The sequence below is a fragment of the Platalea leucorodia genome (genome assembly GCF_965183815.1).
Source record: "Platalea leucorodia genome assembly, chromosome: W".
Classification (NCBI taxonomy): Eukaryota; Metazoa; Chordata; class Aves; order Pelecaniformes; family Threskiornithidae; genus Platalea; species Platalea leucorodia.
Genome location: NC_138859.1, coordinates 40,056,354 through 40,295,108, shown reverse-complemented (window position 1 = coordinate 40,295,108; position 238,755 = coordinate 40,056,354). Strand labels below are relative to the sequence as shown.

Here is a 238,755-nt window from a genome sequence, read left to right as displayed (position 1 = left end):
GAGATACAGAAGTTTTCTTAAAAACCAAGAAAATCTATTTTCACTCTTAAGTATCCTTTATTTCATAGGTAATAGTGTGTGGGGGACTTGGACTTTCAGAAGAAACATCTCTTGGTAGTGTTTATTAAGCTTAATTTTCAAGTAATTGTTAAAAACAAACTAAAAAATCCTTTTTAAATCTCAGTTACTGCATTTTAGTTGTTTCCCAAAATTTTGATCAGATGGATAGAATTTGCATTTCCAAAGTATAGCACAAGTGTACTTTGTATATTAAAACGAAGTAGAAACTTAATGACTAAGTTAGCTGAATAATCAGTGTGGAAGTAGAAATGCTAAGGCCTGAGTGGGCCTTTTGACTGAACTCTCACCCTGTCTCCTGAAACAATAATCACTGTGTAGCCTTCACGATAAATTAGTCCCTGCACTAAAGAAAGCAGACTCCAGACTGGCCTTGAGCAGTTCTGTGGCCTTGCATATGCAACAGGATGTGAGTTATACATATCTGTTATCTGTATTATGCATAGCATCTCTAAGTGTATCCACTTTCCAGGGGCGGAGTTCACATCAACAGTCTGTTTCTCTGCTGCTCTGTGTTCTCTCCTATAGCTATAGTAAATAAACTGCTTCTGTTCTGACCTGACCAAAAATTTGTATTCCAGTTATTCCATGACAGAATCTGATGCCGTGACTCGGATTCACTCATCCTTCTTCACCTGGAAGGATCGCAGACTGCTCCCTGCCAAAACCCCTTGGCACCACTCAGAAAGGTACAGGACCTTTTGAAATCCCTATTGGGGCTTTGGCCGAGGGTCATCTGTAGGCTCCTGTGGCATGCTGAGACTGATGAATCCGAACTTTTGATAAAGGCCAGTTCAGAACTAAATTGCCAGCTAAAAGAGGGAAGAATGAGCTCAATTTGATAAAATTCTTAGGAGAGGCAGGTCAGGAAAGGTCTGGGTTGGAATAATGGTATGAGTTAACTTGTGTGAATGGTGATTCTTGAGAGCTAGGCATTGAGTTCTGCCACCACTTTGGGGCAGACTCTTGGGGCATCCATCAGCCACCCAGGCTGCCCCTTGTGATGGGGCGATTAGCCCTAGCATTTAAAGACTTGGATGATATGGTGTGAGCTTTCCATGTGACTGACCTCATTAACCCTTCCCTGTCTCTGCTTCCAGTATGAGCCTCCTTTGGTTCCATTGTTGATGACTCTGACCTCAACCAGTACGGTGGGCTCCGGCTAGACATTGTAACCAGGAGGACCCCTTGTGTGTCTTGTCTCTTTCCCTATAGTCTCTGATTCTGGATAGTCGCCTTGGGGGTGAAAAAGTGTGGTTGATGGCTTTGAGGGGATTAAGTCAAAGCTCTGTCCCTCACTGAGGATCCAGGAGACATAGGCTCCCGCTGACTTTCCTTTGTTTCCCCTGAATGAGCGAAAATGGGAACCCAATAACCAAAGGAAAACCCACTACCCCTAAAGGGAACTCCAGCATATTATATGTATATACAGTACTCTCCTAAAGCCCTCAGGTACTTAGAAAAATGGAATTTGTGGACAAAAAAATGATGCCTCAAAACAATTCCCTCTAGAATAAAACTTAACTTAGATAAAATAGTGCACTTAAGGAGCGCCTTAGGACCTAAGCACCAGAGGACCTAAGGTACCCCAATTTGTGGGTGTATTTTTTGATTGGTATGAAGAGGCCTCCAAAAGAAAAACAGAATCTCAAACCAGAAGTTTGAGAGACTCTCAGGAAAAAAATTGTACAGTTGGAAAAAAATTGTACAGTTAGTTAGAAAAAAACCACCCAGTGGCCACCAAACCAGAATGTGGCTTACCTTTTGTCTGAAAAGGTGAAATCTTACAAATGTACATTGAAGTGGAGTATGACTTGAATGTGGAGTGCCTGTGGGACGAGTGTGTGAGTGAGCGTGTGTTTGGTGCATCAAGCTGTACCAGCTGGCAAATAAAGGACCCATGTAACAGGTAAGAGGGCCTGGGATCCTGGCGGGGGTACCAGGCGGACAGAGGGGCTGTGCTGGTACACGAGGGATCCATGAATGTGTGTGTGCTTGTGAATCTGTTGTCCCAAAAAGCAGGGTTCTTTTACCCGGTGTGCAAAAAGCCGAATAACACACAGAGTTGAGATATTTGTTTATTTCATGTCTGCGCAGAGATGGGTGCTAGGTGGTAACTCCACAAAGCTAGCACACCTCGGTTAACATACAGTGACATTTTATACATTCCGAGTAGCTGTTATCAGTATTTTCACAATTCCACTTATTCATCCTTGCTTCTATTGGTTCTCACAAGCCTTGTCTCCACTTGAAGGTACAGTGTGTTTTAAATTTACAGCGCATGCTCAGTGGGTAGGGGTCTTTGCTTGGGCCGGGGCCTTCATTGCTGGAGGTGTGGTTTTTACTATATTAATTAGGATAGTTCTCTCATGGTTCAAGTGATTCTCACTTCGGCTTTATCAGCGGCCTTGTTTTCTCATGCTTATCTTGGTATTTCCTTGCTACACTGTTTTGTGGTGTCCTCTTGTTTCTTCTCTCAGGCCAGGTCTTGTTAACTGTTTACAGAGGTTGATTAACGTCCTCTGCCTTAACATCCTTTGTCTTATTTCTCGCATATCTCCAACAAATCTAGAGAGTGTCTTGTGTGTGCTTTTGCTAGTGAACTTCTGTCTCTACCAGCCGAAGGGAAAGAACTTGGCTGTCTATGTTTTATGTAGGTCCTGTATATGAGTGCTGTTGAAGGCAGCACCTTGTCTGTGGCAGTCTGTGTTACCTGCCGCGTCAGTGTCCTTTGTCTGTGTGTGTCTCTGGGATACATGCTCAGCTTTGCTACTGATTGAACCTGCGAACGGGAAAGCGGGCAGAGACCCCCGGGGCACCGGGCTGGGCTCTAGCGGCCGGGTGGGAGGAGTCCTGGGAGGGAGGAGTCCTGGGAGGGAGAAGTCCTGGGCCCGGGCTGCTTGGAAGAGGTGGCCACGCTCCTAACATCCCTTAACAGTTTCCTAGCCAGCAAGACCTGTTCGAGTTGTGAGTACTCCCGAGATTAGGTGTATAATCCTTATATGATGGGGGACTGATCCTTTGCTAATGTGCCTACAGTGATAAATTTGTAACCAAACCTAGAGCATTATGTGGGCATGCAAACAGGATCTTTGCTAGTAAATTCTTGGGTTAATTGGAACAATTGGATTGGAAAAAGATGTTAGCAGAACATTGGAAGGACAATAAGAGGTGTAAATGGCTCAAACTGCAGGCCTAGTGACCCGAATTTGTAGTTTGGGGGATGAAAAGAGAGGCTTACCAGAGTATGTACAAGACCTCCTGTAAGTAACAGATCACTTCCACCTCTCAAATCGATAATGATATTGGCTATAAAGCCGGAGGAAACTTGAGAGAATCAGGCTAAGGCTGAGCTCTCTACAATTTGAACTTTCGAATTTGTGAAGAATCAGGTAGAAAAGGGAAATGCACAGTGGCAAAGGAATAGTCTTAGCTTACAGAGATTTAAACCTGATAGAACCGAGTAGTAGAACTGAGTTATTACAGAGGAAATCCGTGAATTATGGGGGAACAAACATCACAACTCTGCAAACAATGCACTTAATGGAAATGTAAAGCTCTCGTGGCTCCTGTCATTAGATAAACGCATACTTACTGCTTGTAAACAAGAGGTGGCTGGACAGGACAACCCAGGGTCAGCCAATATAATTGTCTGTGGCACAAGAGGTCCTTGTGTCCAAGGACGCTCGGATAAATCCCTGATCCAAGGAGATGATACTTTTTACTTTTTCCACCCCTAAGGAGCTGGAACCCCTCTAGGGATCCTTAAAACATTCTGCCCTTAAGAATGACAACACTTAGGGCACTGGTCAGGTTACAGTTTCAGTGTCGTCCTGCACGATTTCCCCCCCGCCCCCACAGAACTTAAGTGCTAAAGGCAGCAGCACTCAGTGGTAGTTTAACTACTCAACCATCACTGATTGATCTTAGATATTTAAGGATGAAGAAGGTAGGGTCAATCAACTGAAACTGAGACAACCCTCTACCTTGGTACAGCTGCTGGGGAGGTGGGGTTGCTCAGGCTCCTGTGATGTGCCCAGGGATTTCACCCTAGGGGATGTTCACGAGACAATAGTAAAGGAGAGGGAGGGAGACTCTCCTATTGCTTGAAAAAACTACTTTTCCACCCCGGTTTCAGGTTGTAGTTCGCTTGATCACGTCACACTAATTGTACTACAACTACCCAGGAGGCAGGAAGTGATACAAAAATTCACGGATGCTTCTCTTCACAGTCCGAATCTCCCCAAGGGAGAAACGGAGTATTCAGAGAGTCCCTGAAATGAAACTCAATAGCAACGAAGTTACTATTAAGCAGGTATTCTTTATTGCAGCGCTGGGCAGCACTGGGGATTCTCCACCATGAGTGCTCCACCGATCTGGTAGACTTTCAGAGATTATATACTATAAAATCCTACATATTCACAGGATTTCCGCGAAATCATTTACATAAACATGAGATTTCCTGGAACTTATTAACATATGCAAATGTCCGATCCGCATGCGCAGTCGTCTCCCGCGGTGGTCTTCAGGTGGTCTTTGGGGGTCTTCAGATGAAGGCTCGTAGTCTTCTTCACTGTGTTCGCTGATTGACCTTTGCTTCTGCGCAAACTCAGTCCTAGGATCACGTAAACTGTGTCCTTCAGGGCTGTTGTCGTCATTCTTTTGTGACCTCCTATCTTCCATGTATTTGTTCTCCCAAGGCCCAGTTGTCTGAGATGGGATTATCCTGGAGCCCCCTTATCTTACAACCATTCTAACTACTCCCTAAATCACAAAGGCCTTTCTTTTGTTTAGTTAAGTGACTAAGATATTTAAAATGTCCTCCTTTCCCCTAGGCTTTAATTCTTTCAGGAGGCATTTTGATGCAGTGGCTTTGTCTATCTTGGCTTTAACCCTTTCATTAGTGCCCTGCAGTGAACCTGGCCAGAGTAATTTACTCATCTCCCTGCAAATTGCAGGCAAAATGGCTTCAGGAGTACAGCAAGAAGAATAACAGATATACCTGTCCTTGCTCGTGTGGCCCATACCTGCAAAGGGGGAATGATTGCAGCTATACGACAAGATTGGCTTGCTCCAAATTTTTCTTGTGTGTGCATTTTTCAGTTATTTGTCTATTCTCAACTTTATTTTGGAATGGGATGAGAGGAATGGAATGCTTTAGTGAAGTCACAAGCTAATAACTGCATCAATAAACTGTTGGTATATCTAAAGATACAGCTAATACTGGAAAAAGAAAGTCTAAGCACTTTAATATGTGATTTCCCTTTTTTAATAGTCCACATAAATTTAGGGTTTGTGTAATTTATACATGTCTTTATTTAATCAAATAATTATATAGCTTGAATTACAAGGAAGGGGCTTCCATTTTGTCAGAAATTAATTAAGGTGTAAAGGATTGAAGCTTGTTAGTAAAGTACTGTTCTAATTTATGAATCTTCATATTGTTAGGACATCTTTTCAACAAAATAATATGACAGCAGGAGAAGAAAAGTGTAGCTGCATACCCTAAACAGTGGGGACCATTTGTAAATTTAAAAATCGATTTTATTCAAATGCCTAAATTTTGTAATTTTGAATATGTCCTTGTCATTTTAGATAGGTTTTCAGAATATAAATAACATCACATAACATAACATATATGCAAGCCAGATTAAATAATCCACAGTAACAGATTTGTGATAGTGCTCACTTAATTTGGCTATGTGAAAGGCAAGACGCTAACTGCAATACGACTTGCTTACAAGAAGGAACACTACCTGGGACCATGAGCTTTTACCTCAGGGTCGATGTGACCCGAAGACCCAACCTAAGCCAGCTCTTACCGACTGAGAACACCCCATGCAGACAATAAAACAATAGAAGAAAAACCTCTGCGTCTTATACCACCGCTGTAGCCACTTTTCAAGCCATAGCCTCTGCAGCAAATAAGACCGATTGCTGGATCTGTACTGAAGGGTTAACCTCAACCGAAAGCCACCTATCATGGATTATGGTACCTCTTGAAAGTCACTGGTGTCACGATAATCAATCCACCCTTTGGTGAACAAGACCAGAAAATACTCCTCCCTTTAGAACAGATGGGTTTAACACCCAATTAGCCGGGAACCCACTGGTTTGTGTACTCAGCAACCCAAACCCAGGAAAACCAATATCAGTAGGAAATGGACACTGGGACTGCCAATATAACTTTCTGTTAAATCGAGACTTAAAAGGTAATTTCATTAATTGGACATATCTTGACACCAGTGGCTCTATATCAAATTGGCCTTTTGTCAGATTTGTGCCTAACCATGACCGAATTACTGAACGAACCACTGCTTTAGAAAACTGTATTCAAGAACCACCAAAGCCGCCTTTCTTGTCTATCTACCAAAATAGTTCCTCCAAGTGTAGATTTGTGCCAGGATGGAACATTAGAGATTGAGGAAAAAAAGAAATTCTATGGACCTTTGCAGACAGTTTTGTTTGGCATAGTGATCACAAAAATCAAACTAGTGATAACTGTAACCTAACAGTTACCCAAAATCTTTGGACAGCCAAATGCCCCCCTAACTTAAACCCTTATCATTTACCCATCCCTTCATGGGCCAACCCTCTCTCTAACATGTTTTTTGTTCATTGGTATACCATAGAAAAAAGAAGAAAATATCCACCTCTATTCCCATTAGCCTGGACAATACTGGGTATGCAGCAACACCGCACTAAAATTTTTGCTGGCAAACTGGGAAGGAAAGTGCACCTTTGAAGCACTATTGCCCTCAGCCCAAGTTAAATGAAGCATAGCAACAGCAACAGCGGCACATAATTATTGGTACATAAGAAACAGGCGAGCCATTGAAAATCCTTTAATAGAAAGAGGTATGTCCTGGTTTCGGCTGGGCTAGAGTTAATTTTCTTCCTAGTAGCTGGTATAGTGCTGTGGTTTGGATTTAGCATGAGAATAATGTTGATAACACACTGATGTTTTAGTTGTTGCTAAGGAGTGCTTACACTAGTCAAGGACTTTTCAGCTTCCCATGCTCTGCCCAGTGCACAAGAAGCTGGGAGGGGGCACAGCCAGGACAGCTGACCCAGACTGGCCAAAGGGCTATGCCATACCGTATGACGTCATGCTCAGTATATAAGCTGGGGAGAGTTGGCTGGGGGGCAGCAATCGCTGCTCAGGGACGGGCTGAGCATTGGTTGGTGGGTGGTGAGCAATTGTAGAGTGTATCACTTGCTTTGTATATTATTATATTATATTATTATATTATTATATTATTATATTATTATATTATTATATTATTATATTATTATATTATTGTAGTAGTAGTATTACTACTACTATTCTATTTCATTTTACTTCAATTATTAAACTGTTCTTATCTCAGCCCACGAGTTTTCTGACTTTCACCCTTCCAATTCTCTCCCCCATCCCACCGGGGGGTGGGGGGGTGAGCAAGCAGCTGTGTGGTGCTTAATTGCTGGCTGGGGTTAAACCACGACAGGTACTAAATTCCACCAATTTGTTCGAGCTTTTATACCATGGTTAGGAGTTAGTGAATTAGAAAAAGACATAGTTAATGTCTCTGCTGAATTCAAGATGTCCCTCAACACTACAGCTGATGCCCTTACTTCCCTGCAGACAGAATTAAAATCTATTTCACAAATAGTTAATCAGAACCGATTGGTCTTAGATTACATTTTAGCAGCACAAGGTGGAGTTATGTGCCCTAATTAATACTAGCTGCTGTTTTTATGTCAGTCAGAATCAACGAATAAAGACAGATATTGAACAAATTAAAACCCATTTGTGAGTCCTACATGAAGTAAGACAAGAACAAACTTTTGATGCTTTAAATTGGCTAATGTCATGGTTTCCTAATATTGCTCAATATAAAGACTTATAATGATCTTAATAATAATATTATTTGCTTTTGTTGTCTTTTATGTGAGTATTAAATGTTGTCTTTCTCTTTGCAATACTGTAACCCCCAAGTATTATATTAAGTAAATAGGTCCTGATGGACATAAGAAGAGGAGGGACTGTGAAAGACAAGATGCTAACTGCAATACCCTCTGCCAGAGAATCTGATGTCCACAGGTAGGGTGAGGCCCTAAAACAGTCAGCTAAGGAACCCACTACAGGGTTGGGGCTGGTCATCACAGGGAATCTTGCAGATTGCATTCTTTGACATTCTGCTACTCCAAAGAAGAAATCCAAATTCCCCATGACTTTTGGTTTGCTAAATTTACAGGACAAATGGGAAACCCTGGCTCATGGAACCTTGCTACTTTAAGATTGGCAGGAAGAAAACCCCACAATTCCCCAACGTGGGATCCTTCTTTGCGATGATATTATACCTCCATACCCCAAGGGCAAAAATGTCATGATTAATTATGGGATTGTAAATGATTCAGTGGGGGATACCTCTATATCAGTTCAGGGACCAACCCATCAGTGGACCAACAATCAGCATGTCATGTGCATGCCTATGTCAACCCTTTTGTAGCATGACCTTTATACTTTCTCAACCTGTTGACATTGTGTGCCTTCGGACTACGGCTCCGATTGCTCTCTCTTTTAAGTTTAATATTATTCCCTTGACTCTGAGTCCCTCTCCTACTTCCCTTCCCAAACTCACCACAACCAACTCTCCCATTATCCTTCCCAACTCACCCTCGCCTTCATTCCCGCCATTACAAAAGTAGGTCTCTATGTGGTTCGGAAAAAATCATATGTAACAACTACTTTTGGATCCTAACTGGCCCTTAAAATGTATAGAATTAACACTGTTAACCAACATATCCAGACTGAACCAACAGCATGCCCCCTTCTCATCTATCACTTATGAGGGATGACTAGCCTGGCTCCATAGCTGTATCCTACCTTAGCCGAACTTAGGCCCCTGCAGAGACCTTACGGGCTATTTGGAGGACAGGCATGGGGGTGCTCAACAGTATTGATGCAGGCATCCTGGCCAATAAGCTAGACGCAATGATTACCTCATTGCGAAATCTTCACATTCCTTTACAGTTGTCATTATTTAAGTTGGGAATGGGACAGTGGTTGACTGCAAACACTTTCCCTTTATGGGAACAACTAAATTCTGCACCTGGGACGGAGTAACGCCAGGCACAAGTATAAATTGGGAGAGGAGTGGCTGGAGAGCAGCCCCGCAGAAAGGGATCTGGGGGTGCTGGCTAACAACAGGCTCAATATGAGTCAGCAGTGTGCCCTGGCAGCCAAGAGGGAAAAACGCATCCTGGGGTGCATCAAACATAGCATAACTAGCCGGTCAAAAGAGGTGATTATCCCACTGTATTTAGCGTTGGTGCGGCCTCACCTTGAGTACTGTGTGCAGTTCTGGGTCCCTCAATTTAAGAAGGATCTTAAGGTCCTTGAATGCGTCCAGAGGAGGGCAACAAAGCTGGTGAAAGGGCTGGAAGGCATGTCCTGTGAGGAGCGACTAAGGACACTGGGATTGTCTAGTTTGGGGAAAAGGAGGCTGAGGGGTGACCTCATTGCTCTCTACAGCTTCCTGAGGAAGGAAAGCGGAGAGGGAGGTGCTGATCTCTCCTCCCTGGTATCCAGTGATAGGACGCGTGGGAATGGTTCAAAGCTGCGCCGGGGAGGTTTAGACTGGACATTAGGAAGCATTTCTTTACCGAGAGGGTGGTCAAACACTGGAACGGGCTTCCTAGAGAAGTGGTCCATGTCCCATGCCTGTCAGTGTTTAAGAGGCATTTGGACAATGCCCTTAATAACATGCTTTAACTTTTCGTCATCCCTGAAGTGGTCAGGCAGTTGGACTAGATGATCATTGTAGGTCCCTTCCAACTGAACTATTCTATTCTATTCTGTTCTGTTCTGTTCTAAATCACAGTGACCATATGTTGTTACTAAACACCTTAGGGGTAACCCAAGGGAATGGTTCCTTGGCTTTGAGCTGCCTTCAGGCCCAACTATGGGTCCAAGCTGCAGTAGCTGGAATCTTAAGAGAAGGCGACAGGGGAATTCTACTTGTTGAAATTTGTAAAGTTGCCTGGGATAATGCCACCAACACTGAACGACACCTACAAGCTTGGTGACACTGGGTAAACATTACTTATCACGCAAATGGAGACCTAGCTGTTGCCTATGTATTGACTATATGAGATGCTACTATTGAATGAATCTATTCCATCGTATATCTGGGTTTATACCAAGCTGGATCTGTGATCTATCCCATGGATAAACCTGTCAGAAAACTTTCTATTAGCTGAACAGCTTACTAATATAATCTGTAACTTAGAATATCTTTGAGAAAGGTAAACTGTACGTGGATCAAGGGGTGTAATGTAATGATCGAGGAGTTAGTGATCCACATAACAGTTTACCTGAGTAGGCCCAAGCCTGTGCTGTGCTGCGCTATGCTGCACGTACAGCTTGGCTTTCAGGCCTGTGTTGTGCTGCACAGATTCCTTGGTTGCAGGATAAGCTTAGCCAGCTCATTGCAACAGAGGAGCCTGCAGGCAGCTCCTACTTGGTGCCAGTGATTATGCCACTTGTGTGGCCTTGCTTTTATCAAAAGATGCAGCAAGAAGTTCTTATGCAAACATCCTTTCTGTTTGACAGTAGAAATAATGAATAGAATTGTTTTCTTGTAAGAAAATCATATAATATCTTGAATGAAGAAAAAGGAGGAACTTCTCCATCCAGGGTCCGTCCAATGCTGCACAAAAGCAGGGTTCCCAGCATCTGAAGGGACATAAGATTTACTTGCTATCTATATTCCTCTTTTTATTTTATCTTATTAAAACAGCTATTTTATTATGCCATTTGTTGTCAGGCCTTTCTTACTGAGATCCAGACAGAACCCTGCACGCTCTCTCTCTCTCCCCCCCGCCTTAGTGCAGAACATTCCCTTCCCCCAGCTACAGTACAGCTTGACTTTTAGGGCCTGTTCTCTGAGATGGAGTGTATGTCTGAGTCCCTCCAGGCTGGCAGAATGGAAAAATCACATTTTCTTCCCTACTGTGTTTATGTGGAGAAGAAATATCCATACCTGTCTAGCTTTCTGTCACCTGACACTATGGGAACAGACAGGTTGGGGATCCTGGGCAGAACGATGATGGCACTAAGTTGTAGTTACAATTAAAGCTTTAAGTTTTCAACAGAATTTTATGATCAGAGTAGCACAGGATTTTTATAAGCAGAATCAGTGTAGCACAATTTTATAAGTAGTGTAGCACAGAATTTTATAGCACAGCTTAGCTTATGGTTCCTAATCACCCAGACCCTCTGCAGATCAGGTCAAATCTTAATACTTGGCTTGCCGTATCAATATAACAATCAAAATCTAGACTCGAGACACAAAAAAGAATATTAATCACTCAGTCCTCGGAGGAAGCAGATGATGGTGGAGGTGTCCCTGGCCACAGAGGAATCACAGGTTTTGCCATCCAGCAGCAGTTCTTAGGACTTGTAACGCTAGATAGCGATAAGGGGACCCATTTTAGTGGACAAGTAATGCAGAAATATTGTGCAGCCCTACAAAAAGAACAAAAGTTCTATTATGCTTATCATCACCAATCCAGTGGGGCTGTAAAAAGGAAAAAATTCTGATTTGAAAACCAAATTGTCAAAGATTTGTGCCGAGACTAGCCTAAAATCATAGAATCATAGAATTGTTTAGGTTGGAAGAGACCCTTAAGATCATTAAGTCCAACTGTTAAACCAACACTGCCAAGTCCACCACTAAACCATGTCCCTAAGCTCCATGTCTACACATCTTTTAAATACCTCCAGGGATGGGGACTCAACCACTTCCCTGGGCAGCCTGTTCCAATGCCTGACTACCCTTTCGGTGAAGAAGTTTTTTCCTAATATCCAACCTAAATCTCCCCTGGCGCAACTTGAGGCTGTTTCCTCTTGTCCTATCACTTGTTACTTGGCAGAAGAGACCGACACCCACCTCACTACAACCTCCTTTCAGGTAGTTGTAGAGAGCAATAAGGTCTCCCCTCAGCCTCCTCTTCTCCACACTAAACAACCCCAGCTCCCTCAGCCGCTCCTCATAAGACGTGCTCTAGACCCTTCACCAGCTTCGTTGCCCTTCTCTGGACACGCTCCAGCACCTCAAGGTTCAAGCACCTCACCTTCTTGTAGTGAGGGGCCAAAAAATGAACACAGTATTCAAGGTGCAGCCTCACCAGTGCCAAGTACAAGGGGACAATCACTTCCCTACTCCTGCTGGCCACGCTATTGCTGATGCAAGCCAGGATGCTATTGGCCCTCTTTGGCTACCTGAGCACACTGCTGGCTCATGTTCAGGCAGCTGTCGACCAACACCCCAGGTCCTTTTCTGCCAGGCAGCTCTCCAGCCACTCTTCCCCAAGCCTGTAGCGTTGCATGGGGTTGTTGTGACCCAAGTGCAGGACCCAGCACTTAGCCTTGTTGAACCTCATACAATTGGCCTCAGTCCATCGATCCAGCCTGTCCAGATCCCTCTGTAGGGCCTTCCTACCCTCCAGCAGATCAACACTTCCACCCAACTTGGTGTCATCTGCAAACTTCCTGAGGGTGCACTCGATCCTCTCATCCAGATCATTGATAAAGATATTAAACAGAACTGGCCCCAATACTGAGCACTGGGGAACACCACTTGTGACCAGCCGCCAACTGGATTTAACTCCATTCACCATACCTCTTTGGGCCCGGCCATCCAACCATTTTTTTACCCAGCGAAGTGTACGCCCATCCAAGCCGTGAGCAGTCAGCTTCTCCAGGAGAATGCTGTGGGAGACAGTGTCAAAGGCCTTACTAAAGTCCAGGTAGACAACATCCACAGCCTTTCCCTCATCCACTAAGTCGGTCACTTTTTCATAGAAGGAGATCAGGTTAGTCAAGCAGAATCTTCCTTTCATAAACCCATGCTGAATGGGCCTCATCTCCTGGTTGTCCTGTACACGCTGCGTGATGGCGCTCAAGATGATCTGCTCCATGACCTTCCCCAGCACCGAGGTCAGGCTGACAGGCCTGTAGTTCCCTGGATCCTCCTTCCAGCCCTTCTTGTAGATGGGCATCACATTTACTAACCTCCAGTCAACTGGGACCTCCCTTTTTAGCCAGGACTGCTGATAGATGATGGAAAGTGGCTTGGTGAGCACTTCCGCCAGCTCCCTCAGTATCCTTGGGTGGATCCCATCCGGCCCCATAGACTTGTGTGTGTGTCTAAGTGGTGCAGCAGGATGCTAACCATTTCCCCTTGGATTATGGGGGCTTCATTCTGCTCCCCATCCCTGTCTTCCAGCTCAGGGGAGTGGGTACCCCGAGAACAACTGGTCTATTAAAGACTGAGGCAAATGCAGCATTAAGTACCTCAGCCTTTTCCTCATCCTTTGTCACTATGTTTTCCCCCACATTCAATAAAGGATGGAGATTTTCCTTAGCCCTCCTTTTGTTGCTAATGTATATGTAGAAACATTTTTTATTGTCTTTTACAGCAGTAGACAGATTAAGTTGGTCTAGTTGGGCTTTGGTCCTTCTAATTTTCTCTCTACGTAACCTCACGACATCCTTGTAGTCCTCCTGAGTAGCCTGCCCCTTCTTCCAAAGGTCGAAAACTCTCCTTTCATTCCCGAGTTCCAGCCAAAGCTCTCTGTTCAGCCAGGCCGGTCTTCTCCCCTGCCTGCTCATCTTTTGGCACATGGGGATGGCCTGCTCCTGCGCCTTTTAAGATTTCCTTCTTGAAGAATGTCCAGCCTTCCTGGACTCCTTTGCCCTTTAGGACTGCCTCCTAAGGGATTTTTGTCAACCAGGCTCCTAAACAGGCCAAAATCTGCCCTCCAGAGGTCCAAGGCAGCAGTTCTGCTGACCCCCCCTCCTTACTTCTCCAAGAATTAAAAACTCTATTAATTCATGATCACTACGCCCAAGATGGTCTCCAACCATCACATCACCCACCAGGCCTTCTCTGTCTGAAAACAACAGGTCTAGTGGGGCACCTTCCCTAGCTGGCTCCCTCACCAGCTGTGCCAGGAAGTTACCTCCCACATACTCCAGGAACCTCCTAGACTGTTTCCTCTCTGCTGTATTGTATTTCCAGCAGACATCTGGTAAGTTGAAGTCCCCCTTGAGAACAAGGGCTAGCGATCATGAGACTTCTCCCAGCTGCTTATAGAATACTTCGTCTGCCTCTTCATCCTGGTTGGGTGGTCTATAACAGACTCCCACCATGATATCTGCCTTGTTGGCCTTTCCCCTGATTCTTACCCATAAACACTCAACCCTTTCATCACCATCGTTAAGTTCTAGGCAATCAAAACACCCCTTAACATACAGGGCTACCCCACCGCCTCTCCTTCCTTGCCTATCCCTTCTGAAGAGGGTGCCGTCCATTGCAGCACTCCAGTTGTGTGAGTCATCCCACCATGTTTCCGTGATGGCAACTATGTCATAGCTTTCCTGCTGCACAATGGCTTCCAGCTCCTCCTGTTTGTTGCCCATGCTGCGTGCATTGGTGTAGATGCACTTCAGTTGGGCTATTGATCCCGCCACATTTTTTGGGGGAGAAGCCCTATTTATTTCCTATGTGACTATGCTCAGGTGCTTCTGTGGTTTCTAACACATCGACAGCCTTGTGTCTTTGCTGCCGCATGGCTCTCCATCCCCTACCTCCACTGAGATGGCAGACCAAAGGACCTTGCTAGCACACCATCCCTCAAACATTGGCATACCGTCCCCAGGCTTATCTCTAGTGAGCCTGGTTTTACCCCTTTCCCCCTTCCAATCTAGTTTAAGGCTCTTTCAATGCGCCCTGCTAACTCCTGTGCTAGGATCCTTTTCCCCCTTTGAGACAGGTGTACCCCATAATGGCCGGATGCGTTACCCCTCACATTAATATATATCAGGAGTACTGTAAATAATAATAGAAAGCATGGGCTGTCACCTCATGAAATCTTAATGGGTAGACCCATGTGACTGCCTCATACGGCACCTTTAACTCTGGCATAGACAGATTTACATCTAACATGATACCCTCCTAAAATATTGTCTCGCACTAATGAAATGCAATACAATACAGCTATTTGATGGATGCAGGCTATATCACCACTGTTGGTAATGAATCCAACTTCTGATACTGCGTTCATGGTCCCCAGCAGGCAGAAGGCAGCTATAACTGGAAAGCTTTTTCCCTCAACGCTATATAGTTGCAAGAGAATACTACTGGCATTCAAGGCTGATTTAACATACCTGCCTATCAGGCACAAGCTATCTTTGTTCACCAACAAACCACAGTTGGACTGCGTATCTATAAAATACCAGGTCCAAATTCGAATTGTAGGTCTCGATTTATAGGGAATCAAGCTAGCTGTAGTGCAACTATATATTACAAGTGTACTATAGGACAATATTTTTTCCTTTATCGAAACCACACAGGTCAACATAATGGCACTCGTGCCATTTTTCCCACTCATGGGAAAAATTGCACCCAATCTGATGATACTCAATGTCTGAATTATTGGGAACTAGACATTGAAAATAAAAAGGTAAAAATAGACATCCGAGGACAAGGAACTCCCTTTTCCCAAGGGAGGAGCAGCCCACACTGTCTTTCCCAACCACTTCCCTACATGCACTACGGGGACCTTATCTCCTCCCACAGTATGTAGGGGCTTTGTTTGGGCAGGACCAGGGTAGTTAGCAGATCCTTTGATGTTAACCAGACAAGTGGCTTCTGCTAAATTTATACCCCAGTGCTTCCATGCCCCCAATGCCCAATGCTCTCAGCTCATCAGTTCATTATATCGTTCAATCTTTCCAGAGGCTTGTGGGTGCTAGGGAATGTGATACACCCAGTCAGTGCCATGTTTCTTGGCCTAGGAGTCTATGAGGTTGTTTTGGAAAAGAGTCCCAGTCAATATGGATTTATTGAGACTAATAATGTCAAATCAAGCTAATTTCCTTCCATGATAGGTTAAAAGCCTTGTAGATGGTCAAAAGACAGTAGATGCAATAAGTCTTACTTTAGGAAGGCTGGTGACTGTCTCTGATGACCTTTTTGCAAGTATGTTACAGAAATAGTCTAGGAGGGAGCTACTCGTGAGACTAAAGTCTCACTTGCTCTCCAAGGCTTCCAAGTACGTGACTCATGCCCAAGAGGCCCCACTGCACAATAAGTTACCAGAAAATAAGAAACAGTATGCTCTGTTTACTGATGAGTCCTGTCATATTGTGGGAAACCATCAGAAGTGGGAAGCTGCTATATGGAGTCCCACACAACTAATTAAAAAGTGTCCTGGTCCACTCAGCGCCCATTTAATGTCAGCCCCATGTGGGCCCAGCTATTACAAAAAGTAGTTTCTGCTATGCCCGTTCTGTTTTCTTCCCATCTCCCTGAAGATGCAGCTATAGTTACCACCAAACCCCCTTGTGTCCAGGTACTTAAAAATCCTCCTAAGCCTGTGTGAAAGGGCCGTGACCCAAAGCACCTTGAAGTGTGGAAAGCCTGTTTGGCCCTGGGCATTCCCCAACAGGCAATCCACAGAGTCCCAACATCAGTGTTATTGGCTCTTGCCAACAACCTCCACTGTGCCACACATCCTCCCACTGGAGGTGAGGGCCCAAGTGCCCCTCCTGCCATTCCATGAGCTGGAAACCCAGAAACTGGACACCCCCCCCAGCTTTGCGTTACCCAGATTTATCAGACGTACTATTAACATCATAGGGGGGGCCAGTCAGAATCCACCAATCCCTCTGAGGTGGCATGGAGGGTGTGGCTTATAGGGACTTCCGATCCAGAGGTAGATGTCACCATCAATGGTAAACTGCATTTGCATTGCCTCATTGATACGGGAGCTCAAATTTCTGTCATCAGTAGATCACACTAGAGGGGAGCACTTCCCTCATGCTCTGTAGTAGTCCATAGGTTAACTGGACCCCCCTCAGCCCTTCCCGTAGTCACAGTCAAGTGTGACATCCCTAATGGACGCAAGGCCTGAGTATCTGCAGTTTTGGGAGATTCTAACGTCCAAGGTATGTGTATTGGGTCTGGCTGGGTTGGAGTTAACTTTCCTCATAGCAGCCCCAAGTGCAGCCTCATAGCAGTCACACTTGACATGACAGGTTTTGCCATCCAGCAGCAGTTCCGGTCCAAGTCCCACTTAGGACCTGTAACTGCTTGATTTTATAGACAGTGCTCTGTGTGCTGTTATGCTTCCTTGTTCTGTGATGGGGTCATCACCATCACCTGGTTGGCCGGGTGCCTGGGACCTTCAAGGCCAGTAAGGAGGGAAGAAGTTGGCCTGGCACCCAGGAACCTTGAGGCCAATAGGGAGGGGGAGAAGAAGTCTTCCTGGTGCACAGGACCTTCGAGGCCTGATAATGAGGGGAAAGGGGACTAATACGTGACCTGCTTGGTCACAGAGAATGGATGTTTGCTTTATAAAATGGCGTTAGTTATGGTAACCATATTACCAGGGGTCAGGAGCAGGGGGTACTGGTCACACTCACATTTTAAGAGGAGAAGACAACTGTTGATGGTGTTTAAAAGAAAATGTGTCTCCATCAGGAGCAAGTTCAAGGCTGTGAAAACTGAATAGGGGAGTTGTCAGTTAAGTGTTGGTCTTGAGGTAGCATCCCTATCCTCAGTTCATATTCTCGACTAGCTCAAACTCTGCGTACTGACTTTTATTAACCGCTCTAATTTGTGGGCTTGAATTCTGCAGTAGGGGTCAGGTGCCTAGAAACAAGGTGTGTGGAGGTGTATGTAACTGTTACATCTACATCCTTCTGAGAATACTGGCTGTAATTACTTATGTGCACCTGGCTGAATACTGGAGTTCTGTCCTTAAAAATAAATTGTCTGCATTACTGAATACTATGTGACAACCTGAGAACTTGTCACTCTCCACATTGTCTGACATCTGCATTGCAATTTCCCAAGATGGTACAGTAAGATCTCTTAAAGATCTCTTACCTTATTTGTTCTGCAGTAATGATCACAAATGGGAAAATGGATTCCTACCACAACTATGGGTGGCTTTCTTAACCAGAGGATATCTAATTAGGTTTCTGTGAGACAGAAAACCTAGTTTTATTCAGACCAGCTTGATCACCGATACATTTTTAATATTAAGAAAATTAGTTTGAGAAAGAACTTCTAGGACATACTTTGTAATAGTTACAGCAGAGACTTCATAATTAAAGCTAGAAGATCTTTCCCATTTTAAACCTGATTTTGACCTTCCAAAAAGATAAAGAATCCAAAATGCTTGTCAGGAGTGAAGAACCATACTTTCTGTGTATTTCCTGTTTCTGCATCAGACTATTCTAATGTAGTCCCTCTATAGAGAATATATTTTGAATGTGTGACTGTGTAGACAGAATGAAAAAAGTGGTAGATCTTTTGAGAAACGGTCTGGTTCACCTAGTTTTTTTAAGCAGTCTACAGTGTTATATGTATTTTAAAATGTCAATTTGCTAATACAAGAGCTACTAATCTGATATATTGAGCTTCAGAGATGGTTTTTACTCAGCTGAAGTGCAGGAAGTTTGATTCCATAGAAATGTTTTCTGTGAATGGGTTAAGATTTTATGGGCTATGTGAAAAGTGTTAATCCTTTTCTCCTTAAACTTACTTTTTGTAATTAAAACTGTCTAGTCTTTTCCTCAAAAACACAGTTAATTTTTAGTTGAGTAGCATGGAAATATAGGGGATAAAGGAGAGAAGCGAGAATTATACTTCAGGGAAGGAACGTTTCCATAAAACTTTCCAGCATGTACAGTTCTTCCTACTAGATCTCTCAAATGCAATTAAAACCTACAGGAGTCAATACTGACCTCAGAAGGGTTTGGATGAGATCCTTTGTCCTGAGTTTGTAGGTGATCTAGCAGGGAAGACAGACAGCTTTGTTCCATTTCCTCAGTCGTCTTTCTTACACAGAGGCTAGCGAGAAATCATCTATATCCTTCTGAGACTTCCCTCTCTTCTCTCTTCCCTTCTCCACATATAAATGGAAATATCTCATTTTTCCCCATATTTGCCTGGCTTCCCCACCATTGTACTCATTAGTTACACATGAAAGGGATATCACTTCAAATAGTCATTCAGTTGCTGAACTTATCAAACCAGAGCCAGCTTGAAGCACAGATTGCTTTAATAACTACCTACTTTGACAACAGTTGAAGAGCAGCATAATTCTTCCCTGTCTTCCATCATCTGAACTGGAGGTGCTGTCAGTCACCATAAAAGTAAGTGCCCTATAACCTCTGTAGTAAGGAAGGGGGTGAAAAAGACTCTGTTATATGCAGGACAATACGTCAAAAGGGGTAAGGGTGAAGGGAGAGGAGTGGAGTGGAGAAGAGGTGCTGCAGATCAACCTAGCTAGGAAGGGAGAAGTGAGATGCTCTTCCCTCAGTCACAGTCCCATTCCTCTGTCCCAAACTTATTCCCTGAGTGAGCCATCTCATAAATTGAAAAACCAACCACACAAATACAATTAAGTGCGTATCAAGTAGAATGTGGTACTGCAGGTGATGTAAAACTGGACATTAGCTTTCATCTCTTCCCCTGCTTCCATTTATTCTGCAAGTATATGAATTTTGCAAACTTCTCGGAGATATGATTTCTACAAATGGGGGGCCACAACATAAATCGACATTAGTACGTGACATGAATGTTGATGGTGACAACAACAAGCAGATGGACTCTTGTGACATGGAATTTCAATGTTCTGTAGAATTTGTAGAGTCTTTCAGAGAATCAGAACTGTAGAAACAAATTAAAAAGCCTCCAATAAACACAAACAATGAAGCAACCTTACACTTCATACGTTTTGAATTGGGAGGGCTATTGACTATAGGTGTAAGAACCTTATATACAGTGCATTTAAGATTTGAAAGCAACTATACACACCATACATCTGCCATCTGATAAAAGGAAAGTCCACCTTTCACGTTTTACAGTTTAATAAGGGATCATGCTATTAAGCAAGCTAGAATGACTTTTCCAACTACAGCAATGCCAGTGTAAATCCATGGTAACTACGTTTTGATGGTAAAATGAAAACACTGATGATAAAGTATCAATGGAAAAAATATTTATTTTCCAAATATGGGCAAATAAAATTTAATTATTTAGAATCAATTGCTACATGAATCAGAAATTACATATATTTTATGGAGATGAAAAGTGCTGCTAACATCTTCAACTTGCACACTGCCAACTTTACAAGGTATGATCTTATATTTAGATGTAACACTGTCTCACTGGCCTTAATGGGTCAAAATTCTTCAAATATTGGATGCTGCAAAGTTAAAAGTAAGGTCACACACTTGATCCCCCCCCCCCGCCAATCCCTCTCTGCTTTTGCATAGGCTGAAATGGAAATATTGCATGTATTATGATATCAGTAATTGTACTGAGTTAAAGTTCTCTTACAAAATTGCACCAAATTGTGAGAATAATACGAATAAAAAGGTAGTTAGATTAAGAATGATGTAATAGTCACCTACTGAGCCCCTTCAATGGCTGTGCAAAATAGTATTAAAGCTGATGCAATTAGCTAGGTAAGACATTCCTCGTAGGTGGCAGGATCCACTGACAATGAGAAAAAAAAAATCAGGGACAAGAAAGGAAGTCATTAAGTTTGTGTGATCTCCAAGTTCTGTAAAGACATCCAGAAAGGATGGATAAGTGAATTAAGGGAAGAAATGGTTGTTCTGTGGTCCCATCCAATATTTTCAACATGCTTAATAGCAATAAAAATTTTGTTAGGAAAAAAAAGCCCGAAAAAACTCCATCCCTTGAGGAGGGACCCTTTACTGGAGGAAAGGCATGCAGCAATTATAGAATCATAGAATCGTTAAGGTTGGAAAAGACCCTTAAGATCATCGAGTCCAACCGTTAACCTAGCACTGCCAAGTCCACCACTAAACCATGTCCCTATTCTCTTTTGTTATTTCTTAAGCTCCCCAATTCTCTCTTGTTATTTCTTAAGCTCCACCCCCATGAAGTAAGGCAATCCCCATTTTGAAAATCTTGGTCAGAATTTGAGAGCTGTCAATCCAGTGTCCTTATCTTTTGCTTATCCTAAATGTCCCTTATAATGCATGGTGGTTTTGATCTAGAGCAAATCTGCATTTTCATTGGTGATGCACTGAAGGAGCAGAGGAATGTGCAGATTAGTGGAAGAGTAAGAAATCAAAAGTAGAAATTGTAAAGCATGCCTTCTTCTAATATGTAATTGTGCTATCTGTGTGTAATAATTATTTGGTATTTCTTCTCCTTCCTCCACTATTGTGGAATGGTATCATAAAGTCTTAGTGGGGTAGGTTGACCCTGGTCAGAAGCTAAGCACCCACACAGCCACTTGCTCGCTTCCCTCACCCCCACAGCAGGATGGGGGAGAGAATAGAAAGAGCAAAAGCAAGAAAACTTGCGGGTTGAGATAAAGACAGTTGAATAAGTGAAGGAAAAAGAAAGAAAAAAACAAAACAAGCCATGCAAAACCAATCACTCACCACCTCCCACAAGCAGACCAATGCCCAGACAGTCTCTGACCAACAGCCACCTCAGAAGACAAAAACCCCCACCCTCTTCAGTCTCTGCTGCATGTTGGTGGATGTTATGACAGCAATAACATCCTAACCTTTCAGAAAACTTTCTATTAGCTGAACATCTTACTAATATGATCTGTAACAGTTCCTCTCTGCCACTCCTTCCTCCTCACACTTTTCCCCTGCTCCAGTGTGGGTCCTCTCCACGGGCTGCAGTCCTTCAGTATAAGCCTGCTCCAGCATGGGTCCTCCACAGGCCACAGTTCCTGCCAGAAGAACTTGCTCCTGTGTGGGCCCCTCTCCACTGGCCACAGTTCCTATCACGAGAGCCTGCTCCAGCATGGCCTGTCCACAGGCTGCAGTTTCCTTCAGGGAATATCCACCTGCTCTGGCGTGGGGTCCTCCACAGGCTGCAGGGAATACATGTTCCACCATGGTCTCTTCCACGGACTGCAGGGGAATCTCTGCTCCAGTGCCTGGAGCACCTCCTCCCTCTCCTTCTCTGACCTTGGTGTTCGCAGGACTGTTTCTCACATTTTTTCCCCATCACTCCTCACATTGCCATGCAGCATTTTGCCCTTTTCTTAAATATATCACAGAGGCACCACCAGCTTTGCTGATTGGCTCAGCTTTGGCCAGCGATTGGTCCGTTGCCAAGCCAGATGGAACCATCTGTGTCTGGCACAGGGCAGCCCCTGGCCGCCTTCTCACAGAGGCCACCCCTGCATCACCACCCCCCATACACCTTGTCACATAAACCCAATACAGTGTGCTACAGTAAAATGAAGTCTGGATGAGGCTGATCAGTAATTTTAGGTCACTGCGAGGGCCAACAGCTCCCTGGGGGTCACAGAGGGGGAATCCCTAGGCCAGCAGGGCATGGGCCTCACCAACCAGGGCTTGTCCTACTGCCCCTACAGCAGGGCAGGCCAGATGGAGAGCACCTTCTTAAAAAGAAGTTCAAGAATTAGGGTGATCAAGAAGTTGAGCTTCAGGGTCCTGCTATGCCATATACTTTCTGTGCAAGTAGCAGTCACAAATACGCTCTGTGCCCCACAGCACATCTGACAGAGAGCACCAGCTCTTTCACAGCAAAGTCAAGACACATAAGATGTCCCTTTCTCTCATCCACATCATCCCTCACAGCCTACTCCAGAGTTGGTTTATCTCAGAAATATATACACAACAGAAAGAGGGTATCCTTTTAATAATTTAAGGAGCAAGTGGTAACAAAATTGTCTTCCTACCACAGCTTCTGGGTTCGTACTGTTTTTGTGCCTAGGAGCAGATATCAAGCTCAAGTTTTGCAATATTGAGACTTAGCCAGTATGGGCTTCACAGAGGCACTGAAGTTGACAGCAGTTCTCACACTTGCCACCTGCAGAAGGAGGGACAACAGAATCCCCACATGATATATGAACCCCAGGCTGGTTCATTTTTCATCTCTAATGTAAGCAATGGCAGAGAGAGAGAGAGTTTGATTAGGGCATGCTAGAATAACAATAAAGTGGGAGAGGAGATCCCAGCAGAGTCAGCTGCATGTCAGGCTCCCAATTCATGCTGCCCAGCCCTGCCACTGCATGATGAAGATCCCTCAGAGTCAGATCCCAGTCTTACAGGGAAATCATATGGGATGGGGAAGGGGTGATGTGGGGAGTGAGGAGAGAAAGCAAGCAGGGACAGAGGGAAACAGCCCTTTTCCTTTATAATAGAGCAGGTTCAGTTCACAACTGACACTTGGCTCTTTGTTACAGCAAATTATACAGAGGCAGCCTTTTCACCAATTATTAATGATCTGCTAAAGCAGCCACTCTAAAGTCATGTTATTTCCAAACTGTACAACTAGGAAATATCTTAATGAAATGTGCTGTGGTCCAGATCCACAACTGGTATAAAGCAGACTGAACATTCACACCGGTCCCCTCCTACAAAATCCTTAGCTCCTTACCCCAAGCTATAGTAGTCCCTACTTTCAGCACTGAACCCCTGTGGTGGGTTGACCCTGGCCAGCAGCCAAACACCCACCCTGCCTCTTGCTCACTCCCCTCTCCTGTGGGATGGGGAGAAAATAGAAAGAAGGCAAGACGGCTTGTGGATCAAGATAATGACAGTTGAATAAGGAAAGCAAAAGCTGTTCACACAACCAAATAAAAAAGAGGAATTCATTCACTACTTCCCATCGGCAGGCAGATGTCCAGCCACTTCCTGGAGAGCAGGCCCTCAGCACGCTTAACAGTTGCTTGGGAAGACAAATGCCATAATCACGAATGTCTCCCCATCCTCCTCTTTCCCCTGAGCTTTTACTGCTGAGTGCGACATCATATTGGTCAGTTGGGGTCCGCTGTCTTGGCTATGGCCCCTACCAACCTCTTGCCCACCCCCAGCCTACTTGCTGGGGGGGTGGGGAAGAGAGTGAAAGCCTCGACAGTGTGCAAGCACTGTTCAGCAATAGCCAACACAGTGGTGTGTTATCAACACTGCTTTAGCCACAAATGCAAAACACAGCACCATACGGGCTGCTATGAAGAAAGTTAACTCCATCCCAGCCAGACCTAGTACAACCCTCCAGTTCAATTCCTGATGAAACAGCTGGAAAAGATTAATTTTAATCCTAAACTGAAAGAGCTATGGTACACATCATGTATACACATTGAGGTTTCTTTGGCCAAAAGAAATGTGTAACCCACCAGTTAGCATGTTAGAGGGTTCCCTTCTGTGTCTTATCCAGAGAAGATGCTAGTTATAAGAGCTACCAATTACAAAATGTTATTTCAAACCTTATCAGCAGTTTATGCAAGCAGCCTAGTAAGTCCCTAATGTCCTATATGTCAGCCACATTACATGTAAAAGGAAACAAAACAGAAAAAAAGAAAAAAATAATCAAAGACTTTTTGGATAGGTACTGTGTATATTTGACACTTCAAATAACTCATATGTCTATGCAAAGTGTAATGACAGGTTAAACAAACATATAGCTTTTCTAAACCAAATTATCACTAAATGTCAGTTCTATATTTGAATAACAGAGGTGATCAACTTGCATCCAAATTGAACTTTTGAGTCTATGAAAGTTTCAGTTGAAGATTTTAGTTTGGATTAATTACAAAAATGGAGGATTCAAGCTACTTCATATCTAGACACGTTGGTTGCTTTTGTATTTAATAGCTTTCCCAGTTAGAAAATAGGTGCAGGGAGGGGGCGGGTTGCTTTCTTCAATACTATAGGAATAATTTTCTGGAGAAGCCCCTCAATAGGAATAGTGATGACAAGAAGTTTAACTGATTTCAAGAGGCAGCTACTACCTACATTTTATGAAACTGGGGCCATCTACAGCAGAGGGCTGGCTTCTGTTATCTATAAAGTCATTTTTCCTAGGTTAAAAATATTTCACCCTCTAAAAAGGTAAATATAAAAACCTACAGAAACCACCTATTTCAGTGGGATTTGGATGAGCCACCAGAAGATATCTGACTGAATGCCACTATGTCACTTACTTTTTCTCTCATCTAACTCCCTCCGTATTTTCAAGATCACCTTCCTTGATGTTTGAATCATTTATCCACTGTACCATGAACATGTCTTTAATTAGAAAGAAAAGCCCACAATTTCTTTTATTCTTATTAAATGAAGTATAGGCGCTATTCTTCAACACAGATAATGAATTATCCCATTTTGGATACACAACAGCTTTATCTGAGCTTTTCACTTGCTTTCTTCTACTATACTATGACAGACACCATAGTATTTCTGTTACAGAAAGTTTTTTTGTTTGTAAACTTCCATATCTCCACCTTGCTTTGTTCTATTCACTCAGGAGCAATGGAAGAGTAACTGAAGGTTTTCAGCCTCTCTTTCCCACAAGGGAAAGTCTGGCCTCACCCTTGATCTCTGGATGACATCAGTTTAGGAGATTTTAGACTGACTATTGATGAGCAACTTGCCATGGGTGCCACCCAGAACATGAGAGTCCATTCTCAAGTGGGAAAGCAGGAAGAAAATCTGAAATTATTCCCTTTTTTTATTTCTAGCCGAATGACCAGAAATGAGCACAGAAGGAAACAAGCCAAGTGAAATCCTGGACTTCCTGAAGGAAGTGAGGATTTTGGCAGGTTGTCCTGGTTTCAGCTGGGATAGAGTTAATTTTCTTCTTAGTAGCTGGTAGAGTGCTGTGTTTTGGATTTAGGATGAGAATAATGTTGATAAGACACTGATGTTTTGGTTCTTGCTGAGTAGAGTTTACACCAGTCAAGGACTTTTTAGCTTCTTGTGCTCTGCCAGGTGCATAAGAAGCTGGGAGGGAGCATAGCTAGGACAGCTGACCCAGACTGGCCAAAGGGCTATTCCATACCATATGACATCATGCTCAGTATATAAGCTGGGGGAAGAAGAAGGAAGGGGGGGACATTGGGTGTGATGGCGTTTGTCTTCCCAAGTAACCGTTACGCGTGATGGAGCCCTGCTTTCCTGGAGATGGCTGAACACCTGCCTGCCGCTGGGAAGTAGTGAATGAATTCCTTGCTTTGCTTTGCTTGTGCGTGTGGCTTTTGCTTTACCTATTAAACTGTCTTTATCTCAACCCATGAGTTTTCTCACTTTTACTCTTCCGATTCTCTCCCCCATCCCACCGGGGGGGAGTGAGCGAGCGGCTGTGTGGTGCTTAGTTGCTGGCTGGGGTTAAACCACGACAGTCCTTTTTGGCGCCCAACGTGGGGCTCGAAGGGTTCGAGATAATAGATTTAATTGGAATGTGCTAGATTGAATTTATAGTTGTTAGTGCTGTTTAGGTATTAATCAGCACGCTTCTGTACTTGCCATGGGGCTTGCTTGCCTTACTGTATATTAGAGTATAGTGCTCGTTAGTGGCTGCTTTTTGCTTTTGCTACTTGCTGTACTGCTGATCATCTTACTCTGCTGTGCCTGGGAACATTTTGATAACAACAACGGCCATGCCCTGGGCTGGCAGATGGCCAGGGCATCGCTGCTGTTTCTGTGCTGCTGTACTGGACAGGCTGAAACTCCAGTGTGAACTCGAGTCAAAGGGACTGTGACCTGTGGATGAGTCCATGCGGGAGCAGGACACCCCGAAGCGCCTGTGGACGTGGATAAGCCCATACCAGAGCAGGTATGTCTCGAAGAGTCTGTGGCCATGGTTATGTCTGTGCCACAGCAGGTATACTTCTTGAAGGGATTGTGGCCCAAGGATAAGTCCACGCTGGAGAGGGTACGCCTCGAAGCATCTGTGGCTGTGGATAAGTCCGTGCTGCAGCAGGTACACCTTGAAGCATCAGTGGCTGTGCATGAGGTCATGCTGGAGCACCTCAAAGCGTGTGGCCATGGGTAAGGCCATGGTGGAGCAAGTTTACTTCTGAAGAGACTGTGGCTGCGGGTAAGGCCATGGTGGAGCAAGTTTACTTCTGAAGAGACTGTGGCTGCGGGCAAGGCCACGCTGGAGCAGGTATATCTCTGAAAGCATTGTGGCCCATGGAGAAGGTCATGTGGGAACAGGTGCACCTCTAAGTGACTGTGGCTGTGGATAAATCCATGCCACAGCAGGTATACCCCTGGAGAGACTGTGGCTCATAGACAAGGCTCCGCTTGGAGCAGGTAAACCGCTAAGGGACTACAGTCTGTGGATAAGTCCAAGCCGAAGCAGGGGCAAGGGGAGGAGTCCATTGCAGTGTTAAACCCAATGGTCTGGTCCAAAGGGGCCAGGGGTGGAGATTGTAATGGAAATACCTTTAAATTGTTGTAACCCAGGATTTGAGTTGCATGTTATGAGAATTACTATAGCAGGAACCCCTTGTTGCTAGCCAGGCTAGGAGCAAGGGGAGGAGTTCATTGCAATGTTAATCCTGGCCCAAAGTGGCCAGGGGTGGAGATTGTAATGGAAATACCTTTAAATTGTTGTAACCCATGATCTGAGTTGCATGTTATAGGAATTACCATAAACACTGTGAAAAGGATTTCATACACCATCATTTGGAAATTCATATTTGAACACCCAGCCAAGCTACTGCTGCAAGGTCTTAACCATCTTTGCTCTTACCAAAAATCAAATTGCACCTTTTTTTAAAATAATTCAAAATGCTAAATACTACCCCCTTTTTAATGTTGTTTCATTGTTGCTATTTTTGCTCACAAACAATATTTTTTTTTAATCTATTTTGGAAATGTATTTTTCTTACTGTGACTCTGCTTTCACTGAATGGCATCTTTCTGTGTATATACTCAGCGTATATATATACTTGCTTGGACAAGACTGTTTCCTTTAGTGCTTTCTAAAAACTCCTAGACCTTGTGCAGAATGTGCTTTGAGTCCAAAACACTGTTATAGAATGGAATTTCCTTGCTTTTTTTACCATTTCTTTCGTTTCCTTTTTCTAACTGTCTTTCTATATCTTTGGACATTTTTATGAGCACAGAATTCTCAGTGACTTTAATAGGAGTCTGGCATGAATAGGGGTAATAGGATAAGAGCCAAAACAGCTTCCTAATACCTTTTATTGTAGCCTGTAGGTATTGTATCTTCATTGGATGTTGTTATGTGAGCTTTTAAAATGATTAGCCATTAGCTGTCACTTTAGATATTTTTTAGTGTTTCTTTTCCTCTCAGAAATCTATTTTTTCCTGTCTGTTGAGATTCCTGTCCTGCTACTGGTATAGGTTTGCTTAAGTATTTATCTTATTCTTGCAATTAGTGGGTTTAGGAAAAAAAAAAATCTGTTTTCCAATAATAATAATTCCAATGATAATCATTGTCAAATGAGATCTGCAGTAATTGTCTCTCTCTCACTTTATACAACCACATACACACACACACATGTATATATGTAAAAACAGCTTCTTTGGCAAAGCAGCAGCAGGACCTATGGCAATCAGTAAGAGTAGTTCCACCCAGTGTCTAATGAAAAGGTAGAGAAAAAACACAACCCAAACTAAAACAGATGTTTGTCTTAATGTCTTAGAAGTTCTGAGCTGTCCATTCTAATTTATTTGTGATATGAAGGAATATAACAATTCACATCAATAATTTATTTCTGAAATTTAATACACTCATTTTTAAAAGTAAACTTTAAAAATATTTAAAAAGGAAAGATGTTAAATTAAATTGCATCTTTCTATTCTGGTTCATTTATCACTGTCAGAGAGAGGTGATACAAAAATTCACGGATGCTTCTCCTCACAGTCTGAATCCCCCCAAGGGGGAAACGGAGTATTCAGAGAGTCCCTGAAATGAAAATCATTAGCAACGAAGTTACTATTAAGCAGGTATTCTTTATTGCAGCACTGGGCAGCACTGGTTAGGTACCTTAGAGGTAACTCCCGCATGAGGGAGGGGGTTCTGTGTCTGGGTGATCGGTGGGTGGATCTTGTATTTGGAGTATTTTGGGCGCTCCTTCCTCTATTTTCCGTGTGTGGCAATAGTGATCCAACTGCGCATACCACTTCCTTACTGTTTCTCGCTGTGCCGCCCCAATGGGAGGTGGGGTTCCAGACAACACTGGCTTCAAAACCTTAAAGGGCCCTCATAAGATGATTGGTTGCTGCCGTATGATCCTTTCGGCTTCCTGCAAAGCTAGACTAACCACAAAAAGGCCCTTCTCCCAAACTGAGTAACGGTTTTCTGCATCTTTAAAACTGCGTGAGTAGAATCCTATGGGACGAGTTGGACCTTCAGGCCCACGTTGCCACATATGTATAGATAGCCCGTGAATTGCAAAACCCCATTCAATGTGGAGTGGATCTGTTGGGTGTATTGGCCCTAAAGCCTGATACGTGCCTGCTTCAAAAATCAACAACTTTAAGGCTTCTTCATGGACAGGGGTCCAGTCCCAGATGACTCTTTTGCGTGTTAGATCATATAAGGGATGGGCTATGATAGAAAAATCCGGAATGTGTTTTCTCCAAAATACCAGCAGTCCTAGGGCATGTTGCAGTTCTTTTTTTATTACCAGGCATTTTTACTTGTTCAAGAGCAGTTAGAGTTTTGGGGGGAATGCATGCCATTCCTCCCCTCCACCAAATGCCTAGGAATTTTACCTCGGAAGAGGGAAGCTGTACCTTTTCTGCTGGGATTTGGAGCCCTAAATTCTCTCGGTGATTGATTATCTCCGTCTGGGTCTGTCCTACTGCAGCAGCATCAGGGCCGCCTATCAACACACCATCGATGTATTGATATACCTTGACGCCCTCTCCAGGAGTGACTTGAGCAAGCTCTTGTGCTAGTGCATAGTGCGCAATGGTCGGTGAATGACGGTATCCCTGGGGAAGACGTGTGAAAGTGAATTGCACACCCTCCCATGTGAAGGCAAAGCGGTCTCTGTCAGCTTCCTGTAAGGGAACCATAAAAAAACATATCCTTCACGTCAATGGTTGCTAAAATCTGATGTGCTTGCTCCTGTATGGTCGCGAGCAATTCGGCTATGTTAGGCACTGCAGCCGTCAAGGGGCCTGTGTTGGCATTTAGGCGCCGATAGTCAATTGTTAGTCGCCATTTTCCATTTGGTTTGCGGACTGGCCATACCAGGGAGTTGTAAGGTGAGTGAGTTGGGATAATTATCCCTTGCTCTCGCAACTCCGTTATCACAGGGGTTATACCCTCCCGAGCCCCTAAGGGAAGAGGGTACGGTTTGACATTAACAATTTTGGAAGGAGGGAGCACGGGTGCCGATTGTAGAAGTCTTACAGAAACCATGGGGAGTCCGAATTTCCACTCCCTTCCTTTTGAGTCTGTCCATGCTCTCCCCTTCAATAAATCAAGTCCTAAAATGTTCATAGGCAAAGTACCCAATATCATCGTGGTCTCAACAGGAGATGTGTCTCCCGGTAACCAGCATCTGACTCGAGCCGTTGGCTGTGGCTTAGAGTTTCTAAAAGCATCTGTGACCCAAATTTGTTTTTTATCAGCAACTATGCCATTGCGATTAGCGACATCCGCCTGAAGTGCTGACATCTGAGCACCCGTGTCAACTAAGAAAGTAACTGGGGTTTTAAAGAGACCAAGGGGAAAAGTAATTAACAAGTCCCCTTTATTATTTTCTGTGAGCCTTCTCAAATGGACCCACTGGCCGTCCCCCGGCTCACTTACTGGGGATGGCACATCCAGTTTTCCGTCCCAAGATCAATCAAATCCTTTTCGGGGGCGTTAGGTACCTTAGAGGTAACTCCCGCAATGTCATTAGATCGGGGCTCCGCCCTCATACTCTCGCAAGTGTGCTGGTCAATTTGGAGGGGTACTTTCTGTTTGTTTTTCCACGCTCGAACGACCTTCTCTAAGGTTATAGTGGGCATACCATCCATTAACTCCCGGGGAATCCCCTTCTCGATTCCCTCTGCCCACAATAGGTTTCTCCTCACCCCTGAGGCCTGAGGAGGGGGCCGATTTTCTCGCTGTTCCACTCTCCTTACAGCAGTTCTTGATTTTATAGCCCCCCTAGTGAGACCTATTCTCCCACCATAATTTATCAGTTCCTGGGCTACTTCCCCCCAAGTCATGGCCCCTCTCTCTTGTTGGTTTCGTCTCCCCCCTCCCCTCGGAGCCAGGATATCCCTTAGACGGTCCTGCAGCTGTACCGCGTACAGCTTCAGTGAGTCCGGAAGACCCCGGATCAGGGGAGTCATTCTATCAGGGTGTGCATTTAACAACATCGGGGAAGGCTGTTGAGGGACTAAACGCCTGTCATGCATCAACTGGAGGCAAGCAGCCTTTTGTAAACTTTTGGTTAAGTGATTTATATCAGGGGTCTCAATATATGCCGGGTCTCCTCGTTCCAGGGGGTCTAAACCTCCTGCCCAGTATGCGGCTCGTTGAGTTAACGACCATGGCTCTCTTTGATCATCAGTGGTTAAAAATATACCGGGCCCCCAGTATACCTGCGCCTCATCTTCTGACAGTAAAACTTGGTCTCCGCCAGACAATGACACCCTCCATACATACTCAGTCTCAGATTCTTGAGCCCGTCTAGTATATTTTTCCTGGATTTTTGTTAGTTCGGTTGCCGAATACGGCACCATCCGTGTGGTGACTTGCGGAGCTCCTCCACCTTGGCCTTCGGTGGTCTCCGTTTTGATTAATGGTCTCGGAATTGCCTGCTCTTTTTCGGCTTCAGGATAAAAAATTTCTTGACTAATTTTCAATTCCTTGAGCGGGTATAGAGGTTTTGAATTGGATGCCGACTTTTCGGCTAACTTTGCCAAACTTGAAAATCCCGGCTCACTATCCGGAATTGAGTCACAATCTGTTTGATTGTAAACCCCCCACTCATTCTCTTCTAATTCAGACCATAAGATTTTTTCTCGGTCCAATGCATCCGCTAGAGCCGTGCAAGCCCTCTGAGTGGCATTACGCTCCACAGTTAGCTGTTTCTGTGAGCTCTCCAGCTGTTTTTGTAAACTCTTGCTTTTCTCACGTTCCGCTGTTAATTGGTCCTGTAAAGACCTAATTGTTTCTCCTTCCGCCTGCCTCGCCAAATGCCTTTCCTTTTGTGCCGCTGTCAGCGCAGCTCCTAATACAGCACACACCAGACCCTTTCCTTTACCCGCTCGCCACTTCTGCTCCTTCGCAAGGGTGACTATACGATTTACCACTGTCTCAGGGTCGTGCCAATTATCATGAGCCGAAGCTATTCCAGGTGGCGTAGGGCACGCTTTGTACTCCTTCAACTTCTCAAAGATTGGGGAGCAGTCAAGCATCGACATTTCCCGGGCAGTCATGACTTACCACTGCTCGAACCTCTCCCGGCCTATGGCTGAGAGGTCACTTCCCGATTCTCCCTGTCCGTGTTCACCGGATGGAGAATCGGTATCCCCTTAGGACTTTCCAACACCGAGGGGATCCTGTCCGTGATGCCAATTTAAAAAATGTCACGTCCCACCTGGGGAGGAGGGGGGAGGAGTGACAAAGATTCGCAAATCCTCTCAGTGTGGATTAAGGTGGGCCAACACTCAAGGTCCGTACACAAACACCAGCTTTAATAGAAAGCTTCTATAGAGACAAATATCGAGTACAAATATTCAATACCCGCCAACCCTCTCACAGTTATATTCACCCCAGCTATGCGGTTTTACAGAAAATCAAGGTAGGCTATGCAGTACTTAACTTCAATTTAACAACTTTAACAACTTAATCACCTTAGGAAAAGTGAGAGAGAGAGAGGGAGGGAGAGAGGGGGTGGGGGGGAGAGAGAGAGGGAGGGAGGGAGGAGGAGGAGAGAGAGAGGGGGCAGGAGAGAGGGAGAGGGGGAGAGAGAGAGAGAGAGAAGAGAGGAGAAGAGAAGAGAATCACCAGTCCTGGATCCAGCATTGGTCCTGCCAAGAAGGGTTGGCTACTGAAAGGACTGAAGAGAACACCACCTGAACACCTGATCCTTCAACCAACTGCCCCAAGGCTCTGAAATCCCTTTTGATTGACTTGGGACTTCTTTTTGTTATCTCTTTGCTGCCGACATTAAGAACTAATAGTGGGTAATAGTCTGAGGACCTTACCAGACTAGGAGGTTTTCTAGTGACATCTAGTCTCATGATACAAAAATTCATGGATGCTTCTCCTCACAGTCTGAATCCCCCCCAAGGGAGAAACGGAGTATTGAGAGAGTCCCTGAAATGAAACTCAATAGCAACGAAGTTACTATTAAGCAGGTATTCTTTATTGCAGCGCTGGGCAGCACTGGGGATTCTCCACCATGAGTGCTCCACCGATCTGGTAGACTTTCAGAGATTATATACTATAAAATCCTACATATTCACAGGATTTCCGCGAAATCATTTACATAAACATGAGATTTCCTGGAACTTATTAACATATGCAAATGTCCGATCCGCATGCGCAGTCGTCTCCCGCGGTGGTCTTCAGGTGGTCTTTGGGGGTCTTCAGATGAAGGCTCGTAGTCTTCTTCCCTGTGTTCGCTGATTGACCTTTGCTTCTGCGCAAACTCGGTCCTAAGATCACGTAAACGGTGTCCTTCAGGGCTGTTGTCGTCATTCTTTTGTGACCTCCTATCTTCCATGTATTTGTTCTCCCAAGGCCCAGTTGTCTGAGATGGGATTATCCTGGAGCCCCCTTATCTTACAACCATTCTAACTACTCCCTAAATCACAAAGGCCTTTCTTTTGTTTAGGTAAGTGACTAAGATATTTAAATATCCTCCTTGCCCCTAGGCTTTCAGGAGGCATTTTGATGCAGTGGCTTTGTCTATCTTGGCTTTAACCCTTTCATTCCCCCCTTTTCTTTAAACTTTGTAAATTTCTTTTCAAAGGTCTTAAGTTTCCATATTTTATCACCTTAGGCAAGGCCCAAACTCTCATAGCCAATTTCTTCAGCTTATACCACAAAAGGCAATTGACAACTGTTAGTATAATAACAAACACCAATAATATCAGGAGTGGGTGGACTAGAACATTCAAAGTTTTCTCTGCAGAGGGTGAGTATCCCAAAAAGATATCCCACCAATGATGGGCAGTATCATCTTTAATTTGACTAGACAGTCCAATAAGTTTGTCCTTAGTTATCATTGGTTCAAGATTTTGTTTAATTTTTCCAGAGATGTTTGCACGACTTATATTTAAGCCAAAACATTGCCACTTGTTCTTCTGTATATGCGAACACATAAAGGGAGTGATTAGGTGATATTCTGCAACTACCGATCAATTAGTCACTAAACACACATGTCTGGCATTAATTTCTACAAACATGTCAAACACATCAGGAGACAGGATCATCCATTTGCAACTGTTAACAGAATGTTCTAATAAGCATGGTTAGACTGTTGTCCACATAAGATACCGTCAGAGGTGGTTTCACAAAGATCTAAATCATATGTTTGTCTCAGGCAGTGGCAAAGATTTTTCAGGAATTATAATTAATACCTCACCTTGTTCCACAGCTCGTCTTGCCTCGTAATCAGCCAATTTATTTCCCACTTCCCTGTCAGTGTTACCTCTCTGATGCCCTTTGCAGTGCATAATCGCCACTGCTGACGGAAGTTGTACGGCATCTAAAAGTCACAAAATTATATCAGCATGTTTTATACCTTTTCCTTGAGTGGTCAAGAGTCCTCGTTCCTTCCAAATTGCTCCATGGGCGTGGACTACACCAAAGGCATATTTTGACTCGCAGCCCTTCAGCCAGCTCCAACGCTCTCACTAGGGCAATTATTTCAGCTAGTTGTGCAGATGTACCCTTAGGGAGTGACTTTGCTTCCACCAGTCGGTCTGTGGTGGTTCCAGCATATCCTGCCATTCGAACTCCATTCTTTATGAAACTGCTCCCATCAGTATACCACCTTCGGTCGGCTTCCTCCAGCGGCTCCTTCTTCAAGTCTGGTCTGCTTGCATATACAGTTTCAATAGTTTCTATACAATCATGCACAACAGTCTCCATTTCCTGATTATCGCTTATGATTTCTATATCATCTAAAACGGAGGTTACAGTGTGGGAAGTGTGCACAATCATCTTTTGTCCCAAAGTAAATTTTCGAGCTTCTTGGATAATCAAAACAACGGCGGCCACTGCCCGAAGGCATCCCGGCCATCCTTTGCTTACTTCATCCAATTGTTTAGAGAAGTATGCTACAGCTTGTTTATAAGGACCCAGCTTCTGGGCCAGAATTCCCAGAGCCACTCCTTGCCTTTCATACGAGAACAGCCAAAAAGGTTTCGTTACATCTGGTAGGCCCAAAGCTGGAGCCTTCATTAGCTCCAGTTTCACTTCCTTGAATGCCCTCTTAGCTTCATCAGTCCATATTAATTGTGTCTGGCTATTTTCAACAGTTCATATAGAGGGTTAACCAAAAGTCCATAATTATAGATCCATAATCGGCACCAACCTGTCATTCCCCAAAAGGTTCAAAGCTCTTTTACCGTGGTTGGTTCTGGAGTTCTGCAGATAGCTTCCTTTTGGTCATTCCTGAGATGTCTTTGTCCCTTAGAAATCATGAATCCCAGGTATATTACTTCCTTCTTCAAGATTTGGGCTTTCTGTAATGAGACTCGGTAACCACTTAATCCCAGAAAATTCAACAAGCTCACAGTCCATTCCTTACACTCTTCATCCTTTTCTGTGGCTATTAAGATATCATCCACATATTGCAAAAGAATCCCATTTCCTGGGGGCCTCTCCCAGGTCTCTAATTCCTTAGCTAATTGATTTCCAAAAATGGTAGGGCTGTTTTTAAATCCTTGGGGTAACACTGTCCAGGTCAGTTGGGTTTTTCGTCCTGTATCGGGGTTTTCCCATTCAAAGGCAAATAAATTGCAGTTTTCTGGAGCCAAGGTAAGGCAAAAGAATGCATCCTTTAAATCTAACACAGTAAACCATTCATAGGTTTCCTTTAAACCAGTCAGCAGAGTATATGGGTTTGCCACTACCGGATACAAATCTTCAACTATTTATTACCCACAAATCTTGCACCAATTGATAAGTTTTGCCATCAGGCTTTTTGACGGGCAAAATGGGAGTGTTATATTCTGAAGAGCATTCAATTAAGTCCAAATTTTATAAACTCTTCTAAAATACTTTTTACCCCTCGCCTATCTTCCAATTTCAAGGGGTACTGCTTTATCTTAAGAGGTCGTGCCCCTTCTTTGAGTTTAACAACAACCAATTCAGCATTTTTAGCCTTTCCAGGTATTCCTGAGGCCCACGCTCCTGGGTATACCTGGTCTTTTATTTCTTGTATAATTTCTTCTTCTCTAATTTGGGGTTCAGTAAGAACCAAGCTTAAAATTCCAATGTGATTTTTGTCTGGTATTTTAAATTCAATTTCCCCATTTCTAAATTTTATTTCGGGATTTAGTTGTTCTAATAGGTCCCTTCCCTTCCCAGTAATGGTCTAGGAGCCTCAGGCAGGTAGAGAAATTTGTGAATCCCCACACTCTTCCCAATTCTAAATTTTAATGGTTTCAAGAAAAAAGCTTTTTCAACCTGCCCAGTTGCTCCCACAACATTAACATTTTGTTTACTTAGAGCTAACAAGGTTTGATTCAATACAGAGAATGTGGCTAACGCAGCCACTATCTCCTTTCCCAGTTTCCTTCTGTCCTCCCCCTCCCCATTCCGATATACTCTCCATGCTTCCTCCAGCAACTTTTCTAAATTCCTTATATCTGGTTCCCCAAGTTTCTGAAGTTTCTTTCTGGTATCATTAGCGGATTGTCCCAGAAACAGAGATACCAACCGCTGTGTGGCAGCTTCTGACTCCAGTTCCATAGTAGTAAATCTTCTCACAGCAGCCCGTAAGCTATCTAAAAACTTCGTGGGCGTTTCAGTCTGCCCCTGCTTGATAGCATACAGAGCAGACCAGTTAACTGCCTTTGGGATCGCATGTTCTATTCCAAATTTGATCCAGGTTCGGTATCGTTGCAACAAACGGTACTGAGCTGGATCATTAGGGTCCCAACCCGGGTCCCTGGAGGGCACAGGATCTTCGGCTGTGCTGTGTAACACTCGTCCCTCAATCTATGTTTCTACAAGAGCTCGGGCTGCCTTTAATACAAGCTGCTTCTCAGTTTCAGTCATAGCGTCTAGCATAAGATCCACATCTTTCCAGTCCGGGTCCAAATTCTCAGTAATCCACTCAAACCTTTTCGCAATCCCACTTGGGTCCTCCCTGTACCCCTTAATCGCATCCTTCCACTTATCCACATCATCCATCTGGAAAGGCACTTTTCTTCCGCCTTTCTGGGTTTCTCTCTCACCTTCAAACACCTCTAGTAGTCCAATACTACATGCTGAACAACATCGCTTCAACTTCCCTAACTCTTTCCGATTTTCCCTTTCCAAAGCCAACACCATGGGATCTTGGGGAGCAAAATTAAAACCACAATCTTTCTGGGACTCAGGGTGATTTCGGAGGGTGAAAAACATATCCGCATACATAGCTTCGTCCCATTTTCCTCCCTCCTTAAAAATAACAGGAGTTGCAGCAAGGCATTATACTTCAGAGTCCTATTCAAAGGCCACTTCTCTTCATCATCTAATTTATACAATGGCCATCACTGATTACAATACTTAATTAGAGTTTTCTTATTCACATTTCCTCCAGGAGGACCCCTTGTGTCCTTCCAATGATATAAAATGCAACCTAATGGAGATTTCTTTTACTTTGTTGTGACCCTCCCATTTTATTGGTCCCAGTTCTCTCCTGTATTCCCTCAGTATCTTAACTGTTAGTTCCATGGTACACACTTTACCACTTAGAGGGTTACAGAATTACTGTTTTACATCCGTACAACCTTTTTCTTTCGCTTCGTCCGTCTCCGGCCGTTTCCCTCGCGGGACAACGAAACCGCGGATCAGGACTCCGCACTCGCTTCGTACTAAGAGTACGTCTCATTCACACACGCACAGGACAGTATAGACACTTTTGACAACAAAAAGCTCACATACCAATACAATGAACAAAAATCCTAAAAGCAAACACAGAGCAACTACTTGTCCTTATAACATGCCAAACACAATCCCAAAATCAAATCACCGAGTTCCAAAGCCAAGATCCAATGTACCCAAATGCAGGCGTTCCAAATGAGCACCGAAGTGCTCCCAGATGGGCACCGAAGTGCCCCCAGTGTATACCTTTAAGGCGCTAGCAGCCCGGTATACTCCACCAAGCGTGAACCACTCACGGCTTACAGGGGTTTCCGACAGATGACTAGTCCCAAATCAAATTTAAGAAAGAATACCTTTTTCCGAAGACGGTCCTTGTCTGCTCCCGCAGCGATCCGATTGAGGCAAGGAATCCCTCCGGAAATTTTCCGGGGGTACCCTAGGGAGTCCCGTTCTCAACGGGTCCTGCAGCCGAGCAGAGAGGGTCCCATCTGGGGTGCCAAAACTGATACAAAAATTCACGGATGCTTCTCCTCACAGTCTGAATCCCCCCCAAGGGAGAAACGGAGTATTGAGAGAGTCCCTGAAATGGAACTCAATAGCAACGAAGTTACTATTAAGCAGGTATTCTTTATTGCAGCGCTGGGCAGCACTGGGGATTCTCCACCATGAGTGCTCCACCGATCTGGTAGACTTTCAGAGATTATATACTATAAAATCCTACATATTCACAGGATTTCCGCGAAATCATTTACATAAACATGAGATTTCCTGGAACTTATTAACATATGCAAATGTCCGATCCGCATGCGCAGTCGTCTCCCGCGGTGGTCTTCAGGTGGTCTTTGGGGGTCTTCAGATGAAGGCTCGTAGTCTTCTTCCCTGTGTTCGCTGATTGACCTTTGCTTCTGTGCAAACTCAGTCCTAGGATCACGTAAACGGTGTCCTTCAGGGCTGTTGTCGTCATTCTTTTGTGACCTCCTATCTTCCATGTATTTGTTCTCCCAAGGCCCAGTTGTCTGAGATGGGATTATCCTGGAGCCCCCTTATCTTACAACCATTCTAACTACTCCCTAAATCACAAAGGCCTTTCTTTTGTTTAGGTAAGTGACTAAGATATTTAAATACCCTCCTTGCCCCTAGGCTTTCAGGAGGCATTTTGATGCAGTGGCTTTGTCTATCTTGGCTTTAACCCTTTCAAGGTGATGACCTAAAACCCTATGAAACTTCCAGTGACTAGTTTCTTCCTTTTTTAGTTCAGAAAAGGAGTGGCCAAAAGAAATTCTCCCCTTTATTATAGGTCTGAAAAATATCGGAAATTACTATATGTAACCAAATGCCAAAGGATGGCGGTTAGCTCTCGCTGCCACCCCGGGCCCTGTGGGCCCTGTCCCGAGTTTCAGGAGAGGAGAGATCTCCTGTGACCTCTCTGATGATGGCCTGTGGGCACGGCCTGAGGCCGCAGCCCGGCCCAGCTCCTCTCTGTGCTGGGCGTCGGCCGCGCTAGGCCCCGAGAGCCGCCTCCTCCCCGGGGCTGCGGCGAGGGCCTCGGAGCAAGGGCGCTGCTGTTTTGCACGTCTCCAGGAAGCGGCGTGGCGTCGCTGGACAGCTCCGGAGCGCAGCGCAGTGCCCATGTTCTGGAGACGGCGCAGATGTGTGCGACGGAGTCGGGGCCGGGAAGCCCCGCCGCGGCGGCCCTTTCCTCGTAGAGGGCGATCCCGGAAGTGAGCTCAGCGAGCGCTCTCCCCGTCCACCTCAGGACCCCCCGGGTTTCTGTTGCGTGGGGCACCCCGGCGGCGGGGCGGGGGGCGAGGGCATCCCTTACCTGCGGGAGTGGTAGGAGACGGGATCCCCGCGCGGGAGGGGGCAGGGCGGATGGGGGGAATCTTTCCGCCGCTTCATTCCGCAGCCGGTCTCCCCCGACGAGACCTTGTTTTGGTCCGCCCGACCAATCGGACGCAGAGGCTGGATTCTACGGAAGCCGGGATGCGTCCTTCGTGGAGGCAGCAGGACTTCCCCCTGCCGACCATAACGCATTGCGCAGGGCGCACCACCACCACCTGGTCCTCCTGCGGCTTTAACGCCCCTGACATGGAAACACCATTGCAGTTCCAGCCGGGCTTCTGCTCCGAGCAGCAGCAGCAGCACGGCCAGGACAAGCAGAGTCTTCTCCAGCAGCCACAGCAGCAGCAGCAGAGACCATGCCTCCAGTGCAACAACTGCACCTACTATGGGGCCGCTGCGGCAGCAGCGGGGGATAACCTGCCCTCGCTGCTCCGCACTTCTTTGCCCCTCTCGGTTGCCTTCAGGACTCACTCCTCGCCGCTCTCCATTTCCGCCTCCTCCCGGCAGGGCAGCCAGTTGAACGTCAGCGAGCTCACCTCCTCCAGCCATGCCGGCTCGTCCAGGCAGCCCCACCAGTACCCCCAGTACCATCAGTGCCATAGCCTGCAGCAGCAGCAGGCAGCCAGTCCCAGCAGCAGTGTCAGCAGCGGCAGCACCCACCATCACCACTACCAGCAGCGTCGGGAGAGCAATCCCTTCGCCGAAATAGCCATGAGCAGCTGCAGGTACAACGGCGGCATCATGCGGCCGCTCAGCAACCTGAGCTCATCCCACAGGAACCTGCACGAGCTTGTCTCCGAGTCTCAGCCGCTCCAGCCGCCGCTCGCCAGCCCCATAGCCGCTGCCCCGGAGATCGTGGTCTCCAAGCCCGAGCACAACAACTCCAACAGCCTGGCACTCTACGGCTCCGGCGGCACGAACGACGGCGGGGGCAAGTCCAGCAAGAAGAAGAACCAGAACATCGGCTACAAGCTGGGGCACCGCCGGGCGCTCTTCGAGAAGCGCAAGCGCCTCAGCGACTACGCGCTCATCTTCGGCATGTTCGGCATCGTAGTCATGGTGATCGAGACAGAGCTGTCCTGGGGCGCCTACACGAAGGTACCTGCCACGCCGTCGAACCGCCTTCCTCTCGCTCTCGGCGCCGTCTGCGCAGCCCGACACACGCCCCCCCGTCCCCGTCCCGTGCCCCTGCCGCGGGCTCCGTGTCCTCCCCGGCCCGCGGGCGAGGCCGGCTCGCGGGAAGGCGGCTCCACAGCCAGCTGCACTCTCCTGTCAGCCGTTCAAATCCGTGCGGTCTAGCCGCCCGGCGCCGCCGTCCTCGCGGAAAGGCGGCCGCCTCCCGACCCCGACGTCACTTCGTTTCTCTCAGAGCCCAGCGCGGCGGGACTGTTCGACCCTCGCCCGGCCCTGCCGTGAGGCGTCCCTCGCCCTGAGAAGTGCCCTGACCCCCCGGCACCGCCTTGTGGGGCCCACTGGTCCTCCGCCCTGAGACGAGATGCTCCCCCCGCGGTTCCGCAACCGTGAGGCGAGGTGTCCCCCTCCCCCGGCCCCGCCATGAGGCACCCCCCGGCCCCGACACTGTAAGGCGAGGCGACCCTCCCTCCCCTCCCAGTCCGGGCTCCACTGCTCGCAGTGGGGCTGGGGAGCCCGGCGGGGCGGGAACGGTCCCATGCGTGTGGGTCTCTGACGGACAGTGGTGTCTTTGTGTTGCAGGAGTCTCTGTATTCCCTCGCTCTAAAATGCCTTATTAGCCTCTCCACGATTATCCTGCTTGGGCTCATTATTGTATACCATGCAAGGGAAATTCAGGTAATGTTTCACTTTATGAATTGCTGAATGTTTGCATATCTGTGGTTGCAGAGTCAGTTTTTCTAAAGGCTTTATTGTGGTAAGCACTTTGCACTTCCCGCTGATTCAGAAAACAAAAATAATCACTTAGTGCCTTCTGAAGTTCAGTTTCATCCCTGGAGAGAAATAAGATAGGCTACATGGATGCATTCGTGCCTGTTAGGGACTGTTACCTGCGATTATGCTAGTAGGATCACTTAGTTCTGAGGTTATAGCACACTTTCTCTATGACATACCTGCTGTCTTCTGTAGCAGATGTAGGGCAACAGTCTTTTATTTCCCAGTGACTAAATGTCATGCTGTGCATTTTCTCTGGATAGCAGGGCTAATTATTAGGAAAGAGGCATCAGTAACTTCTAAGCATGTAATCTTCACTGTGCTGTTTCAGATACTAGCATACACTAGAAGAATATTTAAAAAGAGGGGGAAACCTTATGTTGGATTTGTTTTATTTAATGCCATAGAAATTACAGCCACTAGGAAATGTGACAGAGGAAAGCTGTCAAGACAGGTAGGGATGAAGGTAGGGGGAATTTAATGATCAAAGCTATAGAGTAAGTCTAAAAATGCTGTCACATGTCCTGTCCCAGATACTTAGTTCTAATTTTAGTTGTCTTTTTTTTTTTGATCAAGAAATTACAATTTGACATTTCAGTTAAATTGAAACATACGAGAGAGAGTTTTCAAAGTTTTGAAGTGAAAAATACCTTATTTGTAGATACATTGGTGTTTTTGCTGTCTAATTAGAGATACCTTGGGCTACAGGCAGAAATTATGGTTTTCAAGGGCAAAGATGTCTTTTTCAGCAGTACCAATTAACAAAAAGGAGAAATTAAGAATTGTATAGTACCCTTCTTCTATGCTGTAGTTCTAATATGAAAGGGCACCATAGTCTCCTACTTAGACTACTGTTAGAGAAGTATTGCGTTACTGAAGACTCTTTGCCAAATGGGATCCTGTCCTGCAGTCCTTACATATGAAAAACACTATTTCTGGCTCAGAACCCAGTTTCTTTGCATTAATATGAAAGATGGGCAGCTGTTTAACATTATTGTGCTCAATAAACAAGTGTCTGGTGACAGAGTACCACTATAAACTACTGGAATACTGATGAAGAGGTTTCTTTCTTTGTGTAAAAATAAATAAATGTAGCTGCTGCAATGTGGGAGCCTTGTTCTCCAGTGTACCTTGCTATAAGTGGTGCTTGAGGCACTAAGAACAAAGCTGAAAAAAACAAGCTCTGTAAGTATTTGAATTATTCTATGTATTTTCAAGAAACTTTAAATAGAAAACAATACACAAGATAACCAAATAGTCATATGTTTCTGTATGCATAAGCTTACAGTAGGTAGTTACGCCAACATTTGCAATTTTTTTCCAGCGAATTAGATACACATTTTCATTCTTTCAGAGATTTGTTATGGATCAGAAAAATCAATCTTTTAAAAATCTTCAGTTGTATTTCTGATTTTTTTTTTAATTGATCATTTTAAAGAACTCCTTCATGTATGAGACTACATGGAAGAAGTTGTGCAATCATGTGACTTAATCGAGGTTAATGTAGTTTTCAACACTGCCTGACAGTATAGAATACAAGCATACCTGTTTGTAAAACAGTAATACTCTATGTTTTTGTCTGAGAGACACTGTAGGCTGCAGTACTCATGTCAGAGCCTGGAGTAAGCTGCAGCTCCAAGGGACTCTGTCATTCATCTTGAAAATGAAAGGGAAGTTTTGTTTTCAAGGACACTATTGGAAGGAAAGGCCATTGTACCACCCTTAGCTGTTAGATATCTGATAGACTTTTAATTTAGGCATAGTATGTTTATATACGCACACTTGACTTTTTAAAAAATAAGATGAAAAACACACAGAAATATTTACATCCATCTATGGTGCTAAATTTATGTTACACCTTAACTCTGAAAACAAGAAGTATCTTTAAAATACTTTAGCTTAGAAATGTACAGAACCTACTCCAAGTGAAAGAAAATACTGCGTAAGCCTGATAATGTAACAATTTTAAAATAATCTTTAAAACTGACTGTTTTCTGAAGGGATACTTGCCTTTAATTCAGGCAAATATCCTGCTATGTACAGTGGAATATTTCTTGAATCAGGTCTGTAGAATCATGCCCATAGATGGTTGGTTGTGTCCTGGAGCACCAGCTGTTTGCTGATCTTGTTCAAATTTGATCATTCCTTTCTTATTCTTCTCTGAAAGATACTTAGACTTTATCAGTAAGCATAGTGTAAATTTGCAGGAATTCATCAAGACAATGAATTTTGTTGTACAGAACAGAATGGCAATGTATTTTGCTTGCAGTGTGGTATGTTTCATAGTCTGATAGAAGCAAACCTACCTGAAAGAAAAGTAGATTTTCCTGCAAAACATGAACTAAAATATGTTGGGAAATAAGATGAAAGTTTAGCAATTAGTAGTGCTTGCAGATTTAATATTTAGAAGCACCTGGTGACATAAAATGTCTGCTAACCAAAATCAGCTGCTGCTTTTTTTTTCAGTAGTCTGTGCCCTTGATTTCTTGGTAGGAAGTCTGAACAGCCATGCTGCAAGCAACTCTATGGTAGTGCCTAACAGTATAGCAGGTGACTGTCCATTTAAATGACCTTGCCGATGTGTTCTGTTTTGAAAACAGTCAGCTCATCAGTTAAACCAAACTGTGAGTTTGCTTGTCCCAGACCTGCTGAACATCCTATTTTAAGGGAGTTGGAAGGGAAATTTAAGAAGACTTATATGGATTCTTCACAAGAATATTATTTGGATCTGAGATAAATGGGCTTTTTTTTCCTTTTTTGTTTTCTTCTTTTTTCTTTTTTAGTTCATAAGTAGTAGAGGAACAGGAGCACCTTCAGTATATAAGGGGCGGGGGGGGGGGAGCGTGTGTCCTCCGCCTCCTTTTCAGCACCGCAGACAGCTCTGCACGTTGCACATTATCCGTGGCGCCCTTGGCTGGGCTGGGCCTGGCTCAGAGCAACCTGTGCTGCGGGGAGGGAGGCTGCCAGCCTCCCCAGCTTCCCTCCCGCAGCACAGCCAGGTGAGTTCTCCTGCTGCCTGATGGCACATGCATAATTTTGGACATATTTTTAGCCTTGCATTGTAAACCTATTAGCAAAACAGATTAATTTTTATATTCTATGAAACAGCTCTGCATTTGACAGACCAAAGTCTCCAGAATGGCATAGCTGCAGTATTTAGACAAAAATAACTGTTTGGCTGCTGTGCAGTTTTGTGAAATATTGGAAATGTTAAAATGCTTTCTTCAAATAGGTTTTCAGTGATTGCCGTGTATTAGTTATTCTGTATTATTAGCTATTAGTGTTATTATTAGTATAATAATAAGTACTATTAGTGTTATTATTAGTTATTAGTGTTGTTATGTATTATTATTATTATTAGTTAGTGTATTAGTTATCCTGTTATTCAGGAGCTATTATATTTATTAAATGTGACTTAATGTTAAGACTATAATAACAGTCAAATTAAACCAGGTAGTTTTAAATGATAATTCTTAGCCTACATTATCATTTCCAGAAAACAGGATAAAAACACAAACAATGCTTCTTTCACCTCCCTCCCTCTCCCGGGAAAAAAGCCAGATGAACAACAGTAATGATGTTGGAGCCAAGTATGCTGACAACCCCAAATCTGTGTATTCTCCTTTTGGTTCGTTGTTGTCATGCTTGTAATGTTGTTAAAAACATCACACTTGGGAGATTATGAAATATTCATTACTCGCTCTCTAAGCTTGTGTGGTTGTTGATTCAGTTTGGAAGACCAGTAGGAAAAATGTAACTCATTGTTATCCCAGCCTAGAACAGGTATTTCTCTGACTACTGTTCCATTTGAGAAATACACTTTCAAAGAGGTGGAGGAGGGAAGAGCTAAGAAGATAGTATCATCCAATTATCATAATAATTTACAATGTATAAATTGCCCACTTCATGCATAAACAGTTTGTTACTTCATGATATTTTACATAATTAAAATAGCAGCATACAACATGATTAAAATTGTTGTTTCTAGACAACTTATTGTTCCATTCCACATTTCCCTAATGCAATTTGCTGTTAGATTAATAATCAGGTGGAAGTTAAGAAACTTTTTGATAACAGTTCACATGGTAAAGCTGCATTTTTTTTCTACTTCTACTGAGAAAGTAGACCTCTCTGTCTCTCTCTTGTACTGCTGGAGATGATAGAAATGCTTTTTAAATGTACAGTTCCTGAAGTTTTACTGGCACTTCCTTATATTACTTAAAACAAAGGATTAAAACCAAAATTCTCTAAGGTTGCTAATAAGATGTCTTTAATCCCCTTTCTTGGGTATTCTGTTCCAGCCTGGTATTTCTTGAAAGATGACTGTCACAGGGTAGGAGGACTATGTCCACTGGGATACTTTTGCTTTGGTGCTGGACTACTTAGAGTATCCCTTCTGTAAATAAACCTTGCCCTTCTATTGCCTTTCTTGAATAATGGTAACCTGTGTTCTTCTGGACTGAATCTGAACCTCTTCTCCCTCTTCCCTTGATACAGATGCTCTCACTCATACAGAAAAATGAAAATTGTTGATATTTGGCAGAAATGAATAGAAATCTTCATTTTTTTGTATATGAATTGAGGTTTCTAAACACTTATAAATTGGACTGTCAGTTCACGCTCAAGTAGAACTCCTGTGGAAAGTCATGCAAACTTCGAAGTTAAGGTTAAGCCATTGTTGTCACAGCAGAGTTCATTTTTAGAATTCAGTCCATCACTTTCCAGGTCTCCAGGGAGAAAGCACCCTCAGTCCCTAGATTGTTCTGAAGTGGTGGGAAAATCATGTGATACTGATGGATTTGGAATGAAACATTTTCAGTCTTCATTATGGAAAATTATCACACATGTGAGCCCAAATATCTTGCTGAAGACTCAAGACTCTTCTGTCCTTTTCCCTGTCTCCTGAAAACTTGAAGAAATGGAACAGGCAGTACTAGAAAGCATAAGTGGATGTTAATAAATACATTTCTTGACTTATTTATTGTGCAAATAAATTCCATAATGCATGATTCTAATAAACACTGCTTATGGGGCTTTAATTATCTTATTGGAAAGTTCTTCAGAAAAAATCCTGCATTCCCTAAGAAATATAAAGTTAAACTCCCTTACAGTTTCCCATCACAAGCACTAATGGGTATTCTGCAGGCAAATTTGTTTATAACTATGTAATCCTTTTGCCTTCACTGTGGTGGTACATGTTTATCTCACTGTCTTTCTTCTTCTGTTGACTCCATGCCAAAAGAAACAAAAGTCTAGCTTGCCTTTGCTTAAGTATGCTGAATCATCAGCTAAGACTGCTGCTGCAAAAACAAATGAAGATTAAGAGCACAGAAAGCAAGTCTGTTGAATAACAGGTGAAAATCAACAGAATCATAGAATCATAGAATGTCCTGAGTTGGAAGGGACCCACAAGGATCATCGAGTTCAACTCCTGTCCCTGCATAGGACAACCCCAAAATTCACATCATATGTCTGAGGGCATTGCCCAAATGCTTCTTGAATGTTGTCAGGCTTGGCGCCGTGACTACCTCCCGCGGGAGCCTGTTCCAGTGCTCCACCACCCTCTGGGTGAAGAACCTTTTCCTTATCTCCAACCTATACCTCCCCTGGCATATCTTCCTGCCATTCCCTCGGGTTCTATCATTGGTCGCCAGGGAGAAGAGATCAGCACCTGCCTCTCCTCCTTCCCTTGTGAGGAAGCTGTAGACCGCGATGAGGTCTCCCCTCAGTCTCCTCTTCTCCAGGCTGAACAGACCAAGTGACTTCAGCCGCTCCTCGTACGGCTTCCCCTCTAAACCCTTCACCATCTTCGTGGCTCTCCTCTGGACACTCTCTAGTAGCGTTGTATCCTTTTTGTACTGTGGCGCCCAAAACTACAAACAGTACTCAAGATGAGGCCGCACCAGTGCAGAGTAGAGCGGGACAATCGCCTCCCTCGACCGGCTAGCAATACAGTGCTTGATGCACCCCAGGACACAGTTCGCCCTCCTGGCTGCCAGGGCACACTGTTGGCTCATGTTCAACTTGCCGTCGACCAGAACCCCCAGATCCCTCTCCATGGGGCTGCTATCCAGCCTCTCGTTCCCCAGTCTGTGTGTACATCCAGGGCTGCCATGTCCCAGGTGCAAATTCCGGCACTTGCCCTTGTTGAACTTCATATGGTTGGTGATTGCCCAGCTCTCTAATTTGTCCAGATCTCTCTGCAGGGCCTCTCTGCCCTTGGGAGTGTCAACGGCTCCTCCCAATTTTGTGTCATTGGCAAACTTTGATAGTAATCCTTCAAGTCCTGCATCCAAGTCATTTATGAAGATATGGAAGAGCACTGGCCCCAAGATGGATCCCTGCAGAACCCTGCTAGTGACTGGTCGCCAGCCCGATGTAACCCCATTTACTATAACCCTTTGAGCCCGACTCGTCAGCCAATTGCTCACCCATTGTGTTATGTGTTTATCCAGCTGTATGCTGGACATTTTGTCCAGGAGGATACTGGGAGAGACAGTATCAAAGGCTTTACTGAAGTCCAAAAAGATTACATCGACTGGCTTCCCTTGGTCAACTAGGTGGGTAACCTTGTCATAAAAGGAAATCAAGTTTGTTAAGCAGGACTTTCCCCTCTTGAACCCGTGCTGGCTGGGGCCAATGACTGCGTTGTCTTTCAGGTGTTTTCCAATAACTCCCAGAATAATCTTCTCCATAATTTTGCCAGGCACAGAGGTGAGACTGGCAGGCCTGTAGTTACCGGGGTCATCCCTGTTGCCCTTCTTGAAGATTGGGACAACGTTTGCCAGCTTCCAGTCAGCTGGGAACTCCCCAGATTCCCAAGAGCATTGAAAAACCATTGAGAGAGGTCTCGCTACGACATCAGCCAGCTCTTTAAGTACCCTGGGATGAATCCCATTGGGCCCCATTGACTTATAGGGATCCAGCTGGAACAGCAAATCCCGCACAAGTTCAGGGTTTGTTGGGAGTTTGTCATTCTCACAGTCATGGTTCTCTAGCCCAGAGCTCTGGGGGTCCCAGAAATAAACTTTGAGTGATAATTTTATTCTGATCTAAAACCTGTTGAAAATTACTGAAATTTTTCTGTTTATTTTAATAGGCCTTGGATCAGGAGACAACAAATCTCATCATGTGCCAGTTTTGGTCCAGGATACAGTATAGGCTTGAAATTTACCTTGTACCGGTGAAGCTTAATACACATTCCATACAACAGAAAAGCATGCTGATTATAAGAAATCTAGAGACATCGTATCTGTTAAATTATCACTTTAGGAGCATTTATTTGATATTTAGTTTTAGTTCCATTCAGTACATTTTTGAATAGATTATATCTGCAGAACTTGTTGACCCAGGAAAAGTTACAGGTGCCCACTGTCTCTGAAAAACAGCACTGTAATGCATAAGACACAGAAGGCAGGACAGAAAATCCTTTAATGTTGGTCAAGCATCTAATGAACAGTGACTGAAAGGATCTGAGTCCTTTTGCATTGAAATTAAATGTAGAAGATGCTTATTTCCAACAGCCTCCCTTAGGATATTGGAGGAGGTTGTATCTAAATGGTCAGGCCACTGAATGGTTGGCCTGACAATACCTACCATTGTCCATTCAAATGCACCCTTGTTCTGAGCATTTTTTAATGAGGCTGTTTGTTAGAAGTTTATCAGGACATCAGGTTTATCTTTCCTTAAAAATACGTTCTTAAGTGTAGAGTCACAGGTGTACTTCTTTGGCAGAATGAATAAATTAGCTCATTTTATCTAGCTTCAGATTCAGTATTTCTTCCTTTAACTTCTGTTTCCCCTATTCCCTTGCAAAAATATTGCCCATTTCTTCAGTGAATATATCCTTTTTAATTGGTTCTAGTTTTCCCAGTAGTAATGAAGCTGATCTTCCCTGAAGAGAGTAAGGCTTCTCTCAGATTGGGAACAGCATCTGATGGCAGCCGTATTGGGAGATGGCAGTTCTTCATGCAGTGATCTGTAGAACAAATTAATTTTTGTGATGAATGAAGAAAAACAAATCCTAAATCAAGAACTGTAAAATGCTATGTTCTTCATACACAGTCTTGGAATTGCTGCTTCAGTGCAAAACTAAATTCATTCCTAACTCTGGAATCTGACTAATGTTTCCATCCCAGTATGGCTAAGATTAGTGCACTAGTTATAGCAGACCACCTACAAGACCAGAAAAAGTTTTTAAAGAGATGTTTTTGTTTTGGAAATATTTTATTAGTATACTGATTTTTTCAATGTGGTCTGTTGTTGTTGTCGTGGTTTAACCCCAGCCAGCAACTAAGCACCACACAGCCGCTCGCTCACTCCCCCCTCCCCAGTGGGATGGGGGAGAGAATTGGAAGGGTGAAAGTCAGAAAACTCGTGGGTTGAGATAAGAACAGTTTAATAATTGAAGTAAAATGAAATAGAATAGTAGTAATAGTAATAATATAATAAAAATAATAGTAATATACAAAGCAAGTGATACAATATACAATTGGCTCACCACCCGCAGACCAATGCCCAGCACATCCCCGAGCAGCGATCACTGTCCCCCGGCCCACTCTCCCCAGTTTATATACTGAGCATGACATCATATGGTATGGAATAGCCCTTTGGCCAGTCTGGGTCAGCTGTCCTGGCTGTGCCCCCTCCCAGCTTCTTGTGCATTGGGCAGAGCATGGGAAGCTGAAAAGTCCTTGACTAGTGTAAGCACTGCTTAGCACCAACTAAAACATCAGTGTGTTATCAACATTATTCTCATCCTAAATCCAAAACACAGCACTATACCAGCTACTAGGAAGAAAAATCAACTCTATCCCAGCTGAAACCAGGACAGCTGAGGAAGCTCAAGTGTGATTGTTCCATCAAGAGTCCAGACTAAAGTAGGAGATTGCCTCATGAAATATCTTTTTAATAATGCTTTTCTTGGGAGTTTCTTCTTTGTAGCGCTGGGGAAGAAATCTGGATATCTAGGAACATCTTTTTTTTTTCCTTGGAGTCCTGGGATTTCACTTCTTGACACTATCATCACCTGCATAGAAGGTTACTGGGAAGAAAGAATGGCAGTTTTAGGAGCATCTCACCCTCTTTGGGACCCTGAAGCACATACATACAGGGAGAACTACATGAAAAGAAATTCCATATGTCCCAGCAATTGCTGAGTGTTGTAATGGTTCCTTGGCACCACAGGCTATCAGGGATTAAGCCATTTCACAGTTGTTTGAGACAAATGGTAGAGCTGAAAGTCTGGCCTGTAGCATTTAAAAATATTGAACAATGCCTCAGAATATCTTTGGAGAGAGAAAGTGAAAAAGAATACTGTCAGTATCTGATTTAGAACAGAAGGAAAATATGGGGAGGCAGAATTTAACCTTATGTTAGTTTATGTGATCGTGTCCTTTCTTTATTATCTCATAGAGTATTTGGGCTAGTGTTTTTATAATGATCTGAGGGACAGAAGTTAAAAAAAAGACATGGACAAACCTGATAAGTGTGTTGAGTAACACATATATGTTTATTGAAATGTTTGTGGCTATGTTCCTCTCTGCGTGTGCCCTGTCATAGTATCTATGATGTATATTATTTAGGTGTATTTTAATGTGCAGTTTTTGATACTGCACATTGGAAAATATGGTACACAAAGACCATAAGTAGTCTGAGCCTCAGTTATACAACTCTTCCTGAGATGGTCAGATTTAATGCTGTCTTTGAGGGAAGTATTTCGAGCCTACTTAGCCACCAGCACACATTAACATGAAATTTTCTTTACATGCACTGACATACACAGTGTGTATAGCAAGATATCAATAGCCATGAAAAACTCATTTTGCATAGAGATACCAAATTTAGATAAATATACTATGCAAAAAATCATTTTTATGATGAAACTAAGTATCAGGTTTTTACAATCATTCTTTTAAATTGGCATTTTTATAATTAGGGGTGGGTGTGTATGTGCATATACATGTATGAATGATAGAATAGTCTAACTAACTTCCCCATTTGAACAAACTAAGAATGTTTCATTCGTGTAGATAGCTATATCCACAAGATCTTGTGGATCGATTTCTAATGACCTACTAGAAAATTTGGTCTTAACTCTGGATGTGGGAAACATTCTGGAAAATATAAGATAACAAGGCTTTCATGTAGTTTTGTGAAAAACATTATTCTTTGCCTTCTGTGCTTTGCATGCAGAAAGTGTTTGATGCCTCATGGCTTTATATAAGACTTAAACTTACTAACTTCTCTGCTCTGTGGCACTATATTCAGGATGTAGAGTCCTCAGGAATTCCTACAGGCTCTCCAAGATCGAGGACAGGCCTTTGGATAATTTATAGACCATTTGATTATATGCCTTCTGATGATGAAAGAAGGTGTTTTTCATCCCCTAGTTAGGGAAAGTCTTAAGATGTCTATCTCCAACCACCATATGATTTTCAATTATTTGTACTTAATACCTTCTTCCTCTCTGAGGACTATAATGCTGGCTTTAGTTGCATAAGTCATATTTTGGGGACTAGAAGCTATAAAAAAATGTTTGGTCAAAAATTTGGTAGAACAGTAGCCACAGAGGCTATATTTTGCTAGTCTGTGTCATAGTTCCATCAGTTCTTTTATAAGGGTAAAGTGACTCCAGTATTTAACCATTTAAAGTTTGGATTTTTAAATTAAACAATTGCCACAATGCCTTTATGAGTACAGTTGAGTCTCCTTCTGCAAGGAATGCCTCAAGGAGTACAGCTGATGCTACTTTATCATTGTTTATCGCTTCCTTTTTATTCCTTACAGCAGAGCAGTGATACCGTTTTCACATTTGTTCTACTGGGATTGTAAAGAAACTGGCCAATTTCCTTGTACTTTGCATTCACCAACATCTTCAGATAGCCTGCTAGGAATTTGTATATACTAATTGATACTATATATACTATATACTAATAATAATTGATATACTAATGATTTACAGAATTAATTTCTCTACTTTTCTTTCAAGTAGCTTCAGGGAGTCTCTGATCTAAGTTGTCATTGTGTGCAATCTGTCTACTCTGAATTTGTTTCTCTTTTTCTAATCTGGTGTTATATGAATTTAACACAAATTGTTATGTAAATACACAAACACCCATTAATATCTATGATGTGCTATCTGGTTTTATATTTATACTCTGTGGTGTTAGAAACATCAAGTTTATTTATAGTTTAAGATTCATGTCTTATTTTTACATACCACATGTTGGAAATGTATTATATAATTTCAGATGAAAATAACTTTTTAAAAATTTTTCTTATAGAGTGCAGGCTTAGTTAAGTTAGATGGTAGTTCTGTATTTGAAGAACCTTTACAGAACACTGATGAAGGACTTTTACTTAAATTAGATTTCAATGTTAGACTAATAATTAATAAGAAATTTGAAAGCTATGAGCAGGCATAACATCTTTGACATTGACTGGAGTTTGGCCTTCTGTGTAGGCTGTAGGACTCAATTTTATAGGAAGAGCGTGTTCTCTTTTTATTGCTAGCATCATTCCCCATTCGAATGGGGATTAGTATCATAAAATGAATGCATGGTTATTATAACAGAATTGACTGAAAGCAACTGAGAGGGTGTGGGTGTGTGTGTGTATATATAAAAATATAAAAAAAATATGCGCCCCCCCCCCCTTTTAAATTGTGCTGTTCAGCTGTTCTTTCTCTCCTCCATTCATTTTCCCTCCTTGCTTTCCAAATAGTAAATGTACACAACCAAGCAAGCAGGAACATGCAAATACCACTGCATTTTCCAAATTAAAAATTAACAATTACATTTAGTAGGTTGCATAATTGCAAGCATATAAAATGTACGTGAAATCCTATACTAATTTCCATCTATTTTCAGTACATCCCAATTGACTTGTTATCCACAGCCTATTTTGTTCCAGAATATTTGATATTCCTGTATTTAATGGACTGAATTTAGAGACATGGATTTTTATGGAAATTTACCTCATAAATATGATTTTGAAATGTTACTTTTTTTTAAAATGGGAATATTTGTACTGTATCTGTGGTCCTCTGTGGCTTCTGGTGGTTTCTACCTTCTGTGTTTTCACCTCCTAAATCTCATTATGTGACAGCTGAAGACATTATCACTTTCAAATATTATTTTTCTTAGAAGCAATTGGCTTAGCCGAAGTCAAGGGAAGTTGATAAGGATTTTCTGTGCCTGCAAACATAACCCATTCCACTTAGCACTACTGAGAAACTTCTTTCTTTGTAGCATATTAGGATTTCTTCTGCTGACAACTGAATATGTTCTTAAGTATATATTTCATAACGATATCCTAAAGTTTTTAAAAAAGTGATTAAATATCATTTTCTTTTATGAAAATTGTAAGATCAAATTTTGATGTGTAACTCAACATTCTTCTATTCTCATCTTTTGAATCGAATAAATACTTAAGGTATCATTTTTCTTGAATTGCCTTTCTGCATATAGTATTCATATTGAAATCCGCGAAGACAGTAGGTAAAAAGGGAGGACAAAAGACCATTGCTTTTCCAGCATATTCTGCAACTTTAAAAGAAATTTTAGAACACTGCTGATTTAACATGTATTTGATATGTATCTGAGAACTGAAATGGTCAGCTGTGTCATTCGTTTATTCTTTTCTTCAGAAAACCACACAACATTTGAGGAATTTGATATTATCTATCTCATATTCAGTTAAACTGGTTACTATTCATCTGTATTCTGGATGCTCTAAATACCTGGACCTCTTTATAGATATTTTACCATTTGTGTGATCTGGCTGACAGCATTTGCAGGCTAATCACAAGAATCAAATGCACTTGAGCCTCATTGTATTTTGAAAGTTTGGCCCTTTATATCAAATATTACATTTGCTAAGTGCAAACCAACTGTCTTTTGGTAATAAATAAACAGATAGATTTGCCTTCCTACCAGTATGAATTTCATTTTTATATCTAGTATACAAAGTCTTCAGAAAGACCACAGGTAAAAGAAAGTGTATGTGCTCGTGTTGCATACATTGAATTCACCGAGTGTGTTTCTTTAGCTTAATTCAACATTATGTTTCTTTGGCTTTAATAGTATTGCAGTGGAGGTAAGAACTATACCTAAGATAAAGAGAAGGAACATGAAGGAGCAAAAAACAGGTCCAAAAATAAAAGAATTGGGGTTGGGTTTTTTGGTTTGTTTGTTTGTTTCTCACTGTGGTTAACTTCTTTCTTTCTTTTAGTGTCACTCCAACTACAATAAAGTTAATTTATTGTTATCACTTTCTTAAACAAAGAACTGGAACAATTTTCTGGAAGACAAACTGAATGTGTTGGGAGTAAGATGTAGAATGTGGTTTTGGATCTCTAAAGGACATATACAGAGAGTTCAGGCTTGCATTTCTGAACTTTGGAAGGATGGAAAGGGGCAAAAAGCAATGCAGATGAGGAATTGCTTGTTTGGCCCTGTATATGGTGTGTAGCATGCTGGAAATACTTTTCTTATGTTCAGAAGGACATTCTTTGTGTATTTCACCTTCTCACCCCTTAAATTACTTCTAAGTTTTTGAATAATCTAATTTTAAAAATCCTGCAAAAGTTTTTTATTTCCAATTACATATTTACTGAACAACCTTGTCTAGATTCAGACTAGAAGTGAAGTAGCGTGAAGGTCTTCTCCTGTTGCTGAGATTGTATGTTCTTTGTCATTATGGATTATTTTACTTTTTTGAAGAGTTACCTTGCATATTCTTACTCTCTACTAGTGACAAATATTGTTCAATTAAGTATTTAGTTAGTAAATCTTCAGGAACAACATTTACTAAACAGTGTGAAGTGTTTTATTACTTTTGTTCCTGGGTGGTAAACTGAAGGCTTTGATTCTGCAAGGACCTACATACATGTGCATTTAATTTTCAGCTACTAATAGACCTCACCTGGCTGCCTAGGCTACTCTGGTGTTTGCAGGCCTCTGCTTTTCATTTTTGTTTTTTTGAAGGTGTGACTACAGTTCATTTAGACATGGGTAACCTAGTTTTAAAACAGCTAGTTCAGGTATTGCTAGTAGTTGAGGTACAGTTGAACTGATTTTTCACTGTGAGTTATCTTTTAGAGTCTTTATGTAGTTTCTTGGATGGTTTTGCAGCCTGTGTTGGTCTATATTGGTACCTGAAGTTTGAAGAAAGCTTGAATAGTTCTACCGAAGCTATAATCTCTCCTGTCTGAAGCATTGATGTGCTCCAAAGAAGTCTTAACGTTGTACTGCAGAAAGTATTTTCAATTTGTAATTTAGATTTCCATCCTGAAAAACCTTTCTTGAATTTTTCTTAATTCTATGAACTTTGAATAAGCAATTACTTTTGAAGGGATGAGGTTTAAATTGGCACAGAGTTTTGTTTTATCAAAAATGACAATTAAACAAAAATATGAAAAAATCTTAGTAAATAATATGTGGAAATTCAGTTTCATATACAGTTTTAAAAATAGTGCACAAAAACATTCTTTTTGGCTTAACCAAAATCACATTCATTTAGTAGTGACTTAGTAATGTCATTTGCTGAAATGGCATATTTATTTTGGGTTTAGTGGTCATTAGCAGCTCTGAAAATGATGGTATTTTAAAATGGAATTATAACAATGTTTGTTAATGGCATACTAAAGTTAACCTTCTATTTTATCATTTCAGTTATTCATGGTGGACAATGGAGCAGATGACTGGAGAATAGCCATGACTTATGAGCGTATTTTCTTTATCTGCTTGGAAATACTTGTATGTGCTATACATCCCATACCTGGGAACTATACATTCACATGGACAGCCCGGCTTGCCTTTTCTTACGCTCCATCTACAACAACAGCTGATGTTGATATTATTTTATCTATACCAATGTTCTTAAGGCTGTATCTTATTGCCAGAGTTATGCTTTTGCATAGCAAGCTTTTCACTGATGCATCATCTAGAAGCATTGGAGCGTTAAATAAGATAAACTTCAATACCCGTTTTGTTATGAAGACTTTAATGACAATATGTCCAGGAACTGTACTGTTGGTTTTTAGTATCTCATTATGGATAATTGCTGCGTGGACTGTCCGAGCTTGTGAAAGGTAAGGTTGTTCTGTTTGGTTGGTTGGTTCTGTCTGTCTGTCTTGTTTTGCTTCTTTGGTTTTGTATTCGAAGGACCTAAATATTTAATGGAATGGAGCTTCCTGGTCTTTGATATGTTGAGTGCTGGTTGGATTTCACTCTGTCACAGATTGTCAGGAATGCTTTGCCTTTTAATTTGAAGGACTTATGTAGAGAAGTTTGTGCCACAACATTTATTGTAGTATTGCAAGTTGATTTCAATGTTTTCATTTAACTTTGCTAAAACACAGTGGGATACCACAAAATGTCTTTTAACAACGGTTACTGCTGTTGATATTCTGTGTTGATAACAGCTTTCATTTATTGTGTTTGTGAGTTAAATTTATTGAGAGTAATGTAGATAAAATAGCTATGGAAAATTCCAATGGAAAATGTATTTTTTTCAATTAGACTTTTATTGTCCTGTTACTTTAAAAAAAAAAGTGAAAAAGTGTTGTTGGGGAGTTGGCAAGATCAAGAAAGGGTGATGTACTGGTTTAGACTGGGACAGAGTTAATTTCCTTCATAGTAGCTCGTATGGTGCCATGTTTTGGATTTGTGACCAAAATAGTGTTGATTGATAGCACACCGATGTTTTAGCTATTGCTGAACAGTGCTTACACAGCGTCAAGACCTTCTCTGTTTCTCACTCTGCCCACCCCCAGAAAGGGGTGCACAAGAGATTGGGAGGGGACACAGCCGGGACAGCTGACCCCAACTGACCAAAGGGATATTCCATACCATATGATGTCATGCTCAGCAATAAAAGCTGGGGGAAAGGAGGAGGAAGGGGGGAAGTTTGGAGATATGGCATTTGTCTTCCCAAGTAACCATTACACATGATGAAGCCCTGCTTTCCTGGAAAAGTAAGATGGGAAGTAGTGAATGAATTCCTTGCTTTGCTTTGCTTGTGCGCGCAGCTTTTGCTTTACCTATTAAACTGTCTTTATCTCAACCCATGCGTTTTCTCACTTTTACCCTTCTGATTCTCTTCCCCCTCCCACTGGGGAGGAATGATTGAGTGGCTGTGTGGAGCTTAGCTGCCTACTGGGGTTAACCCACAATAGAGGCAAAGAGGAACGGGGGGGAGAGATAAAAGCAGAGGGGGAAAGAGATAAATACAGGGTGAGAAAGAGATGGAGAGATAAAACGAGAGAAAGAAAGAAAGAGCAACAGAGAGACAAAGGAGGAGAAAGGAAAAGTTAGAGACAGAGAAAGAAAGAGAAGGGGGAAGAAAGAAAGAGAGAGGGGGGAAGAGAGAGGTAGAGAGAGTGAAAAAGAGGAATGGAAAAGAGCTACTAAAAGAAAGATAAATGGTTAGAGGGACGGAGAAAGAGTTAAAGAGAGAGAAGGAAAGAGAGGAAGAGAGAAAGGGAGGGAGACGTGTGGGGGGAGAGCAGACAGACAGACCAAGAGAGACAGCAAATGCAAGAGTGTGAGAGAGAGAGAAAGCATGAGAAAGCACACAAGAGACAAAGTGAGTTGAAGAGAGAAAAAGTGGGAGAGAGATAAATACTGAGCATGTGCGCGCGAGAGAGCATGGGGCAAAAGCAAGAGACTGAGCGAGAGAGAGAAAGCAAGAGAGGAAAAGAGAGAATGCGATGAAGCAAAAACAAGAAACCGTGTGTGTGAGTCAGCACAGGCAGGGTGCAGGCGTCCATTTGGGCTTGCAGGGTGTAGGGCAGGGTGATTTACAGAGGCACATAATAAACACATATAGAAAAAGGAATAAACATATCCCTAAAATAATGCTTTGAATCAGATGTCCCATTCATCCTGTCAGGGAATTAAATCACTCAGCTAGTCAGGTGCCACCAGTAGATTGTTTCATTTGATGCATTAAGTCCTGGAGATGTTGAATGTCGTCCTCTACGCTGGCTGATTCATCAGTTCAAGCAACACATGCCTTCAAAATTGGAGCAGTGTTTATGGTATCGAAGAAGGAGATAGTCCACCACCAATTGATTTTGTAATGTTCCTTGGCATACAGCCGTTACCTACTCAGAAATAACAATGAGGAACATTAATATCAAAAGCATTTAACATAGTATAATTCTGTAATACAGCTACTGGGGTTGGCACGCCAATGAAACACGTTGTCAAAAAATCTGCAGCTGTTAATCCTCCCTCAGTACAAAAGGCAAATGAGTTAGTTACAGTAGAGGCCAACCAAATCCAAGTATTTACATGTTGATCTTGCGGAAATGTATCCAGGGCATGTGCTTGTAGTACAAGACTACAAAGTACGATGAGCCAACCTGTGATAAGGGAGGAAAACAGGAGTGTCATCTCCTTCCAGTAATACATACGCCGTTGCTCCAGCTTTTTCAGTTAATATCACTCCGGGTTTGATAACCTGATGTGGGGTAATTGCCCACACAGATTGAAGAGCTGTGGCTTGTGCTTTTTCAGATTGAACTTCAATTCGATGTTGGGTTCACAGCACCAATAACATCATTCCAATGCTATCTCCTCTAGATAAGGCACAGGTATTCACTGAAGATACCTGAAATACAAGAACTCGAGAATCTGATATCAACAGAGGATGTAAAAGAAGAGGAGAAGTTGGGGGTACAGAACCATACGGCATTCTCGGGGGTTATTATATGAATCTTCACGTCTAGACTAATAGGTTGCGGTCCCACCATGCAATCCATTGGTGTAAACAATTCAATTTCCTCTGTAGTTAATATTTTGGGAGAGAGACTATCATCTGGAAGAATTTCAGTCCTCACCATGTTTTGTACTGGAGGTGCTGTAATACGATCATAGGGTGTTTGATTATAAATATTCTGGCTGTTTAACAAAAAAACTGCTTTATTAAGATGTGAACTCCAATGTTGTAAAGTTTTAGTACTGGTTAGTTTTTTTAATTGTTCCTTCAACATCCTATTCATTCTTTCAGTCAAGCCATTAGCTTGGGGATGGTAGGCAATGTGGAATATCCAATCTATCCCTAGCCCTTGAGCCCAATATCTTGGACATTATGTCCACTAAAGTGTGTTCCTTGGTCATTTTGAATTTGGTGAGGAGGTCCGTATTGATGAATGAGTTGTTCTAATGCTTCAATTGTGCTATGTTGATTAGCATATTTGGTGGGTTTAGCAAAAACCAGTCCTGACACTGTATCCACAGCAGTGAATACATATCACCAGTCCCTCAATGGGGGCAGGGGGGCCGATGTCAGCCCAGTCATCTGCCACAATCCCGTCAGAAGTATACTTGCTGCGGCACAGACATAACCATGGCCACAGACGCTTTGGGGTGTCCTGCTACTGTGTGGACTCATCCACAGGTCACAATCCCTTCGACTCGAGTTCACACTGGAGTTCTAGCCTGTCCAGTACAGCAGCACAGAAACAGCAGCGATGCCCTGGCCATTGCTGTTATCAAAATGTTCCCAGGCACAGCAGAGTAAGATGATAAGAAGTACAGCAAGCAGCGAAACCAAAAAGCAGCCACTAACGAGCACTAGACTCTAATATACAGTAAGGCAAGCAAGCTCCGTGGCAAGCACAGGAGCCCCTTCAAGCCCCGTGTTGGGCACCAAAAAGGACTGTCGTGGTTTAACCCTAGCCGGCAACTAAGCACCACACAGCTGCTTGCTCACTCCCCTCCTGGTCAGATGGGGGAGAGAATCGGAAGGGTAAAAGTGAGAAAACTCATGGGTTGAGATAAGAACAGTTTAATAGGTAAGCAAAAGCTGTGCACACAAGCAAAGCAAAGCAAGGAATTCATTCACTACTTCCCATCGGCAGACAGGTGTTCAGCCATCCTCAGGAAAGCAGGGCTCCATCATGCGTAATGGTTACTTGGGAAGACAAACACTATCACTCCAAACGTCCCCTCGTTTATTAGCAATACGCGCTACCAACCGTTCTACAGTACCTTGCAGCCCATGGCACCGCTCTGCTTGAGTAGTAATTACTTTTTGCGCGATTGCCTTTGCATCTTGTAAAGTCCCGACTTCCCTTTCCAATTCTTTCATTTTACTCTGTAATGCCACAACTTCACGGTCAAGAGCTCTAAGACCGGTAACTAATAACCATCCCCATCTCCCCACTAACTTGCGAGAAGACTCCGATGCTGCCTTCCATGGCAATCCACGCATAGCCGTTTCAATTGTCTGGGGCGGGTAACCACTGCCCCGTCATCTATTTCAGGCCATGCTTCTGGCGGAGCCAATGTAGCCAGGAAAGTGGCCACGGGGGTCCAGCGCTCAGTACTGGGCCATCCTGGAATACAGGGAGTCACTGTCGTGGCCTACCCAGTCCCTGACTTTTTTGCTGGCCATGGCATGGCTGTTCCTGGATCCTGCCGACTACGCCAAATGTGTGGGTCAGCACAGGCAGGGCACAGGAACAACCACAAAAACACGGATGAAATGCAAAAAGTAAATTTATTTTCGTTACCTCGCCAACTGGGGGATTCCTGAAGCAGCACCTGGGCAGAGGCACACAAGCGGGAATGCAGGCACCGCTGAGCTTGGTCCATGCTGGAGGATCGCCAAACCTGCTGTTTTCGCCTGTTTATCAGGGATTCGCGCAGGTGTAGTTTACCACTGTGCTTTGATCTTTCCCACAGCAGGGTAGGAGTCTCAAGCGTGTTCGATATGGTGCCTCTGAGTCTATCACAGGCCTATGTTATCTAAACACAGATGTTCTACTTGTCAAACACACAAGGATAAACAACGATTAGTATGATATATGTGTTTTTCTACATCCCAGCTGCAAGTCACTTGAGTGTGTTTACAGTCCTCCTTGCCAATCTTCTGTTATTATCCCACGCTGTGTGAGAGCAAGAGCAAAAGCTAAAGGAAGAGAGAGTGAGAGAAAAAGCGAGAAAGGAAGAGGCAGCGAAATGGGGGGGTGGAGAGAGAGAGAAAGCAAAAGTGGGGATGTGAGTGCGAAACTGAGAGTGAATGAAAAGGCGAGACAGGGGAAAAGCTAGAGAGAGAGAAAGGCTAGTGAAAGACAGAGAAAGTGAGAAACAGACATGTTTTTCCTCTTCCTTTCCCTGTTTGCCCACTTTGGAAACTGTTTAGGGGAGTTATTTGTGACAGCTAGCTGATATAAATTGGCAGTTAAAATGCAAGTTGACTGTTATGGTCAGGTTACTTTTGGAAGTTATTCATTGCATTGCTTCTCAATTTGTTATGGAGAAAAATAGCTTGTCTTATAAACTGAATGTAGATATTATCTTGACATTGCTGCTTTTATTGTTAATATTGCCAGAATTGTGGAATGCAGTTTGTTACAGTAGATGCTCAGTGTCAATGTTGTTCAATTATGTTATGGAAAGACTAATCATGTTCTGAAAATGTTAACAGTGACATAGTATAGTTTCAAAATATTTCCTATACCTGGGACAGAAGGAACATTCTAGGGGTGGGTTGACCTTGGCTGGCCGCCAGGTGTCCACCCAGCCGCTCTCTCACTCCCCCTCCTCAGCAGGACAGGGAGAGAAAATATGATGAAAAAGCTTGTGAGTCAACATAAGGACAGGGAGATCACTCAGCAATTACTGTCATGGGCAAAACAAACTTGACTTGGGGAAGATTAATTTAATTTATTGCCAATTAAAAAAAAAGAGTAGAATAGTGAGAAAGACAGACAAAACTAAAAACATCTTCCCCACACCCTTCTTCCCAGGCTCAACTTCACTCCTTCATTCCTGACTCTTCTACTTCCTCCCCCACCGAGCGGTGCAGGGGGGTTGGGAAATGGGGGATGCAGTCAGTTCATAATACTTTGTCTCTGCCACTCCTTCCTCCTCATGCTGTTCCTCTGCTTCATCGTGGAGTCCCTCCCATGGGAGACAGTCCTTCACAAACTGCTCCATCGTGGGTCCTTCCCACAGGCTGCAGTTCTTCACAAACTGCTCCAGTGTGGGTCCTTTCCACGGGGTGCAGTCCTTCAAGAACGGACTGCTCCAGCGTGGGGTCCCCCACAGGGTCACAGGTCCTGCCAGGAGCCTGCTCCAGCGTGAGCTCTCCATGGGCTGCAGTGTGGATATCTGCTCTGGTGTGGGGTCCTCCATTGGCTGCAGGGGGACAACCTGCTTCACCATGGTCTTCTTCACGGTCTACAGGGGAATCTCTGCTCTGGCACCTGGAGCACCTCCTCCCCCTCCTTCTTCACTGACCTTGGTGTCTGTATAGTTGTTTCTCTCACATATTCTCTCTCCTCTCTCTCACAGCTGCTGTGCAGCATTTTTTACCCTTTCTTAAATATGTTATCAGAGAAACATCAACAGCATTGCTGATGGGCTCAGCTTTGGCCAGCAGTGGGTCCCTCTTGGAGCCAGCTGGAACTGGCTCTGTCCGACGTGGGGGCAGCTTCTGGTGTCTTCTCAGAGAAGCCACCCCTGCAGTTTCCCCCGCCCCGCTACCAAAAAACCTTGCCATGTAAATGCAGGACAAGAAGTAACAAAGTGTTAGAAGGAAAGATGTTTTGCCTTCTAAATTCATTGCAAGTGACAAGGCGCGCTCTCATTTTGGCCCAAAATACAGGAATTCCAATATTCTGACACTAGTGTTTCCGGAAAGGTTCAATTTTATTTCTGCACTGAAATCCAGATACCTTTTTCAACTTTGTTTATACTAGTATAACAGTGATGTTATACCAGTACAGAGCTCGTAGGTTGATCAATCAAAAACATTCCTGAATTAGAAAATAGAACATGAATTTACTTGTAGTTATTTTTCTATAAAACAATGGGTTTATTTCAGTGATATCCAATATTTGTTTTTAAGCCTTGTTCTGTATTAAATAAAATCCACTGGTAAAATTCCTATGGGTTTCCACGAGTGGTCCACTGAATCCAAGTATGTTAATTGAAAACTGAATCTATTGCTGCAACATAAATTGGACAACTATTTCAGATTACTTAAGTTGCGAGCTTTTGGGTCGGGGCTATCTTTGTTCTATGTTGCACGCTGCTTAGCACAGTGGTATCAGAGAATAACACTTCCATATAATATATTGCAGTACTAATAAATGTAATAATTTTTAGTGGTGGTGGGGAAATAATAGCTAAACACTTCTGAAAGCTCCTGATGTTCAGATGAAGATGAATACTTGCATGTGCTGGTATAGCAGTTTAAGACTAACTATTCAGTTTCGATTGATGCTGAGTGTGCTGACAGCTTGTGCTGAGAACACTGCCCAGGCAGGATTAATGCCCGAACTCGGCATTGTTTTCTCCTTGGAAACATGCTGCCTGAAGTGGAGAAGGCTGAGGTGAGAGTCTATAGTCTTAATTCACTCACAGAGGGGAACACATGTGCCAGGTGGTATGACCTTAAAATCCACCATTTAGTAGTGTCAATCAATTTTACTCCTTTTAGATTTGTACTAGCACTATGCACCATGCTATGCTGTGAACATATATCAGGTTAAGTTGGAACAGGCTGGCACTAAGCAGGTGTCTCTGCGCTATGCTCTCATTTATGGGGGGGGGGGGGGTGTGGCCAATGTGGGACACAGTGCATAAGCATATCTTCTGATGCCAAGCTGAGACAGCAAAAGAGACCAGTCCCTGACCACTGGGAAGAAGGATAAAAAAATATTTCTTATGCCCCAGAGTGCCAGCTACCTGACTAGGATGACAGCAGGAACAGGAATAGATGATATTAGTGTCACAGGGCTATAGCCTGGTTTGGAAGCTGATGCAAAACCTGCGGAAACCAATGGGCTTTCATTGACTTCAAGGCCTTTCGCAATGGATGCAAAAATGGTTGTATCCACTGTGTAGTCATGCAAATCATGTCAAGTGGTTGGGATGAGCCTTGGATACAAACTTAAGTGTCAGTTGTAAGGAATTGTGTACATGTCTGAAAATATGCTTTGTGATGCTAGGAAATGATTAAGGGACTGGAGCATCTCTCCTATGAGGAAAGGCTGACAGAGCTGGGACTGTTTAGTCTGGAGAAGAGAAGGCTCAGGGGGGGATCTCATCAACGTATATGAACACCTGAAGGGAGGGTGCAAAGATGACAGAGACAGGCTCTTTTCAGTGGTGCCCAGTGACAGGACAAGAGGCAATGGGCACAAACGGAAACACAGGAGGTTCCGTCTGAACATCAGGAAACACTTTTTTACAGTGAAGGTGCCTGAGCACTGGAACAGGTTGCCCAGGGAGGTTGTGGAGTATCCCTCCTTGGAGATATTCAAAAGCCGCCTGGACATTTTCCTGGGCAGCCTGCTCTAGGTGGCCCTGCTTGAGCAGGGTTCTTGGTCAAGATGACCTGCAGAGATCCCTTCCAACTTCAAGCATTCTGCGATTCTGTGACATTGGGATGCACGGCAGAAAAAGATCTGCAACCACTGTTACTGACACGTATTGGGTTTATGTGGCAAGGTTTGGGGGGGGGCTGCAGGGATGGCTTCTGTGAGAAGATGCCAGAAGCTGCCCCCACGTCGGACAGAGCCAGTTCCAGCCAGCTGCAAGACGGACCTGCCGCTGGCCAAAGCTGAGCCAATCAGTGATGTTGGTAGCACCTCTGTGATGACATATTTAAGAAAGGGTAAAAAACACTGCACAACAGCAGCTGTGAGAGAGGAGTGAGAATATGTGAGAGAAACAACCCTGCAGACACCAAGGTCAGTGAAGGAGGAGGGGGAGGAAGTGCTCCAAGTGCAGAGATTCGCCCACAGCCCGTGATGACGATGTTCTCATTTCTCATTATCCTACTCTGTGATTAATTGGCAATAAATTAAATTAATCTTCCCCAAGTTGAGTCTGTTTTGTCCGTGATGGTAATTGCTGAGTGATCTCTCTGTCCTTATCTTGACCCGCGAGCTTTTCATCATATTTTCTCCCTCGTGTCCTGCTGAGGAGGGGGAGTGATAGAGCGGCTTGGTGGGCACCTGGTGACCAGCCAAGGTCAGCCCACCACAGGTGTGCATGAAGAGCAATTTATAATTGTCTTGGTGTGTTTATCCGAGAGAGAGGGAGATGTCTGACAGTTACTATGAAATAAAACAGCTGTTTGATTTTTTTAATTTGTTTTTTGAAGACTTATTTTTTCCATTAATGCACTAAATATTTACAAGTAACTTTGACTTGCAGAAGATTATAGAAGGTAGTCTGTGAACTGCAGAAGGTGAAAATGCCTGTAAAATACATAGTGTATGCTGTCTTTGAAACAATACAACATATTGTAATACATAAACAAGAAATGACAGAATTATTAAAGATAAAGCATTAGGACAGAAGGTTTGCTGGTGTAAGTGTTCAACAGAAGGATTTGATGTGAAAGAGAGAAGAAAAATATTAGTCCCATTGCAGCTTGATGCTGTTGGAAGGGAGAGGAGGATGTTGGCTGAACACTAGTTTTCCTTGTTTGGGCTTGTTTTCTACTGCTGCCACCTCTCTAGTAGGACTGGCATAGGACATGAGATTTAAAGAGGAGAAGCTGCTCTCTCTTTCCAACTCTGGAGAAGAGCATGGAAGAACATGGAAAGTATCTTGGTTAATAATCAGTCGTGTTAGAAAATTCAATGGCTTATTTTCAGATTTAATATTTGGCTATGGTGCATCTCAGGTGGAAGCTTAAACGTGATTATAAAATATGGCATGCCAACTGCTGGGTTTGCAGTGGGGTTGTGGTAGGAGAATGTGGAGTTTACACTATTGCAGGTGCTGTTTGGCAAGTGCACCATCCATTTGATGTTTCAGGCTTACTTCTGGTAGTTACCAAGGGATGATGTTAATCTGTGTCCCTTTTCTTTCAGTCAGACACATTCTCTGTTGTTACTGAATAACCTAAATTTATCAGTTGTGTAGTCACTTAGTTTAATTGACTTGACCTGAGAATTATCCAAAATGTTTTCCTTTGTGACCTAAGTGTCGACCAGGGGCTAGGCTGCATATTTCTGAGTCTTCAGTAGCATATGTGGGAAATGACATTGCAAATGATTTACATGAAGTAATGATCTTCTAATAAAAAACAAGTTCTCTCTTACCTGTGTTTCAGAAAGAAGTTACCTGCTGTTCTAATTCCTTGAGTTAAAGGTGATCTCTTATGTTATCCTGTATTTTGAAGAATGCATTAGATAATAGCCTGAAAATCTTCCCACAATCCATAATCTTAGAGATGCAACATTATCTGAAATTGAACAGTGAGATTTCAGATCAAATATTTGTGCCCAAATGTCTTTTTCTTTTTACTTTATTTTTAATCATTCATCTTTTCAGAAAATCATCATACACCTTCAGACTAATGAGCTTCTAAAATTGTATCCTTGCCTGTTTAAAATTCGATGTGAAAGTGGAATCTTTTGCAGTTGATTCTTTCCAAGGCATTCAAAACATGTTACATTTAGGTAATTTAACAAAAAAGAGGCTTTTCAGCTCAGTAATACTTGCAGCATTAATTTTCTTCCTTTTCCAAGCATACCAGAATTTGACAAAAGTTTTGCTTGATAATTCTTGATAATACTGCATTTTGAGTGGTATTTGCTCTAATGGTTACATCTCCTTGCAAGCAGATGGCATTGATTGCCTTCCCTGTTCTTTGTGTGTTGGGAGGCAGAAGACCTGCTGATGCAATCAGTGTACCTTCAGTGATTGTATTTCTGAAGGCAAGGCATGTGATTTCTCTTGATTTTTAGAAAATGAGATATTGCATAGACAATCAGTCAAGAAGCAGATGCTGTGGCATGATGTTCTGGTGTCCATTGGAAACCCAACAATCTGCACCAGGAACTGCGCAGTAGAGCAGTTCATTTTCATTTTCTTCAGAAGGAAAATAAAAAATGTAGACTCAAAGAATGTTAGATGGTTTTAATAGGATCAACCCTATACTTTGCTGTCATTCAGGTAATAATAGGCTATAGTTTTATGGATAGTGTAGAACATTGAAGTGAAGGTTTTAGTATAGTGACCAGAGTATGCTAGATGTATACAAATAATTTATAAATTAATAAAAATATAGAAAATTAAAAGTGATAGAGAATCCATCCTATAGATATGTTGTGACCTTGAACAAAGTCACTTAAGCTCTGTTTGTCTGTTCCATGCATGTAAATAATATTTATCTTTATTGTTTGGTGTGGTATCCTTATACTGAATAATAAAATGGTTTGAACTTACCCAACTATCACCTGACACTAAGGGGACAGACAGGTTCTTTTAGGGATCCTTGACAGAATGATGACGGCACTAAGTTGTAGTTACAATTAAAGCTTTATTTTTTAACAGGATTTTATGATTAGCATAGCATAGAATTTATGATCAGAATAGCACAGGATTTCTACAAGCAGAATCAGTGTAGCACAATTTTATAAGTAGCATAGCACAGAATTTTATAGCACAGCTTAGCTTATGGTTTCTAATCACCTGGACCCTCTGCAGATCAGGTCAAATCTTAGTACTTGGCTTGCTGTATCAATATAACAATCATAATCTAGACTTGAAAACACATAAAAGAATATGAGTCACTCTAGTTCTCGGAGGAAGCAGATGACGGTGGAGGTGTCCCTGGCCACCGGGAGGTCACGGATCTCACTGTCCAGCAGCAGTTCTAGTCCAAGTTCCCACTTAGGACCTGTAACTGCTTGATTTTATAGACAGTGCTCTGCATGCTGCTATGCTTCCCTGTTCTGTGACAGGGTCATCACCACCACCTGGTTGGCCATGTATGGGACCTTCAAGGCCAGTAAGGAGGGGAGTAGTCGGCCTGGCACACAGGAATCTTGAGGCCGACAGGGAGGGGAAGAAGAAGAAATCTGATTTGTCTGCTTGGTTCACAGGACCTTCAGGGCCTGATAATGAGGGGAAAGGGGAGTAACATGTGACCCGCTTGGTCACAGAGAATGGATGTTTGCCTTATAAAATGGTGTTAGTTATCTGCTGACCACATCACCGGGGGTCAGGAGCAGGGGGTACTGGTCACACCAACAGAGGGGGTCCAGAGGAGGCTCAAAAGTGCAGGAAATGTGGTTATTCTGTACACTTACATTATGCTTTCTTATTCTTTGGGGAAGATATTCAGGAAATGTGGGCCATCCTTTATAGAAGGCTTTGTAACTGTACTACAGCTCTGTTCCTACTTCTGTTTGATCACAGCTCCTAAACCTAAAGCAGAAATTAACTGGAGCTGGGTGGAGTGGAAAAGTAAGACTTTGGATCCTGATACATTTTTAAGGGATTTCTGATCAATGTGGTTGGAAGTCTTTGTGCTCTTCTCCCTTGAGGGAATCACGACTCAGTTTCTTGAACTCAAAAGTTACAATCTAGAGAAGCCTAAGACTATTTTTCCAGTAATTTGACCTTTACTCACATCTTTTCTTGAGTTCTATACAAGGTAACATTCAAATATAGTTCTACTATCAGAGGAAAGTTCTGTCTTAAATTTGTCTTGTCTATCCATTATTGTAATGAATGTTTTGTAGCTCCAGAAATACTACGTATGTATAAAGTGGTCCCAACTCTACTAGAGGGACACACATCTTCAGTTCTGTGTCTAATCCTCTTCTTCCTCTCCCAAACAAAACTTATTCTGCAGTGTATCTATGACTTGTTTTTTCTTTAATGTTATGGATTTTTGCTAATGGAATAAGGTGTCTTTGACCTATAAGCTGGTGGTCATTGCTCATTTAAAATGAGAGACAAAGAATGAAAAATGGGTTCTTTTTATTATCCTTTGTGGTGCTTTCAAATGATAATCTCGGGGACTTTTATGAAACAGGACAGATGAAACAGTCAAGATACCAGAAGAAGCTGTAGCTCTGCGATCACATTTGTATGCGGAGCTTTATGTGTGTCTTTTGATTCAGTATATGTAAAGTCTTGCAGAAGGCCAGTTCTGTCAAGCAAGTGAAAGGAGGAGAATTAATAGGCCCCTAAGGGCAGCATTATTCTCTCTAAATAATTCTCATAATAATTGTCATTAAAATAAGAATGATCCCTATAGGGTTGATTGATCCTTAAGAGTTATGCTATCCCAAAAGCAAACAGCAAATAAACTTGAAACTGCAAAATTAGCAAAATCAAAAAGCCCCATTTTATCCTCTTTTATTTTTTAATGAGAAAGTAAGGAGAAGAAAGTAGAAGAGTCAGACTCCATATAATCTCATACTTCCAGTGCTACAGAGTTTGATGGTAACATGTCAAGACCTAAAACAGAGCATCTGGCACTTTTAACATAAAATGGTGAAAGTGTCTTAAGTATTTTTTTCCAGGTGTATTTGGCTGGGCAATACTTCTGTCTTCAAATATGATACTGCAGAGGTCCATATAAGCAAACGAGAATGATATTCTTTAATTACCATGACCACAGTTAAGTACTACAGCTGTATTATGTTTCTGATAGCCTGACTGAAATTATGGTATTCTCTCAACTTGTATTCGCCATGAGAGACTTGGGACAGAAGTCTGTTAACATAGTTTATCAGTATACCCATTCACTCCAGTATAAGGCATACAGAGAGAAACAAAAATTTGTCTTATGCACAGATAACCTTTTTTGTTCTCTAGCAAATAAGCATCTCCAGGTTATTCATTATTCATTTAGTTAAGGTTGTTTGTGACAAGTTTAATTTCTGAAATCTGGGAATTTGGAACACTAAAATCTCCAATCTGAATGGGTCAAATGTGATGATTATCATCTGCTGTCTTTCAAGTGTAACTCCAAGGTGTATTGGCAGGCATGTAAGTGCTAAGAGGAAAGCAAACCTGGCCATTTTATCTTTGTTTCTTAGCAAGATATACTAACCAACAGGAGAAATGAATAGTTTGCCTATTTCAGCTGTATACTGAACTAAATTCTTCTCTGGTATAGGTCAGGTACCATATACAGTACTTTGAGAAGATTCTATATGTTAATGTGGCTGTAAAATGACTAATACTACTAGGTTTTGGTTGTTTTTTTTTTAGATTCATACCATCACAGAAACTCACCTTGAAGTATTTTTCTAGCCTTCTCATTAGTGTGATGAAAAGAACAGAATCGAAAAAGGGAGAACACTTTTTTTTAAAAAATATTGACAGCCTCACGCTAATGTTTAATGCATAAAAATGCTTTCTTTGCTTCATTTGCTTTATAGCAATATATAGTTACGTTTTTATACTTCCTTATATTTCATAAAATTAAATGTACCAATTGTCCCCAATACATTAGTAACAGATATTGTTAATGAAATCTGGCATAACTTTTGGATGACTCTCAAGTACATACTTCATGTTTGGAATTGTCTTTCTTTATAAATATTCAGTAAAATATGTTTAGTTTCAAGCAGTGGGACTTATGGAAGCATTAAACTGAATATAACCTTTCATCTTTTCATAGAAGACATTAAAATATATTCAAGGAGCAAGTATAGTTTGCATTGATTTAAGATAAATACATGGCTCTAGCATTGCCCATGATATGGGGCATGATCCTAGTCCAAAATCTGAGGCAGTCAATGAAATTGTTTCCACTGACCACAGGCTTTGGCTCAGACCCAAAGTTAGCTAAAAATAATTCTGCCTAGATTTTGTAAAATGGTTTCTTCCACAGTGCTGTACTATATAGGGTATAGTTTTATTCTCCTGTGTTTCTAGAACGTACATTTTGATGAATCTGTAGATTATTTTGGTTTTTAACTCTAAGGAAAATTATATTGGCTTGGCCTTTGTATTGTCATCTGTTTCCAGTGTGCTTTTCATTAGAAAACATGTTCATGTTGGTAAAATTTGTAAGGGTATGTGCATGAGAGAGCATCTGCTCCCTTAAGGTTATCTGACCAAGGACCTTGTCAAATGGGACGACAAGGAAAAGGGGGAAGCAATACATATAGATGCATAAAGCTGACTGACAAACTTTAACAGAGACAATAACAAGAACCAAACCTGCTCAGTTACACTAATTGATAAGGGCATGTGGAGTGTGAGAATGTTTATTTCAGTAAGATTATCTGATTGAGGTCTTTTTGTCAAATGGGATGGTAAGGAAAAGGGAGAGGCACAGACCTGACAGACAAACATAATGGGGACAAAGAGGAGAAACCAACCTTTTCAGTCACACTAACTGATGGGCTATCAAGAAACTGCAGGCATCGCTTCAAAGAGGGCCAACCTGGACTTTGCAACTGATAAGGATGCAAACCTCTGGGTCCTGGATATTGGGGGCGGGGTGCGGGGGGGGGATGTCAGTGAAACTATGCAAACTGATGAAGGAATATGCAGGGAAAAGGAATCGAGGAGGAACAGCAGAGGGATAGACAGAAAGGGGTATAAAAGGGGCCTGTCACATGTAAACTGTGGTGGGTCAGTATGCTTGTCTGACTGAGCCATGTGCTTGATCACTGCAGTCTGTCCTATCTTATTAAATCCTTTCTTAACTATCTTTCTGTGTAATCTCACTCTCTATCCCGTGTGTGTGAGTGCTGTAAGGATGAGGTGCTAGCTAATGGTGAGACCAGCATGAGTGGATTTGGGGCCAGCAACTGGAGTCAGACCAGAGGTGTAGGCGCCCCCAGGCCTGTGGTGCCAGCTCATGCCAGGGTCTTGGCTTTAGTACTTGGAGGGGCTATAACTCTTAGGAGGAAAGGTAGTCTTAAGTACATAATGATTAGTTCTGTTTCTAATTTCTAAAGCTTCTATTTCTGAACTTTTTCTTCAGCAAATTACATCAGATTCTATAGAATCATAGAATTCTTTGGGATGGAAGGGACCTTTAAAGGTCATCTAGTCCAACCCCCCTGCAATTGGCAGGGACATCTACAACTAGATCAGGTTGCTCAGAGCCCCATCTAGCCTGTCCATGGACCTCTCCAACAGGTCCATGTCCTTCCTGTACTGAAGACTCCAGAGCTGGATGCAGTACTCCAGGTGGGGTCTCACCAGAGCAGAGTAGAGGGGGAGAATCACCTCCCTCAATCTGCTGGCCACGCTTCTTTTGATGCAGCCGAGGATACAGTTGGCTTTCTGGGCTGCAAGCACACATTGCTAGCTCATGTCCAGCTTTTCATCTACCAGTATTCCCAAGTCCTTCTCCTCAGGGCTGCTCTCAATCCCTTCATCCCCCAGCCTGTATTGATACCGGGGATTGCCCCGACCCAGGTACAGGACCTTGCATTTGTCCTTGTTGAACCTCATGAGGTTCACACAGGCCCATTTCTCCAGCTTGTCCAGGTCCCTCTGGATGGCATCCCATCCCTCAGGCATGTCAACTGCACCACTCAGCTTGGTGTCATGTTACAAAAATATTCCGTGGACGATGGGTAACTCTAGGTTTGCTTTATTTTCAGGCAACGATATATCAATGGACCACCTCCGCAGAGAGTGATCGTTCAAACTATTTTACTCCGTGCTTATATACCTTGTCTTTTACCGTTATCTCATATAGATTACATAATATGTGTGTCTGTTCTGAACAGTCAGAAATTCCCAGGGTGTTCAGGGCATTTAGAACGTCTCGATTTGTTCCTGTTTCAAAGTCCCACTTCTCTTTTCTTCTTGTTTTCCTTCTTTCAGGTTGGCTTGTCACAAAGGTCATCTCAGCCAAATTTCTTATTTGTTCCTCGCGGTTCCTTCACTTCGTCTCGATTCCACGTATACCTAAGTTATTTCTAATTCTTATCCCTATGTACTTAAAGGTGAATAATTATCTACATTTCAATCAACCTTCTTACTTATTCTCTAACTTCTATTTAGGTAGGCAGATTTTAGCCTGCCTCTGGGTTGGGGCTGTACAGGGACAAATGAGCAGTCTTGCATGAATTTAATATAGATGATTGATGTTGAACACCTGCAAGCATACAACCCATGTAATTTATATTCTACATTGTTCTTCTTAATAAAATAGCTTAAAGATTAAAACTTATTATGCATTTAACTCATTGTTAACATTCATCTGCAAACTTGTTGAGGGTGCACTCGATCCCGCTATGTCATTGATGAAGCTATTCAACAGCACTGGTCCCAGTACGGACCCCTGAGGGACACCACTTGTCACTGATCTCCATCTGGACATCGAGCCATTGACCACTACCCTCTGGATGCAACCATTCAGCCAGTAAGCTATCCACTGAACCGTCCACCCATCAAATCTATATCCTTCCTATTTAGAGAGAAGGATATTGTGGGGGACTGTGTCAAAGGCCTTACAGAAGTCCAGATAGATGACATCCATAGCTCTTCCCTTCCACTGATGCAGTTACTCCATCATAGAAGGCCACTAGGATGGTCAGGCAGGACTTGCCCTTGGTGAAGGCATGCTGGCTGTCTCAAATCACCTCCCTGTCCTCCATATGCCTTAGCATAGCTTCTAGGAGGATCTGTTCCGTGATCTTCCTAGGCACAGAGGTGAGGCTGACAGGTAATTTAGATGTCATAGAATCATAGAATCGTTAAGGTTGGAAAAGACCCTTAAGATCATCGAGTCCAACCGTTAACCTAGCACTGCCAAGTCCACCACTAAACCATGTCCTCAAGCACCACGTCTACCCGTCTCTTAAATACCTCCAGGGATGGAGACTCAACCACTTCCCTGGGCAGCCTGTTCCAATGCCTGACTACCCTTTCGGTGAAGACGCTTTTCCTAATATCCAACCTAAACTTCCCCTGGTGCAGCTTGAGGCCGTTTCCTCTGGTCCTACCGCTTGTTACTTGGGAGAAGAGACCAACCCCCACCTCGCTACAACCTCCTTTCAGGTAGTTGTAGAGAGCAATAAGGTCTCCCCTCAGCTTCCTCTTCTCCACACTAAACAACCCCAGCTCCCTCAGCCACTCCTCATAAGACTTGTGCTCTAGACCCTTCACCAACTTCGTTGCCCTTCTCTGGACACGCTCCACCACCTCGATGTCCTTCTTGTAGTGAGGGGCCCAAAAGTGAACACAGTACTCGAGGTGCAGCCTCACCAGTGCCAAGTACAAGGGGCACTATCACCTCCCTGGTCCTGCTGGCCACACTATTCCTGATACAAGCCAGGATGCCATTGGCCCTCTTGGCCACCTGAGCACACTGCTGGCTCATGTTCAGGCGGCTGTCAACCAACACCCCCAGGTCCTTTTCCACCAGGCAGCTCTCCAGGCACTCCTCCCAAAGCCTGTAGCGTTGCATGGGGTTGTTGTGACCCAAGTGCAGGACCCAGCACTTAGCCACTTGTGACTGGCTGCCAACTGGATTTGACTCCATTCACCACCACTCTCTGGGCTCGGCCGTCCAGCCAGTTTTTAACCCAGTGCAGAGTGCACTTATCCAAGCCGTGAGCAGCCAGCTTCTCCAGGAGAATGCTGTGGGAGACTGTGTCAAAGGCCTTACTAAAGTCCAAGCAGACAACATCCACAGCCTTCCCCTCATCCACTAAGCGGGTCACCTTGTCATAGAAGGAGACCAGGTTAGTGAAGCAGGACCTCCCTTTCATAAACCCATGCTGGCTGAGCTCGATCCCCCAGTTGTCCCACACATGCTGCGTAATGGCACTCAGGAGGATCTGCTCCATGACCTTTCCTGGCACCGAGGTCAGGCTGACAGGCCTGTAGTTCCCCGGATCTTCCTTCCGGCCCTTCTTGTAGAGGGGTGTCACATTTGCTAGCTTCCAGTCATCTGGGACCTCCCCGGTTGACCAGGACTGCTGATAAATGATGGAAAGTGGCTTGGCAAGCTCTTCTGCCAGCTCCCTCAGTATCCTCGGGTGGATCCCATCTGGCCCCATGGACTTGTGGGCATTCGGGTGGAGGAGCAGGTCGGTGACTGCCACCTCTTCGACAACCGGGGCTTCATCCTGCATCCTATCTCCATCTCCCAGCTCAGGGTCCTTAATATTCTGAGGATGACCAGCCTGACTATTAAAGACTGAGGCAAAGAAGGCATTAAGTACCTCAGCCTTCTCCTCATCCTTCATGGCAATGTTTCCCCCCGCATCCAACAAAGGATGGAGATTCTCCCTGGCCCTCCTTTTGTTGCTGATATATTTGTAAAAACATTTTTTGTTATCCTTCACTGCAGTGGCCAGTTTAAGTTCTAGCTGGGCCTTCGCCTTTCTAATCTTCTCCTTGCATAACCTCACAACATCCTTGTAGTCCTCCTGAGTCACCTGCCCCTTCTTCCAAAGGTGGTAAACTCTCCTTTTTTTCCCCGAGTTCCAGCCAAAGCTCTCTGTTCAGCCAGGCCGGTCTTCTCCCCCACCTGCTCGACTTACAGCACATGGGGACAGCCTGCTCCTGTTCCTTTAAGACTTCCTTCCTGAATAACATCCAGCCTTCCTGGACTCCTTTGCCCTTCAGGACTGCCTCCCAAGGGACTCTGTTAACCAGACTCCTAAACAATCCAAAGTCTGCCTTTCTAAAGTCCAGGGTAGCGGTCTTGCTGACCCCCCTCCTTACTTCTCCAAGAATTGAAAACTCTATCATTTCATGGTCACTGAGCCCAAGACAGCCTCCGACCACCACATCGCCCACCAGGCCTTCTCTGTTCATAAACAGCAGGTCCAGCGGGGCACCTCCCCTGGTTGGCTCGCTTACCAGCTGCGTCAGCAAGTTATCTTCCACACACTCCAGGAACCTCCGAGACTGCTTTCTCTCTGCTGTGTTGTATTTCCAGCAGACATCTGGTAAGTTGAAGTCTCCCACAAGAACAAGGGCTAGGGATTGTGAGACTTCAGCCAACCGCTTGTAGAATACTTTGTCTGTTTCCTCATCCTGGTTGGGTGGTCTATAACAGACTCCCACCAGGATGTCTGCCTTATTAGCCTTCCCTCTGATCTTTACCCATAAGCACTCAACCTTATCATTACCGTCGTTGAGCTCTAGACAATCAAAACACTCTCTAACGTACAAGGCTACCCCACCACCTCTCCTTCCTTGCCCATCCCTTCTGAAGAGCTTGTAGCCATCCATTGCAGCACTCCAGTTGTACGAGTCATCCCACCATGTTTCCGTGATGGCGATCACATCATAGTTTCCTGCCGCGCAATGGCTTCCAGCTCCTCCTGTTTATTGCCCATGATGCGTGCATTGGTGTAAATGCACTTCAGTTGGGCCATAGATCTCTTCTCCAACACAGGCATGCCACCCCTAGGCTCATCCCTAGCAAGCCTGGTTTTATCCCCTTCCCCCTTCGCATCTAGTTTAAAGCTCTCTCAATGAGGCCTGCTAACTCCTGAGCCAGAATCCTTTTCCCCCTTTGAGACAGGTGAACCCCATCTGTCTCCAGCAGGCCTGGTGCCATGTAAACTGCCCCATGATTGAAAAAACCCAAAATTCCACTGCTGGCACCAGCCTCTGAGCCACGTGTTAATGAGATGGGTCTTCCTGTTCCTTTCCGTATGCCTCCCGCCTACTGACGGGATGGAGGAAAACACTATCTGCGCTCCCGATCCTTCAAGTAATCGCCCCAGTTCTCTGAAGTCCCTTTTGATCGTCTTTGTGCCTCTATCAGCTACCTCATCACTGCCAACCTGAACAACCAATAGCGTATAATAATCGGACGATTTTACCAGCCTAGGGAGCTTCATAGTAATGTCTCTTATCCTTGCCCCAGGGAGGCAGCAGACTTCCCTATGGGATGGGTCCGGTCAGCATATCAGGCCCTCTGTTCCACTCAGAAGGGAGTCGCCTATGACAATTACCCTTCTTTTTTTCTTACCAGTGGCCGTTGTAATGCGTGGGGCTGACTGGCTCCCCCTAGTCAACCCCTTGGATGGATCACTGTCCGTATCTTCATCCTCCTGGCCCTCGAGTTCCAGAGCCTCATACCTATTGTGTAAGGGCACCTGGGGGGGCGAGGTCGGCCGGGAAAGGGTTCGCCTGCTGCGCCGAGCAGGGATCTGCATCCATCCTCCTCCGTCTCTTGGGTCCCCTCCTTCTGCCTGGTGGCAAGCGGGTAGGGGAGCCTCTCCTTCTCTTGATGCTTTCATCTGGCGTGCTCGTCTCAGTGATGGTAGGGAGTGGCTCCACCAGTCTATCTCCCTCTTGCACTCCCTGATACTCCTCAGTCTTGCTACTTCTTCTTTCAGCTCTGCCACCATGCTGAGCAGATCCTCCACCTGCTCGCACCTCACGCAGGTGTTGTCTCGGCCGCCCTCCATCACCAGAGCAAGGCTCTGGCACTCCCTGCAGCCAGAGACCTGGGTGGCTGCATGTTTGAGTGGGAGGCCCGTCTGCGTCGCCACATCCCTTCTGGTGATGGCTCTTGCCTGAGTGGAAACCATGGCTAAGTCTCTTCCGGGAGGGCATAGACCACAAGGAGAGCTCGCCAGCTGCCTGCTCGCTCTGCCTGCGCAAACTGCCATGCCACGCCCTTTCTGACGTGCCACGCCCTGTTTGCCCATCCTGTTTGCCACGCTCCTGGTCGCTCGCACTCCCTAGGGGCCCGTTTAAATCTCCCGCGGTTGTCCCAGCAACGCCCAAGCCCCGTCTGCCTCGCTCGCGAGAGCAGCCGGTTTTTCTTTGGCGCGAGGGCCCCACCAGGCTCTTTATCGGGTTCCCCGGCACAGGAAACCCCCTTTTCCACCCCAATCTAGCGCCCAGTCGCAGGACTTACCATTGCTGCCGCCGTGTGCCTCGCTGACCTCCAGGCAGTCAATGTGGTTGCAGAAATTGTTCGATTCATTGTTGTCATTTTCATAGAAACATAGAATAGTTTGTGTTGGAAGGGACCTTCAAAGACCATCAAGTCCAATTCCCCTGCCATGGGCAGGGACATCCTTCACTAGATCGGGTTGCTCAAAGCCCCATCCAGCCTGGCCTTGAACACTTCCAGGGATGGGGCATCCACAACTTCTCTGGGCAACCTGTTCCACTGTCTCACCACCCTCATTGTAAAAAAATTTCTTCTGTATATCCAATCTAAATCTACCTTCTTTCAGTTTAAAACCTTTGCTCCTTGTCCTGTCACTACAGGCCCTGCTAAAAAGTCTGTCCCCATCTTTCTTATAAGCCCCCTTTAAGTATTGAAAGGCTGCAATAAGGTCTCCCTGGAGCCTTCTCTTCTCCAGGCTGAACAACCCCAACTCTCTCAGCCTTTCCTCATAGGAGAGGTGTTCCAGCCCTCTGACCGTTTTCGCAGCCCTCCTCTGGACCTACTCCAACAGGTCCATGTCCTTCTTATACTGGGGACCCCAGAACTGGATGTAGTACTCCAGATGGGGTCTCACCAGAGTGGAGTGGAGGGGGAGAATCACCTCCCTTGACCTGCTGGCCACGCTTCTTTTGATGCAGCCCAGAATACGATTGGCTTTCTGGGCTGCGAGAGCACATTGCTGGCTCATGTCCAGCTTTTCATCTACCAGGACCCCCAAGTCCTTCTCCTCAGGGCTGCTCTCAATCCCTTCATCCCCCAGCCTCTATTGATACTGAGGATTGCCCTGACCCAGGTGCAGGACCTTGCACTTGGCCTTGTTGAACCTCATGAGGTTCACGTGGGCCCACTTCTCCAGCTTGTCCAGGTCCCTCTGGATGGCATCCCGTTCCTCAGGCATGTCAACTGCACCACTCAGCTTGGTGTCATCTGCAAACTTGCTGAGGGTGCACTCGACCCCACTGTCTATGTCGTCGGTGAAGATATTGAACAGCACTGGCCCCAGTACGGACCCCTGAGGGACACCACTCGTCACTGATCTCCATCTGGACGTTGATCCGTTGACCACTACTCTCTGGATGCAACCATCCAGCCAATTCCTCATCCACCGAACAGTCCACCCATCAAATCCATATCCTTCCAATTTAGAGAGAAGGATATTGTGGGGGACCGTGTCAAAGGCCTTACAGAAGTCCAGATAGATGACACCCGCAGCTCTTCCCTTGTCCACTGATGCAGTCACTCCATCATAGAAGGCCACTAGGTTGGTCAGGCAAGACTTGCCCTTGGTGAAGGCATGCTGGCTGTCTCAAATCACCTCCCTGTCCTCCATGTGCCTTAGCATAGCTTCTAGGAGGATCTGTTCCATGATCTTCCCAGGCACAGAGGTGAGGCTGACAGGTTGGTAGTTCCCAGGGTCCTCCTTTCTACCCTTTTTAAAAATGGGTGCAATGTTTCCCTTTTTCCAGTCACCGGAAAGGAGTTCTTCCAGCTGAGCACACTTGCAGCTATGACATCCACCCTCTGCCTTCAGGTGCTAGGAGGACTTCCAGGTTCTGGAGCTCCATGCGACCTAAGGTCCGGACAGCTATTTCAGTCCTTGGGAGGTCTGTTTGGGTGGAGACATGAGCATAGGTAAGCTGTAGTGCTTCTGTTTGGGTTTCAGCCCCACCAGGCTCTTTATCGGGTTCCCCGGCACAGGAAACCCCCTTTTCCACCCCAATCTTGCGCCCAGTCGCAGGACTTACCGTTGCTGCTGCCGCGTGCCTGAAAGCTGTGCCTTTTAGGCAATATCTCTGTCTGCTGTGTTGGAGAGTCATGCTCTCTCCTTTTTTAATTCAGTTTAAAGTTGAAATAGCTTCAAAAAAGTCTGAGATGATTTCACAACCTGTATCCTAACAGCTAGGACAGTAAGATGGAGATGTTGAGCTGAATCAGCTTTGTGCTTGAGAAGAGCCTTAAAACAAGTTTTCTATGCATGGTGAATGATCTGATTGTTGAGCTGCTAGAAGAAAAAAAAAAGGTATCAACAGCTCATTTTCCTGTGTGTTGTGGGAAGCCTGATCAGTTAGTTTTTCTCTATGAATTTTTCCATCCATGTTGTTTGGTTTATGGATACTGAGGCATTTGAAAGGCTATTTTGGTGCTTTGGGCAATGCCATTATTTTTGGCCAAGTGAAGAATTTTTTTGTTATGCAACTTTTGGATGTCTAATTTAAGAAACATAGATTCTTATTTTTAAACATACTTGTCATTACAGAGAACTTTGAGTTCATTGGTTTTTAGTTGAAGCTTTGAGGAGCCAGGTCTTTGGCAAATCAAACTCTGAAGTATGGATATGAAAGCTTAGAATGTGAAGACAACAAAAAAAAAAAAGAAAAAAAAGCTGTAACACATGTGGTTAACTTAATGCAGCAAGTCTATCAGAGCGCTATGAAAAATTGAAATCTGATTTTTCATTTCCAAAAAATGAGGCAGGAAACTGTATGAAATAAAGTATTTTGTGCTACTGTTGTCCATCCCTGGTGCAGAGCTGTACTTTGCACTGAAAAATTTAATAGCGTGGTTTTCAGAAGGGTAAAAAGTAGCATATGATCATGGAGTTAGTGCATCATAATACATGTGCCCAAAGAGGAGGAATTATGGTTGCTCTAGTCCTTACTGTTCCTTCGGCTGGGGCTGCATGGCTAGAAGGCGCGTCCCCTGGGTGGTGGATAGGGGATCCCTCTCTGGAGGGTGCACCGGATAAAATTGAAGAAGGTGCCGCAAACCAACGCAGCCTAAGGGAAGGCCACCCTGACAGAAAAACCACTGGCCCTCCAAGTCATGGGGGTTGGGCAGGAGGCCAACTACCTCCTCCCGGAAAAAAAATAAAAAGTTGCAGAAATGACGAGCATCAACTTGAGATGGAGATGGAGAAAATCAGTAATGAAGTGAGGAGGAGGAGATGGAACTGGATCGGTCATGTCTTGAGGAAAAAACCAACAGAAGACTGCGCTGTGGCCCTTGGGTGACTCCAGAGCACGCAGCCGCAGACCGATCGAAGTGGAAGAACGATGTTCGCGCCTTGTGTGCCTCCTGGCACTGAGAGAATTCAGATTCAGATCAGTCCTTACTGTTAGTTTTGGGGCCTATTGACGCTTTTGCTCAAACAACTGAAAACAATCACTAGAGTCTGAATTTGCCAGACCAGAGTGGTATAGAGCACTGTATTGGGTTTATGTGGCAAGGCTTTAGTAGCGGGGGTGGGGAGCTGCAGGGGTGGCTTCCGTGAGAAGACACCGGAAGCTGCCCCCATGTTGGACAGAGCCAGTTCCAGACAGCTCCAAAACGGACCCACTGCTGGCCAAAGCTGAGCCAATATCAGTGACGTTGGTAGCGCCTCTGTGATGACATATTTAAGAAAGGGTAAAAAAAAGCTGCACAACAGCAGCTGGGAGAGAAGAGTGAGAAAAAATGTGAGAGAAACAGCCCTGTAGGCACCAAGGTCGGTGAAGAAAGAGGGGAGGAGGTGCTCCAGGTGCCGGAGCAGAGATTCCCCTGCAGCCTGTGGTGAAGACCATGGTGACACAGGTTGTCCCCCTGCAGCCTACGGAGGTCCATGGTGGAGCAGATATCCACCCTGCACCCCGTGGAGGACCCCACGCCGGAGCAGGTGGATGTGCCCTGAAGGAAGCTGTTACCTCGTGGAGAGCCTATGCCGGAGAGGGCTCCTGGCAGGAACAGGGGCCTGTGGAAAGGAGCCCATGCAGGAGCAGGTTTTCTGGCAGGACCTGTGGCCTGTGGGGGGCCCATGCAAGAGCAGGTTTTCTGGCAGGACCTGTGGCCTGTGGGGGACCCACGCTGGAGCAGTCTGTTCCTGAAGGACTGTCTGCCATGGGAGGGACCCCACACTGGAGCAGGGGAAGAGCGTGAGGAGGAAGGAGTGACAGAGATGAAGTGTTATGGACTGACCGCAACCCCTATTCCCCATCCTCCCTGCACCGCTCGGTGAGTTAGGAAGGTAGAGGAGTTGTTAGTTAGGAGTAAAGTTGAGCCTGGGAAGAAGGGAGGGGTGGGGGGAAGGTGTTTTTAGTTTTGTCTTTGTTTCTCATTATTCTACTGTATTTTTAATTGGCAATAAATTAAATTAATCTTCCTCAAGTTGAGTCTGTTTTGTCCGTGACGATAATTGGTAAGTAATCTCCCTGTCCTTATCTCGACCCACGAGCTTTTTGTCGTATTTTCTCTCCCATGTCCTGCTGAGGCAGGGGAGTGATAGAGCGGTTTGGTAGGCACCTGGTGGCCAGCCAAGGTCAACCCAGCACAAGCATGTTTAGTTACTCTGTACAGTCTGGACATCTTTATAGGAGTTGGGAAAGGCTAGGCAATTGGGTTTTTAAAATCTAGGGCAACTCTATGGAACATATGACAACTGTTTCTTTTTTTATTGGACACAAAGAATAACACCAAATATAAATGAATTTCAACAGAGCTGGTAAAAGCTGCATCCCTGAGCCTGGTCCATAGCTTCCTTATGGAAGCTAGATCCACTGGAAAAAACCCATTGTCTGAATAGAAAAAAAAATTAGTCCAAATAATTAACATTTGTCAAAGTTTTGCACAAAGGATAATTAATACGTTTTCTTAAATGGGAAAAATCAGTCATGTAACCTTAATGACGCTGTTATTATTAGTCCCAGCTATAGTCTCCAAGAGAGAGAAAGAGATATTCTTACCGGCTTTACTTTGTTTTCTGTTATTTCTCTTGTGTGTTTTTTATTTAAATGAGTCATGTTTAGCAACAATTAACCTGATCCTTTTTCTTTCCTGCTGATTTACTGGGTAAGAGAATGTTCATTTGGTGATTTGAACAACAGCTGTGAAGAATATTTTGAGATTTTTTTTTTCTGGGTTTGAGGGTTCTGGTTTTGTTATTTTTTTCCTCTTTGAGACAGTTCGTATAAAATTCCCAGAAACTACTTTAAGGAAAAAGCAATATAAGGTAAATAAGCTCCACGAAGAACATAATTGTTCTGAAGCTCTCAGGTCTTAATACATGGAACAGAAAACCTTTTGGACTTGAAAAACTGGCTTCTTCCTTCTTACTCATTTGGCCATCTCACTAGGAAAAACACCTTCCCCTGCCATTTTTTGTATACACATTCCCTTTAAGGACAGGTTATATCATTCATTTTTCTCTTTTGTGCCTGCCAAGTTATGAAAACGGATATTTCTCCTCTTGAATCAAGTCCTCAGTGACCTGGTCCCAAAAGCCATTTGCATTGTGCTGGCTGTGCCAGAATCTGTGTGCAGAGTGAGGACCTTGAGGCTTCTACCTGACTGCCTGTGAGGGTTTCCATTAGCACGGGTGTGTGGGTGTGTGTGTGAGTGCGTGCATGTGCATGTGTCGGTGGCATAGGCCTGGCTCTTGCTCTGTTGTGGGGGTGGGATGTGACCAGGGCTCGGGCTCAGGCTCAGATTCAGAAACTCAGAAGTGCATTCTGGCTCCCAAGTCTAGACATAGAGTTGTATCCAGTCATGGGCCTACGCTGGTTGTTCCTGCTTGCTTAGTCCAGCTTCCTCTTTTACCACTTTGAAGGACTCATGCCTTCCAGGCTTTGTCTGCAGTGCTGGATTTTAAAGACGATACTTGGCATGTTGCTGCCCTGCCTCTCAGCATGGATGGGCAGGTATAACTTTGCAACTAACTCCTTCTGCTTTTAAAGACAGAGGTTTATATCATTCATTTTTATCATTATTTCTGCTTTAAATCAGATGTGAGTCACAAACAGATTAACAGATCTGTCATAGCTGCCTATAGGCAAAAATTCATCCTAATCCCTGAAATTTAGTATTTACCTTGTGCTATGAAACCTTAAGATTAATCTTTTACACATTTTTATCTTGCTACTGCAACCTTGGTTGTTCTTGTTATGCATATAACTCAATTCAGTTTTGAATCCTCCTAAAATCTAGGTCTCCTGTGATAGTGTCAGGAAATACTGTATGTTAATAATGGTGCTTCCTTTTATCCATATTTAACTTGCTTCTTTCTTTTTCATTGGATCAGTCATATCAAATGCAATGTGTATGAATTCTGTTTTCCAAATCATACACAGTTTTAATGAAAAAAGTCTTTTCAATAGCTTGGATCAAAGAAAAAAAATAATGAACTGTTTGAAATCTTGAAGTCAGTTTTATTCCTGTATAACTATTTTATTGTTACCCAAGTAGTTTATCCTTAAATAATGCTTTCTTCTCCTTTCCTCTAGGATTGCTAATTATAAGATTAATTGGGTAATTGAACATGCAGTATTATACAACCTATATACTGTAACAGAACTGTGTTCTTGGTGTGTTTCCTTCTTTGTGATTTGAGGCAGAAGAGATGAAGTACAAATTTGGTTTTCTTGACTTGTTTTTGTCTTGTTTTTTTTTAATGAACTAAATGCACTGTGACAAGTTCCTTTGCTGTAGGACAAATATTTCAGGCTACAGAAAATATATTTCACAATTACATCATTTGCAACAACATTTTAATTTTCTTCCATTGTTTACTAAAAATTACTTTTATGAAATTGTCTCTGAGAGATAAGCCAAATCTTAATCCTAGGCAAATGTTTAACCAAGAGGATATTGGTTATTATGGGACTAGATTTTAGTAAAAGAAACTCTCTCTAATCTGCTGGCTAGTACACTTTTCTGAGGAACTGGAACATGGATTTTTCCTTGGCTATTGGGTAAAAGTACTGGCCTAGTCTGTTTAGTTCAGTAGAGACATTAGGACTGGGAATCCCAAGTGAAAGACAATACCTTCAGAATATCTTACAATTAGGAGCTTAACTCTCTCAGAGTTGGTGTCATTGTGGTGGTTGACCCCAGCCAACAGCCAAATGCCCCCTCCCCTCTCCCACAGGATGGGGAGAAAATAGAAGGAAGGCAAGAAGACTCGTGGATCAAGATAATGACAGTTAAATAAGGAAAGCAAAGGCTGCACACACAAGCAAAGCAAAAAGAGGAATTCATTCATTGCTTCCCATTGGCAAGCAGGTCCAGCCAGTTCCTGGAAAGCAGGAAAGCCCCCATCTTAATACACAGATATTAATCTCCCATTCTATGGACCTCCTACCAAATGTCCGTAAGAACAGTTGTGGTGGGTTGACCTTGGTTGGCTGCCAAGTGCCCACCAAGCTGCTCTATCACTTCCCCTCCTCAGCAGGACAGGGGGGAGAAAATAAGATGAAAAAATTCATGGGTTGAGATAAAGGCAGTTTAACAAAGGAAAGCAAAGGTCATGCTTGAAAGCAAAGGTCACGCTTGGAAGCAAAGGAAAACAAAAAGATTTATTCTCTGCTTCCCATCAGCAGGCGATGTCCAGCCACTTCCTGGGAAGTAAGGCCTCAGAACGCATAGCAGTTGCTTCGGAAGACAAATGCCTTAATAACGAATGCCCCCTGCTCTTCCTTCTTTCTGTTAGCTTTCATTGCTGAGCATGATGTCATACAGTATGGAATATCCCTTTGGTCATTTTGGGTCAGCTGTCCTGGCTATGTCCCCTCCCAACCTCTTGCCCACCCCCAGCCTACTGGCCTTTGGGGGTGGGGATTTTGGAGAGACAGCCTTGATGCTGTGGGAGCACTCCTCAGCAGTAGCCAAAACACTGGTGTGTTATCAACACCTTTCCAGCTACCAGTACAAAGCACAGCACTATGAGGGCTCCTATGGGGGAAGTTAACTCCATCCCAGCCAGACCCAGTACAACAGTCAATGACTTGGGCCACATCTGTCAAGATGGGTGCACAGGACAGGAGAAGCAGCATGTTGGACTGTTGGGCACCAAGACTGGCTTGGTTTGGGTCACTCCCGCACTCACCTGGTTCCTTGTGAGGCTCATTCTTTGCTGGTTCAGGTGGTTCCTGATGTAGTACTTCCTATAACATACGACTCAAATAAAGGATTATTTTCCCCTGAGGTTAAATCTCCCTGAGGTACACATGGGGTCTCCCCATCCTTCTGTATTACCCACCAAGTACACACGCGTCCTTGAACGAAAGCAATCCCATGAATGGGCTTGCCTTTTCCCAAGGGAGGAGCAGCCCACACTGTCTTTCCCAACCACTTCCCTACATGCACTACGGGGACCTTATCTCCTCCCACAGTATGTAGGGGCTTTGTTTGGGCAGGACCAGGGTAGTTAGCAGATCCTTTGATGTTAACCAGACAAGTGGCTTCTGCTAAATTTACACCCCAGTGCTTCCATGCCCCCAGTGCCCAATGCTCTCAGCAGAATCTTTAACAGTCCATTATATCGTACAATCTTTCTGGAGGCTTGTGGATGATAAGGGATATGATACATCCAGTCAGTGTTTCTTGGCCCAGGAGTCTGTGAGGTTATTTCAGAAATGAGTTCTGTTGTCTGATTCAATTCTTTCTGGGGTACTGTGTTGTCACAGAACTTGCCTTTCCAGGCCCAGGCTGGTGTTTCAATTGGTGGCATGGTTCGCAGGGTATTTCTAGCCACCCAGTAGTCGCTTCCACCATGGTGAGCATGTGGCACTTGCCTTAGCAAGTTTGTGCCAGTGGTCCAATATAATTGATCTGCCAGGCCTCCCCATATTGATATCCCAGCCATCATCCTCTATTCCAGGGATACTTTACTTGTGTGGCTCGCTTGATTGCGGCACATGTTTAACATTCATGGGTGACCTGTGTGATGGCCTCCATGGTCAGGTCTACCCCTCAATCACGAGCCCATATGTTGCATTTCTCCCTAGATGTCCCAATGTTTTATGGGCCCACTGAGCTACGAGTAGCTCACCCTTACATTCCCAGTCCAGGTCTACCTGAGCCACTTCATTTCTTGCACCCTGGACTACCTGCTCATTGTTTTGATGTTCTTCAGTGGCATAGCTCTTGGGCATGTTAGCATCTACGTGATGTATCTTTACCTTACAGCAGTGTTTTCTACCCATGTAGTGATGTCTTGCCACAATACAGCAGCCCAGATGGGTTTACCTCTGTGCTGCCAGTTGGTCTGTTTCCATTGCTGTAGCCACCCCCCACAGGGCATTAGCCACCATCCATGAGTCAGTATAGAGATAGAGTACTGGCCAAATTTCTTCTTCAGCAATCTCTAGGGCTAGTTCGATGGCTTTCACTTCTGCAAACTGACTCAATTTGCCTTTTCATTTGATGGTTTCTGCTACTCATTGTGTTGGCCTCCTCCTTCCTTTAAACATCCAGTTCAGCACAGGCAATCATGGTGCAAAGAGGAGCTGTGTTGCTGTACTAACTACTTCTGAAGCAGTTTGAACCCCTTCATATGCTGCTAATATCTCTTTTTTTAGTCAGCATGTAGCAGGCCTCAAATCCTATACCCCCAGCTCCAAAACCATAGAGGTCAACCTCAAGTCTCTCTGGGTGCTTTCTACTAGAGGCTCCAAGTGAAGCCATGCTCCCTGGCTGTGGTGTAGAGCACATTTTTCACATCTGGTCCTGTCTGGACTGGCCCAAGGGCTACCGCATGAACTATCTCCTGGTTAATATGTTCAAAAGCTTGTCACTGCTCAGGGCCGCAGTCAAAACAGTTCTTCTTTTAGGTTATTTGACAGAGAGGGCTCACAAGCTGACTGTAACTCAGAATACAGAATCATAGAATCATAAAATCATTTAGGTTGGAAAAGACCTTTAAGATCATCAAGTCCAACCGTTAACCTAGCACTGCCAAGTCCACCACTAAACCATGTCCTCAAGCACCATGTCTACCCGTCTTTTAAATACCTCCAGGGATGGAGACTCAACCACTTCCCTGGACAGCCTGTTCCAATGCTTGACTACCCTTTCGGTGAAGACGTTTTTCCTAATATCCAACCTAAACTTCCCCTGGTGCAACTTGAGGCCATTTCCTCTCGTCCTATCGCTTGTTACTTGGCAGAAGAGACCGACCCCGACCTTGCTACAACCTCCTTTCAGGTAGTTGTAGAGAGCAATAAGGTCTCCCCTCAGCCTCCTCTTCTCCAGACTAAACAACCCCAGCTCCCTCAGACACATCTCATAGGACTTGTTCTCTAGACCCTTCACCAACTTTGTTGCCCTTCTTTGGACATGCTCCAGCATCTCAATGGCCTTCTTGTAGTGAGGGGCCCAAAAATGAACACAGTACTCGAGGTGCAGCCTCACCAGTGCTGAGTACAAGGGGATGATCACTTCCCTACTCCTGCTGGCCACACTATTCCTGATACAAGCCAGGATGCTGTTGGCCTTCTTGGCCACCTGGGCACACTGCTGGCTCATGTTCAGGTGGCTGTCAACCAGCACCCCCAGGTCCTTATCCGCCGGGCAGCTCTCCAGCCACTCTTCCCCAAGCCTGTAGCATTGCCTGGGGTTGTTGTGACCCAAGCGCAGGACCCGGCACTTAGCCTTGTTGAACCTCATACAATTGGCCTCGGCCCATCGATCCAGGCTGTCCAGATCCTTCTGTAGGGCCTTCCTACCCTCCAGCAGATCAACCCTCCTGGCCACCTTGGTGTCATCTGCAAACTTCCTGAGGGTGCACTTGATCCCCTTGTCCAGATTGTTGATAAAGATATTAAACAGAACTGGCCCCAATACTGAGCCCTGGGGAACACCACTTGTGACCAGCCGCCAACTGGATTTAACTCCATTTACCACAACTCTTTGGGCTCGGCCATTTAGCCAGTTTTTTACTCAGTGCAGAGTGCACTTATCCAAGTCATGAGCAGCCAGTTTCTCCAGGAGAATGCTGTGGGAGACAGTGTCAAAGGCCTTACTAAAGTCTAGGTAGACAACATCCACAGCCTTTCCCTCATCCACTAAGCGGGTCACCTTGTCACAGAAGGAGACCAGGTTAGTGAAGCAGGACCTGCCTTTCATAAAACCATGCTGGCTGAGCCTGATTCTGTGTTTATGATATGTGTTCTCCAGAAACCCACAACACCTAGAAAAGCTTGGGGCAGTTGATTCCAGGTGTATTGGACACCCCTCCTCATGAAAGCAAACTGTGGCCTCTACTCTGTTGCCAAAGGAATCAAGAAAAATGCACTGGCATATTAGTTGTAGCATACCACTTGGCAGCCTTCAACTCCAGTTGATATTGGAGTTCTAGCATGTTCGGTACGGCAACACTCAATGGTGGCATGACCTCATTCAGGCCACAATAGACCAGTGTTACCTTCCACCCTCTGTCAGACTTTTGCACTGGCCATATAGGACTATTAAAGGGTGGGTGAGTCTTGCTGATCACTCCTTGCCTCTCCAGTCGATGAATGAGCTCATGGATGGGAGCCAGGGAGTCTCAGCTGGTGTGATATTGCCGCCGGTGCACTGTCATGGTAGCAGTCGGCATCTGCTCTTCTTCAACAGGCAGACAATCCCCCAACAGAAGGATCCTCTGAGAGGCCGAGCAAGGTAGACAGCTGTTTAATCTTCTCTATGTTCACAGTGGCTACAATAAAGGCCCACTGGTACCCTTTTGTGTCCTTGAAGTACCCTCTCCTGAGGTAGCCTATGCCAAGAATACACTGGGCATCTGGGCAAGTCACAGTGGGGTGCTTTTGCCACTTGTCCCCTGTTAAGCTCACCTCAGCCTCTAGACAGACAACTGTTGGGATCCCCCTGTCACTCCAGAAATCTAAATGGGTTCCATGCCCTTATACCCTGATGGCATTAGGATACACTGTGCACTAGTGTCCACCCAGAGCCTTATACTTCTGTGGGTCTGATGTGCCAGGCCATTGAATCCATAGAGTCCAGTAAACCTGGTCATCCCTTTCCTCCACCTGGCTGAAGGCAGGGCCCCTCTATTTCTGGTCAGAGCATTCATTGCCTGTCTCCTGGAACTGCGAACCAGAAGTCCCTTTCTCAGGATCAGAAGTAGGATCAGCCCTTCCACTGTGTCTGGGGAATTGCTCTACAGCAAACGGAGCAGTCATCTTCCTGGATGGACCCTTTTTGTCTGCTGTTTTTCCTCACAGTGGGATTCTAGGTTTGAGGTAGGTGCACCGTCCCACTTCCTCATGTCCTCCTCGTGGTTGCGCAGCTAGAACCACAGGGTGGCACGTGGCATGTGTACATGGTTCCCTTTCCCTTGAGCAAAGAAAGGCTGACTCCATGTGCTATGCTTGATAGCTGAGACGCTGGACTGTAGGGACAAGGAGGAAGACATATTCTCTTTGAATTGCTGGAACTGTTGAGACAGTTTCTCCATAGCTGAGATGTAGGCCCATAGGGTCAGGGAGGAAGAGAGACTGTCTTTGAATTGCTGGAGCTGACAGGCCAGTTTATCCACTGTTGGTGCCTCAATGTCTGTCCAGTCCATTATCGCCAGGGTGCTGGCATACAATGTCAATATGTTCCGGTACAAACTTCCAACACATGGACTGCATGCACTGGACATCATCTAGATCTTTGGAGGCCTGGTTGTTGTCCAGGTTGCTGTAGATCACCTCTACCACCACTAAGTCCCTAAGATACTGGACACCTTCTTCAACAGCGGTCCACTTGCCTTGGTTGTTTACAAGATCTTCCTTGAGGGGATACCTTGCCTTCATGCTCGACAGGAGCTGCTTCCAAAGACTGCGGATTGTTGTTCCTCTTCCAGTCCCTTTGTCAGTTCCCCTAGAAAGGGATCCCAGCTGCTGTACTTCCCTACCCTCTGATTTCTGACTGTTGACTTCAATATCCCAGCACTGGAGCAACGAGGTGATAATTTGCTTGCCTGGCTGGTGGCCATAATCTTTCCGCATATCTTACAGCTCACTCAGGGATAGAAATCAGGTATTTTCTGACTTGTTTTTGATTTCTGTCCCTTCCCTCTCCTGTTATTGCAGCTGCTCTGCTGCAGAACAGGCTGCTGCTTCTGATTCTTCCTCCTGCTCCTTCTCAGGAGGAGCTTCTTCCTCCCTTACTAACTGAGTTGACCTCTGCTTCCATTGTTTTTTCTTGACTACAGGAGTGACTGTTATAGTTGAGGGTTGGGTCTCTGGCTTAGCCACAGTGTCCGTTTGTATGTCCTCAGGTCCAAAGACCCTCTCGTCCCTTTGAGGTTGCTGGACACAGGCTCAGTACATGTAGGCAAGGCCCCAACACAGTGCTAGAAGTTGTGTCTCTTTGGTATAGGCAAGGCATCCTTCCTTCCAGTGGTCTGCCACTTCAACAGGATTCCATGCCTGTTTGGGTGTGAAGTCCCAGACCATCGGAGCTGAAAATCGCTCTAAGCATCTGCCCAAATTCTGCCACGCACCTTGCCACCCATGACTCAACTGCCTCAGAGCACAATCCTGTGTGGCATTTCCAATCAGTTGGTTAACTTTAGGAAAAGCTGAAATCAGATTTATGGCACACACCAATATGAGCATTCTGGTTATGCAGGAATGTTCAAGAAGCTGAAGGGCTATTGCAACAGGACAGGAAACATCTTCTGTGGAGAAGAAAGGGGAGGTGCCATTCTTCATTTTCCCCACCACGTGTCTCCGGGAGGAGGAGAAAGGTGTAATTGCTGATTGTCTCCATGAGATGGTTCCCAGAGTACTGGAACAGCAGCAGTGCAGGCTCCAGGCCAGTGCTTTTATCATAGCTCTCCCAGGCAAAACACAACAAAGTGATAAACAGCACAGCAAACAGCAAAAGCCAAAAGCAGCCATTAACAAGCCCTGGAGTTTGATGTACAGCAAGAGAGGGAGCACTCCAAGGAGCAGGTGAGGGACCAAAGAAACCATCACTGAGAGCAAACAAGTCAACATAATGATCAGCAACAGCATAGTCAAGATAAAACCAGTTTAATAAGTGAGAGGGAAAAAAAAAACCAAACAAGTGATGCAAAGGCAGTCACTCACCACCTTTCACCAGCAGACCAATGCCCAGCCAGTCCCTGAGCAATGACTACTTTGGAAAGGCTCCCCCCCCCCAGTTTTATTGCTGAGCATGACTTTATATGGTATGGAATATCCCTTTGGTTAATTCGGGTGAGCTGTCCCAGCTGTGTTCCTTCCCAGCCGTGTCCCCTCCCAGCCTCTTACCCACCTCTAGCCTATTCACTGCAGGGGCAGAATGGGAAACAGAGAAGGCCTTGATGCTGTGCAAGCACTGTTCAGCAATAGCTAAAGCATCTGTGTGTTAACACTTTTGGTCACAAATCAAAAACACAGCACCATATGAGCTACTATGAAGAAAATTAACTCCATCCCAGCCATACCTAGTATAAGCTGTTGTGATTATCATTATTTGTGTCACTGTCATCCTTAGGAGCTCCAGCTGTGGACTGCTACTGCGTTGTTCTAGATGCTGTAATAACAGAAAAACGTACAAAAGCTTGTATAAAGCATGTGAGAAAGACAACATTGACACCAACAGAGAGAAGAGTACAGGCAAACAGAAAATGGAACAATTTAGTTTGGAATGATCGCTGCAGTCTTTGGCAGTCCAAGAGTTTTTAGGTTTTTGTAACCATTAAGGCATAGGCAAGCCTTTGAAGAACAGAATGAAGGTATTTTGCAGATATTTATAGGGAATATATTGCAAGTGAGAGAACAGGGAATTTCCTGAGAGTGTCTTTGTGCTCACTCAGCTTTTCTGCTCCATCATTCAGAGTGAGGTCCAGAAAGGAAGAAAACTGAAGTAATTATTTCAGTGGTGGAAAGCAGGTTGCCTGTGGATTTATGAGCTAATTACCTAGTGGCACTCTGTGACCTACTGTGAGACAGTGATTTGGGGACTGGTTAAAATAATACCCTTGAGGATCCAACAGCACAGATAACTAACCTGAGGCCTCACAGCAGCTGCAGGGGTTATTTCAACCTTGAGGCTGCGGTAGCAGCCAGGTAGTCTCTGTTGCAGAGCTACTCTGTGTCTGGGAAGCAAAATTCCATCTACATTAATGTTAGGCCTTTTTTCCTCACAGAGTGAGTGGTAACAGCAGGTTTCATACCTAAAACATGTCCTTATGGCTTCCCAGTTGAGTTGATATATATGTAATGTGAAGACTAGATTATTCATTTAAGCTTGTTTTCTTTAAAGGAAAAAATGAACACATTCCATTAGAATGGTAAAACTGAGACAACAAATAGCACATCAGGAAATTACATTTAGTAGTTGACTTTAACACAAAAGGGAGGTTTTCTTATTTTTAAGGTGAAGATCTTGTGATGACAAGGAATACAGTGGCATACAGTTCTATTTATCTTAAACATGCTAAAGGAGAGGGAAGATCTTAGGTTTTTTTAATTCAGCATTCACATGACAGTTCATTATTAGATTATTGATTACAGACTTAAATTTAGGCCAAGGAGAGAGATTTGTTCTGCTCTCTGCTTGTCCACACATCCATTTCTGACTTCTGTATATGCTTCAGACGGGAGCAACTATAGTAGATTGATGTCTTATACAACTGCAGAGGATCAACAGGACTTGTACCTCCTATGAAAAGATTCTCTTAAAAAAAAGAGGTTTCTGCTATTTTTATAGTAATAACACAATATTAAAATATAAAATGGCATGAATATCTGTACTACTTGTGCTATTGTTGTATCTTCTGTTTCTTTACTGTTGATGTCATTGTATTTGAGTTTTATATAATCACTTATAAGTGCTTTTAAAAAGAAATAACTGTAGATTACAAGAAAGCCCTGAAATAACTGTAGATTACAAGAAAGCCCTGATGATAAACCCCTCCTTTATCCTTTGTTGGATGCAGAGGGAAAAATTGCCACGAAGGATGAGGAGAAGGCTGAGGTACTTAATGCCTTCTTTGCCTTAGTCTTTAATAGTCAGGCTGGTCATCCTCAGAATATTAAGGACCCTGAGCTGGGAGATGGAGATAGGAAGCAGAATGAAGCCCCGGTTGTCGAAGAGGTGGCAGTCACCGACCTGCTCCTCCACCTGGATGCCCACAAGTCCATGGGGCCAGATGGGATCCACCCGAGGATACTGAGGGAGCTGGCGGAGGAGCTCACCAAGCCACTTTCCATCATTTACCAGCAGTCCTGGTCAACCGGGGAGGTCCCAGATGACTGGAAGCTAGCAAATGTGACACCCCTCTACAAGAAGGGCCGGAAGGAAGATCCGGGGAACTACAGGCCTGTCAGACTGACCTCGGTGCCAGGAAAGGTCATGGAGCAGATCCTCCTGAGTGCCATTACACAGCATGTGTGGGACAACTGGGGGATCAGGCTCAGCGAGCATGGGTTTATGAAGGGAAGATCCTGCTTCACTAACCTGATCTCCCTCTATGACAAGGTGACCCGCTTAGTGGATGAGGGGAAGGCTGTGAATGTTGTCTGCTTGGACTTTAGTAAGGCCTTTGACACTGTCTCCCACAGCATTCTGCTAGAGAAACTGGCTGCTCATGGCTTGGATAAGTGCGCTCTCTGCTGGGTTAAAAACTGGCTGGACGGCTGAGCCCAGAGAGTGGTGGTGAATGGAGTCAAATCCAGTTGGCAGCCAGTCACAAGTGGCTAAGTGCTGGGTCCTGCACTTGGGTCACAACAACCCCATGCAACGCTACAGGCTTTGGGAGGAGTGCCTGGAGAGCTGCCTGGTGGAAAAGGACCTGGGGGTGTTGGTTGACAGCCGCCTGAACATGAGCCAGCAGTGTGCTCAGGTGGCCAAGAGGGCCAACAGCATCCTGGCTTGTATCAGGAATAGTGTGGCCAGCAGGACCAGGGAGGTGATAGTGCCCCTGTATTCGGCCCTGGTGAGGCCGCACCTCGAGTACTGTGTTCACTTTTGGGCCCCTCACTACAAGAAGGTCATTGAGGTGCTGGAGCGTGTCCAGAGAAGGGCAACGAAGCTGGTGAAGGGTCTAGAGAACAAGTCTTAGGAGGAGCGGCTGAGGGAGCTGGGGTTGTTTAGTCTGGAGAAGAGGAGGCTGAGGGGAGACCTTATTGCTCTCTACAACTACCTGAAAGGAGGTTGTAGCGAGGTGGGGGTCGGTCTCTTCTCCCAAGTAACAAGCGGTAGGACGAGAGGAAATGGCCTCTAGCTGCACCAGGGCAGGTTTAGGTTGGATATTAGGAAAAACTTCTTCACCGAAAGGGTAGTCAGGCATTGGAACAGGCTGCCCAGGGAAGTGGTTGTGTCTCCATCCCTGGAGGTATTTAAGAGATGGGTAGATGTGGTGCTTGAGGACATGGTTCAGTCCATTAGTTTAATCCAAAACACAGCACCATATGAGCTGCTTTGAAGAAAATTAACTCTATCCTAGTGTCCTGGTTTCAGCTGGGATAGAGTTAATTTTCTTCTTGGTAGCCGGTATGGGGCTGTGTTTTGGGTTTAGGATGAGAACAATGTCGATGATACACTGACGTTTTGTTCTTGCTAAGTAGTGCTAAGTGGTGCTCACACTCTTTTCAGCTTCCCATGCTCTGCCGGGTGCACAAGAAGATGGGAGGGGGCACAGCCAGGACAGCTGACCCAGACTGGCCAAGGGGCTATTCCATACCACATCATGTCATGCTCAGTATATGAGCGGGGGGAGTTGGCCGGGGGATGGGCAACGATTGCTGCTTGGGGGACCTGCTGGGCATTGGTCGGTGGGTGGTGAGCAATTGTAGAGTGTATTGCTTGCTTTGTATTACTAGTGTACTATTATTACTTGTTATTATTATTATTGTTATTATTACTATTACTACTGTTCTATTTTTATTTTACTTTAGTTATTAAACTGTTCTTAACCCACGAGTTTTCCCCTTTTGCCCTTCCGATTCTCTTCCCCATCACACCGGTGGGGGAGTGAACGAGCGGCTGTGTGGTGCTTAGTTGCTAGCTGGGGTTAAACCACGACACCTAGCCAGGCCTAGTACATATATACTGACCGTAACCCCCATCCCCTCTGCGATGCTTGGGGGACAAGTAGAAGAGTCAGGCATGAAGGAATGAAGTTGAGCCTGGGAAATGGGGGGTTGAGGGGGAGGTGGCTTTTTTAGTTTTTATTTTTGTTTCTCATTACACAAACCTATTTTGTCCCCCCCATCTTGCTGAGCAGGGAGGTGTGAAGGGCTGGGTGGGCGTTTGGCTGTTAGCCAAGGTCAATCCACCACACACCAGTTAGTGAGATTTCTTTCTGACAGTACAAAAATTTAACAGAACTTTTCATTATAAAGAAATTGTTTTCTTTTTCTTTTCAGGTACCATGATCAACAGGATGTTACGAGCAACTTCCTTGGAGCAATGTGGTTGATTTCAATAACGTTTCTATCCATTGGATATGGTGACATGGTACCTAATACATACTGTGGGAAAGGAGTCTGTTTACTCACTGGAATCATGGTGAGTGTTTCAGAATTTATTCACCGGATATAGGATTAAGTTTGTTGGAATTAATCCCCAAACTCATTGTAGTCAAAACAGAAATATTTATTTGATAACTTTTAAAGTATATAGGCTTACTTGCACCATTCCATGGTCTCTCATTCCATGGTAATGGAATGGAAGGCTTTCATCCTCTGCAGGTAGAACAAAGAGCTGCGTAATAAAATACAGAGAAACAATTCCACCCCATGCCATTCTCAGCTTCAAAATCTCAATAAAGTCTTTCATTAAATGTTAGGATATCACATCTTCTTAACTGTCTTTGGACATGTGTAATTGGACCACTTCTAATAACAAACCTACAGCTCTGATATTTGCTTCTTAATTAAGTTACTTGCAGGTGTAGAATTGCAATGGTGGCTAGGCTCCTAAAGCATTTTGCTTGTGCATAGTTTTCTACATTGTTTCTTATAAGTCTAATAACATATGGTCAAGTCTAATAACATATGGTCCATAGTTTTCCATTGCTTTAAGTGAATTTATGTAGTGCAGTTTTCATTATAAGAGTTTTTGTTACCATTGATTTAATTGTTAGACCATACATATTCAGCACACATTTATTAGCTGTACTTCATATCTAATCTCAATTTTTTTTTGTATTGTAGCATTTGGTCCAAGTTAGGTAGGGAGTAGGACAATAAATTATAATGGAAATTTCTGCATATTTACAGTAAATTAGAAGTAAAAAAGCTCCTGATCCTGCCACTTTTATTTGTATCAAGCTCCTGTGTAAATTTCCCTGTGAGTGAGAAGTTCAGGATGGGCATCATATATAATATATTTGACAGTAAGATCCATTGATCATAAAAGTAATGCAGCTTCAATATCTACCTTCTATTAAAACAGGTATATTGGGATTATGGCTGAAAACAAATGGTGGCAAGAAGTTTCCCTTTTTGAGCAGGTGTTTTAGTAAATCTGTTGTTTATAAAAGTATGTATTTTATGTTCAGAGAGTAAAATAGACCAATGCATTTTTGTAGTGTTGAAGACTTTTTTTCAAATTGCTTCTTTTTTATTTTTTAACATCTGACAGGTTTCAGGTCATTGACCTTTACTGAGAAAGACTTCCAGTAAATTTTGGTAGTGTCAAATGCATATCTCTTTAAATACAGAGTTTGCAATCTGGTGAAAATACAGGTGGAAAGCACAGGAATGACTCAGAAGGCTTTTCTAAAGGCTGTTGACTAAACTCATATCTGCTGTCTTTTGGGGTATTTGCCTTTGTTCTTCATTCTGAGCTGGATTTTGATGCCAGATAGAATAAAAATTTGCCATAAATTCATTAGGAAAAGAAGAGAACATGCAGCATATATTGCCACAGGGATGTGCAGAACAAGTACAGAACCCTGTTATAATGCTTTGCTTCTTCCCAGACACTGTTCAGAAATAAGAAGCAAATGCTTCAAGATGCAGATATTATCCCTCCTCATTATCATCTCTGACTACATCCTTGACAACAGATCTCTTGACAACAGCTAAATTCTAGGTTAACTTGCCTTGAATATTTACTCAAAACAAATTGTTCAGCATTCTTGGCATTTTCAGCATGAAAAAAATTGCTGTAATGGAAATCATAGAGTTTCCAAGCCCTGCAGAAGTGCAATGAAAATGTTAGTATTGATACTAATCATCCATGGGTTTCACACTGCTATTGGGTTTATATTGATGCAAATGACAGCAGCATCTGGACTGGTCTTAAAATTTTAATGGTTGTGGATAGGCTGTATGATTTTATTATGATGAAAACAAGGTAAAAATAAAATAACAGAAACAATCTCCAGATTATTGCAAGTTTTTTATATGCGCTCATGAATGAACCACACAGAAGGTGAAATTCTAAGCTGTATTTGTCATTTTGCTTATGACAGCATCATTTGGAATCAGGTGTAAAATTATTTACAGCAGCTGTTTCCATTGCTTTAGTGAAAAGCTGCAGTACTGGTTAATATATACTGATTACACTCATAGCATTTATTTTTCACAGCTGAAACAAGATCTCTTTGAAAATTAGTTTTGTAAAAGGTACAGATGCTATTCACCTTCATGTCTTTGATTGATTGGTTTTTATGATTAAAAATTCTGCAGCTACATTTGAAGCAGTAAGGCTCCAAACACTCAGTAGTACTTACATAGTCAGGATTGCATGACGAGTTTGGGATAAATACCTCCAGAGACAGAAAGCATTCTTAACAAAAAAGTTAGTGTGTGATGGTAGTTAAAACAGTAATGAAAATCTGACCCCTAATTAAATTTTAAAGGACATCAGCAATATGGCTTTAGCAAGCTGTCATCTTTGAGAAGAAAATTATGAAGCAATGAGAGAAATTTGGATGTTGAAATTACTGCTTTTTTTGGTAAAGGATCTGAAAGATATGAAGTGTGAAACAGTGAACATATTAATGAACATATCCTCCAGCTTAAACTCCAAGACCAAAAAGTTCATAGCTCTTAAATATAATTCTTTAAAAACAGCTACTCTTCTGAAACTTGTACAGTAACTAATTCATGTTTATTGTGGAAAAGATAAGATCCTAAAAGAACAGACTTACCTATTTCTATTTCAAGAGGAATGATTGATAGTCTAATTAAAAGACACAGAATAACTGATGAATGACTATAACAAGTAAAATCAAACCATCTATGTGATTTCAAGAGGAAAAATTTAATTCCCTAGCATCTAAAGTAGCAAGTAGATTACTGTGATCAATACCTAATACCACTGAATTTTTGCTTTTGGATAAGGCCCCTGTTAAAAAGTATAGAAGGGAAAATAAATAAAAATACTTATGAATACATGTTTAAGTTCAGGGAAACATCTGTAAATGACTGGTTACAAGAGTTGTTACACAGACCACTGAAGAGTTAATATTGGCTTTGCAGAACTGGTGGCCCAAGGAGGGCTCCTTTTGTGTCTTGACCCCATAGAACAGAGAGCCCAGGTATGCCCTGGCTCTCCTCCCACTTTTGCCTCAGGAACTGGTTTCTGTGGCATGGAAATTGGGCTGCTCAGGCTAAACCCTGCATTGTGCTTCTGCCAGGGAAGTAGACTTTATGCAGTCTGCTGATGGCACCAAGTTGTGCTGGCTATTAAAACTGAAGCTATTGCTATCTTGAGACACTGGTTCAAGTGACATGTTTTAAATTCTCCTGGAAAATAGGAAAATCTTTACATATTATTCTGATGATATCAAAAGAAAATAAGCAGTTGAGAATCATTAAGAGTAAGCCAGTAGTCTAATTAATGTATTAGAAAAATTAAAATAAGCAAAAAAGAAAACTGTGAACCATTTTTATTCTTGAAAAAATAAGGTAAATATTTAAAGAATGTGTTCTGTCATATTGAACAATTTATTTTTGATCTTGCAAAGCACTTAAATATGTGAATCTTTAATGAAAATATTGAAACAGTGCAGTACAGAGTTGGTGGCATTGGTAAATGCAGAGGCTGTTTATATACTGGCAAGAGAAACTAAACTGGGTACCTCTCTAAATCACCTATCAGTGTTTTTCTGATGAGACTTCACTATGAAGCAGTCTATTCAGACTATGCAGTCTATGCAGACTAGCAGACTATGGACCAGGTAGATGATAAATTGGATAGTAAATGTACCCTCTGCCTTGTCTATACATTAATTAGGCCTGCAGACAGTGATTGATGAATAGAAATATGAGTGCCATCTTCTGTATCAGAACAGGATATAGAATAGATGAGGAGACCCACACCATTTTCACCAGGCCATGCAACTTGTCTGAGTTTTGGCTACCCACTGAATATGCAGTGGTTATCAATGCATACCCGCCAGATCTCAGTTCCTGGTCAGCAGGCTGAGCTCAGCTACAGGTAGAGCACTTTATTTGTGCTGTTATTAACTTCAGTGGCACTGCTTATACATGGATAGTATTTTCACCTGCTTAACTATTTTATAGAGTCAGGGCCTTGGAGTGTTTTGCCAATTTTTCCTTGCTTTATGAGGAGTATATAATGAAGATAACAAAAATGTAAAGAAGGGAAGTAGAAATTGGTAGAAGTAAAAGGAGAGGCAATCATGAGAAGCTATGGGAAGATGGATAATTATTGACTGTGGGATGGGAAGAATTGGAATGAATGAATGAAGTATTAAAAATATATGAAGAATATGGAGGATATTGAATAGCTCCTGGTCTAGTATGAGAATAGGGAGTTTGTCTGTATTAAAAGTCATTACATTTGGAACAAATAAGTAGAAGTAAGATGAAATGGATGAGTTACAGTTAACTGTTTTATCATAGGATGCACAGAGTAGTTGGCTATAGCTTGAATGACGATTACTTCAGATGAAATAGATGTCCTGTAGGATTTTCATGTTGGCCTTGCTGTTGCTGAAATTGCAGCTTAAATGCTTCTCATTGAAATGAATTCCAAAGAGATCATTAAGCCTATCAAAGAAGCAAAAAAATTATGAGGATATTCTTAAAGTTGCATCGTAGAGGTGGACGAGGAGATTAGATGTTTCTTTTGGAAAATTTTTAAGTAACATCTTTTAACTATCGGATCTGAACCCCACCCATGTAGGTGAATAATTCTTATTGGAGCAGTCACAATGCAGTCAGTGTGTACAATCTAGCCTTCAGAATACTAGCTTTTTAATTCTAAATACTGAATTAAAAATTACTCAGATACAATTTTAAAAAATCTCTTACAGCAATTTTTAAAGTCCACATGGAAGTCTGCATTTGGTTTAAAAGAATTGCAGCTCTTTTCCTACACGTGCTAAAAAAAGCCACCAGAATGAGGTGTTTATGCTGTATGACAAGAGGAACTCTTCATATAAGGTTAAATTGTGTTGTTTGCTCATGGGGTTTCATCTCAGACCACCTTGGTCTTATCAACAAATATAAAGAAACATGCTGTCTGCATGAGGAACATGGTACCTAGAATAGCATAATTTTGAAACATCTGATTTCTGTTGGTAGCAAAATCTGATCTGTAACATCTTTGAAATTTAATAGTTACTAGATTTTAAGAAAAACAGGAAAAAGCAGATTCTAACTTCAGAGCTAACATTGGCTGAAGATCTTCTGGGAAGATTCCTAGACAAAAGAAAAAGAAGGTAATCAGATCTGAGCAGTGAAACGTGAAAATTATTTTATAGAACCTTCTATGGATAATGTACATAAAGGTCAAATTATTTTGCATTGTAATGCCTAGAACATTGTGGGAATTTTAGAAAACTTTTCTTTATGCTGTTTAATTCTGTAATTATTTGCAGAAACACAGAATTGTTTATGAAACACAAAAATGTATTTGGGATTATGCTCAAAGTGCTGAAAAGGTATGACATGCACTGCCTTGTGGGTAGATATGTATGACTGAACTGATAGAAGCAACTCAATTTTCTGTGATAACAGAGAATAATAGATTGTATTGCCATTTAAAGGTTTACTTAGAACATTTTGCACATTTATCAAGAGTCTATAATATTTTTAGCATTTGTAGTGTCTGGTGGCAAAAGGTCAAAGCAATGTGGTGAATAGTTTTGTTGATGAGAATCTCAAAAATCTAGAACACAGCTCAGTTTTTACTTCCTGAAAATATAGGAAAATGTGAAAAGCTTTTCATGCAGATTGGTAGCATTTCAGATCCACTTCTCAGATATATGGTAGAATATAATTAATTTGATTCTGAGAATTCAATAATAAACGTCAGTGACCTCACGATTCAGAACAGTTTGTGTTTGATCCTTCTAACACAATACAATCTAACTGGAAAATCTGTCAAGCAGAAACATAAAATGGAGAAGACAGTTAAGGATGCTTGAATTATTAGAGTTGAAACTATTAAAAGTTGGGCTGGTCAGAATTTCTGTAGCTCCTTTATTATTGTTGTTCCAGCACATCAGTTTGCCAAAGTGGAAACTTTTCTCAAGAACACTTACTTCTGTGTTATTTTATGGCTGTGGCTTCTTGGGATGAAATTTCTAATTGAAATAAAGAAAAGAGAACATATAATGATTAAAATGAAGTTGAGTATCTACAGAGAGACTGAGCAATCAGCCCCTGAGGCAGTAGTAGTTAGTGCAGTAATCCGGAATGTGAGAGAACAGCAGAGGCTTTCTTTTACCTCTATTTGAGTAAACAAAGTCTTCTGGAAGATGTAACCATCTTTTAGAATTAGAAAATAAAATAAAATAAAATAAAATACTCCCTCAGAAGCTCTTCATTTCATCCCAATAGAATAGGGAAGATTTTTAAGTGTAAGAGGACAGGAAAAAAACTGTTTCCAATTTAGATCTATTTAGAAATTACAGTTGCATTTAATCAAGTTCAAAGGCAGTCAATTACTGACTGGAATAAACAGCGATTCTCCCAAGATATCTTTTTTCTACATAAATATGACGGGAGCTGACTGATTTATAGAAAAAACTTTTGGTTTGTTTTGAAAAAATGTAACTTGGTTTGGTTCCATCTGCAATAACTTTAAATTTTAATGCAACAATTTTTTTATATACCTTTACATGTATTTTCATGAAACTTTTGTATTTACACTGTCTGGGTTGCATGATTTTCCGTGACAAGAGCATCCTTGGTAGCCATCATCCTGAAATATTAAACTAATGCTTATCATCAGCATTATACGTTGTTCTGCCTGCTGGTTAAGGGAAATCAAATTTCACCTCCTTGCTCAGAAAAAAAGGTTTTGCATGCCAGGTGGAAAGATTTCACTGTGACTGTCATGATCTCTGGGGGGGGTTTCAGTTGTTATGACCATTGAAGGTTTCCCAGAAGCCTAGCTATCAGCATGCATTTAGTTCTTGGGCTTGTCTGAGTTAGCACTACCATCATTTACAGGTTCCCTTGTAGAACAGAGAGTGTCTTTGTTTTATAAACTGTTACTTTCTGTGCTCTCACAGGAGCCTTTCCCAGTACTCATCTTGCATTATTAAAAAAAAAAAAAAAGTTTACTTCACACTTATCTCCCGCACCAGTACCCCTTACTGTGTCTGGGAGTATCTAATCAATTTCATAATTTGTATATGACACTTAATACTCTTCATATGATTTTTTTTTTTTGCAACATTGCTAAAAACCTTACAGACTAATGAGAAGTAAAGGAATCTGTTAATCTGCTGCATTAGAGATTAGAAGCTGTTTAAATTTTGGACCAAATTCTAGCTGTGTTACAGGCAGACAAACTCCACTGAACACAATAGCAGCCAGAAAAATATTGAATATATGAAAGTATAGAATCATCGAATCATAGAATCGTTAAGGTTGGAAAAGACCCTTAAGATCATTGAGTCCAACCGTTAACCTAGCACTGCCAAGTCCACCACTAAACCATGTCCTCAAGCACCACATCTACACGTCTTTTAAATACCTCCAGGGATGGAGACTCAACCACTTCCCTGGGCAGCCTGTTCCAATGCCTGACTACCCTTTCGGTGAAGACGCTTTTCCTAATATCCAACCTAAATCTCCCCTGGAGCAGCTTGAGGCCGTTTCCTCTCGTCCTACCGCTTGTTACTTGGGAGAAGACACTGACCCCCACCTCGCTACAACCTCCTTTCAGGTAGTTGTAGAGAGCAATAAGGTCTCCCCTCAGCCTCCTCTTCTCCACACTAAACAACCCCAGCTCCCTCAGCCGCTCCTCATAGGACTTGTGCTCTAGACCCTTCACCAGCTTCGTTGCCCTTCTCTGGACACACCCCAGCACCTCGATGTCCTTCTTGTAGTGAGGGGCCCAAAAGTGAACACAGTACTCGAGGTGCGGCCTCACCAGTGCCGAGTACAGGGGCACTATCACCTCCCTGGTCCTGCTGGCCACACTATTCCTGATACAAGCCAGGATGCCATTGGCCCTCTTGGCCACCTGAGCACACTGCTGGCTCATGTTCAGGCAGCTGTCAACCAACACCCCCAGGTCCTTTTCTGCCAGGCAGCTCTCCAGGCACTCCTCCCAAAGCCTGTAGCGTTGCATGGGGTCGTTGTGACCCAAGCGCAGGACCCGGCACTTAGCCTTGTTGAATCTCATACAGTTGGCTCTGACCCAACGATCCAGCCTGTCCAGGTCCCTCTGTAGGGCCTTCCTACCCTCCAGCAGATCAACACTTCCACCCAAATTGGTGTCATCTGCAAACTTACTGAGGGTGCACTCAATCAATTTTAGCTCACATTTTTGGCTGAAATGGTATAGTTCTCCTATTATTCATCCTAATCTGTTTCAGTGATGCAATGTTACGTGTCTCTCCCAGTAAACAACAACAAATGCAAAAATGCATTTATATGGCACCATTTCCATAGCCTCTGTCTGTCTCACGGATGTATTCCTCCCTCAACTTTTGCATTGCTTGTTTTGGAGAGGTTTTTTTTACTTCAAGTAAGATCTTTCTTTCTTATTTTTATTCCATTGGGTCTGGCTGGGATGGTGTTAACTTTCCCCATAGGAGCCCTCATGGTGCTGTACTTTGTACTGGTAGCTGGAAAGGTGTTGATAACACACCAGTGTTTTGGCTACTGCTGAGCAGTGCTCCCACAGCATCAAGGCTGTCTCTCCAAAATCCCCACCCCCAAAGGCCAGTAGGCTGGGGGTGGGCAAGAGGTTGGGAGGGGACATAGCTAAGACAGCTGACCCAAAATGACCAAAGGGATATTCCATACCATATGATGTCATGCTCAGCAATAAAAGCTAACAGAAAGGGAGGCGGGGGGGGCATTCGTTATTAAGGCATTTGTCTTCCGAAGCAACTGCTACGCGTTCTGAGGCCCTACTTCCCAGGAAGTGGCTGGACATGGCCTGCTGATGGGAAGCAGAGAATAAATCTTTTTGTTTTCCATTGCTTCCAAGCACGACCTTTGCTTTCCTTTGTTAAACTGCCTTTATCTCAACCCATGAGTTTTTCATCTTATTTTCTCCCCCCTGTCCTGCTGAGGCGGGGGAGTGATAGAGCGGCTTGGTAGGCACCTGGCAGCCAGCCAAGGTTAACCTGTAAGCCCACCTTCTACAGAGCCAAATGAACAGTGTATCTATCTCTTAAAATTCATACAGGCTTTTCATTTTATGCAGAGCAGCAGGAAGAATGTTTTTATGCAGAGCTAAGTTTCCCACCAGAGCCATATGTCTGCAAGCGGAGCTTCTCTCTCCCTCAGTGGATCCCAAGGGAAATGAGAAAGAAATGTGGCAGCTGCCTACTTTCAGCTACAGACAAGTATAGCAGGACATTTTTGTGACAACTACAGCACTAAACACTGCAATTCACTTCCAGTCCAGCTAAACCAAAGTTGCCAGAAGACTTTCAGCTAGCCACTGATACACCATATTGCTTCCTTTCTCACCAATAGCACCCTCCAGGCATATATAGAATCATAGAATCATAGAATCATAGAATCGTTCAGGTTGGAAAAGACCCTTAAGATCATCGAGACCAACCGTTAACCTAGCACTGCCAAGTCCACCACTAAACCATGTCCTCAAGCACCACGTCTACCCGTCTCTTAAATACCTCCAGGGATGGAGACACAACCACTTCCCTGGGCAGCCTGTTCCAATGCCTGACTACCCTTTCGGTGAAGACGCTTTTCCTAATATCCAACCTAAACTTCCCCTGGCACAGCTTGAGGCCGTTTCCTCTCGTCCTATTGCTTGTTACTTGGGAGAAGAGACCGACACCCACCTCGCTACAACCTCCTTTCAGGTAGTTGTAGAGAGCAATAAGGTCTCCCCTCAGCCTCCTCTTCTCCAGACTAAACAACCCCAGCTCCCTCAGCCGCTCCTCATAAGACATGTGCTCTAGACCCTTCACCAGCTTCGTTGCCCTTCTCTGGACACACCCCAGCACCTCGATGTCCTTCTTGTAGTGAGGGGCCCAAAAGTGAACACAGTACTCGAGGTGCGGCCTCACCAGTGCCGAGTACAGGGGCACTATCACCTCCCTGGTCCTGCTGGCCACACTATTCCTGATACAAGCCAGGATGCCATTGGCCCTCTTGGCCACCTGAGCACACTGCTGGCTCATGTTCAGGCAGCTGTCAACCAACACCCCCAGGTCCTTTTCTGCCAGGCAGCTCTCTAGCCACTCCTCCCCAAGTCTGTAGCGTTGCATGGGGTCGTTGTGACCCAAGTGCAGGACCCAGCACTTAGCCTTGTTGAATCTCATACAGTTGGCTCCGACCCAACGATCCAGCCTGTCCAGGTCCCTCTGCAGGGCCTTCCTGCCCTCCAGCAGATCGACACTTCCACCCATCTTGGTGTCATCTGCAAACTTCCTGAGCGTGCACTCAATCCCCTCATCCAGATCATCAATGAAGATGTTGAACAGGACCGGCCCCAACACTGAGCCCTGGGGAACACCACTCGTGACCGGCCGCCAACTGGATTTGACTCCATTCACCACCACTCTCTGGGCTCAGCCGTCCAGCCAGTTTTTAACCCAGCGCAGAGTGCACTTATCCAAGCCGTGAGCAGCCAGCTTCTCCAGGAGAATGCTGTGGGAGACAGTGTCAAAGGCCTTACTAAAGTCCAAGCAGACAACATCCACAGCCTTCCCCTCATCCACTAAGCGGGTCACCTTGTCATAGAAGGAGACCAGGTTAGTGAAGCAGGACCTCCCTTTCATAAACCCATGCTGGCTGAGCTCGATCCCCCAGTTGTCCCACACATGCTGCGTAATGGCACTCAGGAGGATCTGCTCCATGACCTTTCCTGGCACCGAGGTCAGGCTGACAGGCCTGTAGTTCCCCGGATCCTCCTTCCGACCCTTCTTGTAGAGGGGTGTCACATTTGCTAGCTTCCAGTCATCTGGGACCTCCCCGGTTGACCAGGACTGCTGATAAACGATGGAGAGTGGCTTGGCAAGCTCTTCTGCCAGCTCCCTCAGTATCCTCGGGTGGATCCCATCTGGCCCCATGGACTTGTGGGCATCCAGGTGGAGGAGCAGGTCGGTGACTGCCACCTCTTCGACAACCGGGGCTTCATCCTGCATCCTATCTCCATCTCCCAGCTCAGGGTCCTTAATATTCTGAGGATGACCAGCCTGACTATTAAAGACTGAGGCAAAGAAGGCATTAAGTACCTCAGCCTTCTCCTCATCCTTCATGGCAATGTTTCCCTCCGCATCCAACAAAGGATGGAGATTCTCCCTGGCCCTCCTTTTGTTGCTGATATATTTGTAAAAACATTTTTTGTTATCCTTCACTGCAGTGGCCAGTTTAAGTTCTAGCTGGGCCTTCGCCTTTCTAATCTTCTCCCTGCATAACCTCACAACATCCTTGTAGTCCTTCTGAGTCACCTGCCCCTTCTTCCAAAGGTGGTAAACTCTCCTTTTTTTCCCGAGTTCCAGCCAAAGCTCTCTGTTCAGCCAGGCCGGTCTTCTCCCCCACCTGCTCGACTTACAGCACATGGGGACAGCCTGCTCCTGTTCCTTTAAGACTTCCTTCCTGAATAACATCCAGCCTTCCTGGACTCCTTTGCCCTTCAGGACTGCCTCCCAAGGGACTCTGTTAACCAGACTCCTAAACAATCCAAAGTCTGCCTTTCTAAAGTCCAGGGTAGCGGTCTTGCTGACCCCCCTCCTTACTTCTCCAAGAATTGAAAACTCTATCATTTCATGGTCACTGAGCCCAAGACAGCCTCCGACCACCACATCGCCCACCAGGCCTTCTCTGTTCATAAACAGCAGGTCCAGCGGGGCACCTCCCCTGGTTGGCTCGCTTACCAGCTGCGTCAGCAAGTTATCTTCCACACACTCCAGGAACCTCCGAGACTGCTTTCTCTCTGCTGTGTTGTATTTCCAGCAGACATCTGGTAAGTTGAAGTCTCCCACAAGAACAAGGGCTAGGGATTGTGAGACTTCAGCCAACCGCTTGTAGAATACTTTGTCTGTTTCCTCATCCTGGTTGGGTGGTCTATAACAGACTCCCACCAGGATGTCTGCCTTATTAGCCTTCCCTCTGATCTTTACCCATAAGCACTCAACCTTATCATTACCGTCGTTGAGCTCTAGACAATCAAAACACTCTCTAACGTACAAGGCTACCCCACCACCTCTCCTTCCTTGCCCATCCCTTCTGAAGAGCTTGTAGCCATCCATTGCAGCACTCCAGTTGTACGAGTCATCCCACCATGTTTCCGTGATGGCGATCACATCATAGTTTCCTGCCGCGCAATGGCTTCCAGCTCCTCCTGTTTATTGCCCATGATGCGTGCATTGGTGTAAATGCACTTCAGTTGGGCCATAGATCTCTTCTCCAACACAGGCATGCCACCCCTAGGCTCATCCCTAGCAAGCCTGGTTTTATCCCCTTCCCCCTTCGCATCTAGTTTAAAGCTCTCTCAATGAGGCCTGCTAACTCCTGAACCAGAATCCTTTTCCCCCTTTGAGACAGGTGAACCCCATCTGTCTCCAGCAGGCCTGGTGCCATGTAAACTGCCCCATGATTGAAAAAACCCAAAATTCCACTGCTGGCACCAGCCTCTGAGCCACGTGTTAATGAGATGGGTCTTCCTGTTCCTTTCCGTATGCCTCCCGCCTACTGACGGGATGGAGGAAAACACTATCTGCGCTCCCGATCCTTCAAGTAATCGCCCCAGTTCTCTGAAGTCCCTTTTGATTGTCTTTGTGCCTCTATCAGCTACCTCATCACTGCCAACCTGAACAACCAATAGCGGATAATAATCGGACGATTTTACCAGCCTAGGGAGCTTCATAGGTAATGTCTCTTATCCTTGCCCCAGGGAGGCAGCAGACTTTCCCTATGGGATGGGTCCGGTCAGCATATCAGGCCCTCTGTTCCACTCAGAAGGGAGTCGCCTATGACAATTACCCTTCTTTTTTTCTTACCAGTGGCCGTTGTAATGCGTGGGGCTGACTGGCTCCCCCTAGTCAACCCCTTGGATGGATCACTGTCCGTATCTTCATCCTCCTGGCCCTCGAGTTCCAGAGCCTCATACCTATTGTGTAAGGGCACCTGGGGGGGCGAGGTCGGCCGGGAAAGGGTTCGCCTGCTGCGCCGAGCAGGGATCTGCATCCATCCTCCTCCGTCTCTTGGGTCCCCTCCTTCTGCCTGGTGGCAAGCGGGTAGGGGAGCCTCTCCTTCTCTTGATGCTTTCATCTGGCGTGCTCGTCTCAGTGATGGTAGGGAGTGGCTCCACCAGTCTATCTCCCTCTTGCACTCCCTGATACTCCTCAGTCTTGCTACTTCTTCTTTCAGCTCTGCCACCATGCTGAGCAGATCCTCCACCTGCTCGCACCTCACGCAGGTGTTGTCTCGGCCGCCCTCCATCACCAGAGCAAGGCTCTGGCACTCCCTGCAGCCAGAGACCTGGGTGGCTGCATGTTTGAGTGGGAGGCCCGTCTGCGTCGCCACATCCCTTCTGGTGATGGCTCTTGCCTGAGTGGAAACCATGGCTAAGTCTCTTCCGGGAGGGCATAGACCACAAGGAGAGCTCGCCAGCTGCCTGCTCGCTCTGCCTGCGCAAACTGCCACGCCACGCCCTTTCTGACGTGCCACGCCCTGTTTGCCCATCCTGTTTGCCACGCTCCTGGTCGCTCGCACTCCCTAGGGGCCCGTTTAAATCTCCCACGGTTGTCCCAGCAACGCCCAAGCCCCGTCTGCCTCGCTCGCGAGAGCAGCCGGTTTTTCTTTGGCGCGAGGGCCCCACCAGGCTCTTTATCGGGTTCCCCGGCACAGGAAACCCCCTTTTCCACCCCAATCTAGCGCCCAGTCGCAGGACTTACCATTGCTGCCGCCGTGTGCCTCGCTGACCTCCAGGCAGTCAATGTGGTTGCAGAAATTGTTCGATTCATTGTTGTCATTTTCATAGAAACATAGAATAGTTTGTGTTGGAAGGGACCTTCAAAGACCATCAAGTCCAATTCCCCTGCCATGGGCAGGGACATCCTTCACTAGATCGGGTTGCTCAAAGCCCCATCCAGCCTGGCCTTGAACACTTCCAGGGATGGGGCATCCACAACTTCTCTGGGCAACCTGTTCCACTGTCTCACCACCCTCATTGTAAAAAAATTTCTTCTGTATATCCAATCTAAATCTACCTTCTTTCAGTTTAAAACCTTTGCTCCTTGTCCTGTCACTACAGGCCCTGCTAAAAAGTCTGTCCCCATCTTTCTTATAAGCCCCCTTTAAGTATTGAAAGGCTGCAATAAGGTCTCCCTGGAGCCTTCTCTTCTCCAGGCTGAACAACCCCAACTCTCTCAGCCTTTCCTCATAGGAGAGGTGTTCCAGCCCTCTGACCGTTTTCGCAGCCCTCCTCTGGACCTACTCCAACAGGTCCATGTCCTTCTTATACTGGGGACCCCAGAACTGGATGCAGCACTCCAGATGGGGTCTCACCAGAGTGGAGTGGAGGGGGAGAATCACCTCCCTTGACCTGCTGGCCACGCTTCTTTTGATGCAGCCCAGAATACGATTGGCTTTCTGGGCTGCGAGAGCACATTGCTGGCTCATGTCCAGCTTTTCATCTACCAGGACCCCCAAGTCCTTCTCCTCAGGGCTGCTCTCAATCCCTTCATCCCCCAGCCTCTATTGATACTGAGGATTGCCCTGACCCAGGTGCAGGACCTTGCACTTGGCCTTGTTGAACCTCATGAGGTTCACGTGGGCCCACTTCTCCAGCTTGTCCAGGTCCCTCTGGATGGCATCCCGTTCCTCAGGCATGTCAACTGCACCACTCAGCTTGGTGTCATCTGCAAACTTGCTGAGGGTGCACTCGACCCCACTGTCTATGTCGTCGGTGAAGATATTGAACAGCACTGGCCCCAGTACGGACCCCTGAGGGACACCACTCGTCACTGATCTCCATCTGGACGTTGATCCGTTGACCACTACTCTCTGGATGCAACCATCCAGCCAATTCCTCATCCACCGAACAGTCCACCCATCAAATCCATATCCTTCCAATTTAGAGAGAAGGATATTGTGGGGGACTGTGTCAAAGGCCTTACAGAAGTCCAGATAGATGACATCAGTAGCTCTTCCCTTGTCCACTGATGCAGTCACTCCATCATAGAAGGCCACTAGGTTGGTCAGGCAAGACTTGCCCTTGGTGAAGGCATGCTGGCTGTCTCAAATCACCTCCCTGTCCTCCATGTGCCTTAGCATAGCTTCTAGGAGGATCTGTTCCGTGATCTTCCCAGGCACAGAGGTGAGGCTGACAGGTTGGTAGTTCCCAGGGTCCTCCTTTCTACCCTTTTTAAAAATGGGTGCAATGTTTCCCTTTTTCCAGTCACCGGAAAGGAGTTCTTCCAGCTGAGCACACTTGCAGCTATGACATCCACCCTCTGCCTTCAGGTGCTAGGAGGACTTCCAGGTTCTGGAGCTCCATGCGACCTAAGGTCCGGACAGCTATTTCAGTCCTTGGGAGGTCTGTTTGGGTGGAGACATGAGCATAGGTAAGCTGTAGTGCTTCTGTTTGGGTTTCAGCCTCAGCCTTGCAGTTGTGGCAGGTGGACACCATTTTCTTTCAGCAGGTCACAGTCTCCTTATAGTTCTCAGAAAAATAGCCCACTTATAAAATAGTAATTCTTTTGAAAGATGTAATTCTTCCAATTCTAATTCCCTGGAGACCTCGATCTTCTGGGTAGGCTTGCACAGCCACCAGTTAGTTGGGGTGACCGTTGGGGCTGCAGCCTAAGCCTGCTGGTGAGTAGAGCAGGCAGCAGCCCACTAACTGGCAGAGTGTGCAGCCCTTCCCGCGCGAACTGCCGCACAAACTGCTGACGCCACTCCCTGTTTGCAAATCCTGGCCGCTGGCGCTCCCTAGGGGCCGGTTATATGCGGCTTCCCGCGGTTCGAACTGGCCGCGGGGACAGCCGTCACTGCCCAACTCTCGCCCGCCCCTCTCGTGAGACCTGCCGCCTGCCGGACGGTCCCTCCCACACACACAGCCCAAGGGTGCCGGGGGCCCAGAAAACCCCTTAGACACCCCCGGGGGACATCACAAACCTCGAACTCCTCTCAGCACGCGGCAACTACTGCGTTTGGAACTTTACCAAAGAAAGAACCAAGTGGAAATGCAAGAAGCATTTACTTTGAGGAGTACAGGGTTTCTCCAAGTCCAACATTTTTAAACTGATGACCAAATGCTGTTTTCAGTGTGGCTTCTCTGGCAGTGCTAAAGATTCTTTGTCTTAGATTTTAAAAGACAAAAAAACAACCCCCAAACTTAACCCTTTAGTTAAAAAGTTGCAAGCACTTCTCTTTGATTATCACTAAAAGTGGGCCCTTACTGAAATGCTAGTCCCAAATGCTAGACTTCTTTGTTGAAGTCTGAGTCTGAACCTTTGTCGTGGTTTAACCCCAGCCAGCAACTAAGCACCACACAGCCGCTTACTCACTCCCCCCCGGTGGGATGGGGGAGAGAATCGGAAGGGTAAAAGTGAGAAAACTCATGGGTTGAGATAAAGACAGTTTAATAGGTAAAGCAAAAGCCGCGCGCGCAAGCAAAGCAAAATAAGGAATTCATTCACTACTTCCCATCGGCAGGCAGGCATTCAGCCATCCCCAGGAAAGCAGGGCTCCATCACACATAACGGTTACTTGGGAAGACAAACGCCATCACTCCAAATGTCCCCCCCTTCCTTCTTCTTCCCCTAGCTTTTATTGCTGAGCATGACATCATATAGTATGGAATACCCCTTTGGTCAGTTGGGGTCAGCTGTCCCAACTGTGTCCCCTCCCACCTTCTTGTGCACCCCCAGCCTACTCGCTGGTGGGGCGTTGTGAGAAGCAGAAAAGGCCTTGACTCTGTGTAAGCCCTGCTCAGCAGTAATTAAAACATCCCTGTATTACCAACACTGTTTTCAGCACAAATCCAAAACATAGCCTCATGCTAGCTTCTATGAAGAAAATTAACTCTATCCCAGCCAAAACCAGCACAACCTTGCAGTTTTGCAATCACTGTATACTGCATCAGTATGAACCCTCAGTCCAAGCACTTGTGAACTGGGAAGGCATGAGCCGGATCCAAACTTCATAGCCTCATCCTCATCAGATATGATTTCTGTAATTTTAGTCACTCTGGGCAACAATGGCTTTTCCCCTCTAGAACAGCTGCCGTAGCTATGTCTGCTGCAGTCTACCATAATGTAAAATTATCTGGAATAGCTTTAAATTAGTTATCTCAGGACTGGAGCTCCTGGTGATAACAGCAGAAAGCTCAGGGTAGGCTGCATCAGTAAAGAGGACAGAGGACCATGATTAGATTGCTACAGGTGCCTCAGCTTAGTATATAATATGGATATTGTTATATATCTCAGCAGAGCACAGTGGGATCTGAAGGATCAAAAAAGACAAAATCAGATCTAGTATTGTGATGTGTACGGTACAGTTGGTGATACGGAACTACCATCTTCATTTATTGTTATTTGTATTACTGTAGCACTTCAGGACTCTTAACACCCGATTCCATTGATACAGGTACTGTATAAAAACAGAAAAGAAAAATATAGTCTTAGTTCCCAAACAGCTTACAGTTCCCATATAGGAAAGAGAGTGGGGAACAATGAGGCATTATTAGTATGATACTATCATAACAAGTGATCTTGGCACAGCAGAAAACTAAGTATTGTCACTGGTTTTGGTAGGTTTTGTAGTAAATAATATTCTAAAAAAGGGGGAGGGGGGACACGACTTGAAAGAAACCCATATATCAGATTTGTACATGTTTTCATGGAGCTTTTACTAAGTCAAGAGATGATGCAAAGGTGGGTTTTTTTTAATGTTGTAGTAGTGGGGAATGTATGGTGGCATCATGGACTTCTTAGAGCCAAGATCTATTGCCTCCATATTGATGGGATGGAAGAGCCCGAGGTCATAAAATATCAAGACTGAGCCTTCTCTTCTGTAGGCTAAACTGTCCCAGCTCTCTCAGCCTTTCCTCACAGGAGAGATGCTCCAGTCCCTTAATCATCTTAGTGGCCCTGTTTTGCACTGGGAGGTTCTGGTCCGTTATGATCCCAGTAAGAAAGGCACTTTGACTCTGTAAGGTATCATTTAAAATGCTATTTATCTAACACTATAAGGAGAGAATAGCATCCCTTTAGATGCTGGGAACCCTGAGCGGTGTAGCATTGAACAGGACTCCAACCCACATGCAGCATGCCATGCAGACCCTGTCCATAGCCAAGATGGATAACCTTTTGGTCTTTCAAGCCATTATAGGATTTTCTTACAAGGAAACAACTCTATAATTTCTACTGTCAAAGAGAAAGGATGTTCACATAAGAACTTCTTGCTGTGCTTGTAGATAAAGGCAAAGCCACGCAAGTGGCATAATCATCAGTACCAAGTGGGAGCTGCCTGCAGGCTCTTCTGTTACAATGAGCTGGCTGAGTTTATCCTGCGGCCAAGGGATTTGTGCAGCATAACACGGGCCTGAAGGCCACGCTGTATATGCACCATAGCGCAGCATGGCACAGCATAGCACAGGCCTGAGCCCAGAAGTGGCCCAGGTGTGGCCTCACCAGTGCTGAGTAGAGGGGAAGGATCACCCCCCTCAACCTGCTGGCAATACTTTGTCTAATGCAGCCCAGAATATCATTAGCCACCTTTGCCATGAGGACACACTGCTGGCTCATGCTCAGCTTGGTGTCCACCAGAAACCCCAGGGCTTTTTTGTGTAGAACTGCTTTCCAGCTGTGCAGCCCCCGGCATATACTGGTTGTTCCTCCCCAGGTGCAGGACTTGGCACTTCCCCTTGTTGAACTGCATGAGGTTCCTGTCAGACCACTTCTCCAGCCCGTCGAGGTTCTTCTGGATGGCGACATGACCCTCTGGCGTATTAGCCACCATCATCTGTGAACTTGCTGAGGGTACACTCTGCCCCATCATCCAGATCATTAATGAAGGTGTTGAACAGGATCGGACCCAGTATTGACCCCTGGGGTACACTGCTAGTTACTGGCCTCCAACTAGACTTTGTGCCACTGATCACTACCCTCTGGGCCCAGCTGTTCAGCCAGTTGTCTGCACATCCAGCCCAAACTTCAACAGCTTCTCTATGAGGATCTTCTGGAAGACAGTGTCGAAGGCCTTACTGGAGTCGAGGTAGACAATATCCACTGCTCTCCCCTCATCTACCAGGCCAGTCGTTTCATCATAAAAGGTTATCAAGTTGGTCAAGCATGACTGACTTCCCCTTGGTGAATCCTTGCTGACAACTTCTGACGTCCTTCATGTGCCTAGAGATGGTTTCCAGGATTAGCTGCTCCATCACCTTCCCAGGGATGGAGGTGATGCTGACCAGCCTGTAGTTCCCTGGTCCTCCTTCTTGCCCTTCTTGAAGATAGGAGTGACATTTGCTTTCCTCTAGTCCTCGGGCACTTCTCCCAATTGCCGTCATTGTTCAAAGATTATTGACAGTGGCCTTGCAATGACATCGGCCAACTCCCTGAGTACTCAAGGGTGCATCTCATCAGGGCCCGTGGACTTATGTGTGCTTAAGTATTCCCTGACCTGATCCTCTTCCACCAAGGCTAAGTCTTCCTTGCTCCAGACTTTCCCCCTGGTCTCTGGGACCTGGGATTCCTGAAGGCTGGTCTTGCTAGTAAAGACTGAGGCAAAGGCGGCATTCAGTACCTCAGCCTTTTCCATGTCCTGTGTCACCAAGGCCCCTGCCCCATTCAGCAGTGGGCCCACATTTTCCCTAGCCTTCCTTTTGTCACCTGTGTACTTATAGAAGCCATTCTTGTTGTCTTTGACATCCCTTGCCAGATTCAATTCCAGGTAGGCTTTGGCTTTCCTCACTGTATCTCTGCATGCCTGGAAAAAATCTCTGTATTCCTCCCAGGTTACCTGTCCCTGCTTCCACCCTCTGTATACTTCCTTTTTTATGTGTGAGTTCTGCCAGGAGCTCCTTGTTCATCCACGCAGGCCTCCTGGCATTTTTCAATCATAGAATCATAGAATAGCCCAGGTTGGAAGGGACCTCGAAAGATCATCTGGTCCAACAGATCGTGGGAAAGGGAGCCTAGATGAGATTATCTAGCACCCTGTCCAATTGCATTTTGAAAACCTCCAGTGATGGGGACTCTACCACATCCCTGGGGAGGTTGTTCCAGTGATTGATTGTTCTCACTGTAAAAATTTCTTTCTTATATTGAGATGAAACCTCTCCTGGTGCAGCTTGTGCCCGTTGCCCCTTGTCTTCTTCATGTGACTCCTTGTGAAGAGAGACCCTCCATCCTCTTCATAGCCACCTTTAAGTATTGGAATACTGTGATGAGGTCCCCCCTGAGCCTACTCTTCTCCAGCGAGAAAAGACCTAACTCCTTCAGTCAATTTTTGCCTGACTTCCTGCTTGTTGGGATGGACTGCTCTTGAGCTTGGAGGAGGTGATCCTTGAACATTAACCAGCTTTCTTGGGCCCCTCTTCCCTCTGGGGCCTTATCCCATGGGAGTCTACCAAGCCAGTATCTGAAGAGGCCGAAGTCTGCTCTCCTGACATCCAGGGTTGTGATCTGGCTTTTTGCCCTGCTCCCTCCCCTCAGGATCCTGAACTCTACCATCTCATGGTCACTGCAGCCAAGGCTGCCTTTGACCTTCACATCTCCAACGAGCCCTTCCTTGTTTGTGAGTATGAGGTCCAGCAGAGCACCTCTCCTCGGTCGCTCCTTTGTCACCTGGATCAGGAAGTTGTCGTCGATGCTCTTCAGGTATCTCGTGGATTGCTTATGCCCTGCTGTGCTGTTCCTCCAGCAGATATCGGGGTGGTTAGAGTCTCCCATGAAGACCAGGGCCTGAGAATGTGAGGCAGCTCCTAGTTGTCTGTAGAGGGCCTCATTCACTTGTTCTTCCTGATCAGGGGGCCTGATCAGCAGGCAACCACTACAATGCCACCCTTACCTTGTCTTGTCTTTCATCCTTACCCATAATCTCTCAGCTGTCTCCTCATCCATCCCCAGGCAGAGCTCCATGCATTCCAGCTGCTCTCTCACATAAAGGGCAACTCCTCCTCCTTGTCTTCCTGGCCTGTCTTTCCTAAAAATACTGTATCCTTCCATTGCAACGCTCCAGTCATGGGAGCTATCCCACCACATCTCTGTGATCCCAACAAGACCATAACCCTGCACCTGCATGCAGAGCTCTAATTCCTCATGTTTATTCCCTATGCTATGATGTGCATTAGTGTACATGCACTTCAGAGAGGCACCCCAGCATGCTGATTTCCCAGAAATAATCTGTTGGGGCTTTTTTTTTGCCATAATGGTGCCTTGTAGGCACTTCCTTACTTACATGCAAATGTTGGAGGTGACTCCGTTTAAGCCCTATTTTGTTGATTTTGCAGTCCCTTTCAGTCATATCACTCCAGGCATTTTGCTCGTCAACCTTGTCTATCACTCCCTTACAGGGCTGCTGGTAACTCCCTCACCTGTCGTTCCTAGTTTAAAGCTCTCCTTACCGGGTCAGCCATCCTACTGGCAAAGATACCTTTTCCCCACTTGGTGAGGTGGAACCCATATCTCCCAAGCGCACGTTCATCCTCAAGCAGGGTCCCATGGTCATAGAAAACAAAAGCCTGTTGCTTACACAAGTGCCACAACCAATTGTTGACATGCTGTATCAGTGCCCTCCTCCTTACACCCTTTCCCCTCACCAACAGGATTGAGGAGAATACCACCTGGGACTCCATGCCCCTGACTATCACCCCCAAAGCTCAATAGTCACTTTTGATACTCTCCTGGTTGCCCCTGGCACTGTCATTGGTGCCCACACAGAAGAAGAGCAGGGGGTAATAGTCAGAGGGTTGGACAAGCTTCAGAATTCTCTCCACAACATCCTAGATCCAGGCCCCCAACAGGCAACAAACTTCTCTAGACAATAGGTCAGGTCGGCAGATTGGTGTCTGTCTCCTACAGCAGGGAATCGCCCATTACTGTCACTCACCACTTCCTCCCGGTGGTCTTGCATGGTTCAGGGTCAGTTGGTCCAGATGCTTTGCTTGAAAGCACATCCAGTTCCTCCTCAGCTTTGAGGACAGTGAACCTGTTTTGTAGTTGTAAGCCCTTAGGTGGAGCAGGAGCCTTCCTCTTGGTGCTGGAAGTCACTAGCTTCCATTCTTCGCCTTCCCCAGAGGTTGCACTTACCATTCTGCTAGGGACAGACTGCTTGTGTCTCCATCGCACCTGGGGTCTGGGGCTCTTGAAGCTGTTGCGTCTCTGAGAAGATACTGTCTATCTCTCTCTCACCCTCTCTGCTCCTGTAACTTCTTCAGGATGGAGTTCTATTAGTGAGAAAATATTTTTTTAATATATATATATATACACACACACACACACACATATGTACAATGTGGAACTGCGGTGGGTTGACCTTGGGCGGCTGCCAGACCCCCCCACCCAGTCGCTCTCTTACACCCTCCCCCTCAAGCAAGAAAGGGGGAGAAAATAAAATGAAAAAGCTTGTGGGTCGAGATAAAGACAGGGTGATCGCTTGCCAATTACTGTCACAGGCAAAACAGACTCAACTTGAGGAAGATTAATTTAATTTATTTCCAATTAAAAATAGAGTAGGATGGTGAGAAACAAAGACAAAAACTAAAACACCTTCCCCTCACCCCACCTTTTTCCCAGGCTCAACTTCACTCCTTCATTCCTGACTCCTCTACCTCCCCTCTCTGTCCCCCAAGCAGCGCAGGGGTAACGGGGTTAGTGTCAGTTCATAACAATTCCTCTCTGCTGCTCTTTCCTCCTTACACTTTTCCCCTGCTCCAGCATGGGTCCTCTGCACGGGCTGCAGTCCTTCAAGAAAAAATCTGTTCCAGCGTGGATTCTCCATGGGCCGCAGTTCCTTCAGGAAATAACCATTTGCTCCAGTGTGGGGTCCTCCATGGACTGCAGTGTGACTATCTGCTCTGGCGCAGTCTCTTCCATGGGCTGCAAGGGAATATCTGCTCCAGCGCCTGGAGTACCTCCTCCCCCTACTTCTTCTGTGACCCTGGTGTTTGCAGGGTTGTTTCTCACACTTTTTTTCCTCACTCCTCACTGCCCGTCCAGCGTTCTTGCCCTTTCTAAAATATGCTTTCACAGAGGCACCACCAGCTTCGCTGAGTGGCTCAGCTTTGGCCAGCAGTGGGTCTGTTGCCGAGCTGGCTGGAACCATCTGTGTCCAGCACAGGACAGCCCCTTATCTCTTCTCACAGAGGCAACCCCTGCAGCCCACCCCCACTACCAAAACCTTGCCACTTACACCCAATACATGATCCTTCCAGCAGCTGGGCTCAGACACTCAGTCTGCCCAGTAGCTCCCCCTGGAACCTATTGTCCCCATCTGCTGCCACCTGGATATATGAGCCACCGAGGCCACAGCCCTACTCCAGTTGTTGGTACAGACCATCTTGCGCACATATGCACGCACGCACGCACGCACAGACCTGGCTGGGGCTCCCCTGATTCCCTGGTAGTCAACACCCCTCGTGGTCTCACCCTTAGAGGCACCCCCCCCCCCCCCCCCCAGCAGGTTTCATCCGTAGAGACACACAACCCAACACCCCCCCCCCCCCAATCCCTCCAGCATCTGGCTAGAACTCCCCTGGTCCTTCTAAGAGCCAGCTCCTCCCCGTGGTCTTACCTTTAGACACACTCCCCCCCTCCCCCCCCGACTCTCAGGCCACTTCACCTACTCACAGGCTAGTCTGGCTTGATCTTTGCTGATACTCACACACTCACTCACACACCACGGTTGTTCCAGTTACTGGCACCACAGACACATGGACCTCTGGCTCCTGGTCCCACTCCAGTGGGACTTGGTTTCACTCACTCTGGTCTCTCCAGTTGCTGGCAACACACACATACACACACACACACAAAGAGGCCCTCCGAGCCGTGGTCTGACTCCAGTTGCTGGCACTCACACTTCCATACACATGCATGCACACCGAACAGAGTCCCTCACCCAGGAAAAGAATTAGAAAGGAATTTAATAAGATAGGACAAACTGCGTTGATCAGGTGCAGGGCATAGCCAGACGAGCGTACCAGCCAGCTGTCACAGAGGATGCACAAAGTCAAATTAGGCAGGTGATGTAACCAAAAATAATATTTATTCTAATCAAAAGTGTTTGGTACTCCGACGAACATTAGTAAACCACAGGTTCAGGATGACAACGGGAATTTAATACTACACAGCTGACTTTTAAGAATTCTTAAGCTTCAGAATGATGACTCAAAATGCACAATCACTCACCTAATAAGGTGAGGGCTCTCAACCTCGAGGAGTTACCTTGGGTGGTGTCCTGACCCAAGGGGAGAGTCCCCAACTGCAGACCCGCTGCTCCGAGGAGGACAGACTTAATTTGCCCCCCAGCGGGACTCCGTTTATACCCTAGTCGAATCTGACCTGTGGTCATATATGGTCATGTCCATTCCCATTGGCCGAAGGCTCTATTTAACTGTGACTGTGTATGGGACAACAGTCACAATAGGGCAGTAAGGGCGAAAGGCGCGAAAAGTAACAAAGGCCCGGTCTTTCTCAGGGCGGGTGCATCTGCCACGCCAGCAAACTATTTGCACACAACCAGCCCTTTTTATCCCCTTACCCCTCCATTTTCCCATGCTTGTTCCTCCCCAAATCACCTAGATCCCTCCCTTTCCCAGCCTTTGGTTCCTTCCTTAAACATCCCATAATGAGTCCTGTGCAATCCCAAAATACTCTTCCCCTGCGCCCTATAATGTGTCCCATACCCCAAGGCAGCAACACCCCTCAGTCCAAAACATGTTCCAGCATTGACTCATCTTGATGGGTTTCACACCTGGACACTGGGGCTGAGGCTTTCCTCGGACAACTCTGTGAGGGGCCCAGACAGGGGTTCCCTTCCCTTCCTCTGAGTCCTTAATTTGGATTCCTGCCTGCCATTGCAAACAGCCCAGCTGATCGCAACGGACGCGCATATATATTACCCAGCAGGCAGGTGCGCAGCAGCATGGTGACCACCTGGCAAAAAGCCGTGTCCTCTGCTTCTCCTGAGCTTCTAGCACCTGGTAGAACCAATGCAGCCACACAGACAGAGCTCCTGTCAAAGCATGCGACCACACAGGCTTCAGACTGCGGGGTGTGTGCGAGGATATTCCTGGAGATGGAGTGTGATAGCAGGCATGCCTGTGGGAGGTGTGACCAGGTAGATGAACTGCTCTGCCTGGTGGCCCAGCTTCAGGAGGAGGTGGGCAGACTGAGGAGCATCCGAGAGTCTGAGAAGGAGATTGACCAATGGAGCTGTGCTCTGCCATCTCTGGTACAGAGAAGCCAACTCAGCATGGCCACTACGGAGGTAGGTCCAGGATCTGTTCTGTACCAGGAGGAAGGCAGCGTTACAAGGGATAGGGAGGGGTGGAAGCAGGTTACTGCACGGAGCTGTAAGAGGAACCCCTCCTTACCCTCTCAGCTACCTTTACAGAACAGGTATGAGGCCCTGGGTACGGTAGACAAAGCGCATAATGAGATAGAAGAGGAGGAACCTATGCAAGCACTCTCGCCAAGGTCAGATCAACCAACCCCTCGCAACAAGACCTGCATTAAGACCGGCACCGAGAAGAAACAATGGCAAGTTATGGTCATCGGTGACTCCCTTCTGAGCGGAACGGAAGCACCGATTTGCAGACCGGTCCCTCTTTTCAGGGAAGTTTGCTGCCTCCCTGGGGCCCAAATCAGGGATGTCACCAGACGACTGAAGAACTTAGTACAGCCTTCAGACTATTACCCACTCCGGCTCTTTCATGTGGGTACTAATGATTGTCCTGGTTTCAGCTGGGATAGAGTTAGTTTTCTTCTTAGTAGCTGGTAGAGTGCTGTGTTTTGGATTTAGGATGAGAATAATGTTGATAACACACTGATGTTTTGGTTCTTGCTGAGCAGAGTTTACACTAGTCAAGGACTTTTCAGCTTCTCGTGCTCTGCCAGGTGCATAAGAAGCTGGGAGGGAGCATAGCTAGGACAGCTGACCCAGACTGGCCAAAGGGCTATTCCATACCATATGATGTCATGCTCAGTATATAAGCTGGGAGAAGAAGAAGGAAGGGGGGGACGTTCGGCGTGATGGCGTTTGTCTTCCCAAGTAACCGTTACGTGTGATGGAGCCCTGCTTTCCTGGGGATGGCTGAACACCTGCCTGCCGATGGGAAGTAGTGAATGAATTCCTTGCTTTGCTTTGCTTGTGCGCGCAGCTTTTGCTTTACCTATTAAACTGTCTTTATCTCAACCCATGAGTTTTCTCACTTTTACCCTTCCGATTCTCTCCCCCATCCCACCGGGGGGGAGTGAGCGAGCGGCTGTGTGGTGCATAGTTGCTGGCTGGGGTTAAACCACGACAATGATGTTGCAACAAAAAGTCCAAGGTGGATCAAAAGAGATTTCAGGGCCCTGGGAAGAATGCTAAAGGATTCAGGAGCACAGGTAGTGTTTTCCTTGATCCTCCCAGTAATGGGGAGAGACTTTGGAAGAAACAGACGAACCCAAAATACCCATACCTGTGACTTTCCATTTGTGGACACTGAAATTGTAAGGGACCAGCTGTATCAGCTGAATGTTCACAAGTCCATGGGGCTTGATGGGATGGATCCCAGAGTACTGAAGGAGCCAGCGGATGTTATGGCAGGACCCCTCTCGATCATCTACCAAAGGTCTTGGGAGTCTGGGGAGGTCCCTGCTGACTGGAAGCTAGCCAATGTTATTCCAATTTACAAGAAGGGCGTGAGGGAAGACCCAGGGAACTACAGACCTGTTAGTCTAACCTCAGCAGCTGGAAAAATTATGGAGAAGATCACACTGGGTGCTACTGAAAGGCATTTAAAGAACAATGCAATCATCAGGCACAGTCAACACGGGTTCACAAAGGGAAAGTCCTGTTTAACCAGTTTGATATCCTTCTATGATAAGGTCACCTGCCTGGTGGATGAAGGGAAGGCGGTGGATGTAGTTTTTCTGGATTTTAGTGAGGCTTTTGATACTGCCCCTCACAGCATCCTTCTGGACAAGTTGTCCAACTGTGAGATGAGCAGGTACATGGTGCGCTGGGTGAAGAACTGGCTGAAGGGCAGGGCTCAAAGGGTTGTAGTGAATGGGGCTACATCTGGCTGGCGACCGGTCACCAGCGGTGTTCCTCAGGGCTCAATCCTAGGGCCAGTTCTGTTCAATATTTTTATCAACGATCTGGATGCAGGAGCTGAACGCACCATTAGCGAGTTTGCTGATGATACCAAACTGGGAGGTGCTGTTGACTCTCTCGAGGGATGAGAGGCCTTGCAGAGGGATCTAGATAGACTGGAGCATTGGGCAATCATCAGTGGCATGAAATTTAACAAGAACAAATGCCGGATTCTGCACCTGGGACGGAGTAACGCTGGACACAAGTATAAATTGGGAGAGGAGCGGCTGGAGAGCAGCCCTGCAGCAAGGGATCTGGGGGTGCTGGTTGACAGTAGGCTCTGGGGCTGAGGCTCTCCTGGGCATACCTTTTGCTGCAAGAGTGCACTACTCACAAATATTATTTTTGCATCTTCATCAGACATTTGATGCCACTACACAGTCAATGCCAATCTAATATTTGTTGCTCTGCCCTATTGAAATACTAAGAATGTGTCATGTTTGTTTTCAGTCTTCTTGCTTTTACCGAAGACTAATACATGCCATTTCATATCAAGCAGGAAATACTGTGCATTGAGGATGAGGTTCATGTGCTTTAATTTCAGATCACTGCAAATAGAAAACAGTCATTGCTCAGCTCATGGGTGGAGTCCCAGTCTTGTCATTTCATAGAAGCCCATTTCCAACTCTCTAATCTTTTGGGGCTTCTCCTGGTTTAGTAGATATTTTTGTACATGCTTTCTGGAGAGTAAAAAAATCCAGGTAGATCAACTTTTAAACGTGGTGGTTGCTGGAAAACCCTTGATCTTACAGTACTTGAAAGAAAGCAGATGCTGGATGGTTATTCTGTTATTAGCTCCTTGTATTTTTCCATTAAATGGAGTAAATGAGCAATAAATGTAGGCAAACTTTTAACTCTGGCTTGCCTACATTGCTTACACTATTTGTGCTATAATAGTTTGTGTCCAGGTTTTTAACAGCTGTGTCTAAATTTGTCAAAACAGTTTGTGATTGTTTAATGCTTCAATCATGGGAACAGATCATGGAAAACTTTTATGCATAGAAAAAAGAATTTTGTAGTTTTGAGAATCTGTGAAAGCTGAAGTGTCTGTCTTTCAATTTTTACGTCAGCTCATTCAAAATCTGAATAGCTAGAATGAATTAAATTTTTTTTTGGTCCTTTTGTCCCTTCTTTTATGAAAGAGTCTTAAGTCAGAACGTTTAGTTCTGATGTACACAGTTGTGAGCAACATTTATTAACTAGCACAAAGTGCTGCTTTTTATTTCTTCGAAATCTGCCACTTGCGTTTGCATTTTTTATTTTAACCACCCCTTGAATTACAGTTCAGTAGGGCGGAAGTCTTGAGTGCCTTTCAAGTATATGCAGCTCAAGTTTCAGTGGAGTGATGATGGAATGTTATAAATATTCCTTTTATTCTTTTTTTTTGTCTCCAGGTTTGACATATTGGAAGTGTCCTTAAAAGCAGGCTGTTTACCAACACAAAATATACAATTTAAAATAACACTGTAATGGAAGAGTCGGACAGGGGACTGTCAGAGAATCTGGGGACTCCAACTGCGTAATAACGCAAGTACAATTTAGGACGGGTCAGACGGAAGCTTTATTGACTATGATCATAGTGAGAGAACATTCGGACAGCATGTCCCCTCTGCTCCTTTTTCTCTGCCAAGTGATTGCAGAGACCCAACCTATATACTGTTTCAGAAAAAAAAAAAAAAAAAAGAGACGAGGGAAAAACAACCGTTTCAATGTTAACAAAGTCAGGTATCCGTCCCTGGGAGGGATGGACTCCTTAAGTAGCTTGCTAACTGCCATTATTCTAAGGAATCCAATAGTAAATAACATGACAATATGGAGAGATGGCTCTTGGTGGAGAGCCTATAGGAGTGGCACACCCAGTATTAACTTAGCTCAGAAGTGGGCAGTTGGAAACAATCACAGACTGTTAGCTTTTAGTGAAAATGTTCTTTTAGTAAAGAGAGATGATGATAACTTCTTAGCCAGACCTCTCAATCTTAAATATTAATAATTTTACCACCACAGGACTGAGTGCAAATTCCAAATAGAATTAATTGCTGCCTTGATACTTGAAAATATGTGCACTCTTCTCTTTTTCCTTTCTTTTTATTGATCTATAATTCCCCTGAAAGTTGAGCAGGAGCTTGAAGCAGTGATTTACTTCATTATTGTCGTGGTTTAACCCCAGCCGGCAACTAAGCACCACACAGCCGCTCACTCACTCTCCCCCGGTGGGATGGGGGAGAGAATCGGAAGGGTAAAAGTGATACAAAGATCGGTGTTCTCCGAACCCCCTTGCTTTCTAACTTTCCTCACCGAGGTGGGAAGCTAGGTGCGGCTGGGTAAGGAAACCGATGTAATGAAACTCAATAACAACAGAGTGTTATTAAGCAGGCATTTTATTGCAGCGCTGGGCAGCACTGGGGATTCTCCACCATGAGTGCTCCTCCGAGTTGGTAGACTTTCAGAGATTATATGCTATATAAAGTCATACATATTCACAGGATTTCCGAGAATTCATTTACATAAACATGAGATTTCCTGGAACTTATTAACATATGCAAATGTCCGATCCGCATGCGCAGTCGTCTTCCTTGGTGGTCTGTGGGTGGTCGTCGGGGGTCTTCAGATGAAGGCTCGTAGTCGTCTTCACTGTGTTCGCTGACTGATTTTTGCTTCAGTTCTGGGACCATGTCCTTCAAGGCTGTTGTTGTCATCCCCTTGCAACTTTCTTATCTTCCGTGCCTTTGTTCTCCCAAGGCCCAGTTGTCTGAGATGGGATCATCCCGGAGCCCCCTTATCTTACAACTACTCTAACTACTCTCTAAATCACAAAGGCCTTTCTTTTGTTTAGTTAAGCGACTAAGATATTTACAATATCCTCCTTGCCCCTAGGCTTTAATTCTTTCAGGAGGCATTTTGATGCAGTGGCTTTGTCTGTCTTGGCTTTAACCCTTTCATTCCCCCCTTTTCTTTAAACTTTGTAAATTTCTTTACAAAGGTCTTAAGTTTCCATATTTTATCACCTTAGGCAAGGCCCAAACTCTCATAGCCAATTTCTTCAGCTTATACCACAAAAGGCAATTGGCGACTGTTAGTATAATAACAAACACCAACAATATCAAGAGTGGGTGGACTAGAACATTCAAAGTTTTCTCTGCAGAGGGTGAGTATCCCAAAAAGATATCCCACCAATGATGGGCGGTATCATCTTTAATTTGACTAGACAGTCTTGTTATTACTGTTTTAATGATGGACTCAGCTAGTGTCTTATTTTGTTTCTTTAAATGTTCTCTGAGTTCCTGAGACTGGTTCAAGATTTTTGTTTCATGACTTATATTTAAGCTCTCATAATGCCAAAACCTTGCCACTTGTTCTTCTGTATATGTAAAAAATGAATATGTTATATTCTTAAGACATCCTATAAAGGGAGTGATTAGGTGATATTCTTCAACTACCGATCGGTTGTTAGTCGCTAAACACACGTCTGGCATTAATTTCTACAGACATTTCAAACGCATCAGTGACGTGCGGAAACAGACTCCACAACCCGTAAGGCTGTAAAGTAGGTATGTTTATTCAGCGCTGGGCAGCACGGGGGGGGGGGGGGGGGTGTGTCATCCCGCCAAAGTCGTGCGCGCCCACGTGGTAGCTCGTCCTGGATTTATACGACAAAGTGTTACATATACATAAGGTTTCCCAATACGCCTATACATATGCGTGACCTGTGTCCCCCCCCCCCCCGCTTCGTATTAAAATTAGCCCCAAGAGGTCGTTTCCATAAACTCCTCCCAACTGCGCTTGCACAGTGCCTCCTGGTGGTGGTCGCGGGGGTGGTGGGGATGAAGGCTGATGACTCTTCTTTGTCACCGCTAGTAACCCCTTGTTCTTGGGCAGACTCAGTTGCTCCTTGGCTCTTGTCCAAATCGCAGGGTCGGTTTCAGCTGGTTCTTGAGACAAGTTTCTGTTCTTATCAGGGACTGTCCTTTGTTGTGAGGTTACAAGGCTCCTCGCTTTAATCATCTTGCACAATAGTTAGATAAGCGTAGTTACGCTCTAAAGCCCCTTTTCAGTGCCCCCTTTTTGACAAAGTTAGTAAATTCTTTTACTACGCCCTATTCTAATATAATGTTTCCCTATCTAACATCTTCTCCAAATATTTGTTAGATTCAAGTTTTCGTCGAAGTTGGTTCCTCTTCCCTTCGCTGTAGGAATCCCCCGTACTCTGGAAACACCATAAGGCACACCGGACTGCTATACAAAGGACTTTAGTCCCCATTCTGCCTCCGCAGTTTAAGTTTCAAAGGTCCCTGGGCTTCAGAAGTCCAGACTTTTCTTGGTGCTTTCTTTACTCTGGAGTGGTAGATCCAGGGCGTCTGTTCCTTGATCTTGATTGCAGTGAAGGAGGTAAGGAGTACCTGGAAAGGTCCTTCCCACTGTGGCTCCAGGGTTCTTTCTGCAAGAGACCTTATATAGACACAATCTCCAGGTTGGATGTTATGTACGGGTCCATCTAAACCTCTACTTCGAGTCCCAACCACATGTTTCTCAGTTTTGTTGAGTTGTTTGCTTAATGCTACCATGTAAGAGGTTATAATTTCATCCCCAGCCTGTGTGGACATCCCTTTCTGTATTCCATAGGGTCGTCCATATAAGATTTCAAAAGGGCTCAGTCCTTCTTTTGCTCTTGGCCTAGTTCGTATGCGCAAGAGAGCCAAAGGAAGAGACTGAGGCCAGGCCAAGTTAGTCTCCTGTCCCAATTTCACAATCTGCTGTTTGATTAAGTGGCTCATTTTTTCTACTTGGCCACTCGACTGAGGGCGATATGGGGTGTGAAGCTGCCAATCTATACCCAAATGGCGGCTAATTTGTTGTACTACCTTTGAGATAAAATGTGGTCCTCTGTCAGAGGATATGGTTGCTGGAACCCCAAAACGTGGTATTATCTCTTGCATTAATATTCTAGTTACCTCCCGAGCCTTGGCTGTTCTGGTAGGGAATGCTTCTGGCCAACCTGAAAAGGTGTCAGTTTTAGTACCAATAAATATTGATACCCCCCCTTTTCTTGGGAGTTCTGTAAAATCAATCTGCCATTGTTGCCCAGGCCCATTGCCTTTCCCAATTTGGCCCATTTCGGGTCTGGGGGTATTTTTGGGATTAGTCTGGAGGCAAAGATCGCATTGTTGTGTCACCTGCCTCACAGTGGTATATAGATTTCTAGCCACAATTTCTCTAATTAAATGTTTATATAGAGCCTCTGTTCCCCAATGCCTTTTCCTATGTTCTTCTCTTACCAGATGCCATGTTAGACAAGAGGGAATGATTAGTTTCCCTTGTGGGGTGGAAGCCCACCTGTCCTGGTTTCAGCTGGGATAGAGTTAATTTTCTTCTTGGTAGCTGGTATGGGGCTGTGTTTTGGGTTTAGGATGAGAACAATGTCGAGGATACACTGACGTTTTGTTCTTGCTAAGTAGTTGCTAAGTGGCGCTCACAGTGGTAAAGGACTTTTCAGCTGCCCATGCTCTGCCGGGTGCACAAGAAGCTGGGGGGGGGCACAGCCAGGACAGCTGACCCAGACTGGCCAAGAGGCTATTCCATACCATGTGACGTCATGCTCAGTATATATATACTGGGGGAGTTAGCCGGGGGAGGGGGCAACGATCGCTGCTTGGGGGACGGGCTGGCCATCGGTCGGAGGGTGGTGAGCAATTGTAGAGTGTATCGCTTGCTTTGTATTACTATTGTACTATTATTACTTGTTATTATTATTATTGTTATTATTACTACTGTTCTATTTTTATTTTACTTTAGTTATTAAACTGTTCTTATCTCAACCCACGAGTTTTCTCCCTTTTACCCTTCTGATTCTCTCCCCCATTCCACTGGTGGGGAGTGAGCGAGCGGCTGCGTGGTGCTTAGTTGCTGGCTGGGGTTAAACCACGACACCACCCTTCTTTGTTATATGACCCTTCTAGATCTGTGATAAGCTTTTGATCTTCCATGGTATATTCTGGCTTACCTTCTAGAGAAATTCGCCCGTCCGGGACCAAAGCCCCTTCTATTTTTGCCTTCGCTTTATCTACCTGTTTTGCCTCTCTGTCCGCCAGCTCATTTCCTCTTTCCAATTCTGAGCTCACCTTCTGGTGTGCCTTAATGTGCATAATCGCCACTTTTTCAGGGAGTTGGACCGCCTCCAGCAGTTTCAAGATCTCCTCTGCGTGCTTGATATTTTTGCCCTGAGAATTCAATAGTCCTCTCTCCTTCCAGATTGCTCCATGCGCGTGTACGACCCCAAAGGCGTATTTCGAGTCTGTATAGATATTCACAGTTTTGCCTTGGGCCAATTCCAAAGCGTGGATCAGAGCAATTATTTCTGCCTTCTGCGCAGAGGTATTCATGGGTAGAGGTCCTGACTCTATTACTTCTTGACTGGTGGTAATGGCATATCCCGCATGTCTCTTCCCACCTAAGACATAGCTACTTCCATCCGTGAACCAGTTTTCCCCGTTTTCCATAGGACTGTCTCTCAAGTCCGGACGGCTTGCGTATGTTGCTTCGATGGTCTCCAGACAGTCATGGTGCACTGGTTCTCCTGTGTTTCCACTGAGGAAAGAGGCTGGGTTGACAATGTTAGTAACTGTGATCTCCACATCATCTTGTTCTACCAGTATAGCCTGATATCTCAAGAATCTTTGTGGAGAAAGCCAGTGTCCCCCCTTTGCTTCCAATACTGCTGATATTGCACGGGACACCAATACAGTCATTTTCTGGCCCAGGGTGAATTTTCGGGCTTCTTGTATGTTTAGTATTACGGCCGCGACCGCTCGCAAGCATCCAGGCCAACCCTTTGCAGTTGCATCCAATTGTTTGGAAAAATAGGCAACTGCTCATCGATATGGGCCCAGATCTTGTGCTAATATTCCTAGGGCAATCCCCTGCTTCTTGTGGGAGAAAAGAAGAAACGGCTTACTCACATCTGGGAGTCCTAAGGCTGGGGCCGACATTAAGGCCTTTTTTAACAGTTCAAAGGCCTATGTGGTCTCTCTGTTCCATTCAAGGTGTTTCTGTTCAGTGGTTGCTAGTGCGTATAGTGGTTTAACGAGCAGTCCATAATTATAGATCCACAGTCGGCACCACCCAGTCATTCCCAGAAAGGTCCGTAATTCTTTCACTGTTTGCGGTCTCTGAGTTTGGCATATTGCCTCTTTGCGGGCTTGTCCCAAAGTCCTTTGTCCAGCACTGACTTCATAGCCCAGATAAATCACCTGGCGCTGTATTGCTTGGGCCTTCTTCTTAGATACCCGGTACCCTTGGAGCCCCAAGAAATTTAGTAGACTCACCGTCCAGGCCATACAATCGTCCTCTGTTTTAGTGGCAATCAGGATATCATCCACACATTGTAACAGTTTTCCTTCCTCAGACGGGGCTTCCCAAGATTCCAAGTCTTTTGCAAGTTGACTGCCAAAAATAGTAGGGCTGTTCTTAAATCCTTGTGGCAACACCGTCCAAGTGAGCCGAGTCTTACGTCCCCTTTTAGGATTTTCCCATTCGAATGCAAATATTTTCTGGCTGGCTTCATGGAGAGGGAGGCAAAAGAAGGCATCCTTCAGGTCTAGAACAGTAAACCAGGTTAGTTCAGGTGTCAATACAGTCAACAAGGTATATGGATTCGCCACTACCGGATAAAGGTCTTCAGTTATTTATAGCTCGCAGATCCTGAACCACCCGGTATGATCCGTCAGGTTTGCGGATAGGCAATATAGGGGTGTTAAAATCAGATTCGCATTCTTTTAATAATCCTAATTGTAAAAATTTTTCTATCACTGGCCGGATTCCTTCCCTGTCCTCCTTCTTCAGGGGATACTGTTTAATTCTTACCGGTTGTCGGCCCTCTTTAAGTTTAACTTCAACAGGTGAAGCATTCTTCGCCCTTCCAGGTACATCGGTGGCCCATACTCCAGGATATACCTGGTTTAGAATCTCCTTGTTAATTTTTCCTTCTGCGGGAAGACTAGTTAGGGATAGACTCAGTATTTGGATGTACTGTTGGTCTTTTACCTCCAGAGTAATTTCTCCCTTTTCAAATGTAATTTTTGCACCCAATTGTTCCAACAAATCTCTTCCCAAAAGTGCCTTTGGGGAATCGGGCATATACAAAAATTTGCGGATGCCCCATTGTTTTCCTAATTTATATCTCAGAGGCTTACAAAAATATGCCTTTTCACTTTGGCCAGTCGCTCCTTTTACCATGACATAATCATCCCCCAGGGGCATCAAGGCTTGATTCAAAACCGAGTACGTCGCCCCTGTGTCAACCAGAAATTCTACTTCCTGTTGTTGTCCCTTCCCTAGCTTAATTATAACCAGTGGATCCGCTAGGGTGGATTCCCCAGGTCCCCATCAATTTTCCGTTCTTGTCTGTATCTTTTCTCTCTATTACTGAACACTCTCCATGCTTCATCCAGTAACACTTCCAAGTTTCTGCTTTCTGTGGGACGCAACTTCTGGAGTTTGCGCCTAATATCCCCTGTGGACTGGCCCAAAACCAGGGAAACTAGTTGTTGTATCCCTACCTCTGACCCAGGATCCAGCGGTGTGCTGCGGCGCATTACATCCCTCAGTCGATCCAGGAATTCAGATGGGGACTCGGAAGGACCTTGTTTAATTGCATATAATGCTGACCAATTTATGGTTTTGGGGATGGCCCTCTCCATCCCCTTCGAAATCCACTCCTGATACGCCTGCAATCTTTCCATAATGCGCAGTTCTATTCACATCCCACTTTGGATCTTGGAGAGGGAAATACTCCTTTACATCCCCTCCTGTAGTCTTATATCAATTGTTTCTCTGTCTCGGTCATGAATTCTAATAATAATTGTATATCATTCCAATCGGGGTTGTGTTGTTTTATAATAAACTGAAAATGTTTAGTTACGCTTACCGGGTCATCCCTGTAATCCTTTGCAACCCTTTTCCATGCTTCTAAATCGGTAGTGGAAAAAGATACCTTAATTAGCATCGTCCCGCCATCAGGCCCTACCGCCTCTTGAAGAGGTGCTTCTAAAGCTGTTAGGGTAGATTTCTTTCTGGTACGGGAGGATACAGGACTATCCGAGGGAGTGGAGGTCCTGGCCGAGTCCGCATTCTGCTCCTGTGATCGAGGGGGAGGCTTAAGCAAATCAGTTAGATCTTGTTCCAGTGCTTGATGGACTTTATTCATTCTTGTACACCTTTGTCCAATACTACACGCCGAGCAACACCGTCTCAGTTTACCTTTAAGTTCTTTGTTATTTTCCCGCTCAAGGGCGAGTACCATAGGGTCCTGTGGCGACACCATTCCACAGTCCCTTTGCCACTCCGGATGGTTTCGGAGGGTGAAAAACATATCTGCATATGATACTTCATCCCACTTTCCTTCTCTCCTTAAAAACAACGTTAATTGTAGGAGGGTATTATAATCAATTGACCCATTAAGTGGCCACTTAGCCCCATCTTCCAATTTATAGATCGGCCACCATTGATTGCAATATTTAATGAGAGTTTTCTTGCTCTCTGTACCTCTGGTTCCAACAATGTTCTTCCAATGAGCCAATATACAACCCAGGGGACTCTTCTTTAAAATGCCGCCCTGAGTGTTACCCATTTCTCTAACTTTTCTACCTGTCTTTTATATTACTTCTTGTTAACCCTAGTTCTTTGTTTCCGCTTCCACGCAAGTCTTTTCTTGCAGATCTCTATAGTTTTCTCCCAGTCTCCCTCCCACACGTCCCAAATTTCCGGGATTAGATGTTTCTTTCCACACACAAACTTCACTATTTCAGATTTTTGATGGGCTCTTTCCCAATCATAAAACCGTGGGGTTTGGGGAAGGCACTTGAGGCACTCTGCCCTCCGCCTGCTCGATAAACAATACCACCTTTTCCCACAAGATTTACATTTTAGCAGTACCCAAGTCGGATGCCAATTGCCATGCAGTCTAGTGGTAAGTCCACACGCAAAGCAAGGAATTACCCCTGCTTGCCCGCCAATGTGGGGATTTGAGAAAGCGTCTGGAATAGGCTGTTCCCAATCCAGAGCCGCTTTCTGTCCCGCGGGAGTTAAATATGCCCCCTTCAAGTAAAAGCGTTCGTTTCCCCAGTCTTATCCAATTTCCTCCCTCGTTTAAATATTCCCAGGGTTCAAGCCCAAACCACCGAAGGAGTGACTCTCTTCGTTCTGCGTTCTGCCACTTTGATGATTAGCCAGTTCTCCGATACTTAGGAGAATGGCTAAGCACCACGGCAGCCCTTTTTACACACCAAAAGATTTACAAACTTTTGGCTAAGCACCACGGCAGCCCAATTTACACACCAAAAGATTTACAAATTTTATAAACGTTCCAGGCGTCCGTCTCTGGCCGTGCTCCTCGCGGAGTCACGGAACTGCAAATCAGGACTCCCACTCACTTCACAGCGATGCTGTGTCTCAAACACACATACACACAAATTTTCAACATACAATACATACAATACAAACATATAATATATGCAATACCCGGGTAAATGAAACAGATAATTATCACTGCAGTTGATATCCCTTCAGCAGCTGCAAAGATTTAAATAATTCTTGTGAGAGGTCCGCTTACCCTTCTCCTGCTTCTTATACAGTCATTAGCAGGTCCGTCCTGGCTCCCGACACCGGGATGCAGCGGTGACCTCAGATTTGCTCGATCTACCCCCAAGATCGCTAGCGGCCGCTCTATCGGCCAGCAAATCTCTTTGGCCGCTCTATCGGCCAGGGTACCCTCCTCCCCTACGGGGACTATGCTGTGCGCCAGACATCTCTGTGCGGTTTACCAGCAGCCCCGGCCAAGCGTACGACTTACTGGCCCTTCTTGTTAAACATACCGTTTAATCCGCGGCTTCAGGAGGCTGTTGTCTGCTCCCGCGGGGAGCGGCTGGCAGCGGAGGCTCCTCCGAGGAAGGTGCTCGGGGCGCGCCTAGGAGCGTCCGCTCCGCAGTCGGTCCCGCGGTCGAGCAGAGACTCTCCTGGCTGGCTCGCCAAACTGACGTGCGGAAACAGACTCCACAATCCGTAAGGTTGTAAAGTAGGTATGTTTATTCAGCGCTGGGCAGCACGGGGGGGGGGGGGGGGGTGTCATCCCGCCAAAGTCGTGCGCGCCCACGTGGTAGCTCGTCCTGGATTTATACGACAAAGTGTTACATATACATAAGGTTTCCCAATACGCCTATACATATGCGTGACCTGTCCCCCTCGCTTCGTATTAAAATTAGCCCCAAGAGGTCGTTTCCATAAACTCCTCCCAACTGCGCTTGCGCAGTGCTTCCTGGTGGTGGTCGCGGGGGTGGTGGGGATGAAGGCTGATGACTCCTCTTCCTCACCGCTAGTAACCCCTTGTTCTTGCGCAGACTCGCCTCGCTCTACAAGGGGGGGTGGCTGGAAAAGAGAGGTTGAAGAGCAACACATGTTTCTGCCCAATTCTTGCCACATTTATGCAAGTGGAAGGTAACCTGATTAGTTGATCCCGGTTTACGATGGGTCATGGGTTTAAAAATGTTACCGTGGCCACCCAGTCAGTAGCTTTATTAATGATTTCACTTGCATTTCCGCAGATTAGCGTATCCCAATCACCGGGTTCCCAGGTGTAAGTCTCTCTTATTATAGAGGCGTTATTACTTTGCTGGCACTCTGTTAGTTGCCGTGGAGTTCCTACTCCTTTCACTATGCAACATTTGAGGGTAGCTTTTGGTTTTACAGTTATGCTTGTCAAATTTGGACACAATGCAAAGGTCATCCCTTGCCATCCCGTCAACCTATATTTAGCTTGGTCTTTCTTAGAGAGGGGTGCCCATAGAGAACAGTTCACAGTGAACCAGACGTCCACGTAAAGGCACGGATGAAAGGCTGCGCAGGTAAGATTACCTTGTTGCTTTATCTTAGGCTCCTTGTGCCACCACCACGTGAAATTCGAAGTAGTTGGTCCTGTTCTCAAGGGCCAACTGGGAGTGAATGTACTTACCAACCCGAGACAAAAACATAGCAACATTAGTATTGGCTTCGAATCAGTCTTACAGATGTGGGTCCTGTGGGCCGAGATCTCCGTGGTCCACCAGGCGCCTTCTCAATTCTTGAATAGTGGATCCAAGTGGTGTGCCTCTCAAGCTTGACCGCGGTGTAGGTTGCGAGCAGAACTTGAAAAGGGACGCTCCATTTTTCTTCGAGAGGATCACCTGAAATATTTTTAACATAAACCCAATCCCCAGGTTTGAACAAATGCACCGGGGAGTCTAATCCCCATGCTCTGGTAGACATCACTAATTTGTTTACCTCTTGTAATTGTTTCCCTAATGCAATTAAATATTGTTGCAAATTGATTTCTCCCATTTGAGTGAGGTCTTGTCCTTGATACCTAGTTTGGAATGGTCTTCCATACAAAATTTCAAAAGGACTTAGTTTTTCCTTAGTTCTTGGTTTGGCTCGAAGCCTTAATAACACAATAGGGAGGGCTTGATCCCATCTTAAAGTGGTTTCCTGGCAAATTTTACTCAATTGTATCTTAATTAAATGATTCATTTTCTCCACTTGCCCACTCGCTTGTGGGCGGTAAGGTGCATGCAATTTCCAGTCAATTCCTAAAAATTTACTGACTTTGTTGAACTACTTGTGACACGAAGCGTGATCCCCTGTCGGAGGAAATTACTTCTGGCACCCCGAATCTGGGAATAATTTCCTTCAATAAGATTTTCATTACCTCTCGGGCTTTATTTGTTCTACAAGGGAAGGTCTCAGGCCATCCGGAAAAGGTATCAGTTAATACCAATAGATACCGGTACCCCCCTCTTCTGGGGAGTTCTGAAAAATCTATCTGCCAATTTTGACCCGGAACATTCCCTTTACTAACACTTCCAAATTTTACACGATTTTCTACCTTTGGATTATTCTTTAGACATACTTCACATCTTCCAACTATGGTTTTTATAGTTTGATACAATCTTCTGGCTGCTATTTGCTTGATAAGGGAATTATACAAGGCTTCAGTTCCCCAGTGTGTTTTATCATGTTCTGTTCCTACAAGCTTCCATAATATTCTAAAGGGAACTATTATTCTGTTATCTTTTAACACTGCCCATCCTGATGGGCCAACCTCAGCCCCTAAATCAGTAATTAACTTCTGATCCCTTTCATCATATTCGATCGTCTCAGGTAGTGGCAAAGATTTTTCAGGAATTATACTTAATACCTCACCTTGTTCCGCAGCTCGTCTTGCCTCGTGATCAGCCAATTTATTTCCCACTTCCCTGTCAGTGTTACCTTTCTGATGCCCTTTACAGTGCATAATCGCCACTGCTGACGGAAGTTGTACAGCATCTAAAAGTCGCAAAATTATATCAGCATGTTTTATACCGTTCCCTTGAGCAGTTAAGAGTCCTTGTTCTTTCCAAATTGCTCCATGGGCATGGACTACACCAAAGGCATACTTTGAATATGTCCAAATATTCACTCGCAGTCCTTTGGCAAGCTCCAACGCCCTCACTAGAGCAATTATTTTGGCTCGTTGTGCAGATGTGCCCTTAGGGAGTGACTTTGCTTCCACCAGTCGGTCTGTGGTGGTCACAGCGTATCCCGCCATTCGAATTCCATTCTTTACAGAACTGCTCCCATCAGTATACCACATGTGGTCACGTGGTCGGCTTCCTCCAGCGGCTCCTCCTTCAAGTCTGGTCTGCTTGCATACACAGTCTCAATGGTTTCTATGCAATCATGAACGACAGTCTCCATTTCTTGTTTATCGCTCAAAAAGGAAGCAGGGTTTATAAGAGTAGATGTGACAATTTCTATATCATCCTGTTCCATTAGCACTGCTTGGTATTTCAAGAATCTCGATGGCGAGAGCCAGTGTCCCCCTTTTTGTTCTAAAACGGAGGTTACAGTGTGGGAAGTGTGCACAATCATCTTTTGTCCTAGAGTGAATTTTCGGGCTTCTTGAGTAATCAAAACAACGGCGGCCGCTGCTCGAAGACATCCTGGCCATCCTTTGCTTACTTCATCCAATTGTTTCGAGAAGTACGCTACAGCTCATTTATAAGGGCCCAGCTTCTGAGCCAAAATTCCCAAAGCCACTCCTTGCCTTTCATAAGAGAACCACCAGAAGGGCTTTGTTATATCAGGCAGGCCCAAAGCTGGGGCCCTCATTATTTCCAATTTCAGTTCTTTGAACGCTCTCCTAGCTTCACCAGTCCATATTAATTGTGTCTGGCTATTTTTCAGTAGTTCATATAGAGGTTTAACCAAAAGTCCATAATTATAGATCCATAATCGGCACCAACCTGTCATTCCCAAAAAGGTTCGAAGTTTTTTTACCATGGTTGGTTCTGGGGTCCTGCAGATGGCTTCCTTTCGGTCATTCCCGAGCTGTCTTTGTCCCTTAGAAATCATGAATCCCGGGTATATTACTTCTTTTTTCAAGATCTGGGCTTTCTGTAATGAGACTCGGTAACGAGACTCGGTAACCACTTAGTCCGAGAAAATTTAACAAACTCACAGTCCATTCTTTGCATTCTTCCTTCTTTTCTGTGGCTATCAAAATATCATCCACATATTGCAAAAGAATCCCATTTCCCGGAGGCCTCTCCCAGGTCTCTCATTCCTTGGCTAATTGATTTCCAAAAATGGTGGGGCTATTCTTAAATCCTTGGGGTAACACTGTCCAGGTCAGTTGGGTTTTCCATCCTGTATCCGGGTTTTCCCATTCAAAGGCAAATAAACTGCGGCTTTCTGGAGCCAAGGTGAGGCAAAAGAATGCATCCCTTAGGTCTAATACAGTAAACCATTCATAGGTTTCCCTTAAACTGGTCAGTAAAGTATATGGGTTTGCCACTACCGGATACAGACCTTCAACTATCTGATTTATTGCCTGCAAATCCTGCGCTAATCGATAAGTTTTGCCATCAGGCTTTTTGACAGGCAGAATAGGAGTGTTATACTCTGAAGAGCATTCAATTAATAGTCCGAATTTTATAAATTCTTCTATAATGCTCTTCACTCCTTGCCTGTCTTCCCATTTCAGGGGATATTGCTTTACCCTAACAGGCCGTGCTGCCTCTTTGAGTTTAACAACAACCAATTCTGTATTTTTAGCCTTTCCCGGTATTCCTGAGGCCCATACTCCTGGGTATACTTGGTCTTTTATTTCTTGTATAATTTCTTCTTCCCTAATTTGGGGTTCAGTAAGAACCAAACTTAAAATCTCAATGTGGTTTTCTTCTGGTATTTTAAATTCAATTTCTCCATCTTTAATCTTTATTTCAGCATTCAATTGTTCTAATAAATCTCTTCCCAAGAGTGGTCTAGGGGCTTCAGGCAGGTAGAGAAATTTATGAATCCCTACACTTTTCCCAATTTTAAATTTTAATGGTTTCAAAAAGAAAGCTTTCTCGACCTGTCTGGTTGCTCCCACAATATTAACATTTTGTTTACTTACGGGCAATAAAGTCTGATTTAGTACTGAAAACGTGGCACCTGTATGTACTAAAAATTCTACAGGTTTCTCTTCTTTCCCTAGCTGAATTTTTACCAAGGGTTCTGCTAGGGAAGATTCCCCTGGTTCCCGTCAATTAGCTTCAACTCAGTAACCATCACCGACTTGCCCAATCTCGGGCAATCCTTTTTCCAATGCCCCATTTGCTTACAATAAGCACACTGGCCCTTCAGGGGGGGCTGATTTCCTTTAGGTGGGGCACTTACACCGCTTCTCAGGGCTCCTCTCCCTCCCTTAGCGCTGTTTCCGGATGGGTTCCGAGAGGGTACCTGGCCCCCCCGTGGTGCGCAAAGCAGTCACTGTAGCGTTGGCAATTGTTTTGCCCATTATTCTCTCTTTCTGACTATCTCTATTCCGATATACTTGCCATGCAATCTCCAGCAATTTCTCTAAATCTCTTGCATCTGTTCCTTGCACTTTCTGTAACTTTCTCCTGAAATCATCCGCCGATTGTCCCAAAACCAAGAGTATCAACTGACCCTTTCCCTCCTAGGAGGTAGGGTCTAAAGGAGTGTATTTCTGCATTCCTTCTTTTATTCGGTTCAGAAAATCAGTAGGGGATTCTTTTTTATCTTGTTTGATCTCATACAATTTGGACCAATTTACTGATTTTGGGACAGCATTTCTTATTCCATAAGCAATCCATTCCCTATACCGCACTAATAGGTCCCGGGCTCCTGTCTGGTTAGGGTCCCAACCAGGATTGGTAATCGGAACATGGTTATCAACTGCTCCCGGCAAAGTCCCAGCCAGAATCAGAGCCTGTACCTGTGCTCTGGCCGCTCTCACAACCATCTGTTTCTCTGACTCACTAAACACCGTATCCAACATTGCATCCACATCCTCCCAGTCAGGGTCCTGAGTTTTCACAATCAATTCAAATCCTTTAGCTACCTTCTCAGGATCATCCCTATAATGACGTGCGGAAACAGACTCCACAACCCGTAAGGCTGTAAAGTAGGTATGTTTATTCAGCGCTGGGCAGCACGGGGGGGGGGGGTCATCCCGCCAGTGTCGTGCGCGCCCACGTGGTAGCTCGTCCTGGATTTTACATATACATAAGGTTTCCCAATACGCCTATACATATGCATGACCTGTCCCCGCTTCGTATTAAAATTAGCCCCAAGAGGTCGTTTCCATAAACTCCTCCCAACTGCGCTTGCGCAGTGCCTCCTGGTGGTGGTCGCGGGGGTGGTGGGGATGAAGGCTGATGACTCTTCTTTGTCACCGCTAGTAACCCCTTGTTCTTGGGCAGACTCAGTTGCTCCTTGGCTCTTGTCCAAATCGCAGGGTCGGTTTCAGCTGGTTCTTGAGACAAGTTTCTGTTCTTATCAGGGACTGTCCTTTGTTGTGAGGTTACAAGGCTCCTCGCTTTAATCACCTTGCACAATAGTTAGATAAGCGTAGTTACGCTCTAAAAGCCCCTTTTCAATAATTCCCCGCAGTAATTCGCCAACCATCTAAATCTGCTAGAGTGAAAGGTACTTTAATCCTGACGGGTCCTCCCGTCCCCATTGCCTGCCTTAGTGGAGCCTGTATAATAGGTCCCACTTTACTTCGAGTTCTGGCAGTGATGGGGGAAAATCCAATATAATTTTCTTCCCTTTCTCTTGCCTCCGGTCCCTCACTCCCTACGGCACCAGCATCTCCTTCTCTATCACCTTCTCTTTCTGGTGGAGGCAAACAATCCTCTAATCTCTCCTTCTGTGAACCAGCCTTTAAACATCTTTGTCCAATGCTGCAAGCCGAGCAACATCTTTTTAACTTGCCGTTTTGCTTATTTTTTTCTTTTTCTATCGCCAGGACCATAGGGTCCTGGGGTGCTAAATTAATTCCACATTCCTTTTGCCACTCAGGGTGATTCTGCAGAGTGAAAAACATATCTGCATAGACCACTTCATCCCATTTTCCTTCTCGTCCTAAGAATAGCATAAGTTGTAACAAAGTATTATAATTCAGAGTTCTGTTAAAAGGCCATTTTCCTCCATCATCCAACTTATATAATGGCCACCACTGATTGATTGCAATATTTTGTCAAAGTTTTACGATTCACACTTCCTCCAGGTGGTCCCCCAATATCTTTCCAGTGAGCCAAAATGCAGCCCAAAGGGCTCTTTTTCAAAACTTCACCCTGTTGGTTTCCCATTTTGGAATTTATAAAACACGAGGACAGGGACTAAAACTCAAACACTTACACATAACTGACAATTATTATAAACACAACAACATTATAAACACAACAACAACAGCTACTACTCCCCAGATAATAAATGTCGACATAAGTTAATCAGAGATTTTCAAATACGCGTATATCAGACATATACGTATACCACATACGCGTATGTAAACCAAAATCAGGTGCAGATGCACAAACAAACGACCGTACTAACCAGATGATCAATACAAATCATACATGCAAATGTATGCCACCCAGCGGGTTTCTCACGAACCGCGACTTATGAGCAGCTTCAAATGACCGATCCCAAAACAAAATAAAATGCCTTTCTTACCAGTGGTCCTTGTCTGCCCCCGCCTGGATCCGCCGAATCGGGGCGTCCCTCCAGAGAAGTCTCCGGGGCTGGCCAAGGGAGTCTCCGACTCAGGGGTTCCTGCAGCCGGACAGAGAGGGTCCCACCTGGGTCGCCAAAACTGATACAAAGATCGGTGTTCTCCGAACCCCCTTGCTTTCTAACTTTCCTCACCGAGGTGGGAAGCTAGGTGCGGCTGGGTAAGGAAACCGATGTAATGAAACTCAATAACAACAGAGTGTTATTAAGCAGGCATTTTATTGCAGCGCTGGGCAGCACTGGGGATTCTCCACCATGAGTGCTCCTCCGAGTTGGTAGACTTTCAGAGATTATATGCTATATAAAGTCATACATATTCACAGGATTTCCGAGAATTCATTTACATAAACATGAGATTTCCTGGAACTTATTAACATATGCAAATGTCCGATCCGCATGCGCAGTCGTCTTCCTTGGTGGTCTGTGGGTGGTCGTCGGGGGTCTTCAGATGAAGGCTCGTAGTCGTCTTCACTGTGTTCGCTGACTGATTTTTGCTTCAGTTCTGGGACCATGTCCTTCAAGGCTGTTGTTGTCATCCCCTTGCAACTTTCTTATCTTCCGTGCCTTTGTTCTCCCAAGGCCCAGTTGTCTGAGATGGGATCATCCCGGAGCCCCCTTATCTTACAACTACTCTAACTACTCTCTAAATCACAAAGGCCTTTCTTTTGTTTAGTTAAGCGACTAAGATATTTACAATATCCTCCTTGCCCCTAGGCTTTAATTCTTTCAGGAGGCATTTTGATGCAGTGGCTTTGTCTGTCTTGGCTTTAATCCTTTCAAAAGTGAGAAAACTCGTGAGTTGAGAGAAAAACAGTTTAATAATTTAATAATAATATTAGTAATAGTAATAAATCGTAAGGAAAAGGGAAAAAAACGACGAGAGAGAAAAATAAAACCCAAGAAAGACAAGTGATGCAAATGAAAACAGTTGCTCACCACCAATCGACCAATGCCCAGCCAGTCCCCGAGCAACGGCCCCCCCCCCGCCAACCTCCCCCCTAATTTTATTGCCTAGCATGACATGATATGGTATGGAATATCCCTTTGGTCAGTTGTGGCCAGCTGTCCCAGCTGTGTCCCCTCCCAACTTCTTGTGCACCCCTAGCCTACTCGCTGGTGGGGTGGTATGAGAAGCAGGAAAAAAAGTCCTTGACTCTGTGTAAGTACTGCTCAGCAATAACGAAAACATCCCTGTATTATCAACAGTGTTTTAGACACAAATCCAAAACATAGCCCCATACTAGCTACTATGAAGAAAATTAACTCTATCCCAGCCAAAACCAGCACAACTATTCACTTTAAAACAGGATAAAAGGAATGGTATTGGAAATTATAAAATCCAGTAATGCAAAATAAGACATTTTTAGAATTTTATTCTCAAAAGAGACTTTCTTGCAGTTGAAATAATATGGTACTTGTACTTAGGCTTAACTTAACTTAAGTTATTTTGGTAAAAAAAGGGATTCTGCAGTATGTAGTAGTGATATAAGAAAAACCTGGGTGTATGAGCATGAATTAATTGAATTCATGGTATTGATTTTCACGTGAATAGGGATATTAAAAAACATAGTGAGTATGATGCTACCATTTTAAAATAACAGTATTTGGATCCCAAGATTTGGGATAATTCATGCTTTATTAGTATTTTTAAGGATGCTGAGATCAACAGAGGAACCATATAAAAGTGCAGAGCACTGTAACATAAATTATTAATTAGAATATGTACTTGTATTGGGTCTGGCTGGGACGGAGTTAACTTTCCCCATAGCAGCCCTCATAGTGCTGTATTTTTTATTGGCAGCTGGAAAGGTGTTGATAACACACCGATGTTTTTGCTACTGCTGAGCAGTGCTCCCACAGCATCAGGGTTGTCTCTCCAAAACCCCACCTGCAAAGGCCAGTAGGCTGGGGGTGGGCAAGATCTTGGGAGGCAACATGGCCAGGACAGCTGACCCAAACTGACCAAAGAGATATTCCATACCATATGATGTCGTGCTCAGCAATAAAAGCTAAGAGAAAGGAGGAGGGGAGGGGGGCATTCGTTATTAAGGCGTTTGTCTTCTGGAGCAACCGCTACGTGTACTGAGGCCCTACTTCCCAGGAAATGACTGAACATCGCCTGCTGATGGGAAGTAGAGAATAAATCTTTTTGTTTTCCTTTGCTTTCGCGTGCAGCCTTTGCTTTTTTTTGTATTAAACTGCCTTTATCTCGACCCACGAGGCTTTTTCCGTCTTATTTTCTTCCCCCCCCGTCCTGCTGAGGAGAGGAAGTGATAGAGCGGCTTGGTGGGTACCTGGCGTCCAGCCAAGTCAACCCACCACAGTGCTTTAAGTAGGATTTCAATGTGTTATTTCTGTAAGCTGTTAGTCATTTAAAGAACGAGCATAATTTGTTTTCCTTCAAGGTACTGCAAAAAATAAACATGAAGATAGTAATTTACTTTTATCTTTTGCTGATATGCTAAAACAGCCCATTTTAAAATCCTGAGATCTTGTCATATCCCACAAAGCCAAGAGGGGTAGCCTGAATCTAGAATACCTTGCAGTTGCAGTAAAGTGTTCTGGTGATAAGGAAGATAGCAGATAGGTATAATAAACCATAGAGGTGGTTTCCATAGCCTATCAGTGACTATGTTCTACTGCTGCAGGCAATGTCTTTCATATGAGACATAAAGCTACTGTCTTTAACAGATTTTGGTCATTATAACTGCTGTGACGCTTTAAGTAACATGAGAATTCATCCTAAAGGCCTGGAATAATTTAATATCAAACTGAATTGCTTTTATCTGTTGCCCTTCCTCCAGCCTTTTTTTTTGGGGAGGGGTGGGAGGGAGAGGGTTTTTTTCTAATATTTCTCTTCCATGATAGCTTTTGTGCCGCTTTGCAAGTGGTGAGGAAGCCACTCTGTATTATTAATCTCATACTATCTTGGCATTCTTGCTGTAAGCAGGCACAATTCAGAGTCATTGAATCAACATTTGGCCCAGAGTGTTATCCTGACTTACTGGGCCAAAAGACTTCTTTTTTTTCTCTTCCTGTTCTTGCCATATATACCCAATACACTATTGTATGGAATAATTTTCTTTTCCTCTCAGAGAAGCCTCCTGCATATTACTTGTTCCTTCCTGCCCTCCTTCACAAGAAGGAGATGGAAGAAGACTTGTCTGTTTTCTGGGGAGGTTCTTTCTGTTGTATAACATAGGGTAGGGCAGCTCCTGCCTAGTCCTCTTGTCAAAAGGCCGGGTGCATTTCTGAAGTGCTCAGCCTTAAGCTGCATTGGCCGTCTTTCTCCTCTTTTGCTCTTTGTGGGATGTGAGGAAGCAAAGAAACTGTTATTATCCCATTTTTTCCCTCATCTCATTAGAGAGCCAGAGTCTGACTATTTTTTCCACAAACTTCACTCAATGTGGGGATGGAGAACGCAGGGAGAAGGAACAGCAAAGCTAGAAATCTTGGTACGGAGGACAGGAGAGAAATGGGATGGGGAAATGCAGCAAAATTACAAGGGAATTTTTTGAAGGATTCTTGAGGGCTGTTGGACACAGAAACTTTGATAGCTCAGAACTAATTGAAGAGGATTGGGTCTTAGTGAGGGAGCAGATGAATTTATTGAAACAATCTATCAGTGGAGCGAAATTGGAGACTAATTAATTGGAAGCTTTTGCAAAATTCATTGGGTGCATCAGTAAGTAAGTAGAAAGTGCAGATACTTTTTTTTTTTTTTTTTAAGGCGGTATGTGATTAAGGATTTCCAGTGAGTTAATTTATTTTTCTGTTTAGTAGTGGAATTTGTATTTGGGAAGCTAGATTCAGAGATGTTGTTCTCTGTTTTCTGGAGATAGTAAAGCAGGTATAGAGAAGGAATGAGGAGAGAGTAAATTAATGGGAGAAATACATTAAGAATGGAAGAAAGCTGTGTGACTAAAAATCTAGTAAGCTTCAATGTGAAACAAGACTGCTTTACACACTAACAGCTAAATTTGGGTGAACCTAAAAGTTAAACACAGCCTCAGTATATTTAATGTCAGTTTATTTTTATTATTTAATTCAGAGCTCAATTCTAGGGGCAGTTCTGTTCAATATTTTTACCAATGATCTGGATGCAGGAGTTGAATGTACCATTAGCAAGTTCGCTGATGACACTAAACTGGGAGGTGCTGTTGACTCTCTCGAGGGACGAGAGGCCTTGCAGAGGGATCTAGATAGATTGGCGCATTGGCCAATCATCACTGGCATGAAATTTAACAAGAACAAATGCCGGATTCTGCACCTGGGACGGAGTAATGCCAGGCACAAGTATAGTTTGGGAGAGGAGCGGCTGGAGAGCAGCCCTGCAGCAAGGGATCTGGGGGTGCTGACAGACAGCAGGCTCAATATGAGTCAGCAGTGTGCCCTGGCAGCCAAGAGGGAAAAACGCATCCTGGGGTGCATCAAACACAGCATAACCAGCCGTTCACAAGAGGCGATTATCCCACTGTATTTAGCGTTGGTGCGGCCTCACCTTGAGTACTGTGTGCAGTTCTGGGTCCCTCAATTTAAGAAGGATCTTAAGGTCCTTGAATGCGTCCAGAGGAGGGCAACAAAGCTGGTGAAAGGGCTGGAAGGCATGTCCTGTGAGGAGCGGCTGAGGACTCTGGGTTTATCTAGTTTGGGGAAAAGGAGGCTGAGGGGTGACCTCATTGCTCTCTACAGCTTCCTGAGGAAGGAAAGTGGAGAGGGAGGTGCTGATCTCTCCTCCCTGGTATCCAGCGATAGGACGCGTGGGAATGGTTCAAAGCTGCACCAAGGGAGGTTTAGACTGGACATTAGGAAGCATTTCTTTACCGAGAGGGTGGTCAAACACTGGAACAGGCTTCCTAGAGAGGTGGTCGATGCCCCATGCCTGTCAGCGTTTAAGAGGCGTTTGGACAATGACCTTAATAACATGCTTTAACTTTTGGTCAGCCCTGAAGTGGTCAGGCAGTAGAGGAGCGTACACTTGAGTTTTTACTCCTTGCTCTACATTTCAAAAACCATCTGCCCAACTACTCTTATTACAACAGGTTCAAGCACAGTTTAAGGAGAAAACAAGCAAATTGTTTTCTTTTTAAAAGTATGAAGGTGTTTAAAAAACAGAGGAAATAATAGAGAAAAGTGAAGGGCGCATCACTGTGCTTTGGAACCTTTGGTCTCCTTGTGACTTACACAACTAATTCTGTTCACAAATCTTATGATGGTGCATTTCTAAGCATCTACACTTCTAAAAAGGTCTGGTGTTTTGTTGAATTCAATAAGAGCTTGACATTTAAAATGCTACTCAAAATATCAGTGTTACATTTCTGCTCAATAAATTTAGCACCAGCAGGGAGTCTGTCATGCATCTGCAAGTAAAATTAGATCTTGTTCGACTACTCATATCTTCTTTTTGTGAAATGCAAAAGCATTTAAGAACCCTTGTAGAGTTGCACTGCATGTTACAATATCTGTAAGATCTCTCTAAACCTTTTTTACAACCTTCTACTTTCAGACTCAAAACATCATGTATGACATGATTTCTGACTTAAATGAAAGAAGTGAAGATTTTGAGAAGAGAATTGTTACTCTGGAAACTAAACTGGAAACTTTAATTGGTAGCATTCAAGCTCTCCCTGGACTGATTAGCCAGACAATCAGCCAACAACAGAGGGATCTCCTCGAGGCTCAGATACAAAATTATAAACATGTTGCCTACAGTGCTGAGCGATCATGGTCTTTGTCAAGAAGAAGGAGATCCTCCTCCACAGCACCACCAACTTCATCAGAGAGTAGCTAGAAGAGAATAAGTTAAACACACAAAAAAAAGACTTTTTGCCATCATATGGTCAATATTTTAGCTTTTATTGTAAAGCCCTATGGTTCTAATCAGTGTTATCTGGGTTCTGATGTTGGAATCCTGGAAACCTGGACACAGCATTTAAGGCCAAAATGAGTGGAAACTGTTCCCCCCCCAGATGCACAGTGAATGCACTTATTATTGCTATATTAGATTGTTCCTCCTGTAATTTCACTAACTTTTTATTCATGCACTTCAAACAAACTTTATTACTACAGTATATAATAATAATAATAAAAAGGTGAATTTCTGCACATATTTGCTTGGTTACTTGGACTTTAATAGTTAAAAAAAAAGCTCATGATCAAAAGGCTTAATTCTAAAACCTTAAGAAACAAAATTCAAGTATAATTATCCTCTCAGTATGAAAACTCGTTCTCTAAACTTCACACTGGAGGGGGGAAAAAAAAATAAAAAAATCAATGTTCATCTAACACTGTGCTGTGTATGTATAGTCATTTTAAAAGGTCACTGACAGCTTCAATTTCTGAAGTGATTAATTAAAAATATAATTTACCCTAGAAATCAGAAAGACAGTAATGCAGAAAGTCAGAGCAGAGATGTGCTAGGCAAGACAGAAGAACTGTTCTCCCAAACACCCAAAATTCCACAAACCAAATACATTACCTTTCATAATCTGAAAACCAGCATGCACTTTAGGCCTATTTATAATAAAGGCTTTGCCTTTTTGGTATAAAGTATATAACTGATGAACATAAGTTACATCCATAGGCATTGCTTCGTTATAAAAAGCTCAAGAGTTTCTCCAATACCTTTTCTGTCCTTGGGAAAGATAATGACTTCACAGTATTTTTCCGCCCTAGATGAGCAGCATGGTTGCATGCCTTGGGAGTGCTTTCTTAACAGATGGTGGTATTTTGTGACTGGAAATAATTAATAAGCCCTATGCACAGTATTTACAGTTCTGCTTTTGTTTTTGTGAAGTTCATCTCTTTTGAGTTACCAAAGGAAAAGATGGATATAGTGCTACTGTTGTGCTAGCTCAGTCCTCAGCTAGATGAGATTTTTGAAAGGTCATGAGGCCATCTCATTTACACTATTGGCAGGATTAGATGTATTGATTAATAATACTGGGATTTAATAGTTAAGTATCAGAATTTTTTTCTTGAAGATATTTTTTCTATTCTCCCATTTTTCATGTATAATTTCAAATATTTTTCCTGTTACTGAATGTGAAATACCCTTTCTGCAGCTTAAATGCATTGCTTTTTGTCTTGCCAGCATGAACTAGCTCTTTTCTTGCTTACAAAAACATATTTTTTTTATATTTGTAAGGTTTTTTTAAATTTTTCCTCCTCTAGATTGTGTAACTTTTTCAAAGAACTATAGTTCCATATTGAAAATTCTTGCCAATCTGTGACAATTAACTCTGAGTTAAGATCTGACTACAAGTACTGAGCTGGTTTATCCTGCTGTGAAAGAGCAACTGTCATCTTTCACCTCTCAATTCTCTGTTACGCAGTAGGACTCAGGAACCTGAAAGAAATAATTTTTTTCTGTAGCTTTATGCAAGCAGGGGGTGTTAGATGTAATGGGACTATTCACATCAACAGGATTTTATAATAGTCTGCAAAATTCTTTTATATTCCTTTTTTTTTAAAGCAAACAACCAATGATGACACCACTGAACACTCTGGTTCAATTTCTTAATAATTTACTCTAAAGTTCACTACAGATATTTTATCTGTGTAATTCTGATAATTCTTTCTTTCTAATACCTGGTTTTGAAAAGTACTTCTACATGTGAATCCAGTCCAAGAAAAGACGGATATAAACTTATATTGAGGAAAGCACAAAATACCATGAGTTTAATTTTCTTACTCCTGATACAAAATTCCTTTTCATCATTCCTTGTTTGAATCTTGTACCACAAATTCCTTTAATGAATTTTTATTTCCAAAACATAAGCTTCTTCACAGTAGTCAGTATATTAGGTCACCAAAAGGAGAAAGTAGCATTATGGCAGATCACCAAAAGTGCTTCTGTAACTGAATATAGATTTTTCTTTGAATGATTGTTTACAATTAACAAGGTATCTCTCACAAGAAGCACATGGCATATTTACTGTATTACAAATTGAAAAGCCTCATGCATACTTCAGTTTAGTCTCACTGATTGGAAAATTCAGCTTTCTCTTGCTCCTGAACTTCTTCTTTTCACTGCATTCCAGATACTGATTCCTTTTATCAGTTACTTTGGAGTATGTTGCTAATCCCTGCATTTTTAATGACTCTCAGCAAAAGTATCTTGACATAATATCACAAACAGGCCCATTCACCATGCTTAAAACTAAGTACATTAATTTAAATAGTATTTTTAAGTTATATTTAAGTCTTTGCAGGATCAGAATAATGCATTCACAGCATAATATGCTTGCAAAATGCTCTGCAGATCTTTATTCTGCAAATCAGTTTCTATTGTAAGTCTGCAGATCTTCCCAGATAGACCTGGGCAACTCAGCTTTTCTTTACCTCCCACAGCTCCATAAAGTTGGCATTGATGCAGAAGGAGCTTCATTATCTAAAAGTTAAAGATCCATCTTAGGAGCTCTGAACACCTTCTGGAAGCCCACACATGTCCTCATTAGCTATTTAAAACTTTTGGCTACCTAGACTGGGTGCTCTGAATCACTGTCATCATTAGAGGTCAAAGATAGGGGATAGGCATATTGTTTTACTGCTGTTCAGTTTTTAAGACTCTTTCCATGTCAGATCAAACATGGACATTCAAAGGGATGCATTAGATACTAAAACAATATTTAAGCATAAAAGAATAAATGGTTTAAATATAAGTGCCTAATATCTAGAATAAACCCTATTACCCATACCAGTTCTACAAATGCAAATGCCTGAAAGCTCTTTTCTCCTCATTAAGTTATGAAAAATTCTCAAAAAGTTTTATCTTCAGAAAGAATATTTTCTAATTAGTGTTTGTTCTCTCCATTTATCAAAGTTGTTGTTGCTCATATTGTTTCTTCTTTTTTTTAAAAAAGGCAGAATAAAAAAAAAAAAGAAAGCACCTCCTTTGGCACATTTCCCCCCCCTCCCCCAACATTCTATGTATAGATGTTCATTAATTTATTTACTCCATGTACTATATTAGCTCAGGGAATACATTCAATATATGGACTATACTCATTATTATGTATAGCATACCTCTCTTTGGTTGACAGCCACCTGAACATGAGCCAGCAGTGTGCTCAGGTGGCCAAGAGGGCCAATGGCATCCTGGCTTGTATCAGGAATAGTGTGGCCAGCAGGACCAGGGAGGCGATAGTGCCCCTGTATTCGGCCCTGGTGAGGCTGCACCTCGAGTACTGTGTTCACTTTTGGGCCCCTCACTACAAGAAGGACATCGAGGTGCTGGAGCACATGCAAAGAAGAGCAACGAAGCTGGTGAAGGGTCTAGAGAACAAGTCTTATGAGGAGCGGCTGAGGGAGCTGGGGTTGTTTAGTCTGGAGAAGAGGAGGCTGAGGGGAGACCTTATCGCTCTCTACAACTACCTGAAAGGAGGTTGTAGCGAGGTGGGGGTCGGTCTCTTCTCCCAAGTAACAAGTGATAGGACCAGAGGAAACGGCCTCAAGCTGCACCAGGGGAAGTTTAGGTTGGATATTAGGAAAAGCGTCTTCACCAAAAGGGTAGTCAGGCATTGGAACAGGCTGCCCAGGGAAGTGGTTGAGTCTCCATCCCTGGAGGTATTTAAGAGACGGGTAGACGTGGTGCTTGAGGACATGGTTTATTGGTGGACTTGGCAGTGCTAGGTTAATGGTTGGACTTGATGATCTTAAGGGTCTTTTCCAACCTTAACGATTCTATGATTCTCATCCCCATCATACTTTCGGGGTATTGGCAGTCCATGCTTGATCGATAAGAACCAATACCTATACTGCAACCATCCATTGGTGTACTGTACATATACTAAAGTGGTGAAATACTAAATTTATGATAACTTTAAGTTTAGGTCTTAAAGAACATCCTAAGAAAACTTTCTTTTTTGTGTGAAAAATACTAATGTAATCTGATTTCTTCTTTAGCAATTCCTGTACACTCGAGATAATTGTTAAGAACAGGGTATTCTGCATTTATTTACTAATATTCTGGGGTTTAAAATTGTTCTGATCACCCCCTTTGTTTATGCACTAGAAGTGGGATGTGTTTGAATTTTCAGTCCCTGAAGGAAAAAAAGCAGAACTTTTAAATAATGCTGCTGACCAATTATTTTGATGCCTTGGCAGTTTACTAGCCTGCAATTGCTGACTTCTATTATTCTGAATTGAAATATCTGTAGCATGTTTATCAGGGATCAGTCACCTGATGCCTGCCATATTTCTACAGCAAAGGAGAAGCTTCCATTAAAAACTCTGCAAAAATGCAGTAGTAACATCTTGGGGGTTTGTTTTATTGTTTTCAGGGTGCTGGGTGCACTGCACTGGTGGTAGCTGTGGTTGCAAGGAAGTTAGAACTTACCAAAGCTGAAAAACATGTGCATAATTTCATGATGGACACCCAGCTAACTAAAAGAGTAAGTCGCACTTTATATTCACAACTGAAAAGAAAATGTGTGTTAAATTTATTTCTGCATTTGTTTTAAATTATTTCATGCTCCATTCTCTTATTGAACTTTTTCATGGGTGTGATTTTGCAAGATGTTATGTGGAGGAATTGAATGCCCTGATCTTCTCTTTTAAGTTGAGGGCAACAGTAGGTTCCCAGAAGATTTTGAGGATTTGAATATTCTTCTATAGAGGGTCCTTGCAGCTGGAAGATAATTGATGTAACCAACAGTTAAAAGCTGTGAAACTAGAGACTAATATATTAAACTGACAAACTTTCATGCAGAATATAAGAATATAGAGAATTTTAAGGTTTATTCTATTCAGCTATCATTCATATAAATCTAAATATCAGTTTAATAGTGTATCCAAGTGGTGTTTTGGTAGTTTCAGACTCATGAAACTCAAATGAAATGAAAAGCAAACAAAACAAGCAACCAAATCTGAGATGTACCTCAGATCACAAATCCATCACACAGATACTAGAGAAGTTTCCTCACAGCCTGAAGATAGCCAGATCTTGTGGAAATGCAAGGACCAGAGATCTTGAGGAAGTCCCTGAAATCTGATTCTGCTTCCACTGAAGTCAGGACCAAGGTTCTCCAATGCTTTTATGGTTTCAAGGTTGGGAGCTCCTGCTGGGAAGAGCTACTGCATAGCATTCCTAAAATGTCTTTACCTATACATTGGATTAGTTCTGATACTGCAGTGACTGGCATGATATAAAGCCTGAGGGAGAGAAAATACAGATCAATAATAACTGTTTGCCTTTGCAAGTAGTATAGTAATTCTGTCATTAATCAACATTGCATTGAAATTCTTTGTCTATTGCTTTCAAGTATTCTTGGGAATATTGGAGGGTCTAGGAAGGAACTGTAGGTATTCTTATGTTTAACATTTTATAGAAAGCCTCATTTAAAAAAAATTCAAAGCACTCATCAAATAGAGCACTGGCTACATTTATTGACAAGTTGTTTTTTCATGTCCTCTAAGAATGGTAAGAAAGAAACCAGAATAAGGAAAAATATAAAAAACAAATCAAACAAAAAAACCTGTTCTAACAGCTCTGAAAATTTAAGAGACTGTTAAATTGCTAAGAGAAACAAAGGTAATAATGATACAACAAGAAAGAGAGAAATTTTATGGTCCTATAAAATGCATCTAGTCAATTGCCATACAGATAAGAAATTAATTATCTTTCACTGTAATTTATATTGTCATAAACAATAAATGGTCCTAACTCTTTTCAAAAGGGAGAAGTCATTCCCAGATGCAAAGAGAGCTTGTTGCAATATCACTTTTTTATAAACAACATGGAAATTGCTCAGCAATCCCTTTGGTCTGATAATTGCTTTCTGGCCTCACTGCTGCAGCTTCTTCATGTACCCACTTCCCACAGTTAGGCAGTCTTAAGTGCTTTAGGACTTTACATTCGAAAAGATAAAAAATAACATAATGCTATTTTTGTCAGCCTGGTGTTTTTCTTTTATGAAACAGGTGAAAAATGCAGCAGCCAATGTACTCAGGGAAACATGGTTAATTTATAAAAGCACAAAGCTGGTTAAAAAGATAGACCATGCAAAAGTAAGGAAACATCAACGAAAATTCTTGCAAGCTATTCATCAGTAAGTACAATTTTACTTTGTTTGTCCTGTCCAAGCACTCTCTTTCTCTCTTCCCCTCTCATTCTCTTTTCCTCATTCTCTCTTTCTTGTTCTCATTCTGCCTCTTGTTTTCTCTCATTCCCTTTCTGTATCTCTTCCTCTTTCTCTCTCATTTTCCCTCTTGTTCACTTTCACTCTCTCATTCTCTTTCGCATTCTCTTTCTTTTTTTCTTCTCTCTCGTTCTCTCTCTCCCCCCATTTCTTTCTGTGTCTCAATATCTCTTTCTTTCTCATTTTCTCTCATTCTTTATTGTTCTGTCTTTTTGCTCTCATTTTCTTATTCTCTTTTACTCTTTCTCCTCTCTCTCTTCCCCCCCTCTTTGCTCCTTTTTCTTTCTCCCTCTTTCTCCCCCTCTCTCCCTTTTAATCTCTCTCCATCTCTCGTGTGTCTCCCTGTCGTTCTCTCTTCCCCTTCCCTGTCTTTCTCTCTCTGTCTCTATCTCTTTCTCTTGCTTGCTTTCCCCCTTTCATTCTCTCTGTTTTGTTCTCTCCTTCTCTCTCTCTCTCTCTCTTCCTTCCTCTTTCTTGCTCCTGCTTCTTTCCGGACAAAATCAGCGGACCCCCCCCATCTCCCTCCTTTACATTGTCTTGTGTCCTGTCTCTCGGCCTCTCTGGTTTTTTTGTTCTCTCTCTTTCTCCTCCTCTTTGTTCCTCTGTATCACCCCCTTTCTTTCTCTTTCTTCCTCTCTTGCCCACTTCTCTCCCCCCCTTCCCTCATTGACACTTGTTCTTTATTGCTCTCGCTTTCTATCTCTTTTCCCTTTTGCTTTCTTGCTCTCTTGCTCACTCTCCCCCCCTGCTTTCCCTCTTTCTCCTTTTCTTTCTCTTGCACATGCTCTTCCTCCTCTTTGCGCGCTCTTCCTCTCTTGCATGCACTCTCCTTCCCTCACACATGCACTCTCTCCCTTCTTAGAATCATGCTCTTGAGTTTGAATTTTCTCTTTCTTTCAGAGTAAGACAAAGATAAGGTTTTACTGTAGTATCTATTTAGAAAAGAAAATACTCCGGTTATGTGCAGCACAGGGTAATGCAGAATTGTTGAGGGTGTTTGTAGGAGTTTTCTAAGTCACAGCCAGCTAAAATTGTACAGTGATTCAGTTACTCTTCCTTGGACTACATGGGAGAAATAAAAAGACTTTTGTCCCCAGCAGCCACAGAATCATCATAAGGAACGTCCAGGACCCATGCTGCTATTTGTCTGTTCTATTTGAGATCCCTATCCAGCCTGTGGCAGCCTTTTGTATGACCTGTGAAATGGGTTTTCCATGACATACTGGGAAGATGTAGATCGATTAAGGTTCATTTTGAACTGATGTTTTGATAATTTCTAAGTATGGGTCTGTGTGTGACCCAGGCTGTGAGGAGAGCTGGGGGGCAGCATCCAGCTGGCCCACCTACATTCCTGAAAAAGATTCCTATGTGTCATCATCTTGCATAAAAGAGAGGAAGGGAAGGCTAGGTTATCAAATTTCCTATTAGTAAATTGAGGATAACAGTCATTGGTTCTCTGTCTCATAGCAATGTTGTAAGGACTAGGTAGCTAAGCATTGAAGATATGAAGTATTCTACAAACCTTAATTACTGTATCATATTTAGCAAACTTTCAGGGTTAAATGTTACTGTGCTCTTTTAGAAAAACTTGAGGCAATAGAGTCCACAAAAGCTGAGGCATTTTTGGGTAGATAAAAAGTTTTTTTTATCAGTTCTGTCATCCTGTTACTCCATAACATTTTAACCTTGCTATTTATTTTGTGTGTGTGTGTGCATGTACACACACTTGTGCATGAAAAGAGGAATCTAAATTAAAAAGCATAAGATGTTTGATCTGCAGCTTTATATATCATTCAACCCTGAAGAGCTTCACAAGTTGTAAAGTGGTGTTCTGCACCTGCCTTAAAAATTCATTAATCATGTAGGGGGTGGGGTGGAGAAGGTGGCACCAGTGATATTTTCCTAGCTGTGTCAGCCAAACTTCGAACACCTACGTTAATAATACATTTCCCTCTGTCCTTTAGCACTTTGCTTCCCATTGCAAAACTTGTTGTATTTAAGCAAGAAAATTGGATAATTTTCTCAGTATGCTGAGGAATGGACCATGGATAGAAACGTTGCTCTAGCAGTCGTCTTTCTTCCAGCTGCAGAAGAGTATTTTGTGCAATTTTGTTTTCTCTCCCCTTGCATCTTTGAACTTTTCTCAAGGGAACAAGGGACCTAACAGTAGCAAATGGCTCTCTTCCATCTTTCTGGATTCTTAAGTTTTTTACTGGTTCCCTTCCCTCATCTTCCCAATCATTGGGCTGAAGACAGGAAAAAAAGGTGTGAAGTTTCAAGGCCAATTTTATACAGGAAATCAGAGTAGATAATGGTAACAGTCTCAAACTCACAATCACATCCCTAAAAGGTCTAAAAAAATTGTCTGTGACTGCTACCTTCAGCTGGTCTCAGTCTTTTTTTTTTCTTGTGCACACTTAATAAGGTGAAGGTGAAATCAGTACTCTAAACAATAATATTAAAATACATTTTGTATATTGTATAAAGAAGAAAATCTGCAGAGGATAGTTAATGGCAAGGTTTGAAGGTACCATGGATTCCCTCATCATGAATATGAGAGAATTAGACTCCAAATGCAGCAGTTAATGATTGGAAGCAATAGCAAGTTCATAGGACTTTCCACCTGCTGAATAGAGCCCACTGTGCTCATTTGGTTTTTTTTAGTATATTTTACAGTTTGTCTTCTTCTGTTTTGTCTTTTTATTTCAACAAAATGAAAATAGAGCTCGGAAGTAAGTTGTATGAGCTGTTCCTTCCTAAATTTGCAGAATTTATCACTGTCTGCATGCAAAAAATAGTCTTTATTTGTGAACTTCAATGGTTTGATTGCTGCCATGGAAACACGATCCAGAATCATGATCTTTTGCTGTGATAAGTGAAGTTCATAAAGTCAAGATGTTTCATATTTCCTCATAATGAATTTAAGAACAAAAGTCTGCCATTTTTATTTTAATCTGGCTGCTGCAGCTAAAGACTTACCATTATGTAGAGATACGTTTTCCAGTCTGTGCCAGGTTTTGGGTCGGTTACCATTAGGTATTATCACATTGACGTCAGCTGGTACTTTTTTTTCTTTCTATAACAATGGATTGCTCAAAATTTTAAAATTTGGCATACTAACTGGCAAACAGATGTTTCAAAGAATCTTAAGAAAAGCAGAAAATATATATTCTGCAAATTGTTTGAGAGAGTGCTCACCAAAACACTAGGATTATCATTCCTTAGTCAAATCATTACATGCTTATCTCTGAGTAAATATTTTGTTCTGGGGCAGTAATGATATAACTCATTACTTTGGAGACTCCTCCATAATATTTGCTTTAGAATACCTCCAGCTTGAAGCCTCTGAAAGCACTGTTTCTATAAACTGCATTTACATTGTGCTCTGAAGGAAGCCTCCAGGGGAAGAAGAGTGTATGACGTTCCAATAACAAGCTGTTGGAATTTCAGTTTTATATGAACAATTGATTTCTACCTTAACAGAGTTATTCCCACATACTAAGAAAAATATTTCACAGTATTCTTTTTCATGGAGGTTAGCCTAGATGTGAAAGGAAAATGTATGGTAACTAAATATCTGACACAAACTTCTGATTTTGGAGTATCTCCCCAAAGGCTTTTATTTAAAAAAAAATGTAAAAAAACCCAAAACTTGATACATTGTTGAACTTAACAGCTTTCATCTGCTTCTGAGAATTTAAGTGGTAATTTGTATACATTTTCCCCAGTTTAGTTTGGAAAAATAAATGTCCCTGAATAGGACGCTTTCCCTCCAATTCTGCATCCAGGTTCAAATAATTTATAGCTATCTTGGAAACATCAAGCTATTTGAGATGAACAGATTGGTTGGCTTCCAGGAGTTTAAGGAAATAATCCTGATCCCACTGAAGGCCTTGGAAGTTTTGTCATTAATTTAAATAGGGTCAGAATTTCATCCCCCATACTCAAAATTCAGAGAAAGCAAAACGATTTTTCACATTAGGGTTCGGTTGGAGTACTTTGAGACATACAAAGCCTTGAAGTGAAAAAGAATACCTTCTTTGCAACTGCTGTGGCTGTACTATACAGGCTGGCAGTGGCATGGAGCTCTTTTGTGCCATTGTCAGAGTTTTAGTTTTTGCTTTACAAGAACAGTTTGATATGCTTTTGTGCAGTCATGTTTGCTTTATAAGATATATATAGCTAAGATGATAAATGAGAACTAGGTGGAGTATGTGTTAGCAACCTATGTGCCACAAAATGCTGCCAACCTTATTTTCATTTGAGAGTTAAACAAATGGATAGCTTGACTGCCTATTGAGCTACTAGTAAACTGCATGGCATCTATCACATGTTTTATAAATTGATTTGTTGCTTTTGAAAAAAGCTATTTCTTGCTTAGAACATCTATCAGAAAAATCTACCAGGGAACACATAGGAAAGGTCAATTACATATCTTTCAGAGTATGTGCATCACTTATTAATAATAATGCAGCTAGCTAAGCAGTAAAAAGAAAATATACCCTTGATACTTCTTTCATAATTTTTAAAGCAGTCTAGTTTAAATAGTGCATTGGAAAGGTATGTCTAATGTAAGTTTAAAATGTAACCATATTTAAATTCACAAATGTTCAGAGCAGTAAGAAAAATAAATGTATTGGCAAGTCTGTTGGTTATTTAGCTGCCGGTCAGATGGAAGTTCTGTTTAAAGTAATGAGAAACTCACTTATCACTGTATTTCCATCAGGTTAAAACACCTGCTAATCCAATCCATTTCTGACAGAACAGGGCTAATACCTGTATCTAGTCATGTAGGCATGGGAAGATTCTTGATTGCTACAACATTAATGACAAAAAAACATTTGTTCTGTTTCTTCCTATATCTACTTGTAATGATACTGAGGCTTTGAGGAATGTTTTGGCTTTCTTTCATATAGTCTGGATAAATTGTTATCTCCCTTTTTGAATGCAACTTTACCCATGGAAAACAGTAGTCTCAAGGACATGACATTTCCTTGCTCTTTTTCTTTTGCGGTGTTGAGGAGGCATGCTTCTCATTGTACCAGACACATGATCAATTCTGACTTTATACAAAGCATTTGAGGCATTGTCCATGCAGTTATCTTTTCTTGTAAGTTTTATGCATGTTTTTTAGAAGTCCTAAGATGACCACACAGGTGTGCACACACACAAAAATCTGACTTAAAATTCCACTTTTTAGATTAAGAAGTGTGAAAATGGAACAAAGGAAACTGAACGATCAAGCCAACACTTTGGTGGACCTGGCAAAGGTTAGTAGACAATTATTGTTGTTTTATATCAACATTCATTCTTTCCAAATGAAGAGTTCATAAGTGAAAATGTTATGAATTATACATGCAAATACTGTTAACAAGTTTGTTAATTCTAGAAAATGAAAACATATATCTGCTTTGGGTTAACATTTATTAAGTGAAACATCTTGTTTATGGCTCTGATGAAGGTTTGAATGTACCTTTTATTTTTTGAACATTTGGAAAAGATTTCATAACTGAGGGGCTGATCCTGAGAGCTGCTGAAACAGACTGCAGTGATCATGGCAAATGCTTGGGATGAACTTTGACTAGGCAATGTTTGTGTAGTCCTGTATAATAAAGAGGCTCCTTGACTGGAGACAGACTATGCTGTGAGGGACTATAGCTCACAGGCTCTCACACAGACCACAGTTCATCCCAAGCATTTGCCATGATCACTGCAGTCTGGTTTTCCATTCCTGTTCTCTTATGAAGCAGTGACTTCAGACAAATAACTTTAGGTCTGTATTTGTTCCGAGTTTTTAAAATGAATAATAACTGCCCACTTTGCTGATGTATTATAAGGATTATTCTTTTTAAAGCTATTTGAGATCAACTAAAAGAGACTATTCAATTGCAAGCTGTTAGTGGAAAAACATCAAGCCGGGTTCAGCAGTCCGAGAGAGGAACTCTGGAAGGGAATTTTGGAAGTCATCTTGTCCAACCTCTCTGCTCAAGCAGGGCCACCTAGAGCCGGTTGCCCAGTGCCACGTACAGATGGCTTTTGAATATCTACAAAAAGGGAGATATTCAAAACTAGCACAACCTTGCAGTTTTGCAGTCACTGTATACTGCATCAGTATGAACCCTCAGTCCAAGCACTTGTACACTGGGAAGGCATAAGCCGGATCCAAACTTCATAGCCTCATGTTTCTGCATGCCAGGTGGAAAGATTTCACTGTGACTGTCATGATCTCTGGGGGGGTTTCAGTTGTTATGACCATTGAAGGTTTCCCAGAAGCCTAGCTATCAGCATGCATTTAGTTCTTGGGCTTGTCTGAGTTAGCACTACCATCATTTACAGGTTCCCTTGTAGAACAGAGAGTGTCTTTGTTTTATAAACTGTTACTTTCTGTGCTCTCACAGGAGCCTTTCCCAGTACTCATCTTGCATTATTAAAAAAAAAAAAAAAGTTTACTTCACACTTATCTCCCGCACCAGTACCCCTTACTGTGTCTGGGAGTATCTAATCAATTTCATAATTTGTATATGACACTTAATACTCTTCATATGATTTTTTTTTTTTGCAACATTGCTAAAAACCTTACAGACTAATGAGAAGTAAAGGAATCTGTTAATCTGCTGCATTAGAGATTAGAAGCTGTTTAAATTTTGGACCAAATTCTAGCTGTGTTACAGGCAGACAAACTCCACTGAACACAATAGCAGCCAGAAAAATATTGAATATATGAAAGTATAGAATCATCGAATCATAGAATCGTTAAGGTTGGAAAAGACCCTTAAGATCATTGAGTCCAACCGTTAACCTAGCACTGCCAAGTCCACCACTAAACCATGTCCTCAAGCACCACATCTACACGTCTTTTAAATACCTCCAGGGATGGAGACTCAACCACTTCCCTGGGCAGCCTGTTCCAATGCCTGACTACCCTTTCGGTGAAGACGCTTTTCCTAATATCCAACCTAAATCTCCCCTGGAGCAGCTTGAGGCCGTTTCCTCTCGTCCTACCGCTTGTTACTTGGGAGAAGACACTGACCCCCACCTCGCTACAACCTCCTTTCAGGTAGTTGTAGAGAGCAATAAGGTCTCCCCTCAGCCTCCTCTTCTCCACACTAAACAACCCCAGCTCCCTCAGCCGCTCCTCATAGGACTTGTGCTCTAGACCCTTCACCAGCTTCGTTGCCCTTCTCTGGACACACCCCAGCACCTCGATGTCCTTCTTGTAGTGAGGGGCCCAAAAGTGAACACAGTACTCGAGGTGCGGCCTCACCAGTGCCGAGTACAGGGGCACTATCACCTCCCTGGTCCTGCTGGCCACACTATTCCTGATACAAGCCAGGATGCCATTGGCCCTCTTGGCCACCTGAGCACACTGCTGGCTCATGTTCAGGCAGCTGTCAACCAACACCCCCAGGTCCTTTTCTGCCAGGCAGCTCTCCAGGCACTCCTCCCAAAGCCTGTAGCGTTGCATGGGGTCGTTGTGACCCAAGCGCAGGACCCGGCACTTAGCCTTGTTGAATCTCATACAGTTGGCTCTGACCCAACGATCCAGCCTGTCCAGGTCCCTCTGTAGGGCCTTCCTACCCTCCAGCAGATCAACACTTCCACCCAAATTGGTGTCATCTGCAAACTTACTGAGGGTGCACTCAATCAATTTTAGCTCACATTTTTGGCTGAAATGGTATAGTTCTCCTATTATTCATCCTAATCTGTTTCAGTGATGCAATGTTACGTGTCTCTCCCAGTAAACAACAACAAATGCAAAAATGCATTTATATGGCACCATTTCCATAGCCTCTGTCTGTCTCACGGATGTATTCCTCCCTCAACTTTTGCATTGCTTGTTTTGGAGAGGTTTTTTTTACTTCAAGTAAGATCTTTCTTTCTTATTTTTATTCCATTGGGTCTGGCTGGGATGGTGTTAACTTTCCCCATAGGAGCCCTCATGGTGCTGTACTTTGTACTGGTAGCTGGAAAGGTGTTGATAACACACCAGTGTTTTGGCTACTGCTGAGCAGTGCTCCCACAGCATCAAGGCTGTCTCTCCAAAATCCCCACCCCCAAAGGCCAGTAGGCTGGGGGTGGGCAAGAGGTTGGGAGGGGACATAGCTAAGACAGCTGACCCAAAATGACCAAAGGGATATTCCATACCATATGATGTCATGCTCAGCAATAAAAGCTAACAGAAAGGGAGGCGGGGGGGGCATTCGTTATTAAGGCATTTGTCTTCCGAAGCAACTGCTACGCGTTCTGAGGCCCTACTTCCCAGGAAGTGGCTGGACATGGCCTGCTGATGGGAAGCAGAGAATAAATCTTTTTGTTTTCCATTGCTTCCAAGCACGACCTTTGCTTTCCTTTGTTAAACTGCCTTTATCTCAACCCATGAGTTTTTCATCTTATTTTCTCCCCCCTGTCCTGCTGAGGCGGGGGAGTGATAGAGCGGCTTGGTAGGCACCTGGCAGCCAGCCAAGGTTAACCTGTAAGCCCACCTTCTACAGAGCCAAATGAACAGTGTATCTATCTCTTAAAATTCATACAGGCTTTTCATTTTATGCAGAGCAGCAGGAAGAATGTTTTTATGCAGAGCTAAGTTTCCCACCAGAGCCATATGTCTGCAAGCGGAACTTCTCTCTCCCTCAGTGGATCCCAAGGGAAATGAGAAAGAAATGTGGCAGCTGCCTACTTTCAGCTACAGACAAGTATAGCAGGACATTTTTGTGACAACTACAGCACTAAACACTGCAATTCACTTCCAGTCCAGCTAAACCAAAGTTGCCAGAAGACTTTCAGCTAGCCACTGATACACCATATTGCTTCCTTTCTCACCAATAGCACCCTCCAGGCATATATAGAATCATAGAATCATAGAATCATAGAATCGTTCAGGTTGGAAAAGACCCTTAAGATCATCGAGACCAACCGTTAACCTAGCACTGCCAAGTCCACCACTAAACCATGTCCTCAAGCACCACGTCTACCCGTCTCTTAAATACCTCCAGGGATGGAGACACAACCACTTCCCTGGGCAGCCTGTTCCAATGCCTGACTACCCTTTCGGTGAAGACGCTTTTCCTAATATCCAACCTAAACTTCCCCTGGCACAGCTTGAGGCCGTTTCCTCTCGTCCTATTGCTTGTTACTTGGGAGAAGAGACCGACACCCACCTCGCTACAACCTCCTTTCAGGTAGTTGTAGAGAGCAATAAGGTCTCCCCTCAGCCTCCTCTTCTCCAGACTAAACAACCCCAGCTCCCTCAGCCGCTCCTCATAAGACATGTGCTCTAGACCCTTCACCAGCTTCGTTGCCCTTCTCTGGACACACCCCAGCACCTCGATGTCCTTCTTGTAGTGAGGGGCCCAAAAGTGAACACAGTACTCGAGGTGCGGCCTCACCAGTGCCGAGTACAGGGGCACTATCACCTCCCTGGTCCTGCTGGCCACACTATTCCTGATACAAGCCAGGATGCCATTGGCCCTCTTGGCCACCTGAGCACACTGCTGGCTCATGTTCAGGCAGCTGTCAACCAACACCCCCAGGTCCTTTTCTGCCAGGCAGCTCTCTAGCCACTCCTCCCCAAGTCTGTAGCGTTGCATGGGGTCGTTGTGACCCAAGTGCAGGACCCAGCACTTAGCCTTGTTGAATCTCATACAGTTGGCTCCGACCCAACGATCCAGCCTGTCCAGGTCCCTCTGCAGGGCCTTCCTGCCCTCCAGCAGATCGACACTTCCACCCATCTTGGTGTCATCTGCAAACTTCCTGAGCGTGCACTCAATCCCCTCATCCAGATCATCAATGAAGATGTTGAACAGGACCGGCCCCAACACTGAGCCCTGGGGAACACCACTCGTGACCGGCCGCCAACTGGATTTGACTCCATTCACCACCACTCTCTGGGCTCAGCCGTCCAGCCAGTTTTTAACCCAGCGCAGAGTGCACTTATCCAAGCCGTGAGCAGCCAGCTTCTCCAGGAGAATGCTGTGGGAGACAGTGTCAAAGGCCTTACTAAAGTCCAAGCAGACAACATCCACAGCCTTCCCCTCATCCACTAAGCGGGTCACCTTGTCATAGAAGGAGACCAGGTTAGTGAAGCAGGACCTCCCTTTCATAAACCCATGCTGGCTGAGCTCGATCCCCCAGTTGTCCCACACATGCTGCGTAATGGCACTCAGGAGGATCTGCTCCATGACCTTTCCTGGCACCGAGGTCAGGCTGACAGGCCTGTAGTTCCCCGGATCCTCCTTCCGGCCCTTCTTGTAGAGGGGTGTCACATTTGCTAGCTTCCAGTCATCTGGGACCTCCCCGGTTGACCAGGACTGCTGATAAACGATGGAGAGTGGCTTGGCAAGCTCTTCTGCCAGCTCCCTCAGTATCCTCGGGTGGATCCCATCTGGCCCCATGGACTTGTGGGCATTCAGGTGGAGGAGCAGGTCGGTGACTGCCACCTCTTCGATAACCGGGGCTTCATTCTGCTTCCTATCTCCATCTCCCAGCTCAGGGTCCTTAATATTCTGAGGATGACCAGCCTGACTATTAAAGACTGAGGCAAAGAAGGCATTAAGTACCTCAGCCTTCTCCTCATCCTTCATGGCAATGTTTCCCTCCGCATCCAACAAAGGATGGAGATTCTCCCTGGCCCTCCTTTTGTTGCTGATATATTTGTAAAAACATTTTTTGTTATCCTTCACTGCAGTGGCCAGTTTAAGTTCTAGCTGGGCCTTCGCCTTTCTAATCTTCTCCCTGCATAACCTCACAACATCCTTGTAGTCCTTCTGAGTCACCTGCCCCTTCTTCCAAAGGTGGTAAACTCTCCTTTTTTTCCCGAGTTCCAGCCAAAGCTCTCTGTTCAGCCAGGCCGGTCTTCTCCCCCACCTGCTCGACTTACAGCACATGGGGACAGCCTGCTCCTGTTCCTTTAAGACTTCCTTCCTGAATAACATCCAGCCTTCCTGGACTCCTTTGCCCTTCAGGACTGCCTCCCAAGGGACTCTGTTAACCAGACTCCTAAACAATCCAAAGTCTGCCTTTCTAAAGTCCAGGGTAGCGGTCTTGCTGACCCCCCTCCTTACTTCTCCAAGAATTGAAAACTCTATCATTTCATGGTCACTGAGCCCAAGACAGCCTCCGACCACCACATCGCCCACCAGGCCTTCTCTGTTCATAAACAGCAGGTCCAGCGGGGCACCTCCCCTGGTTGGCTCGCTTACCAGCTGCGTCAGCAAGTTATCTTCCACACACTCCAGGAACCTCCGAGACTGCTTTCTCTCTGCTGTGTTGTATTTCCAGCAGACATCTGGTAAGTTGAAGTCTCCCACAAGAACAAGGGCTAGGGATTGTGAGACTTCAGCCAACCGCTTGTAGAATACTTTGTCTGTTTCCTCATCCTGGTTGGGTGGTCTATAACAGACTCCCACCAGGATGTCTGCCTTATTAGCCTTCCCTCTGATCTTTACCCATAAGCACTCAACCTTATCATTACCGTCGTTGAGCTCTAGACAATCAAAACACTCTCTAACGTACAAGGCTACCCCACCACCTCTCCTTCCTTGCCCATCCCTTCTGAAGAGCTTGTAGCCATCCATTGCAGCACTCCAGTTGTACGAGTCATCCCACCATGTTTCCGTGATGGCGATCACATCATAGTTTCCTGCCGCGCAATGGCTTCCAGCTCCTCCTGTTTATTGCCCATGATGCGTGCATTGGTGTAAATGCACTTCAGTTGGGCCATAGATCTCTTCTCCAACACAGGCATGCCACCCCTAGGCTCATCCCTAGCAAGCCTGGTTTTATCCCCTTCCCCCTTCGCATCTAGTTTAAAGCTCTCTCAATGAGGCCTGCTAACTCCTGAGCCAGAATCCTTTTCCCCCTTTGAGACAGGTGAACCCCATCTGTCTCCAGCAGGCCTGGTGCCATGTAAACTGCCCCATGATTGAAAAAACCCAAAATTCCACTGCTGGCACCAGCCTCTGAGCCACGTGTTAATGAGATGGGTCTTCCTGTTCCTTTCCGTATGCCTCCCGCCTACTGACGGGATGGAGGAAAACACTATCTGCGCTCCCGATCCTTCAAGTAATCGCCCCAGTTCTCTGAAGTCCCTTTTGATCGTCTTTGTGCCTCTATCAGCTACCTCATCACTGCCAACCTGAACAACCAATAGCGGATAATAATCGGACGATTTTACCAGCCTAGGGAGCTTCATAGTAATGTCTCTTATCCTTGCCCCAGGGAGGCAGCAGACTTCCCTATGGGATGGGTCCGGTCAGCATATCAGGCCCTCTGTTCCACTCAGAAGGGAGTCGCCTATGACAATTACCCTTCTTTTTTTCTTACCAGTGGCCGTTGTAATGCGTGGGGCTGACTGGCTCCCCCTAGTCAACCCCTTGGATGGATCACTGTCCGTATCTTCATCCTCCTGGCCCTCGAGTTCCAGAGCCTCATACCTATTGTGTAAGGGCACCTGGGGGGGCGAGGTCGGCCGGGAAAGGGTTCGCCTGCTGCGCCGAGCAGGGATCTGCATCCATCCTCCTCCGTCTCTTGGGTCCCCTCCTTCTGCCTGGTGGCAAGCGGGTAGGGGAGCCTCTCCTTCTCTTGATGCTTTCATCTGGCGTGCTCGTCTCAGTGATGGTAGGGAGTGGCTCCACCAGTCTATCTCCCTCTTGCACTCCCTGATACTCCTCAGTCTTGCTACTTCTTCTTTCAGCTCTGCCACCATGCTGAGCAGATCCTCCACCTGCTCGCACCTCACGCAGGTGTTGTCTCGGCCGCCCTCCATCACCAGAGCAAGGCTCTGGCACTCCCTGCAGCCAGAGACCTGGGTGGCTGCATGTTTGAGTGGGAGGCCCGTCTGCGTCGCCACATCCCTTCTGGTGATGGCTCTTGCCTGAGTGGAAACCATGGCTAAGTCTCTTCCGGGAGGGCATAGACCACAAGGAGAGCTCGCCAGCTGCCTGCTCGCTCTGCCTGCGCAAACTGCCACGCCACGCCCTTTCTGACGTGCCACGCCCTGTTTGCCCATCCTGTTTGCCACGCTCCTGGTCGCTCGCACTCCCTAGGGGCCCGTTTAAATCTCCCGCGGTTGTCCCAGCAACGCCCAAGCCCCGTCTGCCTCGCTCGCGAGAGCAGCCGGTTTTTCTTTGGCGCGAGGGCCCCACCAGGCTCTTTATCGGGTTCCCCGGCACAGGAAACCCCCTTTTCCACCCCAATCTAGCGCCCAGTCGCAGGACTTACCATTGCTGCCGCCGTGTGCCTCGCTGACCTCCAGGCAGTCAATGTGGTTGCAGAAATTGTTCGATTCATTGTTGTCATTTTCATAGAAACATAGAATAGTTTGTGTTGGAAGGGACCTTCAAAGACCATCAAGTCCAATTCCCCTGCCATGGGCAGGGACATCCTTCACTAGATCGGGTTGCTCAAAGCCCCATCCAGCCTGGCCTTGAACACTTCCAGGGATGGGGCATCCACAACTTCTCTGGGCAACCTGTTCCACTGTCTCACCACCCTCATTGTAAAAAAATTTCTTCTGTATATCCAATCTAAATCTACCTTCTTTCAGTTTAAAACCTTTGCTCCTTGTCCTGTCACTACAGGCCCTGCTAAAAAGTCTGTCCCCATCTTTCTTATAAGCCCCCTTTAAGTATTGAAAGGCTGCAATAAGGTCTCCCTGGAGCCTTCTCTTCTCCAGGCTGAACAACCCCAACTCTCTCAGCCTTTCCTCATAGGAGAGGTGTTCCAGCCCTCTGACCGTTTTCGCAGCCCTCCTCTGGACCTACTCCAACAGGTCCATGTCCTTCTTATACTGGGGACCCCAGAACTGGATGCAGCACTCCAGATGGGGTCTCATCAGAGTGGAGTGGAGGGGGAGAATCACCTCCCTTGACCTGCTGGCCACGCTTCTTTTGATGCAGCCCAGAATACGATTGGCTTTCTGGGCTGCGAGAGCACATTGCTGGCTCATGTCCAGCTTTTCATCTACCAGGACCCCCAAGTCCTTCTCCTCAGGGCTGCTCTCAATCCCTTCATCCCCCAGCCTCTATTGATACTGAGGATTGCCCTGACCCAGGTGCAGGACCTTGCACTTGGCCTTGTTGAACCTCATGAGGTTCACGTGGGCCCACTTCTCCAGCTTGTCCAGGTCCCTCTGGATGGCATCCCGTTCCTCAGGCATGTCAACTGCACCACTCAGCTTGGTGTCATCTGCAAACTTGCTGAGGGTGCACTCGACCCCACTGTCTATGTCGTCGGTGAAGATATTGAACAGCACTGGCCCCAGTACGGACCCCTGAGGGACACCACTCGTCACTGATCTCCATCTGGACGTTGATCCGTTGACCACTACTCTCTGGATGCAACCATCCAGCCAATTCCTCATCCACCGAACAGTCCACCCATCAAATCCATATCCTTCCAATTTAGAGAGAAGGATATTGTGGGGGACCGTGTCAAAGGCCTTACAGAAGTCCAGATAGATGACACCCGCAGCTCTTCCCTTGTCCACTGATGCAGTCACTCCATCATAGAAGGCCACTAGGTTGGTCAGGCAAGACTTGCCCTTGGTGAAGGCATGCTGGCTGTCTCAAATCACCTCCCTGTCCTCCATGTGCCTTAGCATAGCTTCTAGGAGGATCTGTTCCGTGATCTTCCCAGGCACAGAGGTGAGGCTGACAGGTTGGTAGTTCCCAGGGTCCTCCTTTCTACCCTTTTTAAAAATGGGTGCAATGTTTCCCTTTTTCCAGTCACCGGAAAGGAGTTCTTCCAGCTGAGCACACTTGCAGCTATGACATCCACCCTCTGCCTTCAGGTGCTAGGAGGACTTCCAGGTTCTGGAGCTCCATGCGACCTAAGGTCCGGACAGCTATTTCAGTCCTTGGGAGGTCTGTTTGGGTGGAGACATGAGCATAGGTAAGCTGTAGTGCTTCTGTTTGGGTTTCAGCCTCAGCCTTGCAGTTGTGGCAGGTGGACACCATTTTCTTTCAGCAGGTCACAGTCTCCTTATAGTTCTCAGAAAAATAGCCCACTTATAAAATAGTAATTCTTTTGAAAGATGTAATTCTTCCAATTCTAATTCCCTGGAGACCTCGATCTTCTGGGTAGGCTTGCACAGCCACCAGTTAGTTGGGGTGACCGTTGGGGCTGCAGCCTAAGCCTGCTGGTGAGTAGAGCAGGCAGCAGCCCACTAACTGGCAGAGTGTGCAGCCCTTCCCGCGCGAACTGCCGCACAAACTGCTGACGCCACTCCCTGTTTGCAAATCCTGGCCGCTGGCGCTCCCTAGGGGCCGGTTATATGCGGCTTCCCGCGGTTCGAACTGGCCGCGGGGACAGCCGTCACTGCCCAACTCTCGCCCGCCCCTCTCGTGAGACCTGCCGCCTGCCGGACGGTCCCTCCCACACACACAGCCCAAGGGTGCCGGGGGCCCAGAAAACCCCTTAGACACCCCCGGGGGACATCACAAACCTCGAACTCCTCTCAGCACGCGGCAACTACTGCGTTTGGAACTTTACCAAAGAAAGAACCAAGTGGAAATGCAAGAAGCATTTACTTTGAGGAGTACAGGGTTTCTCCAAGTCCAACATTTTTAAACTGATGACCAAATGCTGTTTTCAGTGTGGCTTCTCTGGCAGTGCTAAAGATTCTTTGTCTTAGATTTTAAAAGACAAAAAAACAACCCCCAAACTTAACCCTTTAGTTAAAAAGTTGCAAGCACTTCTCTTTGATTATCACTAAAAGTGGGCCCTTACTGAAATGCTAGTCCCAAATGCTAGACTTCTTTGTTGAAGTCTGAGTCTGAACCTTTGTCGTGGTTTAACCCCAGCCAGCAACTAAGCACCACACAGCCGCTTACTCACTCCCCCCCGGTGGGATGGGGGAGAGAATCGGAAGGGTAAAAGTGAGAAAACTCATGGGTTGAGATAAAGACAGTTTAATAGGTAAAGCAAAAGCCGCGCGCGCAAGCAAAGCAAAATAAGGAATTCATTCACTACTTCCCATCGGCAGGCAGGCATTCAGCCATCCCCAGGAAAGCAGGGCTCCATCACACATAACGGTTACTTGGGAAGACAAACGCCATCACTCCAAATGTCCCCCCCTTCCTTCTTCTTCCCCTAGCTTTTATTGCTGAGCATGACATCATATAGTATGGAATACCCCTTTGGTCAGTTGGGGTCAGCTGTCCCAACTGTGTCCCCTCCCACCTTCTTGTGCACCCCCAGCCTACTCGCTGGTGGGGCGTTGTGAGAAGCAGAAAAGGCCTTGACTCTGTGTAAGCCCTGCTCAGCAGTAATTAAAACATCCCTGTATTACCAACACTGTTTTCAGCACAAATCCAAAACATAGCCTCATGCTAGCTTCTATGAAGAAAATTAACTCTATCCCAGCCAAAACCAGCACAACCTTGCAGTTTTGCAATCACTGTATACTGCATCAGTATGAACCCTCAGTCCAAGCACTTGTGAACTGGGAAGGCATGAGCCGGATCCAAACTTCATAGCCTCATCCTCATCAGATATGATTTCTGTAATTTTAGTCACTCTGGGCAACAATGGCTTTTCCCCTCTAGAACAGCTGCCGTAGCTATGTCTGCTGCAGTCTACCATAATGTAAAATTATCTGGAATAGCTTTAAATTAGTTATCTCAGGACTGGAGCTCCTGGTGATAACAGCAGAAAGCTCAGGGTAGGCTGCATCAGTAAAGAGGACAGAGGACCATGATTAGATTGCTACAGGTGCCTCAGCTTAGTATATAATATGGATATTGTTATATATCTCAGCAGAGCACAGTGGGATCTGAAGGATCAAAAAAGACAAAATCAGATCTAGTATTGTGATGTGTACGGTACAGTTGGTGATACGGAACTACCATCTTCATTTATTGTTATTTGTATTACTGTAGCACTTCAGGACTCTTAACACCCGATTCCATTGATACAGGTACTGTATAAAAACAGAAAAGAAAAATATAGTCTTAGTTCCCAAACAGCTTACAGTTCCCATATAGGAAAGAGAGTGGGGAACAATGAGGCATTATTAGTATGATACTATCATAACAAGTGATCTTGGCACAGCAGAAAACTAAGTATTGTCACTGGTTTTGGTAGGTTTTGTAGTAAATAATATTCTAAAAAAGGGGGAGGGGGGACACGACTTGAAAGAAACCCATATATCAGATTTGTACATGTTTTCATGGAGCTTTTACTAAGTCAAGAGATGATGCAAAGGTGGGTTTTTTTTAATGTTGTAGTAGTGGGGAATGTATGGTGGCATCATGGACTTCTTAGAGCCAAGATCTATTGCCTCCATATTGATGGGATGGAAGAGCCCGAGGTCATAAAATATCAAGACTGAGCCTTCTCTTCTGTAGGCTAAACTGTCCCAGCTCTCTCAGCCTTTCCTCACAGGAGAGATGCTCCAGTCCCTTAATCATCTTAGTGGCCCTGTTTTGCACTGGGAGGTTCTGGTCCGTTATGATCCCAGTAAGAAAGGCACTTTGACTCTGTAAGGTATCATTTAAAATGCTATTTATCTAACACTATAAGGAGAGAATAGCATCCCTTTAGATGCTGGGAACCCTGAGCGGTGTAGCATTGAACAGGACTCCAACCCACATGCAGCATGCCATGCAGACCCTGTCCATAGCCAAGATGGATAACCTTTTGGTCTTTCAAGCCATTATAGGATTTTCTTACAAGGAAACAACTCTATAATTTCTACTGTCAAAGAGAAAGGATGTTCACATAAGAACTTCTTGCTGTGCTTGTAGATAAAGGCAAAGCCACGCAAGTGGCATAATCATCAGTACCAAGTGGGAGCTGCCTGCAGGCTCTTCTGTTACAATGAGCTGGCTGAGTTTATCCTGCGGCCAAGGGATTTGTGCAGCATAACACGGGCCTGAAGGCCACGCTGTATATGCACCATAGCGCAGCATGGCACAGCATAGCACAGGCCTGAGCCCAGAAGTGGCCCAGGTGTGGCCTCACCAGTGCTGAGTAGAGGGGAAGGATCACCCCCCTCAACCTGCTGGCAATACTTTGTCTAATGCAGCCCAGAATATCATTAGCCACCTTTGCCATGAGGACACACTGCTGGCTCATGCTCAGCTTGGTGTCCACCAGAAACCCCAGGGCTTTTTTGTGTAGAACTGCTTTCCAGCTGTGCAGCCCCCGGCATATACTGGTTGTTCCTCCCCAGGTGCAGGACTTGGCACTTCCCCTTGTTGAACTGCATGAGGTTCCTGTCAGACCACTTCTCCAGCCCGTCGAGGTTCTTCTGGATGGCGACATGACCCTCTGGCGTATTAGCCACCATCATCTGTGAACTTGCTGAGGGTACACTCTGCCCCATCATCCAGATCATTAATGAAGGTGTTGAACAGGATCGGACCCAGTATTGACCCCTGGGGTACACTGCTAGTTACTGGCCTCCAACTAGACTTTGTGCCACTGATCACTACCCTCTGGGCCCAGCTGTTCAGCCAGTTGTCTGCACATCCAGCCCAAACTTCAACAGCTTCTCTATGAGGATCTTCTGGAAGACAGTGTCGAAGGCCTTACTGGAGTCGAGGTAGACAATATCCACTGCTCTCCCCTCATCTACCAGGCCAGTCGTTTCATCATAAAAGGTTATCAAGTTGGTCAAGCATGACTGACTTCCCCTTGGTGAATCCTTGCTGACAACTTCTGACGTCCTTCATGTGCCTAGAGATGGTTTCCAGGATTAGCTGCTCCATCACCTTCCCAGGGATGGAGGTGATGCTGACCAGCCTGTAGTTCCCTGGTCCTCCTTCTTGCCCTTCTTGAAGATAGGAGTGACATTTGCTTTCCTCTAGTCCTCGGGCACTTCTCCCAATTGCCGTCATTGTTCAAAGATTATTGACAGTGGCCTTGCAATGACATCGGCCAACTCCCTGAGTACTCAAGGGTGCATCTCATCAGGGCCCGTGGACTTATGTGTGCTTAAGTATTCCCTGACCTGATCCTCTTCCACCAAGGCTAAGTCTTCCTTGCTCCAGACTTTCCCCCTGGTCTCTGGGACCTGGGATTCCTGAAGGCTGGTCTTGCTAGTAAAGACTGAGGCAAAGGCGGCATTCAGTACCTCAGCCTTTTCCATGTCCTGTGTCACCAAGGCCCCTGCCCCATTCAGCAGTGGGCCCACATTTTCCCTAGCCTTCCTTTTGTCACCTGTGTACTTATAGAAGCCATTCTTGTTGTCTTTGACATCCCTTGCCAGATTCAATTCCAGGTAGGCTTTGGCTTTCCTCACTGTATCTCTGCATGCCTGGAAAAAATCTCTGTATTCCTCCCAGGTTACCTGTCCCTGCTTCCACCCTCTGTATACTTCCTTTTTTATGTGTGAGTTCTGCCAGGAGCTCCTTGTTCATCCACGCAGGCCTCCTGGCATTTTTCAATCATAGAATCATAGAATAGCCCAGGTTGGAAGGGACCTCGAAAGATCATCTGGTCCAACAGATCGTGGGAAAGGGAGCCTAGATGAGATTATCTAGCACCCTGTCCAATTGCATTTTGAAAACCTCCAGTGATGGGGACTCTACCACATCCCTGGGGAGGTTGTTCCAGTGATTGATTGTTCTCACTGTAAAAATTTCTTTCTTATATTGAGATGAAACCTCTCCTGGTGCAGCTTGTGCCCGTTGCCCCTTGTCTTCTTCATGTGACTCCTTGTGAAGAGAGACCCTCCGTCCTCTTCATAGCCACCTTTAAGTATTGGAATACTGTGATGAGGTCCCCCCTGAGCCTACTCTTCTCCAGCGAGAAAAGACCTAACTCCTTCAGTCAATTTTTGCCTGACTTCCTGCTTGTTGGGATGGACTGCTCTTGAGCTTGGAGGAGGTGATCCTTGAACATTAACCAGCTTTCTTGGGCCCCTCTTCCCTCTGGGGCCTTATCCCATGGGAGTCTACCAAGCCAGTATCTGAAGAGGCCGAAGTCTGCTCTCCTGACATCCAGGGTTGTGATCTGGCTTTTTGCCCTGCTCCCTCCCCTCAGGATCCTGAACTCTACCATCTCATGGTCACTGCAGCCAAGGCTGCCTTTGACCTTCACATCTCCAACGAGCCCTTCCTTGTTTGTGAGTATGAGGTCCAGCAGAGCACCTCTCCTCGGTCGCTCCTTTGTCACCTGGATCAGGAAGTTGTCGTCGATGCTCTTCAGGTATCTCGTGGATTGCTTATGCCCTGCTGTGCTGTTCCTCCAGCAGATATCGGGGTGGTTAGAGTCTCCCATGAAGACCAGGGCCTGAGAATGTGAGGCAGCTCCTAGTTGTCTGTAGAGGGCCTCATTCACTTGTTCTTCCTGATCAGGGGGCCTGATCAGCAGGCAACCACTACAATGCCACCCTTACCTTGTCTTGTCTTTCATCCTTACCCATAATCTCTCAGCTGTCTCCTCATCCATCCCCAGGCAGAGCTCCATGCATTCCAGCTGCTCTCTCACATAAAGGGCAACTCCTCCTCCTTGTCTTCCTGGCCTGTCTTTCCTAAAAATACTGTATCCTTCCATTGCAACGCTCCAGTCATGGGAGCTATCCCACCACATCTCTGTGATCCCAACAAGACCATAACCCTGCACCTGCATGCAGAGCTCTAATTCCTCATGTTTATTCCCTATGCTATGATGTGCATTAGTGTACATGCACTTCAGAGAGGCACCCCAGCATGCTGATTTCCCAGAAATAATCTGTTGGGGCTTTTTTTTTGCCATAATGGTGCCTTGTAGGCACTTCCTTACTTACATGCAAATGTTGGAGGTGACTCCGTTTAAGCCCTATTTTGTTGATTTTGCAGTCCCTTTCAGTCATATCACTCCAGGCATTTTGCTCGTCAACCTTGTCTATCACTCCCTTACAGGGCTGCTGGTAACTCCCTCACCTGTCGTTCCTAGTTTAAAGCTCTCCTTACCGGGTCAGCCATCCTACTGGCAAAGATACCTTTTCCCCACTTGGTGAGGTGGAACCCATATCTCCCAAGCGCACGTTCATCCTCAAGCAGGGTCCCATGGTCATAGAAAACAAAAGCCTGTTGCTTACACAAGTGCCACAACCAATTGTTGACATGCTGTATCAGTGCCCTCCTCCTTACACCCTTTCCCCTCACCAACAGGATTGAGGAGAATACCACCTGGGACTCCATGCCCCTGACTATCACCCCCAAAGCTCAATAGTCACTTTTGATACTCTCCTGGTTGCCCCTGGCACTGTCATTGGTGCCCACACAGAAGAAGAGCAGGGGGTAATAGTCAGAGGGTTGGACAAGCTTCAGAATTCTCTCCACAACATCCTAGATCCAGGCCCCCAACAGGCAACAAACTTCTCTAGACAATAGGTCAGGTCGGCAGATTGGTGTCTGTCTCCTACAGCAGGGAATCGCCCATTACTGTCACTCACCACTTCCTCCCGGTGGTCTTGCATGGTTCAGGGTCAGTTGGTCCAGATGCTTTGCTTGAAAGCACATCCAGTTCCTCCTCAGCTTTGAGGACAGTGAACCTGTTTTGTAGTTGTAAGCCCTTAGGTGGAGCAGGAGCCTTCCTCTTGGTGCTGGAAGTCACTAGCTTCCATTCTTCGCCTTCCCCAGAGGTTGCACTTACCATTCTGCTAGGGACAGACTGCTTGTGTCTCCATCGCACCTGGGGTCTGGGGCTCTTGAAGCTGTTGCGTCTCTGAGAAGATACTGTCTATCTCTCTCTCACCCTCTCTGCTCCTGTAACTTCTTCAGGATGGAGTTCTATTAGTGAGAAAATATTTTTTTAATATATATATATATACACACACACACACACACATATGTACAATGTGGAACTGCGGTGGGTTGACCTTGGGCGGCTGCCAGACCCCCCCACCCAGTCGCTCTCTTACACCCTCCCCCTCAAGCAAGAAAGGGGGAGAAAATAAAATGAAAAAGCTTGTGGGTCGAGATAAAGACAGGGTGATCGCTTGCCAATTACTGTCACAGGCAAAACAGACTCAACTTGAGGAAGATTAATTTAATTTATTTCCAATTAAAAATAGAGTAGGATGGTGAGAAACAAAGACAAAAACTAAAACACCTTCCCCTCACCCCACCTTTTTCCCAGGCTCAACTTCACTCCTTCATTCCTGACTCCTCTACCTCCCCTCTCTGTCCCCCAAGCAGCGCAGGGGTAACGGGGTTAGTGTCAGTTCATAACAATTCCTCTCTGCTGCTCTTTCCTCCTTACACTTTTCCCCTGCTCCAGCATGGGTCCTCTGCACGGGCTGCAGTCCTTCAAGAAAAAATCTGTTCCAGCGTGGATTCTCCATGGGCCGCAGTTCCTTCAGGAAATAACCATTTGCTCCAGTGTGGGGTCCTCCATGGACTGCAGTGTGACTATCTGCTCTGGCGCAGTCTCTTCCATGGGCTGCAAGGGAATATCTGCTCCAGCGCCTGGAGTACCTCCTCCCCCTACTTCTTCTGTGACCCTGGTGTTTGCAGGGTTGTTTCTCACACTTTTTTTCCTCACTCCTCACTGCCCGTCCAGCGTTCTTGCCCTTTCTAAAATATGCTTTCACAGAGGCACCACCAGCTTCGCTGAGTGGCTCAGCTTTGGCCAGCAGTGGGTCTGTTGCCGAGCTGGCTGGAACCATCTGTGTCCAGCACAGGACAGCCCCTTATCTCTTCTCACAGAGGCAACCCCTGCAGCCCACCCCCACTACCAAAACCTTGCCACTTACACCCAATACATGATCCTTCCAGCAGCTGGGCTCAGACACTCAGTCTGCCCAGTAGCTCCCCCTGGAACCTATTGTCCCCATCTGCTGCCACCTGGATATATGAGCCACCGAGGCCACAGCCCTACTCCAGTTGTTGGTACAGACCATCTTGCGCACATATGCACGCACGCACGCACGCACAGACCTGGCTGGGGCTCCCCTGATTCCCTGGTAGTCAACACCCCTCGTGGTCTCACCCTTAGAGGCACCCCCCCCCCCCCCCCCCAGCAGGTTTCATCCGTAGAGACACACAACCCAACACCCCCCCCCCCCCAATCCCTCCAGCATCTGGCTAGAACTCCCCTGGTCCTTCTAAGAGCCAGCTCCTCCCCGTGGTCTTACCTTTAGACACACTCCCCCCCTCCCCCCCCGACTCTCAGGCCACTTCACCTACTCACAGGCTAGTCTGGCTTGATCTTTGCTGATACTCACACACTCACTCACACACCACGGTTGTTCCAGTTACTGGCACCACAGACACATGGACCTCTGGCTCCTGGTCCCACTCCAGTGGGACTTGGTTTCACTCACTCTGGTCTCTCCAGTTGCTGGCAACACACACATACACACACACACACAAAGAGGCCCTCCGAGCCGTGGTCTGACTCCAGTTGCTGGCACTCACACTTCCATACACATGCATGCACACCGAACAGAGTCCCTCACCCAGGAAAAGAATTAGAAAGGAATTTAATAAGATAGGACAAACTGCGTTGATCAGGTGCAGGGCATAGCCAGACGAGCGTACCAGCCAGCTGTCACAGAGGATGCACAAAGTCAAATTAGGCAGGTGATGTAACCAAAAATAATATTTATTCTAATCAAAAGTGTTTGGTACTCCGACGAACATTAGTAAACCACAGGTTCAGGATGACAACGGGAATTTAATACTACACAGCTGACTTTTAAGAATTCTTAAGCTTCAGAATGATGACTCAAAATGCACAATCACTCACCTAATAAGGTGAGGGCTCTCAACCTCGAGGAGTTACCTTGGGTGGTGTCCTGACCCAAGGGGAGAGTCCCCAACTGCAGACCCGCTGCTCCGAGGAGGACAGACTTAATTTGCCCCCCAGCGGGACTCCGTTTATACCCTAGTCGAATCTGACCTGTGGTCATATATGGTCATGTCCATTCCCATTGGCCGAAGGCTCTATTTAACTGTGACTGTGTATGGGACAACAGTCACAATAGGGCAGTAAGGGCGAAAGGCGCGAAAAGTAACAAAGGCCCGGTCTTTCTCAGGGCGGGTGCATCTGCCACGCCAGCAAACTATTTGCACACAACCAGCCCTTTTTATCCCCTTACCCCTCCATTTTCCCATGCTTGTTCCTCCCCAAATCACCTAGATCCCTCCCTTTCCCAGCCTTTGGTTCCTTCCTTAAACATCCCATAATGAGTCCTGTGCAATCCCAAAATACTCTTCCCCTGCGCCCTATAATGTGTCCCATACCCCAAGGCAGCAACACCCCTCAGTCCAAAACATGTTCCAGCATTGACTCATCTTGATGGGTTTCACACCTGGACACTGGGGCTGAGGCTTTCCTCGGACAACTCTGTGAGGGGCCCAGACAGGGGTTCCCTTCCCTTCCTCTGAGTCCTTAATTTGGATTCCTGCCTGCCATTGCAAACAGCCCAGCTGATCGCAACGGACGCGCATATATATTACCCAGCAGGCAGGTGCGCAGCAGCATGGTGACCACCTGGCAAAAAGCCGTGTCCTCTGCTTCTCCTGAGCTTCTAGCACCTGGTAGAACCAATGCAGCCACACAGACAGAGCTCCTGTCAAAGCATGCGACCACACAGGCTTCAGACTGCGGGGTGTGTGCGAGGATATTCCTGGAGATGGAGTGTGATAGCAGGCATGCCTGTGGGAGGTGTGACCAGGTAGATGAACTGCTCTGCCTGGTGGCCCAGCTTCAGGAGGAGGTGGGCAGACTGAGGAGCATCCGAGAGTCTGAGAAGGAGATTGACCAATGGAGCTGTGCTCTGCCATCTCTGGTACAGAGAAGCCAACTCAGCATGGCCACTACGGAGGTAGGTCCAGGATCTGTTCTGTACCAGGAGGAAGGCAGCGTTACAAGGGATAGGGAGGGGTGGAAGCAGGTTACTGCACGGAGCTGTAAGAGGAACCCCTCCTTACCCTCTCAGCTACCTTTACAGAACAGGTATGAGGCCCTGGGTACGGTAGACAAAGCGCATAATGAGATAGAAGAGGAGGAACCTATGCAAGCACTCTCGCCAAGGTCAGATCAACCAACCCCTCGCAACAAGACCTGCATTAAGACCGGCACCGAGAAGAAACAATGGCAAGTTATGGTCATCGGTGACTCCCTTCTGAGCGGAACGGAAGCACCGATTTGCAGACCGGTCCCTCTTTTCAGGGAAGTTTGCTGCCTCCCTGGGGCCCAAATCAGGGATGTCACCAGACGACTGAAGAACTTAGTACAGCCTTCAGACTATTACCCACTCCGGCTCTTTCATGTGGGTACTAATGATTGTCCTGGTTTCAGCTGGGATAGAGTTAGTTTTCTTCTTAGTAGCTGGTAGAGTGCTGTGTTTTGGATTTAGGATGAGAATAATGTTGATAACACACTGATGTTTTGGTTCTTGCTGAGCAGAGTTTACACTAGTCAAGGACTTTTCAGCTTCTCGTGCTCTGCCAGGTGCATAAGAAGCTGGGAGGGAGCATAGCTAGGACAGCTGACCCAGACTGGCCAAAGGGCTATTCCATACCATATGATGTCATGCTCAGTATATAAGCTGGGAGAAGAAGAAGGAAGGGGGGGACGTTCGGCGTGATGGCGTTTGTCTTCCCAAGTAACCGTTACGTGTGATGGAGCCCTGCTTTCCTGGGGATGGCTGAACACCTGCCTGCCGATGGGAAGTAGTGAATGAATTCCTTGCTTTGCTTTGCTTGTGCGCGCAGCTTTTGCTTTACCTATTAAACTGTCTTTATCTCAACCCATGAGTTTTCTCACTTTTACCCTTCCGATTCTCTCCCCCATCCCACCGGGGGGGAGTGAGCGAGCGGCTGTGTGGTGCATAGTTGCTGGCTGGGGTTAAACCACGACAATGATGTTGCAACAAAAAGTCCAAGGTGGATCAAAAGAGATTTCAGGGCCCTGGGAAGAATGCTAAAGGATTCAGGAGCACAGGTAGTGTTTTCCTTGATCCTCCCAGTAATGGGGAGAGACTTTGGAAGAAACAGACGAACCCAAAATACCCATACCTGTGACTTTCCATTTGTGGACACTGAAATTGTAAGGGACCAGCTGTATCAGCTGAATGTTCACAAGTCCATGGGGCTTGATGGGATGGATCCCAGAGTACTGAAGGAGCCAGCGGATGTTATGGCAGGACCCCTCTCGATCATCTACCAAAGGTCTTGGGAGTCTGGGGAGGTCCCTGCTGACTGGAAGCTAGCCAATGTTATTCCAATTTACAAGAAGGGCGTGAGGGAAGACCCAGGGAACTACAGACCTGTTAGTCTAACCTCAGCAGCTGGAAAAATTATGGAGAAGATCACACTGGGTGCTACTGAAAGGCATTTAAAGAACAATGCAATCATCAGGCACAGTCAACACGGGTTCACAAAGGGAAAGTCCTGTTTAACCAGTTTGATATCCTTCTATGATAAGGTCACCTGCCTGGTGGATGAAGGGAAGGCGGTGGATGTAGTTTTTCTGGATTTTAGTGAGGCTTTTGATACTGCCCCTCACAGCATCCTTCTGGACAAGTTGTCCAACTGTGAGATGAGCAGGTACATGGTGCGCTGGGTGAAGAACTGGCTGAAGGGCAGGGCTCAAAGGGTTGTAGTGAATGGGGCTACATCTGGCTGGCGACCGGTCACCAGCGGTGTTCCTCAGGGCTCAATCCTAGGGCCAGTTCTGTTCAATATTTTTATCAACGATCTGGATGCAGGAGCTGAACGCACCATTAGCGAGTTTGCTGATGATACCAAACTGGGAGGTGCTGTTGACTCTCTCGAGGGATGAGAGGCCTTGCAGAGGGATCTAGATAGACTGGAGCATTGGGCAATCATCAGTGGCATGAAATTTAACAAGAACAAATGCCGGATTCTGCACCTGGGACGGAGTAACGCTGGACACAAGTATAAATTGGGAGAGGAGCGGCTGGAGAGCAGCCCTGCAGCAAGGGATCTGGGGGTGCTGGTTGACAGTAGGCTCTGGGGCTGAGGCTCTCCTGGGCATACCTTTTGCTGCAAGAGTGCACTACTCACAAATATTATTTTTGCATCTTCATCAGACATTTGATGCCACTACACAGTCAATGCCAATCTAATATTTGTTGCTCTGCCCTATTGAAATACTAAGAATGTGTCATGTTTGTTTTCAGTCTTCTTGCTTTTACCGAAGACTAATACATGCCATTTCATATCAAGCAGGAAATACTGTGCATTGAGGATGAGGTTCATGTGCTTTAATTTCAGATCACTGCAAATAGAAAACAGTCATTGCTCAGCTCATGGGTGGAGTCCCAGTCTTGTCATTTCATAGAAGCCCATTTCCAACTCTCTAATCTTTTGGGGCTTCTCCTGGTTTAGTAGATATTTTTGTACATGCTTTCTGGAGAGTAAAAAAATCCAGGTAGATCAACTTTTAAACGTGGTGGTTGCTGGAAAACCCTTGATCTTACAGTACTTGAAAGAAAGCAGATGCTGGATGGTTATTCTGTTATTAGCTCCTTGTATTTTTCCATTAAATGGAGTAAATGAGCAATAAATGTAGGCAAACTTTTAACTCTGGCTTGCCTACATTGCTTACACTATTTGTGCTATAATAGTTTGTGTCCAGGTTTTTAACAGCTGTGTCTAAATTTGTCAAAACAGTTTGTGATTGTTTAATGCTTCAATCATGGGAACAGATCATGGAAAACTTTTATGCATAGAAAAAAGAATTTTGTAGTTTTGAGAATCTGTGAAAGCTGAAGTGTCTGTCTTTCAATTTTTACGTCAGCTCATTCAAAATCTGAATAGCTAGAATGAATTAAATTTTTTTTTGGTCCTTTTGTCCCTTCTTTTATGAAAGAGTCTTAAGTCAGAACGTTTAGTTCTGATGTACACAGTTGTGAGCAACATTTATTAACTAGCACAAAGTGCTGCTTTTTATTTCTTCGAAATCTGCCACTTGCGTTTGCATTTTTTATTTTAACCACCCCTTGAATTACAGTTCAGTAGGGCGGAAGTCTTGAGTGCCTTTCAAGTATATGCAGCTCAAGTTTCAGTGGAGTGATGATGGAATGTTATAAATATTCCTTTTATTCTTTTTTTTTGTCTCCAGGTTTGACATATTGGAAGTGTCCTTAAAAGCAGGCTGTTTACCAACACAAAATATACAATTTAAAATAACACTGTAATGGAAGAGTCGGACAGGGGACTGTCAGAGAATCTGGGGACTCCAACTGCGTAATAACGCAAGTACAATTTAGGACGGGTCAGACGGAAGCTTTATTGACTATGATCATAGTGAGAGAACATTCGGACAGCATGTCCCCTCTGCTCCTTTTTCTCTGCCAAGTGATTGCAGAGACCCAACCTATATACTGTTTCAGAAAAAAAAAAAAAAAAAAGAGACGAGGGAAAAACAACCGTTTCAATGTTAACAAAGTCAGGTATCCGTCCCTGGGAGGGATGGACTCCTTAAGTAGCTTGCTAACTGCCATTATTCTAAGGAATCCAATAGTAAATAACATGACAATATGGAGAGATGGCTCTTGGTGGAGAGCCTATAGGAGTGGCACACCCAGTATTAACTTAGCTCAGAAGTGGGCAGTTGGAAACAATCACAGACTGTTAGCTTTTAGTGAAAATGTTCTTTTAGTAAAGAGAGATGATGATAACTTCTTAGCCAGACCTCTCAATCTTAAATATTAATAATTTTACCACCACAGGACTGAGTGCAAATTCCAAATAGAATTAATTGCTGCCTTGATACTTGAAAATATGTGCACTCTTCTCTTTTTCCTTTCTTTTTATTGATCTATAATTCCCCTGAAAGTTGAGCAGGAGCTTGAAGCAGTGATTTACTTCATTATTGTCGTGGTTTAACCCCAGCCGGCAACTAAGCACCACACAGCCGCTCACTCACTCTCCCCCGGTGGGATGGGGGAGAGAATCGGAAGGGTAAAAGTGATACAAAGATCGGTGTTCTCCGAACCCCCTTGCTTTCTAACTTTCCTCACCGAGGTGGGAAGCTAGGTGCGGCTGGGTAAGGAAACCGATGTAATGAAACTCAATAACAACAGAGTGTTATTAAGCAGGCATTTTATTGCAGCGCTGGGCAGCACTGGGGATTCTCCACCATGAGTGCTCCTCCGAGTTGGTAGACTTTCAGAGATTATATGCTATATAAAGTCATACATATTCACAGGATTTCCGAGAATTCATTTACATAAACATGAGATTTCCTGGAACTTATTAACATATGCAAATGTCCGATCCGCATGCGCAGTCGTCTTCCTTGGTGGTCTGTGGGTGGTCGTCGGGGGTCTTCAGATGAAGGCTCGTAGTCGTCTTCACTGTGTTCGCTGACTGATTTTTGCTTCAGTTCTGGGACCATGTCCTTCAAGGCTGTTGTTGTCATCCCCTTGCAACTTTCTTATCTTCCGTGCCTTTGTTCTCCCAAGGCCCAGTTGTCTGAGATGGGATCATCCCGGAGCCCCCTTATCTTACAACTACTCTAACTACTCTCTAAATCACAAAGGCCTTTCTTTTGTTTAGTTAAGCGACTAAGATATTTACAATATCCTCCTTGCCCCTAGGCTTTAATTCTTTCAGGAGGCATTTTGATGCAGTGGCTTTGTCTGTCTTGGCTTTAACCCTTTCATTCCCCCCTTTTCTTTAAACTTTGTAAATTTCTTTACAAAGGTCTTAAGTTTCCATATTTTATCACCTTAGGCAAGGCCCAAACTCTCATAGCCAATTTCTTCAGCTTATACCACAAAAGGCAATTGGCGACTGTTAGTATAATAACAAACACCAACAATATCAAGAGTGGGTGGACTAGAACATTCAAAGTTTTCTCTGCAGAGGGTGAGTATCCCAAAAAGATATCCCACCAATGATGGGCGGTATCATCTTTAATTTGACTAGACAGTCTTGTTATTACTGTTTTAATGATGGACTCAGCTAGTGTCTTATTTTGTTTCTTTAAATGTTCTCTGAGTTCCTGAGACTGGTTCAAGATTTTTGTTTCATGACTTATATTTAAGCTCTCATAATGCCAAAACCTTGCCACTTGTTCTTCTGTATATGTAAAAAATGAATATGTTATATTCTTAAGACATCCTATAAAGGGAGTGATTAGGTGATATTCTTCAACTACCGATCGGTTGTTAGTCGCTAAACACACGTCTGGCATTAATTTCTACAGACATTTCAAACGCATCAGTGACGTGCGGAAACAGACTCCACAACCCGTAAGGCTGTAAAGTAGGTATGTTTATTCAGCGCTGGGCAGCACGGGGGGGGGGGGGGGGGTGTGTCATCCCGCCAAAGTCGTGCGCGCCCACGTGGTAGCTCGTCCTGGATTTATACGACAAAGTGTTACATATACATAAGGTTTCCCAATACGCCTATACATATGCGTGACCTGTGTCCCCCCCCCCCCCGCTTCGTATTAAAATTAGCCCCAAGAGGTCGTTTCCATAAACTCCTCCCAACTGCGCTTGCACAGTGCCTCCTGGTGGTGGTCGCGGGGGTGGTGGGGATGAAGGCTGATGACTCTTCTTTGTCACCGCTAGTAACCCCTTGTTCTTGGGCAGACTCAGTTGCTCCTTGGCTCTTGTCCAAATCGCAGGGTCGGTTTCAGCTGGTTCTTGAGACAAGTTTCTGTTCTTATCAGGGACTGTCCTTTGTTGTGAGGTTACAAGGCTCCTCGCTTTAATCATCTTGCACAATAGTTAGATAAGCGTAGTTACGCTCTAAAGCCCCTTTTCAGTGCCCCCTTTTTGACAAAGTTAGTAAATTCTTTTACTACGCCCTATTCTAATATAATGTTTCCCTATCTAACATCTTCTCCAAATATTTGTTAGATTCAAGTTTTCGTCGAAGTTGGTTCCTCTTCCCTTCGCTGTAGGAATCCCCCGTACTCTGGAAACACCATAAGGCACACCGGACTGCTATACAAAGGACTTTAGTCCCCATTCTGCCTCCGCAGTTTAAGTTTCAAAGGTCCCTGGGCTTCAGAAGTCCAGACTTTTCTTGGTGCTTTCTTTACTCTGGAGTGGTAGATCCAGGGCGTCTGTTCCTTGATCTTGATTGCAGTGAAGGAGGTAAGGAGTACCTGGAAAGGTCCTTCCCACTGTGGCTCCAGGGTTCTTTCTGCAAGAGACCTTATATAGACACAATCTCCAGGTTGGATGTTATGTACGGGTCCATCTAAACCTCTACTTCGAGTCCCAACCACATGTTTCTCAGTTTTGTTGAGTTGTTTGCTTAATGCTACCATGTAAGAGGTTATAATTTCATCCCCAGCCTGTGTGGACATCCCTTTCTGTATTCCATAGGGTCGTCCATATAAGATTTCAAAAGGGCTCAGTCCTTCTTTTGCTCTTGGCCTAGTTCGTATGCGCAAGAGAGCCAAAGGAAGAGACTGAGGCCAGGCCAAGTTAGTCTCCTGTCCCAATTTCACAATCTGCTGTTTGATTAAGTGGCTCATTTTTTCTACTTGGCCACTCGACTGAGGGCGATATGGGGTGTGAAGCTGCCAATCTATACCCAAATGGCGGCTAATTTGTTGTACTACCTTTGAGATAAAATGTGGTCCTCTGTCAGAGGATATGGTTGCTGGAACCCCAAAACGTGGTATTATCTCTTGCATTAATATTCTAGTTACCTCCCGAGCCTTGGCTGTTCTGGTAGGGAATGCTTCTGGCCAACCTGAAAAGGTGTCAGTTTTAGTACCAATAAATATTGATACCCCCCCTTTTCTTGGGAGTTCTGTAAAATCAATCTGCCATTGTTGCCCAGGCCCATTGCCTTTCCCAATTTGGCCCATTTCGGGTCTGGGGGTATTTTTGGGATTAGTCTGGAGGCAAAGATCGCATTGTTGTGTCACCTGCCTCACAGTGGTATATAGATTTCTAGCCACAATTTCTCTAATTAAATGTTTATATAGAGCCTCTGTTCCCCAATGCCTTTTCCTATGTTCTTCTCTTACCAGATGCCATGTTAGACAAGAGGGAATGATTAGTTTCCCTTGTGGGGTGGAAGCCCACCTGTCCTGGTTTCAGCTGGGATAGAGTTAATTTTCTTCTTGGTAGCTGGTATGGGGCTGTGTTTTGGGTTTAGGATGAGAACAATGTCGAGGATACACTGACGTTTTGTTCTTGCTAAGTAGTTGCTAAGTGGCGCTCACAGTGGTAAAGGACTTTTCAGCTGCCCATGCTCTGCCGGGTGCACAAGAAGCTGGGGGGGGGCACAGCCAGGACAGCTGACCCAGACTGGCCAAGAGGCTATTCCATACCATGTGACGTCATGCTCAGTATATATATACTGGGGGAGTTAGCCGGGGGAGGGGGCAACGATCGCTGCTTGGGGGACGGGCTGGCCATCGGTCGGAGGGTGGTGAGCAATTGTAGAGTGTATCGCTTGCTTTGTATTACTATTGTACTATTATTACTTGTTATTATTATTATTGTTATTATTACTACTGTTCTATTTTTATTTTACTTTAGTTATTAAACTGTTCTTATCTCAACCCACGAGTTTTCTCCCTTTTACCCTTCTGATTCTCTCCCCCATTCCACTGGTGGGGAGTGAGCGAGCGGCTGCGTGGTGCTTAGTTGCTGGCTGGGGTTAAACCACGACACCACCCTTCTTTGTTATATGACCCTTCTAGATCTGTGATAAGCTTTTGATCTTCCATGGTATATTCTGGCTTACCTTCTAGAGAAATTCGCCCGTCCGGGACCAAAGCCCCTTCTATTTTTGCCTTCGCTTTATCTACCTGTTTTGCCTCTCTGTCCGCCAGCTCATTTCCTCTTTCCAATTCTGAGCTCACCTTCTGGTGTGCCTTAATGTGCATAATCGCCACTTTTTCAGGGAGTTGGACCGCCTCCAGCAGTTTCAAGATCTCCTCTGCGTGCTTGATATTTTTGCCCTGAGAATTCAATAGTCCTCTCTCCTTCCAGATTGCTCCATGCGCGTGTACGACCCCAAAGGCGTATTTCGAGTCTGTATAGATATTCACAGTTTTGCCTTGGGCCAATTCCAAAGCGTGGATCAGAGCAATTATTTCTGCCTTCTGCGCAGAGGTATTCATGGGTAGAGGTCCTGACTCTATTACTTCTTGACTGGTGGTAATGGCATATCCCGCATGTCTCTTCCCACCTAAGACATAGCTACTTCCATCCGTGAACCAGTTTTCCCCGTTTTCCATAGGACTGTCTCTCAAGTCCGGACGGCTTGCGTATGTTGCTTCGATGGTCTCCAGACAGTCATGGTGCACTGGTTCTCCTGTGTTTCCACTGAGGAAAGAGGCTGGGTTGACAATGTTAGTAACTGTGATCTCCACATCATCTTGTTCTACCAGTATAGCCTGATATCTCAAGAATCTTTGTGGAGAAAGCCAGTGTCCCCCCTTTGCTTCCAATACTGCTGATATTGCACGGGACACCAATACAGTCATTTTCTGGCCCAGGGTGAATTTTCGGGCTTCTTGTATGTTTAGTATTACGGCCGCGACCGCTCGCAAGCATCCAGGCCAACCCTTTGCAGTTGCATCCAATTGTTTGGAAAAATAGGCAACTGCTCATCGATATGGGCCCAGATCTTGTGCTAATATTCCTAGGGCAATCCCCTGCTTCTTGTGGGAGAAAAGAAGAAACGGCTTACTCACATCTGGGAGTCCTAAGGCTGGGGCCGACATTAAGGCCTTTTTTAACAGTTCAAAGGCCTGTGTGGTCTCTCTGTTCCATTCAAGGTGTTTCTGTTCAGTGGTTGCTAGTGCGTATAGTGGTTTAACGAGCAGTCCATAATTATAGATCCACAGTCGGCACCACCCAGTCATTCCCAGAAAGGTCCGTAATTCTTTCACTGTTTGCGGTCTCTGAGTTTGGCATATTGCCTCTTTGCGGGCTTGTCCCAAAGTCCTTTGTCCAGCACTGACTTCATAGCCCAGATAAATCACCTGGCGCTGTATTGCTTGGGCCTTCTTCTTAGATACCCGGTACCCTTGGAGCCCCAAGAAATTTAGTAGACTCACCGTCCAGGCCATACAATCGTCCTCTGTTTTAGTGGCAATCAGGATATCATCCACACATTGTAACAGTTTTCCTTCCTCAGACGGGGCTTCCCAAGATTCCAAGTCTTTTGCAAGTTGACTGCCAAAAATAGTAGGGCTGTTCTTAAATCCTTGTGGCAACACCGTCCAAGTGAGCCGAGTCTTACGTCCCCTTTTAGGATTTTCCCATTCGAATGCAAATATTTTCTGGCTGGCTTCATGGAGAGGGAGGCAAAAGAAGGCATCCTTCAGGTCTAGAACAGTAAACCAGGTTAGTTCAGGTGTCAATACAGTCAACAAGGTATATGGATTCGCCACTACCGGATAAAGGTCTTCAGTTATTTATAGCTCGCAGATCCTGAACCACCCGGTATGATCCGTCAGGTTTGCGGATAGGCAATATAGGGGTGTTAAAATCAGATTCGCATTCTTTTAATAATCCTAATTGTAAAAATTTTTCTATCACTGGCCGGATTCCTTCCCTGTCCTCCTTCTTCAGGGGATACTGTTTAATTCTTACCGGTTGTCGGCCCTCTTTAAGTTTAACTTCAACAGGTGAAGCATTCTTCGCCCTTCCAGGTACATCGGTGGCCCATACTCCAGGATATACCTGGTTTAGAATCTCCTTGTTAATTTTTCCTTCTGCGGGAAGACTAGTTAGGGATAGACTCAGTATTTGGATGTACTGTTGGTCTTTTACCTCCAGAGTAATTTCTCCCTTTTCAAATGTAATTTTTGCACCCAATTGTTCCAACAAATCTCTTCCCAAAAGTGCCTTTGGGGAATCGGGCATATACAAAAATTTGCGGATGCCCCATTGTTTTCCTAATTTATATCTCAGAGGCTTACAAAAATATGCCTTTTCACTTTGGCCAGTCGCTCCTTTTACCATGACATAATCATCCCCCAGGGGCATCAAGGCTTGATTCAAAACCGAGTACGTCGCCCCTGTGTCAACCAGAAATTCTACTTCCTGTTGTTGTCCCTTCCCTAGCTTAATTATAACCAGTGGATCCGCTAGGGTGGATTCCCCAGGTCCCCATCAATTTTCCGTTCTTGTCTGTATCTTTTCTCTCTATTACTGAACACTCTCCATGCTTCATCCAGTAACACTTCCAAGTTTCTGCTTTCTGTGGGACGCAACTTCTGGAGTTTGCGCCTAATATCCCCTGTGGACTGGCCCAAAACCAGGGAAACTAGTTGTTGTATCCCTACCTCTGACCCAGGATCCAGCGGTGTGCTGCGGCGCATTACATCCCTCAGTCGATCCAGGAATTCAGATGGGGACTCGGAAGGACCTTGTTTAATTGCATATAATGCTGACCAATTTATGGTTTTGGGGATGGCCCTCTCCATCCCCTTCGAAATCCACTCCTGATACGCCTGCAATCTTTCCATAATGCGCAGTTCTATTCACATCCCACTTTGGATCTTGGAGAGGGAAATACTCCTTTACATCCCCTCCTGTAGTCTTATATCAATTGTTTCTCTGTCTCGGTCATGAATTCTAATAATAATTGTATATCATTCCAATCGGGGTTGTGTTGTTTTATAATAAACTGAAAATGTTTAGTTACGCTTACCGGGTCATCCCTGTAATCCTTTGCAACCCTTTTCCATGCTTCTAAATCGGTAGTGGAAAAAGATACCTTAATTAGCATCGTCCCGCCATCAGGCCCTACCGCCTCTTGAAGAGGTGCTTCTAAAGCTGTTAGGGTAGATTTCTTTCTGGTACGGGAGGATACAGGACTATCCGAGGGAGTGGAGGTCCTGGCCGAGTCCGCATTCTGCTCCTGTGATCGAGGGGGAGGCTTAAGCAAATCAGTTAGATCTTGTTCCAGTGCTTGATGGACTTTATTCATTCTTGTACACCTTTGTCCAATACTACACGCCGAGCAACACCGTCTCAGTTTACCTTTAAGTTCTTTGTTATTTTCCCGCTCAAGGGCGAGTACCATAGGGTCCTGTGGCGACACCATTCCACAGTCCCTTTGCCACTCCGGATGGTTTCGGAGGGTGAAAAACATATCTGCATATGATACTTCATCCCACTTTCCTTCTCTCCTTAAAAACAACGTTAATTGTAGGAGGGTATTATAATCAATTGACCCATTAAGTGGCCACTTAGCCCCATCTTCCAATTTATAGATCGGCCACCATTGATTGCAATATTTAATGAGAGTTTTCTTGCTCTCTGTACCTCTGGTTCCAACAATGTTCTTCCAATGAGCCAATATACAACCCAGGGGACTCTTCTTTAAAATGCCGCCCTGAGTGTTACCCATTTCTCTAACTTTTCTACCTGTCTTTTATATTACTTCTTGTTAACCCTAGTTCTTTGTTTCCGCTTCCACGCAAGTCTTTTCTTGCAGATCTCTATAGTTTTCTCCCAGTCTCCCTCCCACACGTCCCAAATTTCCGGGATTAGATGTTTCTTTCCACACACAAACTTCACTATTTCAGATTTTTGATGGGCTCTTTCCCAATCATAAAACCGTGGGGTTTGGGGAAGGCACTTGAGGCACTCTGCCCTCCGCCTGCTCGATAAACAATACCACCTTTTCCCACAAGATTTACATTTTAGCAGTACCCAAGTCGGATGCCAATTGCCATGCAGTCTAGTGGTAAGTCCACACGCAAAGCAAGGAATTACCCCTGCTTGCCCGCCAATGTGGGGATTTGAGAAAGCGTCTGGAATAGGCTGTTCCCAATCCAGAGCCGCTTTCTGTCCCGCGGGAGTTAAATATGCCCCCTTCAAGTAAAAGCGTTCGTTTCCCCAGTCTTATCCAATTTCCTCCCTCGTTTAAATATTCCCAGGGTTCAAGCCCAAACCACCGAAGGAGTGACTCTCTTCGTTCTGCGTTCTGCCACTTTGATGATTAGCCAGTTCTCCGATACTTAGGAGAATGGCTAAGCACCACGGCAGCCCTTTTTACACACCAAAAGATTTACAAACTTTTGGCTAAGCACCACGGCAGCCCAATTTACACACCAAAAGATTTACAAATTTTATAAACGTTCCAGGCGTCCGTCTCTGGCCGTGCTCCTCGCGGAGTCACGGAACTGCAAATCAGGACTCCCACTCACTTCACAGCGATGCTGTGTCTCAAACACACATACACACAAATTTTCAACATACAATACATACAATACAAACATATAATATATGCAATACCCGGGTAAATGAAACAGATAATTATCACTGCAGTTGATATCCCTTCAGCAGCTGCAAAGATTTAAATAATTCTTGTGAGAGGTCCGCTTACCCTTCTCCTGCTTCTTATACAGTCATTAGCAGGTCCGTCCTGGCTCCCGACACCGGGATGCAGCGGTGACCTCAGATTTGCTCGATCTACCCCCAAGATCGCTAGCGGCCGCTCTATCGGCCAGCAAATCTCTTTGGCCGCTCTATCGGCCAGGGTACCCTCCTCCCCTACGGGGACTATGCTGTGCGCCAGACATCTCTGTGCGGTTTACCAGCAGCCCCGGCCAAGCGTACGACTTACTGGCCCTTCTTGTTAAACATACCGTTTAATCCGCGGCTTCAGGAGGCTGTTGTCTGCTCCCGCGGGGAGCGGCTGGCAGCGGAGGCTCCTCCGAGGAAGGTGCTCGGGGCGCGCCTAGGAGCGTCCGCTCCGCAGTCGGTCCCGCGGTCGAGCAGAGACTCTCCTGGCTGGCTCGCCAAACTGACGTGCGGAAACAGACTCCACAATCCGTAAGGTTGTAAAGTAGGTATGTTTATTCAGCGCTGGGCAGCACGGGGGGGGGGGGGGGGGTGTCATCCCGCCAAAGTCGTGCGCGCCCACGTGGTAGCTCGTCCTGGATTTATACGACAAAGTGTTACATATACATAAGGTTTCCCAATACGCCTATACATATGCGTGACCTGTCCCCCTCGCTTCGTATTAAAATTAGCCCCAAGAGGTCGTTTCCATAAACTCCTCCCAACTGCGCTTGCGCAGTGCTTCCTGGTGGTGGTCGCGGGGGTGGTGGGGATGAAGGCTGATGACTCCTCTTCCTCACCGCTAGTAACCCCTTGTTCTTGCGCAGACTCGCCTCGCTCTACAAGGGGGGGTGGCTGGAAAAGAGAGGTTGAAGAGCAACACATGTTTCTGCCCAATTCTTGCCACATTTATGCAAGTGGAAGGTAACCTGATTAGTTGATCCCGGTTTACGATGGGTCATGGGTTTAAAAATGTTACCGTGGCCACCCAGTCAGTAGCTTTATTAATGATTTCACTTGCATTTCCGCAGATTAGCGTATCCCAATCACCGGGTTCCCAGGTGTAAGTCTCTCTTATTATAGAGGCGTTATTACTTTGCTGGCACTCTGTTAGTTGCCGTGGAGTTCCTACTCCTTTCACTATGCAACATTTGAGGGTAGCTTTTGGTTTTACAGTTATGCTTGTCAAATTTGGACACAATGCAAAGGTCATCCCTTGCCATCCCGTCAACCTATATTTAGCTTGGTCTTTCTTAGAGAGGGGTGCCCATAGAGAACAGTTCACAGTGAACCAGACGTCCACGTAAAGGCACGGATGAAAGGCTGCGCAGGTAAGATTACCTTGTTGCTTTATCTTAGGCTCCTTGTGCCACCACCACGTGAAATTCGAAGTAGTTGGTCCTGTTCTCAAGGGCCAACTGGGAGTGAATGTACTTACCAACCCGAGACAAAAACATAGCAACATTAGTATTGGCTTCGAATCAGTCTTACAGATGTGGGTCCTGTGGGCCGAGATCTCCGTGGTCCACCAGGCGCCTTCTCAATTCTTGAATAGTGGATCCAAGTGGTGTGCCTCTCAAGCTTGACCGCGGTGTAGGTTGCGAGCAGAACTTGAAAAGGGACGCTCCATTTTTCTTCGAGAGGATCACCTGAAATATTTTTAACATAAACCCAATCCCCAGGTTTGAACAAATGCACCGGGGAGTCTAATCCCCATGCTCTGGTAGACATCACTAATTTGTTTACCTCTTGTAATTGTTTCCCTAATGCAATTAAATATTGTTGCAAATTGATTTCTCCCATTTGAGTGAGGTCTTGTCCTTGATACCTAGTTTGGAATGGTCTTCCATACAAAATTTCAAAAGGACTTAGTTTTTCCTTAGTTCTTGGTTTGGCTCGAAGCCTTAATAACACAATAGGGAGGGCTTGATCCCATCTTAAAGTGGTTTCCTGGCAAATTTTACTCAATTGTATCTTAATTAAATGATTCATTTTCTCCACTTGCCCACTCGCTTGTGGGCGGTAAGGTGCATGCAATTTCCAGTCAATTCCTAAAAATTTACTGACTTTGTTGAACTACTTGTGACACGAAGCGTGATCCCCTGTCGGAGGAAATTACTTCTGGCACCCCGAATCTGGGAATAATTTCCTTCAATAAGATTTTCATTACCTCTCGGGCTTTATTTGTTCTACAAGGGAAGGTCTCAGGCCATCCGGAAAAGGTATCAGTTAATACCAATAGATACCGGTACCCCCCTCTTCTGGGGAGTTCTGAAAAATCTATCTGCCAATTTTGACCCGGAACATTCCCTTTACTAACACTTCCAAATTTTACACGATTTTCTACCTTTGGATTATTCTTTAGACATACTTCACATCTTCCAACTATGGTTTTTATAGTTTGATACAATCTTCTGGCTGCTATTTGCTTGATAAGGGAATTATACAAGGCTTCAGTTCCCCAGTGTGTTTTATCATGTTCTGTTCCTACAAGCTTCCATAATATTCTAAAGGGAACTATTATTCTGTTATCTTTTAACACTGCCCATCCTGATGGGCCAACCTCAGCCCCTAAATCAGTAATTAACTTCTGATCCCTTTCATCATATTCGATCGTCTCAGGTAGTGGCAAAGATTTTTCAGGAATTATACTTAATACCTCACCTTGTTCCGCAGCTCGTCTTGCCTCGTGATCAGCCAATTTATTTCCCACTTCCCTGTCAGTGTTACCTTTCTGATGCCCTTTACAGTGCATAATCGCCACTGCTGACGGAAGTTGTACAGCATCTAAAAGTCGCAAAATTATATCAGCATGTTTTATACCGTTCCCTTGAGCAGTTAAGAGTCCTTGTTCTTTCCAAATTGCTCCATGGGCATGGACTACACCAAAGGCATACTTTGAATATGTCCAAATATTCACTCGCAGTCCTTTGGCAAGCTCCAACGCCCTCACTAGAGCAATTATTTTGGCTCGTTGTGCAGATGTGCCCTTAGGGAGTGACTTTGCTTCCACCAGTCGGTCTGTGGTGGTCACAGCGTATCCCGCCATTCGAATTCCATTCTTTACAGAACTGCTCCCATCAGTATACCACATGTGGTCACGTGGTCGGCTTCCTCCAGCGGCTCCTCCTTCAAGTCTGGTCTGCTTGCATACACAGTCTCAATGGTTTCTATGCAATCATGAACGACAGTCTCCATTTCTTGTTTATCGCTCAAAAAGGAAGCAGGGTTTATAAGAGTAGATGTGACAATTTCTATATCATCCTGTTCCATTAGCACTGCTTGGTATTTCAAGAATCTCGATGGCGAGAGCCAGTGTCCCCCTTTTTGTTCTAAAACGGAGGTTACAGTGTGGGAAGTGTGCACAATCATCTTTTGTCCTAGAGTGAATTTTCGGGCTTCTTGAGTAATCAAAACAACGGCGGCCGCTGCTCGAAGACATCCTGGCCATCCTTTGCTTACTTCATCCAATTGTTTCGAGAAGTACGCTACAGCTCATTTATAAGGGCCCAGCTTCTGAGCCAAAATTCCCAAAGCCACTCCTTGCCTTTCATAAGAGAACCACCAGAAGGGCTTTGTTATATCAGGCAGGCCCAAAGCTGGGGCCCTCATTATTTCCAATTTCAGTTCTTTGAACGCTCTCCTAGCTTCACCAGTCCATATTAATTGTGTCTGGCTATTTTTCAGTAGTTCATATAGAGGTTTAACCAAAAGTCCATAATTATAGATCCATAATCGGCACCAACCTGTCATTCCCAAAAAGGTTCGAAGTTTTTTTACCATGGTTGGTTCTGGGGTCCTGCAGATGGCTTCCTTTCGGTCATTCCCGAGCTGTCTTTGTCCCTTAGAAATCATGAATCCCGGGTATATTACTTCTTTTTTCAAGATCTGGGCTTTCTGTAATGAGACTCGGTAACGAGACTCGGTAACCACTTAGTCCGAGAAAATTTAACAAACTCACAGTCCATTCTTTGCATTCTTCCTTCTTTTCTGTGGCTATCAAAATATCATCCACATATTGCAAAAGAATCCCATTTCCCGGAGGCCTCTCCCAGGTCTCTCATTCCTTGGCTAATTGATTTCCAAAAATGGTGGGGCTATTCTTAAATCCTTGGGGTAACACTGTCCAGGTCAGTTGGGTTTTCCATCCTGTATCCGGGTTTTCCCATTCAAAGGCAAATAAACTGCGGCTTTCTGGAGCCAAGGTGAGGCAAAAGAATGCATCCCTTAGGTCTAATACAGTAAACCATTCATAGGTTTCCCTTAAACTGGTCAGTAAAGTATATGGGTTTGCCACTACCGGATACAGACCTTCAACTATCTGATTTATTGCCTGCAAATCCTGCGCTAATCGATAAGTTTTGCCATCAGGCTTTTTGACAGGCAGAATAGGAGTGTTATACTCTGAAGAGCATTCAATTAATAGTCCGAATTTTATAAATTCTTCTATAATGCTCTTCACTCCTTGCCTGTCTTCCCATTTCAGGGGATATTGCTTTACCCTAACAGGCCGTGCTGCCTCTTTGAGTTTAACAACAACCAATTCTGTATTTTTAGCCTTTCCCGGTATTCCTGAGGCCCATACTCCTGGGTATACTTGGTCTTTTATTTCTTGTATAATTTCTTCTTCCCTAATTTGGGGTTCAGTAAGAACCAAACTTAAAATCTCAATGTGGTTTTCTTCTGGTATTTTAAATTCAATTTCTCCATCTTTAATCTTTATTTCAGCATTCAATTGTTCTAATAAATCTCTTCCCAAGAGTGGTCTAGGGGCTTCAGGCAGGTAGAGAAATTTATGAATCCCTACACTTTTCCCAATTTTAAATTTTAATGGTTTCAAAAAGAAAGCTTTCTCGACCTGTCTGGTTGCTCCCACAATATTAACATTTTGTTTACTTACGGGCAATAAAGTCTGATTTAGTACTGAAAACGTGGCACCTGTATGTACTAAAAATTCTACAGGTTTCTCTTCTTTCCCTAGCTGAATTTTTACCAAGGGTTCTGCTAGGGAAGATTCCCCTGGTTCCCGTCAATTAGCTTCAACTCAGTAACCATCACCGACTTGCCCAATCTCGGGCAATCCTTTTTCCAATGCCCCATTTGCTTACAATAAGCACACTGGCCCTTCAGGGGGGGCTGATTTCCTTTAGGTGGGGCACTTACACCGCTTCTCAGGGCTCCTCTCCCTCCCTTAGCGCTGTTTCCGGATGGGTTCCGAGAGGGTACCTGGCCCCCCCGTGGTGCGCAAAGCAGTCACTGTAGCGTTGGCAATTGTTTTGCCCATTATTCTCTCTTTCTGACTATCTCTATTCCGATATACTTGCCATGCAATCTCCAGCAATTTCTCTAAATCTCTTGCATCTGTTCCTTGCACTTTCTGTAACTTTCTCCTGAAATCATCCGCCGATTGTCCCAAAACCAAGAGTATCAACTGACCCTTTCCCTCCTAGGAGGTAGGGTCTAAAGGAGTGTATTTCTGCATTCCTTCTTTTATTCGGTTCAGAAAATCAGTAGGGGATTCTTTTTTATCTTGTTTGATCTCATACAATTTGGACCAATTTACTGATTTTGGGACAGCATTTCTTATTCCATAAGCAATCCATTCCCTATACCGCACTAATAGGTCCCGGGCTCCTGTCTGGTTAGGGTCCCAACCAGGATTGGTAATCGGAACATGGTTATCAACTGCTCCCGGCAAAGTCCCAGCCAGAATCAGAGCCTGTACCTGTGCTCTGGCCGCTCTCACAACCATCTGTTTCTCTGACTCACTAAACACCGTATCCAACATTGCATCCACATCCTCCCAGTCAGGGTCCTGAGTTTTCACAATCAATTCAAATCCTTTAGCTACCTTCTCAGGATCATCCCTATAATGACGTGCGGAAACAGACTCCACAACCCGTAAGGCTGTAAAGTAGGTATGTTTATTCAGCGCTGGGCAGCACGGGGGGGGGGGGTCATCCCGCCAGTGTCGTGCGCGCCCACGTGGTAGCTCGTCCTGGATTTTACATATACATAAGGTTTCCCAATACGCCTATACATATGCATGACCTGTCCCCGCTTCGTATTAAAATTAGCCCCAAGAGGTCGTTTCCATAAACTCCTCCCAACTGCGCTTGCGCAGTGCCTCCTGGTGGTGGTCGCGGGGGTGGTGGGGATGAAGGCTGATGACTCTTCTTTGTCACCGCTAGTAACCCCTTGTTCTTGGGCAGACTCAGTTGCTCCTTGGCTCTTGTCCAAATCGCAGGGTCGGTTTCAGCTGGTTCTTGAGACAAGTTTCTGTTCTTATCAGGGACTGTCCTTTGTTGTGAGGTTACAAGGCTCCTCGCTTTAATCATCTTGCACAATAGTTAGATAAGCGTAGTTACGCTCTAAAAGCCCCTTTTCAATAATTCCCCGCAGTAATTCGCCAACCATCTAAATCTGCTAGAGTGAAAGGTACTTTAATCCTGACGGGTCCTCCCGTCCCCATTGCCTGCCTTAGTGGAGCCTGTATAATAGGTCCCACTTTACTTCGAGTTCTGGCAGTGATGGGGGAAAATCCAATATAATTTTCTTCCCTTTCTCTTGCCTCCGGTCCCTCACTCCCTACGGCACCAGCATCTCCTTCTCTATCACCTTCTCTTTCTGGTGGAGGCAAACAATCCTCTAATCTCTCCTTCTGTGAACCAGCCTTTAAACATCTTTGTCCAATGCTGCAAGCCGAGCAACATCTTTTTAACTTGCCGTTTTGCTTATTTTTTTCTTTTTCTATCGCCAGGACCATAGGGTCCTGGGGTGCTAAATTAATTCCACATTCCTTTTGCCACTCAGGGTGATTCTGCAGAGTGAAAAACATATCTGCATAGACCACTTCATCCCATTTTCCTTCTCGTCCTAAGAATAGCATAAGTTGTAACAAAGTATTATAATTCAGAGTTCTGTTAAAAGGCCATTTTCCTCCATCATCCAACTTATATAATGGCCACCACTGATTGATTGCAATATTTTGTCAAAGTTTTACGATTCACACTTCCTCCAGGTGGTCCCCCAATATCTTTCCAGTGAGCCAAAATGCAGCCCAAAGGGCTCTTTTTCAAAACTTCACCCTGTTGGTTTCCCATTTTGGAATTTATAAAACACGAGGACAGGGACTAAAACTCAAACACTTACACACAACTGACAATTATTATAAACACAACAACATTATAAACACAACAACAACAGCTACTACTCCCCAGATAATAAATGTCGACATAAGTTAATCAGAGATTTTCAAATACGCGTATATCAGACATATACGTATACCACATACGCGTATGTAAACCAAAATCAGGTGCAGATGCACAAACAAACGACCGTACTAACCAGATGATCAATACAAATCATACATGCAAATGTATGCCACCCAGCGGGTTTCTCACGAACCGCGACTTATGAGCAGCTTCAAATGACCGATCCCAAAACAAAATAAAATGCCTTTCTTACCAGTGGTCCTTGTCTGCCCCCGCCTGGATCCGCCGAATCGGGGCGTCCCTCCAGAGAAGTCTCCGGGGCTGGCCAAGGGAGTCTCCGACTCAGGGGTTCCTGCAGCCGGACAGAGAGGGTCCCACCTGGGTCGCCAAAACTGATACAAAGATCGGTGTTCTCCGAACCCCCTTGCTTTCTAACTTTCCTCACCGAGGTGGGAAGCTAGGTGCGGCTGGGTAAGGAAACCGATGTAATGAAACTCAATAACAACAGAGTGTTATTAAGCAGGCATTTTATTGCAGCGCTGGGCAGCACTGGGGATTCTCCACCATGAGTGCTCCTCCGAGTTGGTAGACTTTCAGAGATTATATGCTATATAAAGTCATACATATTCACAGGATTTCCGAGAATTCATTTACATAAACATGAGATTTCCTGGAACTTATTAACATATGCAAATGTCCGATCCGCATGCGCAGTCGTCTTCCTTGGTGGTCTGTGGGTGGTCGTCGGGGGTCTTCAGATGAAGGCTCGTAGTCGTCTTCACTGTGTTCGCTGACTGATTTTTGCTTCAGTTCTGGGACCATGTCCTTCAAGGCTGTTGTTGTCATCCCCTTGCAACTTTCTTATCTTCCGTGCCTTTGTTCTCCCAAGGCCCAGTTGTCTGAGATGGGATCATCCCGGAGCCCCCTTATCTTACAACTACTCTAACTACTCTCTAAATCACAAAGGCCTTTCTTTTGTTTAGTTAAGCGACTAAGATATTTACAATATCCTCCTTGCCCCTAGGCTTTAATTCTTTCAGGAGGCATTTTGATGCAGTGGCTTTGTCTGTCTTGGCTTTAATCCTTTCAAAAGTGAGAAAACTCGTGAGTTGAGAGAAAAACAGTTTAATAATTTAATAATAATATTAGTAATAGTAATAAATCGTAAGGAAAAGGGAAAAAAACGACGAGAGAGAAAAATAAAACCCAAGAAAGACAAGTGATGCAAATGAAAACAGTTGCTCACCACCAATCGACCAATGCCCAGCCAGTCCCCGAGCAACGGCCCCCCCCCCCGCCAACCTCCCCCCTAATTTTATTGCCTAGCATGACATGATATGGTATGGAATATCCCTTTGGTCAGTTGTGGCCAGCTGTCCCAGCTGTGTCCCCTCCCAACTTCTTGTGCACCCCTAGCCTACTCGCTGGTGGGGTGGTATGAGAAGCAGGAAAAAAAGTCCTTGACTCTGTGTAAGTACTGCTCAGCAATAACGAAAACATCCCTGTATTATCAACAGTGTTTTAGACACAAATCCAAAACATAGCCCCATACTAGCTACTATGAAGAAAATTAACTCTATCCCAGCCAAAACCAGCACAACTATTCACTTTAAAACAGGATAAAAGGAATGGTATTGGAAATTATAAAATCCAGTAATGCAAAATAAGACATTTTTAGAATTTTATTCTCAAAAGAGACTTTCTTGCAGTTGAAATAATATGGTACTTGTACTTAGGCTTAACTTAACTTAAGTTATTTTGGTAAAAAAAGGGATTCTGCAGTATGTAGTAGTGATATAAGAAAAACCTGGGTGTATGAGCATGAATTAATTGAATTCATGGTATTGATTTTCACGTGAATAGGGATATTAAAAAACATAGTGAGTATGATGCTACCATTTTAAAATAACAGTATTTGGATCCCAAGATTTGGGATAATTCATGCTTTATTAGTATTTTTAAGGATGCTGAGATCAACAGAGGAACCATATAAAAGTGCAGAGCACTGTAACATAAATTATTAATTAGAATATGTACTTGTATTGGGTCTGGCTGGGACGGAGTTAACTTTCCCCATAGCAGCCCTCATAGTGCTGTATTTTTTATTGGCAGCTGGAAAGGTGTTGATAACACACCGATGTTTTTGCTACTGCTGAGCAGTGCTCCCACAGCATCAGGGTTGTCTCTCCAAAACCCCACCTGCAAAGGCCAGTAGGCTGGGGGTGGGCAAGATCTTGGGAGGCAACATGGCCAGGACAGCTGACCCAAACTGACCAAAGAGATATTCCATACCATATGATGTCGTGCTCAGCAATAAAAGCTAAGAGAAAGGAGGAGGGGAGGGGGGCATTCGTTATTAAGGCGTTTGTCTTCTGGAGCAACCGCTACGTGTACTGAGGCCCTACTTCCCAGGAAATGACTGAACATCGCCTGCTGATGGGAAGTAGAGAATAAATCTTTTTGTTTTCCTTTGCTTTCGCGTGCAGCCTTTGCTTTTTTTTGTATTAAACTGCCTTTATCTCGACCCACGAGGCTTTTTCCGTCTTATTTTCTTCCCCCCCCGTCCTGCTGAGGAGAGGAAGTGATAGAGCGGCTTGGTGGGTACCTGGCGTCCAGCCAAGTCAACCCACCACAGTGCTTTAAGTAGGATTTCAATGTGTTATTTCTGTAAGCTGTTAGTCATTTAAAGAACGAGCATAATTTGTTTTCCTTCAAGGTACTGCAAAAAATAAACATGAAGATAGTAATTTACTTTTATCTTTTGCTGATATGCTAAAACAGCCCATTTTAAAATCCTGAGATCTTGTCATATCCCACAAAGCCAAGAGGGGTAGCCTGAATCTAGAATACCTTGCAGTTGCAGTAAAGTGTTCTGGTGATAAGGAAGATAGCAGATAGGTATAATAAACCATAGAGGTGGTTTCCATAGCCTATCAGTGACTATGTTCTACTGCTGCAGGCAATGTCTTTCATATGAGACATAAAGCTACTGTCTTTAACAGATTTTGGTCATTATAACTGCTGTGACGCTTTAAGTAACATGAGAATTCATCCTAAAGGCCTGGAATAATTTAATATCAAACTGAATTGCTTTTATCTGTTGCCCTTCCTCCAGCCTTTTTTTTTGGGGAGGGGTGGGAGGGAGAGGGTTTTTTTCTAATATTTCTCTTCCATGATAGCTTTTGTGCCGCTTTGCAAGTGGTGAGGAAGCCACTCTGTATTATTAATCTCATACTATCTTGGCATTCTTGCTGTAAGCAGGCACAATTCAGAGTCATTGAATCAACATTTGGCCCAGAGTGTTATCCTGACTTACTGGGCCAAAAGACTTCTTTTTTTTCTCTTCCTGTTCTTGCCATATATACCCAATACACTATTGTATGGAATAATTTTCTTTTCCTCTCAGAGAAGCCTCCTGCATATTACTTGTTCCTTCCTGCCCTCCTTCACAAGAAGGAGATGGAAGAAGACTTGTCTGTTTTCTGGGGAGGTTCTTTCTGTTGTATAACATAGGGTAGGGCAGCTCCTGCCTAGTCCTCTTGTCAAAAGGCCGGGTGCATTTCTGAAGTGCTCAGCCTTAAGCTGCATTGGCCGTCTTTCTCCTCTTTTGCTCTTTGTGGGATGTGAGGAAGCAAAGAAACTGTTATTATCCCATTTTTTCCCTCATCTCATTAGAGAGCCAGAGTCTGACTATTTTTTCCACAAACTTCACTCAATGTGGGGATGGAGAACGCAGGGAGAAGGAACAGCAAAGCTAGAAATCTTGGTACGGAGGACAGGAGAGAAATGGGATGGGGAAATGCAGCAAAATTACAAGGGAATTTTTTGAAGGATTCTTGAGGGCTGTTGGACACAGAAACTTTGATAGCTCAGAACTAATTGAAGAGGATTGGGTCTTAGTGAGGGAGCAGATGAATTTATTGAAACAATCTATCAGTGGAGCGAAATTGGAGACTAATTAATTGGAAGCTTTTGCAAAATTCATTGGGTGCATCAGTAAGTAAGTAGAAAGTGCAGATACTTTTTTTTTTTTTTTTTAAGGCGGTATGTGATTAAGGATTTCCAGTGAGTTAATTTATTTTTCTGTTTAGTAGTGGAATTTGTATTTGGGAAGCTAGATTCAGAGATGTTGTTCTCTGTTTTCTGGAGATAGTAAAGCAGGTATAGAGAAGGAATGAGGAGAGAGTAAATTAATGGGAGAAATACATTAAGAATGGAAGAAAGCTGTGTGACTAAAAATCTAGTAAGCTTCAATGTGAAACAAGACTGCTTTACACACTAACAGCTAAATTTGGGTGAACCTAAAAGTTAAACACAGCCTCAGTATATTTAATGTCAGTTTATTTTTATTATTTAATTCAGAGCTCAATTCTAGGGGCAGTTCTGTTCAATATTTTTACCAATGATCTGGATGCAGGAGTTGAATGTACCATTAGCAAGTTCGCTGATGACACTAAACTGGGAGGTGCTGTTGACTCTCTCGAGGGACGAGAGGCCTTGCAGAGGGATCTAGATAGATTGGCGCATTGGCCAATCATCACTGGCATGAAATTTAACAAGAACAAATGCCGGATTCTGCACCTGGGACGGAGTAATGCCAGGCACAAGTATAGTTTGGGAGAGGAGTGGCTGGAGAGCAGCCCTGCAGCAAGGGATCTGGGGGTGCTGACAGACAGCAGGCTCAATATGAGTCAGCAGTGTGCCCTGGCAGCCAAGAGGGAAAAACGCATCCTGGGGTGCATCAAACACAGCATAACCAGCCGTTCACAAGAGGCGATTATCCCACTGTATTTAGCGTTGGTGCGGCCTCACCTTGAGTACTGTGTGCAGTTCTGGGTCCCTCAATTTAAGAAGGATCTTAAGGTCCTTGAATGCGTCCAGAGGAGGGCAACAAAGCTGGTGAAAGGGCTGGAAGGCATGTCCTGTGAGGAGCGGCTGAGGACTCTGGGTTTATCTAGTTTGGGGAAAAGGAGGCTGAGGGGTGACCTCATTGCTCTCTACAGCTTCCTGAGGAAGGAAAGTGGAGAGGGAGGTGCTGATCTCTCCTCCCTGGTATCCAGCGATAGGACGCGTGGGAATGGTTCAAAGCTGCACCAAGGGAGGTTTAGACTGGACATTAGGAAGCATTTCTTTACCGAGAGGGTGGTCAAACACTGGAACAGGCTTCCTAGAGAGGTGGTCGATGCCCCATGCCTGTCAGCGTTTAAGAGGCGTTTGGACAATGACCTTAATAACATGCTTTAACTTTTGGTCAGCCCTGAAGTGGTCAGGCAGTAGAGGAGCGTACACTTGAGTTTTTACTCCTTGCTCTACATTTCAAAAACCATCTGCCCAACTACTCTTATTACAACAGGTTCAAGCACAGTTTAAGGAGAAAACAAGCAAATTGTTTTCTTTTTAAAAGTATGAAGGTGTTTAAAAAACAGAGGAAATAATAGAGAAAAGTGAAGGGCGCATCACTGTGCTTTGGAACCTTTGGTCTCCTTGTGACTTACACAACTAATTCTGTTCACAAATCTTATGATGGTGCATTTCTAAGCATCTACACTTCTAAAAAGGTCTGGTGTTTTGTTGAATTCAATAAGAGCTTGACATTTAAAATGCTACTCAAAATATCAGTGTTACATTTCTGCTCAATAAATTTAGCACCAGCAGGGAGTCTGTCATGCATCTGCAAGTAAAATTAGATCTTGTTCGACTACTCATATCTTCTTTTTGTGAAATGCAAAAGCATTTAAGAACCCTTGTAGAGTTGCACTGCATGTTACAATATCTGTAAGATCTCTCTAAACCTTTTTTACAACCTTCTACTTTCAGACTCAAAACATCATGTATGACATGATTTCTGACTTAAATGAAAGAAGTGAAGATTTTGAGAAGAGAATTGTTACTCTGGAAACTAAACTGGAAACTTTAATTGGTAGCATTCAAGCTCTCCCTGGACTGATTAGCCAGACAATCAGCCAACAACAGAGGGATCTCCTCGAGGCTCAGATACAAAATTATAAACATGTTGCCTACAGTGCTGAGCGATCATGGTCTTTGTCAAGAAGAAGGAGATCCTCCTCCACAGCACCACCAACTTCATCAGAGAGTAGCTAGAAGAGAATAAGTTAAACACACAAAAAAAAGACTTTTTGCCATCATATGGTCAATATTTTAGCTTTTATTGTAAAGCCCTATGGTTCTAATCAGTGTTATCTGGGTTCTGATGTTGGAATCCTGGAAACCTGGACACAGCATTTAAGGCCAAAATGAGTGGAAACTGTTCCCCCCCCAGATGCACAGTGAATGCACTTATTATTGCTATATTAGATTGTTCCTCCTGTAATTTCACTAACTTTTTATTCATGCACTTCAAACAAACTTTATTACTACAGTATATAATAATAATAATAAAAAGGTGAATTTCTGCACATATTTGCTTGGTTACTTGGACTTTAATAGTTAAAAAAAAAGCTCATGATCAAAAGGCTTAATTCTAAAACCTTAAGAAACAAAATTCAAGTATAATTATCCTCTCAGTATGAAAACTCGTTCTCTAAACTTCACACTGGAGGGGGGAAAAAAAAATAAAAAAATCAATGTTCATCTAACACTGTGCTGTGTATGTATAGTCATTTTAAAAGGTCACTGACAGCTTCAATTTCTGAAGTGATTAATTAAAAATATAATTTACCCTAGAAATCAGAAAGACAGTAATGCAGAAAGTCAGAGCAGAGATGTGCTAGGCAAGACAGAAGAACTGTTCTCCCAAACACCCAAAATTCCACAAACCAAATACATTACCTTTCATAATCTGAAAACCAGCATGCACTTTAGGCCTATTTATAATAAAGGCTTTGCCTTTTTGGTATAAAGTATATAACTGATGAACATAAGTTACATCCATAGGCATTGCTTCGTTATAAAAAGCTCAAGAGTTTCTCCAATACCTTTTCTGTCCTTGGGAAAGATAATGACTTCACAGTATTTTTCCGCCCTAGATGAGCAGCATGGTTGCATGCCTTGGGAGTGCTTTCTTAACAGATGGTGGTATTTTGTGACTGGAAATAATTAATAAGCCCTATGCACAGTATTTACAGTTCTGCTTTTGTTTTTGTGAAGTTCATCTCTTTTGAGTTACCAAAGGAAAAGATGGATATAGTGCTACTGTTGTGCTAGCTCAGTCCTCAGCTAGATGAGATTTTTGAAAGGTCATGAGGCCATCTCATTTACACTATTGGCAGGATTAGATGTATTGATTAATAATACTGGGATTTAATAGTTAAGTATCAGAATTTTTTTCTTGAAGATATTTTTTCTATTCTCCCATTTTTCATGTATAATTTCAAATATTTTTCCTGTTACTGAATGTGAAATACCCTTTCTGCAGCTTAAATGCATTGCTTTTTGTCTTGCCAGCATGAACTAGCTCTTTTCTTGCTTACAAAAACATATTTTTTTTATATTTGTAAGGTTTTTTTAAATTTTTCCTCCTCTAGATTGTGTAACTTTTTCAAAGAACTATAGTTCCATATTGAAAATTCTTGCCAATCTGTGACAATTAACTCTGAGTTAAGATCTGACTACAAGTACTGAGCTGGTTTATCCTGCTGTGAAAGAGCAACTGTCATCTTTCACCTCTCAATTCTCTGTTACGCAGTAGGACTCAGGAACCTGAAAGAAATAATTTTTTTCTGTAGCTTTATGCAAGCAGGGGGTGTTAGATGTAATGGGACTATTCACATCAACAGGATTTTATAATAGTCTGCAAAATTCTTTTATATTCCTTTTTTTTTAAAGCAAACAACCAATGATGACACCACTGAACACTCTGGTTCAATTTCTTAATAATTTACTCTAAAGTTCACTACAGATATTTTATCTGTGTAATTCTGATAATTCTTTCTTTCTAATACCTGGTTTTGAAAAGTACTTCTACATGTGAATCCAGTCCAAGAAAAGACGGATATAAACTTATATTGAGGAAAGCACAAAATACCATGAGTTTAATTTTCTTACTCCTGATACAAAATTCCTTTTCATCATTCCTTGTTTGAATCTTGTACCACAAATTCCTTTAATGAATTTTTATTTCCAAAACATAAGCTTCTTCACAGTAGTCAGTATATTAGGTCACCAAAAGGAGAAAGTAGCATTATGGCAGATCACCAAAAGTGCTTCTGTAACTGAATATAGATTTTTCTTTGAATGATTGTTTACAATTAACAAGGTATCTCTCACAAGAAGCACATGGCATATTTACTGTATTACAAATTGAAAAGCCTCATGCATACTTCAGTTTAGTCTCACTGATTGGAAAATTCAGCTTTCTCTTGCTCCTGAACTTCTTCTTTTCACTGCATTCCAGATACTGATTCCTTTTATCAGTTACTTTGGAGTATGTTGCTAATCCCTGCATTTTTAATGACTCTCAGCAAAAGTATCTTGACATAATATCACAAACAGGCCCATTCACCATGCTTAAAACTAAGTACATTAATTTAAATAGTATTTTTAAGTTATATTTAAGTCTTTGCAGGATCAGAATAATGCATTCACAGCATAATATGCTTGCAAAATGCTCTGCAGATCTTTATTCTGCAAATCAGTTTCTATTGTAAGTCTGCAGATCTTCCCAGATAGACCTGGGCAACTCAGCTTTTCTTTACCTCCCACAGCTCCATAAAGTTGGCATTGATGCAGAAGGAGCTTCATTATCTAAAAGTTAAAGATCCATCTTAGGAGCTCTGAACACCTTCTGGAAGCCCACACATGTCCTCATTAGCTATTTAAAACTTTTGGCTACCTAGACTGGGTGCTCTGAATCACTGTCATCATTAGAGGTCAAAGATAGGGGATAGGCATATTGTTTTACTGCTGTTCAGTTTTTAAGACTCTTTCCATGTCAGATCAAACATGGACATTCAAAGGGATGCATTAGATACTAAAACAATATTTAAGCATAAAAGAATAAATGGTTTAAATATAAGTGCCTAATATCTAGAATAAACCCTATTACCCATACCAGTTCTACAAATGCAAATGCCTGAAAGCTCTTTTCTCCTCATTAAGTTATGAAAAATTCTCAAAAAGTTTTATCTTCAGAAAGAATATTTTCTAATTAGTGTTTGTTCTCTCCATTTATCAAAGTTGTTGTTGCTCATATTGTTTCTTCTTTTTTTTAAAAAAGGCAGAATAAAAAAAAAAAAGAAAGCACCTCCTTTGGCCTTTCTACTCCATCCTTCTCAAAATAATTATTATTTGGATGTTTCTCACCACTTAAAAAGGGAAATGGGGGAAAGAGCTAACACTGCAGTGTCTCACTTTTAAAGACCTAGTCCCTAGGAGCATATCTACATGCTCAGGTAGAAATGGTAACAAATTTCCTCCACCAACAGTCCTGACTACCTAGATACATGCCAGATGTAGCCCAGGAAGAGCACTGTCATATTAGTATAGTCCTGAGGTGGAGCTTATATACTTTCAGAGCCAACCATTTATGTATGTTGAACTCTATGTATGCATAAGAATAAAATTAACCTACATTGGTCAATCAGGGCTTAAGGCAATAGGAATGCACTGTTTGTGTTTAATAGTATCCATCACCTTAAACAGAGAAAGTTTTCAAACTATTACAAAAGTGTGAGGGCTGCTCATCACACAAAAAACAAAGTATTTTTTTTAAAAAAGAACTCAAAATCTATAGTAGAAAGAAGGAGAAAACATGAAAGAGCTTGTGGTAGATTAACATCTCAAAAACCAATCTTGCTAGGCATCTAGCCTCCAGAAAAATTGCAAGAGATGAGGTTTCAAGTGCTCTCAAAACAAAAAATTAAAAAAAAACCCTACCTCAGGAGCAGTTTTAGACTCTTGAAAATGTCCTTTAAGAAACCTTTATGATGTTCTGGGTAGCAAAAGTCTGCCCAAAATGAAGTGTGGCAGTACTCCAAAGTGAGTGAGAATCCAGATTCCTTTATGAGAAGTTAGAAAGGTCTATGGAAACATGGTCAGCACATGAACTTCACATGTGTGTATAAGAAATCTTAAGAATCACCCCTAAATTTAACCTGCAGTTTCAAACACTTGTGGCATACAGGGTGTGGTGGGCTGACCCAGGCCAGCAGCCAAACATCTACCCTGCTCTTGCTCACTCCTCTCTCCCAGGGGATTGGGAGAAAAATAGAAGGAAGGCAAAAAGAAACATGGATTGAGATAATGACAGTGTGATAGGGAAAGCAAAAGCTACATGCACAAGCAAATCAAAAAGAGGAATTCATTCACTACTTCCCACTGGCAGGCAGATGTCCAGCCACTTCCTGGAAAGCAGAGCCTTGGCACGCATAACAGTTACTTGGGAAGACAAACACCCTAACCATGAACATACTCCCTTTCCTCCTCCTTTCCCTGAGCTTTTATTGCTGAGCATGATGTTATATGATATGGAATATCCCTTTGATCAGTTTGGGTCAGCTGTCTTAGCTATGTCCCCTCCCAACCTCTTGCCCATCCCCAGCCTACTGGCCTTTGTGGAACGGGAGAGAAAGCCTTGACACTGTGCAAGCACTATTCAGCAACAGCTAAAACACTGGTGTGTTATCAACACTTTTAGCCACAAATGCAAAGCGCAGCACCATATGGGCTTCTATGAAGAAAGTTAACTTTGTAAATTCATCCCAGCCAGACACAATACATAGGATAACGTTACATTAGCTATTGTCAAAGCTCCAAAACTTTAATTTCATAAACATCGCTCAGCAGAAGTTATCATTTCAAAGGCCAATCAGTGAAAGCATCATTGCAAAACATACACACACTAACATATAGGCTTTGGTTAAAAGGTCTCTTAACCATATATGCCACCTAGACTCTGTTGCTCTTGTTCATCTGCAGCCCTTTGTACTACGTGTTTTCCTCCAGCAGCTTCTGAGCACTGGGATCCAGGGCTACCTCTGTCAGTGTCCCTGGGACAGAGCCAGGCGCTGATCTCTTCAGCGAGAGGCAGGAGGGGCAGGCGCTGATCTCTTCTCCCTGCAATGATAGGACCTGAGGGAACTGCAGGAAGATATGCCAGGGGAGGTTTAGGTTGGACATTAGGAAAAGGTTCTTCACCCAGAGGGTAGTGGAGCATTGGAACAAGCTCCCCCGGGAGGTAGTCACAGCGCCAAGCCTGACAACATTCAAGAAGCATTTGGACAACGCCCTCAGACATATGATGTGAATTTTGGGGTTGTCCTTTGCAGGGACAGGTGTTGAACTCGATGATCCTTGTGGGGCCCTTCCAACTCAGGATATTCTATGATTCTATGATTCTGTGAAGGAAGGTACAAAGCTGTGCCACTCTGCAGGACCTTCTCAGAAAACTGCCCACTTACTTTCAAGATCAAAACCAACAGCACTCTGCTAGCACCAGTTATCGTGATTCAAGGGGAACAAGCCTTACTAAGGTTTTCTGGCTGGCCTGTATGATTTAGGAGCTCAGCTTCTAAGTGGTTAAACAGTAAACCCTACTCCCTGAAAAGAAAAGAAAAGAAAAGAAAAGAAAAGAAAAGAAAAGAAAAGAAAAGAAGAAACAAACAACAAAAAAAATTTAAGTCTTGTATTAAGATAGACATCAATTTTTGTCTGATGTTTCTTAGCACTTATTGATGTCTTTGTTCGCTGGAGTTCAGATTCCAACTTGTGCTACGGAACGATGAGACAAAAGACCTATAGATATGAAATGTGCTAGTAAGCCATCTAGCTTCATTAGCTTCCTTTAAGACAGAGCTTTAAGTAAGTTTGACTAATAACTGTGTATCAAACCTACTGCATCATTACTGCATTACTGAATCAAACTTACTGCAACACTTCCTGCTGTTGGGCTCAGGATTCCTTGAGTAGTGTACTGACTTTAGGTAGCTGACCTGGCATCATTGCAGGTTCATTTCCACTGAAGTGCCAAAAAATGTCTATGCCCATTGAATTCACCTGATCAGTGGGTACTATTAACATCTTCTACTGGGTGCTCAGCACATCCCAAATCAGGTCCTCAGAGAAGCAGCTTTCCCATGAATTCCCAAACTACTTTGGAAGATAATGCAGGAACAGCTGGAAGAGTTTCCATTCTTTCAGTCTTTTTAGTTACAACCTACATGCAGAGAAAGCTATTCAGGTATCAGTAGTGCAGTGGTAGGAAGTTAGGCCATACTTATTTCAGTTATCAAGTGCATGAAAAGAAACTTAAAAACTGTACATAGAAATAGACTGCTTTCCCAGCCTTGCTCAAGATTCAGGGTTATATTTCCTGCCTTTCTACTCTGTTTTCTGCAGCCTACAAAATATATTTAGTGAGTCTGTTATATTTATTTTCAATTTGAAGCAACTACTGTAATACAGCAGCATGAAATAAGCGCACTTTCAGAACAGCAGAATGGAAACCAGAAGAGAAATGGGCAATTAGTGGGTAGGCTTTCCAAATAAGTTTTGCAACTAATTTCAGAGAGGTAGAAACAGGATAGAGAGAGGGTTAGATTCTCAACTGGCACAGTTTGGAACCTCTCTATTAATGGTTGATGGGTATGTCTCAAATGTCCTTTGAAGGCCATGCCCAAGCCTGCCATGGAGAAGACACAGACCTTCTCTACAGGCAATGTAGACATGATTTGGTGTCTGGTGGCAGTGCAAGAGTCTCTGTTCACAGTCCTGACTTCGTCAGTGTGACCATCCACTTCACCTGTCAGGGTAGTCAGCTTCCTGCTCAAAGATCTCCAGCTGTAGCATATAATACTCAAAGAGGATTAGACATAAAACTACAGACAGATAGACTGCTACCATAGAAAATATTTGCTTTTAACTGTTTAACATGTGTCTTCTTTTTTCCCTGCATTAAAAAGATCAGTCTCCGTCTCTCTTTTTTTTTAAAGCTGTCTTCCCCCTCCCCCCCTTTGATCTTTGCTCAGTGGATGCAAGAAAGACATTGTCAGATGCAGAGGCCTTTTGTAACCTTCTAGGTTGGTGGAAAAAACACCTGTTATTTGTGTATGAAATGGTCAGATACTAGCTGGTGGCATATGAATGCATTCAGGTTATGAAGTTCTAGCTGCGTTGAGTTGCACTATTTGCCCTGCAAGAACCTAAAGAACTTTGCGCTGCTTCACACGTTGTTTGATAGTTTTTTGAACGTTCATGGCTCAGTTTGACTGAGTGCATGATACATGAGCTGAGCAAGGCTAATCTTTGGTTCCAAGAGTTTTGACCATTGCAGCTGGTTTGGTTTTTTTCCCCTCTGCTTCCATCCCAGAGCAAGAAGGGAACAGCAAGCAGAAAAACTCTAAAAATCATCTCCAAGACAAAATGCTACCCAGGGCTACCTCAGTTTATACTTGCTCCACAGCTTGGCTTTGTGGAATAAATAATAAAACTCACCTCAAAGATTAAGGAAAGCTATCTGATGCCTGACCTGTATTCCTTTTCCTGCCAAAAGAGGATGCATTGCTTGTGCAAGGTATCTCAAGTATTTCATAGAATGATAGAATTAAATACCAGCATATTCTAGGAATATAGTGGCAGCCATATCAGAAGCATGTGGGGAAGTGAAAAGTGGGTTGATGATATATTTAGAAAATAGACTTCTAGAAAAGAAGAGCACCAAGGCTAGGTACAAGGCAACTGCACAAAGGAGTCCAGCAGGGGAGGTGGTGATTTTGGCCTTGTGAAGAATCAAGAAGCAATTTCCCACTGCTCACTAAATCATTTAAGCAGAGCCAGAATGTATTCCACATGTATTATTGCTCCAAGTAACTTGCAAGATGACTGTCAAAAATCTTGATGGCAAGTAAATTCATATTTAGGTTGCATGCCCTGGCAGTCTGTACCATTTCTGGTAGATAACTCATGCAAGAAAGAGGAGTCACAGAGAACAATAGGTTAATCTATCCAAGTTAATCTATCCAAATTAATCTATAGGAAACACTACTCTTTTCCCTGAGATTAGATTTCTGTCCCCTCAGGCGTGGATGTACATAACCCACACCTGTTAATACACTTGGAGTTCAGTTCTTCTGCCCAAGAAGTTTCCTCTGGTTGTTTGAGGAAAAAACAGATGGAATAACCCAAAAGCTGGGTAATAAGGGCACTCACAGGCAAGGAAGATTTTTCATTTCTGCAAGAGGATTTGGTTCAGCTGTCTCATTTTCTATATGTGCTCAGATGACCAGAATATAAAGATACTTACTAGAGCAAGAACCGGCATGCAGATTTCTTCTCCAGTTCCTTTCCAGATGCATGCTATAATGGCTGCACATCAGTCAGCTTCATTCTACCTGTGACACGATGCTCTTCCCTAGAGAGCAGGAAGGCTGGGCTAAAATCACCATAGATAATAAGAAAGTATCAAGTACATATTTCCCGACAGTCTCTCTCTTGCTTTACTGGATAGGAGGAAGCCCTGGCGACTTGGTGCTTTGCTCCTTCCTCTTTATGGAGTCAGAGAATGTCTAAACATCTGTATTGGGCGACACACTGCAAGTGTAATATTAAAAAGAGTAAAGCAGTTTCTGGTGGGATTTGGAAGTGAGCTGGACACAGAGTAGCTCAATGATACCAGTGCCAGCAATGCTGTGGTGGGTTGACCCTGGCTGGCCACCAGGTGCCCACCAAGCCGCTCTATCACTCCCCCTCCTCAACTGGACAGGGGGAGAAAAATGCAACAAAAGGCTCGTGGGTCGAGATAAGGACAGGGAGATCACTCAGCAATTACTGTCACGGGCAAAAAAGACTTGACTTGGGGAAATTAATTTTAATTTATTACCAATCAAAAGTCAGAGTAGGATAATGAGAAATAAAAACAAATCTTAAAACACCTTCCCCCCACCCCTCCCTTCTTCCCAGGCTCAACTTCACTCCAAACTTCTCTACCTCCTCCCCCCAAGTGGTGCAGTGGGACAGGGAATGGGAGTTGCGGTCAGTTCATCACACGTTGTCTCTGCCACTCCTTCCTCCTCACACTCTTCCCCTGCTCCAGCGTGGGGTCCCATGCACAGGAGACAGTCCTCCATGAACTTCTCCAGCGTGGGGTCCCACGCAGAGGAGACAGTCCTCCATGAACTTCTCCAACGTGGGTCCTTCCCACAGGCTGCAGTTCTTCATGAACTGCTCCAGCATGGATCATGCACCACAGGGTGCAGTCCTTCAGGAAAGGACTGCTCCAGCATGGGTCCCCCACAGGGTCACAAGTCCTGCCAGAAAACCTGCTCCAGCATGGGCTCTCCATGGGGTCACAGACTCCTTCGGGCGCATCCACCTGCTCTGGCATGGGGTCCTCCATGGGCTGCAGGGTGGATATCTGCTCCACCATTAACCTCCATGGGCTGCAGGGGCACAGCCTGCCTCACCATGATCTTCACCAGGGGCTGCAGGGGAATCTCTGCTCTGGCACCTGGAGCACCTCCTCCCCCTCCTTCTTCACTGACCTTGGTGTCTGCAGAGTTGTTTCTCTCACATATTCTCACTCCTCTCTTCCGGCTGCAGTTGCGCAGGGTTTTTTTTTTCCCCTTCTTAAATATATTATCACAGAGGCGCTACCACCGTCGCTGACTGGCTCAGCTTTGGCCAGCGGCAAGTCCGTCTTGGAGCCGGCTGGCATTAGCTCTATCGGACATGGAGGAAGCTTTTGGCATCTTCTCACAGAAGCCACCCTTGTAGCCCCCCCTGCTACCAAAACCTTGCCATGCAAACCCAATACAAATGCCTTGAGGCCTAAAGCCACTGTTTTACATCCCTTTTGTGAAGTTAGTCCTAGGCTTTTTTCCTCCCTCAAGGTTTCTGAAGAAACAGAAAAAAAGGCCTATAGCACTTCTAAAAGAGGAAGCAAAGAGATAATTTCTTTAAAAGCTCTTCTACTACAGCTGAAAGAATGAATAAGCATATTTTTCCATAAATAATAGAATAATTCTGAACTTCAGAGATTAATTCCACAGGGAGCCAACATCAGCCAACAGATCACTGGAACAAAAAATTCTGCCTGGCAGTTGTACAGTAACTTGAGAACTGATGCTGCTCCCCAACTGTAGCTGGCAGTACATGTCCAGCCTTTTGGCCTGCCCGCTTATTCATCTTATAGCATTATTATACCATCTAGAGGCACCAGCCTGATTATGTATGAGAATCAGGTCCATTGCACTAAATTCTGAAGAACTCAGAATATTTCAGCCACTTTGCCATTACAGTCTTAGATAATGAGAGAAGTTTATGTTAACACCAACTGATGCCTAAACTTTGGATTTCAGTACTTCTATATGTAACAGAAATCCACAAAACCCTCCCAAAGTAAAGAATAGCAGGTATTTACAAAAATCAAAGAGAATGTGCCTTACTGTACATTTTGTTGCTTTAGGAAAACAGGTTAGCTTAAAAGGTCACAGAGATGATACTTAACATTCTACTAAAAAGTGCTGACTTTAATAGTAAAGAATGTGTTCATATTTTTATTGCATGTTATGTTTAACATATTGCAATAAGCAAACAAGAAGACAATTATAAAGTTGGTTGTAGCTTGACTGCCACATGTACAAAACCTAGCACGCTGGTAAAAGCTAGATTGAGTGCAATTTGAGTGATGGTTATAGGAAAGCTTAGTCTGATCAAGGTTAAAATTGCTTAGACATGAAAATGGACAGAACAGTTAGTTATAACAACTAAATGGTCAGAGTTTAAGAGCATTAACTACCGTTTTAATGCTAATTTATCATAAAAGGTTTTGAGTAGCTGTTGTCCTATTAGTGATGAACTAGGAGACAAGGAGCATTTTACTTTGGCTGTGATTTAAGAGACAGTCAAATGTAACAAGGAAGAGCTTAACTCCAAGAGAAGGAGTGGGGTGATGAGCCCAGAGAGTACTCTTTGCCAAATGCTTACATCCTTCCCCCCTCCCCCAATTTACCTACTCCACTTTGTGTATTTAGGCATTTTCCTTCTAACACCATCCTTCCTACCGCCTCCCCAGAACAAGCTGACTCACTACAAAAATATTTGTTGAATGAATTATTTCTCCCTGTTATTTAGGAGAGGCTTCCACTAGACAGCTTGACTGTCTTGGGAGGAGGTCTGAAAAATCCACCCAAACTCTTTTGGGACCCCAGCTTTAAAAATACCATAAAAATTATTTTAAAATCATAGAATGCTTTGGGATGGAAGGGACCTTTAAAGGTCATCTAGTCCATCCCCCCTGCAATTGGCAGGGACATCTACAACTAGATCAGGTTGCTCAGAGCCCCATCCAGCCTGGCCTTGAATGTTTCCAAGGATGGGGCATCTACCACCTCTCTGGGCAACCCGTTCCAGTGGTTCAGTACCCTCATCGTGAAAAATGTCTTCCTTATATCTAGTCTGAATCTACCCTCTTTCAGTTTAAAACCATTACCCCTTGTCCTATTGCTATTGGCCCTGCTAAAAAGTCTGTCCCCATCTTTCTTGTAGGCCCCCTTTAAGTATTGAAAGGCCGCAATAAGGTAACCCCGCAGCCTTCTCTTCTCCAGGCTGAACAAACCCAACTCTTTCAGCCTTTCCTCATAGCAGAGGTGTTCCAGCCCTCTGATCATTTTTGTAGCCCTCCTCTGGACCCTCTCCAACAGGTCCATGTCCTTCCTGTGCTGAGGACCCCAGAGCTGGATGCAGTACTCCAGGTGGGGTCTCACCAGAGCAGAGTAGAGGGGCAGAATCACCTCCCTTGACCTGCTGGCCACGCTTCTTTTGATGCAGCCCAGGATACGGTTGGCTTTCTGGGCTGTGAGAGCATGTTGCTGGCTCATGTCCAGCTTTTCCTCCACCAGTACCCCCAAGTCCTTCTCCTCAGGGCTGCTCTCAATCCCTTCATCCCCCAGCCTGTACTGATACCAGGGATTGCTGGTAAAATCTCAGTTCCTCCTCAATTCAAACGGGGTCAACATCTCTCTAATCTCCCAGTGCACTGTGGGCATAATATATATTTTTTTTGCAGTAGACACTCATGCAAACACAGGTGCTGGAAAAGTACTGGGTTATACAGTAAATGAAGGGAAAAAGCTAAAACATCGCTGTTATTGCAGTTCACTTTTCACTTGCAATAAGTTAATGATATGTAAAATGCTATAAGTGCTTTCATTTACAAGAGGTGCAAACATTTCAGAGGTAATTTGCAACATGCAACCATTTGGGCCTAACCAGTCACTTTAAAAAACACATGAAGATTTCCTCCTGAAACTGATTGTGACTATACTAGACTCTACATGAAGTACATGGGATGAATTAACATGTTATACTTCTCCTGGCAAGAGATTAGTGCTGTGGTTTGAAGAAATAATTCCATGTAGAGTTCTAAGAATTTTTTTTTAAACAGGGATGCTACTTTCAAGCCTTACACCGAAAAGTGCTCCTGCTTCACTGTTGATGGCCTACTTTCTTTCAGACTTGGATACACTTGTCATTGATATTTTCTTTAAGTAGTGCCAAGCACATAAAAGTCTAGCATGGATACCACTTGCCCATCAACTGATCTGAAATAATATTTTTGCTACTCAACACCTCACTCCTCCCCCAGCCAAAGAAATTAAAAATTCACTGAATTACAGAAAGCTTACATTCATGGCCATGAACCACTCCCTGATGGATCTATAACCAATGAAGACAAAAGCAAAGACAAGCAGAAGAAAAGTCTCAAGTATGCCAATAACAGGGAATGGGTGGGGAAGAGGATTACAAAAAAGAGTAGTAAGGGTATTGGTTAAAAACAAACAAACAAACAAAATCCCCACAGAGGCAATTTGGAAACAGAGGACATGAAGAAAAGTCAATCTCAAAGAACTGTAAATAAAATATAACAGCAGTAAGGTCATGCCAGTGCCTAGAAATCAAAAAGTGTTCTGCAAGAGTACCCAGGTCAGATAATTGTCTTTGCTTTTGCAAGACTTGAAAATTCTTGACATCTGGAAATCTGAACAAACTGTCCTCTTCCTACTACTCTTTTGTACACCAACCTTGGAGTGTCAATACCAAAATCTGATGAAAAGTGCCTGTTTTAGCTCTTTTCAGAGCAGCATTGTCAAATTGTACATTGTCTCTTTATTTTTTAAGAAAGACTAATTAGTTCTTGGGCATTCTGCTTTTAAACTATACTAGAGAGGTTGAAGTAATCCAGGCACAGATCCATTCACACACTAGATCTTCATACCTGCAACATCTTCCAAAGGAAAGAAGATTTTCTGCTGCATGCTTGTTCCTCTGGGGGCAAGAAGGGAAGTCCACTACTGTAGCATCCTCTAGCAAATAACAGCCTTTGAGGAAAAGCAAACCAAACAGTGACTGTTGTGTTGCTCCCGGGCACTAGGCCATGGCACAGAGGCCCTGCCACCTTACTGCTGCAGGAGAACTGTGAGAACATTCAACTGCAGAGGGGACATGGGGGAACAGTTCAGCATCACATCAGCTTTTAACACTTGTTCTTTACAGAAGCAAAGACCAAAAAAAAAAAAAAAAGAAGCCTTTCAAATGTGTTCCTGGTAAAGCACAAATGGGTGTATGGTTTGCTGGTAAGGGCACAGGAATGGGATATTCCTGGAGATCCTGGCTCAAGCCCTGCTTTGCAGCACACGTAAGACTAGCATTTTGCTACAAATCCAAGAGTGGTAGTTGATAATTGCCTTGGACACATTTCAGCCCTATACTCATTAACAATTCAGCTGAAGTATCCCTCACTTTTTCCAAGTCATGAAGGAGAAAAACATGTCTTCATGAAACATTCTGGCCTTAAACTAATTTCCCTGAAAACCAACTTCACTCTAGAGAGTGTGTGTCTCTTCCCATGCTATGGTTTAGTTGACAGGCCCAAAGCGGAGAAGAATTTACTTCTGTTTCAAGGAGACTAACTTAGAAAGGCAGGGCCCTAAGGACTCCTAGCATCTGTAGACTGAGTCAGAGAATGACCCATAATACAAACTTGTCATTATATTTCATTTGCTTTTGCTATATATCAGCTGTGCCAATCAACTGCCAAATAGGCAGCTAATTTTTTTCTCTTCTGAGAAGGGAACCAAACTGCAGTGCCACTAATACAGGTGAATTTTGTTAGTGAAGAGTTCACAGGGCACAAAGATGTACAGCATTATTTTCCTCATCCCTTACAACAATTAGCACCTTTCTCTGTCAGTTACATTGCTGTTCAAAAGCCCGGAGCCTTTTGATTGTATAATATATTTTTTTACAGTAAGTGCAGCTGAGAGTTTTTTGGGTTTATTTTCCTTAAGATACAATTTTCTTCACTTAATGGTGGTGCTTATACATTATTCATTTGTTTTCCTTCACTTCAGTAACAGAAGAGTATTTCTTCGGCTTTTCTTTGAACTGGAGTCAAAGGCAGCCAAGTGGTATGCCGTGATTGATATTGCCAATGCATTTTTCTTGATTCCTTTGGCAGCAGAGTGCAGGACACAGTTTGCTTTCATGTGGAGGGATGTCCAGTACACCTGGAATCGACTGCCCCAGGCTTGGAAGCACAGTCCTACCATTTGCCATGGACTAATCCAAACTGCACTGGAACAGGGTGAGGCTCCGGAACAACTGCAATACATTGATGGCATCATCGTGTGGGGCAACACAGGGGAGGAAGTGTTTGAGAAAGGGAAAAGAATAATCCAGATCCTTCTGAAAGCTGGCTTTGACATAAACCAAAGCAAGATCAGAGGACCTGAACAAGAGATCCAGTTCTTGGGAATTAAATGGCAAGATGGGTATCTTCACATCCCTATGGATGTGATCAATGATCAATAAGATAACAACTGTGTCCCCACCAGCTAACAAGAAAGAAACACAAGCTTTTCTGGGCACTGGGGGTTTCTGGAGAATGCATATTCCGGGTTACAGTCAGCTTGTGAGTCCTCTCTATTGAGTCACCCATCGCCTGGGGAGGTGGCTCGTGCCCAAGGCAACACCATATAATGAATTATCAGAAGATGAAAGGCTCTTTTACCAACAGATCTTGTCATGTTGTAGGAAATCATTGGAAGTGGAAAGCTGCTGTGTGGAGTCCCACATGACAAGTCGCAGAAAACATCAAATGAAAAGGAAAAATGAATCAGTTTGCAGAAGTTAAAACCATCTAGCTTCCCTAGGCATTTCCGAATGAGAAAAGTAGCCAGTACTCTATTTTTATACTGATTCATGGATAGCGGTAAATGCCCTGTGTGAGTGGCTACAGCAATGGCCATGTGCCTGGGCTGGCATATGGCCCTGGCATTGCTGCCATTCCTGTGCTGCCGTACCAGACATGCTAGAATTCCAGTACAAACTGGAGTTGAAGGGAATAAGGGGTGGAGACTGTACTGGATCTGGCTGGGATGAAAATTGTTAAAGGATGTTAAAAGCAGCCACCTCTACCAACCGCTCTGGCTCAGGACTCCCTCCTGCCTGGACACTGGATCACAGCCCATTGCTCCAGGGATGTGGGGGGTCTCTGTCCAGGCTGAGGTATGCTGCCACTTTCCTATTTGTAGGCTGAACCAGTAGCGAAGCTGAGCATATATACCAGAGACACAGACACACAGAGGACACTGACATGGCTGGTTGCACAGACTGCCTTCAACTGCATCTACATACAGGACTCACATAAAACATAACCATAGACAGTCAAGTCCCCTTCCTCCTCTTCGACCGGTAGAGATAGAAGTTCACTAGTGAAGGCACACACACGCCACTCTCTAGGTTCACAAGCACACACACATTCATAGATCCCTCGAGTATCAGCACAGCCCCCTCTGTCCATCCGGTATCCCTGCCTGGATCCCAGGCCCTCTTACCCACTTCACAGGTTCCCTATTCAATGGCTAGTCCAGCTTGATGATCACTAGCAAACATGCATGCACTCACACACTCGTCCCACAGACACTACACATTCACAAGTCTCCCTGGGCATAACAGCATGGATCCCACCTGATACCTGGGCCTGGCCCAGACCCGAGGTGCCCCTACTTGCCGGCTAGTCCAGCTTAAAGTTTGTTAGTGAATACACATGTGCATTCCATGCACACCAGGTTTGGGGAAGATAGATACAGTCATCTCCTGCCCAGCAGCCAGCACCAGGCATGAGCTGTGACCCATGGTCTTGCTCCAGTTGCCAGTGCTGAGCCCCTCAGCCTCACTCACAATGGCTGGCACTCCAGGCTTAAAGTCTGTAGGACCCTCCCTAGATCCAGAGAGCTATGGCCCCTCCAACTACTGATGCTAGGACCCCCACTCGCTGACACCACAGCTGCATGGAGCCTACACCCCCGATCTAACTCCAGTAGCTGGCACCAAATTTCACTCGCACTTACACAGAGGTCTCACCAGTATCTGGCACTTAGTCCTTGTAGCACACATACACATGGGATAGAGTGACATTAGGCAGAGAGATACTTAAGAAAAGATTTAATAAGAAGACATAAGAAGATAGGAGAGATTGCGGTGGTCTGGCACAGGGCTCAGCCAGACAAGTGCTCTGACTGTCCCCATTTTACATGCGACCGGCTCCTTTCATACCCCTTTCTGTCTACTCCCTCTTTGTTCCTCCTTGCTCCCCTTTCCCCTGAAGGTTGTCTCATCAGTTGGCATAGTTCCACTGACCCCAACTATGACATCATAGACCCTCATAGCTGCATAGTCCTGGTTCGCCTGCAGTTTCTTGATAGCCTGTTAATTAGTATGACTGACCAGGTTTGTTTCTGGTTATTGTCTTTGTTAATGCTAATTGGTCAGGTTTTATGTCTGTCTGTGTCTCCCTCCCTTTCCTTATCCTCTCAACTGAAAACACAAACATGCTCATGCTGCACATATCCTCACCAATTAGTGTGACTGACTAGGTTTGAACTTGTCCCAACCTCCATTAACATATGTCAGTCAGGTTTGTCTCTGTATGTTCTTGTTTATGGCTCCATTGACCAGATACCCTTAAAGGAGAAGACGCTCTCCTTCCACATGCCCTTACAGTGTTAATTTTCTTCATAGCAGCCCATATGGTGCTGTGCTTTGCATTTGTGACTAAAACAACATTTTGGCTATTGCTGAGCAGTGCTTGCACTGTGTGTGTCGTGGCTTCCTCTTTTTCTCATTCTGCCCCCTCCGCAATGAGTAGGCTGGGGGTATGCAAGAAGTTGAGAGGGGACACAGGCAAGACAGCTGACCCTAACTGACTACAGAGATATTCCATACCATATGATGTCATGCTTAGCAATAAAAGCTCAAGGAAAGGAGGAGGAAGGGGGGGATGTTCGTGGTTATGGTGTTTGTCTTCCCAAGTAACCATAACACGTGCTGAGGCCCTGCTTTCCAGGAAGTGGCTAAACATCTGCCTGTCAATGGGAAATAGTGAATAAATTCCTTATTTTGCTTCACTTATTAAACTGTCCTTATCTCAAGCCAAGAGATTTTTCTTGCTTTTGCTCTTCTGATTCTCTCCCCCATCCTGCTGGGGAGTGAGCGAGAGGCAGGGTGGGTGTCTGGCTGCTGGCTGGGGTCAACTCACCACAGTTGGGTGTATGTGGCAAGGCTTTGGTAGCTGGGACTGGGCTGTAGGGGTGGCCTCTGTGAGAAGAGGTATGGGTCTGTGCTGTGCCTGACACAGCCGGTTCTAGCTGGTTCCATCCAGCTTGGCAACAAACCCACTGCAGGCCAAAGCTGAGCCAATCAATGAAGTTAGTAGCACCTCTGTGAAAACCTATTAAGGAAAGGGCAAAAATGCCAGACATGCAGTGAGTGGGGAAAAAAAGTGAGAAACAAGCCTGTAAACACCAAGGTCAGAGAAGGAGGGGGAGGAGGTGCTCCAGGTGCCCGCAGCCTGTGGAAGACACCATAGTGGAGCAGGTATTTCCCTGCAGCCCATGGAGAGGAACATACTGGAGCAGATATCCACACTGCAGCCCATGGACAACCCCACAACAGAGCACTTGGATTTTTTCCTGAAGGAATTGCAGCCTGTGGAGAAGCCATGCTAGAGCAGATTTTCCTGACAGGAATTGAGGTTCATGGAGAGGACCCATGCTGGAGCAGGGGAAAAGTGTGAGGAGGAAAGAGAAGCAGAGAGACTGTTATGTACTGACCTTAACTGCCATTTCCCATCCCTGTCGTGGTCGTGTGGCATTGGGGGCGGTAGTGTTGTCCCAAAAAGCGGGGTCTGATACCCAGTGTGCAGTGACCAATTCACACACTGAGTCAAGATATTTGTTTATTATCCGTTTTGCGCAAAAAGGGGTGCTGGGGGTAAGTCCACAAAGCTAGCACACCTCAATGTACCAGTTGTCCATATTTATACACTTCCCGTTTATGCAACAACCTAAGGCTTATCAGGTGTTTCTTTTTCTTTTCATCCCTTTTGCTGATTCTCCCACCAATTTTATCTTAGTAGTTTTTATTTAGAATAACTAAACTCTCAGTCTGTAACGACCCTTGATTCTTATCTCAGGCTATAACGACTCTTATCAGTTAGTAATCATTTTCGAGTATTCCTAAGATAAGCAATAGTTTGTCATCAATTCCCCCCTTTGAGACTATATGAGAAAGCTTTACGCTTTCCTCCATTAGTCTCACCTCCTTGTACAATTCAATCCACATTGTATAAGGACGTACAGGCATACAAACAACAATAGACAGCAATTATCATACTTGTTAATTTCTTCATTCGTAAGCTTAAGTCAGGTATCCAAGAGGTCAGCCAGCTCCATGCTTCAGAAAAACTAAGGGATGTATCATCCTTTTGTGTCTCATGTAAGACTCTGTTCCCAAATCTGATTCAGGTCGGTGCTTATTCTTCCACTTTGGTCCACATAAACACAGCAGCTGGTATTCAGAACTGTACACACTCCTCCTTTTGATGCCAAGAGCATATCCAATGCCATTCTATTTTGGGTGGTACTTCTTTTTGTAATGCTGAAATTGCATTAGCAGTCTCATTGCCAATTCTCTCTATGGCTGCTGCTATGTTTACTGATACTTTTCTCCAGCTCACTAACTCCCAGCCATGGTATAAACTAACGAGCAAACGAATGGAAAGCAGTGGGTCTTTCAATTAGCGGATTACTTCTTTTGTGTCTTCTCATGTATGATTGTACCCACCCAGATTCTAGTCCCTCAATTATAGTGACATCTGGGACTATAGCTCCTAAGGTACAGATTCCTGACCACTTTGCTGGTAACACCTTTCTTGCCTTTTTCCCGCATATCCAATACCAACTTTTTCCTTCCGGCGCAGGCCAAGGGGACGATGCTATCTTATTATTTTCTCTGATAATCGGGGCAAGTACATTTATAGTTCGATTACAATTAAGGTAATTGCCCACAAAGGTTGTACCCAATCTGCAGTCTTTTATCCATTCCCCTGGAAGGATTGCATCTTTGTATGCAAGTACAATATTTCTCGGAGTGGGCTGGAGTTTCCACCTCCTATTCCTGGTCCTCTAGTCTTTCTTTTGTGTTAAAGGAGGTGTTAATCCATAGGTTAGTCCAGAGCACGTTGATAGGTATGGGGACTCCAATTAAAGGTACCCCTGATTGCAAATTCTCAGGGAAGCGTGTACAGACCCAGCAGTTGGTTTTGTTAGCCAGATTCATCGTTTTTTGTACCAACTCAAAGTGTGTATTTTCTTTCCAGGGAGTTTCTGGCTGCCAGACTCTTGATTCCTGACTACATACCCTCACTGTTAAGCAGAGGATAACAACTTTTCCTATCATTCTTATTCTTACTAGTATTAATATTCCACAACAAACAGTATACACTCTAATTCAGTGGTCCCACATGCAATTCATTTAACTTTAGAAAGTTTTAACTTTAAGAGTTCCTGTCTGTTCAGCAGTCCACTGTTCTGTCTGTGGAGCTTTCTTCACCCAGGTGTAGTGGATCCAGGAGTCAATTCCTTCCACCTTGACTGCCGTATATGTGGTCAGGAGAACCGTTCGGGGTCCTTTCCATATTTCTTTTAATGGTTCATCCTTCCAAGTTCGGATATAAACCAAATCTCCTGGCTGAAAATGATGCACTGGTGAGTCCAAAGGTAGAGGGGATCGCTGATTAAGATACCTGTATAAAGATGACAAAACTCGTGCAAGAGATAACAAATAGGTCTTTAAAATTCCCTCCCCTTTTATATGCATTTGTTCACCCCTGGTTATGATAATATTTGTTGGATAAGGCTTGCCATATAAGATCTCGAATGGACTCGCTCCCTCTTTCACTCTGGGAGTTATCCTGATCCTCATTAGGGCTATGGGTAGGATATCCACCCATTTGAGCTGTGTCTCCTGGCATAATTTGACAATTTGTCTCTTGAGACTCTGGTTCATCCTTTCTACCTTTCCACTAGACTGTGGTCTCCAAGGGGTATGTAAGTCCCACTTAAACCATAGAAACTTAGATACTCCCTGTACCACTCTGACAATGGACCTCATTTTATTGCAGAAGGACAATCCTTTGGGGATTCCAAATCTATGGATTATTTCCCTCAATAAAACCCTAATAACCTCTTTAGTCCAATTAGTGCAGCAAGGGAATGCCTCCAGCCAACCAGAGAATGTGTCTACCAAAACAAGGAGGTACCTATTTTGATTACACTTTGGTAATTCAGAAGTCTGTTTGCCAGTGTTCCCCTGGAGTGATTACTCTCTTTACATCTCCAGCAGGTGGTTTTCTTTGTATTTTTTGACTGTTGGCGCAACAGACTTGACATCTTTTTGTTATAATATTTGCCAAGGTTTGCATTTTAGGTCCTACAGCGTATCTCTTGACACTGTTTATCATGGCATCTGCCCCCATATGCATTTCCTCATGTTGTTTTTTAAGGAGCACCTCTATCATTTTTGCAGTGGTAAGGACTTGCTGGTTTGGAGTTACCCACCACCCTTCTTTATTCTTTGAACATTTTAATATTTCTGCCAACCGATCCTTCTTTTCTGTATAATCAGGCAGTTTCAGGTCTATTCCTTTACTGGGTATTAGGGCTCCAATTATCTGTCCTTGTAAAGCAGCCCTTTTTTGCTGCTGTGTCTGCCTTCCTGTTCCCCTGGGCAATTTCCCCTTGTCCCTTTTGATGAGCCTTGCAATGCATTATTGCTACTTCCTTTGGTTCTAACATGGCCTGAAGTAACTTCATGATCTCTTATCCGTATTTAACAGGATTTCCTTGGGAACTCAGCAGGCCTCGTTCTTTCCAGATGGCACCGTGAGCATGTACTACCCCAAAGGCATTATAAACATTGATTCTCTGTCCCCTTCCAATTTCGAGGTCTCGAGTTAAGGCGATTATCTCAGCCTTCTGTGCAGATGCATTCTGTGGCAACGGGCAGGCTTCTGTCTCCTTCTGGTGAGTTACTACTGCATACCTGGCCCTCCTTTGTCCGTTCAGCACAAAGCTGCTGCCATCTGTAAAAAGTTCCAAGTCAGCAATCTTTAAAAGTTCATCTTTCAGGTCTGGTCTGCTTGCATAGACCTGCTCCATGGTAGCTAAGCAATCATGTTGCAAAGGCTCCTGTTCTGCAGCAGGCAGTAGGGTAGCTGGATTTGATGACAACACTACTTGAAGAGTGATGTCATCTTGTTCTAGAAGGGTGGCCTGGTATTTAGCCAGTCTGCTTGGGGATATCCAGTGGTGTCCCTTTTGGTCTAGGATGGTAACCACTGCATGCGGGACAAAAACGGTGATAGGCTGTCCCAGCGTCAGCTTACGAGCTTCTTCAATCAACTGAGCAGTGGCTGCCACGGCACACAGACAGGCAGGCCATCCTTTACTTACTTCATCTAATTGCCTCGAGAAGTAAGCAACCGGCCTTTTCCAACTGCCAAGGGTCTATGTTAGGACTCCCAGTGCCACCTGCTGCCTCTCATTTACATACAGCCAAAAGGGCTTGGCCATATCAGGTAGGCCCAGGGCAGGGGCTCCCATTAGTGCCTTTTTAATATCATCGAAACCCTTCCGGCATTCACGGGTCCATTCTAGCAGTTCTTCTGGACCTGTGATAGCAGCATATAAAGGTTTGGCCATAAGTCCAAAATTAGGCATCCATATTCGGCACCACCCGGCCATTCCTAGGAACCCCCTTAGTTCTTTCTTGGTTTTAGAGACTGCGATTTGACATATTGCCTCCTTCCATTCTGCTCCCAACTCCCGTTGTCCTCTGGAGATTTCAAAGCCCAAGTACTGAACCTTTTCTTTAGTTATTTGGGCCTTCTGTTTGGAGATTCTATATCCTGCCAGTCCCAAGAAATTCAACAGATCGATAGTGGCTTTCAGTCCTCTTTTTTATCTGCACCAATCAGTATATCATCAACATATTGCAGCAATGTTATATCTTGATTGTTACCTTGCCACAGTTCCAATTCTCTTGCCAGCACATTACCAAACAGGGTAGGGCTGTTCTTAAATCCTTGCGGAAGTACGGTCTAGCACAGCTGTACTTTTGTCTCCATCATTGGGCTCTCCCATTCAAATGCGAAGAGTGTTTGACTCTGTTCATCAATTGGGATACAAAAGAAGGCATCCTTTAGATCGAATACAGTAAAATGAACATTAGTCTCTGGTATGGAGGTGAGCAGAGTATAGGGGTTTGGCACCACAGGATGTACATCTACCATAATACGGTTTATTTCTCTCAGATCCTGAACCAGTCTATATTCCTGCAACCTGGGTTTCTTTACAGGTAATGTTAAATCCCAATTGACATTCTCTTAATAGTCCATGCTTTAGAAAGGTGTTGATTAATGGTTCCAAACCCTTTCATGCCTCCTATTTCATAGGGTATTGTTTTTTTCTTACCAGCAGGGCTTCAGGCTCGAGTTCTATTTTTATAGGAGTAACATTCTTTGCCCTGCCGGGCTCTCCTGAGACTCATACCAGAGGGATTACTGCATCCAGTACTTCAATTGGAACATTGTCGAATTCCTCCTTTGCTGCTGCTTCTTCTGTCAGTAGGCAAATTTGAGCCTTCCATGCCATCTCCTGAGGAATATGTAACTGGACAGAATTTTTAGAGAAAGTAACTTGAGCATTTAATTTGCATAAGAGGTCTCACCCCAATAGACATTCTGGCATATAGAGGAATTCATGTGTTAATTTGGTATTTCCAATTGTACACTCCATTGGTTTTAGAAGCAGTTTTAAAGTCCATTTTCCCATTGCCCCAATAATCAGTATGTGTTTTACTCAATGGCCCTTTACAACTAGTAACTACTGAATAGGTAGCTCCACTATCCACTAAAAAATCTGTAGTTTCACCCCCCAGCCTGACTGGAACCAGGGGATTGGCTGAGGAAATTTCTAAATTAGTATTATCCTCTCCCGGTCCTCTTCAGTCTTCATCCAAGTTTCCCAACAGGATTCAATCAGCTTCCTTCGTGTTCCTTGATCCACTTACTTAATTTCGATTATCTTGAGCCGACTGTCCTATAAACAGCATATTAACCAGTCTCTGATTCATTTCATCATCCGGATCCAAATCTGTCCATTTCCTAGCTACTTCACACAATCTATCATAAATAGGTGACTGACTTTCCTCTGATCCCTGCCGTACATCATATAACTTGGACATTTTTTCAGTTTTGGCACTTCGTGCTGCACTCCAAACAATATTAATTGTTGGTATTGCTTTAACTGAGCTCTTCCCCCCCCCCCCCGTATTAGGATCCCATTCTGGATCCGTCTTAGGCATGTAGTTCTCGGGATCTCCCTGTCTGTCCCTCCTTCCCCCCTCCTCCCTAGCTTTGTCCATAACCATCCTTTTCTCTTCAGCCGTAAAAAGTACATTTAGGTAAAAAGTGCATTTAGAAGAGCCTGCATATCTCCCCAGTTTGGATTATGAGTCATCAAATTAGTTTCCAAAAGCTGGTGCATCCCCTCAGGGTTCTCCCAGTACGAGCCAACAGATTGTTTCCAATTTAACAAGTCCGAGGTGGTGAATGGGACATGCACAAAAACCAGCTTCCCTTCCACCCCCACTGCCTGTCTCAGTGGAGCTTGTACCATGGGTCGTTGTCCCCGTGTTCTACTAGATATTGGGCTAAAATTTTCATCCTTGTCCCCACCATTTGCCCCTTTCAAATTTCTGTCCTGAGTGGGTGGCACCAGCAATTGTACATTCTCTGCCTCATCAGAATCACAAATACATTTTTTCTCATTCACACAGTTTCCACCACAACCGTTATTCTTATCTTTTTTTGTTTCTTCCACCAAAGCATATATTCCACTACTATCCATATTTATTAGCTTACATTTCTTGTGGATATCCCATTTATTACGCAGAACAAAGAACAAATCTACATATGGCACCTCATCCTATTTTTCCATTTTTCTACAAACTAACATCAGTTGAAAGATGGCATTATATTTCAAAGATCCATTCTCTGGCCATTTCTCCCCATCATCCAAAACATACATAGGCCACCATTGTCTACAATATCTTTGCAATTTTTCTTTAGTTAACAGGTCCCCACCAAACTTATTCCAATACTTCAGGATGCATCCGAGAGGGGAACAAGGAGAAATCTCATTGAAAGTAGTCGTTCCCATATTTTTAGAAAATAATTTCTTTACCCACGATTTCATACACTCAGCTCCGACCCTCTGTCGGCATGCGTCTATGTGTACAAACATAAAAGAAAGAAAGAAACTGACCACTCACCAATAGACGATTCCCTGTTTTTCCCCGTACAAATATCTCTTTTATGCGTTGCACCTTTGTGTCGCTTACCGCCCGACAGCAGAGAGGAACCGGAGGAGTCCCCGATCAACAGTTTGGTGCGCGCTGGAGTCCTTCTCGGTCCGCTTCTCCTCCTCCGTCAGGGCCGGCAAGACGATCCGGGCAAGGCTCTACGGCTGTCCCATCTGGGTCGCCAGAAAATGTTGTCCCAAAAAGCGGGGTCCGATACCTGGTGTGCAGTGACCAATTCACACACTGAGTCAAGATATTTGTTTATTATTCGTTTTGCGCAAAAAGGGGTGCTGGGGGTAAGTCCACAAAGCTAGCACACCTCAGTGTACCAGTTGTCCATATTTATACACTTCCCGTTTATGCAACAACCTAAGGCTTATCAGTTGTTTCTTTTTCTTTTCATCCCTTTTGCTGATTCTCCCACCAATTTTATCTTAGTAGTTTTTATTTAGAATAACTAAACTCTCAGTCTGTAACGACCCTTGATTCTTATCAGGCTATAACGACTCTTATCGGGCTATAACGACTCTTATCAGTTAGTAATCATTTTCGAGTGTTCCTAAGATAAGCAATAGTTAGTCATCAGTAGGGGGGGAGTCGGGAATGAAGCAGTGAAGTTGAGCCTAAAAAAAAAAAAGTGTCGGGGAGGAGTTGTTTTATTTTTTGTCTTAGTCTTACAGTATCCAAATCTATTTTAATTGTCAATAAATAAATTAATTTTCCCTAAGTCGAGTCTGTATTGCTCGTGACCATAATTGGTAAGTTTATCTCAACCCATGTGTTTTTCCATCTTATTTTCTCCCCTTGTCCTGTTGAGGAGGGGGAGTGAGTGAGCAGCTGTTTGGGGGACTGCCTGCTGGCCAAGGTTAACCCATCACACATAGCAAAAGCAACAGGCTCCTGAACTGAACAGGTGTGATCACCAGATACAATCCATCCTCCCATCATTTAAAGTATGAGCCACCTTCTCTATTTTGTTTCCTTTGGATGCACAGATGGGTTGGAACTGGCTGCAATACCTCCCAGCGGGTTTCTGAACAGTAAAAGTCATTTGGCTTCAGACTTCATATTGTATGCATTGCCTGTGCTCAATTATTGTGCTTTTCTGCCCTTGAATTTTTCCAGTACTTGCTAATCACCCTCTGGGACAACACATGACAGAAGTCTGAAGAGGATGACCTTATTCTCTAACAAAGCACCTCCATTCCATAAGTTGTGCTGTTATATATACAGATAGTACATAACACACAGCTAGAAAAAAGCCATTATCAAAAGAAGGCATCTGCAAACAGTTTGTATCAAAAGGCAATAGCCCTCCTGCTCAGACTTGACTCCCAGTCAAATCCTCTTTGCTGAAGTCAAATGATATTAGTATTTAGATGATTCTTACTGACAACATGGCAAGATGATAGGTTTATGCTGGCTGACAAAGATTGGGGTTCTCTTGTGTTTTGGGGTTTTATGGTAATGCGCCCACCTGACCACAGTGCTGGTCCATGCCCAACTCAAGCCAGATTTGGAAGAAACTGGCATCTGCAGTCGGTATGCAAATATGACTATGGGTCAATCATCTTACCCCCATAAATAGTGAGCAGCCCAAGAGCCCTTTGAGCTCTCCTGCACGGCAGCAGGCTGCACGCCAGGATCTCCCTTTGAGTAGGGATGCCTCTCAAGGTTACTCCTCGAGGTTGAAAGAATCCTTATCGCGTCAGATACTCGGTAAGTGAATCGGGAACAAGTGCACTGAAACTTTGAAATCTTAGCTAAGTAATATAAAGGACTGATTGTGCATATATAATCCTTTAGACATAAACTGTTTACCAAGTCTGAGGCTAAAAGTCTGGATCTAGCTGCACCTAGACTCCTTTCTGAGAAAGAGTTTAGAAAGCAAGGGGGTCCTTTCTGAACCTCGTGACTCAATGGGTGGGTCTCCCTGACAGTCTTGTCTGACCCTGTCCCCTATGCAGTAAATAATCAAGCATACCTTGCTGTCAAATCTTGTTAAACCACTGCCACATTTACTACCAAACTTTGTTATCAATAAACATATTGCTGCTTCTTTCTTATGAGTGAAGTGCATCACTCCATCCGCGACAGTCACCTATGGCAAAGTTTGGAGATCTCGATCTAGAATGGAGCCCTAGCTACTAGACCACCTGCCTCTCAGGAGAGCATTTCTTGAAAGGTCTCTGCTAAGCATATAGGATTTGTGTATCATATTTCAAAAAGACATAACCTTTCAGATATGTTGCTTGTAAATCCTTGACACCTAACTTTGGCAGTCAAAGTCACATAGGATACATAAGGAAATGCCCAACTTCCACGTGACCAAATTTTTCATTAGGCCAGAGCCTGCCTTTTTGGTTTGTTTGTTTTGTTGTTGTTTTTAAAAGGACTAATATATCAGTGTATCAATTTTATCAATACTACCTTTAGCCAATTTTGAAACAATCTAAGAAGTGCATTAGTCCCAAGATGTCTTTTATCCAAGACACAACCAAACCAATTGTGGTGGGTTGACCTTGGCTGGATGCCAGGTGCTCACCAAGCTGCTCTATCACACCCCTTCCTCAACTGGACGGGGGAGAAAAATACAATGAAAGGCTCCTGGGTCAAGACAAGGACAGGGAGATCACTCAGCAATTACTGTCATGGGTGTTATAAGTTACTCTCGCTTAAATTAATTGGAATAGAGAGTTGATTAAACAATAGAAGCAGTTTATTGAATTAAGTAAGCAGCCACAAGCAAAACAGCGCTGGGCGGCCGGGGAGTCACAGCTCCGCCTAGGCGCGCCCTCTTCTCACAAGTCCTGTTTTTATAGACCGCGGGTTCCGGGACACGTTGGCACATCCTGGTCCGTCTTGCGCATGCGTGGGCTGTTGCTAGGGGGTCGTCTCGAGTCTCCTGGTGGTCGCGAAGAGGAAGGCTGTAATCTTCCTCGGTCTTTTGACTTCTGCATACCTTCTTATCTGGCTTAAGACACAGCATGAGCCGTGAAGCAGAATGTTTGCGGTGGGCCGAGTCCCTCAAAGGATTACACGAGCTTATACTTATCAGGAAGTTAACATGGTTTGTTTGCCTATCCCCGTGTCGTCTCCACTCTGGTTATTGTGAAACCTTGTCCCCCTCGGCAATCTTCCCCAATTTAAGCAATGAACAAACATTTACAAATTTATCACAATGGGCAAAAAAGACTTGACTTGGGGAAATTAATTTAATTTATTTCCAATCAAAGGTCAGAGTAGGATAATGAGAAATAAAAACAAATCTTAAAACACATTTCTCCCCACCCCTCCCTTCTTCCCAGGCTCAGCTTCACTCCTGACTTCTCTACTTCCCCCCCCCCGGCCGAGCAGCACAGGGGTACAGGGAATGGGGGTTGTGGTCAGTTGATCACATGTTGTCTCTGCCACTCTTCCTTTCCCCCAAAACAATTAGCATTAATGCTTGATTGGGAATAAAAATCTTGCAAATATTACTTTGGTACAGCAGTGATGAAGTCTCCTTTCTAGGACACTTTTAACTCAAGAGTTTTTACAAAAGGGCCCAGTTCATTAAATCTGAACATATGTCTAGCTTCTACTTGCCACATAGAGAAAAAGAAATCTTTGACAGAATGATATTATGTGAAAAATAATTGTAAAGAAAACAGAAGTCAATAAATAAACCAAATGTTTGGTACGGTACAAGGTATACCTTGATTTTCCTAAACATAGTAAAAAAAACTCCAAAGTTTTAATGCTGTTACAAAGACTTATTATTAGCCTTCATACAAGCTAGATGGTCACAAATCTCTGGGTGAACAAATTTGTGGAGAAATATTGACTTATTTATGTGTCCACATATAGTTCCGAAACCCATATTACAATACATAAATAACTAGCTAAATTTCTGAGCTTGGCAAATTAATTAGCTTCTGTTAGAGGAAAATATATCATGCTGGATCCAACAGCCTGAGAGAGGTGAGGCTGCTGCTGCTGCTCAATGGCTTCCGGTCCAACCAGTAGCGAGGCTGAAGATGTATTCCCAGGAGGCACATGCACACAAAGCACACATATATACATGGCACTCACAAGAACACAGACAGCACCAATGGCCTCATCCTGCTCCCCTCTCTGGCTGAGCAGGATGAAGGTCAACTAGTGAGAATATATATATATGCATATGTACAAGGTGAATCCCTTCAGCAGCTGGGCTCAGATAGTCAGTCTGCCTAGTAGCTGGCCCCTGGATCCGTCTCCCCAGTTGCTGGCACATGGACTTACAAGTCCCAGAGGCCACAGCCCCACTACAGTTGCTGGTATAGACTGTCACACGCACACACACACATACATCTGACTGGGATTTTCCAGGTCCCAATACCTGACACCCCTCCCTCCGCCATGCTCTTGCCCTCAGAGATACACAGGTGCTCTCACATCCTGAGTTGACTAGGACTCCTGTGCTCCCATAGCTGATCTGCCTGTGCTCTCACCCTCAGAGATACACAGGCACTCTCACACCCAGACCTGGACCTTAGAGACCCACTCACCTACTTGCTCCCAGGCCACTTCACCTACTCCCCAGCTAGTCTGTCTTGATCTTCACTAGTGATGCTACACTCACTAACACACCTGTACAAGTTCTAGTTGCTTGGCACCATGGACACATTGACCCTCTGACTTGTGGTCTGACTCCAGTTGCTGGTACTCACACCCCCTTACACACACATGCATGCAGAATAGAAACCCCTCCCCCAGGAAAGAGTTAGAAAGGAATTTAATAAGAATAAGAAGACAGGACAGACTGCACTGATCAGGCACAGGGCATAGCCAGACAAGCGTACTGACCAGCAAACTATTTACATGCGACTGGCCCTGTTTATCCCCTTGCCCCTCTATTCTCCCATTCTTGTTCCTCCCCAAATCACATAAACCCATCCCTTGACCTGCCCTAAGTTCCTCCCCTAAACATCCCATAATAAGTCCTGTGCGATACTGAATTGCTCTTCCCCTGCATTCCAAAATATGTCCCATACCCTTTGGCAGCAACCTTCCTTAGTCCGAAAGGACTTCCCATCTGTCTGCTGATGGGAATTAGTGAATGAATTCCTTATTTTGCATATACCCCTATGTGCTCTCGCATTTAAACATGCACAGGCGCTTTCACACCCATAATTAGATGGGACTCCCCTGGTCCCATATCTGACCACCCTGTGCTCTTGCCTTTAGAGATACACAGGCGTTCTTACACCTAGAGTTGGCTGGGAGTTCCCTCATCCCATAGCTGACCCCCCATAGTCTTGCCTTTAGAGCTCTCACACACATAGTTTTGTAAGGACTCCCCTGGTGTCATAGCTGAACCCCCTGCACTCTCACACCAAACATTGACCAGGACTCCTCTGGTCCAATAACTGAACTCCTTGCTCTTGCCCTTAGAGATAATCAGGCAGTCTCACTACGAGAGTTAGCTGGGACTCCCCCAGTCCCAATAGCTGACCCCACTGTGCTGTTGCCCTTAGAGATACACAGGCTGTTTCACTTCCACAGTTTGCCCATTCTGGACACATGTGGACACATGCGCCCTCTGACTCATGGTCTGACTCCAGTTGCTGGCACTCACACCCCCATACACACATATGCACACACAGAACAAAGAGCCCCTCATCCAGGAAAGGAATTAGAAAGGAATTTAATAAGATAGGACTAAATAAGATTAGGTGCAAGGTATAGCCAGACAAGTGTATCAACCAGCAAGCTATTTACATACAACTGGCCTTTTTCATCCCATTGTGCCTCTATTTTCCCACACTTGTTCCTCCCCAAATCACTTAGATCCCTCCCTTTCCCCACCTTTGCTTCCTTCCATAAACATCCCATAATGAGTCCTCTGCAATCCCAAAATGTTTTTCCCCTGCATCCCATACTATGTATGTCCAATACCCCCATGCAGCAACTGAAAGGTGATCTGAAAGGTGATCTGGAGAGCTGCTCATCTTGATGGGTTTCATACCTACATTAACGAGGCTGATGGGTCTCCTGGGACAACCCTGGGAGGGGACTAGAAAAGGTGTTCTTTCCTTAATTTGGGTCCCTGCCTGGTATTTTGTGCTCCTGTGCTCCTCTGGGCTTGTAGACACGGACCTTTCATGGGCTGCTGGTCCCTGTGATGGGCCTGGGAGTAGCCCAGCAGGGTATTATTTGGGCTCCCCTCCTGCTACTGTCTCTCTGAATTCCTTTGTGAGTGTGCATGTGAGCTTTTATCACATAACCTAACAGCTTCTATTGAATTTCCTGATGCTTCACATATTATATCACTTGGAGAGCACTTTGCATCCATAAACAATAGTGTACCATTCTAAATTTTTAAAATTTTGGCCATTAAGACTAGTTTTTATGTCTTCTGTGAATAAATGGAATTGCAGCCTGTCATGTTGGATTGGGTTTACATAGCAAGCTTTTGGTAGCGGAGGAGGGGCTTGCAGGGGTGGCTTCTGTGAGAAGAGACCAGGGGCTGCCCCTGTGACAGAGTCAGTTCCAGCCAGCTCTGTATCAGACCTGTGGCAATTAAACATGGACTCTGCATATGAGTTTAGGCAAAGACAAGCGAAGACCCTTTATTTTTACAATCTATCCCTTTTATAATATGATCTAGTGTTCACGAGCAAGCAAAACTTATTTCATTGGTTACTGTCTTGCGTCCACGCGTCCCTTCAGCGTTACTTATTGGTTCTTCAAGTTGGTGCACGCGAATTCCTCTTTCAGGGATGTATCCAATTTCATCCTTATTTTTCTTTCTCTGAGTTTCACAAACTTGTTTGTAACAAGCCTCAAGGCCACAGTTGCATTCCTATGAACCTGTTTGTAACAAGCCTCAAGGGCACAGCTGCATCTCATCAAAGTCAAACACAATCATCTCATTTATTCCCACACAGACCCACCACTAGCCAAAGCTGAGCCAATCAATCAGTGACGCTGGTGGCGCCTCTGTGATAACATATTTAAGAAAGGATACAACCACTGTGCAGCAGTGTGTGAGAGAGAGGAGTGAGGGAAAAAAAAAAATGTGAGAGAAACAACCCTGCAGACACCAAGGTCAGTGAAGAAGGAGGCAGAGGAGGTGCTCCAGGTGCTGGTGCAGATATTCTCCTGCATCCCATGGAAGAGACCATGGTGAAGCAGGTATTTCCTGGAGAGGACCATGGTGAAGCAGATCTCATGAAGCCTGTGGAGAGGACCATGCCAGAGCAGTTCTTGAAGAACTGCAGCCCATGGGAAGGACCCCCATGCAGGAGCAGGGTAAAAGTGTGAGAAGGAAAAAGCAGCAGAGGGGAACTGTAATGAACTGACTGCAACCCCCCATTCCCCATCCCCCCTGCACTTCTTGGTGGGGGGAAGAAGGTAGAGGAGTTGGGAATGATGGAGTGAAGTTGAGTCTGAGAAGAAGGGTGGGGGGAAGTAATTTTGGTTTTTGTCTTTGTTTCTCACCATCATACTCTATTTTAATTGGCAATAAATTAAATTATTTTTCCCAAGTCAAGTATGTTTTGCCCATAACAATTGGTGATTTCCCTGTCTTTATATCAACCCATGAGCTTTTCCATCTTATTTTCTCCCTCTGTCCTGTTGAGGATGGGGACTGAGAGAGCAGCTGAGTAGCCATCTGGCAGCCAGCCAAAGTCAACTCACCACACATGTAAACTGAAGATGATTGTCTATTTTGATCGGTTGACTATAACATCTTTGGCTGCACCCTTGTATTTGGTCTGGCTGGGACGGAGTTAACTTTCCCCATATCAGCCCTCACAGTGCCATGCTTCATATTTGTAGCTAGAACCGTATTGATAACACATCAGTGTTTTGGCTACTGCTGAGCAGTGCTCACACAGCATCAAGGCTGTCTCTCCAAACCCCCCCCCCCCCAAAGGCCAGTAGGCTGGGAGTGGGTAAGAGGTTTGGAGGGGATATAGCCAGGACAGCTGACCCAAACTGACCAAAGAGATATTCCATACCATATGATGTTGTGCTCAGCAATAAAAGCTCAGCAAAAGATGGAGGAGGGGGAGCATTCGTTATTAAGGCATTTGTCTTCCGAAGCAACCGCTACGTGTACTGAGGCTCTACTTCCTGGGAAGTGGCTGGACATCGCCTGCTGATGGGAAGTAGAGAATAAATCTTTTTTCTTTTCTTTGCTTCTGCATGCGGCCTTTGCTTTTCTTTATTAAACTGCCTTTATCTTGACCCATGAGTTTTTCATCTTGTTTTCTCCCCCTGTCCTGCTGAGGAGAGGAAGTGAGAGAGTGGCTTGGTGGGCACTTGGCCAAGGTCAACCAGCCAAGGTCAACCCACCACAACCCTTTAGGAACAAGTTCTTGTATTTGATTTATCTGCTCCTTCTGTGACAGATACTAAGACCCTATTCACTTAAATATATTGAATATTAATTGAGTCCCTGTATCCATGACAAGGTGTCTTTTTTGTCTTTCAGAGTTTAGTAGACATTTAGTAAACAAAATGGGAAAATCAAAAGAGGAAAATTAATTTGCTTTTCTTCCCGAATGTGAATCCTGGACAACAAAGAATGCAAGAGGAAGTGTTGTTTAGCACTAGAGCACTTAAAGAAGACAAGCCTCCTCCTGCAAGATTTCTTCAAGTAGGTTTCTGTTGTCTGCTAACAAAATTCATAGGATAAAGAACAAAGATCAGCTGTCCTTCCAGTCACTCCAATGATTCCTGGATTTAAATGGCTGGTGGGACAGTAACAGAAAACAAAAAAGAAAACCAAAGCATTAGCAATAAGATTAAATTGGACATGAAAATAAATAGTGCTGCTTTAATTACAGTTTTCTCTGACAGAAATCGTGTCTCTCAAACATTTTTGAAAGCCAAGAAGGTATAGTTAAATCAACTCAGGTTGCTGCAAAACTGCTTTTCTTGAAATAAGTTAATGCTAAAAAGTAAATATGAAGTTAATTTTAAATATTATATTGCAAAATAAAACTTAACCGCAGGTATCGGACAACATCCCTCTACCTATTTGCATGTGAAACATTACCTTGGTAGCTGGAGAACAAGATACAACACCAACTGTGACTGAGAATTAATGTGAAGACCTACTGGTGACAAGCAGAACAGGGAACCAATGCTATTGTTTCTCTTGTAGCCCCTGGTCCCCTAATACATCAGTGTCAAATGTAGCCTCAGTCAGTATCACATAAATCCAAGGATGCTTGGCTTGTGCCTTATAGCATCTGATGCCACTACGGATTATGGTAAACCAGCCAGTTTTCTTTCAAAAGTTTTGTATATTCAAACAAGAATTTTCTTTATATTTAGGGAAGTCCCATTTATAGCAAAAAGCAGTGTAAAAAATAAAAACAGTTCCTAAACAGCCTGCTTCAGAACAGAACGTGGATCAAAAGCTTTATGTGGGTCTGTCTTTTCCTCTGTGAGATAACAAAGGAAATGGTAACCAAATGCTTTCAAGTAAATGATCTTTGTGAAGGGGAAAGGAGGGAAGAGGAAGAAGGCAAAACCAAATAACTTCTGCAGCTATATCTTGAGAAGTGTAAGTCAGTCAGAGATGCTACATTTCTTAAGTTATTGAAATCACAGTTTTAAAAGAAATAATTATTATTGAAAGCTGTTTTATTTGGCTAAACAAATAACTGCCTAAGTCTAGACATGTCTAAACAATGATATTTCTGGCCATGATTACACAGGGTTAAAAAATTCGTTTCTGTAAGTTCCTTCATGGAC

The 238,755-nt window shown here is 44.3% G+C and overlaps 1 protein-coding gene across 1 annotated transcript; it reads left to right on the top strand.

Annotated features, from left to right (window-relative positions):
- Positions 1-39,797: 39,797 nt before the first annotated feature.
- LOC309601976 (small conductance calcium-activated potassium channel protein 2-like) lies at positions 39,798-204,462 on the top strand (the record flags this gene model as incomplete). The annotated part of the gene is made up of 8 exons (XM_082335230.1): positions 39,798-40,865; positions 41,481-41,576; positions 56,348-56,766; positions 96,419-96,560; positions 152,098-152,208; positions 153,737-153,864; positions 159,155-159,224; positions 204,178-204,462. 8 exons carry the CDS (start codon positions 39,798-39,800, stop codon positions 204,460-204,462), a joined length of 2,319 nt encoding a protein of 772 aa, XP_082191356.1.
- Between the last annotated feature and the right edge of the window lie 34,293 nt (positions 204,463-238,755).